This window comes from Rhinolophus sinicus, chromosome 17 (assembly GCF_057876585.1).
Source record: "Rhinolophus sinicus isolate RSI-liver-muscle chromosome 17, RSI-T2T, whole genome shotgun sequence".
Taxonomy (NCBI): Eukaryota; Metazoa; Chordata; class Mammalia; order Chiroptera; family Rhinolophidae; genus Rhinolophus; species Rhinolophus sinicus.
In genome coordinates, this window is record NC_142517.1 from 201,034,292 (window position 1) to 201,322,649 (window position 288,358).

General features: G+C 41.4%; 4 protein-coding genes, 2 long non-coding RNA genes and 1 pseudogene across 9 annotated transcripts; 3 read left to right on the plus strand and 4 right to left on the minus strand.

Moving 5' to 3' along the window:
- Positions 1-5,060: 5,060 nt before the first annotated feature.
- AP1S3 (adaptor related protein complex 1 subunit sigma 3) lies at positions 5,061-66,236 on the minus strand. Of its 3 annotated transcripts, none has more exons than XM_019753690.3 (5): positions 66,075-66,236; positions 22,140-22,318; positions 19,913-20,021; positions 11,911-12,048; positions 5,061-7,103 (listed from the first exon to the last, which is right to left on the minus strand). In XM_019753690.3, exons 1-5 carry the CDS (start codon positions 66,075-66,077, stop codon positions 7,068-7,070), a joined length of 465 nt encoding a protein of 154 aa, XP_019609249.1. In that variant the 5' UTR covers positions 66,078-66,236; the 3' UTR covers positions 5,061-7,067. The 3 variants fall into 3 exon arrangements, with proteins under 3 accessions (XP_019609249.1, XP_088649962.1, XP_088649963.1); XM_088793836.1 differs by lacking the exon at positions 66,075-66,236 and adding an exon at positions 64,513-64,533; XM_088793837.1 differs by lacking the exons at positions 5,061-7,103; positions 11,911-12,048; positions 66,075-66,236 and adding exons at positions 15,493-17,870; positions 64,513-64,723.
- Positions 66,237-84,707: 18,471 nt separating this feature from the next.
- Positions 84,708-126,497, minus strand: WDFY1 (WD repeat and FYVE domain containing 1). Its single transcript, XM_019753682.3, has 12 exons — positions 126,261-126,497; positions 111,597-111,664; positions 107,005-107,078; positions 103,654-103,708; positions 101,840-101,990; positions 100,143-100,255; positions 98,170-98,296; positions 96,979-97,084; positions 91,944-92,045; positions 90,290-90,420; positions 88,864-88,972; positions 84,708-88,087 (listed from the first exon to the last, which is right to left on the minus strand). The coding sequence occupies exons 1-12, from the start codon at positions 126,395-126,397 to the stop codon at positions 88,028-88,030; spliced, it is 1,233 nt and encodes a 410-aa protein (XP_019609241.3). The 5' UTR covers positions 126,398-126,497; the 3' UTR covers positions 84,708-88,027.
- A 1,038-nt stretch (positions 126,498-127,535) lies between these two features.
- Positions 127,536-128,924, plus strand: LOC141567334 (uncharacterized). Its single transcript, XR_012489953.2, has 3 exons — positions 127,536-127,672; positions 128,605-128,639; positions 128,789-128,924. It is a non-coding gene; the product is annotated as an uncharacterized LOC141567334 (long non-coding RNA).
- A 143-nt stretch (positions 128,925-129,067) lies between these two features.
- Positions 129,068-137,059, plus strand: MRPL44 (mitochondrial ribosomal protein L44). The gene is made up of 4 exons (XM_019753693.3): positions 129,068-129,284; positions 131,848-132,316; positions 135,553-135,731; positions 136,549-137,059. The coding sequence occupies exons 1-4, from the start codon at positions 129,106-129,108 to the stop codon at positions 136,718-136,720; spliced, it is 999 nt and encodes a 332-aa protein (XP_019609252.3). The 5' UTR covers positions 129,068-129,105; the 3' UTR covers positions 136,721-137,059.
- Positions 137,060-144,965: 7,906 nt separating this feature from the next.
- On the minus strand, positions 144,966-204,271 carry SERPINE2 (serpin family E member 2). 2 transcript variants are annotated; one of them, XM_019753688.3, is made up of 9 exons: positions 204,050-204,271; positions 170,052-170,332; positions 166,618-166,845; positions 161,597-161,794; positions 153,493-153,691; positions 151,562-151,662; positions 149,428-149,514; positions 146,529-146,612; positions 144,966-145,583 (listed from the first exon to the last, which is right to left on the minus strand). In XM_019753688.3, exons 2-9 carry the CDS (start codon positions 170,308-170,310, stop codon positions 145,546-145,548), a joined length of 1,194 nt encoding a protein of 397 aa, XP_019609247.1. In that variant the 5' UTR covers positions 170,311-170,332; positions 204,050-204,271; the 3' UTR covers positions 144,966-145,545. The 2 variants fall into 2 exon arrangements, with proteins under 2 accessions (XP_019609247.1, XP_019609248.1); XM_019753689.3 differs by lacking the exon at positions 204,050-204,271 and adding an exon at positions 203,451-203,602.
- Positions 204,272-204,360: 89 nt separating this feature from the next.
- LOC141567339 (uncharacterized) lies at positions 204,361-218,356 on the plus strand. Its single transcript, XR_012489954.2, has 5 exons — positions 204,361-204,495; positions 212,128-212,532; positions 214,206-214,335; positions 214,726-214,877; positions 217,735-218,356. It is a non-coding gene; the product is annotated as an uncharacterized LOC141567339 (long non-coding RNA).
- A 5,851-nt stretch (positions 218,357-224,207) lies between these two features.
- Positions 224,208-225,357, minus strand: LOC109459315 (AP-3 complex subunit sigma-1-like; annotated as a pseudogene).
- Between the last annotated feature and the right edge of the window lie 63,001 nt (positions 225,358-288,358).

Consider the following 288,358-nt stretch of genomic DNA (forward strand, 5'->3'; position numbering starts at 1 on the left):
CCACATATAAGTGAGATCATATGGTATTTGTCTTTCTCTGTCTGACTTATTTCACTTAACATAATGTTCTCTAGGTCCATCCATGTTGTTGTAAATGGTAAGATTTCTTTCTTCTTTATGGCTGCGTAATACTCCATTGTATAAATGTACCACAATTTCCTAATCCAGTCATCTACCAATGGGCATTTTCGTTGTTTCCATGTCTTGGCTATTGTGTATAGGGCTGCAATAAACATAGGGGTGCATAATTTTTTTTCCAATTAGAGTTTTTTATTTCTCCAGATAGATACCTAGGAGTAGAATTGCTGGATCATAAGGTAGTTCCATTTTCAGATTTTTGAGATACCTCCATACTGATTTCCATAGTGGCTGCACCAATCTGCATTCCCACCAACAGTGCACAAGGGTTCCCTTTTCTCCACATCCTCGCCAGCACTTGTTGTTTGTTGATTTATTGATGATAGTCATTTTGACTGGGGTGTTTTCTTGTTTCTTCTTTCAATGCTAAGGGCTTAGTTTTAATTTTGATCACCTTACTGCTCTCCTAGGACCAACTGCAGCCAATTAGTTGTCATGTTAATTTAGTCATTGTGGTGTTTATTTGTGGTGTTCATTTGCATTTCTCTAATGGTTAGTGAGGTTGAGCGTTTTTTCATATGTCTGTTTGCCATCTGTATGTCCTTTTTAGAAAAATGTCTCTTCATGTCCTCTGCCTGTTTTTCAATTGGGTTGTTTGTTTTTTGGAGTTGAGTTGAGTGAGTTTTTTATAAATTTGGGATATTAACCCCTTATCAGATATATCAGTGGCAAATATCTTCTCCCATTCAGTAGGATCCCTTTTTGTTTTATTGATGGTGGTTTCCTTTGCTGTGAAAACACTTTTTAGTTTGATGTAATCCCACATGTTTATTTTTTCTCCTACTTCCCTTGCTTGAGGGGATATATCAGTAAAAATCTTACTCCGGGTAATGTCTGTGAAGTTTCTTCCGATATTTTCTTCTAGGAATTTCATGGTTTCAGATCTTACACTTAAGTCTTATTTCTGTCACACAGAACAGTACAATGTGGCTGTTCCTACTTGGTTGGCTTTCCTGATGACCTTTCTTTAGGTTTCTTCTATCTCATGGCTCTGCCTTTGGATCTTGGAGTATGTTCCTTTGGCTGTAAACAGGGAAAGAGAGAGAATGGAGACTGACATGTGAGAGGGTGACGTGTGGGAGGGTGTTTATGAGTCAGACCTGCAGATGTGCAGATGTTATTTCAACGCACATTCCACGAGCTGTAATTCCACCATGAATAAACCCAGCTTCAAAAGAGGCTGCGGAATGAAGTCTAGCTGTATGCCCCAGAGGAAACAGGAAATTATTTGATAAGCAAGCAGCTGTATCTGCCTCATTTTTCAAGCAGTATTTGGTTTCACGAAGCACTGGATCCTCAGCTCAGAACCAAACGTGAAGGTCTTATTTCATAGGTATGTACAAACAAGATGGAAATGATAAGCCTTAGCTAAATGCAGGAAGGAGTCACAGAAATGAATAATTTTTCCAGATTATTAGTCCCTTCTATTCAACACTTACAAAAGAAAAAAAAAAAAGAAATATTCTTCCCTCTGAAACACATAAGAAATCCCACCTCCAAAATTCAACAACACAAACTCGATAATTCACCCTTTATCTGTGTTCCAGGAGTAGCTCTTCTTTCTCCTCCCATAATGGCACCCTTCATTTAAGGTGCACTCGATGTACTTCACTTGTAACATTAAAAGAAAACATGCTTGAATGTCATTAGGCTTGTATTTCATACCAGGAAAACAGGCTCATCAAATGCTTTCATAAGGGAACACCTTGATCAAAACAAGGTTTAACTAAACAAATGATTAGCACTGGGACCTGATCAAAGCACACGTGTAATGTACTGATTATTCTCTCTTGTGTATGAGTGGTTCAGGTTAGCTCACTTCCATGTCCCCGTCTGACTTTGACATTCCATTCATTTCAAAGAGCAAGTTCATGGACCTTGTTGGTGGGATATCCAAGGCCAGCATGAAGGTGCCCAATTCTTAGTGCATTTTGATGGTCTAAACCTAAGTATCATACTTAGTCTTCTGGCTCAGAACATTCCAACCAGTGGGATATGGCCCACTTGTTTGCTCTGCGAGACTGATGGCTGAAAATCATATGTAGACACTTAGAAAAAAAAATTAAGCTATTATTTCCCATCAATTCAAAAGGTCATAAGTTGAAATTATATTTGAATAGTGGTTGGATGGCTGCCTCAGAAAAATACCTAAATTTACTAAATATGTATTTTGGCTATAAGATTTTGAACATAGAGTGCACCAACAGAGAGCAGAGAGGATTTGAATAAAAGTGTCTACATACGTAACACTTCCCAAAATAGAGTTAGTCTGATTTTTACTTTGTAATTTATCATTTTGATGTTCTTTTTATGTATGCAAAAGATTTAAATTTTCTTTCAACTTAATTAGCTCTATGCTTTTATATTTTAAAGAAAATATGTACAAATTGTTTTCTTTACAACTATTACTATTTTCATATGGGATTACGTACTCCTAGTAGAACATAATTGATTTTATTCATTTTTCTTATATGCCTTGATTTATTCATTCATCATTCCACTGTTTCATTTTGGCTTTTAATATTATAATTAGCTAAAGTCTAGCTATTGATAAAATATCATGAAAAATGTGCTTCCATGTTTGAAAATATGCTTATTTTTAGATACAGGAAAATATAATTTAATCGTCATTAAATAGAGTCCCCCAAATTATTTAATCCTAAATAAGTGAAAGTAATATTTATATTTTAAGATATTTTACAAGTTTATTTTATTAAATGAAAATTAATATTTCAATACTTTCAATTTTTGACTGCACTAATTTTTAAAATTATATATATATATATATATATATATATATATATATATATATTTTTTTTTTTTTTTTTTTCATTCAACAAATATTTATTAAATACCTGCCGTGTGCCCAGCACTTTTTCTAGGCACCCAGGATATATGAGGTGTGATCAGAAAATATGGTGAATGTTCAAATTAAAAAAAAAAAAGTATTACAGTAAAAGATACATCACCATCAATCCTCATTCGAACACACCCATCCCACCGCTCCCGCCAGCCTCTGAAGCAGCTCTGGAAGTCCTCCCCATGTCTTTAGCTGCACTGTCGTGGCTGCCTTGATGTCCTGAATTGATTCAAAATGTTTACCTTTCATGGTCATAAAATTATATATTTATTATACTTATTTTTAAAATTTATTTTTGTAACATTCTAAAAATGCAATTGACCCAAATTATTTTTGAAATGATTTTCTGACTACAAAGCCCTGCAACTGCATTAGTTCTTTATCCTTCACATTTCTATAGTCTTAAGTTTTGCAAATATTTTCCCACCATAATGTAAAAATTTTATTGAAACTGGAGTCTTCACAAATTCAACAGATTTCTTCCCCTCCATAAAAAAAATTTTTTAAAAACAAGTTTAAGTCACTATTGAAACAGTATGAAGGATATTTCACACTTGGAACCAAATGTCCTCATAATTCTTCCTTTTTCTTCAGCCTAAACATCTACTTCAAAATATCATCAAGTAAGGTATGCTGGCATCTTCCTACTAAACATCCATTTTACATACAGAATCAATGAACCTCCGCAAGTACAAACTATGAAGCAAAATTCTCTTATAAGTTATAACAGTGTCAGGTGTAGCTCATGAAGCTCCTCGTAAGGTAAGCCTAACAATTTAGCCACGGTCCACATAACACACAATTGCAGAACTGCTCATGTTACGAGCCTCCATGGAAACCCTCAACATTTGCAAAGGAAAGAGAAAACATGCCACTTTTGAATAATACTATTAGTGAACAGAGGATACGTCAGCCATGGACATAATTCTAATCTGGAAGATGGTCAAATCGTAAATGTATCATCTCAGATTTGTTATTCTACTCTTGTTAGGAACTATGCTGTTAAATCCACAAGAGAAATGTTTAGAACATTATTTATTCTATAAAGTAACAAAACAAACTAGTTAACAAAAGACGAAATAAACACTTTGAAACAAATAAGTTATGATGGAAATACTACATAAGTTATGTAGTGATGGCACAAATACAACGTGAAAACTTTGAGCCTCAGTTAATGTGTGAGCTATTCACGAAGATCGTATCAAAAGTAAAACTTCATCTGTAGGCCTGAATTTCTCATGAAGTAGTGAATCTATTATAATACAGCCCTACTGTTACAGTCCTTTCTGATTTTAGCTTTACATAACAAAATAGATTATCCTTGTTCAATGCCAAAGTACATTGTCTACGGGTAGAGGTTTTTTTCAAGAGTTTGTCAAGAGTTAAAATAAGAATTGAAAAAAAAATTTAATGATCTTCGTTTTCAAATTACTGAAAAATAGTCATTGGCTTGCTTTATTTACATTCCAGAGCATCTGATTGAACTTAATCCAAAATTGTGTGTGTGTCGGGGGAACCATGTGAAAAAATGTATTAACACTTTCCAATAAAGTGTAGAAAAGTGAAGTTAAACACAGTTCACCAGTGATGTTTCATGGGAATTACTATATAAATCCAAAAAAATTATTAGGTTTAGAAGAACAACATCTGTATATGTTTGATGAAAAACTTTATAATTATTTTATGAGACTTGATGTGGAAAACAGTTTGAGTGAATTAAACATTCATCTGCTTTATCACAATAAATGCCAACTTCACATTTAATATAAAAAGAGTCACCAGATTTAAAGAATGATCGCATCGTTAACTACATGTAAAAAGATTAGATTATCCAAATGTGGGTGAATGGTGAGAAAGAGATCAAAAGGAACAAAGCAATAAATACTCTTCTCTCATCTGCTGTCCTCTGCTTGTGAAGTTTCTCCTTGATGATAAGTACCAAAGAAATGAAGAGCTCATGTTAAAGGAAGTGCACCAAGAATTACCGGTAGCAATTTCAAGCATAAACTCTAACTTAAAAAAAAAAAAAAAAAAAATCATGAAAGCACAGTCAAGTTCCTCATTTAAAAATTTAAAAATATTTTATTTTGAAGTTTTATACAAATTTAATATATATTATCTTTTCTTTCACTCAGTAGTTTTATCATAATTACATATTATAAAGAAAACATAATGATTATTTTCACCAAGACCCACATAAGATGTCCCGCAAGTTCCTCAGATTTACCTCAGAGTGTCATATCATTATGTCCCTTTTCTATGTGTGACACTGACATGAAGCCTGAGAAGCCCTGTCTATAGCTAGACAGTGTCTGATATGGAATTCTCCAGATATGTGTAGTACATTCGAATGAGGTTCAATAAATACCTCCATCCAAAAAAGGTGGAAAACTTCAAAAGAATCAGAAAAACTGTGAAGGTTTTACAGAAAGTCCTTCTTCACTAAGCTGTTTTTAAAAATAGTTCCTCCATATTAATAACAACAAAAAGCTGCACCACAAACTCAAGATCTAAAGTAAACACAGGGATCAAAAATGATAGTTAAACTTCAATCTGATGCCATAATTGTAACATGATTAATTGAGGAAATATGAGCTATTAAGAGGCAAATAATTGCTTTACTTTACATACTGATCTGAGTTATTTCCATTTGATGATGGTTATATTGAGGAACTGGTCAATGTTTTCCTTCTGTTCTCCAGCTCTTGCTATTTTTGCCTACATATGTCTGGTAAGACGAATCAAAGAAGGCGTTTTTTCCCTCACGTTCTCTAAAGGTCTACCTTACGGGGTCTCCTAGAGAATCCAGCAGCAAGCATATTCTGAGAGCATTTGAGTGTCCCTCACCACTCCGGTAGGAATGATACCAGACCTCAATACTAACATTGAAAATGCACAGGTAAGACAGGGCACCGAGATGGAACATGACAAGCTATTTCCTAGCAATGCCTGATCACATTCACTACCTGGTTACATAGAACTTTCATTCCAGGAAGCATGAATGTGATATATTCACAATAATAATGGCCAGCAGCAAATAGTTTCTTTGGGGGTGAGGAAAGGAAAAAGGAGAAAAGGCATCTACCACAGAGGCAGCAATAATATTAAATGCTCTATGTAAACCTAATAAACAGTAAATCGTCAAATATCTTAGACATTAAAATGTATTTGAAACAAAATCTCTCAAGCAACTATGAGTGCTTAAAACATAAAAGATTATTAAAATAGTAGCAGTAATAATAATTATTACTATTGTTATTCATCTCTATTATACTATTTTTATAATAAGGAAAGTCATAGACACTGTATGATGTCTAAAAACTTTAATAAATATATTTTTATTTTTTGTAGAAAATGCAACCTTATTGAATTGTCCCTTATATTCAATTAAAAGGTAAAATTGAAACCTCAGCCAAGATAGCAGCTTCCAAGGCCTCAAAAACACTTCAATCCTATACTATCTTTGGTTGTTTTTACTTTATTCCAACCCTGAAAAAATAAATAAATTCAGGACATTAAAATCAGATACATTGTATCTGGACTGAAATTACAGTATTGTTAAGTGTATTAAAAATGTCTAGCATTATGTATGAACTCTAAACTATTAACATAATTTTGAATTATCATACCATTTTAAGAGCTAAACATTTAGAAAAGTATTGATACAAGATATACCTTCCATTCAGAATTATGGATTATTACAATATAGTCGTCAGCCTTTCAGTAGAGGATCAAATGCAACAAAACCATATTGCAACAAATGTATTTAAATTAGCTTAAAAATATTATATGGAATTAATACATTGCAAATAAATGTTCAGTCTATTGAGTTATGGAGCAGTTATTTTAACATCCAGAGCTACAATAAGTAATCATATACAGTATAATACAGGCATGTAATCATGATAAACATGTTAAACAACTTTAATCTTTGCTAGTTAACAAAAAAATCCCTTTTAAATTATTTTTGGCATGGTGCCAGAGGCTCTCTCAAATAACTGGATGTAAGGCATTGTTTCTTTACAAGTCCACAACAGGTAGCACTCAGAGTCTTCAAGAAGATGGACAGTTAGAACGTAGGCTTGTTCATGTATTCTTCCAATGTCTGAAAGACCACAACAAATTAGAACATTTTTACCTTAAGCCACAGCCTTGAGCACTGTGAAATATTTTTCTTTTTTTTACTTATTTCTTTGCATTATTCAAAAGTAGTTTTGAAAAATATACATGGACATAAATCTTTCAATTCCTATCAAGAACGATGGTTCAAAATTTGAGTATAATTTGTATACACTTCCATATGACTGCAACTAACTTTCAACTGGGAAGAAACTAAGCTTGATCATTAATGGCTGATAAGAGAAATGCTAAAGCATTTCTGCCAAGATATCACTGTGGACTTCAGATAAGTGTGTCTTGCTGAAATAATCGTGAGGATTACTGCCAGACACATGTAGGAGAGAAATCCGAATTCTATTTGTATAACATATGCATTGTAAGAGATATTGTACAAAAAATCTTTAGTACACTTATGGCCAAGATATAAAGGATACACAGCTATGACTCTTAAATTTTCTGCCATGTATTTTGAAAAGACTTTCCTCCAAAGTATACAAATTATGTTTCTTCATCTTCCTCATCAGTTACCAAGTTTGCTAAAACGCCATAAGGCCATAATTTTTTTCCAGAACTTTTTTTGATGTTTATATGGGCTCGCAATTACAGGCAGAGTTCAAAGTTATAGTAATGGTATTGAGTTGGTGCAAAAATAATTGTGATTTAAAAGATTAAAAATAGATGCAAAAACCATAATTACTTTTGCACCAACCTAATATAATACAAGCACTTTACCATGCATGATGGATGGACTTTCTTTTTCATGGTTTCCTATAATATATATTTGCATAACACAGTGGACTTTGGGTTGAGTCAACAAGGGAGACGGGGCAGGTGGGGGCGGGGGGGGGTGGATGGGGCTTAGGTAACACTCCTGCCTCTGACATGTTGAATGTGTTCTTTAGCCTGAACCCCAAGGTATGTGATTCACTGGCACCTGCCACGAAGACATCAACCAGCATGGGCCAAAAAGCCAAGTCCAAGGCCAAGCAAGATTGCTCAGAGGATACTAGTATTACAAATCGTGTGTTCTAACTGGTTTCCACCAGCTCTGTTTAGAATTGCAGTGCTCCTCTGCTGAAAATATTAGGTTGGTGCAAAAGTAACTGCGGTTTAAAAGGTTAATAATTGCAAAAACTGCAATTATTTTAGCACCAACCTAATACATGTGGCGAGTCATCCACACTTTCCTATCAAGCTCTTGCACCTCCTAGGTGAGCACAGGCCAAGAGAAGCGCACGCCCGAAGACCTCTGCCCTGTATCTCCTCCTGCAGGCACTGCCCATGTTTTTAAACTAAACAAGCGAATCACGCTGGCCAGGGCCCGTGCCCGTTTTGTGCCACCTAAAGTTTATACCATTTAAAAAGGAGTACGAAGTTACAAATACAAAACTGGGCATAACGTTGATTTAGAATGAGAAAAGAAATGACAGTAGATTACGAATTTTTTAAAGATGACAAATAGCACACAATCCAGAGCAACAGCATATGGTTTTCCATCATTAAGCGCTCGGCACAACTGTATAACATCTCCTTTGTTCATTGCACGGCCGTATTCTTTGCAGTTAAGAGGTCTTACCATTGCAAACTTGACTATATGAACTTAGAACCTTGCAAGGGGCCTAGGCGAGTAAAGGCCCTACAGTTGTCACATTACTGGCTTCATAGTTCACTGGCCTCTGGTTATGGGCAATGCCTCCCACCACTGGTTAATTCCATCTGCTACCGTGTTTCTCCGAAAATAAGACCTAGCTGGACCATTAGCTCTCATGCATCTTTTGGAGTGAAAATTAATATAAGACCTAGTCTTATTTCAACATACATAAGACAGGGTCTTATCTAACATAAGACCGGGTCTTATCTAACATAATATAAGATCGGGTCTTCTATTAATTTTTGCTCCAAAATACGCATTAGAGCTGATGGTCTGGCTAGGTCTTATTTTCGGGGAAACACGGTAGTGACTTCCAGGGCTGCCCTTTCTGAGCCGTGCTGTTACTCAAATTCTATGAACCAAATACGGATGAGGTTGGAATTTTCTTGAGCTTGCTACTTTATAGGTTGGAACAGCCTTAAAGAGCTCTGCCCCGGACTTTCACAGCAGCCCTAGAGACTGTGTCCTGGGACCCCTCTGTCACCTGCCTGGCACTGCAGTGTTTCTGTGCATTCAGCACTGTGCATGCTACGACTTTTTACTGCATTATGGTTTGGCTTAGCTGCTAACATTTGTGATTTAAGTGTGACAGTGTTGGGGTACACCTAGCCATTTCTCATCTACACATATACTTGTGATGTTTCCTACTGCTTAAACTAATAAGGTACCACTTGACCCTCCCTTCTGAACTTGCTTTCTGATTCTGTGGTCAAAACATCTTCTGTTTGTCGCCCCCACTGGTAATCCCAAGAATTGCAACCTCTGCAGTTGGCAGTCACTATCTTCTTTCAGTTTCTTTTTCTTTCTAATCATGTTGCACCTCAGTCCACAGGTCTTAGCTGTTACCTTCAAAATAAGGTTCCACCCAACGTCATTCCCAGCCTATTCAATTGTTCGTTTCTTTTCCAGATGATCGATGTCTAGCCCCAGTACATTCAGAACAAGCTTTCGACATTTGGAAATTTAAGATTATGTATTTTCTCACTAAATATGGGGAGGCAGCCTTTTATTCTGAGAAACTTTTATTACACAGGGATCAGGGGAAAGTCCCAGGGGCTACGTTGAGGTTTTCAGCTGGACTAAAAGTGAAAGCAATGTTACAAAGGCCTCCCTTAAACTTTAGCAACCACAAATACCTGCTTAGGTCCAGAGGACAGAAAAAAAAGCAGTAAGTTTTCTTTTCTTTATGCAATTGTATTACATGTGCTCATTCATTCTAAACGTCTCTGACTGGATATACAAAGCAAACCTATACAAAGTCAATTTTCTAGCCAGCTTCCCAAATGTTCATTGACTTGGCTTAAGTACTATAGGACAAGCGAACACTGATAATGCTGTTTCGATTTGGCAGGTGCTGTTAATTCAGCAAGAGAGGTTTAGAGGGCAGTCATGACACTGCCCACCCACTAGGGGGACATGGGGGCTAAATGGAGGGTCCCCTGAGACCTACCCATCAAGATCTTGCACTCAATCACCAGGGACATAAACTACCAGTTAGCATTTAGTTGTGAGAGGGCTCTCTTTTGGAACTAGATGTACCAGATACACTGCAAGCTCTTTAAAACTCTTTCCTATGGGGAGGAGTGGAGGGGTAGGATGGAAGATTCAAAATAACCCAGGTGTGTCTTGACCCCAATTCAAGAAGCTTTAATTACTGATGTGCCCAAAGACCCTGTTTAAAGTCTGTTTCTCCTATAAGGAAATTCCACGGTAAAGGCTTTGAGGATGAAATTATAAACAACCCCCTGGCATATTTTGAGAAAGGCAGTTCTGTGGAATTTCCAAACCACTGATTTCTCAAACACGTTGTAAAATTCCCTTCCTGTGGCATCTGGAACGAGCCAAATAAACATCAGGAAGTTTATGTGCATTTTTTGAGGTGAGAACACCTCTAGTAATAAATGCACCGGCCTCCAAGTAGGCACACACAGAGGCTGATAGGTGCCCAGTCAGACAGATGTCTTCCTCAGTGTCCATTCACCTGAGGACTGGTTCCCTAGATGGGCAAGAGCAAGTCATCAGCTCAGGTGTGCAAAAACAGTTGCTGGGAAATCATGCCTCATGCTGTTTGATTAATTTAATCAGTCTCTTATTTCCAAGCAGCAGGAAAAAAGGCTTTAAAGGCCAATTTTTCAGAGACAATTGATAACGCACCAGAATCTCTTGACCTGTTGTTATGAAAACAGAAAGATGGAAAGACCCAATGATGCTGTGGGGAAAAGTACCTAGCGGTGATGCGACTGGGTCGAGTCATCTCATTTAAGAGGGCAAAGGTCAGTAGGGTGAAGTGCTCTTTGTCACAGTGTCCCTGGGAAGTTTGAAAGGACTATGTAGGTATGTTCCCTCATTAGTACAAGGCAAATCTGGACTGCATCTAAAAGAAAAGGCTCACTGTATTTTATATGAATATCAGAGTCAGGAAGGCAACCAAATGGATGCTTCAGGGTCCATTTATACCTAGGCAAGCAAGCCACATAGTCCCAATTTATTTATGCAAATCAGAGCACACTACAGCCACCCCAGGGGGTATAAGGAACTTTAATTAAAATGATAAATGCCATCTTCAATAATAAAGCTCTAATATCCATGGCAAATGAAATAATGATGTCCTGCTAGTCTTTCCCAGGGCAGCACAGATATTTTAATGAAAGTCTTTTTATACCTCTCATAAAATTATTCTTGAAAAGAATAGCACCAAGTATTTGATAGCTTTTTGATAGTGAGGTATCCTCACTAAAAAGCTCAAACAGGAAGAGCAAAGACTCTGGAACCCTACTGCCTGGGTTCAAATCTATTCCACACTTACTAGCTGTGTGATATCGAGCAGGTCATTTAACCTCTCCGTGTCTTAGTTTACTCATCTTTAAAACAAGGGCAACAACACTACCTATCAGAGTTGCTGTGATAATTAAATACGTTAACACATGTAAGTTGCTTAGAAATGCTACCCAGCACAGAGTAAGTACTCATTAAGTGTTGGCCAGTATATAATTACTACTACCACCACCACCACCATCACCACCACCATCACCACAACCACTGCCGCCACCACTACCACTACCACCGTCACCATCACCGCCACCACCATTATCATCATCATCATCGTCATCTTTTCCCATTACATGAGAAACTGAGTACTGACCTCCTGCAACATATCAGAATCTTCAATAGCTTTGACAGCGGTTTTCTTGGATGTTTCCTGAATTTCTCCACCCATTATAAACTCGTCCAATATAAAATAAGCCTTTTCAAAGTTAAAGATAATATCCAGCTCACAGACCTGGTAGGACAAAAAACAATAACAAAAATACTTTGATAAACCTGCATTGGAATCAGGGGAAACACTGGCAAATGTCTGAAGCATTTTCAACAGTTACAGTAAAGAGGCATACCACAGATAAAAATATCAGATGGTATGTTAAGGACAGAAAAATAGGACTAGGGAATTCCAGGCTTTTAATAAAAGCAGCAAAACCACATTCTATTAAAGCAGAGCATGTCCTTGGGTGATATTGTTTAGTGTCACAACAAGGAATTTGAGACTTGGTAGAGGAATGAGGCAGCCCAGCTCATCTTTCAATCTGCAAAATGAAAGTTGAGTACCTACCATATTTCAGGCATGAGGGCAGCACTTCATTTCTCCTGCTCTCTGATCTGTAAGTCTTGGCTCCCAGCTCGAGGACTCTCAGACGCTCACTCTTCAGAGCTCAATTGTGCTAATTTTTCTCAAAATTTTGTCACAGGCCAGTGGCTCTCAAACTTCAGAATGTGTCCAAATCACCCAGAAAACACATTAAAACAGACACTGCTGGGTCCCACTCCCAGAGTTTCTGATTCAGTGGATCTGGGTAAGGCCTGAGAGTTTGAACTTCTACCAGGTTCCCAGGTAATGCTGATACTGGACATGTCGAGAACCATTGTCGCTGTCATAGAGCAGAGTCTGATAGATTTGGTTAAATGGAGCAAGTGGCCAGATTACTCCCCATCATTCAAATAAGGCTCGTTTCCAACTCTTTAACCAAACAGTCACTCAGGCGTTCTCCTTGCTGTTTCCTTCCCACATAGCCCTCAACTCGCTGACACTTGCCAGACCCTCTTGAGGGTCTGCTAACTGGAAGTTTTCAGTCCTCCCCACCTTTATCTTCTAGCAGCATTTGATACTCTTCACCATCTCTTTCTTGAAAATGACCTCTCTCTCACTCCCTGACGTTGGCAACCCCGTTCAACGCCTGTTCTCTTCCTCCATCTCTGACGATCCTTTCTCAGGTTCCTTGGATTACCGTGCATTTGTTTAAGAAGTATTTATAGAGTGCCTGGGACATATCAATCAGCAAAACAAACATCTCTGCTCCATGCTGCCTACATTCTAGCAATCTACCTTCTTAAATATTGGGGTTTCTCATAAGGAAAAAAAAAAAAAATATATATATATATATATATACACACACACATATATGTATGTATATACGTATTTTTCTTCCTTTCTCCTAGACGTACATTTTCTTTGCAATACCTGTATTCTCCTAGACAATTGCATTGACTCTGCACAGCTGTGTCTAGCATACATGTGGCTTAACAAACTTAGATGCCTGGCCCTGATCTCCTTCTGGAATGCTGGTCCAATATTTTCACCTGCTAACTAGACATCTCTGCCTGGATATTCCTCAGTCAAAGTCACTATGTCCCAAGAAGTCAAGCACATTCTTTTCCCTTTATCCCAATTTTCCTTTGGAAATGCAACCTCTTCCTAAGGGCTCAGTGTAACGCAATCTGCAGTTCAATTTATTTTCCTGTTCCTCCTCTTTCCTCTTCCTCCTTTGGTCTCCTCCCTCTTAATTTGGTCACCAGTTCCTATTGAGTCCATTGTGTAAATAAAGCCCTACCCCTTCCTGTCTTCCCCCTTTTCACTGCTGCTGCTCAGGCCTGTAGCAGCAATCACTCAAGCTATTGCAGTGACCTTTTAGGTGGCATCTGTGCCCGCTCAAGGCCAGTAACTACTGACACTAAAATGCTGACTGTGTTCCACTTCTGCATAAGGTCTTATGTTTAAGACAACATTTGAGCTCCTCAGCATGGCATGTAGGACTGTTTATGACCCAGCTGGGGCCTTGCTCTCTGGCTTCCTGTGACATCCCTCTCTCTATGCTATAGTCAAACATTCCACAAGCTCACCATGTTCTTTCATGCCTTTGCACTTTGCACATTCCAGCAACTCTTGGTATGTGCCCTAAATGTCCTTTCCTTTATTGTGCTGGCAAAATCAAACTCATTTTTCAAGGCCAAATTCAAAAGTAAGGGGTACAGTGTTTCCCCAGTTCCCCTTTTCCCACATTCAGTATGTGCACTAGAATATGCTTACTTATCAATCACTCCCCCTGGATTGTAAGCTCAGGCACAGACCTTGCCTTAGTCATCTTTATATCCCTGGCACCTGGCACACAGTAGGATGCAATAAATGTCTGCAGGATAAATGGATGAGTCAGCCACCACATCGGCCTTGCTTCTATGATGCTGCAGATTAATGGCTTCTCAGATCAACAGTTCTCTGATCCCACTGAATACTATGACTCTACATAAAATGGATGTCAATATTTTTAGCAAATTGCTCCATATATTCAGGATGTAGGTCAATAACCTTGCAGACTACATAAGAAAAATGGTTTATGTTGACAAATCCAATTGAATATAGAAGCATAAGAACAAATGAATACAAACTGTAATAAATGGCCAACTCAGAGAAACTCATTCAACTCATCTGCAAAGGTTATGGTCTCTTTATTCATTAGAAAAGAGCATCATATCACTAATAAATGTTGTATGTCTACATCTATCTCTCCCCTCCCTCGAGAGAGTCTCTCTCTCTCTCTCTCTCTCTCTCTCTCTCTCTCTCTCTATATATATATATATATATATATATATATATACACACATATATATATACATATTTCAAATCGAGACATGTATATGTATATATATGTATATACATATATATACACATATATATGTGTATATATATATATATATATATATATATATGTATCGATTTAAAATAAGAGTCTATCCAGACCTTAAGGGCTTCCTCTTAAGAACAACTATCAGAAAGAGGATGGCATGATAAAAGCACATGTTCTCAGCTAATGGACATTTTCTTTTACTTCTAGAACATTCTCATTCCAAATGTTTGAATAACAGTGAAACCTAACTCCCCAGGCAACAATGCGGAGAGATCAGAGTACACTGTGGGCCAGGCACTATAAATAAGGTTGAAAGTATAGCAACAGAGTGGGGATAATATTTGCAACATACATAATGGGGGAAAGAATAGTATCCACAATACAAAAAGATTCTTGCAAATCCCTAAGATAAACATCACAATAAAAAAGACAAAGACTGTCAAGAAGTAATTCATAGATGAGGCAAGACATGAAACACACCAATACACATCTAAAAAGATGCAGAGCCTCACTAGCAGTCAGGGAAATGCAAATTAAATTAATTTTCATCTGACAATTAAGAAGATATAATATCCACTGCTGGTGAGAATATGGATAAATAGGTACTCACATTCACTGTTGGTGGGATCTATAAATTTTATAGGCCATTTTGGAGGGTCAAGTTATACTATCTATCAATTTTAAATGTACAAATCCTTTGACCCAACCCTTCCACGAGGAATTTATTTCTATGCTCAAACTAGTGCACAATATGTGAACAACAAAAACTATTCATTTATAATAAAATTTATTATCATTTATCATCATTTATAATAAAAATTGGAAACAACCTGAAGTCCATCCATAAGGAAATTGTGTAAATGGTGTATGGTATACCCCCACTTGGGTATGGATGGTATATCACGGGAATTCTGCATAGAATTTGGAAAAAATGGGGTAGATTTTCATGGAGAAACATGAAAAGAGCTCCAAGATAGATTTGTAAAAGGAAAAAGAAAGTTGCAGAATAATATACATAATGCAATCCCATCTTTTATTTTAAAAAGCATATGTCCAGAAGGATAAGTAAAAATATGCATTACTTTGCAATTTTAAACAATATAGATAAACAGAAAGAAAGCACAGTAGATCAGACATCCATGCACGTGAAAGGAGGTACAAGAAGTAAGCAGTTACCAGAGGTCAGAAGAGGCAGGAAGTCATAGTAGCAAGAGCAGAGTTCACGGCAGGTGTACACCAGGAATGCAAGACAGACAGGAGCCTCTGAGGAGAAACCAGCAACCAGAATCCTGCAAAGTGAACCTGACAGATACTCATGCAAGTTCTCTGGCAACGTCTCATACCCCACTCGCAGAGCAGCCACCCACCCCCAAGCCTGCAAAGCTCGCTAGCAACCATGGGGCAATTAATTTACTGAACTTTGGTTCAAGGGATAGAGGTAAGGTAAGGTGGTACACAAAGCCAGGTACACACAGTACACACACACACACACACACACACACACACACACACGTGGATAATACACAGTTACTATCTCTAGATCAGAGGGGACATGGATGCACGACTTCTACTTGCACAATGGAGAATGATACCAATGGACAGGTATTTCATATATAGTAACCCTAAAATGCTATTTCATGGCTATTACTTGAGTCTAACCCCAAGGGGTTATTATATTTCACAGAAAGAGGAGAAAACATTTCAGGAGAACTTTAGACCAAATACAGGTTCTTCAGTTGCTGCCTAATTACTCCAATACTTCTAATTCCACCTTAAGGACGCTGTCCCCGTACATCAGAAACCTGCCCTTGATGCTCAAATGACTCTGTTCCATCTCATTGTGCAAAAACACATGGCTTCTGTGTTAATAAACACACGAGCCTCTTTACTTATTTTTTCCTCACTTTCTCATGTATCTATATTTTGGAAGACAGCTTATAAAAGGCAGAAATAATGATAATTCAACTTTATCTTTGCTCTCCAAGCCAAATTATGGTAGAGCACAAGGCTTTCCAGTATTTTAATAACTAAATCCTTTTGGGTAGAGTCTAAGAAGGACCTTCCCTTACTGAATTCTGTTCTAAAGTAAATACCAAAAAAATCAAGTTGTATACAATAGATGTATAAAACTATACATAAAAATCCTAATGCAAAGTACAGCTACCATACATAGCAATTGACGGTTTCTAAAGAACTCGTAATGACACTGTGTGTCTGATCCTCACAAAAGCCCCGTGAGGTTAGCAAAGTAAATATTTCTACTAATCTTTTTAAATGTCATTTTTCTTATCTGTAAAATAGAGGTGTATGATGGTCCAAATCATGGGCCTGCTTAGTGAGCAAGCTGACACCAGGGTCCAGCAGGACTGAGTATTCCCCCTCTTACAAGACAATTCCCTCCATCAGGATCAACGCTCTCTGAGACAGCAACACCTCCTGCGTGTGTCAGTAAAACACTCACACACACAACTGTCTGCAATGGGGAAATATGGCCGGTATCTCAATCCTGAAACACACCTTTATCTACTGTGAGACTCAGAGGCATTTTCTCTTAGCCTCTATAAATTGCGATTGATACTACTTGCTGAAGATTGAGAGATTAATGAGTTAATCCTTGTAAATCTCCTTAGAATTGAAAAGTGCTAAAAAAAAAAGAAACTATATAATTTAAATTAGGAGCCAGAGATTTTGATTTACCTGTCATCAGAAGGTAATACTTTCCAGTGTTATAAGAGAAGCTCAGTACAAAGTTTTCCCTTAGATAATATAAAGGCAGGATTCAAGGAATCCTTCAGTATTAACACAAGAGGAAAAGAAAACCAGAGAATATTCCTCAGAAATGTCAATGAGACACAGTGCTGGTGGTAGGCTTTGCTCATCACTGCTAATTAACAAGAACTGAACACACACCGGGCAGATAGCCTTGAATTGCTCTTAGCTGCTCTTAGCTTAATGAAAGATTCATTGAATTTTTCAGTGAATTAAATTTTGGTTCCTGACAAAGACAGAGCTTCTAAAGGTATGCCAAAATAAGATGAAAAATTAATGTTAGGGAAATAGAAATTCATTCTGATTCTCCTGTAAGTTGAGCCCAGCATTGGTGAAGGTGATTCAAATTCTCAGGAGAAAGCCACGTGTTCTGAAATACCTGAAATTTGGTCAGATAAGATGGAGATCAACATTCAGCCCGAATTCACATGATCCCAGTTGGATTAATCTCGGAAAACACAACAGCCCAAACCAGAGTACAGAAATGAGGAAGAGGAGGAAGGTTATGGGAAAACGTGGGCCTCAGGAAAACTCCCTCAGGCCTTTGCAAAGGCCGAGTCTGGAGTTTATTTCAAAGGAAAGTACCAAAATATCAGAATTCATTTGAATAACACAGAGCATAATCTCAAACTGGAAAATATGCTATAATATTACTTCTTTGCAAATCTCTTTTAAAAATGAAAATAAACTTACTGCACCAGGAGAAAGAGAAAGAAGTGATCTAGCTGTCTTATTACTTCTGTATACCGACCAACCTGAAGTCACTGAAGCAACATTTTAGGTTTTATCATATTTACAAAGGAAAAATGACGTGGGAGGGGTGGGAATAAAAGGGAGGGATGGCAGGAGGAAAGACAGGAAAATTCTTTCAGAAACCTTTCAAGCGCTCATCCTATAAAAAGTATTGCAACAAATCTGATAAAACCCCAACCAATACTGCAAGTACTGCTCATTCCATTAAATAGACTACAGAGAACTCTTCTGGAAGTACCAGGTCGGTGCAAAAGTAATTGCAGATTTGCCATTATTTTAACCTTTTACATCGCAATTACTTTTGCACCAACCTAATAATCAATTCTTCTAACAACACTTAATAAAAATCTTCCGTGAGCAAGGGAATAGGGGAGAGGCTGTTTCTGAGAAGAAACCATTTCCCAAATCCAATGATTTGTTTATTCAGAGTGTGAGCTAGACGAAATGTGTCTGCAGCATTCACTAAAATCAAGCCCAGAGGTGATTACAAGTGTTGAAAAAACAAACAAATGAGTCCTAGGTCATGATCTCGAGAGACTTGCAGTTCGGCAGTCAAGCAAATCCTGTACAAGTTAAGGAAAATACAGGGCTGGTCCATGTCGCTGGAGCACTGAGCATGTCAGGGATGTAAAGAGAGAGAAGTGAGAAGGTTGGAGAAGTGGTCTGGGACCAATGTTTAGAAAGAGTAAGTGCCAGGCTAAGAGGTTTGAATTTTATTCATTATAGATGGAGAGCGAGGAGGAGGAATGTTGGCCCAGAGCTGTGCTTTGTAAGGACCCTGGTACCCAACAGGCCAGGCAAGGGCCAGAGATGAGGTTTAAAAAAGAAGCAAAAGTATAATCCCAAGTAAACCTAGACTAGGGAGAGTGGCAGGAAGGAGATGAATTTTAGTCCAATTTGAGTAGACAGAGGCGGGTTTTAGTGAAGGCTGGAGAAAGAAGAGACCTTTGGCACTGAAGGATTCTGGGACACAATACATTCAATCACAAAACAGAAGATGTTTGGTTCTTGTCGCATTAAGCCTGAGATGACTTTGAGAAGCCCAGCAAAGACCATCATCAGCAAAGTGAAAAAGAGTCACCTGGGAAGGGCTTTCCAGGAGAAAAGGTCAAGTCAACACACAGGAGAGAAGGAAGAGCCGGGGAAGAGCATTTAGGGAGTGAGGACTGGGGCACCTCATATAATATATCACTTGGCAATAAATGCAAGGAGATGGAATAGCAATGTGAAGGAAAAGGGTTTGGATTTTGTTTGGTGGTTGGTGTTCTTTTTTTCCCCCTTAGGTATAAATAACATTAAAGAACACATGTCACTTAGTAGAAAAAGCCAGAAAGGGGATAAAAAGTCAAAATAAAAGAGAGATGATAGTCAGTGAGGAGGAAGGGACAGAATATCAAGGAATCCTTCACAATTAAATTCTAGGTCATTAAACATGGTCTCCAGTGCCGCTGTGGTCTGAAGATAGAGACACCACCTGCTTCTTGAGAGCTTTAAATCGATCATTTACTAAGAATTACAGGAAGTGGGAAAGCCTTGTATTCGGATTCTTGGTACAAATGCGATTCATAGTTTAGATTTCAGAGAGAGAAGGAATGTGACGAAAGACAGAACTGAAGTAAGAGCGGAGATGGAGACTAACTGATTCTAATAGACCAGAGCAGCACTTACATTTCCAAAGTATTTGTCCAGCAACTCCACATAACGATGCACAATCTCTAGTGTCAAGAGCTCATTGTCCTGATTTTCTACTGCACAGCAAAAATATAAACTAGCATACCTTGAAAAGAAAAAATAAAGGAAAATATGATGACTCATTAAACAACCATGAACATGTTTCCCTCGCAATGAATATGCACTTACCTCCCGCTCTCCCATTCAAGTCCAAGAATAAAATCATTATTCATCATATCCCATATCCTCCAAAAAATGTAAAATAGAACATATAAAAATATCGAGTGATTGGATCATTTCTGTTCATCACGTGAAAGGCCCTCAACAAAATTTTACCTTGAGGAACTATTAATCAGGGGGACAGAGTTCTTTGGCCCATGGTCATCAGGGTGTCTGTTCATGCCCCTCCCTGACTTATGAATTGTCCTTTCTAAACACCGAACCCTTGACCAAGGGTTTCAGGGGCCCACGGCGCCCACCCTCTCAATTCACACTGTCTTGCAGTTATTCTGTATGTCTCCATCCTCAGCCTGTCAAGTCACGTGTTCTGTGTTTCTTCTGCCTAAAATACTCTTCCTTACCCCACCTGTGTGGCTACCTCTTACTTCTCCTGTAGCTCTGAGCTTGGATATCATTTTCTTTCAGGAAACGTCTACCTTCTCCTACTGGATTAGATGCCCCAGCTACGTATCCCCACATCTCCCCCATCAGAGCATCTGGTCTCCTCACTGTCCAGTCCATGGCCTGTCCAACCCCCCAGACCAGGGGCTTCCCAAAGGTAGGTACTGAGTCTGTCTTGTTCACCATTGTATATACCAGGTACCTGTTATATCTATTGAGAGAAACACTGAAGTATATTCTTTGTACAGTGGTTTAAAATACAGTTGAACCCAAGTTTTAGAAAACCAGTTAGGCAGAGAATAAGGACAAGCTTCTTGTCAGCAAGTACTAAAAGTTTTGACCTTGGATCCAGCCAAAGGAGCTTTGCCCAGGCACTTCCTGGTAATTTAATCCTTTAAATAGAGTCTGCAGAAGTTCTTTGTCTTTCCCCTTCAGGTTTTATAAACCCCTTGCAAGAGGCTTTCTCATGTTTGTTTTCCTTCTGGAAGTTGTAGTAGGATGCTGGCTGCAGGGTCAGGTCGGCTGTGTTTTGGTTCTGGCTTAGGCATCGTGATCTGGGTCTTTATGGGCAAAATGACTTTATCTCTTGGGGCTTCAGTTTCCTCAACTATAAATTGGGGTTCCTTTCCAGTAGGGTCTTGCCATGGCAAGCAGGTGCAGTAAAGAGAAAATATAAGGCTTTAGAGCCAGAAAGATCTGGATTTGAATTCTGGCTCTGCCAACTATCACTCAGTATTATGACTGGAGATTAATTACTTAAACTCTCTGTGTCTTCAGTTTCTTCATTTGCAAATATGAGTAACAATAACAACGCAAAGAGCAGTCCAATCTCTGTACCACATTAATCTGCATTTTCCCCATAATATTTATCACTAACTGAAAATGTTTTTGTTTTGTTTTTCCCTTCTTCCACCTCTCCCTCCCCTCCACTCCGGTTTAAGCCGTGTTCCTCAGTCTAGTTGTGTAGGACACAGTTCCCTAGCCCATGCTGGTATTATAAGTCTTGCACTCCCCCCAGCTGAGGCAGTTGGTCGCCAGCCATGGGTCGGCCGCTCACAGCAGCTCACGGCAGCCCCCGGCAGCTTACGCCAACCTCTGGCTGCTCACCGCAGCCCAGCTCCAGGGAGAGCTGTTGTTCACAATCTTAGCTGTAGAGGGTGCAGCTCACTGGCCCATGTGGGAATCAAACCGGTGACCTTGGCATTAGGAGCACGGCGCTCCAACCACCTGAGCCACGGGGCTGGCAAAAAGTGTTTTGTTTACTTAACAAATGAGTAAGCTCCATGAGAGTGGGAATGTTCTGTGTCTTACTACTGTATCCATGGCCATTAGAACAGTGCTGGGAATACAGTAGGTGTTCATAAGCTCTTTCTCGGATGTGTGAGTGCGTTAGCAACGTGTACTTAAGTACCTAGAATCCATCCTGACACATGAAAGGTCTTTCAATACGTGGGAGTTCTTTCCTAGTTAGTCCACAGATACTTGGGCTCCAGTCTTCAAAGATTTCAGTAAATGATGACATTGGTGTTGCAATCTAAAATGTTCAGGATTAAACAAACCAAAGCAGTAATGAGAAATTCAGATCCCATAAAGTTACTCACACCTTTTATAAACAAGTTTTAGCTCCTTCCACTCAATGAAACTGCTTGTCCTGTGACCACGAGACAGAACAATCTGAACGATTTCCCGGGTGATCTTTTTCCTTTCCTTGTCAGGGAGAGTGGTGTACCATTTCTGCAGCCGTAATTTCCCTTGTCGACTGAAGAGCAAGATGAAATGTATCTAGAACAAATGAAGGAGAGAAAGAAAACCAGAACTTGGTCAACGAAATCACTCTGTGTAGACACTAAAATCCAGTGGCAGGGTATACAACTGATTAGACTTTTGAACAGATGAAAAAGTACTTACCAGCCTGAAAACTGTCTCATCTCTGAAATTACATTTAACCCATCAGAGAACAAAGCGATGTGTAAACCATGGACATGGTTTATTTATAGTATAGGCGAAAGACACGTTCTTTTTCTTCCCATTCCTTTTATGAGTCACCAACTCAGCACAGGGAGAAACATATATCATGGAAATATAAAACTCTTTTAAGAAAACATTAAATTCTTCCTTCTCAAGCCCAAAAGCAAAAGAAAAAATGTTAAAAACAGTGGATGAGTTGACTTTAAAAATTACATCCCAGTTCTACATCACAACTATAGAAACATAAGGAGAGTAGAGAAATAAAGGAGAAAAGTAAGAGAAGGTCATCAGAATGAAGAAAGAGGGGAAAGTGAGAAAGCGAGAAGGGGACCATAGTCTGTCTTTTTTAAAATAAAAATTGTACATCTTTAAGGTATAGAACATCGTGATTTGATGTACATAGTAAAATGATTACTACAATCAAGCTAATTACCATATCATCAACTCACATAGTTACCATTTTTTTAATGTGATGACAGCACCTGGAATAGACTGTCTCAGCAAATTTCCAGTATTCAGTACAATATTAACGACGGTGTCCATGCTGTACATTAGATCTCTGGACTTACTCATCTTATAACTTCAGTTTTGTACCCACTGGCCAACATCTCCCCATTCCTACCACCTCCCCACTCCCAGTAACCACCTTTCTACTCTCTCCTTCTATGAGTTTGGCTTTTTTAGATTCTACACATCAGTGAGATCATGCCGTATTTGTCTTTCTGTGCCTGGCTTATTTCATTTAGTATGTTTTCCAGGTTCATCTGTGATATCACAAACGACAGGATTTCCTTCTTTTCATGGCTGAATAATATTCCTGTGTGTGTGTGTGTGTGTGTGTGTGTGTGTGTGTGTGTGTAACATTTTCTTTATCCATTCATGTGTCAATAAATACTTAGATTGATTCCTTATCTTGTCTGTTGTGAATAATACTGCGATAAACTTAAGAGTGCAGATATCGCTTCAAGATACTGATTTCATTTCCTTTGGAAATATACCCAGAAGTGGGATTGCTGGATCATATGGTAGTGCTATTTTTAATTATTTGAGAAACCTCCATAATGTTTTCCATAATGGTTGTACAATGTACATTTCCACCAACAGTGGAAATAAGAGTTTCCGTTTCTCCGCATCCTCACCAACGCTTATCTTTTGTCTGTTTCATAATTGTCATTCTAACAGGTATGAGGTGATATCCTATGGAGGTTTTAATTTGCGTTTCCCTAATAAGTACGGATGTTGATCGTCTTTTCATATACCTGTTGGCCATCTGCCTGTCTTTGGAAAAATGTCTGTTCAGGCCCTTTGCCCATTTTTTAATCAGGTTATTTGTTTTCTTGCTACTGAGTTGTTTGAGTTCCTTATGAATTTTGGCTATTAACCCCTGTTTTAACAGATGTATGGGTTGCAAATATTTCCATCCATTCTACAGGCTCCTTCTTCACTTTGCTGATTGTTTGCTTCCTTTGCTGTGCAGAAGTTTTTAGTTTGATGCAATCCCATTTGTATATTTTTGCTTTTGTTGCCTGTGCTTTTGCAGTCATGCCCAAAATATTATTGCCCAGACCAATGTCAAGAAGCATTTTTTCCTATATTTTCTTCTAATCATTTTCCAGTTTCAGGTCTTACATTTAAGTCTTGAATCCATTTTGAGTTGATTTTTGTATATGGAGTAAGATAAGGGTCCAATTTCATCCTGCGTGTGGATATCCAGTTTCCCCAACACCACTCATTGAAGAAATTATCCTTTTCACATTGGGTGTTTTTGGCACCTTTGTCAGAGGTCAAACTAAGTCTTAAATGTAAACCCTCTACTTCACTTTATAGGCTATTTGGCTGGCAGCTTTAGAATCAACCATCTCAAGTTACAATTGTCTTTGACACCACAATAGATTTTTAACAATTTAGATAGTGTTTTGGCCACATGAGGACGCAATCTGATGTATTTTTAATTAAGCTTCAAAATGTGTCTTTAAAATAAAATGTTCATGTTTCAATGAATTTTTAAAACTTTAAGTGAGCAGAAGACATCATAATATGTAGAAATTTACTTTGGTAACTTGGAGATATGATAGATCTGCTTTGCAGAAATTGTGAAATGGCCTGATCTTTATTTTATGAGAGATTAAGTCATCTCAATCCACAGCATCAGAAGATCACATTTAGAATAATAATTTATTTTGTTGAATGTTTGTTTAGTTTTGCTTTTTAAAAAAATAAAATTCATTATTGAGGTTAATGGTGTCATGGAAGGTATAATATATACTGGGAACCAAAACAATACATTTTTAAAACATTTACAAATACAATATTCAGCTCCTTTTATTGAAGAGGTTTGACTCTGAATGTCACGAAGTAAGTCATGCAAACTCAATAGGTGGTGCTATTTGGTGGCCAAAGAAAAAAACCAGGCTCTCTCCTCAGAGCTTCCACTACCTCCAACCTATAGAATTTGAGGTCTTCTTAATAAGCTACCTTCTGTCTTAGAAAGGAAACATCTGTTATAACAAGAACTTGAGGACCACGGCATGGCAAATGAAGAGAAAGCAAGTTAAAAAGCCCCATTTACCTGTTAACTTTAAGAAAAAATCACCCTCCATCTGGAATTTTAAGTATTAGCCTAGAACACAGCATTTTCTTAAATACTCATTTCACTTTTAGGGCAGGTTAGATAATTCACTAACAGGACACAATTACTGTTTTCTAAGAATCACATTGAGAAAGGTATGTTTGCTTTCAAGAAAAGACAGTCATAAAAGTGACTTTCTAAAAGTACAAAATTGAATGGTGATACAATAATAAAACCTCGGGGTCTTGAGAACAAGGCTCACTCTTGGATCACCAATGAATAAGACTATTCAATCCATTGTCTAGTGAATGATCGGATTTTTACTAGAGAAGTAAATCCACACATCTTCTTAGTGTTCATTTTGCATTTCCTATCAGAAAAAGTTCTTCCCATTTAACCTAAATCTCTTCTGTTATAATTTAAACCAGAGTATACAAAAAGACAATCTTCATCCACAGAGTATTTTATCTACAGAGTATATAAGAAGATAATAGATCACTATCCTTGGAATAATAAATAACTTCACATATTGTAAGACAGCTTTTAAATCTAGCCTGAATCTCTCCCTTCCTGAAGAAACAACCCTGGTTTCACATCTTCTCTTTATTGATTAATGATGTCAAAATCATCATTGTTGAGATTCTTCCAGTTTTCTCCATAGGCTATATGTCACTTTTAATTTGGGGCATTCAATGTCAAAGTTCCAGTGAGAGGCTATAACTATTGCTGAATTTAAATGTAGAATACTTTCTAGTGTTTTTTTTACGTTGCAACCTTCTCTCAAGGTCTTTTAAAACACATATCAACAATGTAGAACAATAAACAAAGAGCAATTTTTCCACTCTAACAAGAAATTCAAAGAGAAAGGATGTTTAAGAACATAAATACACATGTCCATAAATCCCGTATGAAATATTAAAATGCATTCCAAATTCAAAAGAAGCAACAAATAGGTTCAAGTTTACCCAATATCTGCACTGCATAAGACAGTGTTGAAAGATTTAGGCCTCTCAAGTTCTGCTCTGGTGCCTTGTATCTGTTACATTTCAAGATTTAATGATGTAGCTTGCGATTCAGCAAAATGAATTACAGTGATTCACGAGAGTTCATCACCTCCAGCAACGAATTTTATCCAATTTGTCAATTTAGTTATTCAAGGCATATTTGACTAATATGTTTCAAGTGAATCAAACACCATTTTTGATTAGCATTAGGTTGAGAGTTGGAAGAAGGGCAATTGGGAGGGTTTTTTAATTCAATAATTACGAAGAGCCAACTTAAATTCAAGTTGACGTCATAAACAAACTTCATCTGACTTCAGAAAACCACCACCAGATATTTCCTTTCAATAATGTTGCTGAGAAGAAAGCGGTAATAGAGATTCCAACTGCTAATAACGGGAAACGCCAACTCCAGAAGTAACCCTAAAATCCAATAAAGTGTGTTGAGCAGGGTTGACTGCTTACATTTGGCCCACATGCATTGGCATCAGGTGGGCACCCCGCTTGACACCAATATCACCAGTATCTCCCATCCCTGTCCCAGGAGGAACCACTTCTGTCAGTCCTTTTAAGGGATCTGGTTCCGCCCTGGATGATCCCACAAATCCAAACTTGTAAGGTTAATCCAAGAACTCTTCATCCGTAGAGTATCCTCTAGAACAATCATTGACCTAACTGGGTACAGCCCCAAATTCTCATTTTGACTCAGAACACAAACTACTCTGGGTGTTTTCTTCATCATATATCTCTGAAGCATATCTAGGAAGGTGCCATCGGGCTTTGAAGGAAGCACAAAGCATACCAGTATGGACCTATTTAGTCTGCTGCTCTGAACCAGTATGAGCATCTTCCTTCCAGTTGAAGATAAACAGTGACGGCTTCCAAGAGCAGCTTTGGTTCTTACTGTTTGCAAATATCTCTGCTCCTGACCCAAACCCATGCAGTGGATCCATACCAGCTTCCAAGAAGAGCGGTATCCAGGAAAACTTTCCTGTCCCCAATACTGTTATTCCATGAACACCGCCTTTTCAGAACTAGCTAGTAATTTGGGATCTGAGCCACAAATACACAGAATATATCCCTTTCCTCCAATTCCATCAACCTGACCGGCCCTTCCTCTGGTGGCCCAGATCCCATGGTGCGTCACTTAAACAACACTGTTGCCAGGGTCCTCACTTCCTTTGCCTCTTGTCCAACGTCTGCAGCTACTCCACAAATTCCCAACCCCGATTAGCCCATCTCCTCACATCTTTGCTTCTATAGTGAGGCGTCAGGCACTCCTGAGAAAAATCACAGAGGACTTTGCAGATTGGTACGGCCATAAATGTCGATGTCCAGCTCAGCTGAATGGCCAGTGTTACTTGGAAACTTTCCAAGTAGCTCTTCATATAAAGGGTTGCTAAGCAACTCCCCCTTTTATTTCCTGCACAGGTTATTCCATGTTACCACTCTGTTCCTCATATTCCCTATTTTCATCCTTACTCTCTGACTCTGAGAAGAAGAGAAAAACCAAGAGGATACAAATCATTCTGTAGGATCTCCTCAGCCCCTCCCACACCTGGACACCCATATGTACAAACCTCGTCACACCCTCCCTCAACCAACTTATTTTCTTCCTATGTCAGGAAACAACCTCATTTTCTGCTCTGGCTTTTAACTATCACCTAGCTCTTTGGGAACACAGATTCATCATTCTGACACTGCCAATCTCTGCCCTTCTCTTCTGAGACTCTTACATGTAGATGCTGAATAACTAAATCTCTCTCATCTTTGAAAACAATGGCCCTTTCTGGAATTTCAACCTTCCTGAAAAGTGAATCAGTGCTCAGTGTCAAGAGTCCAAATGTGCTCATACCTGTAGGTCCAGTGAGTCTCCTTTTAAAATCTTCCTTAAAGATTTGCCTTCAAATGCAGATACATATTTAGGCATTAGATGTATACTGCAGGTTTTTGTAGTAACACATACAGAAAATAAATAAAACTGCAAACTACCCTAGCTTGCCAATAATAGAGAAATTTTTAAGTGGCATTTGTTAAATGATTTCAAAAAGTGAGAATGCCTATGGTATAATGTTGAGTTTAAAAAAAACACAACAGAATATAAAATAGTACATGGAATATTATACCAACAATGTAAAACTATACTTTCATGGAAAGTACGTGAAGGAAATACAGTGAATTGTTAATTGTGTTTATTTTAGAATAGTAGAATTATAAATGTTATTTTCTTCTTCATACTTGCCTGGATTTTCTAAAATTCATATGTGTGATTCTTTAATCAGAAAACAATGCTTAATGAAAAGAATATTAGTGAGTTTAATAAAAATCAGTCAACATTGCATCTGAGGGCCAAATACTAAGTAAATGTCAAAGTGCTTTCAGTAAATAAATCCATACCTCAAGGAGACTGTACATTACACAGCAGGGCCTGTGTAACCAGACAAACTGCATTCACAGCCTGTTTCCTGGCCACACGACCATGTAGGTATAAGGACAAAGAGGGCAGGTGAGGAATTACAAAAATGATCACTGTTGCCGAGTTAAGACGAGGGACCCCCTAGTAATTATTTTTCTCTAATTTTAAAATAATGTAATTTAACGCTGGCAATGAAATGCAGTAAGTGAGGGAGTAAGGAAATGTGAACCTATAGTTTGGTCTTTATTCACATTCACCAGAGCATTGTTTTGACCACGGCAGGCTGCAATCCAGTGGGTGGTATAACACATTTTGTGGATCACAACCAGCATATTTTTAATGATATGGAACAAAACAAGTCAGAGCAATCACATATACGAACAGTGTGTGTTTCAAGAAAACTTGTGTTCCAATCACACATACTTATACTGGGTAGTGGTGTAAAATGCATTTCTTGCTATGGGTTGTGGCCACAAGGGGGTCGGGGGGGAAGAAGGCAGAGAAGGAGGAGACAAAGACAAGACACACACTGACCTTAGTGAAGAAGTCACCTACAATGAGGTAAAAAAAAAACACCGGGGAAATGTTCTAACAGGAGGCTAGTCGGTAAGGAAATGTTAACAGAAAAACAGCTTTTTATTTAGTGTTAATATTTACACTCAGAAGGCTGAGTACCAGGAAGAAGACATTTTCCCCCCCTAGTGTGGGAAGCAACTATCTGGAGTGGATCTCTGGGTTTGGCAAACCACTGCCGTGTAGTCAGAAGGCCGACCTTCAGGAAGGGCAGGGAAAATACATGTTTGAATCAGTATAAAGAGTCAGCAGTGAGTATCTTTCCACTTAAATGGGCTTTTAATTATTTTCCTTATTTTGCTTTTTTCCTACCTTCTAGGGTTTTTCTTTACAATGCACATGTAATCATTTCATAGTAAATAAAAAGTATTTTTACCTATTAAAAAAAGAAAAGCGCAGTGTAAGACTAAGTACCTAAGTCTGCTTATGAAAAATAGAAAGATGCCTCCTTTGCAGCAGGAATGAAGGCAGACTTCCTTTTCTTAGTGCTGACAAATTCAATAAGCACGAGAAATGGAGGGAAATGCCTCCAGTCAGTCATGGGCGTCGGTGTGAAAACCCTCTCCCCGGCAGTCAATACCCTTCCCTAGTTTCCAGATCAATCTGAGACAATCTCAGCAGAAATAATCACATTAGCAGCTAAATTAATTGCATTTCAGAGAGACCTCAAAGGACAGATCATTTATGCATTCAACCCCTATTTACTGAGTGCCTACTACAGGCACTATAAAACCTGCAAAGATAAAACTTGGTTCTTTACCTAGAAACATCAAGGTAAACATACTGAACTAACCACAGGCTTTCATCTCCTCTACCTCCCAAAAACATCACTAAAATGACACTAGTAGGATTTTTAAAAAATAGTCGTTGGGGGTTAATACAAGAGAATGGCAGCAGAGACAATAGCAGCCAAGAGATTCCAACAAATCTTTAGAATATGGAAGGAGACAGCAGAGTGAGAACTGACAGCAAATTAAGGGAGTTGTAACAAAAGGTGGAGTTCAAAGAGAAACCAGCTGATTCTCCGCAGACGACGCCTGAGAGCAACACTTAGTGGTACCATGGAAGACAGGAGATAAGGGAGAGCTCTGAAAACAGGGGGGATGGCTGAAGGTCTACCTGGAATTAGCATTGACTATAAGTGAGACCACACACGCGCATGCACATACCCCACGGTAAGTGACCAAGTCTTCACTGAAAGATACATGTAGTGGAGGCCACAAAGCTCGAGCACCTCTTGGCATAGCTTCCTCCCCCCCCACCCCCCACCCCCGGCGTCACTAATGGATAGCAAGCAGGCAAGGCTTTACCCAACCTGAGAAGTTCAAATCTGTACAATGCCACACTACTTACATACATATTTAAGGCTTACATTACCTCTCGGGGGACTTACACAAACAATCTATGCCCTTATGAAGAAATACTGATAGAGACTTGCAACCCTTTTGGATCTTAAACCTAATTCAGAGCCTGCAAAACCATGTATCTTCACTAAGAGAGAAACGTGTTCGTGCACCTCCACCACCAGCTTTCCTTCAGGAGACTGAATGACTGAAAGGAGACAAGAATCGGCAGAGAAAAGACCTCTGGATAATGATGCTGAAGGCTTCCAGGCAGCCTGACTGTGCCCTCAGAACTGGCTGTCTTCATCTCGGTACCTTACTTCTAAACATGAGCGGAGCCCAAGGAACACCAGACACTTGACAATAGTCTCTAATATGAACGAAAGACATGGAAAAGAACAAATAGGGAAAAAGTAAACTACTGGGTACAGGAAGACAGTATGGAGCTGAACAAACTGTCATACACACACACACACACGAATATGTTCAGAGGTAAAAGAAGACGGAGCTCCTATATCAATGAAACAAAAACAGGGTTCTATGAAAGGGTGGGGGACAACAAAAAGCTCTTGAGAATTAAAAAGTATAACCAAAAGAAATCAATAACCAATCTCCAAGAAATTGGAACAAAACAGAAAAATAGATGGAAAATTAGGGAAAACGATAAAACGATTAGGGGTCAATACAAAAGGTGTAATATCCAAAAGGACAGGACAGAGATAAGGGTGAGGAAGAAAATCTCAAAGAAATAATTCAAAACATGTCCTAGGCCTAGCGAGATCAGACTTCAGATTAGAAAGGCTCTTCAAGTGCCCAGGACAAGAAATTGTAAAAGTACATCATGACACTTCAGCACAGTCAAGATAAAGAGAGTGGTCTGAGAGATTCCAGGAGGACAAAACGTTTCTGTGCAATGGATCAGAAATCGAAACAGCACAGGACTCCTCACCTGCAGTCCTCGGTGTGGAGGGCTAGAAGTTTACATCCCGCCAAATTATCAGTCAGGTGAAGAGCTGAAGCAACTTCAGACATTTTCACTCATGCAAAGACCAAAAATACAAAGAAAAAAATAAAGAAGGAATTTGCATCCAGTTTATCCTTTTTAGGAAACCACTAGAAGATGTCACCAAAATAAGGGCACAAATGCAAGAAAGAGTGAGACATGTTATTTAGGGCACAGGGAATCCAAAGCAAAATGATGGTGAAAGGAAAGGCCAGAATGACAGCCGTGAACCAGACCGAGAAAGCAACCATTCCAGAATGCAAGTGGTGGGGGCTGGAGAAGGGGAAGCGAGGAATCGAATTTATATTAATAGATCATTTCATTTCTTTGGATAGTTGGAACAAATAGTGATTGCCATCTGAAAGACCTGTTAGTGCAGTGAGTAAAAAACTGTGATAAACAGAAAACTAGGTAAGTGGAAAAAGTGATGAACTCCAGAAAAAGAAAATAAATGATTCAAAAAAGAAATCATAATCAGAGTTCTTAAAGCTATTTTAGGAGAAAGAGAGGTGTGTGTGTTGTGGTAGGAAGAGGGGGCAGGTGAACAGAAGTAGAAGCTCAAATACCATAACAGGAAGTTGGGAGATAATGTAAAGTATGATGAGTGAAAAACTACAAGCATGCACTAATTATTTAGTAATATGAGGTAAATACCAAAAGGAAAGGCTGTAATTGCTACAATGGAATACTATTCGGCTTTGAGAAAAGATGAAATAGTACCATTTGCGACAACATGGATGGATCTTGAGATTATTATGCTAAGTGAAAAGTCAGGCAGAAGTAGAGAACCGTATGATTTCACTGATACGTGGTATATAAAACAGAAAACAACAAAGGAACAAGATAAACAAATGAAGAAACAAAAACTCATAGACACAGACAATAGTTTAGTAGTTACCAGAGGGTAAGGGGCGAGAGAGGTGATAGAAGAGGGTAAAGGGGATCAAATATATGGTGATGGAAGGAGAACTGAGTCTGAGTGGTGAACACACAATGTGATATATAGATGATGTATTACAGAATTGTACACCTGAAATGAAACCTATCTAACTTTACTAAACGTTGTCACCACAATAAACTTTAATTAAAAAAAAGAAACAACATTCAGATTATAAAGAAGGAAGGAAGGGAAAGAAAGAGAGAGAGAGAGAAAGAAAGAAAGACTGTAATTACTGAAAGTAATTGCTTCTGGGAGAACAATTTGGGAAAGGAGAAGGGTTTTTGTTCTTCATTACAAATTATTTAACTCCATTTGATTTTTTAAAACTATGCACATATATTACTTGGGTTAAAAGGTAAAAAGGAATTTTTAAAAGAATAAATAAAAGGTGGTGGAGTACCTATATTTGATAATAACATTAAAAACATTCTGGGTGTTATTATACCCTCTCCCTCCTCACATTAAACTCAAAAGTTTAGAGGAAAAATCCTGACATACATTAATTGTTCTATCTGTTATAAAATCTATCATTTGATTTTATCTGATGCAGTTTTAGTTTCTGACCTGTACCAGTTCATGGAATACGAGTACTATTAATTTACTAGCTTCCAGGTGTAGTAATGTATTAACATATGTCCTGATTTTACTTCGAGGCATACAACATTTGATGTAAATTCTAATGTTCTTAATACAATTTTTAAGGAGAGGGGATTGATCGAAGTTTTTTCTGATTCTGTGCCCATCCTTCCTGTTTTTATACATAGCTATATATTCCTCCTCAGCCTTCACCTGTGGAAAAAGAAATCTCACCTTCTAAGCTTCTTTTCTTACCATGGGTTTCTTAATTTAATTATCGTTTTCCATGTTTGTTCCTGAATCATGTTTGTTCCTGAAACATGTTCCATTGTTTTCTCACAATAGAGTCAGTTAAATATTGGTGGAACTGTTGAAATTTGAGAAATGGCAACTAGCCCTGTATTAATATTCTGAGTAGAGACTCAGGTCTTCTGTGGGGGTAAAAGAACACTCTGGTTGTCTTGAGATGACCTTCTTTAAAAAGCCCAGGGTTTTAAGCATTTGAGATCTTGCTCTCCAGCGTATGTCATCAGTTTGGCTCAAATAAACTATTTTTTAAAAGTCCCTAAAAAAAAAAAAAAAAAAAAAAAAAAAGCCCAGGGTTTCATTGAGCATCATAAGCTTAAAACTGGGATTACCTTTCTCCAAATACCATAAAGTCAACCCGCATTTGTTATATTTGCCAGATCTTCTGGCAGCTTATCCTGACTTAACCATTTTCTGGCCAGAAGAGCTTAACAGCATCCACCAACCGAGAGATCCAGCGGCTCTTTTCTCTCCGCTAGATCAATTACAAAAATGTTACACACGACTTGCTCTGGGCACTTATTCCTCCAGGACCCCACAGTTCATATTTGCATGTAGGGATAAACCCTTTCACAGTTCCTGGTTTCCTTCTTCTAAGCCGGCTCTGAAAGCCACAGGACGTCCCTCCAGCTCAGCTGCCTCTCAAGCATCTGCCTTGGGTCTGAGCCCATATTAGAGGGACTCTCAGAAAGTGGAAAAAAGAGACATCACTGCTTCTTCACCAGCCTCGTGTATTCGCCTTCTCAAAGGCTCCCAGGATGTACAGGTCTTTCTTCCACAAGCCAAGCTGCCTTCTCTAGAAAGGTCATTGGCTTAAGCCCTCCGTGACCTACCTTTTATAGACTACCAGCAGGCCCGGGGTGGAAACAAGATTTGCCAGGCGACAGTTTCCCAGAGGTCATTCATACATGTTCTTAGCATGAAGGTTCCTTAACAATCTGCCAGTCCTCTAGTTTAGTGACCCTCTCAAGCAAACTTGTTCCATGCCAGAAATTAACAGCTCTTTCAAATGTATTACTTGCCATCCAGCCAAAATGGTATATTTCAACCGCGGCTTCAGACTGGGTCCAGGGCATGCTGCTGCATTCACCACTAGGCCACCCAAATTTGATTCAGGGCACACCAGGCATTTATCACTAGGCCAAGCCCATGCTTGGCAGGGGGGAGGGCAGTAGAGCAGCTTGGTGGTTAAGTGGAAAGGTTTGGCTAACAGGTAGCTTGAGAGCTTGCATTTGAATCCTGGCTCTGTCATGTTTGAGCTAAGCCGACTTGGAAAACTTACGTGATTTTTCTGGTTCTCCATCTCCTCATCTATAAAATAGTAATGACATCAGTAACGCTGGGGGATGAATGCACATGTTAACCCTTGGTGAGGTGTCCCGCACAGAGTGAGCTCGCCATCGCCACTAAATCATCCAGGAGACTGCCCCACCCATGTCTACTCCCATTTTTCTTCACTGGGACACGCAAAATACTCTCTGCTTCTCCTTGTGAATCACACCATTCCTACTCCATCACTTCTCAGCAGTGGACTCCGTGTTCTGAGGGAAAGAGTCTCTGACAGACGTTTCACGGGTTCCCAGACAGGCATTTTGTTAATTCTTTGGAGAATAAACCATCCGATGTCCAGCTGACTTGCTACCTTGTCTCCTTAACCTCCTGGTCCCATCAATCACCTGTTCCAATGCTTAAATGAGTTTACCCCCGACAGCCCAAACTTACAGGTAAGTCAAATGAGTAACTTAAATAAGTTCCGGTCTTTCTTTTGTCTGCTAATCAATGGCCTTCTGATCATGTATTTGTTAATTCTCCCCAAGTTGCCTGTGAGGTGTTTTCTTTAGGGTTCCCCATGTTTTCACTCGTGAGTGTATGGTTCTAGTTTCTTTTTCTATAATTGAGTAATGGCAGTTACTCTTTTCATTTTCAGTTTTCCCTTCCCTCTTGACACTTGGCTTGAACTGCCTCACTCTTCCGTGGTGATCATTCTCACTCTTTCCCCACCAGATTCGACTCACGGAGGCCGCAGTGGGGCTCAGTGGGATACAGGGCAGGTGTGGCACTGAACCAGCTGTCAACTCCCCTCTCTGGGCCTCGTGCCTTCTATGAAATGGGAGAGCAGGTCACATATCAAATATCTTTCATGGGCTGGGCAAAGGCAGGTAACATTTTAAATGAGGGTAAAGGTTCAGTGTAATATAATAGGGGGTGAAAGAGAGAGTCAAACTGTAAATCACAAGTTCCAACTAAAGGGACAGCCACAACTCAGCCACAGTATGGTGTAGCCAAGAAAAAAAATGTCAGCCAGGATTGCCAGGTCTTCGGGGTTTTTTTGTGCTTTGTTTTTTGTTTTTGTAAAGAAGCCTGAAATCTGGATGATTATGTGAAATATTGGGATTATTTTAATGTTGGCAATTAATTAATAACAACAACAACAACAACACAACCCCATTCAAGCTAAACACAACGCATTGTGAGTGCTGGCAGTCTGCAAGCGGCATTTGGGCTTCAGGCCTCACTGGAGACTGCAGAGTTAGATAACAGCTAAAGTCCCTATTTCAGTAATGTCATTCTAAGCTTTATTGCACTTAATTGATTTCCCTGTGTGTGTGTGTGTGTGTGTGTGTGTGTGAGTGTGTGTGTGTGTGTGTGTGTGTGTGTGGCTTCTGAATTGACCTGTTTGAGGAAGTGGCCCTCAAACAGCTTAATATTGAGATCAGAATCACCTAGTAACTCTTCTTCAACAAATTTTATAGGTTTCTTTTCCTCAAGATTTTCAGCTCAGGTTTCTGTTTCCACAACAAAGGAGGAGCAGATTTATATGGAGACATAAAATCTACACAATCTCAGAATCTCCCTTCTGGCTTGTTGTACGTCAACCTTTTTCCTGAAATAAAATGTTGAAAAACAGCCACATCAGCCAATGTACTTCAGTGCTTTTCCCAATCCTTGCACACCATCTGGTGGCAGAACTTTCTACTTGTGACCAGTGAAATGCTCGGTGAAGAAGGAAAATCAAGTGAACTGGGTAAGGAGGGAAGAGTTAGGAGGAGTAGAAGAAGAGAGACAGTAAGAAAAAAATAAAAGAAATGAGATGGATACAAAAGTCATCAGTGATGCACAAATTAAAAAGCTAACTGCTAAGAATTAGCTAGTGGTCATTTACGTGAAACTTTAAAGAGCCTGCTGTAAGGAAAATTCCTCATAAAGTTATCTGTTATCTATCCTCCTATATGCACCATATGTTTATGAGAAGGATGGGTAGATGGGTAGTTATACTGAAAGGGCAGTTGTGAGCTGAACTGCATCCCCTAACAATTCATATGTTGAAGTCCTATCCAACGCCCCTCACAGTATGTCAAAATGTGACCACCGTCACTCCAGATGTACTTAGTTAAGAGGAGCTCAAACTAGAGTAGGGTGGGCCCCTAACCAATATGACAGGCATCATTATAAAAAGGGAAAATTTGGACACGAAGATGCACACAGAGAGAACACCATGCAAAGAAGAAGGCAAAGATTGGGTGATACAGCAGAGGGAAGCAATGCCAAAGATGGCCAGCAAACCGCCGGAAACTCAGAGGGGAGCACAGAGCAGATGCACTCTCGGAGTCCACAGAAGGAGCCAGCTCTGCTGAAACCTTGGTTTTGGACTTCTAGCCTCCAAAACTGTGAAACTATAAATTTCTGTTGTTTAAGCCACTCATTTGATGGCACTTCATTACAATAGCCCTAAAGCACAGCTTAATTTGTCTGTCTTTGAATTTCATATCTTTGTTTTTAACCTCAGAAACCATCATCGTTGTTTTCTATGTCATTACAATTCAAAATCATAAAACCAAATCATCTACATTCCAGAGATTAAAGTTAGCAGATTACATTCAACCTAGCCAATATTTACTCAGTGTCTACCACGGTGAGGTATTTAAAGTAAAACAATCACTCATTCCTGGACTCACAAAATGCTAACAGTAGATAGGACAGCAGAGCTGATTTGGTGCAAACTTCCTCCTCTTAAGATGAGGACATGCAGACCCCAGGAACTGGTGGCTGGACCCTATGTCACGTACTTAGCCAGCAACAGACTTAAAATGATCTCCTCCTAGCTCAAAGCTCATTGCACTTGGCACCTTCAACCACTTCTTGTTTCCTGGGAAAGCTAAACTACTGTTGTTTTTCTTTTTTTCCCCATTTATGCAAATATTTATAACCAGGCAAGTCTTATGCGAACACCAGAGAGCTACATATAATGGCTGACATGTGTTGAACATGTTCCAGACACCATGCGAAGTACTTTACATGCAGTACCTCATTTAATCTTCATGAAAACCGGTAAGAGGTAGATAATATTATTACCCCCATTGGATTGCTAAGAAAACTGGAACCCCAAAAAGTTAAGCATCTTGCTCCAAGAAAATCAGCTAGAAGGTTCCAGAGATGGACATTGATTCTAGAGCCCACTCTTTCACCAGCCATGAAAAGTGGCCTCCTTGCGTAGAATCAGACATGGACAGTGACACCAACTAGGCTAAGTTCACCTACTTTTAAAGTCAGTATGATATTGAACAATCTTTACCACTAGAAGGTATTTCCTGAAGCTCTCCCTACCCCAGCCAATACCAAGAGTTTCTGTGCCAATCTTAAAAATGAGCAAGAAGGGACAAAAGGTTGGTGTTTATAGAGATGGTGATAAAAGAAATAAAATATTCAATTGAAGATAATAATGACATTAACACTGAATCATTCTGGATCACTACTATTAAATATATGAGAACAGTGACAGAAAGATGGGGGGGGAAGGTTTAAGCAAAGTTTAATGGACTGGCAAGTTTTGCTAGTGGAAAAAACTAATCTGAAGTCATCTATGTAGTTGACCTAGACCAAGCGTGGGCCCTTATCTCTTATAAAAATAAGAGCAATGAGGAACTTGAACTTAGAAAAAATATTGGCTGGCTATCTCTACCAAGGTTGTGTGATGTTATTGAAAGAAAGAGCCATGACTTCCTTTGAGATTATGAAATAACGTGAACATGCCCTGTATTGTCAGGGAAGTCCCTGGAGTGGATAGTAAAGAGAAGGATGGCGAGAAAGGAGAGAAAGAAGGTACAGCTGCTGCCTACCGGGCTTTCTTTGTTATTGAAAATGCACTTGCAGTGGCCAGTTAGCTCAGTTGGTTAGAGCGGTGTTCTCAACAAGGTTGGCAGTTAGATCCCCTCATGGGCCACTGTGAGCCGCGCCCTCCACAACTAGATTGAAACCACTACTTGACTTGGAGCTGATGGGTCCTAGAAAAACACACTTAAAATAAAAAAAGTTTTCAAACGAAAAAAAAAAGAAAGAAAATGCACTCTGTTTTATCTTTCTTCCTTTCTTTCCTTATTTCTTTCATGTATTCATTCAGCCAGTATTTACTGGGTGTCTCTAGTGCCGGACACTGTACCAGGAGATGAGATACGACCACGAACAGGACACACAAGTTCCTACGCTCATGGAGCACATGCCCTAAGAGAGGGAGATGAACAATTAAACAGCAGGAATTAGATCCACACATGATGTGCTAAAGCAGAGCAGCACAAGGAGCTATGGAAAACTAAAATATATCAAGGAAGTGCCTTTCAAGGGAAGACCTGAAAGATGAAGAGGATTAGCCAAACGGGAATGAGTAGAGAAAGGAGAGGTTCGGGCTAAGTGAGAGTGATCAGGCAGAGGGAACTGTGGGTAGGAAAACCATGAGAAAGGATATGGTGTCTTCAAGGAACTGAGAACAGCACATATGGCTGGTTGACTGGAGAGGAAGCGTGGGGAGAGATGGCAGAGGTGACTATAAGGAGGGTCTTGTAAGCTGCAGTTAGGAGTTTGGACTTTGGTCCTAGGGTGATGAGAGTGAAGAAGCACACGTGTGGAGTAAGAGAGGACCACAGTGGCTTCCATCAGGGTGCAGCTGTGAGGATTGCGAGAAGTGGAAGAAGTCTAAGCTATTTAGGGAGTAGAACCAACGGGACTTGGTGAGCTGTGGGTGTGAGAAGGAGAGAAGCATCAAGAATAAGTCCCAAGTGCGGTGGCAAATTTTCTGAGGCAAGGAACCCAGGAGGATAAACCAAAGGGTCAGGAGCAGTCATGGTGGTGGCTACAGGCTCGCATACTTTATCTGGGCAGGTTTCAAGGTCCTCTTAAGGTAGCGACTGCCCTCCTACAGAGGCTAAGAATATACTGAAGCTGGAAGAGCTCTCCTAAGTCATTTGGTCCAATCCGATATTTTTAAATGAGGACATTGAGGCTCAGAGAAGGGAAATGACAAACCAAGACGACAAAGAGAGTGAGTATAGTCAGATGTAGGAACCAGGCCCACGTTCAGCACCCCACAGCGCCTCTCCTGGAGGGGGTGTTAAACTTTTTACCCCTCCCCATTACCTCCCTAGAGCAAACCTATCCAACTTGGTGAGGAAGGTTACATCCTACACTGCTTGGCTGTTCCTTTTAAATTTTGAATTACCTAAAAGAGAGAATGTAAAACATCTCAGAAAAAAACAAAGCAAAAACAATTGTATAGATTGGGGATATCCCAGGATTTTCCAATAGTGAACCACCCAATCAATAATGCTTACACAGAGGCTTCCAATTAATGTCATTTTAACAGTGTGGGGAAAATTAATAGTGATTATTTGCTAGGTTGTTTCAGACATTTTACAGTTTTTCAACATAAGGACATATAAAAGTATTTTCTTATAGAAGGCAATATAAAATCATTCATGGTCTTTTTGCCTTTTCCATTCCTAGTAATGAATCCAACCTTTAAAAATAATTGCCACAACTATAAATTACATTCTTAGGCAATATGTGAACTATATTATAAAGACACAGCACCTCTCAGGCAACTTCAACAAATAGCCTCACAAATCCCAGATACAGCAAAGGCAAACCATTTTAATAGCATACTTCCCTGCATTTACTCTGAGACATGTTTGACCTCAGTATGAAGTAAATTGTTAAAAATTTCATCAATAGTTTTAGTAAGGAGCATTTTTCCTGAAGTTTTGATTCCACTCCACCATCCACAGTTCTAAAAAGAAATATCTTTCTGCAAATCAAATAGTCCAGGAATATTTTTGAACAACCAAGCACTTTTTCTATATGAAACTACAATAAACAAGCATCTACATCCTTGGGTATATAAACCAGAATATGCTAGAACCACAGCAAAATGCTTTTCCCATTACTGCAATCTACGTAACTGTGTTACAATCTGAACATTTCCATTAATCAAAATTTCTGTACTGGCTGATAGTACAGACCAACCTTTTCCTATGACTATTCAAACCCTGCTTAAAGCAACTTTAAACTGCAATGAGGTTATCAAATGTGAGCAAACCCATCTACCATCAGCCAAGTGAGGTTTGTTTTCCTTCTTATAAATCATTGGAACTCAAAAACAATCCATCCCAACTCCAAGATCTATCCTCACACAGGTCATAAATGCACTTACAAGTCTTCCTCTTTTGGAAAGTTAACGCTTTATTCAAAGTCAAATGCAGCCCGTTAATTTTTAATTTATATCCAAGATGAGGCAAGAGAAGCCAAAATGGCAGGCAAAAATTGGATGTGGTTAGTAAGGTTTATAAATGCCCCAATTTCACAATGTAATTTTAGTGTTATTCAACGTAACTGCTCAGAATTTCCTATGTAAGTGCTTTTCACTTCAATTGGCTTTACCCTAAAACAATTGGCTTTACCCTAATAGCATGGCACCTGGTGTGAGGGTAAAGGTCATGAATAGGTCAGGCCATATTGTGTACTCTTAAAAATCCCAGGATGGCAGATCACTTATTATCTTTGGTGTAAAATCTGTACACCTGACTTGGGAAACTGGGAAACCTGAGGTAACTAAAACAAGAGAAAGGAACCATGAAGATGGAAACATTGGCTCCAAAAAGATAATGAGTACGATTTTCCTGACCTTTGAAAGGTGGAATGAACAGCACAAATGTGAAATGCAAGGATGTGTGTCTTCAAACTTAAATAAAATGTTGAGTTGTGACCCACCCTACCCTGTATCTTCTTTTCCCATTGGTAGAACAATGGTCCTTTAATTCTAATTTTTTTTTTTTTTAAGTTGCGAGAGAGCCATGTAAACCTAGATGTGGAGAACCTCCCAATTGATGCCCAGGTTCACACCCCTAAATTTCGGTTCCACCCATGGCTCTGGCGTGACAGAACAGCCATCAGGGATGGCAGAGCACACATCCCAAACCCTGCCAATTAGCGGCTGCAGACCCACACTGTGGACGTGGAGATATAACTGCCAATGAACTTCACACTCCAGTGAACAGGCCTGCTTCACCACTGCCATAATTTCCTTTCTTCCAGTTTTCCAGGTCACTGATTCCAAACTATGGGAAAACAGAAAAGACTAGGATCTTCTGGATCAAATGAAAGGAAGGGGAGTTTGTAAAGTAAGGCTATGCGTGGTAAAATCTGCAGACTGCGTTTGTATTCCATCGCAAACATTAAATCTTAAGACATAATTTTGACGCAGTGTTGTAGAAAATGGGCACTCCAGTGCTAGTTAATTGAAAACCACCGTAAACAGTTGGAATTATTATGTATAGGGTTGAAACTCATGTGTCTACAGCTATAAGCCAAGTGAAAAAAACCTGTGAGAAAACATTCATAGAGAAACAACCACAGAAAGAACTTGCCTCTGAATAGCCCAGAAAAGAAAAGTCCAGCGTTGAACAGGAGGCTTGAAAACCTGTCAGTGGGCTTACAGGAAGGACATAGTGACAACTGCAGCTTTAATATATATTTATGTACAATTTCCAGAGACGTTTCTGAAGATTGTAGCAGCAAGCCTTTATCACATACAGTGCTACACTTCTGACGTCAAGACAAAATAATTTAGTCATAAAATTTATTCTACTAGGTAAATGATTCATCAGATACTTTAGATATGTATCCAATGCCATTCTAAATGAATATATGCTAATGAGTCACTGTAGTTCACAACTGTATCTCACTTCTTCTAAAAAAAAAATGTAATTTGGTTTCTTGGAGGCTGATCCTCAATTTGTTTTGATTTGAGGTTTCAGTGAGTTGAGGTATGTTTTCCCCTTTCTGCTTTATTCATTTAACCCAAGTAGTATACATAAGTTGGTTATATTTTTTTCAGAAACTTTGCAAGTAATGATGATTCTGAAGTTAAGTTTAAATACCTTCTGTGACTTCGCTAGTCTGCGTAGACCAGAAACCTCCATTTCTAACATTGATTGATCAAGTACAGAATCACAAATGTTACAGGAGAGCTGGTACTGGACTAAGTGAAGGTTTTCCAAATTACAGAGAGAGAGAGAGAGAATGTGAAATTTTTAACTTCTAGAAAAATAAAAATAAAGACATACTTGAGTACAAACACTAGAAAAACTCCCTAGCAGGCACGCTTGCCAAGTTAAAAAGAAACCAGACAGGTTTCAGCTGAGTGAATGACCACATACCTTCGTTACTGAAATTGCCAAACCCCTCCTGGTAATCATGCCAGTAAATATAAAACGCATGCCTTATGAAATTCGTGGTCACCTTTCAATTTTTGATATAAACAAAAGATTAATTTTTACCTCATTTTCGCTATATATTTTATAACATTTACCTGATTATTTTTATATCATTTCATGTCATTTAGCTCTGTTTTATATCATTTTAGCTGCATATCATTTTATATCATTTTAGAGTCTCCTTTTTACTTTTCTTATTTTTGGAAGGTGACTTTATACTTTCAGTATTTAGAATATATGTAAATTATTTGTGTGTGTGTATATATACATATGTGTGTGTACATATATATGTGTATATACACACACACATACACATATACACATGTGATTGAGATTGTATACTTGCTTTTTGGAGCCCTATAATTTGAGATATTGTTCATGTTTACTTTTTATAATATTTGAAATAAAAAGTAACAGCATAAACAACATTGCAATGGTTCTCTCAAGGCATCATTTCAGGTGGTTTTTATTTTCGTCTTTACATTTCTGTTTTTTCCAAATTATCTATTATAATTACGTATTATTAGCCTAATATTTAAAAATTTAAAGATTGCTAGGGAAATACAGACTATAGAAGCTACTCCAGCACAGGGCTTTCTGGGGTGCTGGACAGCTGGAGGCAGAGCCATTACTCAGGGACATGGGAACAAAGACTGTCGCACAACCCCCACTGCGCCCAAGAAAATACGGCTTTGTTGATGTTGGATTTAGGTCAAGAACAAGCTCAGTATTTGTGAGCATCTCCTTAACCAGAAGTGAGGCCTTCCAATCAATGAAATGACATTTTTAAAGAAAGGTAAAACATGAGTTTGGACTATAATGATAAATCTTTTTATTTTACCAATTTCTTTAAAGGCAGAAGTAAAGAGATCAAACTGATTTTATATGTTATAGTTCTTTGTACTCCGAGAATTCCATGTTCAGTACCCTTGCATGTCTCAGGGAACAGTCTTTGATAAGAATTCCCGTGCAAATTTCTGAAACTCTGCTACGATGTGTTCAGATTTGATAGCTCTTGTGTAAATTTCCACATCTAGAGTTTCAAAAGTATTGTCATCGCAGGAACACAAGATGCCACAAGAAACTTGAACCTTGCCCTGTCACCGCTCAGATTCCGTGTGCTTTAGGTTTCTTCATGAAAAAAAAAAAAAATTTAATGAAGTGAAGAAAATAGTTAACATAAATTCTTCCCAGATGGCAAAGTAAGAGCCCAGAACACAGGGAGGTGACAAAGCTAGAACTGAGCTTCAAGGATTCAGAGAACTCCATCTTGCTCCAATGGCGTCACTCGCAGCTGCCAGCCAGCATCACCCCTGACGCCCCGGGGAAGCCCGACTGCAAAGTGCTACCTCTGCTCTGCCCTGTGTAGCCCCATCCCTTTGAGTAAGTTTTAAATCCTAGGCTAAGCAATGGGAATTTAATCTAATGCTACACAGAAGGGGGGATTTTTTCTTTTTCTTTTTTTTTTTTTTTTGGTCATTCCATAGGCTACAGGAACACTGCAGAAGAAAGGGCTCTTTTCAATCATTTTTGTATTAGAAAGTTGTATGATGCATACTTTCCAATTTTGAATGACTCATCTTTTCATTAAGGCAGACCTCAACAGACCTCTTAATTTTAATACTTTGATGTCAAATCAACTAGAATACACTATAGACTAACACACTAGAAAACAATGCAACTAAGGTTCCTTAGAAATACTCAACATATTCTTTTCAATAAATTTTGACAAGCTGGTGAAGTTTTAAGAGACTTTATTAGGAAAATCATAACAATTCTGTACTTTATCCATTGCCCCCTTAGCATTGCTCTTAATAAGGCAGCCAGATTTATCGTAGGTTAGATTAGGTCATTCCCCTGCTCGAAACTTTCTCTCCAAGGAAGAAACAAGTCCTTCCCATGACCTACAAGGCCTACTCAAAGTACCCCTCTCTACCTCTGACGTCATCTACTCTTCCCTTCACTCACCCTATCCTAGCCCCACTGGTACACCTACCTCAGGGCCTTTGCAGCAGCCATGCCCTCACCTCAACACTCTCTTCCCCCAGATATCTGCATGGGTCATTCCCTCACCTCCATCAAGTCTGTTCAAAAGTCTGCTTCTCAGGAAGGCCTACCCTGACCCCTCTAGATAACATGCACCCCCATCATTACATTACCCACCCCTGACTCTCTTAATCCTCCAATCCACCCCGTTATTTTTCACAGTACTTATGACTTACTATTTTGCTTATTGATGATTTTATTGTCATTATTCCAGAGTCACAATATATGCTCCATGGGGAAATGATTTTGCCTTTTGTTCATTGATGTATCCCAAGCTTCCAGAACAGTGCCTGACCCTCACTCAATTATTTTTGAATGAATGAATGAATTGCTATGGCAGATCAGTTCTCGTATGAAGAAGCTAAAGCAGTGATTTACTCAATGGTAGTCCCATAATACCAAAAAAAAAAAAAAAATTAACTTACAATAGAACTGTGAGAATTTAAAAGATTAATTTTAGAATAACATTGGTTAGTTTCTAATTATGTCTAAATCCATCACTGTCTTACATTTTAATGGTAGAATTTTGCTTGTGGGAAAGTAGATAAATTAATTTCTTCCAGGAACTGTTGATATACTATCAGCATACAAGTACATTTAGTGTCAATTTTTGATGGATAAGTCTAAGACAACATACTAAAAGCAACATAAGAACACTATGAATTTTTCTTCCTATAAATGTTACAACAAAAAAAAATACAATGATCCATCATAGCATAGTCACAGAAAATCTCCCTTAGCCCATTTATTGGTAAGAGTAACAATCATGAAGTAATTGCCATGAGGACTTAACATTTAGTTAAACTCAAAATAAAGAAATTAACATTTAACTTGTCAACTGTCTACCAAATGTCTGTTCTTCCAATACATTCTACATTACTCCATCCCAAAAATGCGACAGGCAAACAATCAGAAAACAAATAACAGCCAAGGCAATATTTTGACAATACGAAAGTAGACTGAGCTGTGTTTCTAGCATGCACCTAAATGATGAGAATTACCATGATACATACAATAAGCAGAAAACACACCTCTATGGACACTTGAAATGTTAGGTAAGGATGAAATTTAAGAGTTTCCTTAAAACCATTCATTAGAAGTAGCCACTTCGCGTTTTTGTTTTGTTTTGTTTTCCTGGAAAAACTTAAGTTTTAATTTCTAAACCAACAGGTTCAGAATGGGGATCCTAGCCTTTGTCACCATCCATCCCTTCATGTTCTCCTTACGATTTTCCAGGTGTCATTTGAGTGGCAGGACAGCCGCAGTGTCCACCAGCTGCAGAATTTCAGAGTGAGTTAATAACTGATTCCGTCAGCCCCTGTGTCAAGAGCTTAGTAGCAGTTTTTATAACAATGTTTCTATAAATAATATTGAGAATGATGTACTAGAGCACCTTGTGACATCAAGAGGCCTTTACATCTTTGACCCTGGCTCTGACCATCACCCTGAATCCACTGGGTTTCCTATATTTACTTCAAAACCAACCTTCAAGGAGCTTTTTGGTCTAGAAATTAGAAAAGAGCCACACAGATCAAGAGCAGAGGGAGGCATGTTTTAAAATCTGCGAACACACTAAAACTCCTTATATAATAGACCAGAAAGTTTACAGAATGCTAAAGCTGAACAGAGTCTCGGATACAATCTAATGGAAACTTAGTTCTAGAGGGGAAGCTGCTGCCCAAAGCCACCTGGCTGGTAAGCTCGTGTGTGCATGAGCTCCTGGGGATCCTGTCCTCAAGTACAGTTGTCTTTTGACCAAAGCAAAATGTATCTGAGCCAGTGAACATTTAGATGAAGTTGATTAATACATGACAGAGGGAAAAATAAATGATACCTGATCTCATCACAATCCCCTCTCCCGTTTGTGGTTTTCTAAATACACTATTCTTAAGTGCGTACTTGGCCCAAAGAAGTAGTATTATTTCCTTTCCTGAAGCAACACATGAAGTAATGTCTACTTACCTAAATGTGAAGATGTACTGTTCCACTTAAAAAAAAAAAATGCTATGCAGACAATGCCCAACAAATACTTTGTGATGGATAGGAAACTCCCATTAATTAGGTGGTCATTAGTGATATTATAATAGGCCATTTAGGATTCCTCCCTTATAGATCCATTCATTGCAACATTCTTTTAAGAAATACATTATCTTTTTATTATGATTTAAATATTGGCTCTATTTAAACTTAAAATTTTTTATTACAGTAAAATACTCATAACATAAAATTTTCCATTGGAATTATTTTTAAGAGGTTCAGTGATAGTAAATGTATCCATAATGTTGTACAGCCATCACTACCATCCATTCCCAGAAGTCATTTTCATTTTCCCAAACTGAAAGTCTGTACGCATTCAACAATAATTGCCCACTCCTCTCTCCTCCCAACCTCTGGCAACCACCATTCTACTTTCTGTCTCTATGAATCTGACTATTCTAAGTACATAATATAAGTGAAATTGTACGGTATTTGTCCTTTTGTGACTGCTTATTTCACTTAGCATAATGTCTTTTAAAGTGTATTCATGCTGTAGCATGTGTTAGAATGTCCTTCCTTTTTAAGTCTGAATAGAATTCCATTGTACATATATAGCACATTTTACCCACTTATCCATTGACAGACACTTGGGTTGCTTCCACCTTTTGACTACTGTGAATAATGCTATTACAAACACGGGTGTACAAAAATATCTCTTCAAGTCCCTTCATCCAATTCTTTTGGGTATATACCCAGAGTTGAATTGCTGAGTCATATGGTAATTCCGTGTTTCATTTTTTGAGGAACTCCATAGGAACTGTTTTCCACAGCAGCTGCACCATTTTACATTCCCACTAGTACATAAGAATTCCAATTCCTCCAAATCCTATCAACACTTATTTTCTGGTTTTTCTTTTGTTTGTTTGTTTGTTTGTTTGTTTTTAATAGTAGCCATCATACTGGGTGTGAAGTGCTATCTCCTAGTGGTTTTGATTTGCATTTCCCTGATGGCTAATGGTGTTTAGCATTTTGTCATGTGCTTATTGGTCATTTGGTTATCTTCTTTTGAGAAATGTCTACTCAAGTCCTTTGTCCATATTCTCACTGAGTTGTTTTGGGCTCCATTTTTTAACACTTCCATCCATATACAATTGTAAATGCTGGAGGCATTCTGGTTCAGTGGTTATTTGGGTCTCGAGAGTGGGTTTATGTCTTGCGGCCTCTTGGACATAAACTGTAGGAATTAGATTATGTGATTTGGTAGTTTTCACGTATCTTATAAATAGTTTAAGATACTTATTCTCTGCCTATTTGCTATTGAGCCAGTAAAATAATAGCCTGAGGAAAACCAAAATAGCACAATGGCAGAAAATGTGGTCACAAACCCGTATTTTGCCAAGAACCAGTTCTACATGAATATCCAAGTTGACCAACATCCCTGGGGTGCTCGACCTGAAATAAGTTCCAAGGCTCCTTTCAACTTTAACCACCTGGCACTAGACATGTATCACACGAGGCAATGATGACCATGCATTCTTTAAAATAATGGGATATAGAGAGTGATTCTCAGATCAGCAGTCATAAATAATTTTTCACATCCTTTTCAGAAACCAAACATTACAGAACACAAATATCACATTTATTAACCAAAGTCTTCACCCACTTACACATGTAAGCGTGTGAACCATTGTTTCCCTGGTGTGAGGTAAGTGTAGTACCTTACTTGCTTCCCCTTCCTACCCTTGCCCTTAGAGAAGTGGTTTTCATGTTTGAGGGATTATTTTAAACATGGAAACTCTAAATACAAATAAAAGTTAATTACAAAGAATAAAAAATAAAGTCTACGTATCTGTGGTTAGAGATGTTGGTGGGGGAGAGGCGGCTTTAGGGGGCCCCATGGAGCCTGGCTTAAACACCGTCTTATTGATCAAACAGTGGAGGGAGAGGGGAGGAATAAAATCAGCAATGTGCAGTAAGTTACAAAAATGGGTTAACTGGACTCAAAACTATCAATAACAACAATGACACAAATTCACTTACTTTTCTTCTACTATCGCTTTAGGCGTGCCATTGTGATTTCAGAATGCATGTGACAAAATCTCAGTGAACAATTTCCCTATGACTTGCAAAGCCTGTCTTTTAGAATTTATGCCTAGAGATGGAGTACAGCATCCCAAGCAGTATACTCACGGGCCTTTGTTGCTTATATACGCCCAAGAACAAGAGAATAAATAGATTGAGATCTTGGGGAGAAGAATAAATAGTACAACAAATAAGAGTAATTATTACTATTGCAAAATATTTGGAATATCATTTACTACATGTCAGGCCCTGTGCTACGTACTTTACATCATTGAATCCCTACAGCAAATGAGATGGAAAACAATTATTCTGTATCTCTTAAGTTGAGGTAACTAAGGGACAGAGAGGTTTAGGAACTTGCCCAAGGTCACACAGCTGTAACTGGTAGACTTGGACATAGATGCCAGGCAGGTTGGCAGCAGATCCCCAGCTCTGGATATTTTTATAATCTATAGCCCTGTTTGGTGGGCACAGCCTGGCTAACACACGGTGACACTGCCCCTGCATCCCTCCTGTCAGCCACTTTCTAAAATATGGGCCTGATGAGTGCCATTGAGGGACAGCAGAGACAGACAAATCATCCTTGGAATCAGAGGCTGCCTCATTGAGGGAAAGGGGTGAGAAGGGGGGGGCAGGCTTCACCTCCACAAAAGGCCTCAAATTTAGAATTTCCCATTATTCAAGCCATCACAGAGAAACAGCAATGAGGCTAAAAGAAAGACACGTTCTTCACCCAGCTGCAACCTGTGCTCCATTACCAGCTCAAGCTCCTGGCACACATACACAGTGAATCAACATATTCATATAAATCCTTAAAACATTTTGAAAAAGGTGAAACGAAAGTGGACAGCATTGTATGCATGCTACGTGCATTGACTTGTTAAGCACGAGTCCTGCTTGGGTACTTCACAGTTTCACCTGCCAGTGGCCTCAGAACATGGAGGCAGCCGGGATTTCATGCCCCTTTTGCCCCCCAGACCCTGAGCCCCTGTGACTCTCACAGGAAGATTGCACTCAGCACGTCAGAGAAAAATCACGGGGAAGAGACCATGGTGGACACGGCTGGTGTCATTGGGTTTCTCACACTCTGCTCTGTGTTCTCTGCATTAATAATGGGAAGTGGCTGTTCTCAGCTTTGTGTTTTCTGTTCTGCTCTGTCTAGTTCACAGCCTGCAGCCTAGGAGCAGGGACCATGCCCAGTGGCGTTGAGTTAAATAAAGAGGCAAAAACGACAGAGTTGGCCTTTCTGCTTCTGAGACCACCTTATTCTGAGATCAAATATACTTGAAAGGTAACATTTAAACCATCCCTGGCTGCCCTTCGGGCCAAAATAATCAGGGGCATGTGCCAGAACTAGTTTTCTGATGACTCTAACCTCGCAAACAAAAAAATTCTCACTGATCACATGAACATCCACCATTTACAAAACAGTTTCATTTTTCATATATAACTCTCAGTTGTACTTCAATCAAAACAAGGTTTGTACACTAAAAAATACGAGAGTTCTAAGGCTGTACAGGAGATGTCAGGCTGACAATAATACAAAGACCAATCTTCATTGTAAATTAATGTGATTTAGTTTTTTGGCTTGGATTTTTAATTCATTTTACCAATAGGGTTGTTAGTTAGTAAAACAATATCATTGATTCTGAAAGTAAATATCAATGTTCTACAAACCATGTTGGAAAACCGTGGAGTATCTTTTGCTATAGTGGGGTTCCATTGTGTACTGGTGAGCACTCTGGACTTTGAGTGTCTTTTGCTATAAAACTAAGGACCATCATTGTTCTTGCTTGGTACATTTTAGTCATGGGCTTAATGTATGACACGTTTTCTTTGGGAGGAAGAGTTTGGAGGAGCTAATTATGAGAGAAACCATGCACAATTGATTCTGGATGCAATCCAAGGAAAGCAGAGACTGGTTTAACTAATTCCAGATAGACCCAAGTAATGATTCCTTAGGGTCTGACTCAACTCTCAGATAATAATCGCTCTCCCTCCTAACTTTAAAAACCAACTTCAGATTCTTAGGAATTGTGGAACTAACCAACCTAAAACGAACGATGCATAGATATGTAAAACCAACCCAACAGGTGAACATTGTAAGAAAAATTAAGGCAATGGGTCCTAGTATCCTAAGAATTCTGAGCACATAAACCATTCTCATGTATACATTACTCTGCATTCCTAGAACACAATACTACCAGAATGGGTTTTATCATCAGTTAGATTCATTGGTTAAATTAGGAATGTAATGTAATAGATTCAATGATAAACATCTATGACAGATAGTGGATAATTATTCATTCTTTCCATCCCCATGCATTTAACAAAAACATGGGTTACTTGTCAAAAAATGGTCACTTGTCAAAAACAAATCAAGAGATCAGATGACCCCTTTTGAGCAAAAGCCAGTGTTTCAGGCCATGAACACACAGTATTTCTAAGAGAGGCAGGAAATGAGAGTGGCCACGAAGCATCACCAGCATGATAACCACCAGCAAGGGCCAGATATGAGTCCATGGAGTGATGTCCCATAACACCCACATCAGTGACTGAGCTCAAAGGCTAGCAAATGGCAGAGAGGGATTCCAACCCGGATCTGCCTGACTCTAAAGCCCCAGGACTTCCCACCATCCAGGCATCGATCCTTCCCGCCAATCAAAGGCAGTCTTCACATGTGTACAATGTAGACAGGACTGCTGGTTACACTACACGAGCCTTTTGAATCTGCATTAAATAGACACATAACACTAGAGTCATCAATGCTGCAGACTGTTCACAAAGACCACAGGTAATCCCCATAATTTGGCAACTAAAATAGCCTACAGGTAGCAAGATCAGCCCTCTGTAGAACACACGGTCCAATCAGCATGGCGTGGTATGGTCATAGCACGATACGGCTAGAATGACAACCAGAAAGTGGCTCCAGGAGCTACGTCACAGTGGCTTGTCTGAAGAAAGTGGTGTGAACGGCAGTGGTCTGCTTAGCATCCCTGAAAAAGAAGGTCCATTAGAAAAATTTGCGAACACATCTTTAGGGGAAAAAGTGCCCTGTCTGGCTTCTGAGTATCTGCTGTTGGCTGTTTACCTGGAGTGGAGATAAATGCAAAGGCTGAGAGTTAGGTGACATGAGAGACATTGTCCTCGGCCCACGAACTCTCACCACTCTGATCCTAAGCTCGCTGAAGAAATGTTCTGATCAACGTCTAACGTCTCGGGGAGCCTTTCTTCCAGGAAGACTCAAATCTGCACCCCATTAATCTGAACGAGGTATTCCACATGACAATTATGTTTATCCATAAAAATGACCCACTGCATGACAGGCACAATCCTGAGCATGCATGATATTGTTTAATCCACATACTGAGGTGATGTACCAACATAGAAGACCACACAAAAAAAATTATTTTGTTGACATTTAAAAGACTTTCCGAGAGTCATCAAGCTATAGATAGCAGGGCTAGGTATTGAATTCAGGTAGGATTCTACAGCTTTACAAGAAATGCCCAAGGTCTAAGGATAATCTTGAAGGGAAAGGAGTGTCAGGAGACTTCTGGATGGATTTAAGAGCATTTCTCTAGGGAAAATTTCCAGAAATTTTAGCAGATTTTCAAGGGGGTTCCTATCCCAGAGAACTTTAAGAACCACAAGCTACTTTGGAGATGACATTCCTTAACAGTCATGGATTTAAGCTTCAGTCATGGGGATATAGTTTAATACTATTCTAATTGCCATAAAGTAACTCCAAGGCTAATTACTTGATAGTGAACCTGGTCTCTTGCTCAAATCTCACGATATGATTCCTTTCCGGGCCTTTTTCTACTCTTAAAATTTGATGTGATTAAGGGTGGCAATGAAATAAACATGCATTGGCTATAGGGCATCTGTTCTCACCTGTGGTCTCTAGCTCCCTATACAGAAGTAGCACAGTGGGCCCCAGGCCGCACCCAGCACTGGCCTGGCCCCTTTTTGGGGACATAGCAATCAGCCATGTGCACACAAAGCTGAGGATGGACTTAACATCTTCAGTTTTGAACACTTGTTTCTTCTTTCATTAGACCTGCGAATAGTATGACGTTGTCTGTTTGTTTTTCTTTTTTATTATTATTATTAGTTTCAGGTATACAAAACAATGTAATAGTTAGACATTTATACCCCTCACAAAGTGATAATCCCCTTTCCCCAACCTACTACCCCTCTGACACCACTCACAGCCGTTATATTTCTACTGTCTCTACTCCTTCTGCTGTACTCCACATCCTGTGACTATATATGTATATGAAATTATAGTTGACATTCATTATTATTCAGCTTCAGCTTCAGGTGTACATTGAAGTGATCAGGCACCTACACCATCCATGAAGTGGTCTCCCTAATAAGACAAGTGTCCATCAGATACCCTACAAAATCTTTACAACATTGTTGATTATATTCCCCAAACTGTCTTTTGTATCCCCGTGGCAATCTTGTGGTTACCGATTGTTCTTTCTAATCTCCTCACCTTCTCCCTCGTCCCCATCCCCCCTCCCATTTAGCAACCCTCAGTTTTTCCTATGTCTCTGAGACTATTTCTGATTAGTTTGCCCATTTATTCTATTCTTTAGAGTCCACATATAAGTGAGATCATATGGTATTTGTCTTTCTCCGACTGACTTATTTCACTTAGCATAATGTTCTCTAGGTCCATCCATATCCGTGCAAATTGTAAGATTTCATTCTTCTTTATGGCCAAGTAGTACTCAATTGTATAAATGTACCACAGTTTCTTAATCCAGTCTCTATCGATGCATGAACTTTTTTTTAAGGTTGAATAAGACAGATATTTTTGGGCCACGTTTGCTGGAAATAACCACTCTTTACCTCACCCAATAGAGAAACAGGCAATATAAGAAAAGCACACTCTATTTTCTCATTTCTTTCCCTTGCCCAGCATTTTAGATAGTTATTATAAAATTCAGAAATCTAACCTAATTTTGGCAATGTGTAGCTACAGAACAAATATCAAATCATTGGCACCATAAGTAATTATGGCATTTGGCAGTAAAACTGATAATTATAAATTTTTCAAGAATGTTAAAAAAAAAAAAAAAAAAAAAACCACCCCAACATGCTTTTGTCAATTTTATCTCAACAAAACTGGGGAGAAAAAAGATTCTTTGTAAAGAAAAGGAAATCCTACTGTTTATGATTATCTTATTTCACAGTTAACAAAAATAATTTTGGCTTTTTTTGGTCACTTTTGCTCGATGTCCAAAACTTTTAGCTTCCATGGCCAAGACTCTAATACAGAATATAATTCTAAATTAGAAGTTTATTATAGAAGCACTCATGTTGTAAATATTTGCTAAAAATATAATGATTATTGCAAAGCTAGTTATCTTAAGTATTCTGTTCTTTGAACTCTTACTGATAAAATACAATTATATTCACTGGTTATAAAAAGGAGTTCAGGAAAAGAGGATTTAGAAGCTGGTTTTATTAAAAAGATTTACTCTAACTCTTGTTAGAAAGATATAGTATAGTCTTGAAAATATCAGTCCTTTGACCCTGAAACTGATTTATGGGGAGCAGAGATTGTACCGATGCAGTTAATCTGCATACTGTTTGTTAAGCTAGTTGCTCCAAAAATTACTTTCTATTATGATGTAAAAGGTACTTTTGATACCGATTTTAATAATAAATATGGATAAATATAAATTAATCAGACGAGCTTATTATTTCAAAGAAAGTCACTTTTATTTACTTTTTATTTGTTTTATTGGGATGACAGTGATTAGTAAAAATTATACAGGTTTCAAGTGAAACTTTCTATAATACATCATCTGTATATCACATTGTGTGTTCCTCACCCAGAGTCAGTTCTCCTTCCATCACCATATATTTGATCCCCTTTACTCTCTTCTACCTCCCCTCTCAGCCTCAGGTAACCACTAACTGTTGTCAGTGTCTATGAGTTTTTGTTTGTCTTGTTCAAAAGTCAGTTTCTAAAAGTATTTTTTTTCTCAGACAGAAAGTTATTTATCTTGCAATTGACGTAGGATAAATGTCTTCTTTCAAGTCCTTTACACAAGGAGCTAGAATTAAAGTTTTCACATTCCATCCATTATGCTTTAAAATGATGTATTCTTAAATATATTCAATGGTTTGAATTTTAATAGACAATGACAAATAACTGCTCGATAAATAAATATTAATATTTATTGCCTGAATTTTCTTAGAAAACGCACATGAATTTTAACCAAACTTACTGTGGTGATCATTTCACAATCTATACACATATATTGAATCATTATGTTGTACACCTGAAACTAACATAATGTTACATGTCAATTATACCTCAAAAAAATAAAAGAGAAAGAAAGAAAATTTTACAGCCACTTGACATTCCCCAGATTCAAGCTCATGATCAGTCGCTCACCTCAATAAACAGAGTGCAAAACAACTGATGACAGGGGAATGTAAGTTTAAGTTGCCCTGAATTATGGATGTAATAGAAAAGAAAATGAACATAAACCTTTAAATTTCACTTCAAAACTTCAAGTCAGTCACATCTACATGTATGCGTATTACTCCTATCCGAAAAAAAACGGCAGAAAAACAGAGATTTAACTTAGGTGTTTGTCCCAGCAGTCATGTCACATTACTCATATTCCATATCAATGAAATAATTCTGAATAGAAAACAAAAATGCTGGACCTGCGTGGGCTGTCCTCCCAACAAATGACAGGAGAAAATCTCCTCTATCATTCAATATCCTCTACCAAATGACCATTTTTTTCTCGAGAATTAGATTTCTGGTATGTGTGTGCACGTGTGTGTGTGTGTGTGTGTATGTGTGTGTGTTTGCGTGTTTTCCAAACTCGTCCCATATGCAGCCGCGCCAATCTGCTCACCGGCCCTGAAAACACGTCTTGCTGGGATCCATCCCATCACCCCAGCTCCTCTTTCCTCCCCCATGTCTGAAATATGTCCCTCATCAAACCAAGTGTATAACATCCTTTCAGAGACTCTTTCAAAATTCACATTTTCCCATGTTCCCCAACCCCTCCCGATCATGTCTTTATTTTAGACATTCTTAAAAGAAACCACAGTTGAGGGTCACACACCAGCTGCTCTATTTATATATATTTTTGCTTCCTGTGGGATCAGAAGCACAATCACATCTGTTTCCTTTATATCTCTTAACACTCTCCAATCCCAAATATAGACCACAGTAGGTATTCAGTAAATGTCTATATACAGCAAAATTATAAAGCTGTGCAACTTCTACACTTGACCTGATTGAAGCCAAAACTGCACTGAATGCCGATACACACACACACACACACAGATGTGTGAGCAGTGCAGTGCCCAGTAGAGTTCTCCATGCTCTCTGCTGGTATGGCTGGTGTGTCTTCATGCCAGCTGCACACAAGGACCCCATCCTGCAAATTGCACTTAGGAAGAGCCCAGCTCCCGACCAACAGCAAGACAAAGGGCACATGAACCAACAACTTAGCACTAGGCCATCCCTGCTTCTAATTCGGACACATTCCAAAAACAATGTACATTAGCTTTGGAGGGGCACATGATTTTCTTGTAGCTGATAACAGACCGTGACAGCCAGAAAGGATTTTTAAGATTGTATCTCTCAGTCCCAAGCTCTCCTCATGTGACAGCTGAGGACATGTCCTGGGAAGTTGGGGGACCTAGTAAAGGTCACAGCTCTGGGAGCGGCTGGGTGTGGGACTTGAATCCCCTTATCCTCCAGGCAAGCAATCCTTCCAAGCATTGTGCTCTTCTTCTGTCTTTGTAGTGATGTTTGTTTTCTGCTGCTACGAAAATAAGCTTTCCCTCTCAACACACACATTGAAGTGTTGGAGGAAGAGCTGGCAGCAGACATATAGGGTAGTGGAGGGAGATAACAGCAGATGATTTTGTAGAGATACACAAGTAATAACCCATTAGGAGACAAAACACACACACACACACACACACCCCACTAAGTACACTTGCAATGTCAGTAACATTGTAACCTCGGCTGCTAAGAAGGCAACTCCCAAACCATGCCTTGGAGAGAAGTGAGGCTCCTCCTGACCCTGCACAAGCCTCCAGCTGCTTTTAACCCATTTCCTCACATGCTTAAGGAAGATATTAGTAGTTTTTTAACTCTCAAACTGAAAAGAAAAAAAAAAAGTTTGCCCTTGTAAGTTATGTGGAAAGTGCACTTGTGAGAAACGTCATTCCCTAATAATTCTGGATAAATCACCTTAGTGGTGTTGGCTGGAGGGTAGTTAGAGGCGAGGGCCAGAAGGGTGGCGATGGGAACGTCAGTAAGAAAGAAAGCTGTCCCTGCTAGGCCTTCACAGGCGCTCGTCCAGGATACACATTTTCTTAAAACCACCTTTCCTTCTAGTCTCCATCTAACATAACCCTCACACACATAGCCACACATACATACACACACTCTTTCCTGAACAGCTGAAGGCAGGGCCACCCCCTCTTCCGGGCTCAGCCCTCCTGTTCCTCCCCTGAGCCACTACTATGCCTCCTCCACGAATTCCTGCAGCAATTCTGTAATCCAAACGACACACTTCAGAGCTGAATTATCCACCCCCTACTCGGCTAGGTTTGCTGTGCATGTGAGAAATTTCTTCCCAACAACACAAGGTTCTCGTAATCAAGAACCTTTCCCTTCTAATAACCTCCACTGTAAGAACACAAGGATTAACAAGTGGGGGAAAAAAAACCCAAAACGCTGAAAAATGATTCACATACTATTTCTCCATTTAGCGTTTCCTCCAGACACAATCATCAACATAGAATACATCAGCGATATCTGCTCGTTGTTTAATTTTGTCGTAAAGTAAATATGCCTCTAATTAGATTTTCTCCTGGAGTCTTTTGAGAGACAGGCTGGCCTTTGGTTCTGTTTCAGATCTTGTAAGGAGAATAAAGATACTGGAAATAGGGGATACAAGTTTCAGGCAATTTTCAGTGTGACTTTGAAGTTGAATGAAACATTAATAACTTGGGACATTATTCATATTTCATAATGATGCTTATTTGATCTTTCTTAATGTGAATTTTTTGTGATCAGGAACAGCTTCGTTCAAGCGGCTATGCTTAAATATGCTAAACTCAGCACCCTGCAGGGTAATGACCACTGAAATGTTTATTAAGAACTTCAATTTTCTTCCTACTGCAGCCTTCTCAGTGCTCATTAAAAATCGGTCCCCAAGCCTTTGTGCCTTGGCAAGGATGCCTTCAGCTATGAAGAAAATTTGATAACAGGTGGGAGATGGCATGTCCCTCATACTCTTTCAAAGTTCAGGTTCAATCTGAAAGACAGACCTGCCCTGTTATATAGCCAAGCCTATATCAGGTTGCTGATATAGAATAGATTATCTGAATTCTGAAGGTATTGAAATCATGAGGCCAAATGAACTTTACAGGTAGACTCACACGCAGCACACTTAGAACTGACAACCTAACTCCTTAGTAAAGAAACTGAAGGCAAGTGCTTGCTTAAGAAATAAAAGAAAAACGTTCTATGCATACACAGAGCTTTGAATCGCATTTGGGAAAAAAATGTGATATTAGGATAACCCTTACCTTCTCCCACCTCCCCAGTATTTGCAGTCTACGATATTTTGTTTCTTTAGTTCATCTGTTCACATAAATTCCTACGGAACAAAAATAAATCTTATGAACCATTTTTAAGTTTTTCATTAGCTTTTTCCTATTTCTCTTAAAAGAGCCTAGCTAACATTTATGAAATGTATTCCAGGTGGGAGGCCCCGTGCTAAGGGTTTGAACTGGATTTTCTCCTTCAATCCTCAGGTAACCTTAGGAAGTGGGAAGCACAATGTGTCCAAAATCAGAGCTACACACGGGGCCTGCCGTGTCCACCTCACCACATGCTCCTCCACCCACATCGCCCCCATATCCCACACCTGCCTTTAGACGTGAACAAGCAAATGAAATGCTGTGTGTCACACAACAGAGATGTCTCTTCTGACACCATGTCCTGTCACCTGATGAAATTCTGACACTTCTCTTCAAAGAAACAAATTTTTTCAGGTCTTTTATAGCTTCACCTGCATGATGAAAAGTTGCTACCCTGATTTTTTTTTTTTTTTTTTCAAGGAAAGCGAGGGAAGCTGGGGGTGTGCAGCAGACATTGAAACTGTGGGCAGAACAACTCCGTGATAACCTGTATCTGATACAAGCTTTGATGGGTCCTTTCTGAATTCCTCAGGGATGTGACTTCTTAGTCTTGCTGGAATGTTCAGCTGTCCATTCAAGGCAGATAAGCCAAGCCCTGACCTGACGAACATCTCTATACTTTCATAGTTCAGCCCTCTGAAACAACTAAAAATAATATTTTACCTTGTGACCAAAAGTTTGCAGTCACTAAAGTGAGAACGATGGATCACACTTTTTTTCTCCTCAACTACTCTCAATCCTCATACAAAAGCAAGGTACAATTAGGACTCCTGGAAGTCTGGCCAAGAGCCCAAGTTAGAGAGAAAGTGTGTTTGCACACGCACGTGTGTGTGTGTGTGTGTGTGTGTGCATATTTTAAGGGAAATTTTTCTGCTACCATCCCAATTCCAGACACTTTCAAGCTTAAGAAGTTACAAAACACAGGGAAAAACAAAATAGAGTTTTGCTAGAGAAGTAATATAAACAACAATATTTTAAAAGTCATTTTATATAATTTCAAAGGTATTACATCAGAATAGAAAATATTGAAGTGTCTAATAGAACATACAATAACAAGTGCATCTTTGTACCATACCGGTTGCTTACAGCCCTTCCCAGAATCAATCGCTGTCTCTTACATACCCTTCTGGAGGTTTTCAGTTTACAGATAGGCATATCTTACATAAAGGGGGAAAGAATGTACAGGACCTCAGCTGACAAGTTACATCACACCTGGAGGAATAGGACAGGCCCACGAGGGGCTGGGAAGCCATGGTGTCCTGCGCCCAGGCCTCCATGGGGACACGGACAAAGGTAACGCCCACAGCAGAAGCATTAACCCGAAACCAAATGCAGGAAGATGCTCCTGAACTCAGTGTTCAGTCAGAACTGGTTCAGGCAGTGACCATGCAAAGGCTGAGCCTGCTGGAGGAATGGCCCTACCTCCTCAGGCCAAGAAGGGTTACAGGTGGCAGGGCCTGACTTAGCCCCCAGGCCAGCACTACTCCCCACTCCCTTTGTCCCAACAAGGTCCCCACACCACCTGCCACAGAGACATTCACGATTTCTATAAAGTAAAAATGAGATGATGACTTACCAATGCTTTACAGTATATAACCCTCTTCTGTGTGCTTGATACAAAATATTTAGAAAGTTTACAGAACTCCCCACCACACACAGGAGTTCCAGGAGGACGGGAAGCTTCTGGCTCGTTCAGCACAACCTCTGGGGCCCAAACCCAGGGCTGCTTTCTGTGCAGACCAGAGCCCTGGGTTCAGAAGGGCACCACACTTGGTTTAATGCTCTGCTGTCATCATCTATAAATCCTCAATAAACTCTGAACAGGGGACCCTACATTTTCATTTTCCATTGGGTGCCACAAATTATGTAGCCCATCCTGCCCTGAACACTCTCTGTCATAGGGCAGGTTGGACAACATACTTGTCAAGTATACATATGAGTGAGTTCATGGTAGGTGCCTTAGACCGTGGGTCCACAAACTACAGCCTATCGGCCAATTCTGGCCCTCCACTTGTTTTGGTAAATACAGTTTTATTAAAACACAGCCACATCCATTTGCATCTTGCCCGTGGCTGCTTTCACTCTACAATAGAAGAGTCGAGTGATGGTAACAGAGACTACAGAGCCCATAAAGCCTAACATATTTACAATCCAGCCCTTTACAGAAAAATGTTTCTGACCGTTAGAACACTGGCTCAAATTTTTCCACCCAAATGCTTGTAACCGCAGAAAAGGGAGGTAACCTTGGGAGACCCAGAGCATTGGCCTTAAGCAACTAGCCATAAACAAGCTATTTCTCAGGTTTTTATCTTTAAAGTTTATGTGAATTATACATCTTGGACCCAAATATATTTGTGTTTTAATGTAAAAAAAAAAAAAAAATCTAAAATGATCTGGATGAGCCTTGTTCACCCCCGGAGGTCCCCCCTCTCCAAGGATGAGAATACAAAGTGCACGAGCATCAGTTTACAAACCAGGAGCCTCATGCCTCTTCCTCAATAGACCCCTATGGAAGGAAGGCTCCTGGAGCACTTCAGTGTCTGCTGAGCCCAGCCACATACCCGTGTCTCTTATCAGCCCAGAAGTCCTGCTAGATAAGATCTAACGAGGACATTAAAAATGGAATCCCAAATGCCCTTATTCTTGACTGAATGTACTGTAGGTCTACGGCCCATCGCACTGAGAGGCTCATAAGAGACTGTATGAGTTTTCCCCAGGCAGTTTTCAGAAACTACTTAGGGAGACCTGTTTCAGAACCCAGCTCTACCCATCGGAACGTTCTCGGGTTTGGGGCTTCACCGGAGATTTTTGGAAGCCCACCTTCCTTATAATGGTCAGAAGTGTTTCATTTCAACATGAAACTATTTGCAGCACTCCCTTCCCACTGCTAAATGCTTCATTTATCCAGCTATTAGCAGCCACGCAATAAGCACATTTTCTCGAGCTAGTCGGGGTGCTGGCGAGACGGCTTAGGATACCAAGTAGAGAATTTTAGGGAATTTAGAGAATTTTAGAGAATATTTGCCTCTGATATCTATGTACTTTCTTTCACATCCCGGGATCCAGAGGCTTCAAGTGGTGGAAAAGGAGTCTCTCCTGGGTAGATGGCTAGGATACTTGAGGGGAAACAGAATTCCATCAGAAAAGAACAAGATGTACCAGCAAGGGGGACTCTACGAGGGGCAAGGACAGGCCCCCGGGAAGAAGCAGCCCCACTGAAGCCTCAGATCTCTAGGAGAATCTTGAAGGAATTTGTTTCTGTTTGGTTTGGTTTGAAACGCATAGATACGGAGGACAAACTGATGATTGCCGGAAGGGAGAGGAGTGGGGGCGATGGGTGAAAAAGGTGAAGGGGAATGAGAAGTACAAACTTCTAGTTATACAACAAACAAGCCATGGGGGTGTAATGCACAGCACAAAGAATACAGTCAGTAATAGCGTAATAACTTTGTGTGGGGACAGATGGTCACTAGACTTCTCGTGGTGATCATAGGTATATAAACGTTGAATCACAACCGTATGCTATACACCTAAAATTAATATAATATTATATGTCACCTATACTTTGATAATTTTTTAATTCAAGGAATGATTCATGAAGATGTCAAAAAATGCTTATCTTTGGAGGCTCTTAAAGGGGTTTTCTTTATTTGTGTGTGGGGTGGAGAAGACAGGTAATTTTATCTATTATGTCTGCCCGTAATGAAATAATTCATGGGACCCAAAAGGACAGATACTGAAAGTAATAGTGTGACAAACACACTGTCTGCTGACCATTTCCTTCCAGCTGTTGTCAGTAAAACGCCATATAAAAATTGTAAGCTGTTGTCAGTATTTGTCACAAAAACCAGTAATGGGAACTCAAAAGTAACTGTTGTGGCAAGGGGTAAACACAAGTCTCACTGGTGCTACTGGGAGGCCTGTGGGAAGGCCTGTTGTAGGTGAACCGTCTCGGGACAATAGAACAGCACCACAGAGGGTCACTTCCCTCCGCCATTCCCAACGCCCTCCCCCCACACTGACAGCTGGCCCGAAGCCCAGACCAGGCCTCATGGGGACGAAAGTGCTCATTATTGTGACAGACTATTTCACCCTCAAACTGGAATTGAAACTGCCAAAATAACCCCATACTGATTACAGTTCACGTAAGCGTCAGACAATAAAATTGATACACGTACTGGGTGGGAATGTGGGTCGTGGCAGGAGCTGCAGGTTCATCATTAGGGTGCTCCCCCGTCACGCTCCCCAGTTCCTTCCCTCCTTTCCTATTTCTATGTAACACAATGAGATTACAAGGAACTTGGGAAACGGAATTACCTGATTTAAGAGAAGGGTACACTCATGCTGTTTCAAACGAACATGAATTCTGGTAAAGAAATACTTTCACAGCTTGGGACGGTCTTGTTCTCTAAAGCAAGACTTAAAATCACACCAAAAAATCCTTGACATTTTCAGCATGTCTGTCTCACTTGAGATAAATAACATCCATCATGAGAACTGGATTTGCAACTCGAGAATATGATTACTCGTATTTCAAAAGGGGTTAACATTTGAGTTTCTTTCAATGGGTAATTCCCCTATATTGTTCACAATGTTGTTTTTAAAGTCATCCCAACTTTTCAGAAGCAAGTGCACTACATAAAGCAAAGTCTGCTTCCATTTGTATCAACGGTGTCCCAACACCTTTCAAACCTTACCCTATAAATCCTTGCTGCCATTGTTTTATACAAAAAAGAAAATAATAAAGGAACACATTTTTAAAAATCCTTCTTCCATCAGTATTGTCAAACATTCAATAGTAAATTCTTCCCAGTAAGATGTTTGATTCCACTGGGTTCAGAGCCCCTGAAACACAATAATTCCAGCATTGTTTTCCAAGGCAGAGATTTCTAAAAGAAAGACGGGGTGCAGAAGTACAAAGCTGATTCCCCCTCCCCCCACACAGTAGGATCCAATACAAACACAGCCCCAAGATGCACAAGGTATAAAAGCTCTGCTAGAAAGCTGGACCACTGGCACAGTGAAATCAAGAACCCTTTCCTGTGTGCAGGTGGGATGCTGTAAGCATTTCCAGTTTCCTAGAGAGAGAGTTGGCAAGTCAGGAATGCAGCAGGAGAAAGACAGCTAGTCGAGTCGCAGTGGCCGTCACCAAAAAGCCTATAGCTGCGGGGCATCGGGGAGGGCCACTTATTCTTCCCTACCACGTGACAATAAAAATAAATGAGACATTATAGTCGCTGAGGATTTACAGTAGGCAAAGCTGCTCTATGCACTTCCATCTGCATTAACTCACAGATGGGTGAGTCCTTTACACACTTAAAAATAGACAGCCCCAAATACCTTTTTTGTTTATATAGATTGTATCCATTGATATTTACTATATTACGCATTTAAATGGAGAAAATTTTAGAAATTTATCAGTTCATTTTTTAAATAATAAAGCTATTACATATTAACAGAAATAACTTTTTTATGAACAGTAACAGTATTTTCCAAAGAAAAAAGAAAAAAAATAGTGAGAAGAGTGGCACTGTTTTACATTTTAGCAAGTCTCCTGAATGTCTGGCTCAGAAGAAGACAGCTGGACTCTCTTAGCTGCTTCTGCATTCAATCCGTTACACTACCCCAGGTCACACAGTCTCAAGAAAACGCCACGTACAGTCACATGGGAATGAACGCGAAAAGGGCAGATAATATCTGGAGCTATCATAAAAATAGTTTTGCTTCGTGGACCTCTGAAAAGTCTTAGGGACTCCTCAGGGTACCCAGACCTCCCTTGGAGTACCCCTGCCTTATGATTTGGAAACATTCACTAACTCCCTTTTACAAGTGAGCAAACTGGCATAGAGAGGCAAAGGAATTGTCCAAGGACACACTGCTAGGACAGGTCAGAGCAGGGAAAGGCAAAGGGCATCACACTTACCCTCATCTGTTTGTTGCAAGGATTAACTGAGATCATGAATGTAAAGAGTTGAGCATCGCAGCTGGCCTATCACGAGTGCTCAAAAACATCAATGTTTCCCATTGGGCAAGGCTTGGTGGCAAAGCTAGGGAAACCACACATTTCTGATCAAATGATCTTATGACACCAACAAGAAAAAATAAAACTCCACAGCAGATGCCGACTAGAGCGAGGGCCCTGCCCCAGCCCTCGGCGGAATGGAAGCAGCCTTGTGGTACTCAGAAATGCCAGGGCCTCGTTCCACCCTCCATCAGGTAAATGATGCTGGCGGGCCGCGTGCACTGTCACCTTGTTCCTTGGGAAACCTGAGCAAGCCAAGAGAACTGCTCCATTATTTACAGCCTCCTTTTTGCATCACGCTGTACTTACAGGGAACCCTCAACAAACAACAAAGGCGCCTCTAGTCTGTGTGGCCAAACCTCTCCCAGGAACAGGCCCCTGTGGTCTTCCTGTCCAAGGGGCTCAGCTCACCACTGCTCTCCTTGTCCATCAACCTTCTTAATCTACATGGCCCTCCTGTTCCTGCCTGCAGTGGGCCCCTTGAGCCCACAGAAGTTCAGGTCACTTTTGTTCTTCCTTGGATTTGGGGAGTGAACTCCCTTGGGTAAGTGGGCTTGGTGCAGCGCAGGCCACTGCACTCTCAAAATGCTTCCTGGACAGAAGACAAGAGCAAGAGGCATCTGAACTGTGCTTCCACCCAAGTGCAGGCCACCAGGATCTGTCACCTGGAGTGCTGCAACTGGTCTCCTGTTTCCAACTTGACACCCCTACACACGTCTACTTTCCATCAACCGCCAAAAGGATCTTTTAGAACTATGGAAGAGATAGGGTCAGTTCTGCTAAAACGCTGCCAACTGAGTATGCCACTCGGTTGGAGTAAAAACCAAACTCCTTAACTTGGCTTATGAGGACCTGCCTCGTCCTGCCCCTGTCTACTTTTCTTGCTACAAGTAAGCGTTTCTTCTCTCTGGCCTTTGCTTTCTCTGCTCCCACCACCCGCGGTGTTCCTCCAGGACCTCCAGCAGCTCGTCTGTCACCTCCTCCAGAAGGTGCTTGCCCACTCTGCAGAGTCGCCTCTCCACCCCTCCATCGGGTTGCATTTGAACATCAGCGCACTTACTCTGGGACGTTATCTTTCTGTTACTGTATATTACCCGTCTCCCTCCCTCCACATCCTTCTCCTAGAACGTGAACCCCCCTGACGGCAAAGCCTCCACCTGGTCCCTCGCGACAACCCCAGCTCCTGGCTCCGTGCCTGGCACCGACTAAGCACTCGGCAAACATGGGTCGAATGAATGAAGCAGCGGCGCCCGGTGGCCGCGACAGTCCCGGGCTTGAGTCCCTGGCGCCCCGATGCGTCCGCACCGTTCGGGTAGCTGGGCCACAGTCGCGCGCGGGCCCGGGGACCCCGGTGGGACGGGGCTGCTCCCGCCCCGGGCCGAGCGCTCGGCCCCGCGCCGCAGGTGCCTCCCCGGAGCTTGCACTCCCGGGTCAGCGCCGCCGCCCGCATCGCCCGCACTCACCATGGTGGCGGGGCCGCCGCTGCTCCTGCCCGGCGAGTGGCGAGTGGCGAGTGCGGGGCACACCAGGGCGAGAGCCGAGTGCAGGAGCCGGCGCGGCTGACAGGTGAGGCGCCCGCCTCAGACCATGGCTGCTTCCCACAATGCCCTCGAACTGAAAGTTTGCAGACTCCTCCCCGCCGGGTGCCCTCCCTCCGCTGCCGCTCCTCCCATTCCCCCTCCTTTCCCCTCGGTCTCCCACCCCTCTCCCGCCTCTCCCCCCCTCCTCTTCCTCTTTCTCCTCTGCCTCCTCCCCTTATTCCTCCTTTTCCTCTTCCCCCTCCTCTCACCCCCCACCCACTACCCCTGCGCCGCTTGCCCCGCCCAGCGCTGCAGGTACCGAGCCACCTGCGCGCGCACCGCGGCGCCCGGGCCTCGCCTGCCCCGCGCGGGGGCCCCGCCAGCAGCCCGCGGGTGACTCCCTGGGAACTCCTGCACGGGGAGCTCAGAGGGGATGCTTTCCTGATTCTGCCGCGCGAATGTCATTCATTCATTCGACAAACTTTTATAAAACCTCACAAAGATTCCCCCCATACACTTGAGAAAGTATCAGAGGTTGACTGGTCTTAAACGGGGTGGGGAGGGAGCGCTTGCCCCAGCGGGAACTACAAGCGTTCTCTTGCCTCCAATTCCTTTCTGTATAACTGCAATCCAAAGACATTGGTCATTTTAAACAGGCCCGGTTTTAAGAGGTCTCCCCTAAGACTGTGGCATTGAGGCTCCGATGTCTCTCCTTCTCCCCTTGATTTTTCTTTTAAGTCTAGAGTTTTTCCCTGGGGCATTAGGAGTCCCCAAACCCCCAAGTTGTAAGCACAGTTTTGAGTGCACATTTATATTCTTTTGGGAGGATCGGTTGGTTTTATCAAATGCCTAAGGAGATCTGCACCCTAAAAATGTTAAGAACCTTTGCGTGAGTGGTCCCTGGAAGCCAAAATTGGTGATAATCCTTCCCAGAGTCAACTGTGTACCTTCCGCGGGCTGTGGGCCAGCTCAGGTGATCAACCGGGAAGTAAGGGACGCTCCGTCCATCCGTGCATTGATGCCACATTTATCAGCGCTTACTCTGTGCCAAGCCCGACGGAAGGAGCGTGGGGCATCCAGCGGAGAACAAACCTTCTTTCTTCTGAAGCTTATAGTCTCTTGTAGGATAACAAATAATAAACAAGTAAATGAGTAATTACAAAGCAAGAGGAGTGCTAAGTAGACGAGAAGATTACAAAGAAGATGAGCGCTGGTTGCTGGGACAAGGCACAGGGGAAGCTACATTTATTAGCTGGGGGATGGGTGGAGTTCAGAGAAGGCTGCCCCTGAGGAGGCCGCATGAGATCTGGAGACCAGAAGCCAGTGCTCAGAAAGAAAAAAAGAGTTATTCTTTTCAAAAGACCCCAAAAAAGGCCTCTGTGGCTGGATTTAAGTTGAGAGGAGGTCAGAGAGGTGGGCAGCCGCCAGGAGGCAATGGGGTTTTCCTACATTATGGCGTCACGCACACTAAAAGCCCCCAAGACAGCAGCGACCTCCAAGCTCTCAACGAGCTCAACTGCCTTTATGTCCTCCATTTTCAGTTGCCACACACCTCTTGATGGCTTTGGCCCCTGGTGTGTGGTATTTGCCAGAGGCTCTGGAAGAGGATTATTTAACAATTAAACTCCAGGTGATGGAGTGACTTTGCCTCCTGACAGATGGTCCACAACTTACTGCTGATTTAGGATAGCTGCTTTCTGAACTCCTAATTCTCAACCCAGGGGTGCGCTTTCTCCCCATCTGGGACCTTTTGGACTCACTGTACCTCACTAGTATCTAAGCGTTGTGACTCTCCTCCTTTCTATCTAATGTCAGGGCAGGGCTGCGCCCTGCCCCACGCCTCTTGCTGACCCTGTGAAAAGCACCCAGAGCCTTCTGCTTTAAGGATTTTATTGCTCATGGAAAGAGATAGGAATGCTAAAGGTGAGTTTTAAAGCTAGAGAAATCTCAATGCTCTTGCCATAACAAGTAAAAGATTAAGGCAGGAGAGAGTTCCCTGACTGTGTGGCCCATGTCAGGGAACATTTGGTTAGACAATGAGGGGAGTTTACTTTAAAGGCCGTCAGCATCCTTTGCCTTCCCTCATGACCTTGCTGAGATGGGCTGTGGGTGCTTCCTGGGCTTCTGCCCCGAATGTTCTTCCCACCAGATTCTCACATCACACCCCAATCCACTCTCAAGGCTGGACACTTCACATAGGTTATCATACTGCCCATCAAGACCACCTGTAATTCAGTACACGGTTTGCAAATATTTTCTCCCATTTCATAGGTTGCCTTTTCATTTTGTTGATTCTTGATTTTCCATCGTACAGATAAGGGCCTGAGACTCAGAGGCAGTGAGGACAAAGCAGGCACCAAAGCTAATAAGAGGAAGCGCTAAGCCTGGAACCAGGTACCAACAGCGGTGGTGTTGAGCAATGTTTACTCAGAAAGCCCATGTCTCTGGAATAACTTGCATTTCTGAATGTTGGTTTTCCCGTTTTTGCCCCCTTTCACACTCCTGGTGCCCCCTGAGGTCCACCAACAAGGAGGCCAGGCCCAGCGAGGACCCAGAGACCCTGTGACTCTAGATGTTCCAGTGCAAAGAGGGGTTCCCTGGTCCAATCCGGAAGAAACCTTTAGATTCAAAATCCGCTGTCATAGTGTTAACCTAGAAATAAAAGGCCAAAGTGAGAGGCAACAAGCATTTATTGGAAATCCAAAAGGATAGCGATTCAGAAAACGCTGATTCAGGTAGAAACCCAAATAGTGTTCCCATTAGGAGATGAAGGCAAGGGGTATTTATGAGAAAGGGAAAGGGAACAAGTACACGAATAGAAGGAAGAAATAGGAGGTGCAGATAAGCTAACACAGTGATGCTTATGCTAAAAAAACGTCTTTAATTTTTACTCGGTGGGCATAATAAACAGTTGTTTGGAGTACACCGCAGCTTCAGGCCCACTCCAAAAGTGACTTTGCCCAGTTTTAACGTTCTAAATGTTTGAGGAGTAAGACGTGCAAGGCAGGTTCTCTGGGGTAGCAGCTGCAACTCCACTTTAAAGTGTGGCTCCGTTGATGTTATTTTTCACACTCGGCAGAAGCCAGCGTGCACAGTGTGTTACATGTTACAGATACATCATCTCTGAGCTGCTGCGTAAGACTGTGTGTATGTACTTCACAAAGCAATGCCCTGGTATTAGGTCAACTCGACGTGAGTGTCACTTCTCAAACAATTCCATAACTCCACAGTAACGAGAGATATAGAGAACGTAGTAAAGGCCACCGTGGAATCCACAGAGGAGAAGAACAAATGAGGGACATGATAATACAGTAAACTGATGACAGTCGATAAACTAAATTATTAACTTTCTAGAAATTGAGACAGAACAAGCTACGAGTTTAAAAAAAATAAAATAAAAGAAGCAAAGGAAGGCCATCAGGCAAGATTTGTCAGGAAGTGAACCAGCTCTTTCTTTCCAATCATAATGGTAATCTAGTTAAATGTTAACTAAACTAAAGATACATAGACGGGGAGGAGGAGCTTCTGGGTTTCCCATTTTGTTAGTCTTGTTAAATACAAGATACTGCGACAAAGCGGGCTGATGGTTATCAGCACTATACCAAAAAGAAAGCGTGAAATGGAATGCACATATACCTTGATTGTCTGGCAGTTCCAATCACCACTGCAAATGCAGTAGGTGTCAGCGTAATGGCCGCCCAGTAAGACTGACAGCCTTTGGTTTTCAGATTCCACATATAGGTAACACCAGACAGCATTTGTCTTTCGTTAACTTATTTCATTTAGCATAACACCCTCTAGGTCCATCCATGTTGTCTCAAGATTTATTTCCTTTTTATTACTGCCTAATCGAACAAACAGAACAAAACAAAAACAGACTCAGAGAAACAGAGACCAAAGGGAAGATTGTCATGTTGTGATAAGTTTGCACGGTGACAGACGGTTACTAGAATTAGTAAGGCGATCACAGCGTAAGGTATAAAGAAGTCAAATCACTACATGGGACACCTGAAACTAATATAACTAATATAATATTGTAAACCAGCTATACATAAATTTTAAAATAATAAAATTACTATTTCCATTTTTAAAAAGATTGAGAGCCTTGGAAACCATTTGAACATTTTCTCACATGAGGACCGGCCCTTGATTTGATCCTCCAGTCAGTGTTTGCAGACTTGCCTTCCCCACTCTGGGCTTGATTTAAACCGAGTGGCATCATTCCTTTTAAAAGTGCATCTCATTTTTGTCTGACTTTTGCTAACACTTCCTCACTACTCATATCCACCAGACTTTGTAATTCTAGATGCTCACACAAGTGCCACCCTCGGGGAAGCCCTTGTTGCCCAGGACACAGATGCAATATTCGGGGGCCAGATGTACACCTGAGTAGGAGGAAACGCCTTCCTACCTGAGAAGCCTTCGGTTTGGTCTGAAGCTGGATGCCATGTTGGTATTATGCATTGCCAGCCTCCTGGGGAATCTACTGAACTCCTTGGTTGATTTTTAAATTTCAACATCAACTGGAGAATCCTTAGCCCTGGTTTCTCCTGATAAGCAGCGACCTTTGGTTTTGTAGCTTTTAGTGGCATTCCCCATGTAACCCAGTGGCCACGCACAGGCTGAACGTAAGTGCAGAGTCACTAGATAAAGTATATGTTGGGCATGAACTGAACCTCAAGACCAGTGATTCAAAATGTGGGGCAGGAAGTGGGGCGGGAGATGGAGAACAATCGGAGTTACCCAGCCCTCAAGTGAGCTGGGACAGGGACAGGGCTGAGAGCTAACCCTGCCCAGGGTAGTGTGTCTCCACGGACTGTGCTGAGCGCGGGGCTTGTCTTACAGGAGAGCAGTGTCTGCAGTCAGGCACCCTGACCGCCATGCCAGCCTCGCCGCCTACCAGCCATGACTTTTGGCAAGATGCTCAACCTCATTGCGCCCCCATTTCTTCATCTGTGAAATGGAGACCATCATTCTTATGCCTCTGTAATAGACGTCCGATAGACGTAAGCACGTCCAAACCTGTAGAGAATTTTTCTAAAAATGTATTGGAGCCAAGCAGTGTACATATCTGGAAGCAAGCTCTCATCAGACTGAGACAAATGTTTCTAAGAAAATGGCAGTTTGCAGCTACAGCTTATGTAATGCATTTGGAATTAAGGAGGGAACTAAGGAAGATGACAGGAAGGTGGGAGAAAGCAAGGCAAGGGTTGGATTATAGGAGAGTTAACAAGATGATGTGCTTTCTTGAGGGTACTTAAGCTTTAGGAGGAGGCATCTCAAAAGAAGCATTTCAAAGGCTTGTTGACCCAGATGCATAGATACAATGAACACGGCTGGCTTAAGGCAAAAATAAAGCCTTTTACTAAGAAGTTACAGGCCAGGGCATACTACCCACCCTAACATACCCAGTTAGGGATTTATGATCAGATCACCCTGTGAGGTTACTCTCCATAGAACCTCTTTTGTCATCCACACCCCTCTCTATTTTCTTAAACCACTGTCTTTTCCTGTCTAGTCATTTGTTTCCTCTCCACTCACACATTTGAAAGTACTGAGATTGACCCAGATGTTCTGTATAGTTACCCTTCTGTTACCGATGAGGAAACTGAGTCTCAGAAAAATTAAACAACTTGTTAAGATCAGCTCCCTAGTATATTGCAGAGCTGGCATTCAGATTCGACAGGCCTTGGCTCCAAAGTCCATTATCTTTTCACTAGGGTTATCTTTCAGCCCCCAGCAATTTCATGCAGACTTTGAGCTTTCCTTTCTTCTGTCCTCTTTAGTCTAAGGCAGTTGGCCGTATTTATTCTAGCCAAGCCTTTCAGCATTTGTGAGTAAGATTCTGAAGAGGTTCCCTGTCCTGTACAGTGGCCACACTTCCTCCAGCTTGAGGTATGGAGTCGCCACCCTGGACATGGTCAGGGCCCCACTTATCAGAAGGGTCAGGGCCCCTCCAACGTCCGTGAGGACAGTTCCACTGAAGCCATGGAACTCTGGCCCCCTCTCACTAGAGCCCGTGGACCTCAAACTTGGGCATGAACACATGGGTCACTGAGGGAACATGCTAGAGAAACGGGTGTCCAGCTCTGCCCAGGGATTCCAGGGATGCTGATTCGAGAGATTTGTTCAAGTGCTTATAGTGAGGTAGTTGAGAGCTCAGATTGTACCACAAGCCTTTAATTTTAGTCCTGGCCTCACCACTTCTTAGCTGTGCAACTCTGGACTGATTGTCTAATGTCTCTGTGCCTCTGTTTCCTCATCTATAAGTGGAGATAATATTAACATGCAATTTATGGTTGTGCTGGGAGAATCATCGAAAATTATACCGCCTGTGAAGTGTCTAGTATGCCGTGTGGTACATAGTAAGCTCCCAGTGAAAGTTAACTGTTGTTGATACTAAAGTTTGTGAACCTCTCTTTCTTGGGCAAAAACAAAGTTCTCATGTGGACTGCATGTCTTCCAAGAGAGACTCTGCCCCTGGCAACCACGCCCTTTCCACAGGTCCCCAAATCAGTTATTTTTCAATTTAATTCAGTCCCAACTGCTCTCTAACAAGAAGTACTCCCTGAGAGCAGGTAGAGACCCCAAAGTTAGGCAGCTAGCCCTCACTTTTTAACATAAATGATCAGAGAACTCATTTATGAGTTCATTTACGAGAACTGATTTACGAAAACTCCAGAGCCATCTTGCTTCTTCACAAGTACCACATGCATTTATCACTATTAATTTCTTTACTAAGCCCAATTTGGCAATTCAATATTAAGTACCTACTATGTGCTGGGCACTATGCTAGGTGCACATGCATTGGAGAATGAAACAGACAGTACCGCTGCCCTAGGTGAGTCCACAATTTAGTGTACAGTAAACCAGTACACTGATACAAACAATACAGTTGGAAATTGTGATCAATTCTATGATGGCTAAAACCAGGGGCCAGTGATAAAGAACAATGGGAATCTAGGTAGAAGGGGAAATAAAGGGGGAGACTCTCTGAAGAAGAGACAAGTAACCTGAAGGCTGAAAGAGGTCCAGCCAGGTGAGGGGGATGGGAGAGGACAGGTGAGTGCTTGGAGGAACTGAATGAAGGCCTGTGGGACTGGAGCAGAATAGTTAGAGATCTTGGTCCCAAGTGAGGCAGGCTTTGTGGGCTCTGCTAAAAACCTGGGGTTTTATTTTTTAAAAAGAAACTCTTTCTTTTAGCTTTCTGTGCAAAATGGCACCCACATCTCACTGGTTCCCATGATTAAAGAATTCATGAACAGAACGTTTGTTCCACAGTCCCCTCTCCCCAATCTGAATCCTTTTTAAAGTGGTGTCACCTATCTCAGGCCTTGGCAGACAGAAGATGTATTCACTTACCCGAACCCCCCACCCCCCACCCATGCAACACAAGAAATCATTTTTCTTGGAATGTGGTTACTGGGAGTGTTCCACATTTTTCATTTCTCCCATTTAGTAATCACTACACATTTGCCTATATAGTCCTCTTGCATCAAACCTACTCTTCCAGACAAAACGAAAACCTTAATATTAGCTCAGAGTTTGACTTCTGGTAAAACGGCGCTCCCAGAGCAGTAAATAACATTTTCTCTCCCTGTCAGACTTAAGGACTAGACTCTGCCTTGTGAGAGAGGTGTAGTACGGCTTTCACGCAGGACCAGAAGACGGCGCTAATTTCAGGACAAGACAGGGTAGTGGAGACCCCTTGTGTTCATTTAGAGTAATAGCTACCAGTATGAACCCTTTTCCTCCTATGCGTGTCTAAAGAAAATTAAAGGTGGGTAAGTGGAAAAATGTCCTTTATGGACGTTTGTCAGGGGCTTTATTTTTTTTCTATAATTGGTTGCCACCTTTCCAAGTACAACTTATAAACAGGAAAGTCAGCTCAAATTCGGTGCAGCTAAGGAGGCCAGTAATGAACTGTCTTTCAATTGCACTGGGCCTTAGTGTTATCATCAGTGAAAAATAATAAGTTTGAACTATGCACTGCCCAGGGGTCTTTTCAATTCTAAAATCCCAGGAGCTTGTGATGAGAACTGGAGATCTGGGTTCTAGTCTTGCCTTTGCCTGGCCTTTGACTTAGGTGGGCCAGTCACTGTCCCTCACCAGGTCTCAAGGTCATGGAAAAGGGAGAGGGTTGGATTCACTGCTCTCTTAAGCACTTTAAACTTGTAACTTTCAAAATTTCCACCCAAGTTCACAGGCTTGACAAAGTTGGCTCTCAGGCTGGTGGAGCTCCCATAACACTGTGATCTCTGTTCCCAAAAGAAAGGACATGAGTAACAAAGGCCAATCAGGAACCAGAGAAGAAAGATTCAGACATGAAACCATGGGAGGCAACTTGGGCTTTGAGACACCACCTCACCAAGTGGGGCTGGGAGCCAGGGCTGGGGTCTGGCTGACACTATCTTTGCCTTGTCGTGGATACCCAGACTTTACCTGCTGGAGATGACGGGCCTCTGAGCATCTTGAAGCCCTCGGAGACTTATTTGTCTTTGAATTTCTGATCCTCTAGCCCAGTCTGACACATAAAACAGCTAAAATTTACTGAGCATTGAGTATGTGGCAGGTAGTGTTTAAAATACTTTCTATGCATAACTCATTTAATCTTCACTACAATATTCTGTGGAGGTAATTACTCCTCTTGCCTTACAGATAAAGAAATCTGAAGCTAGAAGTTAAATAACAGGTCTGAGACCACACAGCTTCTAAGGGGGTTCCAGTCTAGCCTCTTCTCGTGACTGCCTTCCCATGCCCCCAACCCCCACAGCTGCTGCAGAGTGGGTGCTCAATGCATACGTGTTGAATGACTCAATGCTGCATGAATGTTTTCAATGCGTCAACACAAAACTCATTTCAAAATCCCACTGAGGAACATTCCTAGGGTTCAGATTCTCCTAGCACCTTCCGTTCCTTTCTGAACCCTAAGGGATTCTTGGCCAGCAGCTCTGCCCCGGGCTCCTGGAGCACTTTTCCCCTCCATGACTACACAGCACTCTTGGAGAATGGGCCTCACCCACAGCTCCAATCCTGCTTGTTCAGACTTTACAGGTTCCTTTTTTAACTGGTAACCAGCACCCTAGGGGCTGGGCCAGAGAACAGTAGTGTGGCACTGCTCATGATCAGCCTTTCGTAAAAGCACACTGTGTTCTTTTTAGGCTGTGAACCAGGAACTCAGGATGGGATCAGGCCACACACCTCAATTCTCCACCCCAAAGTGAACTTTGCCTCAAGGGGCAGGTACCACACAGCACTTTCTTCCCCAAAGCAAGTCTAATCTCCATCTCCATTTCTAGTTGAAGGGAGGGAGAAGAAAGGAACAAGTACATATTTATTATCTACTATGGATAGTAGGCAAGCTACGGTATTAAGTTGGTGCAAAAGTAATTGCGGTTTACAAGGTTAAAAACAATTGCAAAAACCGCAAGTACTTTTGCACCAACCTAATACTTTAACTACCTTAATCTTTACAAACATGACATTATTCCGATGCATTTTACAGGTAATGAAAGCAACAATGCCCAGAATGTTTCCAAGTGTTAACGTAGCCAGTGAGTAGCAGCCCTGGAATTCAAACCCAGGTAAGTCTGGGGCCAAAGTCCACGTTCTTTCTACAGGACGCTGTCTTGCAAGTGTTAATTAGCACTTCCTGTCGGCCTCCTCTGGGAACCCTGACTCACCATTTGCTCAGAGTAAAAGGATGTGTTTTGGAAGGGCAAAAACAAAGTTGAGGACCATTTCTTCATCTGTAAAATAGGAACAAAAACAGTTCCTACCACAGAGGGTTTTTTTAAAGGATTAAATCAAATAACCCAGATAAAGAACTTAGCACTGTGATTAGAAAAAGAATAGGCACTGGGTGCATGCTAGCAACTTCCTGCACTACTCATAGGGACTCTACCCCAACAGCTGCCTCATTCCACTGTTTTGCCTCGCTCCTGGCTCCTGGCTCCTCCTGTTGATAACGCTTAGAACTGCAGGCACGCCCCCCAGCGAGTCTTCACCAACCAATCTAACCAGTCTTCCAGAACCATCAGCATGTTCTACTCAACGCTCCCTATTCAGCCCAACTAAGGACTCACCTGTAATTAATTAAAGCTTCCCAGGAAGGTGGACTTTCCTTCTACTGAACTCTGTACATCGCCCCAAAGACCCTGGAATTTTAATGAAGATCCAGATAGTCAGTGGTCCCTGGACATCAAAGTTTCAGCTCACCATTTCTCTGTGTCATTCCATCATTCCGTGTTTCCCCGAAAATAAGACCTAGCCGGACCATCAGCTCTAATGCATCTTTTGGAGCAAAAATTAATGTAAGGCCCGGTATTATATTATTATATTATGATATTATACCCGGTCTTCTGGTAAAATAAGACTGGGTCTTATATTAATTTTTGTGCCAAAAGATGCATTAGAGTTGATGGTTCGGCTAGGTCTTATTTTTGGGGAAACACGTAAGTATAATATAATGTCCAGGAGGCAGGGATTCAGGCATTTTGTTTATTACTATTTCCCTAGTGTTTTGCTCAAACCAGTGCCAGAACCTAGAAATGTGAGGATATTCAAATGAATAAACAAATGAATCAATATTTACCCTCTGAAATTCTGGCTCTTCAATGTTTTACCTTTTAATTTGACTTTGTTGAAATCACCAATTGGCTCTAAGTAATAACCCAATTTTCCTTCATTTCACCAAAGATACCTGGAAGAATATATTGAGACATATTTGTTTAACTGAATTAACTAATAAGGGCCTTGATGCCAGAAGAAAGGCTACTTACAGTTTCAAGACTTACTCGAAACGCACACACTTCCTTTTATGCTCCTTTCAACATTTGATTTCTAGACACTGTTAACAGAGTGTTTACTGAAATAAAGTCTGTAATGTTTTTTTCATTTTCTGAGCTATAACTGCCCCTCTGGATCTTGCTGTGACTTGGTTTTGAGACTTAGGCAATAAGTGTAAATAAATCCAACACTATGCATTTAATTAGAAGCTTCCACTGCCTTCATTAGAATGCAAATAAATAGTTCAAATAGGAGATTAAAGAGCAATTGAAATGATTATAGAAGCAGAGAAATAACTGGGAAACTAAGGTTCCCCTTAAATATGCAATTGCATTTTCAAAACAATTAGATGCTTACTTGTGTACTTCAGTTAATACATTTTAACACATAAAACATTAGACATTTTTTAAACTACCTTTGTCTACTGCCTTTTGGAAATCTGAAGTCTGAAAAAATATATGAAGGTTTTCCCCTACCCTCTCCCCAATACAGTATTAAAGTTTTAAATCATTCAAATTCACACAACTATAATATGCATAGTATTTGTAAACAATGATTAAAGTTTTTCCAAAAAATGTGTAAGGATCCATGTGAAAGAAGTACAACTCACATTGCCAGATACTGGCAACAAAATTAACTTTGTTGCATAATTAAGACTTTGAAACTTTTTATCATAATTATGTATAAAGGTCACAGATAATACTATGTTAAAATGTACACTTAATTTTCATTTATCCACTTTCACAAGTTGTGGTTAAAATGTGGCAGGAAAGAAATTTCAAGTAATTCATTATAACTTTGTGAAAGTTATAATGATGTCAGGTTTTATGAAGACTAGCGGATTTGGGGGGAAGGGGGAAACAAAATTGTTTAAAAGCACTCAAATAATAAAAGAATTCAGAAAGAAGCAGGATATAATTTCTGAAGACAAAAAAGTTAATAACCTTCATATACACAATTACCAGTGAGATAATATAATAGTAGCGAAACCCCCATTTACCATATCAACTAAAATGAACGAACAAACAAACAAAAAATACTTGGGAATAAATTTAACACAAAATGGGCAATACCTTAGAGGAAACCTGTAATTTTCCTGAAAGACACAAGAGTAGATTCGAACCAACGGAAACACAGTTCTCTGTTTTGCATGGATTTCTCAACATTATAAAGATGTCAGTTCTCCTTAAGTTAATTTATAAATTTATGAAATAACTTGTCCTAATAAAAATACAGAGCTAGACAAGGAGAAACAAAGTTCATATGGGAAAATAAACATGTAAGCACGGTCGGGATACATTTACAAAGAAGAGCTACAACAAGGGACTAGCCCTGCTGGACATTAACACGTATTATCAGGCCTTTACCGCTAATGCAGAGCAGTGCTGTCACAGGAGTAAACAGACCAGTACAACGGCATATAAAGTCTAGAATAGACTGAAGCACATTTGGAACTTTAGGACAAAGCTAGTGTCTCATATGGATGAGGCAAAGATAGGTTTTTTTATAAATGGCAGTGGGACGCTGATTTACCACTTGAATAAAGATAAAACAATGTCCACATGTCACACCACATACGAGCGTGAAGTCCACCTGAATCAGGGATCTAAATGTAAAAAGAAAAGAAAGGAGGGAGAGAGGAAAGGCGGAAGGGAGGAAGGCACCAAACAAGTAGTAGAAGAAAACATGTATAAATTCCTCTTTACTTGCATATAGGGAAGGGTTTTCTAACAAGACCCAGTATTAACTGTAAAAAGATTGATAAATTTGACTATATAGAAAAATTGTTTTTAATTTCATGACAAGAAAAAAACACCATTAAGTCAAAAGACATGAAAAACTACAGGAAAATATTCACAACATATGTCATAGATAACGGGCTAGTTCATTAACATCTGTAGAACGCAGAATTGAGGTCAAAAGGATCAAAGCATCTGATAGAAAAATGAGCAAAATGCTGATGGCTCCCACCTCCCTCTTAGTAAAAGCCAACATCCTTGCAGTGGTTTACCAGGCACTACATGACGGGGGCCCGCTGAGCTCTCACCTTCTCTGCTAAAACTACCCCCTCCACGCATCCCACTGCAGCGGCTCTGGTCTTGCTCTTCCCCAGACACAGCACGCTCACTCCCATCTTGGAGCCTTTGATTTAGTGGTTTTCACTGCCTGGGATCTCTTCCCTTGATTTCCACTTAGCTGTCTTGCTTACTTAACTTCAAATTCCTTGTACATGTATCACCCTGAACTCTTTATTTGGCCAGTTGCCCCCCGCCCCCCCCCCCTCCCATGCACTCTCCATTTCTAGTCATCTACTCTTTTTCTTTCCTCCTTAGTATTTATTACCTCTGGCATACTGTATAAATTTATCTATTTAATAGCTCTATTGTTTATTGTCTCCCTCTGCAAGAAGGTAAACTCCACCAGAGCAGCGATCTTTGTTTTGTCCACTGATATGTTTTCAAGAATCTAGAATAGAATCTGTACATGGTAGGCATTCAATATTTTTTCAGTGAATAAATTGTATCGTGTCAATAAAAACACAATAGACATGATACTATACACATTATATATAGTATACAGTTGTATTTCAGTGCTTGGAAAACTGAAAATTCCCTAATGCAAAACTCTCCATGCTCTAGTCATGGTGTATAACTCGCATTTACATATGGGCAAAAACACTGAAAATTCAAGTCAGTACCCCCAAATATGGCCAAAAATCTGAATATGCTTACTGGAGTGGGTGAGTGTAAAACCACCTTAAATGTGTCCAAAGGAAAAATCTCAAGGAAAACTCTGGAGTGGAGGTAGGGGGAGGGGCTAGGTGGGCAGGAACATGGAGAGAGTCTGAAGGAAAATGATGAGGACCATGACCCATTAGCTGCAGGCTGCTGGAGTAGCCTTACGGAAAGGACCTTGTTTCAAAGAAGCTCATCTGTCCTGTTGTCCTGTGTCCACATTACTTCTCTTGCTTGGGGTGGGGTGGGGTGCAGTCTGCCTGTGGCTCCCAAGTAAGGAACTCAGACTCCAGTGGCCCATTGTTCAGGGTACTGTCGCTGTGTAACAAATCACTCCACACTTAGTATTTTAAAGCAACCACTTTATTTTGTTCACAATTGTGTGGGTCAGGAATTCAAGAAGCGCTCATGGGGGTAGTCCTGCTGTTGCAGTCACTTGTCGGCTGGGTCTGCAGCCATCTGAAAGCTCAACCAGGCTGGACATTCAAGATGGCGCACTCACATGGCTGGCAGTTACTGCTGGCTGTCAGCTGGAGGCTCAGCTCTGCTGCCGACCAGAACGCCCGGTGGTCTTAGGCAGCTGGTTTCCCTCAGAAAACCAGGTGCAAGCCGCGTGACAATTTGTGACCTAGCCTCAGATACTGCACTGTGTCACTTCTGCCATGTTCTATTAGTGAATCACTAAGGGTGGCTCAGATTCAGGGGAAGAAAACATAAATCCCACCACTCAATAAGAGGGCATAAGAATTTGCAGAAATATTTTAAAACCACCATACCCACCAAACATGAAGCTGCCAAGTGGACCTGTCTTAATTAAGTACGTCTTATGCTGATCAGACTCCCAGAACTAGTGGTTGATGTTTTAGAAAAATAGGAAACATCTCATTATAGCCCTTGTGTACTTAGCCTCTAGGACCTCTCTGCACTTTCCTCAGAGTGCTCCATTCAGCCTCTGGAAATTGTTAACAGTAGCTTGGCAGGTAGAATGGCATGGGTAGAAATGATGGGGGATGCGGGAGGAGCCGCTCTAAACTGTTTCACTAGACTCACTTTCTAAGAAAATTCGCATGCGTTCCTTTTCATCTGCGCAGGGCACCCAAATTGTACACATACAAGCACCAGTATTTATTAAGTGCTTACTATGTGCCTGGCACTGGGTTCAAGGTTATTGTACGTACAAATCCCCAGTTCTCAGAGAAGTTACAGGGAGGAAAACAAGAAGTGTGGCTGGACAGGAGTAAGTGAGGAGAGCATCACAGATGTCAGGGAGGTAATGAGGGACCATTTAGAGCTCGGGCTCCTCCTGTAAATGGGACAGGGGCTGTGAGGGTTTTGTGTACAGGAGCGACATGATCTGAGACGTGTTTTAACAGGTGTGTGGAGATCAGGCTGCTAGAGCCGGGGAAGGATCAAGCAGACTGGTTAGCAGGCTACCAGAACAGTCCAGCTGACAGTGGGCTGGACTGTGGTTAATAGCAGCTGAATGGTGAGAGGTGGCTGTATTGGGGTACATTTTGAAGGTTTGGGTTTGTGTCTGCAAGCGTGCCTATGTTTTCAGTGCACGTTTGCAACTTGAGATGCATTTGATAGATTAATGGCAGATGTGATTCCTGCAGCCAAAGATACTATCAGATGTCATGTCCAACAATAAAATGCAACAAATACAAAAGTACATTACTCACTTAGAAATAAAGTCCCCCAAATCACTTAGGAGTTTTTACACAAGTAAATCCAGAAATGAACAAATTTCTGTTTGACCATATTCTCTTTCCTCTCCCTTTCTTCCTCTTTTTAATACCACACAAGGTTTATTCAACCAGATGTTGCTACTTATTTATAGAAGTTGCTGCTCTCCAGTGAGTTCCTCTAACTCCAGGTAACAGCTCAATGAAGTGCACATAACACAGCTTTTTACCTATTCAATCTAAATGTGGCATTGTTGAGGGATGGGAAGAAACCGACCTAGGTTTGCTTTCCAATCTATTGAATAAATGAATGAAACAGAAAAGATTTAGAGAATCAAGGGTTAATAAAGCCTTTAGGTTTGAGCTGGTTTTGTGTGATGAGCACTGAGGATACAGACATAAAGGCAGGTCTACCTTATAGGGGCTCGGAGAGGAGAGAACCTCTTAGCAGGCCATTACCATGTATGTGTCAACTGTCGTGTGAGTTAAAGCTCCTGGCAGGTCCAGAAGAATGCTTCAAATACACTTGCAAAAGTTCAAATATAATTTTCCTTTCTGTGACTAAAGGTATCTTGAATTCAACAAATTGTGAAATCAAAAAAATTATGCCATCACAGAATTAACTGAAAGAACCCACAGCTATTGAAATATCTAGTTGTTTCCCATTATCTTGACAAAACATTGCATTTACTTAATAAGGGAATGATACCTGTAATTCTGAAATATTAAAATCATGTGACTTTATTAGTTGGGCTTGATTTTCATGGAGGAGTCTGCAGGCTATTGGCTATCCCTGAGTGTTATAGGAATTGATGACAATCCCTGTTTGAGGGCAGGTTTAAGTAATAGTCCCTTAGAGTATCACAAGTTCAACAGTCATACTTAAGAAGAGTGATTCCTAAGTTATTTTAATTCATTATCTTGATCTTGGGACACCTCTACATTCTTTACTGTGTGTTAATGTAATCTATTTCAAATAAAAACAAATTCACTTTCTAAAGGAAATTTTCTAACAATTTCAAAATGAAAAACTAGTGGAGTAACATAAAATAGACTAAGGATCACTGCTCTTTAGAATGCATGGGAAACGAATGCTTCCAGGGGAAAAAAATGCCCCTCTTGATCTAAAACTCTACGGTGTGGGAAAATTTGCTATACTACCACTGCTAATGGTGTAAAGAAATCCCTATTACTTTATCTTTCTCCAGAATGTTAAATTCAGGATCTAAAGTTTCTTAAAATATGGAAGTGCCAGATGGGAACTAGATAAAGGAGGATGGGCTTTGAGGTCGGACAGACCAAAGTTTGAATCTTCCATTTTTCACTTGGGTTTGACCTGGAAGTTTTCTCTCTGGCTCCATTTCTATACTACAAAAGATGAGACTGAACGTCAAGAAGGTGGTCCCAGAACGTATTACTCAACTTTCATGAGAAATCCTATGTTATCAATACGACTAAGGGATGGTCTGTATGTGTAGTGAAAAGACTGAGAGCGATCTCAGCACAGTCAAGGAGACTCAGGGACTGAAAGTGCTAGAAGGGAAAGAAAGCTGTAACTCAGGTACCTGCGTCACCCACCTGAGAATGTTTTTACAAATAGATGGTAAACTGGGTGAAACCTAAAAAGGGAAGGCCAGAAACAAAAACTTGCTGGCGTGTTTCCACTTTCCAAGTAAAGAGAGACCAGCTGACTCTCCAGCACCCTTGGCAATGAGCATGTCAGGTTGTCATGATGGCATCAAGGTCATCCAGCCGACCTTTCCTCCTGTGTCATTGTCCTTGAAGCAGCCTTCCAATGACGACTTGGGTTCTATTTAGACTGTCCTACAGAAACTGGGGTCTGCTTGACAGATAGAATTCTCATTGTAATTTAATAAACTGGAATTCCATAAATGAAGACACCAAGATATGCCTTTTTGTTACCTAGTCAAAGGAACAAATCAAGTGTTGGCAACGGTGTGAGGATATTAGCAACTAAAATTTTAAAAATTACAATATGCATATTCTTTGACCTAGCAATTCCCATTTCTAAGAATTTATTCTAAGAAAATAACTGGGTAAAGATGGTAAAGATGAACACAGAACACATGCTGAGTTCAGTATTTCTAAATATTTAGTGTTTCAATTAAAATTATAAATACTCTAAAACTGCATAATCGAATTTCAACATGAGATTGGGGAAATGAATAATGGTTTAGCCACGTAAAGGAACAATGCAATGCTGCTGCCCAGGCTACATTATGCTGTAGGTAAAACACATACACACATACCCCTACCTCAGTAGCCTGACACAAAAAATGACCTCTCACCAGAAGTCTACTGCAATTGGGTTCCACGGGATGGTTCAGTCATGCTTCTCTACCAACATGTGCTTCTGTGACCACCGTGGTAGAAACAGTCGTGGCTGAGCCTCTCTCTCCAATTAAATGCTTCCGCCTGCACTTCATTGGCTAAAACAAGTCACGTGGCCTGACCTAACCTCAAAGGGCGGGACACCGGCACCACCAGTCAGTGCAGCTAGAACCAGGCGGAGCTCATGTCCACTGCACCTATGTCGCAACTACAGATGCGACCATGGAGCTCTATTTTTTAACACGGCAAACTATCCATAATGTATCAAGTGGGAAAAAAGTATGGCCCCATTAAAAATATATCCCATGAGCATGTTAAATATGTATACATACACTTGAAAACTACACTGGAAAGGTATATAGCATAGGTTTAGCAGTGTTTTCTCTGGGTGGCAGGACTAGGGGTTTTTAAAAAATCTTTTTGATAAAACTTTTTGGTATTGTCTTCTAAATTTGCTTTTCTTTTTATTATAATAATAAACATATTTTGATGATGAGAGAAAATAAAGCTATATCCCTTTTAAATAGCACAGTAAACTTCCATTCTGGTTCCTAAATCAATCTCTTATCAGTTAGTCTGAGGAATCACTTCCCCTAGGTCAGAACCACCCTGTATATATTGATAAAACAGCTGGTGCAGTGGAGACTAGGGCACAGATCATGGTGTCTCTTCATAGTTTGGTACACTCTGAGGGCCTGGATGTCCTGAGCCGCTGGCTCTAGGGCGCCACAAATTTCAAAAGAGAAAATACCCACTCCTCTTGCGTAAAACACTCTTTACACATTAGCACATTAAGGCAGGTGGTGTGGGGAAGGCGTGTGCTTTCAAGTCAGACAGGATCTTCTTGGTTTTCTTATCTGTACACAGGGACAATAAAGCCTGGCAGAAGTGTGGCCAGGATTGAATAATATGACACAGGTAGAGCACCCAGCACCCAGAGGGTGCTAAACATGGTAGCTACTATTATAACCCTGCATCCAGATCAAACGTAACAAAAGCTAAATTAGGCAATAGAGTAACAAGCAAGAAACATTTTATTGTACGCATATTCTCAAAAAACCCCACAAAAACAGGACCCACAAATAGGAGCAAAGGACAAAGTTTTCTAGCGCTCTGGGATAGTCAGGGTACCATAGCTCATAGAAACATAGCTAGTACAGGGACAAAATATACTAACCAACACTACCCTTTTCCCCAGTCAAAAGAGGCTATAGAGAAGAACACTTTAAATTGTATTCTAATATAAATTTGTCTCATAATTCAAATAAACTTCAACCTGCCCAAAGAGTTATTATATAATAAACTGCAGAAAATAGAGTAAGCTTTCAATAATCTGCTCACAATTAACAATTAAGCAATAGACACTGGAATAAATAGAGCATGTATTACTTATTTGTTAAACCTTCCATTTATAATGAGCAGATGGTTTACCACTAGTGGTAACTGGTTTCTTCCATTTTAAGAGACGCCAGATCCAGTAACAGAAGTAGAATGCAATTTAAAGAAAACTTTTTAGAAAACATCTTGGATCTGAGCCACTGCTGTGTTTATTACATACGTAGGGAAGTTTCAACAGTTTAAAAATGTGGAAATTAATAAACTGAATTATCTAGGGGGAGAACAAAGTGACATATTCTAGAGCAACATATTTTGTTTATATCGTCTAGGTGGCAGGGCAGAACTACAACATAGCAAACAGAGATTTACAATGAAATGAATAATGTTTCCACCTAATGCCATGGGGGTATTTGTATCACTCCCACTAATAAAGGGCAATGTAAAAACATGTTTAAAATGAAGAATTGGCATTTCTTATCCCATACACACTAGATCTAAATATAAACATAAGGATTTTCTCTAACATTCTGTACTTCTTCATCCCTATTTGTATAAACTAGCATGAGTATTCAGGAATGGAAAACCAGCAAATGTTAGTTGAAGAACTATTTTAAATGACCCGTTTAAGAGTAATGCAGTCAAAATAAGGCAATAACTACAAGCCTAGCTATACTTCCCTTGTGTGCCCAGTTAGTAAAATTGAGAAAATAATTTTTGCCCACTTCTTTAAAAAAATATTACCCCATTTGCTATCTAGTGTGTGACAGAGACAAGACGAGACTGCCATGTGTGTTGTCCAACAGGAAAATGATAGCAGGCTCAGGTGGAAAGAAAACTGTACTGAGACATTCTCCTTTCCTTTGCCGGATACCACGCTCCAATTCTTCCTTAACTATACATTGCTTCCTTGATTACTATTAGCTTGGCCCCTTACGAGGCACTACAACAACCTTATAGTCTCTACGGAACATGGAAAAAAATCTTTTCATTAAGAAAAGAATTCTTAATGAAAAGAATTTTTTTAAATAAAGAGAAGTCTGAAAGCGATGGCGAGTTCTTGGCAGCTGTGATGTTCTGCTCAGTCGACCACAGACATTTAAAAAAAAGCACATTTCACAGAACAAAGGAAAACAAAACCCCAGTTCAGCACTCTTCGACGTGGCAAGGAATCGGTCATAGTCTATGTTCCTCTCAGGACTTTGTAAAGTCCCCAGGATAGCACCTTTGTGTGGGCTGGACCAGCAACAGAACTCGAGTTAACATTCAACGTTGCCATTTAAAAGTTACCATCACTCAACTTTTCCTCCAGACTAGGTGAGTAATGTCCATTTTGCAAAAAGCCTAGGAAAAGTTTCTGAAGGAAACATCTTTTTAGGTGACATAACACAAAGATTACCAGGAGCAACAAAACCCTTCATTCTTATTTCAGAAGGCAAGTCAGCTGGCAATGCAGATCATTCGAACACAGGACGTGCCCGGCCTCCTTCCCTTCCCTCACTGTGTGTCACTTGGCCATTTTAGTTTCACTGCCTGTCAAACGTTAGAGTCCCTCTTAGCTGTTGTTAAAAAACAGATTTAGTGCCTTAGTTGTATCATATAGAATGACCATGTGGTCTTGATGTGATCTCAACACAGTAACGCCGTGGTGAGTTTGCATCAATATCCATTAGTAAGACCAACAAAAATACTGCTGCTATTTTAAAGTTTGTCTTTAAAAAAGTAGGCTGCTCTCTACTCACTTCCACAGTCTTAAAGTAATAGATTCATGTGCTATTGTTAAAAACAAATAATCAAACCAATAAATATTTGAGTATTAAAAGTAGGCTCCCCGTCCCCCACCTCTTCCTATCCCGGTACTAAAGTGGCCAAAACCCTTTCAAACACCATTTGATACAACAGATTTTGCAAGTTCTTATGAAAGCAAGTCACAAGTTGGGAATGGCGGTTACTGCTCTGGGTTACCAATTTCCTTCTGTGAAACGTTAATAATATTAGTTACGACTGTTAAGTCAACATAGTTTAAAACGCTTTGGAGTTCTTGCCTGAGGTGTATATTAAATTGCCACAATACCACAGGGGCTCATCTTGGATCTAGAAATGGAGCATGTCTGGTAGGAGCACTGGGCTGCTCCATGGAACAGACATTTCCCATCACACTCCCACGGGGAGCTGGGTTTTCCATCAGTCGGTACTAACTGCAACGAGAAAAATCAGGCGGCTCGTGTGACTCCCATGGTAGCAGCACCATTAAAACGTTTTGTCCTCAGAGCACATGTGCGGGGAAGCGAAGAATGTGCCTGGGTTAGGACAGAAACGCCACAACTCACAACTGTGAAGGGTCGCCCATGGCGTACTGACCAGCAGGAGAAACAAGTGAGGCAGGCTGCACACTTAGTGCAGAGAACGGCGCTAACTGAAGACAACAGGTACCTTGGAAAAGTTTGTCAATAACTAAGTGTAAAGCATAGTCACATCCTGCCAGTACACAAGGAGAGATCTCTGGGTTCTTAAGTTCCTACTGCACCCCTCAAGAAAGAGAGAACAGGTCTTCCTTCCCCCCACTCCTGCTCCATCAACAGAGAGCCCAGGAGCCCCTGCTGGGCCAGCAAGTCTGAGGGGAAGTGTGTGTTTGAACTCGCAACTGCTTTAAGACAGTTCCAGGCATTAACTTTTTTGTTCAATATATTTTTCTCTAAAACTCCATTTGCTAGATGAATCTTTTAGTACATATTAGCTCACTGTTTGTGAGGAAGTTTCGTTGCAGGAATTCCATTCCTCCGGGAACCACTCCAGGTGAACCTTTACCATGTCAGTCACTCCCACAGGTAGCTCCACAAATGCCCCCAAACACACCTTTATGCATTTTCTTTTAAAAAAATGTTGATCTGTGTTTAAGTGGCTCCTGTCTGTTCAGGTGACAGTCACTGTGGCGCTCCAGGGAAAGACTGCATTGGGTGCAGGTGGCCGTGGGAGGTGCAGACCTTGCCCAGCTCCCGGATCATTGTGGGGAAAAGCCGGTTGCCAGACTGCAGCCCACCACAGGTGTCATGTCCCATATCTGCAAGAAATAAGATGCAGAAGGCAGCACTGGTCACCTGGTCTAACGGTGAGACCAACACCGAAATAGCCATTAAACTGGAAAAGGGATCCAAAGGACTCATTCTCTTCTCTCACTGCAAAATCTCAAGGTCACAGTGATAAAACAACGCAGTTCACCAAAACGTGACGGAAACTTTTAAGTAGTATCTCAACATGTGCAAGTTCCATCGTAATAATGCTTTACCATAAATTTAATTTTATTTTAAAACAAAGTCCACTAGGAAAAAGCCCGTTTGTTTTTAAATTATGAAATAAAATACGTCATAGTTTCACAACCCAAGAGTGGTACAAAGCATAAAACAATTCCTTTCAGCTTCAGTGTTAATGGCCCAGGGACTTAATGAAAAAGTGTGGTTACTTCTTTCACCAGGAAATCTGCTGCCTGGGATGAAAGGGATGACTAGAGCAAGGGGTCGGACAAGGCCCTGGCCCGCTGTGGGGGAAACCTTGGGCTCAGCCAAAAGCTGGGGGGGGGGGGGGGGGGGGGGAGGAGCGGTGCGCCAGGCCTGATGGATAGGGCAGAGGGAAGTGCCCCGGGGACTGGGTGGGAAGTACAGGACTCATAAGCACACAGTTAGTTACTCAGGGTTTTCAATGGGCTAGAGGTTGCTTATGAAAAGAAAGGCAAGCTTGCCAATCAGAAAGCAAGAGTGGACTAGAAATGTCTTATGCCCGTTCATAGCGCGACGAAGAAGCAATCTGCAGAGACGCTAACTGGAACAATTAGCGGGTTACCTTTACAACACGGTCGGTCCCACAGGTCACCATCAGTCCCCTAGCAACGTCCATGGACATGTGGGAAATGTTATGTTTTCCTTCATGAAAGGTTGCTAGAGACGTCCGACTAACAAAGACAAAAGAGACCATTTAAAACTCACCTGACTGTACCTAGAGCTAAAGATACATTTTCTTAGAACATAAAGGAAATACAGTTGCCCTTGAACAGCACGGGTGTGAGCTGCATGGATCCATTTATACGTGGAATCTTTCAATCAATACATACAGGACTGCAAATGTATTTTGTCTTCCTTATGGTTTTCTAAACAGCATTGTCTTTCTTCTAGCTTACTTCATTATAAGAATACAGTATATAATGCATGTAAGACACAAAATGTGTGTTAATTGACTATATCATCAGTAAGGATTCCGGTCAACAGTTGGCTGTTAGTCAAGTTTTGGGGGAGTCAAAAGTTATACGTGATTTTCCACTGCGTGGCACTTAACCCCAGCATTGTTCAAGGGTCTGTCATACTTACAATAATAGCGTGGCTGCAGTGCTGAAAACTAACTTTATATAATTAAAGGATGAGGAAAGCATGATAGAAGTTGCAAGACTGTTTTAGAAAAGATTTATAAAACTCCCCCAAATGACTGATTTTTTTTTTCTTTTTTTTTAGTGGAGAGGTCATATATTCCCAGACATAAAAACAAGCACCTTTAATATAGAAGAGAAACTGCATTGCGTGAGCTCGTACAGCACAGGCAAAACATTCCTCCGAAGGCTGCAGTTCCCCCATCCCTCTCCAGCATCCAGAGAGCAGCCTCTCTTACAGAGCTGCCCCACACTCACTGAAGCCCACTGCCCGAGCCTCCACCACATGCTCGCGGACCGACACCAGTGGTGCCCACCAGCTTTCCAACTTGGGCCTCTGCCAAGGTTTGCCTGTCTCCTCCTTTCAAAGATGATTCAAAGGGAAAGGAAATAAAAGAATGGTTCTACCCCAATGGATCTGCCTGAGTCGGGACAGAATGAGGATAGATTTGTCTCACACACAAACAGTTATGTAAGAACAGTTACTAGATCAGATTTCGGTGGAAGAAAACACATTTGTCTCTTAGGGTTTTCCCAGTCATTAAATTTCCATGCATGTGTGAGCAAAGGTAGGAGCACTGGATGCTTCTGGAGAGAGCCGGCTCAGCCCCTGCATCAGGGTGTGATGGCCTTGACCGTGCACAGCACCCTGGGGCTCAAGGATGTCCACTGACTGTTGGGCTGGTCAGACTCAGTGTCTGGGAGAAATTTGTCTTAAGTCATAAGGCCAGGGCAGAATCCTCTTAGAAATCATTTATGAAATTGGGAAGACACAAATAGAAGTCCATCCGTGTTGCTGAGGCTCTTCCCATTTCAGGTGCACAGTAAGACAGATAAGCAAACACTCACTCCTCGTCTTTGATGGAGTCGTAACAGGAATCGCACATGCGGACTTGGAACTCGAAACCCATGACGGGGTAGCTGGAGCGCTTGCTGCTGCACTTCCCGCAGACAGCCTGCCCGCATTTCCTGCAGTGATGCTTCAGCAGGACCGGAAGGAAGAAAAGCAGGACTTTAACTTTTGCTGCAATGCACCTGGTTTCCCTTCAGAGAATGGGAATGGGAGTGGGGAACATTTGCCTTGAATTATAATCACCCCAATTCACTGTAACAACACGCAAAAGGTAGACAATTTTAACATTTGTCAAGGATTTCCAAACAACCCCACTTTGTCAAATGCTGCTTTTTGTTCATTCACGTTATCTTATCTGTCTTGATGTCAACAAAATTGTTAAAACCAACTTCAAGTTAATTTAGGAGCTTAAATGACTAGAGATTTGGGGAAGGAAAAATATACTCCTCTGTCAAAGAAAAGTTCTGAAATAAACTTGAACGTAATATGCCCTCATTAAGAAACAAATATCCATCATCAAATGTTTCATGATTTCTTTTTGTATTTTAAATTGTGACTCTGGAAATAAGCTTCAAGAACATTCTAAAATAGTCCACTTATTATTACTGATTTTGACATATTCTTTTGCCACTGAAAGTTTAGTGGCCTGTACGCTTCCTGGCTCCTCGATTAATTTGTAAGAGTAAAATTAATTTCTTGGTGCTTTGTTTAGAAGTAGGGACGAGTTCACCCATCAGTGACAACTCACTAGTTACCACAGACATGCACGGTGAGAGCTGGGCCACTGAAAGACTCCAGGGGCGATTGCAGGCCATTAGAATATTATGAGTGCTAAAATAATTCCTGCGCTACCAGCCAGTCTCATGTTAGACCTTGCTGGAGAATAGCTTTGTAAGTAAAATCAAAGAACGTTTATTAACACACAAATTTTAGGCCAATCCTTCATAGAGGCGTAACCAGTAATACGAGGAATAAAATCAGCATTCTTTTTACTTACCTGCATAAATTCATATTCAACCTGAGTGAGTGGCTACCTTCAAGGCTGCTGTAGAAATATATATATTTTTGTAGAACTTTAGTATTACATGAATACCTAGTGATAAGAGCATCTTTAAAATCTACAGGCTATTTGGGGCATGTTTCTTTAAGTTAAAAAATTAAAAAAACAGTACTTGAAACACGCTAAAATATCCCTGGTATACTTATATGGAACAATTTATGAACAATCTAAAATTCTTAGTGTAAGAGCATTCCAGGGAGGGCTAAATTGTTACTTCGTATCTGTTTGTGAAAGCATATGGCTTGTATCCATAATTCATTCACATTTTTAGTGTGAAACACTGACTTTAACAATTAATAGTCCTAAAGTGAAAGATCTGTATATATTTACAACTAGGCTCTCAGGTTTTCTCTGCACCCCTGTTCTTCCAGTGCAGGACAAGCAATGGAATAGTTAGGTAATAGTCTCACTGGCCCCAGGAAATGGGGCCATTTCTCATTATTAGTCACACACAATGAAAGTGAGATCCAAAAAGTAGGAATTAATAGCATTTATAGGGAAAAGTGTGATTCCAAACAAAATGACAGGTTAATTACACAAAAAATGAAATTTACGATTAGCCCAGTGGGGATTCAATGCTGGCTACTCACCTGTCTGAGCCCCAGTGTCTTCGTGTCCCACATCTGCTTTATATTCCAGAAAAAGGGCTGCTCACATTTCTGACAAGAATCACTTTCCAACCACTGAGGAGCCTGGGGGAGGAGGAGGTCAGAGCCAACATCAGTGCAGCTGTATGCTTATTTTAGTTTTTCAGAAATTAATACAATAGTGCTACACCTTGAGGAGGGTAGCATTTTTAAAAATATTCCATATATTACAGCCGTTGCCATATTCAATATTATGTTTGTTTTGAGTAATCTTCATAATTTTAGTAATGTTTATGGGATTGTTCAATTATTAATTTATAGGTAAGAGGGAGTAATTCAATGTTCATTGTGAACTCTTAGAGCTGACTTTTTATATTTCTTTTTTAATGCCGAAGTTGTTTGAAACATATATCTGGTTGAGTAAAACAAAACAAAACAAAACAAAACAAAACAAAACACCCCCCACAACAGTTGTTGCCAAATCCGGCGAGCTACCACTTGGGAAGGCTGTGGGGTCACTAAACTGACTAACAGGGGAGGTCTTCTGGGTGGGTATCATGTCAGACAGACTTGCCAGCCCCCCCCCCCCGCGCCCCAAGTGGGCCCACAGTCTGCCCACAGATGTCATGCTAGCAGTGCACGCTCTCTGTACTGTAATTCTTTATAAACATTTCTTTTCCCCCCACTAACCTATAATACGAGTTACTCATTGGTCTTATTCATCCTTACATTATATACACCCTGTCATGGAGTAGGTTTCTCAATCAATTTTGTTGAAACAGGGAAATTAAAGTCTTGAAATTGTTGGAAACTTAGAAAATATATTTCTCTAAACAAAATATTACAAGTTGTACTCAATTACAAGATGAACCCATTAAAAGCCTATTTAACCTCAATCACTTGCCATTATATATACTTACTGCCTACAGAAAATAAAAATAGCAAATACTAATTCCTATAAATGAAACCAAAGATTGTGAGGTTAAAAATAGTCTTTTCTCGATCTTGAAATTTAACACTCAAGAAAAATATCTCTGATAAGAGGGGACGATGCTGGGAGAATCACATAAAACAAATTACACTCACCCTTATAAAACATGCAGTGGGATGGAGAACTTTACAGAGATTCGAAAGGGGACTCTGGGGTTTAAATGATGAGTGTCCCTTGTTCTGTTTCCTATTTTATCAAAACCGTTGGCTTTCCTACTTTTTAATTTAGGTATGTCACTAGAAATATTTCTACGTATGACAGCCATTACAAAGGTCTTCCTTTGGTCGGGGTGGGGGGGCACCCAGAAATTGAATGAAATGGGCTAACAGAGAAGAGAGGTTTCTTTAAATAACTGGGTGAGCGTTGGAAAGGAGAAGGGAGGTCAGAAAGAGTGATAAAGAGATGTGCACCTATGTGAAGAAGATTGCTGTCTGGATGCAGAAGCTGTGATCCGCGACAGAAAGGAGGTTTGGGAATACTGTCTGTGAACAACATCCCTGAGGGATGCAGACAACACGGCAGGCCAGCACAGGGATGTGTAATTGCGGGGGTAAGGAAAGCTGCAATAGTCTTATGCCTGCGACACACGCCAGTGTGGAAAAGTCACGTGGGATGAAACGCTGTAAAAAGTATTCAGGACAGCAGTATTCAAGTATGAGGCTTGGAGGATTCAATGTGTTAACATTTGTGAAGTGTCTGTGTAGTGCCGGGTATACAGCAAGTACTGTACAAGTCCAGGCAGTGTGCCAAGTGTTTTATGGGCCTTATTTTACTGAGTTTTCATCACAACCCTAGGAGATACAGAGCAACATTACCGCCATTTTACAGGCAAAGAAACAGTGGCTCCCAGACTGAAGCAACTGTCTGTGGTGGGCTAGTGGGTGGAGATCCTGAGACCCAGGAGTCCAGCCTGAGTCCCTCCCCTTGTCCATTACACTCTCTGCAGCCTCTGTAAAGGGGTCCTAACCATTTCAACATGTGAGGGTCTCCCAACATGGTTCTGGACTATGACAACCCATAGAACAGAGTCCCTGCCTTCAAGGAGCATAATTCTGTCTAGGGGTTTAGGAAAGAATATTACTTTGCTGAGCTAGAGGGTAGAGGGCACATGGAAGAAAAATACGCTTCAAATAATTTGAGATGAACAAACTGAAAACCCAAATCAGAAATAAGCAGGCTTTTTGGCGCACATTTTCATATCAGAAATACCCATAACTTTGTTTCTTGCAATAAGATTCAGTGTTACGCTGTAAACTCTCATGAACAGTATTCTGTTATGTGGCTATTCTCTAGAGAGAAAAAGTTTTGTTGTGTGCTGAGAAGAGCAAAAGAGAACATTATAATCAAGTATTCTGACTACTTAATTCTCTTTTCTACATCTTGTTCCACTTGCCTAATCCAGACAAAGATGACGTTATAAGAATAACCCCACTGCACTGCTAATCTGCTTTGCACTAATGTATATTATACGTTCTGTGATCTATTAGTTTAAAATAAAGTTCTCTTTTCAAGAGGATTCATCCTAATTATCGTTACTTGCTCATTTATGTTTCACGCCTACTTCCAAAAAGGAGCCCCTCTAATTATGACCTGGTGGGAGACGGATTTGCTTCCTGCTCCCTAGAGTGGTGCTGACAGCCACAGTGGGTTGGACACACTCCAGTCAAATTTCCGCGTGACGCAGAAAGAAATTCCAGGCAAGCACTGTGGGGCTAGAGAATCTGGGGTTCATCCTCTATGCTCTTGCCTAAAGAAGTCCTACAAATTGTACAAAACCCTAACTCAGGGTCAAAATCTTATAAATCATAGGCTGCTTAATTTACACTAATGTTTATTCAGCTAGTAATAAACAACAACAAAATAACAAAACAAAACCTAATAAAAATGCTGCATATTTTTGGCACAAATTCTTTCCCACCAACACTGCCAACCACCGAGACAGATTAGCTAATAGAGCAAGAAGTGTTACCCACCAGCACACATGTGATTTGGGGTAATCTCCCATCAATGACTAAAAGTAAGAGAACTGCCCACACAGGAAGCACCTTGAATGACGGCAGTGTTTTTTCTTTCCCCCAATGTACTGATCAAGTCCACAATCATATAGAAATCCTGCTTCTACTTTCTGGTTTTTTTTCTAAAAGAACTTACCAGGGATAAGAACAGTGGATTGAAATCCAAATTGTTAAACCCCTGAAAGAGCCTCTAGCAGCCACTGGGCACCAATGGTCTCCTTTCTCATGAGCCAGGGAACACAGCCTCTGAGCTTCCCACTCATCGGAGTAAGATTCAAATATGACAGGCCAAGAGGCCAGGAAACAGAACGGTACACTAGCTGTTCTTGATGTATATAACTGGCAGTTGATAAATATAAAACAGTTCAGAAATCTTTGCAGAGAAAGTAAGACACATTCTGCAATATTAAGCCAATGTTATATATGTTTAATAACAAGTTACTCTAAGCCCTACCGAAAGATTTTTAGAAGAGTCAAAAAGAGTAATTAACCAGTAAACATGTAATCAAGATTTCCTCTATTTGACTTGTCTGACGAGGTCACTTAAAAAACAAGCAATCAGTACTTCTCTCTATTATTATTTATAGGGTAACCTAGTTCCTTGACTAGCTTACAAGATTCTCTCAGGCAAGAATCTTTGCGTATAGAACATGGCAGCTACAAAGACTGCAAATGAGTAATGTCACTACTTTTAAAAATACATTGAACCACCTTGATTCTCTCTTTTGTGCTATGCTAAAGACACAGGTTTACTCAGTGATAATCAGACTCAAAGCATTCAGAGGCAACACATAGCAGACAAATGCGGGGGCTGGTGAGAATCCTGCATCCACTGCCACGAGGCACAGCACGCTGACCTACACAGTATATTAGGACGGCATGCTGACCTGTGACGCATCAGGGTGGCACACTGACCTATACACCGCAAGAGGGTGGCACGCTGAACAAATTGTGTGACATCAGGCAACACAGCATGTACTGCAATGCAATATCAATAAACCACTTTTGATGTACATTCACTAAGTTTCCAGACTTCACGGCCACCCTGCTGGTGCTCAATAAATGTTTCTGAAGTTAAATTCTAAGTCCTGAACATCCTTGATACTCTCCTATCTTCTCTGGAATCAACTCTTTTGCTATCTACATCACAGGCTGCTGACGCCAGTGGGAAAGCAAGATAACGCCCGTGCGAGCAAAGATGAGAATGGGGAGCCTGCCTGGAAATCATCTGACATCTATAAAAAGCCTTCAGAATGGACATATCCTTGGCCCAAAGGGTCAATTTTCAGAAATCTGTCTGAAATAAATAATTAAACAATCACACCATGACAAGGTCAAGAATGTTCATGGCAGCATTATTTAAAATAGAAAAAAGAGACTGTATAGGTAGTTAGAGTGAGTGTCTGTCTAAAGAACTGGAAGGACCTTAGAAGTCATCTCATTCAACTGTTTCACTTTATGGAAGAGAGAATGGAGATCCATGGAAATTAAGGTACTTACCTAAACAAGGTCTCACAACTAGTTAGTGGCCCAAACGAGTAAGAACTCAGTCTCCTGAAAAGAACACTGCCGACGTGGACACAATGGAACTGAACTCAGTGGAAAATACAAGCAGAGAACAGAGACATACTTTGCAGAGAAATGCCAGGCACCGAGCTATGTCCCCACGCTAGTCACTGGCACACCTCTCAGTTACTGTAACAGGTGCTGTGAGACCACCACAGTGGGCTGCTCCCTGGGTGCAGACTATGTCCTGTGTCCGTCCCTTCAGTGTGCTTCCAGGGCTGAAACTCAGCCTACACGCTTAGTCTGTGTGCAGTGCGTATCACTGTGAGGCTCAAAAGAGTAGAGAATGCACCACAAAGTGACACTCAGGACTGTCTTTCCCTCGGTCGGCATTCCCGGCAGGCATTCCCGGCAGGCACTTCCGGCAGGCACTTCCGGCAGGCATTCCCGGCAGGCAGTGCACAAAACCGAGAAGCTGGCCCCTGGGGCTGCCTCCCACTCAGCCTTGGCTTGCTCCTTCTCTTACCTCCTCTCTGCTCACGTCCATGTTCCACACCGCAATCCCACCATCTGAGGAGCAGGAGACGAGCTGCCTTGTGAGCTGCAGGTAACACAGCGCCTGCACCCTGTCACTGCAACACCACACAACAGTCACTTGTCTCATGAGGGAAAACAGAGCAGTGGTCTTCATTGAGGCTCAACTCTCTCCCCTGGTTAGAATCTGCCACTGGCATTTTATCACTGACAATTTGGATTCTGGTATAAATATGGATTCTGGTATAAAATACTTGGCATTCTATAACTTACGATACAGAATGATAGTTTCTATGAAGAAAACACAACTTTTAAGTCAGTCGTTAGGAACTGCAGGTCAGAGGTACGGTGACGACTATGGTTTGCTGGACCAATCACCACAATTTCCACTTCAAGTGCACAAGATTTTCCTACTTGTTCAGAAACAAAGAACAAAGGAGGCCTAACTCCCTCCCTGGAACACGGCCACAGAACAAGCAATCACACACTGTGGAGATCACTAGTACACACGCACACACACGCTCACACACGCTCACACACGCTCACACTGACAGGGTGAAGAAATCTGCCCCTTCCTGAAGCCTGTCCGACGGCTCCTCTGGAAGCCCCAGGAAACATCTCCTGACTTGCAGGCTGTGTGGAGAATCTTTCCTCGGCACTTTTCAGCTGGACTCTGCTTACAGTAAACAGGGACAGCCTAACCAACGAGGAGGAAAGGCCTCCTTTTCCTTTCAAGTGTGGACGCAAGAGCCTGAGTATTACAACGTGATAGCTCAGGCAAATACGACTGTCAAACCATACGTTACTGCTTAATGAAATATTTTAGATTTAAGAAAATGACTTAGGCATCCAGTTTGAGAATGGCTTAGTGTCACATTACACGCCATCTTCCATGGTCAAAATCCTCACCTGAGGTCTCTAACCCACGTCAGCCTTAAGCAGATATTTCTGTGGGGTGACTCATTGAGAGAGAAATGTGGGAAGCGTTCCTTCCTACAAAGGAAGAAAACCCTGTGCTCTTTTTTTCTTTTTGCTACAGAACACCAGACACTCATGACTAACAGAAAAACAGTTAAAAGTGGACTCCGTGAGCCCTATCAAATGGCTGTCTTCAAAATAATAATGTTTCCCGTGCCTCACCCAAACTCAGATTCTTCCCCCACCCCCATGAATAGTCACGCACTGATGGCCCTGGAGCAGAAGTGTGCGGCCTTTCCTTCCTCCGATGTCCCACATGATGATGCTGTTGTCAGAGGCTCCTGAGAAGAGTAACCGTTGAAGAGGGTCCCACCAGAGGGAGGCGACACTACCTGAGGGGGTTGCGGGGGGAAAGAGAGAGGCGTGTGTGTGTTAAATAAAACTCTACATTAGAACACACACATTTGACAGCTGAAGACTGAACTAGCACCGGCTGAGTCAATAAAACTGTATCTTCGTTGTACAAAGAAAGGGCCATTCAACATTTTATCACGAGTCATAGAGAAGACACAGCACATCCATTATCCGAAGTTGTAAGATTAGGATTTTCAGTTGTACATCAAACTACTTTGAACGCAAAGATATTTAAAGAAATTTTTCCTTGTTCTGTCCTACAAAATCATAAAACACTGTATATGAAGGGTCGGTTCAGTAAAAGCTTTTGAATAAAAAATAGCTATTAATATTTAATGAGAAAAGGCCATTAAGTTTACTGTGGTCATCTTATATAAGATAAAAACGTGGATTATTCCAGGTCTCTGGGACCTTGCAGGTGGTTTTACTGCAAGATGCCTACATTTAAGAAAATTAAATTTCTCAAAAAAAAAAAAAAAAAAAAAAAAAAAAAAAAAGTCTGTAGGTATATCACACAATTATGCCAGAGAATTTAGGTTAAAAATCCAAACCTTACATTTCGTACTGTATATTGGCTAAACTTATCAAATTTGATAACCTTGGGAAAATCTTTCTACAGATTTCTCTTCCAACAGATCTCTTCATTGTTCCATTGATTGCTGCTTGTCTAGAAAAAAAATTATTAATAATCTTAATAAAATTGAACCAGTCACACAGGCTAATAATATTTTTGGTGGGTATATAGAAAACGGATGAAGCCACATTCAAAAGCAAACAACTGAACTGGTTTCTCACAGAAACTTAAGTAAAAAAAAAAAGTATTCTGCAAAACTGGTTTCAGGGATAATTCTCCATAAATCCTGACACTGTTTAATCCTGTGCCTCATACATTTCAGCTAGAGTAGCAGGTAAACATGGTCTTTCCATACAGACACCACTAAGTAGTTACCAGAACACACTCTGACCTAAGCAACCCAGAGACTACTTAAGAGCCTGGGGTCACGAGACCATTAGTCATAAACAGTAAGTGGTGTCTTCAGGGGCTGTGCTTTCCTGCCCAAATCTATTTTAACTAACTGTTCTTCTCTCTCCCTTTTCCTCCACAAGGTCCCGTATCTGATAAGCTTGATTTCACCTAAAGAGATCAGCTAGAATGCATTGAGAACATTTAACCTGTTATACTTAGAACAGTATTTTCATAGAAGTCCATCATACTTTCTTTTCAACAACTCCCCAATTCTTCAATCTTAACCAGATGGCCTCAAAGCTTCTAATTTGTTACTCAATACAGCTAAATGGGTTTTGAAACCCTTCCATGGAGCCTCACCTACTTATTGCCCTGCAGAAATAATGAAATGCCACTGGTCATTCTTTTCCTTCAGCCCCCACCCAGGAGAGGTTCCCAAGTAGAGGCTGAATCAGCCCGTATTGTTTTTCCCAATTGTATTGATCCACCTGGTCTTGTTCAGTGTCCTAGAAACTGACAAATTAAAAAATAATAATAATAACAACATTCTTCCAAAGGTCTTACCATTTAAAAGAAAATGTAAAAGGTTTCTGAAAATAATTTAATTGAAAAAAGTAAACAAAATGGAAAGTATTATCCACAAAGCAATCTAGAATGGATTCTGATAATACAAAACCTATCCCAACACCCTACCTGCACTTAGTTTTCACTCTTTGAAGATCTAAATCCTCTGTCTGGTCAATCAAATTGAAATCTGATAGATATAAGAAGTTGATCATTCATGAAACCACAGAGCTGAGAACTAAATTTGGATGCCCAAATTAGGTGGAAAACCTGTGGGTGATTACACAGCCTACCTTCATGTCCTTTGAGGGTTGTGATGACTGAACAGGTGTTCTGCTCAAGCTTCAGCAGGGTGATCTGTCCAGAATAATCACCAACAAAAGCATACTGAGTATCAAAATCGTATCTGTGGGGAAGCAGTCAAGGATCCATCTCAAAGTTATAAAATAGAAAATGTGCACTTTAGAGACAATAAGCACAAACCTAAAACCATGAGAAAGGAAATACCCAACTGGAAATCATGCAATATGTAAATATTGAAGAAAAAAAAATTTAAGCTGGGATTATTGGGAAAATTAATATTCATCCATTCAACAAGAATTCATTGATTACCTGTTGCCATTCTAACCAATATCCTAGCACTTGGCAGTATTAAGAGCTGATAGAGATGACAGACATAAAAATAAGTAGTTATAATCAACTTATAATAAAGTATAAAAAAGTAAATACTCAATAATGAAAAAAAGCAAGAACTGGAACAAAGTGGATATTTATGAACTATCTCTGTAAATAATATAAAACTGACAGCACGTATGGACATGACCCCATCTTTCTTTTGGCCTAGATGATTTAGCTTTAAGTAAAGAGATTGGTTTATTTTATATTGTTGTGTAGGTTAACTTTAATCATCCAATAGGCAGTTATTTGGGGTACTAGCAAACTGAAATTTAAAAAATATATTAACTATTGATAACAGCTCATTACTTTCTCAGTCACTTTATGGCCAGAGAAATTTGTGGCAAATCAGTAGTTTACACAAAATAGGGTAAGTACTATTTTAATTCCAAAATACAGATCAGAGGGAGCACTACAGGCTGGGCCATAATTGTGCTTCTCTGCCATTTTCTACCAATCCATGTGCAAAGCCTAACACACAACAGGAACAGTTATTTAGCACATAATGTATCTGAGTATTTTCTCTTGTTTAATTCTAAAGTGTATGGTACTATTTTAAATGCTTACTTTAAATATTTCCTGCTGTGCATTCACTTGTAGTAAACATTTGTTATAAAGGCTTTCATTGGAAAAAAATTTTACTAAGCTAGATGTCCAACTCTGAAAGGGAGACTACCCTGGGGTATTTGCCTGCTGCTGACAGCCTTGATCTTGCCTTCACGGGTACACAGCCACCACAGCTAGCCTTAAGCAAGAGAGCTCTACGTAAAACAAATTCCATCTAGTGGTAAAAAGCTTTCAAAGCAGCGATTTCTTAACAGTTTGGGGATGCTGAGGCACCTCTGAGAGTATTACAAGGATTACGAAGTCTCTCCACACACAAAAACCTTATAAACCTCATTGTAGCCCATTTATGAACGCCAGGATCACAACCCTTATTATATTCTCTGGAAGGGTCTGCAAATAACCAATTACTAGAATTCCCCTTTGTTTATACAAAAAGTCTTTTCTTTCACTTTGAAATGTAAAGGAATGACAGAAGGGAGTTGTATTAATGAGGTTTAGGTTTTCCAAGATTTTGTATTAAAAATGTAGAGCACTTCCCAGCAGGGAACAGTGAGTCATTTAATGATTATTTTTAACAAACCAATTTTATACCCAGAAAAGTAGACAGAGAAATGTTTGGATTTTATATGAAATACATAGGAAGCATTCAGTCTTTGGATCTCAATGAACAATTTATGATCAGATTGAAAACTAACTATGGAGACAAGCAGTTGCAGGGCAGGCCAAGGTCCGGCCCTCGGAAGGATACTGTAAACACGAAGCCCAGGACGTGAGGAAGTGCCTCCCGAGCATGTCCCCATTCCGGGTGCACATCCAGCTGACACACTTGTCATGGCCGGTGCTGACCACCCACTCCGAGGCCAGGCTGAAGATAATCGCAGACACCCGATTCTGATGAGCTGTAGGAACAGAAAGGGAAAGTCTGCGCCCTTCAGGAAGAAATGTGACTTTCAGAATCAAGTCTCGCTGGGTGAGAACTGAGGCTGACCTTCGCCACCTGGTTGGCCTGGAGACACACAGTCTAAACAGTCCTATCACGGAAATGGCTGACTGTGAAGAGAGTTCAGATCATTTGCCCTGCCCAATTCACTACCAGACTTCCCAACGCCCTGCCCCTGCGCCCGGACAGGGAAGACGATCATGAAACACAAATCATTAAAGTGTAATACTCAAGAGGGATTCCAATAATAGATTAGAGCCAGTTTTGTGTGTTTTTTTCCTTTGCTGTACTCAAGAGAATATTTTTACTTTGCTCTAAAAAACCTTAACTATCAATGAGTTCCATATGCAAAGCGGCAGTCTTTTCTTAAAAGAACAATGTTTTTTTTATTGTCCATAGCTTTAGCGTTTTGATCCTTTAGAAAACACTGGCCTTGTAAACAAGAGCACCTGCAATTTTCTGAAATTAAAAAATAGTGTAAGCATTTTGTTTCTGGAATAATTTGTGACTTTTTATTATTTATAAAGGCAAAGTTCTTGTGAAGTTCTGTATTACAAAATAACAACTGAGAATGAGGAAAGTGTTCTACAACCTAACTTCTGGAATATCTGTGTTTCTAAGTCAATTGTAAGCCACACTCTGGCAGTGACCATCTACTTCACCTGGTACGTGTGGGACCTTGCATACAGCAGGTGTTTAATAAATGCCCAGTCTGATGAATGAAGTCAGAGGCCAGACAGAAAAACCTCCGACCTTGCTCTAAGTTGTACAGGCTTCTCCGGAAGAACTGAAGAACTCTTTCATATAAATTAATTATAAAATACTGTAACTCCCTGGGAATATGGGCAAAATCATGAACAGACATTCAGAAAAGATGACAAAGGGTTAACATTAAATAAAACTTAAATAATTTTTAACTTGAGAACTATTTTGACTACCAAACTGGTGAAAAACATTTATAAAGACCAATGCTGTAAAGACTTAAAGAACAGGCACTCTTAACCACCATGCAGAGGATTGCAAAATGCACACTACTGCTGGGAAGAGGTTTGCAAAATAAATCTAGAGCATTAAAAAACTTTTTAACGTTTGATCCAGTTTCTCCACTTTTAGGAATTTATTTCAAACAGAAGTAATTAGAGTCAGAGTGTCAGTCAAGGACACACATGTATATTAGGTTGGTGCAAAAGTAATTGCAGTTTAATAAAAGGTTAAAAATAATTGCAAAAATTGCAAAATTGCAATTATTTTTGCACCAACCTAATAGATCTACATGAAATATGCTCACAGATACACATACACACATATACATACACTATCATACATGTTGGTGTGTGTTATCAAAATAGAAGCAGTACACATGTTCAAAAATAGAAGAATGGTTAAATTAAATCTGATACATGCACCCAAATCGAATAGCATACAAAATTTTAAACGTTAATAAGCAGGAAAAGGATGGTAAATAACCCCCAAGAGCGGATAGCCTCTCATATAATTGGGGTAACAAAATGAAAAAGTTAATGTGAAAACCTAGTTTTGATCATAAGAGATGGGGTCCTAGTTTTGTATGTGTAGATTTACATGTATATATATGCCAGCGTCTGGGTGTGTGGTATAATTACCTGGGTAGGTCTTGATAAAGTTCATTTTATTAAAATCTTCAGAAACATGAAATTCCTAAGAGTAAAGACATGCAATAAGAAAACAGTTATGGTTTTTAAAAACAAGAACTTAACTTTCAAAACAAATTTAACTCTAAAAATAGCTATCACCAGATTTGGGACTCTAGGTTAGCTATATAACAATAACACAGAATTGCTCCTTTCAACAGACCTGTCCTCAAGCCACCCTTTTTGGGGGGACCTGATAGAATAAAGAAAGTGCCGTGACCACCACAGCATTTTTGTCCAGTTCTTGCCCCACAAGTGAGCACGTTGAATTCCTTCTCCCTCTAACCTCAAAGGAGTCTTTGTTAATTTTTCTCTCTTGGCCACACCAAAAATTCCTCAAGGTGACATAAATAAAGAAAAATTGTAAAGACCCATTACTACCAAGAGTTCTCAGCTATAGTGAAAATAAAACATAAGACACCTCAGCAGTGTAAGGAGGGGAAGTGTACATATTTAACAAAAAGAAGAACAGCAAAAAAGGAAATTAAGAAATTGTTGGCGGTTTTATTTTTTTATACTCTTAATATTTTCCAAATTTTTTATAGACTATGTAATACTTTATAACTAGGAAAAGATTAAAAGTATATATACCTAATGAAAAAATAAGATTCAACATAAAACCAAGAAAACTCTTAAAAAAGCACTAATACAAAATTCTGCTAATCAGTGCCAAATTTGTAAGTTCTTAAGGCTCTGGGTAACATGGACATTATAAATTGTTGACTGCTCAGACTGAAAACAAAACACACACACACAAAAAACCCACAAAGGAATACTGACTCCTTGTTTCCATCTTGGTTTTGCAAAGTACAAAAATGTATTAGCATTTTATAGATACTAATTTGTAGTGGGTGGGAGATCAAAAAATCAATTGTTAACTAATGATAAATTGGATTTACAATGCCCCTGTCCACTGGAGAGCTGCAAGCGTTTTTATAGGCCATCCTAGAACCTGTACCCTTGACGCAGGGGCCATAAGCAGGGTCACTAGAAAAGTAAATGCACACCCATTGCCACCACTGGAGGCTTGCCCTTTTGTGACTTCTTGCTATATTTGTGTAGACACATCACCATGCTATTCCTAGCAACTTTTCAGAAGGAGAAAAACAAGAAGGTTGGCATTACTACTACATCATCTATTTACAGCAGCCCCAAGCTGATGGGGCACTGAGCTCGTCGACTGCCAACACTGCAGCCCCTGAGTCCTCTCCACCTACCTACCGCTGAGTGAAACACTTGGGCAGAGAGCCTGTCCTTTGTACTGGCTCTTTGTTTCTTGGCCCAGAAAGACACAAACAATACACATGGATTGATGAAGAAACAGAAAATCTGTAACAAGTAAAGTGGTTAAATTAGTACTGAAAAAAAAAGCTTTTCATGGGCCAGCCCGGTGGCTCAGGTGGTTGGAGCACCGTGCCCCTAATGCTGAGGTCACCAGTTTGATTCCCACATGGGCCAGTGAACTGTGCCCTCTACAGCTAAGATTGTGAACAATGGCTCTCCCTGGAGCTGGGCTGCTGTGAGCAGCCAGAGGTTGACGTAAGCTGCCATGAGCTGCTGCAGGTTGCTGAGTGCTACCATGGGCTACTGTGTGCTGCAATGGGCTACCGTGGGCTGCTGTGGGCTACTGTGTGCTGCCATGAGTGGGGGGGTCAGCGTGAGCTGTCGACCGATGACTGGGAGTGCAAGGCTCATAATACCAGCCTGGGCCAGGGAGCTGTGTTGTACACAACTAGACTGAGAAACAACGGCTTGAACCAGAGTGGGGGCGGGGGAGGCGGAAGAAGGGGAGAAAAAACAAAACTTTTCACAATGAAAAACCTATGACCAGATGGTTGGTTTCACTGGAGAATTCTTCCAGGCTGCCATTCCGAGTCTCTTAGAGCTCACCAATTAAAAAAGAAAAAAAAATAAAAGTGGGCCAAGGACTTGAATAGATATTTCTCCAAAGAAGATCTACAAATTACCAACAAGCACATGAGAAGATGCTCAACATAAAACAGTCATTAGAGAAATGCAAATCAAAGCATAATGAGATACCACTTCACACCCACTAGGGTGGCAAGAATAAAAACAAAACAAAGCACCATGGAAAATAACATGTTGGCAATGATGTGAACTGGAACCCTCTCACATTGGTGGTGGGAATGTACAGTTGGTACACACTTTGGGGAACAGTTTGGTGGTTCCTCAATAAGTTAACTACAGACTTACCACATGACCCAGAAATTCCATTCGTAGGTATATATGCCCAATAGAATGAAAAACTTAGGTTCACACACAAACTTGCACACGAATGAATGTCCATAGCAGCATTACTAATAATAGCCAAAAAGTGGCAACAACCCCAATGTCCATCAACTGATGAATGAATAAACAAAGAGTGTTATATCTACATAATAAACAAAAAGGGATGAAGTACTGATCCAAACTACAATATAAATGAAACTTAAAACATGCTAAGTGAAAGAAGCCAGACATAAAAGGCAACACATATTCTATGATTCTACTTACATAAAATGTCTAAAAATAGGCAAATCTCTGGACTCAGAAAGTAGATTAATGATTGCCAGGAGCTGGGGGAAAGGGAGTGGGGAGAGACTACTAATGGGTTTGGGGTTTCTTTGGGGGAGACCGTGTGATGAAATTGTTTTGGAATTAGAGTGTTAATGGTTGCGTAATCTTGTGAATATACTATAAATCCACTGACCTGCACACTCTAAAATGGTGAATTTTATGGTATATGAATTCTATATCACAATTAAGAAAACATATGTAAATACATAAACACACACAAATTGGCCCACAAAATACCCATCTATAATAAATTAAAAATGTAAATATCTAGTTTTTTACCAAAGATAGTTTGAGAAGCACTGCCTTAGAGAGTTATACAAGTTGTTGGCTGAATGAGTAGTCCCTAAACTCATTTGCCTTCCCCCTGTCTGTTACACACACACACACACACACACACACACACACACACACACTCTTCACCACACTCTCCTTGCCCTGGCCTCCTTCAGGGTTCAGGGATGGGGGCTACTATGGCCTCATATTCACTGTGTGGGTGCTGCTGTATGGGCTCGTCTGAGCATCCAACCATCAATCACGACAGCGTTTTGAGTTCCACAGAAATAGTTTAAAATTAAGCACTAATTAAAATTAATCCATTTTGAAGTCTAATACTGATTTCAACATTTTTATGCCAATCAGGCATTTACTGTTAACTTCATTTAAGCTGTTCAACAGAAGTGAACACGGGGAGGTCAATACAAGGAATACATTCTGGAAGCTACCTACCATTACGGCTCCGTTATCCTGGCCCACAAATATCCGTCTGCTATCATGATGGTAAGCCATAGCAGAGCACGGAGCTGCCAGGAAGACAAAGACCATATTACCAGCAAAGCTAAGCAATTTGTCATGATAAAAAGTACATTATTAAAAAGAGCTAGACAATTGGGTTTTAAAAAAAGAGGGCAAAAATGTTTTGTAAAAAATAATGGTGTGAATTGAAAATGTTAAAGTTCTTTCTGTGGTTTTAAATTCTCATATAAAATTATTTTTTAAATTTTGGGTGAAGCGATCCAGCATGAAGTTTCACCTGACTGAGACTCCTGTCTGTCTCTGGAAAGGTCTGAGGACCAGTGGTTACAGTGGGTGATCTGAGCCCCAAACTCAGCAGGTCACCCTGCCCCTGCACCCTCCCCCATCACAGGTAGAAGAGTAGCTGGGACCTGTGGAAAGAGGGGTTCCCAGCACCAGAATTCCCATCCCAAGGTGTGTGACAGCAAGCTGGAAAAGCCACTTTGAAATCACTATTTTTCCCCAGTGGCCAAAAAAAGTTATCTTCTGCAATTACACACACAACCCCAGTTTGCAGTAAGTGGAATTGTGAGGTGCAAACATGTTTCTTGGTAGATAGCAGTGTCATATGACTGGGTAGCACCTGCTTCTCATGTACATACCCCGCCAGGTTCTACCTATCCTTCCAGAAAGCACCGGCCAGAGAATGAGTTTCAGAAAGGAGAAACTCCAAATCATCTCCTTCTGCTACAAATCAGAATTAAAGAGACTCAGAACATGGAACATTTGGAAAAACAATTGTTTGGGTTCATTTCAGCCTAAAGAATTTTAATTGAGCATGGAAGAACCACAACAAGAAACACATGCCAGGAAAAAAACAAACAAACAAACAAACAAACTTGAGTTTACTTTAAAACGAAACTTCTTATAAAAAAGAAAAAAAACTTACACGTGAGGTCACCATTTGAAAATCATTTAAAGTTTTCTCTCTACACTAAGCTGATATTCTCCACCAAAGGAAGAAAATAAACTATAATACTGGATTGTCCCTAAATGCAAAAGCAAAGCCAGCTACACACTCAGACTACAGAAAGAGCCTGAGATACATTCAAAGAACTGTCTAATTGAAAGGCAGGTACCGCAATTTTCAGTCCACAAAACAATTACAATTGTCAAGAACCTGTACACCCTTATCCACCATATTGATGCTGGAGACTACAGAATGATTATGTTTAAGAATTATAACCACAAAGATATATATATCTTCATACAAAGTGCCCTTCAATAACCACATATAAAATTATCTTTGACAAATCAAATCATGCTTGGATGATTTCAAAGATTCATTGTCATCATTTTTGCTTACTTTTCAGTTGGTACTAAATCTTAATGCTTTAAAGCTTCTTTTTCAATTCTCTTTATGCCTAACTGTCTAACAAACTATACATAAATATGTAAGATCCCTCTTCTGCGTAAAAATTACAATGTGCTGCGTAATTTTATGAGGCTGGAGACTTTTTATAATTTAAAAAAAAAAAAGCTTCCCTAGTTTATTTGTTTTGTATATGAAGATATCTTGGCTTTTTCCCTAGAAGGAAAGCTTCTAGGGAATTGAGCAATGTAATTAAAAAAAAAAAAAGTTTGGACATTCACATAGTTTTAGAAACAAACAAAATACAAATAAATCAGTGACCTTTTAAAAAGGCATCACTTTGTCCAAAATCATATGCTTAAACTCTAGTTATGTAAATACATTTTTTGATTTTTTGGAACATGGCCAGACTTTTTCTTTTATGTATTGCTTATGGTTGCTTTCATGCTACAAGGACAGAAAGTTGAATAATTGCTGTAGAGATTGTTTGGCCCACAAAGTCTAAATATTTACTGTCTAGCTCTTTGTAGATCAAGTTCATGGACCCATCCCATAAATGCAGTGGGTAGCATAGCATATCTTTGGAGTCAGACAGGCGTGGAATTCCAACCACAAACAGTGGACTCAGTTTCCCCGTCAACAAAATGGTGAAAATATCACCTACCTGGCATATCTGTTGTGATGATTTCATAAAATGATATTTTAAAAAAGGCATGAGGCACTTAGTAGATTCAGAAATTAAGAGTTACTATTTTTCTTCAGCTAAAGCAAATTCTGAAAGTTGTTTTCGTTATGTGAGGTAACATTACAAAACATAAGTGAACTACATATAGCAATATCCTAAGGTTTGGTTCATTGATTACTCTGTCAGGTCCCAGGAAATAGTTTAAATTGGTGGAGGACCACTAAAACATCCTAAATCGGGTAATCTACAGATCGTTTCTGGAATCAAAATGATACTTTTCCTCTCATGTTTTGAATATAATGTTAAAGTAAAAGTCATCCTAAAACAGACAAGCAGTTATTTCTCGTCATTCATTCTGTGTTCTTCTGGCAATGTTCCTGCAGTTTCATCAGTAGATACAGCTCCCAATGGATGCAATAAAGAAGCTTCTGGAAGCAACAAGCCAAATATATGTAGCTATAAACATGCAGATGTCAGCTACCAACAGCAGAGATGCTGCCTGTTCTTCCCTGTTTCTACTGGTCTTTCCAGCCACGGCCGTCTGGGAACCACTTCCGGAGGCTGGTAACCAAGTTAGCAAGGATGGCAACAAAGAGAGCCAAAGCTGTGTGCCCAAAGCCTGAGAGCCAAGGAAGAGTGCCCATTTCTACTGCCAGGTTTTGGTGCCCTGGGACAGAAATTAATCACAAAGCTCTACTAAACATTTAGGGAAAACACAGGCCCAGGAGTAACTGAACTAAATGTAGTACAACATCCATCTCCATCTCTCTTTCTCTCTCTCTATTCTAATGGGAATGAACTCAAGATTAAGCTAGGGCCAAAATGCAGTGTGTGGGGGAAGGGAGAGGTGGGAGGGATAACAGTGACAGCTTTAACAAGATTGTCCACAAGGTGACACTCCCCAGCACTGGCATGGGAGCCTCAGGCTTTGATGTCTCCAGCTGTCAGATCTGTCGCTGAGCTATTGTTAGTAAGGAGTTATCAGTCTAAGAGAAGCCTTTGTTTTTGTTTTTTTTTTGGGTGGGTAAAGGGTGGGCTCAGAGGCCAAAAATGTCCCCCCTATTTCTGTCCCCATTCTGAAAAATCCCAAAGTAAATTTCTCAAATGGGCTCCACAAACACCTTTTCTGAGCCATAGGTCGCTTCACATTTCAGAGGAGTAACCAAGGTTATGCAGCCACAGCACATGGATAACAGGACATACTAATGATTGGCACAGTAAATTATGATTACTTTCTAATTATGATTAGAAGTAGTCTTCTAATGTGCTCTGTATTTTAAAGTGTTATGGTTCCTTTTATAATAGTTATCTTTACACCAGTCTACCAAAAAGTCTACTTCCTTTTCACTGAATGATTATCAAGACAGAGAAGTTGACTAGCCCTGCCCAAGCTGTCAGCGGAAGGTATAAAAAATTAAAATCCTGATAAACTACTAACTTTTTGTGAAACTGATCACAGGATGTGAACAATACATGTACACTGAGATAAGTGCGCAAATAAGATAATGCTAGCCAAGAAAGGAGGTGCTTAGAAGGGTGACTCAAACTGTTTGTACTGAATCTGCTGAACAACTGGCTGTGCTCTGTTTAGAAGCAACTCCACGGCCTCTGGAATAACTCTTAAGAAGCTGTGCCAGTGTCACCAGTGTCTTGGTCTTCTTTGAAGCACTTTATAAAGGTCTTGAGAAGTAACAAACCATCAGGCATGCCCCAAAGTCTTTTTTCTTTTCCTAGGGGGACCGCCGAATATTGGAACCCTTAACTGAGGAAAATCCCTCAGAAAGGACCCAACGCCCCAAGGAAATGAGCAACTCTGGATGCCTCCGTGTGGCTATTTGGGACAGAAGGATTCAATCCCAGCTTGGGCCTGGGTGGTATCCAGGCCTCCTCTGAGGGGCTTTCTTTGGAAGAAAGGATGAAGAAGTGGGAGAGAAGGATGGCAGTGCCACTTAGGTTTTGCATGAAAGGCTAGAATTTAAATGAAATTTTATGCCACTACAGGTCAGGGCTGTTGTAAAATTTCAATGCAAAAGCTTCATCTTCTAGATTTATTTTTAGAACATATTTATCTACCGAGAAAATTCTCTATTTAGAATGTGCCATACCTTGCACCAAATCTCTCAATCATACCGAGAGGTTTGTGAAAAAGTTGGGCAAAAGGCCAGTAACAAGGGCCTGGGAGTATACGGAGCCCTTTTTCGGTGTCAGTATCAGCTATTACTAAGTATAACTTCACTACCAACATCAGTGACAAACTGAAGGAAAACCTGGGGGATAGGACAGGCCCTTTCCCTCCTTTTTTTCTTTTTCTTTTCCAGTTTTGTTCAAGTTTGCTTAAGTTAAGCAAGTAGACCCAACTTCCTTCACAAAAGACGTTTTCCTGCAATTTGGCACAGCCTGTCAGAGCTTTTAGTCAACTAAGGGACTCATTTTGAAACCCAGCAGCACTTTTTAATCAGAAATTTTGAAATTTAAAGCATCAAAGACATTAGAGGCATTTTCCTCCAGTGGGGCAGTTCAGCTACTCACAGGCCATTGTGTGGTAAATGCTGGGCCAGTACTGTCCACTGTCTCTTTTCAGCCATACTCGGATGGTTCTGTGAAGAAGGAAAAGAAAAAAGAGTAGTAATTTTATCTTCTTTTGTGCTCCTGTAAAACTTAATTATTTATTTTTAGTACCATTTCCCAACTGACCTTATAAAGTTAATCAGTTGCACAAATTGGACAAATACATATACACATTCATACAGTATATATTTATATATAGTATATTTATAGAGTACATATACTATATATACACATATTATATATAGATACATATAGTATAACCATAGATGATAAGTTATGCAGTCGCTAGGAGTCAGGATTTCAAACAATTTTAACAATATGGAAAATGCTCACTATATCATGATATACATACAAAGAAAGCTGAGAACTATTAACTGCTTTTCTTGGTAAAACAAACTGTGTGAACTCAGTTGCTTCATATCCGAGCCAAACGAGGACAGCAGGAGATAGAAATGGAAAGAAAACGCTTCTGGAGGATGGGAAGGGGAGTGCATACCCAGCAGGGCCCACACCATGGGTCAGGCACAGCAGATCCCGGTATGCATGCCCCTGAGAGGAAACCATTCCACACCAGGTCTCCGGCCTCTCCTTTCATCAGAACACACACAGGGAGATGAGGAAATCCGGTCCGTAGGCAGGAAAATGATGAATCACCAAAACAGGCAAAGTTTAACATTTTGGCTTATCACCTCAGGACGACTGGGGCTACTGTGACCCTGCTCCTGCTCTCAAGGCCCTGGGCCTCTTCCTCTTCGGAATCCTAAGCACACTCACTGCCTCTCCCGGCGCGGCTGTGCTCTGCCTCTGCAAGGACTCCTAACGTATTGCCCCTCGTTGTCAGCTCTGTCACAGTCATGCCTATATTTCTAACAGCAATAGAGGTTCTGGCACACAGTCAGCACTGAATGAATGTTTAAAACCTTAAACAAAAATACATAAGACTATGTTGACACTGTATGTTTCCATTCGGATTGAAGTTCAAGACCAGTAAGGCAAGTCTATTTGAATAAAATCAGAATAGTGGTGGCTTCTGGGGGAGGATAGAATGGAAAGAAATACAAGGGAACTTTCTAGGGCCGTGGCCAGGCTCTGGGGAATTGGTTCCATGGGTGTATGCATTTGTCAGAACTTGCCCAACTATACTTGCGATCTGTACAGATTACTGGATATGATTAGGCTGCAATAAAAGAAAACAAAGAATAGCTGTTGACCTTCATGCATCCACATGAATGAATAAGACGACCCAGCATCATAGTGGGCACGAGGCTGTTCTATATGTGACTGGACACAGGCCTTACTATAGGAGCAGCCATCTGGACCACACGCCCTGCCTTCTGGCCACTGCTGACTGCTCACAACGCAACCTCTGCCAAGCCAAATCCCTCAGAATTTTCCTTGACATCTCACTCCTGATCACAACTGGCTAGACCAGAAATGGGCATCTGATCCTAGCTGCATAAATTAGGTTCCTTTCCTGGGAATCCAGGAGGGAGAAAAATAGATCAGTCTCCAGTAGCTGAGATGGCTGTTTCTGGTCATGTTTTAGAATCGGGACCAGAGAATTTTCTACATCGAAAAAAGAGAGAAAGAATGAAGCCGACCTATGGAGAGAAGCAGAATGAGGTGAAGAGAGTCCAGGAGGAGAGTCCCTCATGACAGCTGCTCTTGAGGCTGCGCTAGTTCCCTGGACTTGGATCTGTGAGGCAGACACCCCAGCATCCTTCCCACAAACAGCCTCAGTGGCTTACGCCAGTGTGAGTTACCTCTGTTGTTGGTACTAAGCAGAGACACCAAGAAGAATCTCAAACACAGCCTCTTCATTCAAACACCATTAAACAAGCTCTTAAGTGACATGGTTCACAAGGCAAGATAATCAGGCAGCCTTGGCTGTTTTACTTTGTTTTGAGGTATGTACCCTGTTCCCCCAAAAATAAGACCTAGCCAGACAATCAGCTCTAAATGCATCTTTTGGAGCAAAAAGTAATATAAGACCCGGCCTTATTTTACTATAATATAAGACTGGGTCTTATATAATATAATATAATTAATATAATATAATATAATATAATATAATATAATATAATATAATATAAGTACAGTATAGTATAATATAATACCAGGTCTTGTATTAATTTTTAATCCAAAAGACACATTAGAGCTGATTGTCCGGCTACGTCTTATTTTCGGGGAAACATGGTTTATTGTGACAGGAAGTTCTAGAAAGTCCAAGTTCACACTCAAAACTAAGAGAGAGATCAGATTAAAGCATGTATGACCATACCTATCATTACAGCTTGTAATTCGCCATCTTAAATCAAAATTTAATACTGTCTGAGATAATGTTTAAACCACTCTCTTATCATTTGTGGGTTCTTGGTTACTGTTCATGATTACTTGGCTTTCTTCTTTCCAAACCTCAGAGGTTAAAACTTTTTCATGATACTGTTCTTTCTAGTTTGGAACCATTTAAACCAAGTTGTGAAAAAATACTTAATAGTAAGGGAAAGTTTTCACAATATGATGTTAAGTGGACCAAACTGATAAATGTAGCATAACACCAACCTTATTTTAAAATACCATTTGATCAAACCTCTAGATCCAAATACAATTTATAGGAAATGCAGAGGAACATAAGAAACACCATCACAAGGGTACATTAGGCAAAAATCGAGATGCAAGAAAGTCTACAGACAAATGACCCTGTTTTTTCTACAATTTGCAAGGGGGAAAAGATAGACATGAAGACCAACCTATGATCAAAGAGGTTTGTTTAAGTGACATATCAAGCAATCACGATGCATAGATTTATTCGGCTCATGATTCAATCTAACTGTTTAATACATGTGTCATTATGAAACAATTGCAAAGATAAACACTGACTAGATATTTGATAATATTAAAAAAATACTGCTCATTTTGTTTACGTCTGATAATGCTGTTGCAGGTTTTTGCCCGTCTTTTAAGAAGAAGCAATAATTCCTAAATAAGACATGGATCCTTGTTCTCTGTTCTCAGCATACCCACGAAGTCCCGCCCTCGTCACTCACGTCACAGGGCAGCCTCCTCTCAGGTTACCTGGTAGGCCTGACCTCTGGTCCACGCTGGGCATGTCAACCACCAGCTCCACCTCCCAGAAGCTCTGCATCCACTGCCCCTGTGCTCAGAGCCCACCCTCGGCTGACACCCTCGGTGCCTATGACTCCTGGACCCACACCCTGCATTCCAGCGAGCTGTGTCCTTAAGTGGCCCAAACACATCGCGCTCAGGGTACGTCCTAAGCCCTCCTCCCTCACCACCCTACCAAGAACGTTTCTCTCTAGGACGTAGTTTACGGGCACATCGCAGGACGGCTACAATTTCAGCACGATGCCCTCATCTAAAATAATCAATAGAAACTTATAATGATTACCCTGAGTCCTGAATTACAAACACAAAATTACATGTTGTTGACTATATTCTATGTTGCTTAGCACAGAATGCCTATGGATACATTTTATTTCTTATGTTCCACATAGGGATGAAGCCAGAGGAGGTGTAGTAAGTGAAAGGCCAACTCCCCAGCATTAAATGTGCTGAAGGATTGTCATCCACATCCAGAGACAGGGCAGCAAAGGCCAAGGCACGTGAACGTCGGGGCATCACGCAGGCCTTGTCAGGTTCCCCGGCCTCATTCACGCGGGGTCACAGGGGGTTAAACCTGCTAGCTACCTCTCTGTGAGGTTTTTTAAGCATCTAAAGAACAGCATGCTGACACATTCTAAAACCCTTCAAATGAACCCCAAAAGCTGTGGGTTCATGAATGTGTTGGCAGCTTGTGCCGTCCTGGTGTCCTTGAAAGAGAAGCATGTTCAGAGAGCAGGGGAGGCCGCCATGAGCAGGGAGCCTGAAAGGTCGGCTCTTCCAACCAATCATCTGACCTGGAAAACTCAAATTTTCATTTCATGCCGCATCAGAGTGATATTTAAACTAGCCCGAGGTCAAAGCACAACCCTCTTAAACCCCAGCATTTTTGAAACACAGCATTATTTCCTTCGGAGGACAAACATCAGTCCTGTGACTTGGTCTGTACCCAGCTGACACACGAGCAAATTAGCAAGAGTTAAAGTGTCTCTTGGGGTGTTTCATGTGAAAATTGTTTACTACATCCAGGCTGAGAGAAGATGATCTTGCTTGGGAATTGGGTTCCAAATTAGGCACTTACCCTTGAGAGTCAGCTCCACCTCTACATTCACACCTTCTATCTTGAACTGCCTCCCTTCTCTTTTTCGAGACATATTCTTCCCCTTCCTTAGACAATGCATAACAGTCTTCCACTTCCAAGATGAAATCAAAACAATGTTAAGTTTCAGCCCTAACACTCCAGCACTCCCAAGAACCTAACAGTTGTGTAATTTCTGCTAAGTAATAGAAATTTGGTCTGTATTGTGTTCAGAATATTTCTCACTGGTTTAACACATGGTTGTAAAAACAGACTTAAGTTGGGCTGCTTATTAAAAAGCCAACACATTCCACAGACTAAAAAAGATACTTTTCAACAAGTTGTAAGCAAAATTTACTATTCAATAAGTTGAAAGCAACATGATAGTACAGTTTAGTAACATTTTACAGGAGCAAATTATTAAAAAACTTTAGGATGATACTAATAAACCGTATAATCACTAAGGTGTCAAGATCAGACGGTTTTACTTTTACAAAAACCACAATATTTTCTGCCTTGATGAATATCTCAGCTGCTCTCTCCACTAACATAAAACAAAACATCTTAACTTTTCCTTTAATATTTTGACAACTTCACACCCACTCACCCAAACTCATTTTATGTTTTCGTTGCTGCTCATTCTACCCATTTTTCTAGTGGATGGATTTTCTTTGATATTTCAAGACCATGTCAATCCAAGAAAAAGTCTTCTCCTAAAACCCAAACCTTAGTGTTCATGCTTTGCCAAGCTCTATTTTTAAGTTATTTAAGAACAATAGTCTGCTATTTTTCCAAAAGGTACTTAGAAAGGAAATGTGTCATTTCTTTCAGAGCTTACATAAATGTTTTTCAAACTTCCCTCTGCTACTAAAATCCTTGTGAAGGGCGCTACTATCAGTCTCTTTTGGCCTTTCCATTCAAGAGGCACAGACTCACACAGATGTGCAATATTAACCATGGATAGACAAAAAAGGTACCTCTACCTAAGACTGTAACGTTATATATACACAACTACAACGTGCCCACACCACTACCACCACCTTACTCATCTATCTAAGTTCGACGCTGTGGACGCTGTGGATGACCCATTTATATTCGAGATAAGTGAAATGCCAAAGTTGGTTTGCAGTTCTTTGTTAAATATTTCAGATTTAAATGTTTTAAAAATGTGTTGCTGTGTAGGGATAGCAAACGAACAGCTGAAAACAATAATAAAGTGCCATTTCTAGGGTTCTCTTACTGTTTTGTCAGCACTGTAAATCATAATAGAATTAACTCTTCGGCAAGCATTTTGTTCCACATAGTGAGAAAAACATTTCCCATCTAATAATAGTAATAGTAACAACAACAACAATGATAAATTGATTTAGGAATTCCAGGGTTGGCAACTGATTCTGAAGAAATTATTTAACAGGAAAAGAAAAAGGAACTACACATACATACAAAAGTTCATTAAGGAATAAAAATTGGGAAAAAATGTTAAATAACGAAATGGGTTAACGAGATATTAATTCAATAGCTTATACAGTCATTAAAGACAGTTAAGAAGACCATGGAGCTGTGAGAAAAGTTAAGTTTTTTAAAAGCATAATATAATATGATATAACTAAATTCCCTAACTACACTGAGCCAGTCTGGGCGGCTGGGTGTGGAGGCAGATTAGCGGCAGGTAGGAGAGAAAGTAACATACCTAAGAGGCAGACCATGACTTTGGCTCCTTGTGGGGGCCCCCAGAGAAAAGACTTAGAGCTAAGCTGAGCAGGGCAGAACAGCAGGGTCCCCAGCTCCCCCTAGGTAAGCACTAACAACAAGGCAACAATTAAACACCTCCTCATGAGCCAGCTGAAGCCACCCTCCACCAGCTTCTAGCTAGCGAACCCCTAAACACCTGAAGGAGACTAGCTAAGATCAGCAGGGCTGACCCACGTATGAGTGAGCCTGGCTGTGACCAGAAAGGCTGTCCAGGTGACCCACAGGCTCACGAACATTGATAATACTTGCTGTTTTAAGCCACTGAATTTTGAGATGGTTTGTTACGTAGCAATAGCTAACTGATACAATGTCATTTGTTCCAAACAGTACACCTTGAGGAATACTTAAGAATCTGACCTTAAAAATTAAAAGTAGCCTTTGGCATTTACTGAGAGCTAAGGATTTCAAACTACTTAGTAAACAGATAACTCCACTTTAACTTTGAATTGAAATACAGGATCCTCACTTTGCATAGATGCTAACTTGAATCCTAACAAACTGAAGAAATTACGGTTAAAGCATAAATGAAGTTATTACTCGAATGTTGTTCAAGATTTTTCATCCTGTCCACCAAGGATAATAATTCTGTATGTTCTTTCCCTCACCACACTGACACATAAGAAGCAGACTAAAACCCACAGTTTTGATTAAGAGTGCAGTATTTATTCCAGGAAGATTAATCTTCGATCTGCTCAGAGATATGCCTGATGACCAGAATAGGTGGGCAGGATCTTTTTCATTTCTCCCAGCCCCTCTGTTGAACTCCCTCAAAGAGCTGATTAAAAGGAAATTAAAAACATACTTTAGGGAATCACCAAATCTATAAAGCCTCATCTACTTAAGCGATAATACAGTAGGAGCAAAGATGGAATCAAAGCATGAATTTTCTTCGGAAAAGCACTGGCTCTCAAGTCAGGAGGCATCTGAGGGAGTCATGATGAATCCCATTTTTAAACCTATAAGTCCAAGAGAACATACATTTGGATTCAGTACATGTTATTTTCCAGTATAATTACCTTGAAAATCATGCCCACACTTGGATAGATAGATTCTAATAGTACACAAGTGTTTCTGTAAAACCACAGGCCAAGGGCCCATTTTGTCTGACACCTCAGCATTTCTAAAACCAGATCTTTTCTAAATTTCCCCAAAAAACAACAAAAACACAAAAACAAAAAAAAAACCCTAATCATCCCCAAACAGCTAATTTAAAGCAATTTAACCATTTTAAAATTGTAAATTGATACAGAGAGATTATTCAATTAATCAGTTAAAAAGAGAATACAGGGTATAGCATATGTTACAAATTAAACCCAAGGCCTGACTTCTTTTCAACTCGGCAAATAGTAAGTTTGAGGAAATCTGATTTTCCAGTCACTCTTAGGGCTGCTGATACTATTTCATATCTTGGTAAATCTCCAAACATTTCTATTACCTACAGAAAAGGGTATTTTTTCCTCGTCTGACATACCTCCAGGGGCTACAGACAAAAAAAAAAAAGGCGTAATTCTGGTCGCCTGGATGGTTTCTACAACATTAAGATGTAGCATGAAAGAGAGGGACAGACAGGGTCATCAGTGCAAACTGTTTTTATCAAATAAATAGCAGTTTCCTTCCAGCCAAGTCTGCTGAACTCTGCCCTCTGCATGCCTGCTACAAAAAGTCTTTCCGATTTGATAACATAGGGGAAAGCATGGGATTTTTACTGAACTAATTATCAAACTGAAAAGTGAGTGAAACCAGCCTCTTTTTATACAGAATTAGATTGGCTGAGAAAAATTAAAATTTCCATGCCCTTCTACGGTCGAGGAAGGAATGCGGACAGCTTCAGAGGTCCATGACGATGCTGACGCTCAGACTGCTGACTTGGTTGCAGGCAGATTTTTATCCCGGGACTAAGGCCATTTTCATGGCATCAGAACCTATGCGAATAACACTTCTCCAGAAGCCAGGTGGCTGCTTTTCTACGTACAGATGTGTTCTTTTTTTTAACTGGAGGAACCATTCCTGCTGTTTTCTTTTCACTTAGCAACAAGATGATTTTTTGTGACCTCTGTGCCCCTGAGAAGGCTAAAAACCATCACCACCTCTGAAGAGCAGGAGCCATCTAGACAGGATGGAGTCAATGCAGGGTTTATGTAACATTCACTGTTTCTTAACTTGAATAATAAAATAAAAAAAATAAAAAAAGTAAAACTATCCACAGCCTAGAAGTTTTGAAACACAAGGTTAAATTAACCCCAAAGAAGTAGTTTGAGGCAGTAAAGAAGTAGCCTGTTCTTAAACTTCCACGTGCCAAGGCTTCCTTATTCCTACAGGTTTGTTTGTTAATTGATTCACTCAGATTAACATCTGAGAGACCACTGAACACCCGCTTTCCTTCTGGGAGTCTGGGATCTTGGCACATGCTAGAGAGAGGGTGCCTGCATGACCAACCCCCAGTAAAATCCCTGGGTACTGAGTTTCCCATGAGCTCCCTGGGAGACAAAATTTCACTCACGTGGTGAGCACTCAATGCTGGAGGAGGGAAACACCTCCTGTGGGACGCCATTGGGCGAGGACTCTTGTAAGCTGGTGCTTGGTTTCCTCAGGACTTCACCCCATACCTTTCCCTTCGCCAATTTAGTTTTGTATCCTTTCATTGTCGTGAGGACTATATGGTGGCAGTTCTCCTTGTGAATCAATGAACCTAGGGGTGGTCACGGAGCCCCCTATCAGGGCAAGGCAAAGATTTTATAAGGGAAAGCTAACAACTGACATGACTTGTAAGTGAACGAATACGGAAATGATGAGAAGCCATGACTCAAAGACAGTTAGAAGAACTTAGGTCTAAGTGACTCCCCAAATGGTATTGTCCTATTCAGACAGGAAAAAAATGTATTTTATTTGCACACACATGCACATACACACATACAGACACAAACAAACACACACAGTAAGCAGAGACATCTTTAGCTTTTGATGAGACTGAAGTAATTATATGGAAAAATAAAACGCAATGAAAACAATAGTAGCCAAAACACCAGTGCTTTCTCTCCTCTGGGCACTGTTCTACGGTATGTGCGTTACATATATTAATTCATGTATTTCTCACAAAACCCTATGCGCTACATCCTATTATTAGCTCCATTTTGCAGATGAGAAAACTATGATACAGAGAATATAAGGAACCTGTCCAATGTCACATGGCTGGGATTCAAACTCGGGCATTTTGGATCTAGAATCTGTTTTTAACTATGCTATAAAAAGAAAACGATTGTAACAACAGAGAAATAAAGACATTCCCTCCCAGGCTGCCTGCCTTCTCACTTCTTCACTTTATTTTATAACACAATTAAAGAGTCTACTTTTAGGCACTGCATGACAAAAAAAACTACAGAAGTTAACACCCTGGTTTTCCATATAAACTACCAACTTCCAGTTATGCCAGGTTTCCTCCTAAACATAACACAAATCAAGTTTGTTTATTTAAGATTGTTTCCACATGAACAGTTTGTAAATAAACAACTTTTCCCTCAAACCATCTTACTATGTTTAGAAATGTCTAAGGGGGAAGAAATGTATTAAGGTAAATAGCTGGTGTAATGACAACAAAAAAGATCATGCCACCAAAATGGCTTTAAAAGTTGGTTTTCTGTAATCTTTGTTTACCAGCCTATGTACAACACCCTAAGATATTTTAAAACACATGAGATCTGTCTTTGTTTGACTTAGGCCAGACAAAACTGAGTTTCTTGTAGAAATCAATCTTGGCCCAGGAGCCACAGTTTGAACACACTTATCTTCAAAATCTACTTTTTTCAGAAATGAAGAGAGCAGGCCTATAGCCTTAACTTACTTATAAGGCTTTATAATAAAATTTTTACCTTTTAAAAATTCTATCCTTCAGCCAACTGACTTCTAAATTTTTGGTGCATTCCACAGGAAAGAAGTTCAAAAAGCAATTTCAGTTCCATTCTGAAAGTGGCATCTCATTTTCTGTTTCCCCGTCAGGAAAATGATGGCTACAGTTCAAATTCTTCAGCTTACTATTGAGGCTATTTTGTTTTTACAGTTTCCTGACTAGAAAGATAGTCATACTCAAGATTTTTTTTAACTTTACAAATTTATCCTTCTTATACGTTGCATGCTCAAATACTCTAGTTCTAAAGTGCGTGCAACTTAAAACTAAAGTTAAAAATACTAATTTAGGTTTAGCAGGAGAAGGAAGCCTAAACAAAAGAGCTCGGGGCATTTATTGCTGCAACAAAATCAAAATGAATGCACATAAGAGTATCCCCATCCCATTAACCCTTCATGACACAGTAATTCCTGAAGGTTTCTGATTAGCCCCCTATGCTCACTGCCCAAACCGTGACCAGTGACTCGTTACAATGGAATTAAGCTCAATAGTCCACACTGGTTTAATACATTTTGGGGGGATTATCTGTATTTAGCTCTGTCATGTATAGTTTGGGTTTATTATGACGTAGAGGGATACATGTGAATGACTCCAATATATCCCAGAAGTTGACAAAAAACAGGACAAGGTATAAACAGCTGTGTCTCCTAAAGGTTCTCTGCAGGCAAGTGCAGCGTTCAATCACTTGCCTTTCTGGTAGAGCAGTGGTTCTCCAAGTGTGATTCCAGGACCAGCAGCAGCATGGCTAGGAACTTGGCAGAAATGCAAACTCTTAGGCCCGACCCCAGACTTACTGAATCAGAGTCTCTGGGGTACAGCCCAGCCTTCTGTGTGTTAACAAGACCTCTATCAGCTTCTGATGCTCGCTCAAGTTTGACAACCAGTCTCTTGAGTTAAACAGGGACATTGAGCCCAGACCAGGGTTTCTCAGCCTCGGCACTACTGACATTTGGGGCTGGACAATTCTTTGTAGGAGGGACTGTCCTGTGCATTATAAAATGCTGAGCAGCGTCCCTGGCCTCTACCCACCAGGAGCCAGTAGTACTCTCCTCCAATCATGACAACTGATATGTCTCCAGATATTGGCAAATGTCCCCTCGGGGGCTAAGTCACGCCTGACTGAGAATCACTGGCCTAGAGTTTAGAAAAATGGACACTGAATTCAAGACTGACCCTCACATTTTTCACTTTTCCTCTCAAAATGCTCTCAGCTAGTTCTCACTGCTGATAGCTTTTATAAGTGAATTAACTTCAGCTGGACCCTACTTTAAAAGTTAAAAGTTATTTTTCTGAGCATGAAAGCAAAAGTTGTAAAGAAAAGGTACAAACCAACTTTTTTTTTAACCCTGAAAACCAGTAGAAAGACAGGAAGGAAAATTGAATCATAGCAAAAGATAGAATCCCAGCATTTCACACTTGCTGCCAGAGTAGTCAATCATTGTTTGATACTATCTGAACTCAGTTTCTCCAAATGTGTAGGAAAAAATGGATGCATGGCAGAAATAACTAGAGCCTCAGAGTCACACCTGGGTTCAAGTCTGAGTCCTATTATTTACTAGCTATGTGACCTTGGGCAGTTACTTCTGTTTTCTAAACTGTCAAACACCCATTGCAATAGACTACACCATATGTTCCATAACACTCCAAGTGGGGGCTGGGATGGTACCTGCAATTGAATGCATTGTTAGTTCTGTAGTAAAATAGTCACATTGCATGGGGTAAGTAAAGATTACAAATATCCTTACCTATTCTGACCAAGTTTTAGCACCAGTGAGTTTTCAGGCCCAACTTACAAAACAACAACAACAACAACAAAAACTACTTTTAACTTTTATAATATATTGAATTTTGAAACTGCCGGTAAGGGAAGGTAACTGTACCTAGCTTGTGGGGAGATGTGACGACTGGATGCCATCAATAACATACATACGGTCTAATTCTGTACTGACACAGAGAAGGGGCTTTTAAAAGGTTAGCTAGCTATTGCTACTTCTAAAGTATAAATTCTGATCGTGTCATTGGCTTGCTTTGAACTCTGATGGTTCCTCATTGCCTGCAAAATAAAGTCCAAATTCCTAAGAGTGGCCCACAAGGAAGGCCTTTCCAAAAACTGGATACTGGGCCTTCCAGCTCTCATTACTCTCTCTTGCCGTGGCCAACCATACACCTTTTGCTTCCGTCACCTAGAAATAACGATGGCTCATTTTTCCCTCCTGTTCTTTCCCTCTGCCTGGAACGTGGAGGCATACCCTCCTTCCCTCGCACAGACCACTCCTCTACCCAATGACATCTCCTCTAGGAGGCTTTCCTTGAACCTGGCCCTCACTCAAGCACTCTGGAAGCTGAGAGCACAGGGCCATCTCTTCACCACACTGTCCAGCCCTTTGGAAACAGCAATTTTGGAGTCACCTGTCTTTCAACCCCACAGGTCTGGCAAGGGTGCAAACACTCAGTAAGTGTCTATTAAATGCTTGTTTGATAAATAGGGAGGTCAGTGTTCTGTTTCCACAACATGCTGGTTCCATCAGATCAGGGGCCATAAAAATGAGTGAAATCAGAAGTTATGTAAGGGCAGGTACTGTGGCTTTTGATTTCTGTGGTATCCCCAGAGCCTGGTACTCAATAAGTACAATATTTGTAAATACATGAATGAGTGAATGAATGAGTGAATGAATGAGTGAATGAATGAATGCTTGAAGAGTATGGCACGTATTTATGACAATGTAAAAACAAACCACCACGACCAACAACAAAAAAACAACCCCATAGCCATGTCTGTTCATTAAATCTCATAAAGTGTGGCACCAGCTTAAAGTTGTCCTACCTTCAGGGAAGTTCCTTGGGCCTGAAACACAAATTAGAAACCCAAGGTGCTGACCCTCACCTGGTCCAGTCATCTGCCAGGAACCTGCTGTGCCCGAGTGGAAAAATGAGCTGATCTAAGGCTTCCCCAGAATATTTCAGTCCCAGAGCAGCTAAGTAATCACTTCCCATGAAACATTTATCAGCACTGCTGCTGGCCAGTAATCTCAAATATTCAGCAATTTACCCAACATGCATGAGTCATGAATAAAATATTTTACTGAATAAAGACAGCTAACTTTATAAAGTGTTGTCTGCATCTAGAGTCCTATCTGCAAGTATTATTCTGTCCTTTGCCTTTTGCTTTTACATCCTCCTTTTCTCCCTATGGTTCCGTACCCCTCTCTCCCACTTACTTCCCGCTTACACACACCTGCACCCAGGTCCTACCAATCCCTCCCTACCTTGTTTGAGGTCAGCAACTTATAAACTGGCAGGGAGAGGCCACTGCCTGCTCACAAGAAACACACTCAAAAGCAAAACACAAAGGTCAAATAGGCACAGGACTTCAGGTTTTCCCTTCCCATTCAGGACAGGCTCTCAAAGTTAATTTCCAAAGATAATTACGAAAAGGCTGGACTCTATGCCTTCAGCTTTAAGAGAACAGCAGTACAGTCCATCTTCCAGAAAGCCTTCCAACTTTTGGAATATCACCGTTTAAGACCACTCACTGTACGGAGGAAACAGGTTCACTCAGTAAACACCAGTCATGTTCTCCTAATTCCCACAGTGAAGTACTAACCCTTTAAACATTTAGGGTTTTAAAAACTCTCAAGTTTTAAACAAACATCTCTCCAATCAATCCCACAGCCCTGGAAAGACAAGATTGCTGGAGTGGGGAGTCCTGGGTTGCACTTCTGGCCTTCATCAGTATCTCCGGGACTCTCCACGGGCCTGTGTCTTCTTGGGTAAAATGAGGAAATCCAATCAGATCAGTGTTTCCCAAAGTACAGCGGGCATTCAATGCAAGATGACTTAGTACAGGAAAGAGACGGCTTCAGACGCACAGAGATGAGCATGTTTTAGCTATTAGTTTGATTCTTTATGGCAAGTGATACTTTTCCATTAGTGGTGGAAATATAAAATTTCCTCCAAAATAAAAGCATCTAAGTCTTTTTTAAAAATGAGTCGCATTTAGGTAAAAACAAAAACAAACAAACAAAAAACTAGTAAGAGTTCAGGTGGTTCTAGCTGTAGAAAAAAAGAAATGATCTAGGGACCCTGGTGTTGCGCAAGAGAGAGGTGTAAAGCCCAGACGGAAGCAGAAGGAAGAGCATGAAAGCCCTGGAGGTCTGTTGTTGGAAGGGAACCAAGGCACCAGGACCTGCGGTAGCCAGACGCCCGTCCTCCTGGCTCCCAGAGCAGGAGGCTACGAACTGACTAGGGAGGGCCAAGAAAGCCCCAGAGGTCGGGATGCTTTCAACTCTAGGCGAAGTCCTACAAAGGAGAGGGAGGGCTGGGGATCCCGGGCTGCTGGAATGGGCGGGGTCCGGACTAGAGGGACGCAGTGGGGGTCCCAGACTGGAAGGGCGCGGTGGGGACGCGAAAATCCGGCTGCAGAGGCGCATTAGGACGAGGGTCTCCGGCTGGAAGGACGCAGTGGGATGAGGGGACCGGGCTCCCCCAGATGGAGGGGCGCTGAGGTCATGGTTCCCGGACTGGAGGGGCGTGGCAGGGACCAGGGTCCCGGACGAAAGGGGAGCAGCGGGGATCGAGACTGGGGGATTCACGAGTGGAAAGCGAGCGGTCCCAGCACACAGAGAGCTCGGCGGGGGTGACGGGCCGCACGTCCGGACGCCCCCACGCGGAGAGGGACGGGGCCGCGGACCTACCGCCCCCACAACCCGTCGCAGTCCGGAGGTCCGCCCGCCCCCATCGCGCCTCGGCCGGGCGCTCGACCCGCTGGCCCGACCTGTCCTCGCTGGCCGTGATGACGCCGTCCTCCTTGGGGATGAGCAGTGCGGCCGTGACGGCGTCCTGGTGCCCCTCGATCTTGCTCAGGAGCACGGGACGGCTGCTCTGCGGCCTGGAGTGGATCTCGGCCGCCATGTTCGCGCGGCGGCAGCGGTGGCGGCCTCTGGGGCGAGCGGCCCATCAGCTGACGGCGGGGCGGGCGGGGACGCGCGGGTTTCGCTTCGGCACCGGGGGCCGCGTGGGTGCCGAACCGCCGTAAGCTCCCGAGTGCTGCCGCCGCCCGTATTACCTGGGGAAGCCGCGCAGCTAAATTTACGCAGCCGGCAGAGAGCCACAGAGGGCGCCTGCGGAGAAGTGGGGAAAGTTATATAAAGGTTGCAAAGTAAAGTCCTTCACCCAAGAATGGCTTGTACAGTTGGCAGGGAAGAGGCATGTCCCCCAAACCAGGCGTTCAGAAAATAGTAATACTACATTGTATCAATTTTAAGAAGCCATTATTTGGAAGACATCTTCATTTCAGAGATGTTAGTGTGAAAAAATACATATATACCAGGCATTATCCCAAATTCTTTACATGGATTATCTCCTTTAACACTGACAACCTTAAAACATGGAGAGATAAGAGCGCTTGCATTCTCATTTTAGATGTAAGAAAACTAAACCACGGAGAAGTTAAATCACTTGCTTAAGGTCACATAGCTATGTAAAAGAGAAAAGCAGCTTTTGGACTCCAGCTGGTCTGGTACTATCAGCCAGGCTTCGATGTTGCTACTACATAGGAGCTGGCTGGGTGCTTGCAGCTCATTCCTGTGGAACATAAACATCAGACAAGGTGACTTCATAAGCATATCTAAACACAGCCAGAACATGAACATTGTGCAAATCACAAAAATGACCAAACACCCCCATATTCTGGCTAATATGAATGACTCCTGTTTCTTTACAATTACAGCGTTAGCCTTAGTCATCTGTCTGTGAAGCATGGCTCCAGAGCTCTCTTCTGGGTTGCATGAGACTTTGTCAGGCCTGCATTTCAGTTGACTTCATCGGTCTAATCCTGTTACATCTCCATCCCTTACAGCTATTGATCCTTAATGAATACCTTGAATGCCAACCTCTGTCTCAGCTTCTGCTTCTGGAGAATGCAACCTAAAACAGGCAGCCACGGAAGACTTCATGGAGGTGACATTTGAACAAAGATGGAAAGGAGGGAGTGAGCCATGTAGACATATGGGAGAAGTGCTGCCCTGGAAACGGGAACAGCAAGTGCTAAGGCCCTGAGATGAGAGCATGCCTGAGGTTTTCTAGGATTGGCAAGGCAGCTAGTGTGGCTGAAGCAGACTGTGGAGTGCAGAGAGCGATGAGGACAGAAGGGTCATCAGACACACTGTGTCGAGCCCTGAGGCCATGGTAAGGACTTTGATTTTTACTTTAAGTGAGATGGAAAGCCATTGGAGGGTTTGAGCAGAAGACTGGCTTAATCTGCCTTCAGTTTTAAAAGGAAGGATGTCAGTCAGGAGGCTAATGAAATTCTTGAACTAAAGAGTCACATGCTCGGGTCTGTGTTTCAGGGAGATGAATGTAGGCGAACTGTATCCGGTTAAGGGAGGAAGGGATAAGACCTGCTGGGAGGCCGATTACAATAACCTGGAAGAGAGAAGGATAACCATCAGGCAGCTGCTGTAGAAACACATTGAAAAAGGACTTGGCACCTGGATAAAAGAAGGTGTTTATGGAAGTAGGAACAAATGAAAACATAGAAGCCCCATCTGAGTGATTGCAGGGGACACTGCTGCCGTTAACAAGTAGAGAGACCACAGAAAGAGGTGCTCCTTTGAGGGTCTAGACCAGGGGTGTCCAAACTGCAGCCCGCGGGCCAACTGCGGCCCATGACCCATTGTTAATTGGCCCACAGCAAATTCCAAAAATATATTTAGTTTACTTAAATAAACCAGGTGAGGCAATTCGCACTTCACCTCGAGTGAGTGGCCCGGAGTGGCCCGGCTGTTTGCATATTTTACCGCATATGGCCCTTGGTGAAAAACGTTGAAAAAAGTTTGGACACCCCTGGTCTAGATGTTCAGCAGGCAACTCAAAATTGGGAATTCAGACAAGTCTTCCTTTGTAAATTAAACTTAGATTAAAGAAATTACATTAGCAGTTGGTAAGAAAGCAATAAAGAGTGGGAGATAAAGAAAAAAACGATTTATAATCCCACTGTTCCCATTTTGATGTATTTTTTCCCAGTTTTTTTTTTTTGATACTTTATAAAAAGTTTATACTGTTAGATTGTTTTTAAATAAAAATTTTAATTTTGGGTAAATCAATATCTCTTATTCCAGGGCTCCTGAAAAGAAGGCTTTTGGAGACATATCAGGTAAATACTATTTGCTCTTAAATAGTGGCTGGATTGATGGTCTGGAACTAAGACTGAATATATGTCAAGAAGTATTTTCTTTTCTGGAGAGCTAGTGTTTTCTTTAAACTGAATGTGAAACAAGTTTTTTTTATTTTTGATTTAATAAGAAAGAAAGGAAGAAGAGAGCAACTGACGGGGTGAAGCAACTTCTTTCATATGTTTCTGGATCCAAACGGCCCTCACACTCTGCTCAAGCAAGAGTAATCCCTAGGTTTGGCAAGAACCAACCTTCGCGCACGCGCAGCAAACTCAACTACAGCCGCCCCTCCCTCCGCTTTCTGGCCCCGCCCCAGCCTCGCTCACCTCACCAGGTCGGGAGGCGGGGGGGGGGGGGGGGGGGAGGGAAGGGTAACGGGGCGGAATGTGTTACCGGAACACGGGTCCGACTTTCTTCCTTCCGCCCTCCATTGCTTTCTCCCTTGCAATGGCAACCGGATTAGTGAGGCTACTGCTGCGGGGGCCTCGCTGCCTCCTGGTACCAGCCTCCCCCACTCTCGCCCCGCCGGTTCGGGGAACGAAGAAGGAAGCCCGAGCCGCCTTCCGCTTTCAGAAGGAGTTAGAGCGGCGGCGCCTGCTCCGGTGCCCGCCGCCGCCCGTTCGCCGGTAAGAGCCGCCTAGGGAATGGGTCTTGGTGGCAGTGAAGGACCCGGGGCCACCTCCCGCGTGGTTTCGGCCGGGCGGCGGGAAGGGTAGCTCATCACTAACGCGCCTGGTTTGAGGTTGGGGGTTTGCGATAGAGACACCCAGGTGGCGGGTGGACTGAGCCAAAGGAAGCAGATTTCTGAGGCGGGGTATTGGGAGCTCCCTTTTGGAACCTGTCAGCGGACAGTTGTGAGAATGAGGCCGGGGGAGGTAACCCGTATGTGGGCGTGGACGCTGTCGCGTCTGCTCTGTCATGCCTGAGAGTTCGCTGGGTGTGGATGAGAGGGGAGAAAGGACTCCGCAGCGTTGTGGTTTAGAGGAAGGGAAAAAACTACGTGTGTTACAGCCACAAATCCACTGTCCGGAGTAAAAGGGAAACGGGTTAGCTTTAGGCTTTTACCCTAATTAACTTTGTTCCAGAAGGAGAGCCGGCGCCTGGCAGAAGGAGACTGAGATCTTTATAGCTCCAAGCGAGAGTCGACTATACATGAGGTTTTGCGTTGTTAACAGACGCTTCCAAACCTGGAGTTTTTATGAGTTTATTTGAGCCAAACGGACAGTTGCCAGGAAGCAGAATCTCAACAGATTGAGAAAATGCGCTGGCGAATGGCAGTTTTGCGACTTGTTTTATATTTTAGAATAAAAGAAGGAGACTTAAGAAAGGTTACTGAAATCCGTTGGTTGTAGATTAAGGAGGCAGGAGAGGGCAAAGTGGGGAAATCGCTAGGTTTGGGCAAAAAGTAAAATGGAGAGACTTTTACGTTGGTGGGTACCGGATAGTTGACATTTACAGCACTTAGAGATGGTGTGCGGGCAGCAAGTTAGTAATCAGGGGTTCTGTCGTCTCCTGTTCTTGCGTGGGGTCTGGAAAAGGAGATCACTCTGACATTTCAAAGGTATGTTATCTTAGATGCAAAAAGACCATAGACAGGCTCACTTATGGTAAAGGCTTATGATGTGACTACCCTCCATGACTTGCTTTTAATTAGGAATTTTTATGTTTAGACCATCCTCTGTGGTTAGTTTCGGTCTCTGACTTTGGAAGGCCCACCATGCAGGCCTCCACTGAGCTTCTCAAGTTGAGTATGTGGCCTCTTTTTCATCTGCAGCATTTTTTTTCCCTCTTTAATAATGTGTCTTTGACATTTTGCCGTGGCAGTACCAATAGATGCACTCACTCTTTTATGGCTCCTAATTTATGTGTATTAGAGTTCCATATTATTGTTGTTACAGTGTAACAGTGAATAGCTTTGAAGTTATTACTCCTTTGGAGACTTAATATGAAATTTTGATAGCTACTTTAATATTGCCCTCTAAAAAAAATTAATCCAATTTATACACCTACCAGTAGGAATATTTGTGTTCATAGTCCTATAGTCTGTCAACACAGAATATTAAGTTCTTTTCCTAATGTGTAAAAAAGTATTTCTTAATTCACATTTCTTTGATTTTTTATGAGGATCGTTATCTTAGGCTTTTATAGTTGGAAGAAACTTTATGGATTATATAGATTATATACATCTTATGATTTATGACCGAAGTCTTTGCACTTTTCTGCCCTTTTTTACTTAAAAGAGTTTTATTTTGGGTTTCTTTAAAGAAAAAGACCTTTTTGGGCCGGCGCAGTGGCTCAGGCATTTAGAGCTCCATGCTCCTAACTCCGAAGGCTGCTGGCTTGATTCCCACATGGGCCAGTGGGCTCTCAACCACAAGGTTGCCAGTTAAATTCCTCGACTCCCACAAGGGATGGTGGGCTCCGCCCCCTGCAACTAAGATTGAACATGGCACCTTGAGCTGAGCGCTTCCTCTCAACCACAAAGTTGCTAGTTGGACTCCCGCAAGGGATGGTGGGCTGCACCCCCTGCAACCAGCAATAGCAACTGGACCTGGAGCTGAGCTGCGCCCTCCACAACTAAGATTGAAAAGGACAACTTGACTTGGAAAAAAGTCCTGGAAGTACACACTGTTCCCCAATCAAGTCCTGTTCCCCTCCCCCAATAAAATCTAAAAAAAAACAACAACCTTTTAGTCATTCTTGGGAATGATTATGAACTTTTAACTTATTCGTAATATTGATACTAGATTATTTAATTGCCAATTTAAATGTTTTCAAAACTTGAATCAGTCAAATACAAGATAAATACAGTGTATTTATTGTTTATGGCTTGAACCTGCTAAATTACAATTTGTATTTCACAGCGAGGTATTACGTGTAGTTCCATGGTTAGAGCAGAAATAATGAAGCGAAGTTAGGAGATGGCTTAGTCTCTGTTGAACCACTTTAATGTGGCAATTGGCTCAAGGGGAAAATCGATCCAACAGTGAATCTAGCAAAGAACTGCCCAAGTAATCATCTGGCTTGAATTTTAACTTTTAGAAAATCAAAGCCTGGCATTAGGAAGAAAGTCTTTTTTTATTTCCTTTATATAATTAATAAAATTGCATCATAATGAAGATGTTTTCCATCATAGTACCATCTTGTTCTTTTTACCATCTCTTACTGTCTTCCATTTTACATTTTCAGTTCAGATAAGCCCAACTGGGATTACCATGCTGAAATACAAGCATTTGGACATCGGTTACAGGAAACCTTTTCCTTAGATCTTCTCAAAACTGCATTTGTTAATAGCTGCTATATTAAAAGTGAAGAGGCCAAACGCCAAAAACTTGGAATAGAGAAAGAAGCTGTTCTTCTGAATCTTAAAGATAATCAAGAACTATCTGAACAAGGGACATCTTTTTCACAAACATGTCTCACACGATTTTTTGAGGACGCGTACCCAGACTTGCCCTCCGAAGGCATTCAAAGTCTTGTTGACTTTCTCACTGGTGAGGAAGTTGTGTGTCATGTGGCTAGAAACTTGGCTGTGGAGCAATTAACGCTGAGTGCAGAATTTCCAGTACCCCCAACTGTATTGCGGCAGACTTTCTTTGCAGTAATTGGAGCCCTGCTACAGAGCAGCGGACCTGAGAGGACTGCACTTTTCATCAGGGTAGGTAATTACTAATTGCACATACTGGAATATGCTTGAAGTGGATAGAAGGAAAAATTTCTTTTTGTAATTAATTTCCATGCTATGTGACCTTGGGAGGTTGTATGTGAAACTTTCTTGCTACCAAAACTGAGAAAGACCTCACACTTTTTTATGGTATTGTCTTAATTATTCCAGTTTCCCCCCATTGAGGAAATCATCAGAGGTGAATATTAAATACTGGGTTCTGAGTTTGTAAGGACTGCAGTGTCGTTAGCTTTACATCCTTAGGTACAAGGATCGTGCCTACATACTGGTATATGCCCACTAGATGTTTCGTGAATGAGTGAGACCAAAGGACACCTTTGGAGGACCTAGTGTGGTTAGGGACCTTCATGCTTAAGTACCAGCTGCTGTTCTGCTCTTACAAGTGATAATATCTTGGGTTTCTGATAGCTTAGCTAATTAAAATACTCTAATTGGTATGACTTGACTCCCATTGTCTATTTAGAGTTTATTAATGGGGAGAATTTTTATCATCTGCATTGGATGAAAACATGACTTTTTGGTTACTCTTACATAAGGAAAAAGTCCACACACTCACTTTAAATTAAAAAAAAAAAGTCTTGATTCAGACATTTGAGTGTTAGGTCCTCAACCAGAGTCCTTTACCGTTGGAATCTATTCATTTTAGTTTTGATAATGAGTTTGATACTTTTTATAGAGAAGGATACCTGTGTTAACCAAGACTCAGGCTTTGTTCACAGGTAAAACCTATCTTCTTCCTTCCCCAGCTGGTGGGCTCCCTGTCTGCCTTTGGGAAGTAGGTACGTTAACTGACTCCTCTGGAGGGGGACCTCAAGGAAAGAAGGAGAAAGGAGAGCAGAAGATTTTTACTTGACTTGATGACTAAGCTGGTGTAGCGCTTTCTGAGCCTGGCTGATGTTTAAAGCAGACCCTAGTGGGCATTGTGTCCCCTGCTGGAAACTTCCAACCATGTTCCTTTACTTAGGTGTTGCCTGCTCCTTCCCTTCTCGGCTACTGGTTTCCTGGAAGGATTTCTTTAAAATGGCATCCCTTCTGTGAGTTCCGCATCAGGTCTCAAGGATTTTTATACCTTTGACGTCAGTTGCAGACTTGTAACCCACTGCTACAGGCAGCTTCTGCCAGCCTGTTGCCTTTACGCCAGGAATGTGTGTTGGCTGCCAGTTGGCTGTGCGTCCCTCACCCCAGACACAGGCCACTGGACCCTTTGAAGGCCTCTAGGCTTCAGGCGAAAAGGAAGCCTCCTGCTTGCCCTTCCCACAATTAAATAGCTTTTTCTAAAGAAATTCTCACAGGTATTCCCTTGATTTCTATTCTCTTTATCACTATAGCTTTTGTGGAGTCTTAGAACTCTTTAAAAAAATTTTGGCCACCTTTTGAAGTTTTTACAAGGTAGTCATGAGACCATTTGGAAATACTTGTTTACCATGTTTTAGTGCCTTTGTTGACAGTTCCAATCGTAGAGCCTATTAGAGCTAGGTAAGTCAGAGATCTACTCCGAAGTCAAGAGGAGTAGATACCTTTTTTGTCTCCCATACTAGAGCTGACAGGTTTGAATTGTCTTCTTTTGTTCATTTGTCCACCTTATATGTATTGTCTACTGCATGCGTGCCGCACACTGGTGCCAGAGCTAAAAGGTGCGACTTGTGCCTTCAGAGTCCTATTCACAGCTCACTGGGCAAGTAGAGTGGAATGTGAGTGCTGTCATGGAGGTATTTATTATAGAGGTGCAGGGACTCAGAGGAGGTGACTAGCAGGGTTAAGGAAAGTTTTACACAAGTGACGCTTGTCCCTAAGGAGCCTTGAGGATGAGCTTGTGCTTGGGGACGTCACTTTGTATGACCAGATCCTATGGTATCAGGGAAAGTGATGGGAGATGTGTCTGGACCTTTGAGCCAGAGGGAGAAGCACATTTAAACCTGTGCTCCTCGGAATGTGGTTTGGCATGACCTCCGCTGAGAACTTGTTAGGAATGCAGATTCTCAGGCACCGCCTGCCTCGGACTGCCGCATCAGCATCTGTGGGAGGAGGGCCTGGGAATCTGCTTTAACCAGCTCTCCAGGTGCTACTTCTGCCCCCTCTAAACGTGAGCAGTACTGTTCTTAGCCATGCTGAGGGTCTTGGCAAGGCTGATGTAGAGACAGCTAGAGGGGTTGTAAGTGGGCAGTCTACATAATCGGACGTGCGTTTTATTCTAACATTTCTTCATAATGCCTCCCTGTTCTGGGGAGATGAGATTGGAATACTCAACAGCTCACACCCTACTGAAAGCTCTAATAATAAACTAATAAGACCAGGAGCCACGAGGAAAGAATGGGAGGCATAAGTAATCACCCCAGAAAAATTAAGATTTCTCTGTATATTCCTACTGATATGTCAGGCATTAGAACTGTTTTCCTTACCCTACAGTTGGTTATGCTACATGTCAAGTAACAGTGCAGTGATTCATACACATGTGAATAACCATATATGTCTCTGTACATTAAAAGATACAAAATCTCCAGCTGAAAATGGACTTATAAATATTTTTATTAATGAAGATGAAATAGAGGTCTGGTGCTTGGGGAAGTGTTCAAATGAAATTGACTATTTTTTGAACCAAGGGATCTTTTTTAATTTCTCCCCTCCTGCCCCATTTACCCATCATCTTACTCATCTTACATACTGTGTTTGTTAATGTGAGTTTTGTTGTGAAAATCACTGTTTGTTTCCATATTTTCTACACAACAGATAACTTTTTATTGCCAAAAAGATTCTCTTCTGCTCTGAATGTTCATAATTTGTTCCTCAGTTTTCTTAGTCTTATAAGTTGGAAGTATAAACTCAAAACATTTTTAAAAGGCACTTAATGTGAAATTATTTAAATGATTTTTTCAAGTCACAAACATAGACAAGGAAGTACTTAATGCCTTTTTACAAGAGTTTCTGCCAGAAGTTACTACTGCTTATTCATTAATTCAACTCTTTTAAAAAATATTTTTCTTCCTGGTAAGAATGCATGACACATACATTTCTAAAGTATGAGACAGGATTTCACCTACAACTATGATTTTTGTGGTAAAATTTATGTGAAAAACTATATGGGAATGAAAAAGAATAGTACATATTTTTTATTTCCCATTAAGCTTTTAATTTCTGTTAAAAGTATACTTAGAATTATGGTCATTTTCTTTATATTAATTTGAATTTACAAATTGTATTTTTATATGTAGGATTTCTTCATTCCTCAAATGACTGGGAAAGAACTTTTTGAGATTTGGAAGGTAGTAAATCCCATGGGACTGCTGGTAGAAGAATTGAAGAGAAGGAACATCTCAGCGCCTGAGTCCAGGCTCACGAGGCAGTCTGGAAGCACCACAGCTTTGCCTGTGTATTTTGTTGGCTTATACTGGTTAGTAAAATTTTAATCTTAACTTCGTAATATTGGTTGGAAGCCTTAAAAACTGACTTTTCACAAGTCCTTAAGATAACCTCTAATTGCGTTAAAAGATTTGTGAAGATCTCATTCCCAGGATTACCTAGTTACTGCTTCCTTTCCTGCCGGTCATTCTTAGGGGAGGGTCAGTAATCTGTGGTTGGTTAATAGTAGCTATTCACCGTAGAATTTCATGGAGTATACGTTAATCCAAATATTTCTGTGGAAAAATAAACATTTTCATTCATAAATTTTACAGATTTAACCCTAATCCACACTTGGAACAGTTACAGCTGAGCCTAGAACTGGAAAAAGAAGGGTTTAGTTCATCAAAATTTACACATCAATTCATGTTCAGAACTCTTTAGTTTTCTTAGTTATAGTTGATATGTCCCAAATTAATTTCAGGTGGATTGAAGTGTTAAATGTAAACAGTGACTGCCTAAGATAACTAAGCATTTAGGTAAATATTTGTCTACTCTTTATATGATAGGACCTAGATATAAAAGCAATGAAAGAGCACAAAGGAGAAAATGGATAGTGTTGTAATGTTTCTTCCTTAGTTTTAATTAAAGTGTAAAGCAAAACGAGGAGATACTCTTTTGCTTATCAGATTAGCAAGCCTTAAACACATCCTTTATCTGCAGCTCATTTATTATTCCTGGTAGAAAGAAAAAATGGTACAGTATTTCTGTTACTTCTGGTGGATACGATTTACAAGGCAAAACTGATTTGTGGACTGTGTTTTATGATGCACCATGTAATCTCAGACTACTGTCGGGTTTTTTCCTAGTGATAAAAAGTTAATTGCAGAAGGTCCTGGAGAGACAGTACTGGTTGCAGAGGAAGAAGCTGCTCGAGTGGCACTTAGGAAACTGTATGGATTCACTGAGAATAGGCGGCCCTGGGACTACTCCAAGCCCAAGAAGAATTTAAGGGCACAAAAGACCATTGCTGCCCGCTAGCCAGCCGAAGATGCGGGAACTTGAAATTTGTAAGGAAAACAGTGAGACAGATGTCAAAGATATTCAAAGCTGGACATTTTTCAAATTGTAAAGAAGTATATCTTATTGTCTCATACTGCGTTCCTAAAATTAACAAGTATTCATCAGGTCATGTTTTGTTTTGTTTTGTTTTTTAATCATTTTTGTTTTGTCAGAAGTCTTTCTTTGATGTCCTCCCAATAAATTTTTCCTAGAGTCCTTGATTTTATTAGTTTATTCCCTTCTAGCTTTGAGGTATTGTAATTGGAATATACGTTTTATGTGAACTTTGTTATAATACCAATAAAAAAGTACACTTTCTCTAATTGTTTCATTGTAGTTTAATTTGATAAACCCAGGTGTTAGTGAACTTTGTCTATCTATAATACAATTTTAGCTAAAAGTAATGTTATCCCTCTTAACTTTTAGAAATGTAAGGTGCAAATCATAACAATTAGGTATTTACATGAGCTCTAGATTCTGTCTAGGTTTAAAATTCTTATTTCATAGTTACTATTTCTATAAAACGGCAGAACAAGTGCATTTTATGCTTTTAAAACAAAACAGGAAAGTCAAAAGCTTAAAATGTAGATGGTGATACTAATGGAAAAATAAAGTGTGTATTTATCAATGTAGTATCCCACAGCCATGAGAACAGCTGTGATGTACGAAGCACTTTTCTAAGTCACTGTTACACACTTAATTCAGTAGAGAGCAAATCTTAAGAATGTGTCCTGGTTCTTGAATCCTTTGTGTTCAATTCAGTAATCCTCCAACTGCAAATTGCCTTTGATTTACTTATTTTTAACTTTTTGGCAACAGCAATAATTTTTAGTTTCAGTCTGCCAGTAGTTGCTCCCAGGAGTTAACAGGAAAAGTGGGAATTAGGAGTTGAGAATAGAAAAAGTAATATGTTTAAACTGACAGCACTTTTGCCATGAAATCTTTTTATAAAGGAAGATGAAGGACCGTTGAAACCCCTTTCCTGAGACTCGTTAGGAAAGTGGAACTTACGTCATGTGTGAGAGGTTTTCAGTCATCACAGCTAATGCAGAGACAGTTTCTGGAGTGGAAGGTTTGAGAATTAACTAGTTGGCTGAATTGGTAGGTTAAATGTAAATTCACCTTTCTTTTGAGAGTTAACTCCAACACCTAATAATTGAACCCAGGGACAGAGGACCCAACCCAGTGGCAAAATTCCACATTTATGTGTCATCCACTACAAGGAAACATGATTTTTATAAGTATCTCAGGTTTGTAAAGAATTCAGTTGCAAACTCAGTAATCCTTCCTTGCCCCCATAAGTAGTGCTGATGATGTGACCCCCAACTTCTCCTGTTCAGGGCAGTTTGCAGGACCTCAACTTACAAGGTTGGAGGGACCTATCCTCACCCTGAGGTTTTCAAGCTTCTAAACTTTGACTGCTTTTAGATTTACAAACGGAAACAAATCTAGCTCTAACTCATAAAAACTACTTTGCAAGTAAAGAGATCCAAATCCCTTACGAAGAATGTGATGTCGACACATTTTCAAAGTAAAGTCTTCTATGAACCTAAATTAAGTTGTACTTGTTTAAAGCACCCATGAAAATATGGGCTGGAATACAGAAAACCAATTATTAACATAGTTTTGCAGTTCCGCATGAAATAGCTTGAAACTTGGAACCAAGCTGAACAACTAATTTACTCTGTGGGAATAAATCCTGCGTAAGTGTGATGTGTGGGCATGAGGAACATGGGTGACGAGAATGTGGTCAAAAGGGGTTGTAACCAAGAGCGTTCAGTGATCAGTTGGAGGACTGGATTTCCGACTAAAGTTAATCCATGTTGTTTACATGTTGTAACATGAAGACAGTTGTTACAACTATAGGAAGTTAGTGAGATATAAAAGCGCCAGTACTTGAACTTGACACTAGAGAAAGTCACTTACTTTGAAATTCTGACATCCTTTCTTACCTTTTTCCACTCTGCAGTTCCCTAAGCCCAAAATACAATGGCACCAAAAAGAGTTCTTAGCCAAAAATGTGAGATTGATGTCTGCAGACTCAATTACATAAGACTTGCTCTTTTCAGTACATACAGAGGGTGCCAAAATCGTGTACACATTTTAAGAAAGGAAAAAACTATTAAAATTATGCTGGTGGAAACCACCTTGAGCACCATTTGTAATTGCAGAAGTCAAATGTGACTTGTATTCATCTATTGTTATTGGTATATATTATTACAATTTTAATACAGTTTTCCTTTCTTAAAATGTGTGTACATTTTTTTGGCACCCTCTGTATTATGTGTTTATTATATGCATATGTAAAACGGAATATTCTCAAAGTGTTTTTATGTGGTCATGAGAAAGTGATCACTAAAAACTCAAAACTCCCAAGAAAATGGAACAGAGGCTGCTGTGTTCACCATGTTACAGATTTTGGCCACAAGATTGTGCTCTAATCCCACTTCAGAATTAAGTATGTAAAGTGTCTTATGGAGGTTGCTGCTGCCTTGTCTCCCTATACAGGAAAGGATATGTGTGTATAGGGCATATGGTTACAGTGAAATATGACTTTTAGGCCCTTACAGCTCTAATATTCTATGAATATGTCTGCAGAACTAGCTCACCATCTCTTTCCTCTAAATCAGGGGTGTCCAAATTGTGGCCCGGGGGCCAACTGCGGCCCGCAATCCATTGTTAATTGGCCCGCAGCAAATTCCAAAAATACGTTTAATTTACTTAAATAAACCAGGTGAGGCAGTATGTACTTCACCTCGAGTGAGTGGCCCACCTGTTTGTATATTTTACCACATATGGCCCTTGGTAAAAAACGTTGAAAAAAGTTTGGACACCCCTGCTCTAAATGTAAAGCTGAGAATTTCAGGTATGAAAGACTCAACTCTGATGTCAAGGTCTGGATGTTTGAGTTCTTTTATAGTTACTGGAAAAAGGGAAGATAGCAGGGTTTCTATAGATAAAACTTTTTAAAGACTATTTTTTTTTTGCCACTTATTTATATATTTTTTTCTTTTTTATTTTTATGATGGAAGAAAATGTACTTCAGAGGCAAGGGAATCTTAGTGCCTTTTTGACAGTGTAAAACCAGATGCAGACATTCTTCAGGAGGCAGTTTACAACTTCGCTAGCTGAGAGATGTCCACTGAGAATGCCCAGCGGGCATCATGCCCGTGTCTACATCCTTAAGTCCACTTTGTTTTTCCCCTCTGACCCGTGTCGTCTCTCCAAACCTCAGTGTGTAAAGCCCTCTGCCATTGTTCCCTAGCTGTGGCTCACAACATTGGTTGGCTGTCAGAGCATTTGAAAGGCCATGGTTCTCTCTAGAATACCAAGAATGATTGCTAGATTGAATCCCATCTGCAAACCAAGAATTTTTCCAGGAGAAAATTCACGCAGTCAAAAATCATACCAAAACACATGCTCCTGAAAAACAGCGTGTTGTTTCGGCGTTGGTGCTATCTGAGCTTTCCACTAACATTGTATGCTCTTCTTCGTGGACTCGGCTGCCTATTAACACTCACTAACAATAGAAGACCAAGAGTTTTAAGAAGAATTTCTGAGAGAAAGTCAATTGAGAAAATTAAAAGCATTACCCGATTCCCTTGTCAATTGAGAAAGACTTCCATTATTTGATTATTTGCAGAATACCTTTTCACCACATCTGCTAGACTTTAAAATTGCAAAGTGAATGAGTTTGTTTTAATGACTTTTGCAGAAGAGATGAGCAATGAGGCCATTGACAGCTAGAGAAGGCTATTTCTAGTCAGAGGAGGAAGGATTTGTCTGACTTTCTGACGGACACTTCCTCTACATGAAAGTTCTGGATATCATCGTCTCTACACAAGACAACATGTCAGTAAGGGCCAGAAGGTAATTACCAGTAAACGATACAGTTGACAAATACAGGCAACAATCCTCAGATTAACCAACCTGACAGTGATGTTCATGGTTGCTGACAACCTGCCACTAGGACTCCCTTCTTGCTGCTGGGATTGCTTTCTTCTCTAGGCAGGAAAAGCACAAGGCCCATCACCCTTCTTACCTTTGCGAGCTGGGATTGTAAACTTCAGACGAAGGAGGTAAAGCACTAAGAAATTCAAAAATTCAATTCCATTTTGGTATCTTAATAATTTGCAGATAATAACAATGTACCTGGTGCCATGTAGAACAATGCTTTCTCATGTAGCAAATTCCTCCTTTAAATCACAACATAAGTTTCCCTTTTTCTTCCAGATTTGGAAGAGGGCCCAAGGGGTAGTTTGGGAATCCCCCAAAGAAATGGGCCTTTAGAACCAGTGGTGTCTTCCACTTTTTGTCTACCCGAAGTTGACTCTTGGTAACAGTGTGTGTGAGCATTCACAGGAGGCTGAGGACACAGCAGTCGTCCACCAGTTTACGCAGCGCTCACGTCTCCCCTGGCAGTCACTCCTGGTCAGTCCTAGGAAGTACATTTGCTCTTCTGCTGGCTCAGAGCAAATCCCTGCCCTTCCTACTTCAATTTCTTAGACACCTTAATGTGGAGCCCAAATGTCACTCAGTTTTTTTCATTTTCAGAAAAAGTTACTGGTATGATAGCCACTCCCTTTGTTTTTTCTAAAGTTCTCTTCTGATTGGCATTTTTTTTCCAGGTCACCTGTCGTCATCTCCTTTTTAGGACGACTCAAAGGCCATCGAGCTTTCAATTTATTTTTTCCCATGTATCTTAGGCAGAATTGAAAGTTCTCATTGTCCAAAGAGTGACTTTACTAGCTGTTGGCCTGAGTTTTTTCATAGGTCTACCATTTTGGTACTTTAGAGAAATTGCAGCCCGTCTCTAGTCTAAACTCAATGTGACATCTAATCTATATTATAAATTGTTTGCTCAAATATCTACCTAGGAAATAAAGATTCTTGTCGCGTCCCGCGCGACAAGAGTTGTGGGGAGCAAGGAGGGCAGTAGACGAGAGCAGTGTGCAAGCAGGGCCAAAGGACTCCAGCCTCAAGGACTGAGCCCCAATCAGCCAAAGCATGGCTTTTATTAGTAGGTGTGGAAGTAAAAGAAGTAAAGCTTGTCAATCTCAAGATGTGTGAATCCTATACATTACAATAGGAAACTGATTCAAGCCAATCACCCTTGCCTGCAGGCAGCCGAATGGTAAGTCCCAGGATAAGTACTTCCCCAAGGGACAAAACCTTTATGCATATGAATAGATGGACAGCACATCATTGAGTCACTTCCCCTGCAGGTTTGTGGGAAGGAATGCAGCCACAGAGGCAGAGGCTCTCCTTAGCTGGGGGAAGATGGGGGCTTGTGCCCACCTCTATTGACCCCGCGAGTTCCCCAGATGGTCCCCACATGGCTATGTCTGGCTTGGGTTGTCCCCCCATGGGGAATCTTACTCGTCATTGGCTGACCAGCCATCTTTTGGGGGGCAAACAGGGAGACATAAGGTGCAAGCACAAAGGTGAAGCAAAGTCCCCGAAAGGATCCGTCTCACAGACTCTCCTTGCTTTAGGGGCAGGTACGAGGAGACAGACGGGTAGGCTGCTGCGTGGCAACAGATTCTGACACCCATTTCCAGGATGTGGGTTCTCCCCACCCACACCACCAATTCTCGGACACCAGCTGGGTGTCCTACAATTCAACTCAATTCTGACACTGTCTACCTGGAGATAGCATCAGATTCCACAGGTTAAGGGCTCAGGCGCAAAAGACCGCCTTCTACTTCGGGTACCAGTCACAAGCAAATTATCCTTGTGCTTCTGACCGACTAGCTGTAAATCAAGAGATTCCCAGGACCCCCTCTTTGAGTTTGATTAATTTGCTAGAGCAGCTCACAGACACAGAGAAACAATTCACTTACTAGACTATGGTTTATTATAAAAGGATGTAATTCAGAAACAGCCAGATGGAAGAGATGCACAGGGCAAGGTCTGAGGAAGGAGCACGGAGCTCCCACGCTCTGTCTAGAGCCCCACTCTCCCAGCACCTCCACATGTTTACCAACCCAGAAGCCCTTCCAACCCAGTCCTTTGGGTTTTTATGGAGAACAGTACAAAGGCACGATTGATGAACTCATTGGCCATTGGCTATTGATTTCAAACTGCAATACCTCTCCCATCCCCTGAGGTCGGGGGGTGGGACTGAAGGTCTAACTCTCCAGTCACATGGTTGGTTCTTCAGCCCCCATCCTTCGGAGCTTTCCAATAGTCACCTCATTAACATAACAAAAGACACCTTTATAAGCTCTCATCACTTAGGACTTTCCAAGGGTTAGGAGCTCTGTCCCAGAAATGGGGAAGACCAAATATGTATTTCTTACTATAAATCACATCACAGCAAACGTGATCTTTTACCACAGGTCCATAATTTTTTGTGGCAATCTCTGTATCTTAAATTTATTCCAGTTGCCCTCAAGCAGTTTTCATAAATTTTATTTTTTTGAAGAAAAAGCCTACACACTCATGGACTTAAATGTATCAAAAGATAAAAGTTGAATTATATAAAAATAATACTTTGAGAGGAACATTTCCCTCCAGTCCAGAGATGATAAACAGGTTCTGAGTCAGCCAGGGACGGAATCTGGGTGTCGACTGGTGAAGAAGAGCTAAGGATAAGTAAGCTGGGAGGATCAAGTGAAAAATAGAGAAGATACTCGTATATTGTCTGGGAACCTTAATGATTTTTCTATGACATGTTTCCAAGTTCTTTGTATCAAAAATGTGAAAGGTTACTATCTAATACATTGCAGAGGCATTCAGAAATGGGACCAGATACTTCAAAGTGTAATGTGCCCAGTAAACTGTGGCCAATTTATATTATTGGGGAGTCGCCTCTGTATCACATAACAAGGCCCCTCTATAAGGCAGTATTATAAAGGCAAACTATCCTGGTCCTTTCTGGAATGAGCAGTTCTGGAGTGAGGAGCCCAGGGAGCTAGTCTTGACGTGGCAGCCACTTTCTTGTCTTCTCCCTTGGACGAATGCCCCCTAGGTCCTACTTCCACATCTTGTAAACACACAACCCTTAGATACCTTGATGTGCTAGGGTTCTCTCTCCCTTCCGAGAATAAATTACGTAGAGAAAGCACTTACTCATTTCTGTACCCCCTAGTACTTGGTACAGTGTAGGTATTTAAATGAATGAGTGAGTGGAGTATATAATTCTCAGATTACTGCTACCTCTGTTCCTGTTTTAAACTATTAAAAAGAACGTAACTGAATGGGATCAGAAAACTGGAAAATGGGTAAAAGTGACTCTAAAAGGCATTAATAACTATACTAGCATGTTTGCTAGAATACAAGTGGCCTAAGGTAACCCTTCAAAATAATTTTTTGGCATTTACTCTTAAATAAGGGAAACAATCCCTCTCTTTCTCCCTTTTCTCATGGTTAACCAAAGCATCCACACTTAGTGGCAAACAGCAAAGCTTAGTCCACTTGATAAATAAGATTACAAACAGCAGATTGGTTGAGTGTTGAGGGTGGTTTTAATGTATAAAGAGTGAGGAGTAGAGCTCAGGGGTTAAAAAAAAATGTTTTTAAGTTTTGCTAAGAAATATTTTAAAGCATTCTGATTTAGATAAGACTACCCAAATCTTTAAGAAATTAGTGGGAAGGAAAAAAACAAAACAGGCAAATAAAAAAATGGTAGGATTAGAATTGTGATGAGTTCCCAAAAAACAAAAGACAAAAAAAAAAAAAAATCTTGTCATTTCAAAAAATAAAAGCTCCAGCCTATTACCATAAATGACACATCCACCATTCACTCAGATTGCCAAAGTATATTAGTCCCCAGCAACTTCTTTCTGCACTGGCTACACAATCCCCACTTTTGATGAGAATACCCGCCCCTCACTTGAGTGAACCGTAGCATCAATTAGAGGTGGGTTTATGGAGACAGTACTTCCTCTGAAGCGATCTATGAACTGAGAAATGTTGAAGCACGGAACAGGATCTGAGTGCCAGGATTAGACAAAAAGGGTAAGAAAAGCCAGGGGTTTTGGGTTTCCTGCTGCTTGCCGGAATGCAAAGTTTTATTAGAAGAGGCCAAAATATCTTTTTAAAAGGCTCCGTTGCTTTTGTTGTATTTTCAAATAGCAAAGAAATAGCAGTTTTTCTTTTTTTCTTACTACTCAGAACACTTTATTTTTACTTTATACAAAATACAAAAATGCAATTCCAAAGAGTACAGACCAGTAGTGACAGGCACACTGCACAACAGCAAACCTTGTCTAGCAAGACATTAGTTTTTTAAACTTTATTTTAGTGAATACATGCATTATATAAAGCAACAACAACGACGACAGAAACACACAAAAAGGCTAGAGATTTCGCTATTTGTACCCCCAAAATAATGCTTACTATCAAGACTTTGGATGGAACCAAAAAAAAAAAAAAAAAAAAAGATTTAAAAAGGCCAATAATTTTTTTTCATAAAAAGTAAAAGCTACAATAAAATGTCTTTTTCTCCCCGTCACACTGCTTAAATTTCTTCTGAAAAGCCACACAAATAAACAATACAAAACAAAAATCCTGAACTGGACAGTAAATACTCAGTAGTTTAAAGAATCTTTTAGACATTTGGAAGCCTTTCTGCTCATTACTCAGTACAATATTCCAGACATCCTGCCCTCTCTTTTTTCCCCTTTAACACATATCAGAATAGAAATGCTTGTATCATTGAGTCTCTGTTCCTAAGAACTAATATTGAAAAAGAAAGTAATGTGCAAAAATATTTAACAGAACTATGAAAGATGTAGGCAAGGAGTCTTCCCTTCAGAGCCAAGGTAGCTTGGCTTTGCATGGCTTCTTCTCTACACTCTTCAGGGTTTGTTTATCTGCCCCATGAATAAGAAGGCACCTACAGAATTAAAAGACAACAATGCATAACTATTAAAAACAGTCTTTAAAATGAGATGGAAGGCACATTTAAGGGCGGGTCCCTGGACCAAGTTTAACCTACTGCTCTCATGCAGAGCTGTGCAATAGAACTTGCTGCATTGATGGAAATGGTTTATACCTTCATGGTCCAATATGGTAGCCACGAGTCACATGTGGGTGTTGAGCCCTTGAAATATGGCTAGTGTGACTAAGAAATGGAATTTTTAATTGTATTTCATTTAAATTAATTAGAAGTTAAAGTGAAATAACCACATGTGTGGCTAGAGGCCCCCGTAGTGGACCGTTCTGTTCAGTAATGTCATTAAAGATGAAATGAGACAGAGGATAGGGAACTAGCTTATATTATTGATTAAAAAAGAGTAAAAGATGAAACGTATGAATTTCTGTTCTGTACCAACATGATGCCAGCCTCCCCACAAAGACAATCTTATTTATTTTTCAAAACTTTACTAAGGGGTAGGAACTACTGTCGTCCTCAAAAATGAAGCTGAAGGACACAGCCAAGTTTGAACCCATGACCCACAGACGGAACTCTCAGATCATAACCATAGAGTGGGCTTATAAAGCTTGAAAACATCTAGCTGCTTGCAAAATTTAACTGTTTTATATGTATAAACATAAAATCAATAGATGTCAAAAATGCCCCCAAAGAGTTGCAGAGCTCTCTATATGTTAAAAACAAAAGAAAACAACACAAACCTAAAATCTTGTCCTTGTTTAAAAGATTCCATCACTTTGTAAACACAGCCTGATTTTCAAGGCGGATGTTTGGTGATATTGTCGGAAATGTTTGTGATCGTTGCCACATAGAAACAGACTAAAAGCAGCCCTGTTGGATTTAACTGGCCATCTACCTTTCTGAATTCTAACAACTCGTGAACAGTGGAAGAGGAGAATCACCTACCTGTAGGATTATGTCGGATGAAAAACAGAAACGGTCTGTCCACTATAAACCAGGGAGGCGACGACCTTGCTATGAGAATAGCAGCTATGGAAAGAAAAGGGAAACACGCTGTTCACCCAGCCTGAGGCCGGCCAGGCAGCCGCTGGCCCACTGGGTCCTCGATGCTGGTGTCTGAGGACACACTTCACTCCTGCTCCATAGGCTGGCCATGTCACAACAGGCCCAATGGTCACCATTTATTGGACGCTTACTGTGTTTCATGCCCTTTATATCTACCGTCTCATTTATTCTACGCAAGCACTGCCTTCTTTCATAAAAGTCCTTACTCCTCATAGGATTTTTATAAGGATTAAATGACAAAACATATTATAGCTTTTAGAATGGTGTTTGCCACTTAATAAACCCCCAACGCACACTCACTGTTAGTTTAGCTGTGTTTTACTCATACTGTCTGCCTTCCTGATGAAGCCCCCTCGCTCTTTTAGCCTCTTAAAATCCCTTCTGTATTATCAAGGCCCAGCTGCATTCTCAACCATTTTGTCTTGCCTCTTCCTTTGTACTGGAAAACAGACCACTCATCCGGGACCTACCATGCTACTGTCCAGCTTATCTGGTGCATACCCTGGACTTAGAAAGCAAACTTCTTTAGGTTCATGGTCTTAGACATGCTTACTCTGTCATGCTTACCAACAGCAGCTTCAATTTAATACGCCTCTGACAAGGTCTTGCAGGAGGGCATGGTCAGGCACAAGTGGCCCATGCTTGTGCAAAGGCCCAGCCCTCTCGTTCAAACCCCAGAAGGCATTGATGCCATGTGCTTGATGATACGAAGGAAACATCTGCAGCTATGCTGGGGTAAAGCACTCAACCCAGGGTTATTAAAAATAACTCGTTAGCAGGTGTTACAGACTAAATTGTATGTTGAAGCTCTAATCTCCAATGTGAGTGTATTTGGAGAATAGGGCCTTAAAGGAGGCATTTATTTAAATGAGCTCATGAAGGTGGGGCGCTAATCCAATAGGACTGGTGATAAGAAGAGAGCAAGACACCAGGGATGAGTGCACACAGAGAAAAGGCCGTGTGAGGACACTGTGAGAAGGTGGCCGTCTACAAGCCAAGGAGAGAGGCCTCAGGCGAAACCAACCCCACCAATACCTTGATCTTGGACTTCTAACCTCCAGAACTGTGAGAAATAAATTTCTGTTGCTTATTAAATTTCTGTATCCAGTCTGTGGTACTTGTCATGGCAGCCCTAGCAGACTAATACAGCAGGGCTGGCTTCATGGGGATGTGACCTGGGCAGTTACACAGGACCCCACACTCACAGGGACCTTGTACTTGGTTCAGTGCTCTCCTGCTGTCTCAAAATTCTTAACAAGTTTTAAACAAGGGGCTCCATACTTTCATTTTGCATAGAGCCCTGCAAATTATGTCGACAGTCCTGATAGTTATACTAGTTGGCCAAATTGGCCAATAACTTGAGCAAAATTTAGATGTCACTTATAATCACCTAGAAAAGACAAAACGCATCTTAAAAATTCCAAGCACTCTTATTCTAGGGTTTTTGTTTTAAATACTATTTTAAAGAAATAAAAATTAAATGTTTACTTTAAAAAAGCAATGAAGTTTCTCTTGTGGGTAAAAATGGTACCTTTTAATGACCAGAAATATTCGACCCAGTTACAGTGTAGCTAAGATACTTACTTTATGAGCTCACAGAGCTTGGTCATATCTATTCAGCCCATCTCATATGGATAATTAGCGGCTAAAAACAACCAACCTAAGATTGTTCTATTTTCTCCTTCATTATATAAGCCATCCAGGAGAAAGCATATGTAGATGTTCTAACTATCAAGAAACGCTGCATAGAAATCCTGCTGTAATTCAATAGTTGAGTAGCTAATTCTTCACGTTGTCCTAGATAAGCCTGAGTGACTATTTTCCTATTAGTAGTTGCTATTATTTTATGGTGTTTTTTTTTCATTTACTTCAAATTCCACTCTCCCCCCACCTTTTTTCGCCTCCCCCCCCCACTCCAGTTCAAGCTGTTGTTCTCAGTCTAGTTGTGTAGGACACAGCTCCCTGGCCCATGCTGGTGTTATGAGCCTTGTGCTCACCCCCCTCCCACCCCCAGCTGAGACAGTCGGTCGCCAGTCCTCAGTCGGTCACTCACAGCAGCTCAGCGCAGTCCACGTTGCCTGCCGGCCACTCACCCACGGCCACTCATGGCAGCTTACGCCAACCTCCGGCCACTCACCGCAGCCCAGCTCCAGGGAGAGCCGTTGTTCACAATCTTAGCTGTAGAGGGTGCAGCTCACTGGCCCATGTGGGAATCGAACCAGCGACCTCCACGTTAGGAGCATGGCGCTCCAACCATGCTCCAACCATGAGCCACCGGGCCGGCCCTATTTTATATTTTAATCCAAAGATTGGTCTTTTCTGCCAATAAGCAGCCAGAATATGCTTTATCCTTCTGAGAGCAGGATTCAGCAATCTACTGTGTTCAGGCCAGGTTTAGGGGTCAGATCCTGTTTATAAAAAGTTTGATAGGAACACAACCACGCCCACTTCCTTGTATCATCTGTACTGCTTTCTCACTACAACGGCAGAGTTGAGAAGTCGCTTTGGAGCTGTACGGCCCACAAAGCAGAAAATCCATACTGTTTAGCTCTTTACAGAAAAAAAATTGTCAACTCTTGTCCTAGAAGAATTTCTCTCACTGAAGTACTTTTCCTAATGAAACAGACGCAGCTTCTTGCGCACAGGTCTGCAATCTGTCTACTTTCACCAGTGTCTACCGATAGTCAGCCTACAGTGCCTGGCCGGAAGCTGATGAGTGAACTGGAGCACGCACGCTCCCTCACACCAGAACCAGCCCTGCCACACGATCCCGACTTACCTGTTACTGCTGAAGCTTTGGTTCCATCTTCGCTGACTTCAATTTTTGCTTTTTGCAAGATGTGAGAAATATGAAGGTTTTCTGACCCTGTTTCCAGAAAATAAGACAAAAAACAGCGTTTGTTTGGTATGCTGGCCATCTGTTTAGTTGGAGAAGTAACCTCAGCCATGGCAAATTCCAATTCTTAAAAGGTGTCAGAAAAGAAGTGACCTCTTACAATCCCAGTGACTGAAGGTGACTGAAGGCTATAGGGTGACTGTCTCGGCTAAGTGAATGAACTGTGACAACGCTTGAGAGGAGGAAGTCCAAAACCCCCAAAGTGTTAGTGCCCAAATGCAATTCAACTCTGATCACTAAACATTTTATAAAGAAATAAATGGGGTGGCCAGTTAGCTCAGTTGGTTAGAGCGCGGTGCTCTTAACAACAAGGTTGCCGGTTCGATCCCCACATGGGCCACTGGGAGCTGCACCCTCCACAACTAGACTGAAACAACTACTTGACTTGGAGCTGAGGGTCCTGAAAAAACACACTTAAAATAAATAAAAGTTTTTTTTTAAAAGCCCATTAATAAAAAAATTTTAATAAATAGATAAGAAATAAAGAGTAGAGCTTTAAAAAGGAAGCCCATTTTTCTAGAAGCAGCAAGCCAATGTTATTTTTCACTTAACAGATTGTCAGATCCAAGAAGGATTTCAGATGGCATTTAGAGATGTGAAAACTGAGGCCCAGAGTGTTAAACAACAAAAGCCACTCCTCTCATGGGCATATTAGTGAGAGAAGAGCGTCGAATATGAGAAGAGCGTAGACTGCTGTGGAGGGCCAGACGCAGAAATGCTGTTGTGCTGCTGGGACCTTCTAGTGAATTCACTTTACCATTCCAGCACATCTTTACCATTCCAGTAATACCCACTGGATGCAGCTTTCAGAGACAATGCAAACGAAACTTAATATTAGCCTCGATTAGACATAGGTCTGGATGCAAAGGGTAAAAGTGCTTTTTGCGTCATTTAGTTTTAAATTGTCTGTATCAATGCTCGGCTCTACCATGACCGATGGTGAATGAGAGGCACGTCTGCGGGCCCAAGTCACCTGCAGGGTTAAAGAGAATCTCTCAGGAGAATTTTAGGTATCTACCCTTCCCTCTGAACACCTGTGAACTTCCTGGGGACATTCTGTAGTTTTCTTGGAGGGAAAAGTGCAGGTTAAAACAGTGCTTCTCAAATGTGATTGGGCTGAGGAATTCGGCAATGTGAAGATTCTGATTGAGGAGGTCTGGGTCAGACCCAAGATTGTGCATTTTAAATAAGTTCCCAAGTGATGAGAATGCCACTGGATGGGGATGTGAGAATATCAGAATACCCGTGAGCTACAATTTTACCAGGAAAGTCAAGTTTCTCCCAGGACAGGTACTCAGGTATTCATTAGCAGGAAACTGAGGCTGGTAAGGGAAAAATGCCTTCTCACTCATGGGGAAAAATACAAAATGGAGTATAAATAATGTTTAAGCCATGATTTTTCTTTGGCAGGAGGTTGCTATGCTCCAAATTAAAAAGACAAAGGACCAACCATTCAAACTTAACTCCAGGAACAGATCCCTACATTAGCAAATTAAGGGATATCATAGCAGCTGTGTCCTAGATGTTTTAGCAAAGAAAAATGCTAATCAAACTCCTTTGAATTTATATTATTTCAGGTTAATGGTCATGAAATGCCAAAATACATACCTGGATATAGAGCATGTCTGCTTTTGTTTAGTGGAAATTAGCAAGTGTAATATTTGAGAGTCCCCAAAATCTTGATTTTTCAAACACAGAGAAAAAGTTTGCATTTGAAAACAAAACTAGTATCTAATTAAGAGCCAAATTTTTAGGCTCTTAATAATAAAGACAATACACAAAATACTTCTTTAACTGTGGAGTCACTTGGGCTTCAGATGAGATGTACATGTGAAATGCAAGGATGACTGACTCATGCTGATTTCAATGATTAAGGATCGGCTGATATATCAAATTAAACCTTGGAGAGGTTTAGGGCAATGCATTCCTAATTTTGACCTTTTCTTTCTGAACAAATCAGAAACTCAGTTTGTAACACAGTCTTCAAGTTTAAGAACAAGTTTTAAACTGGACATACTTGTGATTTTTGCAAAATTTGCCTTTGATGGGTCAAACATATCGGTAACGCCAAGGGCTTTCAGCGGCTCCTTCAGATCTGTTTGTGTTACAGCTGTGAACCTGGCATGAAAGCAGAAAATAGGGGGGAAATCATTAGCCTTTAAATGATATAATCAGTGCCAGTGGAAAAATGTTTATGAACAGGTTCTTTTCTTAAGCACACTCTGAACACCAATCTAAATTGTATTGTAAATTTTCATCTCAAGATTTAAGTACCAGGTAAGTAGAAAACAACTCATCTCTCAAACACTTAGCTGTCAAAATAAGTGGCACACATAGTACCATGTTTCCCTGAAAATAAGACCTAGTCGGACAATCAGCTCTAATGTGTCTTTTGGAGCAAAAATTAATATAAGACCTGGTCTTCTTTTACTACAAGATAATATAATAATCATCATATAATATAATATAATACTGGGTCTTATATTAATTTTTGCTCCAAAAGATACATTAGAGCTGATTGTCAGGCTACGTCTTATTTTCAGTGAAACACGATGACAGCAAGAAGAAGTGTCCCCATCCTTATGGGTTACAGGCTCCCTGTTCCAGTACTCAGGAAGATACACAGAAGCTGCTTCTCTTATGCTGACAGGGAGATGCAGGGTGTTGACAAGTGTCTGACACTCTGTAATATCTACAGTTCTTCCCTATATCCAACCAAAGAACCATCATCCTTCCTGGGACTGGGGATGTTAAAAAGAGAGGAGATGCTTTCCTACTTGTTTATGTTGGGATTCTGAAAGCATTTTACTGTTAAAACGAGAGCAAGCATTAGGAATAGGTGTCATGGTATTATATTCGGGTGGAACATGGGTGTCTTGAATATTTGTGGGCTATCTGGTCTTACAGCCATATGTATGTCAGCTATTAAATCTATCAGCAGAGGATGTTTTACCAGATATTATCACACCCTGTGGGAGAATAACAAGGGTAGGTGAACAGATTCTCATCACAGATGGGCTATAGTGGTGATTTACCAGTATAATGGTACTTTACCTACAATGTACCATCTTATTCATTTATAACAAGTATTGCATATGTGAAGGCTTATTTTATAATAAAAAATAATCTTGGGAGGATTACTAATACTTATTATCAATGTACTTCTCTGATTTCTTAACTCAGTGACTGGAAATTAAAAGCTATTAGAACTGGAAGGTATTGCCCCCACCACTGAGGCCTGGATGGTTTAAAAGCCCTTGTGGAACACTAACGTTAAAAAGTTCATAAAAAGGGGACATTCATTGCCTTCTTCACAGAACCAGGTAAAGCATTCTCTGACCTGTTTGAAATTTAGGATTCAGACAGAATTCGGGATTACCTTTCCCCTGGAGTCAAGTTACAATGGCTCAAATTCCATTTCTAGTATATTTTCTGGGTATAGAAAAACTTCCCTAGATACTGTGAGAATTCTGCATTGGTGGTTTCAAAATATTTCTTTACCACATAGAGTTTGGACCTTGGTCTTCAGCAACTTGCAGCTAAAACTTAAATAACGAAAATAAAACTCCTTATCAAAAACACATGGAGCACTACTAAACTTTACTGTACTTTCATTATAATATAATGATAGGCACGTGTTTTTCGCTCTTTGAACAGAAGGAGATATGCTAAAAGCTTTGCAGCGGCACAGGAGCTTGTTTTTGTGGCGGCTCAGAGGCCACGCTGCCTTCTGTCCTTCCCGTTGCCATCCTGCCATAGAAGAGGCACAGGGATGAAAACAAAACTTTTACAGGAGAGCTTTGTATTCCTAACAGGCAATTTCTGCAAAATAAAAGGGGCTTCATGGCATGTCATAGTTGAGCCTCGTACTGTCTGGTATCTGACACAATCACTATCAAGGATTGAGCACTTCCGTTGTTTTCTCTTTTAGAAAAAGGAGCTCCTTACTTGGGTAGGATGACCTGCACCCTTTTGGGCACCATCATGCTCTTCCAGCTGTCGATGGTCTTGGTGCTGATGTGAGGGATGATGGCGGAGAGTGGGGTGGAGCTCTCGCTTGGCAGTGCAATCAGCATGCTGATGCTGTCTCCGTGGTAGGGGAGTTCAATGAAGTTGTACCATAAGCCGCCGGGGGTGCTGGTCGACCCTAGAGAAATCAGAGGCAGGGTCAGTGTATCCTCCATGACTTCCCGACACGGCACGAGTGGTTGCTGATCACCAGGGTAGCTTCAGAGGGAAGACAGCAATTCAGGGTGAGAACTTCTGTTTTCCAAAAATAGCTTCCTTAGAAGGACAGAGATAAGGACAATGATTTCGTCCTTCCCCAGTAAAGACTTCCCTTTCTTCACAGAATGCCTCTGGGTGGCACTAACATTACATTAATTCTGTTGAGTAGAATTTACTATATCATAAGGCATGTAGAACGCGGTGCTTTGCAAGATGTTGACCCTCACCACATGAATCAAAGAATGAATCTGAGCTGCCTTAGAATGATTCTTCTGGCTGAGCCTGTGTGTCTGCTGAAGAGACAGGAGGGAGGGGACAAACAGCTTCCACTGTCCAGGGCACACTGTGCCAGGCCCATACCAAAAACCATTCAACACATTTAGAATCTATAGTGCCCCCATGACGTAGGTATAAGCAGTCTATTTTACTATCAGGGAGGCTACAACTAGAGAAATTAAGTAACTTACCAAGGGACACACAGCTAAGAAGTGGAGCACCAGGATTCAGGCTCAGTATACGTCGAATGCCAAAGTCGATCTTCCCACTTCGCTACCCTGACTCCCTACTTTCTTGTCATCCATTCTAATAACTATCAATAGGGCTTTTAGATACTTTTGGGTACTTGTGCTTACTAATAGAAACCCAAGAAGGATTTAAACCAGCATTTGTCAAAACGTCGTCTAGACAACACACAACCTGTAAGATGCTCGGGAGACAAAACGCATTCCATATACCAGTAAGTTTAGGACAAACTGAACCCTTGAGTCTTCTTGCAGATTTACAATATACTCAATATTGTAAAGGCTCTGAGGTATTCTGAAGACAACTGTTTAACTCTAGTTATCCCCAGGTTTCCCAAACTAATTTGATCTTAGAACCCTTTCATCCCATGTAAAATATTCAAAACACTCAGCAACTGAGCAGCACACCTGAGCCTCGCCAATTAGAGTAGATGAAAGTGTTGTCATCATGGGTGCTGGTGAGAAGTCCAGCTCGTGGGTACAGGGCCCAGAGAGGCCATTAAACTCCTGGGGAAAGAATCTTCCATAGAGCATGCCTTAGGATCCCATGAAAGCTTTGCTTTAGGCATGTAATGGGAGAGTATAAAAATTAACCAGGTAAATGGAAAAACCAGCATTTCTCGATTGATGGTGGATTTCTGAAATATTTTATTAAACACTTCAAACTTTTTAAGAAGAACTTGGTGACCTTGGTGAGGTTACTTAATCTCTGTGTGTCTCTGAGTATGGAAGATGGAGGGATCAGGGATATTAAAAGTGTGTACCTCACAGGGTTGTTGAAATGATTAAATGAGAAAAACATACATAAGGTATGTAGCGGGGCCTGGCCCGTGGTGGGTGCCCACTGAACACTGGCCCCCGTCTTCTTCCTCCTCCTCCTCCTCTAAATAACCTAGAAGGACACCATATTTAAGGAAGAGAGAAAAGCGGAATCGAGTTTTTCTCATGATTTCCACTTGGGTTTTCTTTGGGGATGACATTTGCCAATCACTGCACCTGAGACAAGGAACGTCAATAAGCCAGGTCCCCACAGATGTTGGGAGGGAAGGACTGAAGAATAGAGACAGCCAACTTTGTCACATCATAAACACTTTTAGCTATAAAACAGTGATAAAAACAGTGAGGAAATTAGAATGTATGACACTATAGACTGACACTGCAGATTTTCCTTAAGGAAGAAATCGGTGGCAATTCCTGGAGTGTTCAGTATACTCTGTTCCCATCTGCTATGCCGGCTGGGCTGTTCAGAGATGCGCGTGAACTCTCACTCTAGCCTGGGTTCTGTCTTGGGGCTTCTTTCATGTTTACTTTTACCTTACATAATAAAATGGTCTCAGCAGAAACTGAAAAGTCAGAGGGAAAGTGAGAAAAAAAATCACTTCCTACTAAGCCCTTTAATCCTCAAAGAAAACATTAGGTCCCTACTCTGTCAGAGTTAATTTTCAGAAACTGTGAAATTTGGGAAGTAGTTAATAAACGATTACTCGGGGGCATGGAATAAGAACCTGGAGGCATTTGCTAACCATTTCCAGAGATATTTAAGGGTCATGAAGAATAAAAACAGGAGCCGGGGTGTGTTCCTGGAGGAGAGAGAGCCTCTACTTCCACCAGTTAACCCAGCCTCCACTGGATACATCATTAACTAATCAGTAATAACATGAACAACTAACTGCTAACCATTTGACATCCAGTCACTCACATCTGTCTCATGGTTCCTTTCTCCCTGGTCCCCACTTGTGCTTCTGACCACAAGAGCTGATGACACATGTCAGCTCGGATGCATCAGGAAACACCCTTTCCAGGCTCATCTTTACTTTGGTAGCGTGAGAAACCAGGAAACAAAATAACACCTTTCCTCTCCTTACACCCAGTCACTAAAGTACTGCTTTCATAGCATCATTTCATAGAGGACAAATGTAGAGGTGAAAGACATGAAATCTGGAGTCACAGGTCCTCGATTCAAATCCTGCCTCTGACACACTAGCTCTGGACTTGGGCAAATTCCTTAACTCCAGTCTCACTTTATTTATCTGTGCAGTGGGATAACAGTACCTACCATACAGAGATAGAAATTAAATGAGAAAATATATGCACAGTGCTCAGAACACTGGCCACACATAGCAAAACTTGCATCTACAGATGTCAGCAGCTTTGTGAAACACTTCACGTCCTGAGTGTTGGGTCAATGCTCAAATAGTTGAAACATAGACTGGTCCATCAACAGAAACCACCACACAGACTACAGAGGAGCACAGCTCCCCGGGCAGAATGAGTCATGCAAGGAAAGGTTGTTTGGGAACCTGGAGTCACAGCAGGGAGCCTGTCATTGTCCTAGATCTCTTCCCTTTAAAATGTCCTGTCCTGAGCCCTCCATTCTTTATCTTCTGGGAAGTAGAATGAATGTTCTTTAATGAGGATAACTTTTGGAGTATATAGCAATGTGAATGAAGCAGGCTCCTTCATTTTACAAAGAAGAGAAGAGTTGAAAAGGGAAAAAACAGTCTTTTACCTTAGATGAATAGTCATCAACAAAACTAATGAGGAAACAATAGGCAGAGAATCAAGTATTACAAATAGAGAGATGATTTAGAACTTTCTGCAAATGGCGGATAGATGATCTGGAAAGCTCCCTAAAATACTCTGATTCCTATTTTAAGTTCTATAAGAAAGGAAGTAGTAACTAGGCTCCCTGAAATGTTCAGAACTCCTCTCCGCCTATAAAATCAGAGAGAATATTTTACATATTTAATATCAGGAAAGCCTGATAGATGAAAGTCTAATGACTTTTTACTACAAGTAACTTTATGATTTCCTGAGTTCTTAAGGAACCGTTCAGGCTATATTTCAGTACACACACACACACACACACACACACACACACACAAATACATGTATAGATATACACACACATATATATATATATATATATATATATATATATATATACACACGTGTGTGTGTGTTTATATATATGTATACATGTATACATATATATGTTTGTGTGTGTGTGTTTTTATATATATAGAAACACACACACAAACACACAGTGGGTAGATCCACTGCCTATAGTCGATACTCAGGCTGAAGAACAAAGGGAGTTTGGGGAGAGTTGATGGGGAAGGAGGTGTGGTTTAAGCAACTGGGTGAGTACGGGTGCCATTTGCTGAGCTAAGGAACACTGGGCGGAAAACTAGATGGATGAGGGCAATAATGTATTTATCTATGGGACTAGAACTTAACAGACAACCAAATAGAGGAGTGTTATGGATAGGTATCAATTGGAAGCTCAGAGGAGAGTGGAATCTGGAAATGTATTGATATATTGGATGTTTAGGTATATATATATATATATATACCTGGGATTCTTTGTGCTCTTTTTCAAAAAAATCTCTAAGTCTAAATTTATAATCATAAAAAGGAAATCTGTAATCATTTTGACTCAGCAATTTCTACTCGAGAAAATTACCTTTAGATGATCCAACACAAGTGCCTATGTATAAGAATTCTCACTGCAGTGCTGTTTGTTATAGGAAAGAAGTAAATGGCCATCCATAGGATATGATATATTTATACCATGGAATATTATGCAACTGGTAACAGGATCAAGTAGATCCACATTAATTGACATAAAACATATTCCAAAATATACTATCTAATGAATAAAGCACATTATATAATAGAAATTACAGTGTAATCCTATGTATGCAAAAAAGTCTCATAGACATATTTTATATATCCATAGAAAAGGTCTAGAAAATGATATCCTAGCACTTAATAGGGAAAAGCTGGGAAATGGGATTATTGGGGAACACTTGCTTTCTGCCTGTATACTGTTGTGTTTGAGGATTTTGCAATGAGCATGAAACACTCTTCTACTAAAAAAAGATTTCAAGGCTTTTTTTTTTTTTTATAGAAAACTTTCTATCCTCAAAGTGCTTATACTTTATAGGACATAAGTCGGAAGGGTTTTCTCCTGCTCTTCTATTGTCTGTCCTCTCCCTTAAGGGTACTAAGTGAATCTTCTCAGAGAGCTTCGTGACGTTTGGGGGGAAAGTCAGGAAGACTGATCAATGGGATGGCAATGTTTCGGCAAAGTGACCAAGGCCAGTGAGGCCTGGTGAGGCCCAGGAAACCTTGGACAGGTGGCACCAGAGGCCACGTGAGTGGGTTTGGCAGGGCAGCCTGGCCTGCCTCAGCTGGGACTGCCCATCTCTGAGCCCTGGCTGGTCACGTTGGCCAGTCTGTGCTGAGACAGGCAGAAAATGGGTGACCGGCTAAGTGGTCTATAGTCATAAAAACAAATGCTTGTGGCCACCACACCCAGCTGTGCTTTCTTCAGAGCCACAAGACGAACCTGCCCTGTCTTTACGTGAAAAGCTGCTTTGCTGGCCAAAGTGAGAAACCAGGGAACATGACCCCCTGTACACTGCTGCAAGGCCCATGAAAGGACCTGGGTTCCAATTCCAGGTGACTCAGTAAGAACCTGATGGCAGGCATAGAACGGACGGCAAGAAGGACCGCGCCACACTGTGTGGTTTCCATTGGTGAGGGGATGAGGATGGTGGAGAAGGGGGCTATGGCGTTCCGTGCTGAATTCAGCACAGATTAGTCAGAGTCCGACAGGACACGGACAGGACATCAGCCTGGGTTACTTAAGCAGAGTTTAAGGAAGGGACTACTTACAAAGCATGGGCTGGGGACAGAGAAATCATTAAGGATAGGACCCTGGGCCACAAACAGTTGGGCACCATTACCAGCCTCTAGGCTGGGAGGACTGAAGGAAGGGGAGGTGACCCAGAGAGAAAGAGCTCTTGGACACCCCCTGATGGCAGGAGCTAAGACCTTGGTGGAGGGACGCAGTCTCCCTGGTGACTGCAGGGAGAGGGCTGGGGAGTCAGTGCCCCAACCCCTCTCTCCTTCCTTACCCTTATCACCTGCTGGTTCACCCACTAGCCAACCCAACAGGAAGCGAGAGCGCAAGAGAGCCCACCGATGCAGCCTCCTGGGGACTCAGAACACGGTGGAGAAGAAACGGTCCGAATCAGGGAAGATATCCAGCATATAGAGTTTGAACCTTGGACAATAGGAATGCATCCGTATGTTACTTTTTGTAAAATTCACACATATATTCTTAAACAAATCAGTTCTTAATTGAAGAGCTACCCGGAAGATAGCACTCCCTCTCTGGGAACATCCTATATATTCAAGAAAAGTGTGTTACATTCATTCTTGCAAACACAAACATTTTAATCTTTCATGGAAAGGTCTATAGAATCCTTGCATTTTAATCTTTGACTACTACTGACTTATTTGCTATTTTTCAGCAATAGAAACATACAATAAATGAAGTCCCCTCACTTTTTATTTTATTAGAACGCTGAATGCGTACAAAGACTGACCTAAAATAAAATTACTTTGGGTCTGAGCTCGTGGCCGTGTTGGTATTCCAATCTTCCTGGGCAACATAACCTGAGAGTGACTTTTGCGCAAATAGCCTTTTATTATTCTCAGTTGCTTCACAAGATACCTTTCTACGGGACTTTTATATACATATTATTATTTTTTTTAATTTATTGAGTGAATGACACAATTTTGCCAAGAAGCTTGATGAATGACAAATGGAAAGTGACTCTGTGTATGGTGTCCCTCACATGAGTTGTTCCTTAATGTAAACAATTGGGCAGCTGGCAAAATATTGAGCAGTGCTGGAAGCTAATATATACTGAATATGCAAAGGAAAAACTCGGGACCTACATGTCTAGGTGTAGATTGGAGATATCAAGGCTAACTTACAGAGGAAAAAGAAGATTAGCTTAAATTGGACCACAAGTGCTTTCATGAAACCAGGTTTAAAAAGCATTCACCAGACTTAGTTATCTATGCTGTAGTAAGGACATCAGAGATTGGTCTTTTTAAATTTTTTCCCTCATTGTAAACTTGATACATACGAGTTCTGACAAGTAAGTTCAAGAACTCATCCTAAAAAAAGTGCTACATACCTCATTGCTGAATATCAATTATGGTCGCCTTCAAAGTACTCCCCTTGGGAAGCTATGCACCGACACCAGCGCCTAGTCCACCCTTCAAAGCTATTCTGGAACTCTCATTCTGGAATGGCTATCAGAGCTGTCGTCATATTACCCTTGATGTCCTAAATGCCATCAAAATGTCTTCCTTTCCATATTTCCTTTATCTTCAGGTAAAGAAAGAAGTCATTGGGGGCCAGATAAGGTGAGTAGGGAGGGTGTTCCAACACAGTTATTTGTTTCCTGGCTAAAAACTCCCTCACAGGCAGTGCTGTGTGAACTGGTGCATTGTCGTGATGCAAGAATCATGAATTGTTGGCGAAAAGTTCAGGTTGTCTAACTTTTTTGCAGCCTTTCCAGCACTTCCAAATAGTAAACTTGGTTAACTGTTTGTCCAGTTGGTACAAATTCATAATGAATAATCCCTCTGATATCAAAAAAAGGTTAGCAACGGCCTGGCAACAAGTTCACAAACTTAATTGTCAGACTTCGTATTTTTAAAAATTTCAAATTCAAATAAAAGAAAATAATCATTTGAAATACGACCACTGTTAACATTTTATCGAACATCCTCCAAGACATATCTCCACAGACGTATGACTATACAGAAAGTATTTTACATAAATGAGATGAACCAGCATCTACTGTTATATAACATGTTTTCTGAAATCAACCATATATAATCTTTCTACTTATGTAAATCTAAATCTAACTATCACATGATGTGTTCCACTGTATGTATCTGGCTTCTATTTATTTGCTAGTGTGTGATTAGCTTCAGAGTATCAAGTCCTTGGTGTGGGAAGGGCGCTAGGAAGTCCTCCAGACAGGGCTACTCATCACCAACAATGCTCAAGGGCGCCCCCTACCCCCACACCAGAGCTACGACTGGGCTTTGTCAATCTTTACAATGTTCGCTAATCTGACAAGTGGAAAAAAAATCTAATTTTTACTTTTATTTTTAATCTGGTGATGTAAGACTATTAATGATGAATTGAGAAGACTTTTAATATGTTTAATGCCCATTTATACTTATTTTGTGAATTGCCCTTTCATCTTTAAATTTTCCACCTAAAAACCTATGTGTTATATATTCATATGTAATCTTTGTTAATAATACAAAGGTTTACCATGAGCTTTTAAAGAATCATGCCCTCGCTTCCCCGGCCCTTTTTTAAAAATGAAAAGGCAGGTTTGCTCTTGAGCTAAGTTAAGGCACTCAGGGCCTTTCTGTGGCTGGTATATTCTGGAACGGAGCCTCGCCAGGTGTGAACTTACCGCTCTGGAACAGGGAGAGCTGGGCTAGCATCGGCACTTGATAGGACTTTCCATCGGCTGCCACAAATGCACGTTTCTTGGTGTTCTCAGGTCGAAACCGTGATTTCCACAAACCCTTAAAGTACAGGGCATTGACCAGGACCATTCTGGTGAGCATTCCGTCGATAAGATCTGGGGAGAGCAGGCTGTCGATCATACCTGTGAGGTCACAGAACAAACAAGGAGGAAACTCAGGATTGGCAGTCCTTTGGGGCAAAAGGCAGCTGTTGGGTGTAGAATGAAAAATTAAAGGAACCCGTACAAGATGTTAATAAGAGATGTTTTACAACACCCTTTTCTAATTTTTTATTCACTAAAACTTAAAGCTGAAAACAAGTTAAAAATCAGAGACCAGGAAAGACTTTAGAGATCCTCTATTTAGGGATTACCAAATTTTTCATCAAGAAATTCTTTTATAACTATTCCCCATCAGCATCATGCTTTAGAAAATTTTATTCATGTAAATAAGCTATACTTAATAATTAATTTCCCTATTCTTGCTAATAGCTGACATGTATGACTGCCAGCGAGGGTGTTTGGTCAGCACAAGATATGCCGCTGTGCTGTGTTAACCACTGAGTTGATCTAATTCCAGTCAAAATAAAGGAACACTTCAGCCTGTACAACGTTATCAAAGGTAAATGCTTAATTCTTTTAAGATTTTAGAAATGTTGGGCATCAGTTTGTAATCTGTGGTTATCACAAGGCCCTGGAACTGAAGAAGAGTTGAAATTAAAATTGGTGTCTATATTTATGGGTCTGGGGTCAAGCTAGACACTAATATTACAGAGATAAAAAGAAATGAAGTCTGTCCTGGAACTCCTAATTATGAAGGAACATACTCTTCACAAGATGTCGGGAGTGTGTCAGGAGTGAAGGAGGAACCACAATTGTTCTAGGATGCTCTGGTGAAGGTACAAAGACCCTTCAAAGTGCTATCTCTCTGTGCTTGGCGCTTTGGTTTTTCATTTGGGTTCCTTTTGCTCCATATTTGAAGTCAGCTGTGTGTGTGTGTGTGTGTGTGTGTGTGTGTGTGTGTGTGTGTGTGTAAGAGGGATCACTAATACCCAAAGCTATTAAAAATTAGTTTAAGGTAGCCTTTAGCCTAAGAATATTACAAAAAAAAAAAAAAGGAGGACTACATCATATAAATGCAAGTTATATGTCAAATGGTGATAGTAAAACAAACGCAAGAATGTCTAATTCATCAGAGAGAACTTTAAGTCCTTTTAAATGAAGCTCAAGAAGATTCTGATGTACAACGAAAATACGTTTAAATAAACCACGGTGAAGAAGCCGACCTGAGGTTTCCTTGACGTACAGCACGCTCAGTGAGACAGTTTCACGACTGCCTGTTACTTCCACAAGGGGGCACCAACGCCACCTTAGCGCGGGATCGGGAAGGAAAATGCCTAAGCTGTAAATACACAGCCATCATTCGATACAAGGCCGGCCTCTGCGAACAGACCGTCCTGTGGGAAGGACGTTAGAACTGCGTGCTCCAGCGACAGCAAGCTCCTTAGCTGGTTCCCCGACAGCGAATGTTTGTTGCCTTTGCTGGGAGCATCACTCAGTCCAACCCCACCTGCCCTTAAGACATAGCTCAGTGGTCCCCTCTTCCTGTAGACTTTTCTGACCCTCCTACTGATCTCCCAGGAGTTTCCATAAAGCACACTGCTCAGCACCACCATTACACAGCTCTGTGTTATTCGAGATGAGTTTAATGTGTCGCTCTCCGCCAACCGAACCACGAAGTGCACCAGAACGACGACCCTGTCGTTCTTTCATTTTAAAACCGCACTTAGCTCTATGTTCAGCATACGGTCAGTGCTCACTAAGTATCTTAGGAAATCTCTTCAGCCCTGTTTGCTGAGGTAAAGAAAACCTCTGATTGCCACTGATAGGACTCAGATATTGTAAGGGGGCAGGAAAACATAAAAAGAAAAGGATAAAGAGAGGAAGGTAAGAAACGTATAGTTTAGAGGCAAGGAGGCACATGGGGGATCTGCCGACAGTAACTGCCATACACGAGCATCCATCCTCTATCCAGGATTCCACCCTACACTCATATTCACCCACCCACCGGTGCATCCTTAGGTGCCTATCGGGTGCCAGGTACTCTTTTAGATAAGAAAACAACAACAACAACAAATGAACTCTGCCCTCAAAGAGCTACGTATTTGAGAGGTGGAGGTTGACATAAATGACGTGGAAAAGTGTAAAGCTGTAGTTGTAATGACTGCCTTGAGGTGGCAGTACTCACGGATGTGAGGGCAAGTAGGAAAATCTGATTGGTCAGCGAGGTCAGGGACAGATGGGTTCCTTGAGGAAATATTATTTGAGCTAACCGCTAATGGCTACAAAAATAGCTCACACTGGAACCTTTGCTAAGTGCCAGGCACTTTACGTGTATTATTAGGTTGGTGTAAAAGTAATTGCGGTTGAAAAGGTTAAAAAATTGCAAAAACCGCAATTACTTTTGCTCCCACCTGATATTTTTATCTGCATAACCACCTTAATGCTGTTATAACTATTCCAGCAGGTCTCACTGTTACACCTCCATTTTACAGATGAGAATGCTGAGGGCCAGGGAGGTTAAGTAACTCGCCTAAGGTTACAGTTAGTAAATGGTAGAACTGAGATTCAAACCCAGAGCTCATGCTTTTAACTATTACGCTGTTCACATGATAGTGTGAAAATGAATGGATGTTAACAAGGGGAAAAGGGAAGGGAGGCATTCCAGACAGCAGGGTGGGGTGTGTGACAGCAGAGAGCGTGAGGCTGTAGAGAGCTGGGCAGGGAGCTCCGGGGCCATCACCACACCCCTAGCACACCAAAAAGGACCTCTGTATTGATTCTTCCACCGTCTGCAAAGGCAGAAGCTGCCATCCCCACAGGGACGGACTCAGCAATCGTCCGCACATGGACTATTCAGCCTCCAGGGTCCTTCTGAGACCTGCCATGTAGGCAAGTACTTCTCAGTGGGGCAGGTCACCCTGAGGGGGTAGTTTGGAAATTTGTGGGAACATTTCTGGTTGAATGGGCAGTGGCCAGAGAGGCAACATGTCCTGTAATATTCAAAACAGTCCCACAGAATGAAGACCCTTCCCCTCCCCCTGCATCACTTCCAAACGCCCCGCTGGATAGTCATGTCAGTGAGGAATCTGCTTACCATTATCTGAGCCCAGAATCTTACTCTTTTTCATGTAAACATGTGTCTCTTTTGGGGGCGTACTTTTAATATACACTGAATTTGCCAGGAATGTGACAACCATGCAAATCGAGTGGAGACTATGCTTGGTTTTCTGACTTGTCTTGGTCTGCTTTGGTATGTATTCAGGTGTAGCTGTACCCATGGGCTTCCCTACTAAACTACATTTATAAATTACTTTTGTTTTTCCTTGTATTACTGTCTGGTATTATATTAACTTTTAACATTTTTTTAAATCTGTTGTGTGCAGGCTATACAAGCTATAAATTTCATTTTAGGATAGTAGAGTATTAAAAATATCTGTTTAAAAAGAGGGAGTTGGGTCTGTGAGGTTGAAAACCACTGCTAGAGTCTCATCGCTGTCCCTTCCCCAGAGATGCAGGAAGCAACTGATTGAGACGATGCACCTTCAAGTGCTTTGACAACTGCCAAGTGGTATTCTAATGTGACTTCACGTTACCATTACTTAGTACAGAAGGTGGCTGGGAGGGCGCAGTGACATGCCAGTCAAACAGCCATCTAGTGTCTGAGTGTCGTCAGCTTCCCACTACGGTTCTTAGGCCGACACTCAAAAAAACCACTAAACCCTTCATGTTTGCTGATCTCCTGATGGCTTCATGGTTTCAGGAAGGAAGCCCAGATTGCACCATCCAGGATAGGGGTGCCGTGGATTTCCCAAAACCAGCCTGGCTTTCCTCCCTGCTCCAGAGCATTCTTTGTCCATCTCTTCACTAGTCTCTGAAATGGTTCTCACACATTCACGTATGTCAAGTCTGGTGATGACTGGTGGGCATAGACTGGGAGAGAACTTGTTTTACTGCAGAATGTTAGGCCCCTCCCTCAGAGATTCTGAGTCAGTAGGTTGAGGTCCAGCCACCTACATCCTAAGCATATGCCCCAGGTAACTGTCATGCAGGTGCATCAGGCACCGCGTTTGGAGAAACATGACCTGCAAAACCAGTTTCCCCAAGTTTTATCTTTGAGTTTCTTCTTCCTATTGAATCTCTTTTGCTTCCACTCTTGTGGTCTTAACTCTCCCTTCTATGAAAAGTCTACATTTCTAGACAACTTTCCTCTGTCGTTCTGAACCTACCTCTCCTCCTGGATATTTTCACCTGGACTTCCAGGTTACAAATGAACAGGTTTAAAACACCAACATTAGACATCTCCTCAGTTTAATGGGGAAAAGAGATGCACGTAAACAAGTAATCATTATGCAGAGTGGAAGGTGCTGTAACGGAGGGGCACGGAAGCAGCAGAATCACATGCCAATCATAACCAGAGAGGCGGCACCTACTTCCTGAGATGACAGAAGTGAGGCAGGGAAGGTACGGAGAGAGATCGATCCTGAATCTTAAAGGCTGAGAATGACATTTCAAGCAAAGGAGACAGCAGATATAAAAGCAGGAAGAAATAAGCAATAAAACTTGCAAAACCGACACGGGCTTATGAACCAGAACTCTGGGAATGAGAAGCTGTGAGGAAGGAAGAGGGTCTGCGGGGCTGGACTCTGCTCTGCTGCCCATGCCACAGGGAGAAAAATCCCCAAGGGACACAATGAGTGGTGGCATGAAAACGGAAGGGAGACAGACTGAGTTGTGGGGCCTGCTAAGAAAGGAAAGACAGACCCCTCAGTCGGGTGCTGGCAATTCACAACAGAAGGGACATTGGACTTGCACACACGAGTTAGAATCTTAGAGTCTAACGCACACTTTCATTCACAAAGTGTAAAACCACAGAAAACATTGCCTAGGGAACTGTGACCACTCACCCCTGGTTTCGTTTTTAACCCACGCATTGATGGCGTCGCAGGCGGCGGCTGGGTACTCAAAGTTCAGATTCCAGACTTTGCACTGAAACACATCTTTGTTCCTCGCGACAAAAGGCACTTCAATTTTAGAGCTGTTGTTCAAAAACATTGCATTAGCCACTGTCACAATATCTTTATTCTTCTTGGAGATGATGGCCTTGTTGATCTTCTTTAAAATTTTACCAAGTCCTAAAGGGGAGACAAATGAGAAAATGCAGCGGTATTTCCACAAGATTTTAGAAAAGTTATGTTCCAAAGTTATCTTCTATGTTATGGCAAATAAGAACAGTATGAACAAGATAAATACGAGTATGAACAAGATAAATGTAAGTAGTAAGAAGCCCTGTGTTAAGAAAGGAGGGGAGGGATAAAATAAAGTACAACTGTTAATAGGTCTTAAAAATCAGCGGTGCCCCCACCAAAAAATCAGGTATATTCACGGCATTTTTAACACCTTCCCCATGTGGATCTCATTCTCCTGGAAGGCTTTCTCAGCACAAGCTCAACAGGAAAGATTGGCAAGCTCCTCAATTATGAAGCCATGGGGGGATAAATTAAAGGAATCTTCTCAACCTAGTCTCTTTCTCACTTAACAATCCTTTCCTGCCAAAGATTTAAACAATGTGATCCCCCTTTTTTTTTTTTTACTTCGGAAAAAAAATAAAATAAGCATTCGACAGACTATAAAAAAAATTGCCATGTGCCACCATCCAAGAACGTGATTTTTACTTGACATCAAGCTCAAAAAGTAAGGGGATTAATTTTATGGCAAGGTAAGCTTTATTTTACACGGGCCATTCATACAAGCTCCATTTAGTTTTAGAGCATGGAAAAGAGGAAAATAAGTTATAAGGATGAAATGGGTTTCTATAGAGAGCTTGTATTATAGATCCTTCTTACTCGCTTGGCGTCTTTTCAATATGACACTGTCCTAAAACATCCTGCAGAGTGACCTTGATGGTCTTCTGAGGAGCCAACTTGTCAGTCCAAGAGTGTCTCTTCTTCAGACCCTTTAAACAAGGGCAGGGTAAAGTCTCCCCTGCCACAAAGAGGTCCCCCGTAGGCCTTTGGTAGGCCTCTCAACTGTACCCCTCACGTGTTCTGTGGGGCAGACCTGGCAGGAGGGGGCAGGGCAATTTTATAAGTAAGAGAGCAGCAAACTTCAGAGGCCAAGTCCCAAGCCGGTCCCTTTCAGCCACGCTGCCTCCTCCACATGCCCCAGTCTCCTGCTGGAAAGAGATCAGGGCAGATCTTTCCTCCTCTGCCACAAACTGTCCTGCCTCCATCCTCAACGAGAGAGTCACTATTGTGAGTTCCCAGAAGCTGAACCTGAACAACCACTCGGGCTTGCCTGGATGAGTGTCTCTTGCCAACTGAAGTCAAAATCTACAGCACAACTGTTAGTGATTTGGGAGGAAGAAAGGGGTGGGGAGTGGCCAACAGGCCAATAAGCATTACAACTTTGGAAATACTGCTTAAAATGAATGTGGCTCAGCATTAAAGAAAACCACCAAAATCCAGTGGCTATTTCAGAATTGTATCGGCCCACAGGGCCTGGATGGCACTAGGAGAGGCCACAAATTCTAGCAGTGGTTCTCTATGAAGCTATAAATCACCAAGAGCTTTCTGAATTTCCAAGCAAGGGGCAGAACAGTGTGTTCCAAGTATTTGGTCTTTCCATGCTTCTAACAGGTGAACAAACCGCAAACTCATGCAAAACCTGAGTGCCGCGTAATCAGAGCAGGGCGGTTAGGCATTTGGTGCTGGCAGCTGTGGAGGCTACGCTGAGTCCAGTCAACAGGCCTGAAGCACACACATCCCCGTGTCTCTCTTCCTCTCCCAGCTGAAGGCGTCAATACAGTCAAGATTCCTAGGATGTCATAGTTAGCAGAAAAGACCATGGGGAGGAAAAACCCCTCATTTTCCAGTAAAGTTAACTAAGACCTAGATGTGGCGAGTGACTGGCTCGGGGTCACAATGCCATGAAGCGCTCTGAAGCAAGCCCTACTCCCTCGTCCCTGCAGCGTGGGAGAGGCAGATGGAAGGTAACTCTGGGTGAAACAACCGAGCTAAAGCAAAATAACAGTGCTAGGGCATACAAGCTCCTGCGTTACATTTCAATAGGTAATCAAACTCAGGTTTTCTTTCAAGATAACTAAGCTTTTTCTATCGGGCCTTTATATATATATATATATATATATATATATATATATATATATATATATATATAATTTTGTAGCTTTTAATTTTGAAATAACCATAGCTTCACAGGAAGTTGCAAAACAGTACATAGGGTGTCCCATGTACCTCCCCTCCCCCATTACGCCCAAGGGTGACGTCATGGATGTCTACAGAACAGGACCACAACCAGGAAATTGCTGTTGGTACAGTCCACAGAGCTCATTCAGACTGTTGACATATTGCGTGCGTGTGTGTGTGTGTGTGTGTGTGTGTACGTGTGCGTGTAGCGCTACACAATCTTATCCCCCGCGGAGAATCACGTGTCCACCAGTAGACACAGAACAGTTCCAGCAGCACAAGGCGCCCTTCTGCTGCCCTCCCATCCACCTTCCCAGCTTACATTTTTAAAAGTGCACTGTGGGAACAGAACCAGGAGAGCAGTTTCCAGGCTCTTGCCCTCACGTGGAAGGTGCTCACTCGGGTAGTAAATGGCCATCAACTGTGATTGGATGGCCATCAGCTGTGGCTAGTTGGCCATCAGCTGTGGCTAGTTGGCCATCAGCTGTAACCAATGAGCCATTGGCCACTAACATAACTGCCATGTCTACGCTAGCAGCAAATGGGGGCTAGCAAGAAGATGGTGGCTGGGCTGGCAAGTGCGGACTGCAGTTAACAAGGGGTTGGCTGGTTGGCAGAGAAGCAGACAGCAGGTTGCTGATTGTGTGGCTCCTGCTTCTTGTGTCTCCAACCCAGCCGCCAGCGAGACTATAGTGGTATGACTCCTCTATCTATGGCTCCGTGGGTGTTCCTTTTTGGCCTCACCACGTCCTGCATTCTTGTGCGGGGAGTGGAACTAGAGACCCCAGATGACACCCTGCATGACATGCACCCACAGCCATAATGCATTTATAGCCCTGTACACCATGGAGGAGGGACAGATGGGAAGTTCTCATCTCAGAGATGAGAAAACTGGAGCACTGAGAGACTGAGTGATTGACCCAAAGCCCCACAGCTACAGAACAGAGGCTAGAATCCAGTTCTCCTAACTCCCAGCACTGCAACATCTGTTGTTTAGAGGAGACTCCCAGGTGGCACCAATGAAAACCCTCCGGGTTGATCTGCCTGCTTCTCAGGGCTGGAAGCAAAGCTCCAGCAAGGAACCCTCCTGATGTAGAACCTCTGCCAGGCCTGCAGCCAGAGCTGAGTGCACGCACCATTCACATTATATTTCATCATTGTGGCAAGCTGCAACTTCGTTCTGCCACTGGCTCCCAGCTGCAGCATCCCCAGGACAGATGCGATCCCATGGGGGGAAATGACGACGTTGTCACGAGGCCGCGATTTGACAATCTGATTGAAAACTTGGATTCCTATGTCAGAGCCTAGTTCCTCCAGAGGCTGAGGATTGAACTGCAAGCACACAGAGGGCAAAGTCACTGTGGCCACGAGGAAGAAGGGGAAATGCCAATTCATGGTTCCTTCCGGCAAGGCTAACCTGAAAAATTAAAGAAAGAACATTCAAATTCTTCTGACATGAACACACTTTTGGGGGACTACTTTGAACTCAATCGGATGTGATTCACTGTACTCAGTATAATACCTTCTTAATATATGTAAGATAGGACAGTGTAGATTATATCAGTTTTGACCGTATGTTGTTAGTGGGGTGGGGAGGAGAGAGATAGGGACTTCCGCTTGGTGGGTCCCAACTAAGTTCTACACACTATTCTAATTGTTATTTGTTTCTCATAGCCACCATTCATTCAATTAAACCTACGTTTACTGAGTGCTACTGTGTGTCAGGCCCTTGTCTACGTAAGTGCTGGCCATACAACCATAAAAAGATGGACAAGACCCTTGCCCTCCTAGGGTTTCCATTCTAAAGAGAGACAGAAAATAAACCAGTTATCAATGAAGTGACTTCAGGGAGGGATCAGAGCCAGGACAATAAAACAGTGATGTCGGCAAATGAAGGGCTGGGGTGGGACCACAGCAGACCAGGTTGTCAGGGAAGCCACCTCTGTGGAGGGAACACGTGATTGAGACCTGAAGATGGAAAAGACCCAGCTGGGCACCGAGCAGGGAAAGGGCGTACCAGGTAGAGGAAGGGCAGGGCAGAGGCCCTGAGGTGGGAACAAACAGGTGTTAGAGGTCGGGGTGGCCGTGAATTAAAGGACCTGGAGGAGGAGGAGAGGCAGGAGGGGTCAGCTCCTGAAGGGCCTGTCCAGCCTGTTGTGGCTCTTAGATTCCTTCTGAGGGAGCAAACACTCAGGTTGCTATGCTTACAACTATATACCATAGAATTTTTTAACATGAACACATTACTTTAATTAGTTGTTAATTGAAATAAATTGAAGTGGCAGCCTGACATCTATAATAGGGCAGAAAATTGGTACATTTATGAATTGTGAGGATGGCATTGTTTATGATATTCTCAATTAGAGATTTCTTTTTTAAATGTACTTTCTTCCTTGATTACCACTTACCGAGCTCTCTTTGGCTGTGACAAATAAGAGGTAGGAAATTTACATGTGTTTATGGAAACGCAAATGCTTTTTCATTCACTAAGACCCCAAAAGTGGCAGCGGGTAAAACAAAAGCAGAATCCGTAGCGTCGCTACTTGGGTTCCTCCCTTGCAGACCCGAGCTCCTGCTAAGCACGAGTTTTCCGGGAGCCAAGCTGTCCTTCCTGTCACGTGCACTACGCGTTACGTGCAATACTTACGTGCACTACGCGTTACGTGCACTACGCGTTACGTGCACTACGCGTTACGTGCACTACGCGTTACGTGCATTACGCGTTACGTGCATTACGTGTTACGTGTGGGAACTTGGGTGTGTCTGCAGAGAACAGGAAAGAGGGTGCCTCTTAGGAGACAGGTGACCGGAAGTGAGGGGGAAATGTCTGTGTGGTCCAGGGAAAAGCAAGGCACTGGGGCAGCAAAACCGGCATCTGGTGTTTCCTTGCCTTCCTTTCTATACACGTGTCCTTCTTCCCCCTCCAGGTCATCACAGATGTTCAATAAACACATGGGGAATTAAACCTGATGGCCTATATACTTTCTATTTTGGTTATTTTTCATTGTATCAAACTCGTGTTAACGGAGCGTCACTAGGAAAATGATTGTGCTGAGTCCTGAGCCTCACTTGTTAGCGCCACTTTCCAAGGAGAGAGAAATTCATAGGGGGGTCGGGGGGTAACAAAAGGTCAGGGCCACAAGGTGAACCACTAAGGCCACCACTCAAGGTGATGTTGCGATTTTCTTGAATTTTGTGAAACAAGCACATTTTTTAAAATGTAGAGCATTCGGAGTTTCTCCAGAGCTTAATAACATAATTGTGTAAATGCAGTCTAAATTCAAAACATGTAAATGACCTACATACACTCCTGCTTGGGGCTTTCCTATAGCCAGCATGGCCTATTTTGACTTTGGCACCCAGGGCTGCTTCTACTACCATAACAATCCCGTGTTTCTCTCAGCCTGTTGAACACTGGAGAGCTTCCAAATCCTGATTATGGAAGCTTGACTCATTTCATCTAGAAATTAGACATTGTGCCTTCCCTCCCTCCTTCCTTTTTTCCTGAAGACAAATATTCTCTTTAAAATGAAATATACCACGAAGTCATCGTAAGTATAAAACAATTTGTACAATCTTTGTTACAAACGGTCAGATGCGGTGACTGGCGCCAACCTCATCAATCTGAATTGTTGACTCTTACATTATAGTCTGTTCTGGCATCTACCTTCAGCGTGCCATAATCTACACTCCCAAACCTCCCAAAGAAAGCCTCCTGGATGAGCAAATATTTGAACACATGTTTGAATTTGCACACACATAAAGGACATCAGGTTGGTTTTGCTGATAGCTTAAAGTTGATTCACCTAAATGTTACAGATTTATGTAGAAGATTTACAGAAAGGGCCAGTAACAGACAGCCATGTAACAGCTCCAATGTCTTCAGAGTCAGCAAAGACAATCTCCCCCCAGAATAGCCGTCGTATGTAGCAGAATTATACTTGGTTATGAATATTTGCTAAACAAACAGTTTCATTATGAAGTGTGAGAAGGCTACCATGGGTATTTTTCCTGGTTTCTTGGATTGCGGAATTTTTTTGAGAGATGTCCATGTGCAGTTTCCTATCAGTGCATGGGGACAGTGTCGGAGCTGTTGCAGAACTTGGAATCGGAGCTATTTTTGATTGATGGTCTGGGCACGCTCTTAACTTCTGCTTGGCCTCAGTTTCCTAGGCTCAATGCTCACTCATCTAAACTCACCTGGCACGTACTGTCAAAGACTAAGCTTTCACTTCTCTCCAAAATTCCGTAGCCAGGAGAGTGGGTTACTTTAGGCTCATAAAATTCCTATACTGATACATATTCATGCCCCAATAGACAATCTTTTACATAAAATAACTATTGAAGGGATCAGGTTTTGAAATGCTTGCTGTCTAGAATGAGCAGATTCTCATTATGGGAAGAACATAGTAACCTCCTGTCTATTTTTAAGAGAAATTACACTTTAAACTTTCAAATAAGAGAGAAAGAATAGAGATGTTACCTAATATATTGCATAGCATCAATATGGAAAATCACGAATCTATTTAAATGTTCCCATTTCCTGAATAATCTTTTCATAACAGTAAAAAAAAGGGGGGGGTTCTAGTTTAAGCCTTCAATGGAGGGAGATCATAAACCTATAAATAAAACCATCATCACAGGCATATCCTGCCTAGCGTGGGTTTCTCTTTCCCCACGTACTTTTAGTTTCTCTTACTCCAAACCTTTCCTTCTCAGTGTGGGGAATGTTTTTTGAAGTAATTGGGGACTGCTTTGAGCTTTAAGTGAGATTCAGTGTAGTGAATAATCGGTCGGTAGTTTGGCAAATGCCAGACTCAGAGCACATCCCTACACTTATAAATGTACCACTCGTCAGTGGCAGACAGAGAAACACACTCTCTATAGACCCCTCGACTTCAACCATCACGTCTACTCAGACGATGCCCCAATCTGTAGCTCAATTTCAGGGCCACACTTTCAACTGTTTGCTGCATATGTTCACTTGATTGTTCAGGACACCATCTTGGCCTGAAAAATCCTCTATCCATGGGTTGTGGAGGGCCCCTCGTCGGTGAACTTGACCAACTCTCCTCTGAAAGGGTCATATTTCCTGTTGCTAGTCCTTGGTCTTGCCCACACCCATGCTGTTTCTCTCCCTTACTCTCCACCTGCTAAGTACTGGTGCTTCCCCTAACTCCTTCCATGGCCTGTGGGAAGCTTTCCCTGACTGTCCAAGATAGGGCTATTCACCTCCTTCTCTGAATTCCCGTAGCATTTCCTACCTACACCTCTCATTTTGTTTGTCAAGTATGTTTTTTCCCTCCCAACTAGACTGGAAGCTCACAGAAAGCAGGGCTATGAGATTTTAGGATCTCAGTGCCTACAGGGTCCTATTTGGGGCCTTACCATTGGTAAATACTAAATTAGAGGCTGACCCATGGAACTAATCCAGACGCTCAAATTATTTGGCTTAGAATACAAGGCATTGTAAAAATATTTAAGCAATTAAAAGTTAGAAGATGTCACATACAATCTAGATTTAGATTTATTCTCAGGAAAAACAAAAATGAATGGGAGTTCTGGTACCGCAGCTCTCATTCCCCCAGCAAACATCCTGCATAGCAACCACCCCTATGGGCTAGGTGTGTGCTTTCCTATAGGCCACTCCTCTAGGCCACAGCTCCCTCCGCTGCCTGTTGTCACTTAAGTTACCACCTGCGGCCAGACCCCTGCACTGAACGAATGCCAATCCAAGAAACCAGGGGAGACTAGTAGAGCCAGTCACAAAAGATGAAGCTTAGTTTCAACCTAATAAATTCTTTTTTACAAAATAAAATATACTTTACATATAACACATGAGCTAATGATAAATAATATATCTGTCTGCTCCATTGAGTATAACAAATAAGATGTATGTAAACAGTTTGGGGAGAAAAAGTACAAGAAAGACGCTTCTGGCTCCAACTCTTAGCCAGAGAGTCACATCTATTTTAGGAGGACCCAGGAGTGTCTAATAAATGCAAAGTACTCCATCCTTTAAAAACACTTAAATGGATATATTTTTTAATCTTTATGTCATTAAAATTTCAAATGTATGCAAAATAAAATAAATCCCAGTACCCAACATCCAGATAAAATAATTAGAAACTCATGGCTTATTTTATTTCTTCTAAAATCAAAGATTGTTTTGAAGCAAATTCTAGACATCATATAATTAAAATGTTTTCAACACATACGAGTATTCTCAACCTAAGGAATATATATATATTCTACATATATTAATACATATATATGTGTGCACACAGACACACACACCACACACACACACACACACACACATTACCCCACTTAAAAATTCTTTATATGTTAAATATCTAGTTGGTATTTAAATTTCCCTGATTCTATTTTTTTTTTATAGTTTATTTGAATCAGGATCTAAATACACTCCACACACTGCAACTGGTTGATATGTTTCTTGTCTTTTTAAAAAAAATCTTCCTGTAGTTTAACTTTTTCCTTGGAATTTTTCTGTTGAAGAAACCAGGGTATTTGCTCTGTCAAGTCTCCCACAGTCTAGATTTTGCTAATTGCATTCATGTGATGCTGTCTTCCATACTTCCTGTAAATTGGTAGATCTGGAGTAGGAGTCTGCAAGCTCCTGGGCCAGATCTGGCCGCACTTTGTTTTTGTCTGTGGCTGCATTCAGGCTCCTTCAGTCAGCTGAGCAGAGTTGTGCAGTTGCAACAGAGACCATATGAGCAGCAAAGCCAGAAACATTTACTGCTTGGCTCTTTGCAGGAAAGTTTGTCACCTCTACTCTAGAGGTTAATCAGATTCAATTTTATTTTGCAAGAATATTTTATGGAGGTGTTGTACTCAGTACTAGAAGGAGGTGACCATTTACCTCTTTTTTTGTGATGTTAGCAGCTACTCAGGATCATTGCTTAAGTGCATTTTAAGTGCAAAAACCCTTAAGTTTTATTAAGGGTTGCCAAATGGTGCTATTGTAATTCTAACTTTCCTTCTTCATTAGTTGAAATACTTCTATAAAAAGAAATTTTTTTCACAATAAGTTGGTTATCCAGCATTCTTAGAGTTGACCAGAGGGTTTTTGTTTGTTTTCTTAGTATAATTTTCAAACTCATGTTTGCAACATATTTTAAGAGTCTCGATCACTGAAATTTTATTATCTTTAATTGATGTTCAAAACGAGCCTCCTCAGGTTGGCGCCTGACCCTTTCATATGACCTGTGTCTCAATAGCGTCCTTGTTTTCCGGTTTGACAAGACGTTCCAGGCTCGTTTTGCACACTTCCTGTCCCAGATGGAATCAGCCACTTCGCTAGGAAGCTATGGTTCCTTTTAGCAGGAAACAGTATTTAGAGAACACAATCGGAGTATGCCTGCTTAATAAACTCTAAATTAACTCTGGGAATACTGGGCATTGCTAATGTGGAAAGTCCAAAATGCATTTACATCACTCTCTGCACTATATCCAAATATTGAAATTCAAATTATGAAAGATAGACTATTTAACCATGAATTGGTTTGCCTCCCAAGGCCATATAGCCCAGGGGAGGCACACTGGATAATGGAAAAGATGGGGGAGTGAGCTGGGCATTAAAGTTGGTCTAGTGTAGTCAAAATGGATCACATGCCTGTGAAGGCAGTGAGTCTTATCCTAAGAGTGGGATCCTAACGATGCAAGTGCCTTAAATGAACAACAGAAACAAAGCTTAACAAGGTGAGTTCCCCAATTTATCTCAGGGTGGTGGAAGGTATGACAACCAGCCTCCCCTCCCAGGCCCCCTCAATGAAAGCTGACATTTTCTCAAGCACTGGGAAAATGTTAATACCCTTCTGGTCTTTGTTTCTAGGCTCCTCATTCTTAGTACCTAGAGCCCACTATTATTCTGCCTTTGGACTAACCATTTCTTCTAGAGGGGCTACAGGAGGTAGGGAAAATCAGCACAACAGATTACCGTATTTTGCCATGTTTTTTGGCCCAAACTTTCAGGGGAAAAAAAATCTTTTGTTTTAATTTTTGTAATTCAAATTTTCATTTGTTTACACTTAGATACTTGTTTTTTGTATTATAAAGGCATTTTAGCATTTATTTGTTAACATATTATGGTACAAGAAATTTCATGTAACAAATAATTACAAAACACAAGGTACAAGAAACTTTATGTACCTGTAACAAATTTATGATATTTACGCATCATAGAAGGCCAAGAACCCTTGGTCATTGCAAGTTTACCCTATGTTCAACAAAACCGATTATTGTATTCCAGGATATCATTTTGCATGTGGATATCGTTATTGATTTCTAGAGCTACACTTTTAACTCACAAGCATAAATAAAAGAATTAAAAACATTTATACAGATACAGAATTAGTACTATCTATGTATAATGCACATCTGCATTCTTCCCTAGTACTTGTGAAAATACATGATAAAAATTTGGGCGAAAAAGTGCACATTTTACACAGCAAAAGTATGGTAGATTAGAATCATGACATCTCCCAACAATTTTTCTTCCCAAAAAATAAATGGGAAGGTATTAGGCTGCCAAACTGAGGAGGCTCGTTTTGAACATCAATTAAAGATAATAAAATTTCAGTGATCGAGACTCTTAAAATATGTTGCAAACTTCTTGCCTTAAGTAGAACTGAATTGCCCAGAAGTCATGCCAAATGTTTCTCACCAATACTTTACCAAGAGGCAAAGGTCTAACTCTTAGGGTGTTTGGCAACAGGCATTCCAGAGACCTTCAGCGGTTGACCTGCAGAGATTATGGCTGGATCTGCAAAGTGACAGTAGTTGTTTTTGCACAAACAATTGGGGTTGAACCTCAAATATGATCCTATAATGGCAAGAGGACTCTGGTCTCTCAAACCTCTACAAACATTACTGAAATATGTCCATCCAAACCTGTCTTCATTTTCCAAATGTCTACCACATTCTCTTAAGGCAAGAAGTTAGATGAAAAGCAAAACTAAAGTGCTTTTTCATACCCTGGAAATGTACCGAGTGTTATCATGTTTTCAAAATGAGTCAGCATCTTTAAACCAGCAGAGAAGAGGAAATGCTCGCTGATCAAAGTGACAGCGCTTGGTGGTTTTAAGTGTGGTCTTTCAGGTTACTGGGGAGAGGCTTAGAGACTTCTTTGAATTCTTTCTTAAATTTTTATCGGACTTCAAAGTGTATACTTGATCTACGATGTTAATTAATTTAGCCAAAAATGAATCTAAAAAGAAACTCAGGAAAGAAATGCTCAGCTACCAAAGTGCATAGCTACAATGTCTAAAAGGTTCCTTCAATGTAGGGACATGTATTTTTTTAAATATACTCTAACCGACATCCAATGCCTTTCATCCACGTATCATTCATTCTTAAATCTCTTTTAGGAAGAAGGGGGAAAGGTATGAGGAAGAGGGCGATTGGGGCGTTGTTAGTTGGCTACTTTTAAAATACAAGCTTAGGGGACATTTATTCTCTTTTCCTCTAAGTGTCAGGGAACATTCATCTGAGGTTCAAATCCCAGTTCATCCACTAACCAAGAGATCCAAGGCAAGTCACAATCTTTATGAACCTCAGCTTTCTCCTGCTCCATATTAGAAATCAAATTTTAAGGGTGGTCCTGGGACTTCCGGAAGCACAAATAGAAAGACCAACAGTAACGAGCACAGTACCTGGCTCAGAGCAGGTGCTCAGTAATTACCGGCTCGCTTGCCCTTGTCTTCGTCAATACTCAAGACCTGAAATAGTTCCTGATTTCTATTTCAACAACTGTTTAGAAGGTTTCAAGGATAAAACTAAGAAAACGGGTCAGACGTAATTTTCCACCTTGACAAAGACCTGTCTGTATCTTTATCGCTTCCTTAGACTATTTGAGGCACAGAATAAGACAATGCTGCTGTGTTTTACTGTCTCTATAAGAACGGAGGGGTTGGATCATAGTGGGGTGGAGGAGGGTGAGTATCTTCCAAAAATCCTTGGATGGCGCTGAGATATGTTTTTCAGTCTGCTGACTTAGGTCACTAAATCTGTTTTATTTATGGTATCAAGTCCTATAGGCTTTCTTATTGACAAATCTAGAAGATGCAACAGTTCAAATGAATGATTTCCTAATCAATAGCCAAGAGATGACCCAAGACATCACAGTGATATTGACCAGTGGTTCTCCATCTTTAAAACAAGGTAGCATCTTTTTTAGACATAAAAACGTATTACAGATACTTCATGACTAATTTTACTTTGAGCACTGTGAAAATACGTGATAAAAAACTAACATGAATTCAGAAACATTTTACGAAAATGCAAATTATTTTTATTTATGATAGCACCTGGATACTTTCAAAAAATCATATTTTGAGGTATTATTTATGCAGTCTATACTCAAAATTGGATCATGAATATGACTTTTCTGACCCCTTAGAAAAACGCTGATGTTGTTGACATGTCCTCAACTGATAGGTGAGAAATCGATGTTCTCTAGACTCTTGCTAGTAAAAAATGAGCAATAAATGTTAGAAGTGTAAATTGATCAAAAATCTTTCCCCAAAGGTCAATTTTTGATATGTACAATCTTAAAAATGTATATACTTATTGGAACAATAATATCCCTTCTATCAATCAATCCTTAGGTAATAATGATAAAAAAGATTTGAGTCTAAAAATGTGCACTGTGGAGTTATTTCTAGTAGCAAAATCATAGCGATGTTCTTTGCACTAAATAATTCCAACACCAACTATCATTGCAACCTAAATTTCCAATGGAGGGGACGCTGTGGGTGATCTTTTACCAGCTCTGTGCACTTTTCTAGGTTCTGTGTACTTTGTTGCTAATAGTTTGTACCTGTCACCTTCAGAGAATTGCGACTGGGAGTTGGAGCCCATTTTCTTAGTGGGCTTGAAAGGGCTGGGAGTTGACATACACCATTCCTCCACCCAGAGTCCAACAGCCCCTGACTACTGGTCTGGGAGTACAAAAGCCCAGCTCCTTTGCTTTGAGGTGACATAGATCCCTGAAGGTGTAACTGACACTCCAGAGCTTCCCGGGATTAGGCTGAGGGTGGGACGTCACCTGATATGGGCCCCTTGATTGGCTACTCCCCTTTCTCATCCCCACTCTTCCCACTCCCCACTGTTTCACCTGGGGCCCTTCCACAATGAATCGTTTGCACTTTGTACTTTATCCTTGTTCAGGGACTGCCTCTGGGAAACCATGACCTACAAATCCAACAATAAGGGTCAGTTCATGACATCCATCTAACACAGTATCATTCAGCTACTAGGAAACGATCTTTGAAGAAATTTAAAGATATAGTAATATATTTCAGATATACCTTCACTGAAAAGAGAAAACTATTTATGGTATAATTAACTACGTAAGATAATACATAGGCACAGAAAAGAGACTAGAAAGACGGATATCAAGGCATTATCTATACAATTATTTCTGATGATAATATGAGTATAGTTTATTATTCTTTATACTGTTCTGTACCTACAAAACTTCTACAATGAACACATCCCTTAAAACAAGCATCCCTTTCCTGTTTATAAAAACATAGCAGTGGGAACGCAGATCAGCTGAAATGTGTAGTAAGGGGGAGCAGAAAAGGCTATAGAATACAAGAGCAGTGGTTCAATCACAGGTCATAAAACTTACATAAAAACTTAATCATAAAAACTTAAATAAAAATGGCAGTTATTGGAAAAAGAGAGAATTGAGAAATAATATAGTGAGATCCCTTTATATATACTAAAATGAATGTTAATACCCCGTTACAACCCATAGGCCATTTAATGTTGTTTTTTACTAAGTGGTGGCTCTATTTTGATAGATCCATTTATGTGGCTAAATCTGCATGTTAGATATTTAATGGCAGGGATGACAGTTTCTTAAGTTTTTTATTCCCTTCATTTAGTATAGTACCTGCTAATTGAGTAGGAACTCAATAATGTTTATTTAATAAATTATAGTTCAATGGAAACTACTATTTTAGGTGGCAGCAGCAACTGTTATCGCTAACTTTTTTTAAAAATTCAATTTGCGTAAAACTTGTGGAATATACTCTGAAGAACTCAAGAACCACAGCCGTAGTTTATTGAATGTCTACTATGTGCCCGACCCTGTACCTGGAACTTTATTTATTCAACATCTAGCGGAACCTTCAACTTAAGAAGTAAGCATTGGTATTTATATTTTACAGATAATGAAAACAGAGGTCCAGAAAAACTAAATAACCCGCCCGGATCATACGCATCGTACAAGGTGAAGAGATGGCTGAAAACTGACACTCAGCCAGTATGTCATACAGTCTCTTGTGATGGAGTTTAAAGGGTCAACCGAGGAAAAAAGTGAAGAAACACTGCCTTCTTTCTACCTCTCTGTCCTGTGCTTCAATCATCAAATACTCAGAGTAAACAAGTGACCACAGCTTTACAAGGCACAAGAATTGAACAGAATGTTTGTTGCTCTAGTGCAGTGGTTTTCAACGCAGAATGGGACTCCACTGTCCCCCAGGGGACATTTGGCAATGTCTGAAGACATTCTGCTTGTCATACCTGGGTGGGGGGGTGGGGGGTTGCTACTGGCATCCAGTGGGTGGAGGTCAGGGTTGTTGCTAAACATCCTCCGTTGCACAAGACAGCTCCTCACCACAAGGAATTATCCGGCCCAAAACGTTAGTGCCAAGGATGAGAAACCCTGCGGGAGAACAAGAAGGCACACATTCCCACTCTCCCCCAAGCTGTCACATGATGATGCCACTGCCTTTCCTTAATTTAGACTCAAGGCTTCAGTCTGAAGTCACAGACTGTTTCTTGTCAAAGCAGCAACCACACTGACACCAATCATCACAGTGGTTCTCCCCAGAATTTTCAATCAAGGCTTCTCTATGTGGGAGAGGAAGGAATCCAGCAGATTCACTTGTGCGCATTCTGGAAGGGAAGGTGTGCAATACCGGTAATGAAAGCTTTGGGTGTCAGTTCACCTTATCAAATCAGTCTCATCTACAGCCCGATGAAAAGAAGTCCTGTGGCTGGAGGTGGGAATGCCTGTGCTTCACTGAGCTTCCTGTGGGAGCTTCAGGGAGGGTGTTCACACCAGGGAGGAAAAGCATCCTAATGCTGTGGATCCGACCTGCACCCGACATCCTTCCCATAAAGCAGCAGGAGCAGCAGCAGCGACCTGGGGCTGACATAACCAGTCATTAACTCCTGTCAGCCTGTGTCCTCCCCACCCACTGCCTGGTCTTTTCCCCAACCCCCACCACAGTTTTGGGGGGATTATTTTTTTCTTTTGGCTGAACCAAAGCCAGCTCTCCCATTCTGGCTCAGGGAATAGAACTGCCAGGTACACAGAGAAAAACCTAAAATGTTCACATATACCCTAAATGATTCTTATGGCCACTGTAGTGAGTGCCCGGGAACTTTCTTAACTAATTCTCTCCAGTTACAGAGTTAGTTAAGGAAACTAAGCCCAAACCCCTGCGTTGCTCCCTTCCCCTGAAAAGGGAGCAAGGCCCAGCAGGAGAGAGGAGGACACTCAGCCTGGGAACGTTGAACTGGGTATCCATTACCACCTGGCGCCCAATTACCCTCCAAAAGCCACCTGCAGGAGGCCCCATTCTGCCTGCTGCGATGCCCTCTTTTTCTCAGAAGGAGAGTTCAGAGAAAAACTAGTGGGAGGCTTCTGAGCCCTGTGAATGATGGCGGTATTTTCTCTAGGCTGTGAAGGCCCCGGCTAGCAATGTTAAGAGAGGATGTGGGTTTTAATCAGGCAGGAACTCCAAGGCTCATGAATCCTCACCTCAGTCAGCCAGGGAGACGGGCGAGGACACCCATATTCAACTGCGAAGAGAGGCTCCTAGTTTTCTAGGGATCACATTCACAACTACAGCCACTCGGTTCTGTTGAAATCGGGGTGGTATTCCCCAGGTTGCCATGGAAGAAAACTGTTAGATAGTCGGTACAGTTTGTCCATTCATCTACTTCACAAATATTCATGGAGCCCCCCTGTGACAGGCATGGTGCTGAGGTGAGAACGGGGACAAAAATGGACTCGGCCCCTACCCTCCTGGGGCTGATTGTCTACAGCTTTGGTTCTCAACCTGGCAGTTTTGTCCCTCAGGAAACATTCTGCAATGTCTGGGCACATTTCCGGTTGTCACCACTGGGCATGGCAGGAGGGTGGTACTGTCCAGCAGGCAGAGACCAGGGATGCCGCCCAACAAGGACCAGGCTGCTCCACGGCATCTACCGGGCTGAGGGGGACTCTGAGGAAGGGCCATGCACTGGCCATTGGAGGGTGAGCTGGATACGACTGGACAAAGGGGGAGAGGGCCAGGGCAGGGAAGAGTGTCCCAGACAGAGGATCTCAAGTGCAAAAAGGCCTGGTGTTAGGAGATGCCCCGGATGGCTCTAGAAACTGAGGTTATGGAAATATTTTTCTTTTTACACCATCATTATCTTATCGTCTTGGAAGACAAGGTCTACCCTGGGGCTATAACCTGACAAACGGCTCCTCGTGCACATAGCTGTGTCCAAACTGGACAGAAACTGGGAGATCCATTCGCACTGTAATGTCCATACCGTCCCACTGCCTTCTTTCTCAACCACCAGGCGCTGCACATTAGAAGAGGCAGGGAATGAAACCCTAATTTTCCTCAGTCTGGATACTAAAAGCATGACCGACAAAAGGAGAAACTGATAAGCAAGGCCTCATACAATTTTAAAATATTTGCTCTGCAAAGGACTCTACAAAAAATGATGAAAAGACAAGGTCCAGACTAGGAGAAAATATTTGCAAGCCACACATCTGACAAAGGACTAGTATCCAGAAGATATAAAGAACTCTCAGAATGCAACAGTTAAAAAAAAAAAAAAATCAATCAGAAAATGGGCAAAAGACATGGACTGACATTTCACTGAAGAAGACACACAGATGGCAAATAAGCCCATGAAAAGATATTCAACATCATTTGCCATTAGGGAAGTGAAAATTAAAACCACAATAAGCTATCACTGCACATCTATCGGAATGGCGAAAATAAAACCTAACGGTAACACCAAATGCTGGAGAAGATGCAGAAAAACTGGATAACCCACACATTGCGGATGGGAGAATAAAATGGTACAACCACTCTGGAAAGCAAACAGTTTGGCAGTTTCTTAAAAAACTAGACAGACATTTAACCATATGATCCATCAATCTTGGAAATTTATTTCAGAGAAATGAAAACTCATGTTCACACAAAAACCTGTATGCCAATGTCCGTAGCAGCTTTATTTGTAATAGCACCAAACTGGAAACTACCGTGGGTCCTTCAATGGGTGAATGGTTAAACAAACTGTGGCACATCCACACCATGGAACAGTACCCAGCAATAAAAAGGAATGAACTGTGGATACAGTTCTCAAGGGAATTATACTGAGTGAAAAAAGTCAATTCCAAAAGGTTACATACTATATGATCCCATTTATAACATATTCTTAATTCTGACAAAATTATAGAGATGGAGAACATATTAGTGGTTACCAGGAGTTAGGGAAGATGAGAGGGAAGAGGGTGGGTGTGATTGTAAAAGGGTGCCCGAGAGGTCCTTGTGATGGAACTGTTCTGTATCTTGACTGTGGTGGTGGTCACACAAATCTATGTGTGATAAAAATGCACATAAGTACACAACACACACACAAATGAGTACATGTAAAACTTGAAATCTGGATAAGGTGGCTGGATTATACCAATGTCAATTCCTAGTTGTGGTATTTATTGTTGTGTACTATAGTTATGCAAGGTGTTACCTTTGGGGGAAGAAGGTGAAGGGTAGATGAGATCTCTTTATTACTTTTTATATCTGCAAAGGAATCTACAATTCCCTCAAAATGAAAAGTAAAAAACAAACAAAAAACCCCCGAAAAACCTTCTTTTAACATTTTAGTCAGCAAATGCACCTTAAGGCAGATATTTTTGTTATTTACTTGAATTCTTTTCCCAATCCTGCAAGCACACTAAGTGTCAATATTCTGAAATATACATATATATATATATATATATATATATATATATATTTATTTATTTATTTATATACCAAAAATGTTTTTGCATAATTGTGCCCTTCCATAATTTTTTACAGCATCAATTCTTAGATTTCTCAGCCTCTGCAGGCTGCTGAGAAAAACCACCCAAATTCAAATCCCAGCTCCACAACTAATTAACTGTATGACTTTTGACAAGTACATAACTTCACTGTGCCTCAGTTTCTTCCACCTGTACAATGGGTATAATAGTAGTCCCTACATTATAGGATGTTGTGAGGAATGAAAAAAGAATAAGACATCCCAAGTTCTTTGGTCAGTTGCTGAATATACTGAGGGCTCAACCATTATCATGGAAGTTCAAGGACTCCTTGGGTCTCTCTCCTCAGCCTCTTCAGGTCTATTTGCCAAACCATTTTAATAGTTCCCTCAATTGTAAACTATCCCCAAATTCCAATTTCTAAAAACCAAAAAGAATTTTAAATGCTGCCTTTTCTATTTACTCGTGGTCTTTTTTCAATTGTGGACCATTTTCTTCATTTCTTTGCTCCAGAAGGGATTCAAGGGTCTAGTATGTGACTTTATCAGTTTTACCTCTGGTCACAAGTCCTCGGGGAAGGTGACATAAGTCCTCCAGGGGGGGAGCAGCCAGGCCCTGTGCAGCCTCCACGAATGGCCCTGGTGATGGGGTCAGGAAATGACTGATGGTCACTGGGTAACTTAGGAAACAGGAGTCAGGCTCTACTGATTTTCCTTGTGTTCTTTCCAAGACTGCCAGGCTCATGAATAAGGAAAAGTGTTTCCTACCAGCTGAAACTGAAATAGGGCGTGATTAGACTAAAACCATTTTTAAAACATTTTAGTGTGACAAAACCAGACAAGTCCTGTCTCAGTGGTCAAGAGACTCAATTAGAAGTCTGGATTGTAAGCTGAGTCTCATCCCTGTTTTATTTGCTCAGATGGAGGAAATATCTAACACGGAAAATGCTTGATGATTGCCCAAGGAAGCCATTTGGAAATAACTGAGATGCACTGGAAAGTCTATTGTAACGGCAACTGAAGAGAAGAGGTAATCAGGAAAAAATACCTTAAATTTTAGAAAGCAGAGCAGCTTCCAAAACCCAGTGTTTCTTTAAAAAAAAAAAAAAAAAAAAAAAAAAAAAAAAGTGAGTGGGAGGGAAGACATAGAAATCCCCTTACCAGTTTTCATAGAAATTTTAGGATGGGAGGAAAAAGTCCTCCTCACCCCTAAACTTGCTGTTCCTCCAGGTTCTACATCTCGGTAAATGGGGCACCCCACCCATCCACGAATCTAAGTAGAACGTCTGAAAGTCATCCTTCATCCTTTCCCTGGCCCTTTTAGAACCGCTGACAGGCTCTATCTATCATTCTTCCTCTGAGTGAGTTGCTGAATGGTCTACTCTCTCCACCTCTTTTATCCTCAGTCCAGCCATCAACATTCCTGGCAGAGGACATTAGTCTCCTACACCCAGCTCACTGTCTGCACTGCCCCAGTGACCTTGCCGATAGGGAAGGCTGACCAGGACCCTCGGCACCAAGACCTGTATTAAACCCCCAGTGGCTTCCCTAAGCTCTGACAGAAAAATGCAAGCCCCCTGCCACGGCCGACAAGCTGGCCTGCCTGCTCTGGATTTGGCTTCCTTCTAGACAGACACTCTGTTCCTGGTAGTTCACAGAACCTGCCAGGCTCTTTCCAGCTTCAGGTCTCCATGCTCATGTTCCTTCCGACTGGAACATGTCACCCCCTCTCATTGTGCCTGACGGTGGGGCAGGGACCTTGGAAGTCCTGTTCACCACTCTTACACAGTGTCCCACATGGCACATGGGACACCGAAATGCTCTCTATATAATCAAGACATTGATGAGGAAGGCAGGCCTTCAGCGATCAATTTGATCCACTTCACGTACTAACGCTGATTACGGAAGCCACCATCTTATAAGCAGGCTGTGAGCTAAAGCATTTGGGGAAGTCATTTTTTCAAAGAAATTCTAGAGCAAGGCGGCACAACATTGGCACCATTAACATCTCGGGCTGGATAATTCTGTGTCGTAGGGGCTGTCCCGTGTGTATTGTAGGATGTTTAGCAATATCCCTGGCCTCTGCCCAGTAGCTGCTAGTAGCAACCTCCCCACCCCCTGCACCCCGCCCACACACACATCCCCCAGCTGTGACAACTGAATGTCTGGGGACATTAACAAATGTTCCTGGGGGAAAGAAGGAGGATCACCCCTAATTGAGAACCATTGCTCCAGAGAAAAATTAAAAATTGGTGGTTAGGACTTTAATTCTGCCCACAAAATGCCTAACTAAATACTTTGCCTGAATCACATGCGTCATAATGCATTTTAATACAGTATCACCTAACCACTGTTTACAACATAGTTTCAGTGGGAACACGCATTCTAAACCCCTAGTCATCCACCACGGAGGGGGTGGTTGGTCCCCCCATTCTGGGACTCCGCTTAGCTGTCTGCATCAGCACTCTCGGTGATGTCTGATGTGAAACAGGTGGCAAAGAATGGTGGGGAAGGAATAGGACGTCAGAGAGGAGCTGGGGGTCGACGGGGCTCCTCATATCTGATCTTTCACCTGTGTCTGATCCATGAAAACAGGAGAAACAGAGAAAGCCTTAGTGCTTTGGGTCCTTCCTGAGAGCGCCATCCCACCAAACCCTCACGCAGTCGAGTATTCTCTTTCTTTCCACCGTGTGGCACGACCCAGGAATGAAATGTGAAAGACTGAATCTCAGTACTGCTCTAACTCCCTGTCTATAGCCCACCCCTTGGGCTAATGGAATGCTACTGAGCTTGGAGCACCTCTTCAGGAATGCAAAATGACTTCCTCATTCTACCTGCCACAAGGCAACAATATTTTCAATTATTGGTTAAACTGCAAATGCCCCATGAGTCATTTAAATAAATCTCACATGTATGAAATAGTCAATTGTGCTCTCAGAGCAATTCCCAGCTGTAAAAATAGAGCCACATGGAACAGATTTTTTTTTCTGCAGCTAATTGAAAATACTGCACATATAATGCATGATTTAAAGCACCCAGGAGGAATTTCAATTTGTGTTCCCTATTTTTAAATGTATAATCAAATGCTGTCTTAAAGTGCTCCACACATTTAAGTCAATATTGCTTGCCTGAAGCCCCAACCACTCCTAAATTTTCACTCTACGAATTGATGACCTGAGGTTTCAAATGCTCGGAGTGACTTTTAAAACAATGGCTTTAATAGGGCCGTGTTTCCTGAGAAAACAAACATTCCTAGACTTGACTGATTCAAACCTCTGGGGTTCAAAGAAAATCTCCAGAACAGCAGCAAGATGCCTGAGGAAGGGACCAGGGATGACATCCTTCACTGGGGAGCCTCAGCAGTAATATCTTCGCTGCCCTGGAGTTAGAAAGGATGCCCCACCACTCTGGATGGTTGATCAAATGGGAGTTGGCAGAGTCTGTCGCGACAAAGAAGGGGCTGTCAAAGTAAAGAAGTAGTGCCCAGACTCTAATAAAGAAGGAGTGCCCAGTCAGGGGACACGGGGACTTGCAAGATCACGATCATCTTCCTTTTTTTTAAAAAAATTTATTTTTAAAATTTATTGGGGTGACAATTGTTAGTAAAATTACATAGATTTCAGGTGTGCAATTCTGTATTACATCATCTATAAATCCCATTGTGTGTTCACCACCCAGAGTCAGTTCTCCTTCCATCACCATATATTTGATCCCCCTTACCCTCATCTCCCACCCCCCACCCCCCTTACCCTCTGGTAACCACTGAACTATTGTCTGTGTCTATGAGTTTCTGTTTCTCACTTGTTTGTCTTGTTCTTCAATGGAATACTATTCGGTGGTAAGAAAAGATGATATAGGAACATTTGTGACAACATGGATGGATCTTGAGAGTGTAATGCTGAGCGAAATAAGTCAGACAGAAAAAGCAGAGAACCATGTGATTTCACTGATATGTGGTATATAAATCATCTTCCATTTTTAATAGAGCTTTACAGCTTGCACAACGCACAGCGCTTTCCTACTTAACGAAATAGTTCCTGAGGTTGTGCACCACAACTCAAGCACAATGACAGAAATTACAAAGGTGAAGGGAAAGCACAGCCTGACCTTAAGAGCTGCAGATGAGCAGAGGACAGAAGTACTCAAAGGTATAAGAAACAAGGTAGTACGTGGTGGGTAGTATTAGGAGTTCCAGGCAAACAAGGAAGGTGTCAAGTTACCTTTACATGCAGTAACACTTAAACGTGACCATTAGTGTCCCTCGGTACAGCAGGTGAGTAAGAGCCGTAACCTACCCTACTAGCCAAGAGAAGAAAGAGACTGGCAATAGCGGCAACCAACAAATAATCATCAAACTAGCAAAGAATTAAAAGCATCAGAATTTTAAGTCAAATAACACAGGAGACACTCAATGCATGTTTATCGAATGAATGAAAGCACTACTCACACTTTAGTGTTATTCCTTTAGACATACAAACCTCTAACCCTTAGCTTTTGCCCCACAAATTAAGAAGCAGAATTAGCAATAATGACAGGACTCAGAAATGATGTTTCAACAACCTGTCACCAAGGGCTCACGTCATACTATCTGTAACTGAGACACAGATAATCCCCAACATTTGGGGATGAAGGCACCTACTACATGGAACTCTGTTGATCAAACAGCTTCCTGTGCTTTGATTGACTAGGAACAGTCCTACAGGGGACTAACCCAGGTTGAGTTCTATGACCTTAGCCATTACCTATCTCACTTGCTTTCACATACTTATCAATTAACCTTCCCATAACAAGTGGGCCTCCCATGAAGACCTTGGTAATTTGCGGACTACGCTAATTGGCAAAGGGAACATCTTTCCATTCTCCCATTTCTTAGGAGTCTGGTTACTGTTAGTTCGCTGACCTGCAACAACTCTGGGGATCCTGACGAAACCTGGCTTTTCTTCTGTGCTTCATGTTGTGACTCCCTGTAGTCACACAACAGCCTAGCCAGCTGTCCCCCCGTGTCTTTCCTTAAGGAAAGAAGAGTCTGTGAGACTGTGCCTTTCTGGGTCTTTGTTCCATCCTTATGTTTACACCTTATGTCTCTCTGTCTGGTCCCCAAAAGGTTTGCAGCCAAAGACGGGTAAGATATCTCACGGGAGATACAACCTAAGCCAGGCGGAACCGAGTGGGGACCCCCAATGAGCTGCCTTAGAAAAATATGGGAAAGGGCCTTGCCTCCCCTTCCCCCTGCCTGGGAAAAGCTGTTGCCGGCTCTGCCTTTTCCCTGGCACCTGTTTGTGAGAGAAGTTACAAAAACAATAAAGATCAGTTCTCGCCACTTAGCTCTACGGAACTGTTACAAAATGAGAGGAGACTTGACCCTGAGAAGGTACATACCTTAATTAAGACATTGTGGGACCTTGTGCTTCAGCTGTTGACTGACAAAGGGTGATTGAGATAAATATTTTTCTGCTATGATGTGTGAGTTTCCGAGACCGTGTAAGAAACAATGTTGCTTTCTCTTGTTTTTGTATACCTATTCAATAAAAAACCCCAGTCGGCCTTATTCTGGGCTCCAGTCCTCTGAGACTGAGAGACCCCTGGCCTTCGGGGGAGAGATTTAACTGCATTAAGTCTCTGTTTATTTCTTTCTTAAAAACTTAACCCAAACCGCCCCTTCTCGCACCCTCACTGCCCGTGTTGCGCTGGACGCGACAAATCCCCCTCAGGGGTGCCCACCTAAACAGTCAGTTTCTCGGACATCACACAAACAAAATGCAGCACCATCTGGTGACCCACCCTGTGTGTTTTCTTCTCCCTTTGGCACCACTGAGTATTGATTTACAATCTTTTTCTTCCCCAGGGCAAACAGAGGGAAAGCAGGAAAGTGCTGAGCTTGTCTTACAGAACCTGAGAAGGAAGAAGGGAAAGGAAAAGCTCGGGGTAGCTCAGTCAGCTTCCTAACACATCTACGTCCCCAAGTAGGTTCATTTATGAAGTTCCAGCAATGAATGGTTCATGGAAATAAACACAGGGACCATCTTTCCTACCCCCCCTCCAAACAGATTCCTACTGTGTGCACAGCCCTGTAACACGTCATCTGCCTGACTCTCACATGAGCCCTTTGGGATAGAGATGAGGTAACACAGATGCAAAGAGGATGAGTCATCTGCCCACATCACACGGCACGGAAGAGGTGACAGACCACAAGGATATGCCACCACCACCAGATGGGCACTGCCAGGGGCTCCTCCCAGGCAGAGGGCCGAGACGCTTCCATCATCCGTCACCCGAATCCCTCCAGGTCCTTTTTCATTCTCTCTGTCAGAGCTCAGGATGGGCACCGACCCCATGCTGGAGCTCTCGCCTCTCCTTTTGCTCCTGGATGCAGAACGGTGTTTCCAGCATATCTGACGACCCCCCTCCCACACTGTAAGAGGCACCCCTTCCTCCAGCATAAAGCTCTGCCTTTGATGAAGCTTTAGTGACAACATGTGCTTTTGGGACCATATGGCTGTTTCCCAAACAAGGCAGCCCACCCCTTTCCACGATGAGAAGATCCCCAACGAGCCCTCCTCCTCCCATGCAAGGTTTGGTCGACCCAACTACATAAACTTCATGACTAAAATGTAAAAATCACATACAGTACGGTTTAGAAATAGTACTTTCCTTTCCATTCCCACCTTCCATGAAACAATTTAATTCAATTTACCCAGACATCTTCCTCACGCCTGTCATCACGTTTGGGGTTGCCTAACAATTTTTCTGAGCACGTCATCTCCTTTTCTTCCAAGTTGCCTACGATATAGCACTTTTCAAATCTACGTGTGACACTGTCACTGAAAAATCCATCCTAAGCCAGAAGAAGCCCTTTATGGAGCAGCGGGATGCTTGCCCTCGGAGGTAAAAATACATTCACGATCCTCATGGCATATTACTGACTGTACGAGCATATGCCTTTTAAAAGTGATCCTTACGCATCTTGATAAAATTTCATTTGACAGAGAATAGCTACTTCCTTAGCAAACCTATTTCCTTTTCTTCCCAAACAAAGCGCTGGACTACATTTCCTAGCTTCCGCTGTAGGTGGCAGTGACCATAAGACTCAGATGCAGTCAGTGAAATGGGAACAGAAGTGACATATGCCACTCTCGGGCCTGGCTCATAAAAACCTGCCATAGACAATCCTCCGTGATTTTCTGCTCCCACCAGCTTGATGCTGAGAAGCACCATGCCCTGGAGACTACCTGTTAAATACAGTGAAGCCACAAGATGAAAAGAGACTGGTTCACTGAACCACCAGGTTTGACAGTGACACACCCATTTGGGGCTTTATGCAAGTGGAAAATAACCTTCTATCATATTTCAGTCATGGAGCATGTTTGGGTTTCTTACAGCAACTAGCGTTACCTCAACTAATACAATGTTCAACATTTGGCAATTGTGAAGTCATGCCCTGAGGCATAATTATTAAATCTGTATTCAGTTTCTTTGCCTTCTTTTAAAAACCCTTTTCATCATGTAAACTCTATAATCATTCATAACAAAGGGGATTTCGGGCTAATGTGCCTCCTCCACCTGTTCTCCACCAGTAGCTGGCCAGTCTCATCCATCCAGTGCGTTTGGTGAACTCTGACTAATAAACTTACCAGGACTTCTGTAAAATAGGAGATTTTATAAGGACCCTAATGTATGGCACTTCCTCTTTCTCTGAGGAACAATTTTGGGGAAATCTTTCACTTCATATTCATGCAGTTTTTAAAGTAGGGCACTCTCTTTTCACAGAGAAAAGTCTACATTTTAGTGCCTTTTAATAACTCATTAAGGCACTGCTCAGGCACCATTTTGGCTTGTACTCCAGCCCAGAAGAGAGTTGGCCATGATGCCTTTTTGTTCCCTCTAGTCCTGAGTGTCTAATCAAAGTCAAAGTGACGTGAGAGTAGTGTTTCACACCTTTCCCAAGTTGTCCACTAAAACTTTCATCATCTTTTTTAAGGAATTGAATCTCTTCCCTGTGAAGGAGCTATCTCCATCCATTTAGCCATAGAGAACACACGAGAGACTAAATGACCGACACTTATTACTATTGAGACAAGTCAATAAACAGCAATTCTACAAAATTTAGGGTAAAAAGGGTTTTGAGGAGACTAATGTGAAAGAAAAAAATATAAGGACTGCATTGCCCACAATCTCTAGATACTCATGTTTATCAGCAATGTGCCAACACTGCACCCTGCGCAGACTTACCTCTCACACACACTGCACATGAAGTGATTGACATTCAAGGAACCCCTGCATGTAAATGGGTGCAGTGTTGGCACTGCTCAGCCTCCTGAACGTCTGGAAAGCGGGCATTACAGCCCTCATTTCAGGCGGGAGGAAGCCAAGACCTGGAGGCGGACTATCACTTGCTCTCATTTCAGCACCTCACACAGCCTCCAGGTTTCTCATCTACAACACAACCTTGGGCTACTGCAAGGATGCAGGGAGGCAATGTGTCAAGTGCCTTCATGGCCCACGGCTCACGCTGGCCCCAGGGACTGCTCAGTCGTCAGCATCACACACTGCTCCCCCAGAGTCCTTTCACCCCAACAGGGAGGGGAGAGGACGGTCGGGCAGCTTGCCAATGGTTCAGTCCACACCAACCACTCCAGTCTGACCCCTGAACATCTCGTTTGTAGCACTCATTTTGGGCAGTGGATTACTGACCCAGTGTAGTACTGGGGGTCAGGTGATGGGTCTACCCCCGTAGAGAAATAGTTTATCACCATGGTGCATGATGGCAATAAAAAGCAAACCAATTCTGAGGCAACTTCACTATTGCACTTAAAACCTCTGCAGACAATGCAGCCCCTGATTGCCTCCTCCACTACAGTGGGCCGCTGTTCTAGACTGTCTTGAATTGTTCAAGTATCACGGGTTATGCTTTTTCTACCTAAATATGTAAGATCCTCAAAGGTCAACCTGTTTTGTGGATACTTCTATGTCCCTCAGAGCACCTGTTACAGAGTAAGTGCTCAAAACGAGTTCTTAGACTGTATGCCACCCAAATACAACAGGGCTGCCACCTTCTACTCCTCTGAAGTCCCATGTGGGCCAGATTCATCCCGACTAAGTCTTGGGGAATCTCTTTACTCTTAGGAATAATCCTCTTTGAGATCATGGCAGTGAGTTCAACGGAGGAAAAAGGAAACAAGTGGCTCTAAGGAATGGATGGTAACTGTCCCTGAGTCAGTGAAGTACTTTGGGGGCTAATCAACGATGGGAGACAGGTGATGGCAAATGGTACCCTGTCTGGAATCTGGAGAGGTGACAAGTGACAGGAACAGAGATGTGAGCTCTCAATCTGCCACAGCCCTGACCTTGCCAAGTGACCTAAGCCCCTGTACTTCCTATTTCCCTGTCTGTGAAATGGGGACAGTACCGTCTGTCTCTGCAAGGACGGTGACATGCTCATCATCTCCATTCTGTAGCTTTGACATGGAGCCCAGAGAGGGAAGTACTTTGTAGCCTAAGCATAGAGCTGGGGGTTTAAACCCAGGTTCATTTGCCTCCCAAACTCATCCTCTGTGCAGCAGTGTCCTGACCTTTCATTAGTGGGCCCCGCATTGTTGCTCAGCCACCACCCTTTAGTCTCAGTCATTCATTGAAAACAATGTTTCAGAAAAAAAATCTCCACCACCGAGATACACAGACCTGGAATGAGTATCTCATTGGGGGAGTCTCAGCTGGGTGCTCCAGAAGTCTCAGTTTTCTCACCCAGACAATTCTCTACCTTGCAAGGGCTGTTAGGATTCAACACCATCATAGAGAAAATGGGCCCAACAGTACTTGACACACACACTAATGAGCCGTGATCCTTCATTTCCTTCTCCCCTTTCAAGCATCTTTTGGGCAGGTACTACAGAAGGAGCCCAGAATAGTAAGATAGACCAAAAAACTTCTTGGGCAGATAAGATATACCCATGAGCAGAACACAAGGCTGAGAGTAAGACCAAAGCGTGATTTTGCCGTTGTACATGTAAAAACCGTACTTATCCTACTCAAAGAAATTTTAGGCGTGTAAGTGATGTACGTGCATGGGAACACAATGTTGGGAGAACTTGCTGCATTCATTCACGTTAGTGTTTGTGGCACTTTGATAGTCATCATTTGCCACCTTGCTGCACAGGACCAAGTTCTTTGGAGTCTCTGGTCCATCCTCCGAATTGCTATTTCAATTAACATGTCATTAAGAAATGAGCACAGTTTGGCAAAAGATGAGTCTACCAGTAAATTAATTTCCAAGAGAAATGCACATCTTTAGAAAGAAATCTCTCTTTATAATGAAGTCATCACACAGGATCTCCCTGTCATTTCCCATCCCATTGTCCGAGCAACAATTCAGGTGTGGGCGTACACAAGTATCCCAAATGGATATTTGTCAGTAAAATCCTAAAAAGTCCTATTAATGGCAGCAGAGAACACATTTCCTATTCAGGAATGTTAGCTGAGGTTAAGGTTAATCCAACAGTCACAGAACAATTTTGTATATTGAGGGAATCAAAGCATAATCAAATGACCACGTGTTTTAAAAACATCCACCATGTGTTTAAAATGGTTATTTCTGGGTATCTAGACATCACTGGATATAGTAAGAATGACTGTTTCACTGTCTGAAAGACAAGAACAAAAAGAGAAGACTCTGGATGCTACACTCGCAAAGACAAATATTAAACCAAATAGATTGTTTTATACTCCGCAGACATTTATTCATTCTTCATAACTAACAGAAGAAAGAAAAAGCACCCAGCCTGACAGAGCCAGCCTGAAATGTGCCCCTAGAAAGACCTCACGGTAACAGAGCTGTTTGCATTTCCTCATACAGGTGGAGTAAGAGGGAGTCTATTTCATGTATCGGCCACCCTTTGCTCCACAGCCAGTACTGGAAGAGCAAACCGGAAGCCTGCGGGAAGGACAGCTGACCAGCTGATCACTGGGAGTACTGCCAACTGAGAGTGTTACAGGACGGGAGTCTGGAAAGGAAGCACGTGAAAACACAGAGAAAGTCATTCATTCATCAGGTCAAAGACACGGTGAACACTTGAGTCCCGGAGTTCTTAAAAGCTCACATGGACTACTGTGACAGATAGAACCCCACCACCACCTCGCACCCCAGAAGTCAGCTCCATTGTAGACCCTGTGCTCAGGATCTAAAGTATGATCTCCACTTCATCCTCACAAGACATGGTTACCTCCACACCCAATTCACAGATGAAGAAACTGAGACTTCGGAAAGTTTAGCAAATTGGGTATGGTCTCTCCACCTCCAGCTAGTAAGTGATAGACTCTAAATTCAGACCAAAGCACGTTGGCCTCCAAATCTCCCATACTCCTAATTACGACACTCTACTAAGGAAAGGAGGAGAAAGGAGAGGAGGAGAACATCTACGATTTAGACGATGTGACAAATTTTGAAATAAAGGTAACTATTTTTTAAAAAGAATTATAAAAACTATAAAAACAAAAGTTAAATCTCAGTGTTCTAAACCAAGTCTTCATACATTTGTGGAGTTCAATTAAGCATCTTTTTAAAATCACATCACCCTTTTTCTTTGGTCATGTTGAGTTTTATCCAGCTCAGCCTAAGTAATTCCCTTGGACTCTGGGGAAATGCACTCTACCTTTTCAATCCAAAGGTCAGTACTAATTTTAGAGTTTGAGTCCCAGAAAAAAATGTGTCTAAGGAACGAACAGGGTGGGGGTGGGGTGGGGTCAAAGACATAAAAACCTTACTTCAAATATAACACAAAAGTATTAGCCTCCTGCCATGTCATGTGATTTAGCTCTTATTGAAGGATATCACGCATCAAAGTGAGAAGACGGTCTTTTGAGAGGGGGCATACTGTTTGGTAAGAATTTCTTTTTGAGTAATTATAAATATTGATGGGATGGGATGTAAATCTTTGAAAATTCATGGTATCAGCACCCAGCTCACACATTTGCAGACCTGGGTTCAGGCTCTGGCATTGACACATACAGGTTGTACGTATGACTGTGGACACTTCGGCTGCTCCACACTCTTCTTTCCTAACTGTACTAGTGGTAATGGTATTAGTATCTGTTCCACAGGCAGACAGCCATAAGGCTTGAGGAGATAATACAGGGCCTCTATCTACTGAAAGCAAATACTAATGAAAGTTGGGGTAACTTGCTTGTCCAGCACACCTCTCTCAATGTTCCCTCCCCTCCTGACCACAGACTTGAACTGTGGCTCAAACTCTGGCCAATCATAATATCCCATTCCCTTGACCACAGCCATTGGTCCAGGGAAAGGCACATGACCCAAACTGAGCAAATCAGAGTCTCTCTCTAGGATTTTTCCAACTGGAAGTGGCAGGAAGCCCCTCTTTCCTCTTTGATCATGAGGCTGTAGGGAGGTAAACCTGAGGCTACCTACAGCCATAGTCCCTGAATGAAAACAACCTCCAGAGACAAGAGACACAGAGGAAGAAAAGAGAGCCCCAGGGCCCTGAATCGGTGGTTCAAGTCACCTCCAGGGCCAGAGGCATCTCTTCCATGCATTGGGGGCCACAATATAAGCCAATAGCTCATCCCTTGTACTCCATGTTTTTGTGTCAGTTATTTCAATTTGGGTTTCTGCTCTTGTAACCAAAAGAGAATGCAGTAATTAATAACTCGTATAATCCAAACAGTGACCAAATCCTCAATAAATATAATTTCTTCCTAAGTGGATTCCTTATTTAAAAAAAGAAAGAAAAAAAGATTAGTCGAGGAAGCAAACACTGCCATCATTGTACATAGCATTTTCTTAAAAGAAAAATCTATTTTCGTTTATAATCACCTTACTCATTGTAAGCCGACTTTGTATTTGGTGTTAAACTCTCTTACATACCCACATCCACTTCCAAGATTTGGTCCATAAAAACTTAGGCTAAAAACAAGTGGTTGTTTTTTTCTATAGCTATATTAGTTGGCACTAAAGGGAAGGGAAAATGCTGATGCTATTTTTGGTATACTCCTAAGAGAAATTCCCCAGGTTACCAGAGTTCTTGCTGTTGGAGGGAGGCGGGGTCATTACAAAAACAAAGTATATTACGAAGATTTGCAGTCACTACAAAAACTCCTTTCTGTGTTTTCAAAGGAATTTTTTTTCCTTTTACACTAAAATCTCCACATTATTTTTCTCCCAAGAATTAACCGATACAAATAGAAAGGCATAGTGGATTTCAATTCTGGAATTATCTTCTGCAGCAAAGGGCAAAGTCTGAGGTCAAACTGAAGCAAGAACAGGGGGTGGTCCCGATCTAATCTTGAACCAGGGCGGGTCCACCCACGCCTTTGAAGGATTCAAGGATGAAATAAGGAACATGCTTGTCAAAATGCATGAATGGAATTACAAATAGCAAACTGCTTAGGCTCAGTGGCCATCCCCATGTACAAAAAGCCCCAGAAGAAATGCCAGCTACTCTGGACTGGGCTTACATCCAGACCTAGAAATCTAACATCAGAATAAGCGGAGAATCATGACTGTGTAAATAGACTTGGCATGTTGGGTGGAAAGCGGCATTTCTCAAAAGAGAAATAAAATCATACCAATCTTTCAGTGTTCTTAGACAAATTGTGAACTTATAGATAACAAATAAAGATGAAGTTTATTGTGTTTGACTCTATTCCACATCTAAGGGTATTTTTTTTTTAACACCCAACATTGACTTTCAGATCAGACATGTAATCTATTCAGGAGGAAAGATCATTTTGGAAAGAAAAGACAGGCACCATTTATGGATGGAGGTAACGGTTTACAAAGAAGAGCCAAGTATATGGGACACAATTTATTTAATACTTTTATAAATCTGTCCAAGTGGCAATACAAACTAAATCTTCATGTTGGCCCTGAATGTTATTTGTGAGTACTGAAGAGCCAAGCTGAATGATTCCATAGGTTTAAAAGAAAAAAAGAGAGATTACAAATTCATATAGATAAATGTAAAACAACACATTATTTAAAAAACTTCCTTTAAACCTGACAGTTACGAGAAAGCTGGATAAGAAAGGAAAATAAGCCAAGAAGTTACAGATTTAAAATAAAATAAGACACCTTTGAGATCATTATTTCAACATACCCATTGTATAGACAAGGAAACTAAGTTCTGGATGGTCAGCTACTATACAAATTGTTGCAGGCACGGAGCCCAGACCTTTTCCCAACCCAGGGCTCTTTCCACAAAACGTGGCTGAAGACTAAAGACATTAGCCAAAAAGCTACCACGGCAAGCAAAAAAAAAAAAAAGTCAGCAAGAGGGAATGCCTCACTATCACTGAGAAGGTTTATGGAAATAAACCAGCAAGCGTTCTCCTACCTTATACAAACCATCAAATACAGAGTACGGCCCACCCAATGGACCTCAAGGAAGACAGACCAAGCCAAAATAAGGTTCAGATGAGGATAACTGAAGTGAGTGCAGGCACAGAAGCACTTCTGTATTAGACTTCTGCTTTTTCCTAAGTCATGTTCTATCTCAGAAGACAAGGTGGACAAAATACATATATATTTTTATGTGAAAATATATATTAAATGCAAAAATACCGGAAGCAGGGGTGGAGGTCTGGGGGGAGCGCTCCCCTTTAAACCCGAAAGACAAGCACTCTTTCATAAAATGTGTAGTAAACTTATAAAAAAAATAGGAATATGGTTTAGTTCAGACAGCCATTAAATGCCTTTGGGTCATGCACCACTGCTGGTGCAAATGAAACTAAAACCCAGGCATGTCTGCAAGGCACTTAAGAGTCTGGTGGGTAAAGCATGTGGCTAGAATGCAGTAACTGCCATCAGAGGCATCCACAGGGTAAGAGGGGTGTGTGTGTGTGTGTGTGTGTGTGTGTGTGTGTGTGCCACATACGTGCCATAGAAGGTGTGGGGAGTGATGTTCAGGAAGGACTTTTTGGAATAGGTGATAAAAAAAAGGGGGAAGTCTTAAAAAAGGGGGAAGATAACCCAGACAATGAATGCAGACAGAAGATGGAGAAAAAGAATTCTAGGCAGAGGTTCAGGAGTAAAGGCAAAGAGTCATGGGCAGCAGAAGTGGTGTGAGGAATTTGCAGAAGCTCAGTTTTGGAAGAAAATAAAGTTTGGGCAAGGACCAAGCAAGGCAGGGAGGTGGAAAGGGACTGAAGAAGGTTTAGACTTTGTCAGGTCATTACAAATGGCCAGCAGCCTGGGGAGTCGCTGGGGAGGACAGTGGAGCACTGTGGGACGTTTTCTGGCTGAGCGCAGAGGAGTTCTGGGCCAGGACGGTCCAGAGGCAGCCTAGTGACGGGAACAAACTGGCTGACTCTGGGCTCCATGTCTTAAATGGGGCCTGCCATGTTCCAAAGGCTGGGGGCTCCTGGGACAGCCCATACCTGTATATTTACAGTCTCCCCACTGCTGCGGTTTGGGACATTTCCTCCCAGGGAGGGTGTGAGGAAGTGGGAGGGTGGTGAGGTCTCTGGACATGGTTTGTAAACAGCAGAGACTGCATCTCGACACAGGTGAGGTAGCACTAGATTTGTGTATTAACCACCCTCCTCACAGAAGTTCAAAACCATTTTGAGAAAGTTGGGTAAAACACCATATAAAGATGATCTGAGATACCTAACCTGTGATACGACATAACCACTCCTTTAGAGTCAGGGTTTGTCCCAGGGGCAAGACAGAGGCACCAGGCTTCTATCAGGAAGGACACAAGCAGATTTGGATTTGAGGGGCAGGAGGAAAGTCACCCCAGCAATAACGTGAAAGATGGGTGAAAGGGTTGCAAAACTAGGTGCGAGAAACCAGGTGGGAGACCAGGTGGTGAGACAGTAGGGAGTCACCGGCTGTCATGGCCTCTCAGCCTGTGGTCGCTAGCTCAGGGCCCACGGGAGCCAGGAAGCTGCTGCAAATGAGGACCACAGGTCCGAGGGGAACCAGAACGCAAGCAACCTCCAGCGTAGCCTGACATTGGAAACTCCATGTCAGCCCAGTGTTGCCACATGGGAATGTAGGCCTCATGTTCCCGGTCCTCTCTGCCTTTTAAGAGAAGCTATAAATCCCAGTGACATCTTAATATTTCTAAATATCACTCAAGTTTTGTATACTTTGTCCAGGCCAACAACATATCTGCCAGCTGGAAATGGAACATTGGCAACCATTTTGCCCATTCTGGACTCTAAAGCAGGATAGGGCCAGCGTGACTACAGCAGAGGTTTCCAGGCTTTCACAGCATGGAGAAGTGATAGGACTTGGCCGCTGTCTGGATGTGGGGAGTGCTGGAAGAGTCTAGCATCAGCGTGAGGCTCCCGCTTTAACACCTTGGTGAATGGTAGAGCAGCATCAAAAAAAAAAAAAAAAAAAAAAGGGACAAATTTTGGCTAAGGAAACAATGGGAATGGGGTGGAGGGTAAGAACTAAAACCAGTTTTGGACTTACTGTGGGTTTCTTGCCTGAAGGGCAGGGATAAGCCCACAGACTACCAGTGGGTAACTAGCAGGAGACACCAACCTGGGACTCGCTCTGTACGTGATGAAAGTTGGGGGTGTGGGCACATGGTCAACCACAGACTACGTACAGTAGGAGTAAGGACAGAGCCCTAGGTCACCCCAGGAGGTAGTGGAGATGCCAGGAAGACAGAAGGAAAAGCAGGAGGAGATGGTAACTAGACAAGGAAAAAAGAACCAGAAAGGAGGGGAAGATCTACATCCAGTGCTGCAGAGAGGGCTGGAGAATATCTGCAGGGTCGCTCGTTCAGGAGTTGTGGGGTCTTCTGCTTCCGGGAGGCTCTGGCCAGCTTGCAGAGAGCCCAGAAGGAAGAGGAGACTGGGGGAGTGTGAACTTGTATCAGAAGCCCGGGGAGACCTGGTGGTTGCTGGAAATGAGGTGGGGATGCAGGGATAAGGGAGGTGACAGCATTTTTAAAAAACTCTTAAAAAGAGGAAAGAGTTCATAGGGAGATATTAGGCACTGCTACAGGGAGGACTTGTCTCTAACCTTCTCTAAGTTCCCTGCCCCGACTGGATTTTTCTTCCATTATTCTACCCTATTCATGTTTTATCATCATACTTTTTATCATAGCATAATTCGGTTTGCTTTTTCTCTGTTTCCTCCCACAAGAACAACTGCTCCAAGAGAGCAGGGACCTGCTATATTTACCATACATTAAGGCCTGGACACAGTAGATGCTTCAGAAGAGTTCTTAGATGACTGGGCAAATTCAGAAAAGGGAAATGGGGTAGGACAGAGAGAGATCTCCATCCAGTGGCCCCTACTTACTCAGTAAAGTGGGACATGAGGTCACCTGCCAAACTGGAAGGAGGAACACGAGATCTCTAGTGCTGAAGAAGAGTTGCCAAGGGAATACCAGTTTGGAACCCAGAAGGAAGGAGCTTGTGGTTCAGAGACACTGACATGCTGGAGTTTCTTATTCCAGAAATTCAGCATCTCTGGGAAAGGGTGAGACTTAGAGGTAGAGGATTCAGTAGCTAGAAAGGGTGGAGGTGGTCAAGGATTGAGGGCATCCCCCACAAGGACTCTGGGACTAGAGGAGAGAAAGCCCAGGAGCCAAAGTCTGCCATGCTGTGGGCAGAGGGAGGCCCTGTAGAGGTGTAGTCGGGACCGGGCTAAGTCACCACCTCATTCCCACACTCTATTACCTCAAACAATCTGACTAGTATTTAATCACCTGTGTCTGGAACTGAAAAATTAATGTCCTTTGAGACTGAGTCATTCTTGTCCTTTTAAAATTACACTAATATGAAGTTCATGGGAGGCAGAAATTTTCTGTATACATTCAGTTTTTTAAAATAGATGACATCTTGATAACCTTCAGTAATTGCCCTGCACTGTACAATGTTTTCAAACACTATTTTAATAAAGAATCAAAACATAAGGGTTGAAAGAAAGCTTAGATTATTTAGGCTAACACCTTCATTTGCATAGCTGAAGAAAATTTTTGCTGAAATACTGCAAACAGCACATAATTACTGATTTAGATATGCAGACAGCATTTAAAGTATCTTTGATTTTGGAAATGCGCTTTAGATAGACAAATTGGCAAGGCTCACATTTCTTCCACCTATCTGTGTTCAACTTTTGATATAAAATCTCCAAAGTACAAAATTACCTCGTAAATTGTTCCTGAACAGTTCAGAGAAGTAAACTGCTTCCTGGCTTGAAAGAGGAAGTCAAGCCTTCAAACACCTTTTTATGTCGATGCTATATATAAAAAATGTTCTCTGCAAAGTCGTCAATGCAAGACACAGCAACATTTGAGATTTCTCAGGAGAGACACACATGAAGATTATTTTTCGTTCATTAAAACACTAAAACCTTCAATAGCATCTCCCATAATACCTGAAGGTAGTGTGCTATCTTATGTAATAGGCGCCTTCCTTTCCTCCCCGCTCAGTTTGTAGGCAAAATACCCAATTCTGCCCAGAATTTTTGAGTCCTTTCACCTTACCTGTAGTCAGTAATCAGCACCGCAAATCCCCTTTTTATGCAAGATGAAAAGAGCAAAGACCTGCTCCATAGGGTTAAAGAGGTGGCCAGAATCCAACTTAAAGTCTTTCCCCCAAACCGCTGGGGTCATCCTCCCTCCCTGCTCAGGCAGTGGGAACAAGTAAGGATCCGTCTTTCCCTGTAGGGCGGCGCACACGCAAAGTACTGGGTAGGGGACGCCCGCCAGTACCTGGGTACCTCAGGTTCAGGGTCACGGGCGCCAGCTAGGATGGACCGGCAGAAACCACGCCAGCCCCAGGACTGCCCGCTACCTGCACACCTGGACGCCCCAGCCGGCGCTGCCCCTCCTCGCCCTGCCCGGGTCCTAGGCGGGTTCCCGGGCACAGGAGCCGGGCGCGCACTCAGCCCGAGGGCGGCTGAGAAAGTTCCTCCGCCTCGACGTCGGCGCCCCCGGGCCCCTCTCGCCCCGCAGCCTCCCCGCCAGGCGAAAGGTCGCGGCGTCGCGCGGAGGGACTGTCCCCTGCGTTGAGGCAGCGCCAGCCGCTCCCCTCCCATCCCCCGGGCGCCCCGGATCGGCCGGGGCGCGCAACCCGTACTCACCGCCCCTCGCTTGAGAGCCCCAGTTGGCGGCCACAGGGGGCAGCGCGGCCCGAGCCGAAGCCGGGTGGCGGGGCGGCGAGCCGGAGGAGGGAGGCCGGCGGCGGCGGCGGCGGCGGCGGGGAGGGTCAGAGAAGGAAGAGGCGGTGGCGTCTGCAGACCCCGCGTAGTCCTAACAGCCGGTCCGCCCCGGAGCGCTAGCCGGCGGCCGCAGTGGCAGGGGCTTTATCGCCGTCTGCCCGGCCCCCGCCCCTTCCTGCCGCCCCCGCCCCCGGCCCGCCCCGCCCCGCCTTCCCGCCGCCTCCTTTGTGTGCCAGCGGGCCGCAGCGTCCCCGCGCCCGCACGCCGGGACGCCCCCACTCCGGCCGCAGTCTCGCGGATGCCGCCCCCAAAGGGTCCCAGTCGTGAGTCTGCGCCCAGAAAGCGCAGGGAGACACACTGACTCCGAGGTGCGGCGCCAACCCCGGCGGAGCTGCACGTGGGTCGCTGGGATCCGGGTGTGGGTGGGAGGGGGAGGGACCCAAGGGCTCTTGGCGCGCCCCTGGAACGCAGGGCGAGTCGTCTTGGCTGTCCCCTGGGAGAGACAGGGGAGCGCCCTGGGACAGTGCCCACCGCTCCCGGTGATGATAACGGTGCCAGGTCGCGGCGGGGGAGGAGCAGATCACCCCTAGAGGTGCTTCGCGGGGTGCCCCGGAGCCGACTTCTCTGGCCGCGGGAACAGAGAAGCGGCCGCTGGTCGCCTTAGGCGGATGGCAGACAAGGGAATCCAGAAAACGGGATTCCTGGCTGCGGTGACAGCATGAGGTACCCGCAGAGTGCTGAGAATCTAGCCCTTCCCCACCGGTAGCTACAGCCGATGGGACCGGAGCTGTGCGCAGCAGAGGGGCTCAGACCCGTGGGGCCAGCGACAAATTACCGCCCGGCTCCCAGCAGTATTATTCAGATCTCCCATATTCGGTCCTCCTTTGCGTCAACTTAGGTTTGTGAGAACCCAACTTAATGACATAATTTATGTTGCCCTTAGACAGTGCAGAACCCTCACCAGGAGGTTCAGGGCCCCAGCTGTGAGAAAGAAATGTGGTAAATCTCTTAAGACACAGCCTTGAATTAAGGTTCCATCCACTGATTAGAGGGACTTGGAACCTACAATTGGCATGTAGATGGCCATGCTAGACGGTGTGCTTATGTTGGGCAAAGTTGCTTTTAAGTGTAACATCTGGGCCAGCCTACAGGTATTCACAGCTTCTCTCAGTGGGAAACAAGCTATAGGAGGTTTGGCCCTAAAATAAAAGGGAAACAGTCCGCCAAAAGAAAACCTGTTTCCTTATTTACAGTCATGCCTAATGTACATATCCAATTACAGAGCAGGTTTAAATCCTTTTGCCTTGTTTTACCTTCTGCCTGAAATGCTCTCTCCACCCCCAAGATCTTCTCATGACTGCCTCTTTATACTTCAGGTAGCAACTCAAATGTCACCTTCTCTAGGAAACTTTCCCTGACCACTTGAGCTAAAGTCACTTCCTCCCTTCTCCAAACTATTACTCTCTTCATAGCCCTCATCATTTTAATTTTTTTTTACTTGTGTCTTGCCTGGTTTTGTTTCACCTTTCCTTGTGAGAATATATGCTCCAGAAAGCAGGGATGAGAAACCAGTTCAACATAGTTTCCAACTCACCCCGTCCCCAGTGTCTAGAGCCAATACTACGCATATAAAAGTTGCTCAATAAATTATTGTTGACTGGTTGGTGAATAAATGCCTTATAACTACAGACATGCTCTGGGGACAGTGTTATGGCATAGTCTAGTCAGCAGGGTGAGCTGGGGCTGGAAAGAATGAGGTGGGATGGGGGATACTAGAGGAGAAAAAGCCCAGAGGTGGTATGAGCTCCGTGTGTTTGAGAAGCTCGGAGTAGCCTCTTCTAGACAGAAGGAAGTCATTCAGGGGACCAGTAGAGAAACAGACTAGAACCAAGAAGAGTGGGTGAAGCCACGTTATGAAAGCCTGCCTGATTCCCCACACCCATTTCTATCTCAATCACTTGTTTTAATTGAAAAATTGTATTGAGATAACTAGGCTCACATGCAGTTGTAAGAAATAATACAGAGAGACTAGACTTTGCCCAGCTTTCCCCAATGGTAACATTTTGAAAAACTATTGTATAATATCACCATCTGGATATGAACATTGATATATTGATTCATACTGCAAACACTTGGTTAATTATTTGCAATTTTAAATTTTTAGTAAAGTTACTCTAAAGTTATCAAAAGTAAAGTTATTCTAAGTTTATGAAAGAAATTCAGTCTCTTGTTTTAATGGGACCAACGTTTTTCAGGGAAAAAAGTTTTAGTTTTCCAATTGGAGCGTAATTAGAGTCCGGATTCTTCATCTATAAAAGATGGTCAGAAGTCTTTGGGACCTACCACTTTTGTTTCCAGTTTAATGACTGCCATTCATTTTGCTGTAGATTCATTTTACTAGTACTGTCGAAGGAACATTTTGAGCAATACTGTACATGACTTGTCAATTCTGAAATCAGACAGGGTGCCATGTTCACTAATATGCTAACCTGAGCCCAACCACTAATGTGCCTTTCGCTCTTCTTGGACATTGGATGGGACTGCCAGTGAGTATCTCCCAAAGGGAAGTGATTCAAGACAAAGACCCATTCTGCCAGCAGTGTATGCTGGGAATACCAACTATGCTTGTTACAGAATGTGCATGGCTGGCATTAGCCGGCCTTTCTGATGCCAGCAAGAGGATACAGAAGCAATCTCCCAAGCCTTCCATGACATTCAAGTGACCAGGCAGTCCGACACCCATCATTCGGGGACTGGCCTAAAGAAGCTGTGCTTCCTACCTCAGTCGGTGTGCGGGAACAGCAGTTCCGCGAATGTTTGACCCTCTTTGAAATCTATTTCTCATAGATGAGCACTTTCAATCAGCATTTCCCTTGCGTCTCTACCTACCTGCCTCTTTTCTTTGCAACTTTGCATTCGCAGCAGAATTCCATTTTGTCCTTCAATTGGGTGGCTTGCCTTAATCCTCTGAGGGAGCTTGAAATTGTTTATTCCTTAAAAAAAAAAAAAGTGACCTGGAGTTTAGCCAGCTCCAGCCAGTCTCTGAGTTTGGCTTTGTGTCCATAAGCTGCAGTTGAGAGAAACGCAAGAAATGCCCAAACAGAATAAAACAAATGATCTATTTAGTCTCATTTCCTCTCTTGGAAGATGTCCAATGTTGAGTGCTTTGGAGAAGATGAAAATCCCCTCGCCCCATCCCCACTGCTCTCCCATGCACCCTAATTCTATGACCTTGCATTTAAGTAAAAACTATCCTTAGCTTCCAGTGGGTGATGGTGTTGTGTCTGGAAGAGTGACTGATGTTACGATAATAAGATAATAATAGTTGCTCCTCTCCCATCTAACCCACATTGAAAACACATTACCCCACAAGTCTACTTGTTACACAACATTATAGATGCAAGTGCTGTTATGTAAGATCGTTTCAGCCGGGTGGGAAAGGAGACTGGTTATAACAGTTCACTTATACAATTAGTTTCTGGGACTGTTGCATTGTTATGTTTTGTTTTTCTTTTTTTGTTTGTTTGTTTTTTTAAGCTTATAAAGGGCATTCGTGTTTTTATTTCCCTTTCAAGTTGGCTTTCAAATAAACCCAATTTCCTCTTTCTGTAACTTCTGAAACAGATCAAACCACATCATCAATTCTCACTTTCCCATTTTCGTCACTACTTTTCATCAAGAGCTTCAGAAAAAAAGACAATACTAAGTTCCGGGCTGAGTATAATTTTTTTACTTATATTTGGCCAAATAAAATGGAAAACTATGGGTGCTGAGGATCATTGTGATACAACACAAACAACCCCTTCAAACAACAACCTAGCGCTTCTTCCTTTTACCTCCAAACAATCGATGCTGCCTGCCTACTTCCACACTGTGCCCTGTCTCTTCTTACCTGCATCACTGTCCCTTCCACCTCTCCATCCCTCCTTCTCTTCCTGTTCTCTCTCAAAGCTTTGTTATCAATAGCTTTGATTGCCAGCCCCAGTAGTTTTTCATCATTCCTTAGCACCCTTGATCGCTGGGTAGCATTTAACTCTGGTGTTTTGCCCAATTTTATAATTTGTTTGCTTATTCTTTCTCCTCCAATTCCTTAGCTGGCCTTTATCTTTCCCTCATCAACTCCTCCTCCTCCCACTCATGAGTGCTGTGCAATTGCTTGCCTGAAGCTCTCTTATCTCCTCCAGACACTCTCTGGATGGAGCAAACATTGATTGGTTTGTGGCCACCCAGCATCTATTCCCCCTGTCTTTTGATAGCAGAATATGGTTCCTTTTGGTAAATCACCTCTCCTGCTCTATGTGCCTCCCTGTCAAAAATGGAAGTCAAGGTGTCTTTACTTCCTCTATACAAGCAAGGGTAGGCATACGACCAAGCTAAGTGGATCCCCTTCCAGGACTTTGGATCCTGAAGAGAGTGGGGAAAGCCATTGGAGCTGACTCTTCCCAGCCTGATGAGATTGTGAATTCTTTTCATAAGCGTCCCCAGAACCACCAGGGTCCCTGTCCCTTCTGAGTAAAAGTCCACAGTAGACTCTGTTTCTTTGAGCCTTTTCTGCTTCTAACCAGATTCTGTTTCTGTTGCTTGCAACCAAGGACCCCTAATTGACACTCCCAAGTTAGATGTGTGTAACTTGGCTTAGTTCTAGGTGAATTCCAAGCCTATATCTACAGATGGCCTTGACTGCTGTCCCAAGTTCCCACTCACATATCTCCAAATGCCTGGCAGACACCTCCACTTAATAGCCCACCATCACCGCCCACCTAACAAGTCAAAAGCCAATTTATTCTCTTCCTTCCCAAAGCAGATCTTTCTCCTGTACCCCGTAAGTATTTTACATGACTGACTGTCACCTTGGTCACCAAAGCCAGAAAAATGAGGGTGAGTTCTGGCTTCTCCCCGTCCCTTGATTCATCCCATTTCCAGCCATTCCCTGAGGGAATTAATAGTCTTTCCCAAATCCCTCTTATTCACCCCTTTCCCATTATTTTTCAAACTAGTTCAGGCCCTTATCATTTCATACCTGGGCCACTCTGATAACATCCTAAATATTCTCTCAGCTTCCAGTTTCTATCCACCACTATCAACATAATTTTTCTAAAGTACTGCTTCAGTCATGCCACCACCTGCTCAAAATAATTCCAGGTTTATCACTAAGATTCAAATTCCTTGTCTAAGGTAATCTTCTGTAGATGTTATGATCACAGGTTCTGGAGTTAGATGGCCCATTTCAGATTTCAATCTTACCACTAATATTTTTTCCCCAGGTAACTTAACTTCTGAGTCTCAGCTTCCTTATGTTTAAAATGGCAGATAATAATGGTATAACCTACTCATAGGATTAAGGCAGAATTAAGTAGTTGATCCATGAAAAGGATTTAGCTGACAGTCACATAGTAAGTGCTCAATAAAAATGTGTAACAATGAAAACTCTCCACAGCCTTCCTCTAACCTACCTTGCTAGCCTTATTTTCTCATTTTCTCTGATCTCTTCCTACAGGTTTTACCAATCAGAATCACTTATATTTTTCTACCTCTGTGGCATTGTTCAACCATTCTCTCTGTCCCAAATACCCTCCTCTCACTTCACCTGTGGCAAGTAATATTTTTGCATTATAAACTATCCCAGTCTTAATGGCTTAAAGTAACCATTTTATTTGTTTATGATTCTAGGGGTTGGCTGGGCAGGGTTTCGCTGAGATGGTTCTCTGCTCCACCCAGTGTAGTCTGACCTCACTCGTGCAGCTGCAGGATTCAAGATGGACTCACTCACATGGGGTCCTTTAGCGGGATGGCTGCAACTCTCAGTCTACTCTCTCCAACAGTTTTTTTTCATCTTCATGGGATTTTTCTCCCTTGTCATATTTCACACCAAAAGGCTTCTCTCTTACATGATTTTTCCAGCAGTACTCAGACTTCTTTACATGATGGCTCAAGACTAGAAGAGGGTGGAAACAGTAATTAAGTTGCAAGTCTTCTTAAGAACTAGCTATAGATTTGGCATAATGTCACTTCTGCTGCATTCAAAGCAAGCCATAGGGCTATCTAAAATTCAAAGTGGAGAAGCAGACTCTACATTTTGATGACAGATATTGTAGTCACCTAGGACTGCCTTAACAAGATACCACAAGCTAGGTGGCTTAGACAACAGACATTTACGCTTTCATAGTGCTGGAGGCTAGAAATCCATGAGCAAGGTACCATCAAGGGTGGTTTCTGGTGGGGCCTCTTTTCCTGGCTTGGAGAGGAGAGAGAGAGAGAGAGAGAGAGAGAGAGAGAGAGAGAGAGAGAGATCTCAGATGTCTCTTCTTTTCTCATAAGGACACCAGTCCTATCAGATCACCACCCCAACCTTATGACCTTGTTTAACCTTAATTATCTCCATAAAAGCTGTATCTTCAAACACAGTCACACTGGGGGTTGGGGCTTCACCATACAAACTTTGGAGGGATTCGATTCAATCTATAACAAGAGGAGTGGGGAAAAAAATCACATTGCAAGAGGACATGCCCATTTTTGGACATAATCTGCCACCCTTCTCTACTACTGAAATCATTTTCATCCTTCACAATTTCCCCCTCAGCCCGGCTGACACTGATGTCTCCTCACTCAGTACTCCTATAGCTGTAAGTACGGGTTGCTTATTTTACATGACCACATCCTGCCTGGGATGTAAGCATTGGTTTAGGCTCTAACCTCAAGGCAATGGGCATGTTTTTAAAATATCTTTAAGTTTTCACACAGTGCCTTACACAGAGAAGGCCGTAATAATTTTTTCTTTTTAATGAATGAAAAATGCAATTAATTTTACTGTTCTAAAAAGTGACAGCCACGCACAGAGCAAGCTAGACTTGGCTCCTGGGCAGTATTCATGCTTTCCCTGCTCCTTAATGTCCTCAGTCGTCTGCCTCTTCTAGGTCTCTAGACCACGGCATGTTGGAAGAACTCAGAAGACTGGACACTGGGAGCCAGAAGGCCTGAGTCCCTGTCCCATTTCTGCCACCTCTTACTTGTGATCATGGGCAAGTCATTTGATTTCTCGGGGCTTCAGTTTCCTCATGTCTAAAAGAAAAATAACAACACCTTTCATAGGACTGCTGTGAGAAATGAATATGATAATTTAACTGAAAACACTGACGTCCAAAGAGCTCCACAAATATTATTACTAATATTAGTCTGGTTGGGCTGCTGTCACTAAAAGACCACAGACTGGGTAGCTTAAACAATAGAAATTTATTTCCTCACAATTCTGGAGTCTGAAAGTCTAAGATCGGGGTGCCAGCATGGTCAGTTTCTAAGTGAGGCTCTCTCCCTGGGTTGTAGGTGGCTGGCTGCTCACTGTGTGCTCACATGATGTCTCCTTGGTGAGCATTTGGCGAGAAAGAGAGTGCTCTGATGTCTCTTTAGTGTCTATAAGGACACTAATCCCGTAGGGCCAGGGCCCCACCCTCATGACCTCTTTTAACCTGAGTTACTTCCACAAAAGCCCTATCTCCAAATTCTGTCATGTTGGGGGTTGGGGTTACAACAGATGAATGGGGGTGGGGCACAAACATTCAGTCCATAGTATTACTGTTGTTAATTCTGAAGCGTACTATCAGTCTTCATTGGTCTAGCTTGGTTCCTTGCTGATTCTGCTCTATACCAACCCTTCTCGCATGCCTCCTATAGTGCCTCGCACATTGTAGGAATTAATCAATGACAGCATTTATTATAGTTATTCCCAGTCCCTATTGACAGATGTTGGGGGAATGGAAAGTGAAGACAAGTGTTCTGAGGTTTTCAGTTCTACATAGAAAGAAAGGATGTGTTCTCTTGGGTTCCTAACTTCAGAGCAGGTGACAAAGCTTCCAGAGAACTATGCTGGGTTGTCTCCAAATTCTCAGGAAGACCCCCAAATCATCAAAGCTCATTCAGATTGCAGAGTGAGGAAAATTACCCTGTAAACTCTCAAAAATAGCTTCTGAGTAAAATTGAAAAAAAAATTTTTTTTTAAATTGCAGGCTGCTTACCATGCTCTGTCGTCAATCACCGGGCACAACCTGATACGTGCTGTATCCTGCATCATGGTAGAGCTGTTCTCACTGTTCCAGGCCACCGGCCTCTCCATCATGGGAAACAACTCTGCATGCCACCTCTGTCATCTGCTTCCACTTGTCCCCTCTTCTTATACACCATTTCAGATTTAATGATACCCACATTTTCATGAGACCCTGGAGAAGACTGGGTTTTGTTGAAGAATGAAAATCAGTTATTAAGATCTACCAGACAGAGAGATCCATTGTCACTTTTTAAGCAATAATTCCATAAAGTACCATTAGAGGACCCTCTTCAGCCTCTCCGGTCTATACTTTGTAGATTTCTACCTAAAGGATCTCAGAACCAGCAACTCAACAGCAAGGGGATCTGTAAGTGTGAGCTCTGTCTAACTGTATCTGTTAACATACGCTGTTAATGCCAGTGTCATCTTAGCATTGAACATCTCTTCGAAGATTTCTAGAGTGAGGAAGGGACCTTATAGATCCATAGCCCGACACTTCTTGTTTTTTTGTGTTTTTTTTAATTTCAATATGTGATCAAATAAATCTTTTAAAAATTTTTCTTTTAATTTTTCAATTACAATTGACATACAATATTATATTAGTTTCAAATATACAGGGATTATACATTTATATAACTTATGAGGTGATCACCCCAATAAATCCAGTACCCATCTGACGCCATACATAGTTATCATAACGCGACTGCCTATACTCCCCACACTATACATCCCCATGTCTGTTTTGTAACTATCAATTTGTGCCTCTTAATCTCCTCTCCCCTTCATTCATCCCCCACCTCTATCTGGCAACCATTAAAATGCTCTTTTATCTATGAGCTTGTTTCCGTTTTGTTTGTTCATTTATCCTGTTCTCTAGATTCCACACATAAGTGAAGTTATATGACATTTGTCTTTGTTGGTCTGACTTACTCCACTCAGCACATTACCCTCTAGGTCCATCCCTGTTGTTGTAGATGGCAAGATTTTTCTCTTTTTTATGGCTGAGTAATATTCCACTGTATATATGTACCACTCTGTCTTTATCCATTCATCCATAGATGGACACCCAGGATGCCCCATATCTTGGCTACTGTAAATAATGCTGCAATGACCATATGGATGCACATGCCCCCTCGAAGTAGCATTTTGGGTTTCTTTGGATAAATACCCAGAAGTGGGTTTACTGGGTCTTTGTGTCTTGTTATAGACTAAAGTCTGTATTGCCTGGTGTAAGTATGATTTTCCCAGCTTTTTTGTTGTTGTCTCCGTTTCCATGAAATAACTTTTCCCATCCCTTTGCTTTCAGTCTGTGTGTGTCTGTCAATCTGAAGTGAATCTCTTATAGGCAGCATATGTAAGTGTTTTGTTTTCTTATCCACTCAGCCTCCATTGTAAAGTTACTATGTTCCCCCTTTCCATACTCTATTCTTTGGGTGTAAGTCATAGTCCAGCTCACACTCAAAAAAGTCAAGCTTCACCTTCTGGAAGTGGGACTTACATCAAATGGGATTCTTCTGTAAGAAAGATGGGTCCCTTCTCCCTATGCATTTATTTAATTCAATTATTTATTTATATCACTGTGGATGTACGTTTGTTTATTTCATATTTGGGGTTGTAACACAACACCACACTCACTATTCATTCTGTTGCTCAAATTTGTCCCACTTTGGCCATTGGGAGCTCGTTCTATGTCCCTTTGACATGCCCCCATCCTTTTGTCTTTTGATCACTTCCTTGATTTCTGGAACTATGAGATGCTCCAGGCTTATCTTGTGTTTTCTCTACCCAGCCCTCGAATCAATCATTTCTTCAAGGAGCCCTAGTTCCTTTTATTGGAGAATAGCATTTAGAAACCAAGATCTGGGCCCTATGTGTGATTGGTGCTACTGAGGCGTGGAATACCTCCCACAGGCCCCTGTGCTAAAGTTTTTGTGCACAAATTATATCTATAGATATAAAACGATCTTTTAGACCTATGTCTCCATTGTCCTAAGTACTTACTTTGATTTACTCATGAGTAAAGGTTTTCGTGTGTTCCAGTGCAAACTTCTTGGTAATATTTGATGCCTCCTGCCTCTTATTCATGGGAAAATATACACCGTACCACAGACCACAGCAATACAATCAGCTCAACACAGCATTTCTATCTGACACCTATTAACCTATCAAGGTGGGTATTCGTATAATAAATTCTATACTCAGATAAAAAAACCTGACAATACACCTGGGGATGGCTTATGGTATGTGCAGCACATTCATCTCCAATCAGTGTGTAGCCGATATGGTTGTTTATCTGTGAAAGCCATCTGCTTTTCTTGCTAGAAGAATCTGGATTTTGTTCAGGCATCTATCCATCCATCTCTCTGATCCCTGTCTTTGGAGTCATTCTCATTAATCTTGGCACATCATGATAATTCCATTCTCTTTGCCAACACTTGCTTTAAAGGTAGAAATGATTTGCTGGGAAGTCAATTGGCAGGAGAGCTTCTGAGAAAGTTGCCTTGATGATAAAAAGAGATTTACACTGAATGAAGAGATCACTTTTTCTACTTGTGCCCAGAACTAGAGCATCATCTTGTGACTCTGAGAGGAACTAAAGCAGCATGCTGAGGGTGGAAGGGACCAAAGATGGAAAGAACGTCTTTCATGTCACTGAGCTGCTGAGTTAACCAACCGGAGAGACCTGCTACCGAGGAACTCCTTGTTATAAAGGTAATAAATATTCCTTATTGTCCTGGCATTTTAAGTTTTTATTTCTCTTATTTGTGGCTAAAAGCATCATAATTACTATGTCCTACTTTAGAATGTTTAGAATAAAGCAATTATTAACTCTTTTTGTGACCCAAGTCCCTTTTCGGAATTCACCCATCGATTCATTTATTCATTCATTTAAAATAAATATTTACTGAGAAATGGCAGCAAACGAGAGAGATTGATCAAATAACCACATGCACATATAATGACAAACTATGATAAATAAGAAGAAGGGAAAGTACAAGGAATTATGTGAGAAAAACTGAAGGATACAATTTAGACTGGGAAAGGGGTAGTATTGTGGACGAAAAAGGGGCCACACACTAACCCTGACAAGCTCAGAGGAGGCCAGCCTGGCAGGCTCCATAAACCTCAGAAATCGAAAGTAACCACATAGGATGGTCTGAACATAAAAAGTCCTAACTAAAAGCTGTCCATGCTGGGTAGTTCATTGAAGGCCTGCAGATTCCTGGACAAAGGTCAATCTTTACCTTAGGTGAGCCTGTCTATTGTAGTTTTGCATCTAAGATAACATACCTTTGAAATATCAAAGTAATCTTCTTTTCCACACCCCCCAGAGCACAACCAAAGGCACCAGAGCAGGAGACCACAGAACCCCTCATTGTCACCTTGTTCCCCACAAACCATCTCTATGTGCTATAAATGTTCGTTATTAATTATCCTGTACCCACTAATGTAAAAAGGACGTTTTAGTCTATTTTGCCTTTTTATCCAAGCCCAGAGATTTCCCCACTTTGCTTTCTCCCACCCCCTTAATCTACCACCAATGGATTTCATGCAACATTCGTTAAGTCTCCTCCTTTGATTCTAATGTATAAAATAAGCTGCAAAGCTGCCATTCTCCGGAATAGTTTATCAATCTATAGAGATTTTGCTTCCCGGCAATGGTCATCATTTTGGCTCAAACTCACAAAAATTCTCTACAGGTTTGGACATTTCTTACGACGATAGTATTAAGGTGAAACATCACTCAGCAAGTGATATGTGAACTGAGGTCTAAAAGATAGTGTAGGAGGAAGGTATTCTACAGAGGGGGTACGGTGTGTGCAAAGCCTCTGGGTGGGAGCAACCTGAAGAAGATTTGTGGGACAGGTGGAGAGAGACTGGGGGAGAGGGGCACACCTAAGACAAGAGGGGTTGGCAGGGCCCAGAAGACAGGGTCCATCTTGGAACCATAGTAAGGATTTTTCTCTCTCTCCAAAGAGAAAAAAGAAGGGCTGTAATCTGGGAATGATATGATTATACAACCTAACCAGTTCCTTCTGGGCACCTTAGGGCTCAGTCTTGCCAAATGCAAAACACTGTCATTGAAAGCCAAGATCTTTCTGATCATTTTGTGTGCCTTTAAAAGGGGATCTTTGGAAGAGTATTGGAACTCACTGGATATCATGTGTTCCTCTGCATTTTCCCGCCCTCCTTGCAGTTTGGCTAGGACCATGAGATAGGGTTTGGCAGTCATGATACAAGTACTTCCGGGTCTGGTTCTTCAAAACATTCCGTGTGACCTTTCCGTCCTTACTTCACCTGCACAGCGATCTTGGAGGCCATCTTTGTGGATGGCAGGATATAAGGGGGCTGGTGCCCTGCCTCAGATTTTGGATGAGTGAGACATAAACCCCCCTTTTGAGGCCCTGAGGCTTCAGGGTTTATTTGTTACTGCAGTGTAACAACTGTATTAGCTTCCTGGGACTGCTGGAACAAATCATACCAACGGGGTGGCAGCAGGAATGTATTCTCTCGTGGTTCTGGAGATCAAAAGTCTGAAATCAAAGTATTGGCAGGGCTGTGCTCCCTCCAAAGGGCCCAGAGAAGGATCCTTCCTTGCCTCTTCCTAGCTTCTGGTAATTGGCAAACCTTGGTGTGCCTTGGTTTTAGCTACATCGTCTCCAATCCCTCCTCCATCTTCACAGTCTTTTTCTCTGTGTGTCTGTCTCTGTCTGTGTATTCAGATGGGGATCTTATAAGGACACCAGTGCCGGATTGAGGGCCCACCCTAATCCCATAGGACCTCATCTTAACTAATGATACCTACAAACACCTTATTTCCAAATAAGTTTACATTCTGAGGTTCCGGGTGGACACGGGTCTTGGGGGACACTATTCAGCCCACGACAATGACTGACACAGGACTAACACAGGATACAGTTTATAACAGACAGAAGTACTTCTTGAAACCACCATTTCTATCCAGCCCAATTCTACAACAGCTCTGCAGCCTCTCCCCTCTGCATTCCCCCTTTCCTCTTTCACCCTCACTCTTCCTCAGCGTCAGTCTGCAATCCCACTGTTTCATCACCACCTCACCTTGTGTCCCATCTCTCTCTGGACCGTCTCTTCACACATTCATCTTGATCCAGGATCACAGTTGTGGGAACTGAGCTGGCAAAAGCAGAACATCCACAGAGGGCAGAAACTAAAGCAGCAAAAGCAAAATATGTTAGTGGATGAGCAGAAGTGGAAAGGCTGAACACTGTCAAGTTTACGGGCTGTCCCAATAGAACCTGCTTTTAAAAGATTATTCTGGTTGTAGGGCAAATCTGATTGTTGGAGGCAGGCCAGAGCATAGGTCAGAAGGCCACTGGGAGGCAATTGTAGCAGTTCTGAGAAGCGGGACCAAGCTGATGGTGAAGGAATGCAGGTGCAGATATATCCTAGGTGCAATACTGATAGGACAGAGGAAGGGTGGGTGAGGGAGACAATCGAATCAAAGCTATTGACCCTGTTTTCAGAAAAATGCACATTCAAAAATTTTTATACAAATATAATGACTCCTGACACCCATTCTCATTCTCAGATGAATAGTCCTGGCTCTAGGGGAAGAGTCGCAGACCTCTGGAAATCCTGTTCCTCTCGTCTGCGCTTCTGATAGCTACCGAGCAGCAGCCAAACTGAGGTCATTCTTTGTGAAGCTTGCCTTGCGTGGTTGGATATTGACCCATATGAGTGAAGCCATCAGCTAATAGCCTAGTGCCTGAAGGAGTAGGCCTCCACCTGCATGGAAATGGGCCAAGGGGACAGCTGCAGAAAGGATCTTCATCGCTGTTTTTTTCCCAAAACTATGAGCAAAGAAGAGATACAATTTCAAAGTGGGAAAAGCCAGTGGATATCCAAGGGCACCCTGGGACACAGGAGGCAGGTCCCACATAACTGAATATCCAGTGCAAATGCCAAGAAGTGGAAGGCATGCAAGAGGGAGCAGGGCCATGTCAGTTCCTATGACCCTTAGCTCTTCTTGCGTGGTCCTTATCCTGGTGACGTGTAGCACTGTGACTTTGTGTGAACACTCATTGCAGCCTGCTCCACACCACATAGGGCCAATCAACAAAATGGGCTTCTGCTTCCAACCTGTGTTACCATGATGTGGCACCCCACCCACATGCTGGTAAGGAGGCGGGAGTAAGCTGACTCAGGCTGGGCTGGGGCTAGAGGGGCTGTTGCAATTGGGAGTGACCATTTGGGAGGTCCTGCCCAAGGCAGATCGCCAGCCATCTGAATTCCCAGGTAAGACTGGGTGTAACGTTGCCTGGCATCAGGAGCCTAGTGGTTCAGTTTGAGGACTGTGGGTATAGTGGTAAAATCTCTGTGTAGTCTCTGCTAACCATCATCAATGGATAGCGGCATTGTGAATTCAGGGGGGATATATTTGGGATGAAACAGTGTTACTGACAAATGGCTGCTGGGTTGAGGAACAGGGATGAGGTTCTTGGACAGAGGGGCAGGAAGGAGCTGGGCAGGTTTGAAGGGCTCTGGTCCAGCAGGGAATGGATCAGGAGTGTGGATGGGTACAGTGACTGAGCACACACAGTATTGGTTGTGAGCGGGGCTGTCGTGGGGCAGGGAGTACATAGGTTCTGGTTTGGGTTCCAGTCCCAGGGACTCTTGGGTGATTGTTTGTCTAGGCTCAGGGCCAGACACTGAGCATGGCCGTAATGTTTTGTGATTGTTGGTATGTTGCCAGGTTTGTTTCTCATTGGTTCATGAGCTCTGCCCGAATGACGTCTCAGGTAACAGGCCTCCGGTCTTTATGGTGGGCATGCCTGAGGCAGTCAGGCACTGATATTTTTTGGCATACGGGTTCCTGCTAAAACTTGAGACCAGGAGCCACCCCTGGCAGGGCCTGGCAGGTTTGACTGAATTTACCCTGTGCTGCCCCGTCCTTGTCAAATACCCTCTTCCGGGGCTCTGGCCTTCCACCTTTCCCCAGAATCCTCAGGCAGCTGCCCCCCAGGCTGGGCACTCCACCTCCCCTTGCAGCATTGGGCATTACCTTTGGGAGGACAGCAACTTCCAGCCTGTGCCATGGAGCCAGATGACGTGGCCTGAATTCTGGCTCTGACACGTCTGACAAGCGGACTTCCATGTAGAATTCTGTTGTCTGATGTCCCAGCACCCATTTTTCATTCCTCAGGTTATGGAACCCTTATGTTGCTTTGGGGAACGACTTCCTTTCTTTCCACACACATTCTGCCTCATTGGAAGCAATCCTGGTGGGACTGCCAATTAAGATGGCTCAGACTTCCCTTGGACGAGATTGAGTAGAGGACATAAGTTAGGCCAAGCAGATACTCTCTTCCTGGAATTGGAGCCATAAGCAAAACGGCACAAAAAGGCTGTGGATTGTTTATCATGACAATGGCAATTTGAAGAGATGATACCTCATACTTGGAGCAACTTTGTTCCTTGTACTTTCTGAAGTCTGTTTCTTTTTTTTTTAATCTTTTTAAAAATTACTGTTAGAGACATCCCATGTCCTTCCTAATAAGTTCCTTTTTGCTTGATTTAGTTATGGTTGGTTTCTGTGTTGTAAGCAAAGAACCGTCAAAGATGCTGCAATACACTGTACTTTATGAAATTATTAAAGACTACAAAACAATTCCCATACGTTCTTTTAAAAATTATCTTTTCTTGCTTTAAGGCATTAATAAAAGGTTGATTATTGGCATGGAGATAGTTGTAACACTTTGAGGGAGTCACCAGATGGTGACAATGCATATTATTTCCTAATTCAATTGATCTCGAAATGTGTTTATTAAATCTTGAGGAAATGCTTTATCATCATTATGTGATAGCTCTGCTTTAAAAAAAACCCCAAGCTTTAGAACATCTTGTAGGGGCAGAATTTGGATGTGATGAAAGGAGTTCTTTGGCAGTATCTCAGAGGTATATACTTTAACTTCAAAAGAATTTATGTCTCAAATGTCTGAAGGCTAACAAATGTCTACAGAAGAGGACTATTTCCTCAGTGGATGCAGCCACTATGTAGATATCATTACAGCTCTGTCACGAGTCAGTGGCTTACACATTGCTGTTGCTCACACACAAACCTTTCACAGATTATGATAAGTGCTTCTTTGATATGAAGGCATTGCTCTCAGTAAAACCTTCAAGCAGTGGACTCTGACCAGAAGCCATGTGGGTGGTGGAAAAAGACCTTTGCTTTGGATTAGAAGGAACATTGCAGATTACATTGTTATGATTCAGCAGGGGCTAGGAAAGAATTCTGCATTTGTAATAGAAAGTCCATGGGTAGTACTTTTTTTTTTTTTTGACCAGAGTTATTTTGATGGATTAAACCAAAAGAAGAAGGAAATGATAACACTGAACCCTAGTGCTGATGATTGTTAGAAACTCTCACTGATACATATCAGTTTCTACCAAAAGGGAAAAAAGAAATTGTTTATGAGTATTTGCTGTTTCACCTCTGCTTCCAGTTCTGATTTTTCCTCTTTCACTGATGTATTAGTTAGCTAGTGCTGTGTAACAAAGCACTCCAAAAGGTCATGACTTAAAACAACAAACATTGCTTAGCTCATGAGCTTATGAGTTGGTTCTTTTGGTCTTGGCTGGGCATGCTCATGCATCTGTGATGATTTGGTGGGCTGGCTGATGACTGCCTGGCTTTGCTGATCTTGGCTATACTTTCACATATTTGGAGGTTGGTTGGTTGTATGCTGTTTAGAATGTTCTTAGCTAGAACAACTAGGCTCCTCTCAGCTTACAGCAAGCTAGCTTATGCATGCTCACATAGCCATGTAAAAGTTGTGTGTGTGTGTGTGTGTGTGTGTGTGAGAGAGAGAGAGAGAGAGAGACAGAGAGAGAGAGACAGAGAGAGACAGAGACAGAGAGAGAGACAGAGAGATTGGAAGAGAAAAGGCAGGCAAGGCATTTTTTTGAAGTTTAAGCTTGGAACTGGCACAGTCACTTCTGCCTCAACCGGAGGAGCTACAAAATCATATCGCAAAAGGTATGGATTTAAAGAGGCATGAAAAGTTGTGGCCATTTTTAATTTCTCACACTCAAGAATGTCATAACTCTGCTAATTTGATGTGTGTGTGTGTGTGTGTGTGTGTGTGTGTGTGCGTGTGTGTGTGTGTGGTGTGAAATGAGAAGAACAGGTGGGGAAAAATAGTGGACCTGAGAGGAAAGAAGTGGAAGAGGGAAGAGAGAGAGAGAGTTCAGGTAGGTCAAATCTCAGAAAGATTTTGGGGATTTGGCAAATGAGAGGCTTTAAAACAACTTCAGTGTAGAAGAGAAATGGGTATGAGCGGAAATAGAGTTTGATATGTTTTCTCATGGTTTAGGAATTTGATCCCTTTTGATATTCTGTAAGAGATGTAAGTAAATTACTTTTTTGGCTATTGAGCCATGCATTTTTCAATGCAACTACGTACAATGGAGCTATGTGGGGTCCCAAGGACTTATTTGAATTAAGCATTTAGATTTATAAAGAAAGACCTTTGAAAAAAATAAAATAGCTCCACCAAACTACAGGAAAAGTAAAACATTGATTTTCCCTCCTAAGGAGGATAATCAATCATGTTTAGATGTTTACTATTTTCTGAGCACTATCAAATTCAGCATGTGAAAATTTTGAGCAAATGTGGTGTTCTCTGAAAACTTTATGGTTTTAGGGTTTTTCAAATATCCATGGAAATATAAAGAAATAATGTATTGACTAATTCCTAGCTGTATGATGCTGCCAGTTTACTTGAACATTTGATGGATTGCTCCTCTGAACCCATACTCTTGTTCACCCATTTCTACTCTAATGGTGTGCCTGCTTGAAATCTATAATACGACAGAATGAATGGGAGATGCTCTGGAAGCAGCTCAAGGGCTTGGAAGTCAGCCCAGCCTGTATTCAAATCCTGACTTCATTCTTAACTCTGTGAACTTGGGCAAGTTTCTGACCTAAACTTCTTTAAAAAAATCTTAACATGAGGACAACAATCCACTTGTTTAAGTCTGTTGTAAGGATTAAAGGTAATGTGTAATCAGTGTTGAGCACATAAATGTTTATTTCGACTCCTCACAAAGAATCTATAAGCTAGACTTTATTGAGTCAGTGTCAGCATACTGCAGATTCCCCAAATTTGATCAGAGAAGCCTGTCTAAAGTCCAGTATCAGGACGCCATTGAGCCAACAAAGACCTCTCTTATTATTGCATGTAGAAGAGAGCCAAAGGTATATCTACCAACTTAGGTGTTGGTGCTAGGTGTTAGGTGCTGTGCCACTGGGGCCATTGAAAAATGTCAATCATCAGATTTGTTTTTTATTTTTCATATGCTTATTACAGATCTCAAGGCACTTGCAATTTATCTGGGGAGAAAACACAACAAAAAGCTTCTAAACGTACCAAGTATATAATCAAATGCCAAATTTGGAATTACAGGGTCTTCAAAGAGAGATCGATCAAGGCTTATATGGATATTGAAGGTGAGGCAAGTTTCAGGATACAGAGACGACAAAGGGCACACTCTGAAAGAATGCCAAGAGGTGGAGAAAAGAAGGCAGAAATTAGAGAAGTTGGTGTGGGGGGGGGGTGATGGAGGTGGGAGCCGTGGGTACAAGTAGGAGAAAGTAGATGATGAAGGATTTCGAAAGTCAGGCATAAGACGCTGGACGCAGCAGAAGTTAGAGCATCACGATCAATTTCTGAAAAAGTGAAAGAAATCACGAAAATTAGTGGCTGGCAGGGACCTCCAGATTGCTGAGGCAGAGCCTGGAATCAAGTATGGGTTGGCAGGGTGTCAGGCACGTGGTGATGGAAACTGGCCAAAAGCTGAGGTGATGGGAGGAGAAGGAGAAAGCCACTATTGAAGTTTGGGAGAGCTGTAGGTTCTTCTGAGCCCCGTTTAGTCTAGACTGACCCGTGTTATCCTGGCTCAAATATCTGCTTTGGGCACAGATTCAGAAGGCAAAAGCTGTCCTGTTGGGTACTAGATGTGTGAGCTCAGATGTCCTGACGGTGCTGTCAACTTCGCAGAAACAGTGCCTCGTCCCTCAAGTGCTTGAGAAATAGCAAGGAGCACAGTGGCAGTTTGTACAACAGCTATAATTTCCTTTCTACCCGAACTCTGTAATAAAACAGAGAGCGATTTCTCTCCCTATCCCCGGGCGAGGGACAAATAGGTAAGTGGAACATTGGATGGAATAACATGGGTTATCCTCTCAATTACTAATGCCCATTTTTGCCTTCTCCAGATTTTTCAATTACAGAGAAATTGGCCCACACAAAATCTCAGGGAAAACTCAAGGTCAAACAAGTCCTCTGATTCAAGTATCAGTAGGACTTCAGATGTTATACTTTTCTGCCAATTAAAGGATGCACACTTAAGTGTTTTTATGTGACTTCTAAATACATGACATCTATGTCTCCAAGCGGACACTCAGCATGGAACAAAGAGGGAAAAGATTGAACTGAAGAAGTGCGAGAGTCAAGGTAAATTCCTTTCTTGTTTGAGATGTTTTCTCTATTTTTCCTTTTTGCTTTAGAAGTCCAGTTTCCTTGGGGTTTATTTAAACTAAGAGGAAAAGGTCATAATGTATTCATGCAATACATACTTGGTTTTTAAAACAACAATTGTGACAAATAACAGAAAGGATTAAGTAATGCGGCACTAATGATCCATACAAAACACCCACATTTTGGGTTGTGCATAATTTAGAGAAATGTCTCAAACACTTTTTGAAATGCTATTGTAGCAATACAGAGAGGCATGCCTTAGGTGGGCATAGGAATGTAGTTTAGAAAAGAAAAAAATATCACACTGGAACTACTCAATTTCTCCAAAATCACTGAGCAAGAAAAGCAACATTTTACCACCCACCATACTGATTTTACACAACTTCTATAAAGCACCTTGACTGAAATCCCAGAGCAAAAGTTAAGACTCTCTTCCTCTATTTTTGGTAAACAGCTGCATAGTAAACTTAGATGACTTTTCCCCCTGGATTTTACCTGGGAGTGGCCTTTAACATTTTTTTTATTTAAAAGAGGGCAGGTTTGGCCCTTTTATACTAATATTACCAATGTTAAAATTTCTTGGGATCTCAGGAAGATTCATATTCTTTACAACTGATATAACACGGACCAGCCTCAGATTTCCCCAGTTTATTTTGTGCATCAGTGTGTGTAACAATCTCATTCGTGTTGGTCTCCAAAACCATTCCTCCCATCACCATTGCTGCAAGAATACTGTGAACCTTGTCTACATGGAGAATTAAATTCGGTTCACAGACATTTTCAAAACACTTGTCTAATATTTCCACAAATGCTTGACTCAGATCAAAAATGCCAAGTTCATTTTCTGAAGAATCCACACAGAAGACAAAATATAACATTGCATAATGTCTATAAATCAGTTTGTTGTCATATCCTCCAGTTAATAATCCTCCTTCTAGGAAATTACAAACATTTTCACCTAAGAGACCACAAGGATTGTCTCCCTAGTGATTTGCTGTTGTCTACCTTCACTGTAAGCCTGGCAGAACTTGGAGAGCTGCGACTCCCCTGGATTGATGAAGATGAGAGTCCCCTTGACCATGGCTGGGCCCCGTGGACCAGGTGGGTGCTGGGGGCCAGGGTGGAACAGACAAACGTAAGAGTCTTGCCTAGGGATCTCACGGGAGATCCTTCCCCACCTGCCCCCACCGTCTCCTCCTGGGCAGGTCCACCACCTCCCGCTTGGGCGGGCGGGACCATGAGATGTTTTCTTATTGTGAGGGTCTGACAAGTGTGAAGGGGCGAGTGAGAGGGAGTATTACTCCTGAAGGAGAGCGATATTAAAATGTAAGACTTGGATATTTATCTGCAAGTAGTTTCTATAGGGATCAATAATTTAAAGCAAGTTATAAGCCATTCACATTTATTTATTCAACAAGTAGTTACTAAGGACCTACCTTGTGCCAGACTGTTCCAGGAATGAGGAACAGTAAATGAAACAAGTCCCTGCTCATATGGGGTTGACATTCCAGTGGGGGAAGATGGACCATAACCTATAAAAATATACTCTGATATGTTGTCACAAGGGCTAAGAAGAATTCGTCTGGGGATGTGGATAGAGAGGGGCAGCGCTGATGATGGCGGTGTGCTCTTTTAGACAGAGACCTAAGGGTAGCCTCTCCAATGGGGTGATATCTGAGGGCAGCGAGGGGCTGAGCTATGTAGACACATAGGGAAAGAGTGGTCCATGCGGAGGGAGAAGTACAAAGCGTTGCCAGGTAAGATACAGGATGCCCACTTCAAATTGAATTTCAGATAAAGAAAACAAGTATTGTTTAGTATAAGCATGTCCCGTGCAATGTTTGGGATATGCTTCTAGTACTGAAAAAAAAAAAAAAATTATCTAAAATGCAACTTCAGCTGGGTATTATGTGTGTTATTTGTTGAATCTGTCAATCCTTGCTTGGTGTTGAGGAAAGAGTGTGTTTGGTGTGTTCAAGGAATAATAAGAAGGCCAGAGACATGAGCAAGGAGAAGACTGGTAGGAGACAAGGTCCTCGAGGTGGCAGGCAGCTGAGTCACACAGGTCCTTGTTGGCCCCTTTAACGACTTTGGTTTTTCCTGAGTGTGATGGGAAGCCAGTGGGAGGCTTTGCAGAGAGAAGTATGAAGATTCGTTAATTTTTTTCCCAACTGTTGATGAATTTCATTTAATACTAACTTAAATTATTGAATACCTCTTAGATTTACTGAGCTAGGACAATGTTAGGGTCCTGTTGCTGCTTTCCAGGTGCTCATTCACTATCTGGGGGAGATAACACTTAACAAAGCAGTTAAGTAACAGTATAAATGCCTGGGTCAGCATGGGTGGTTCAGCCCAGAGTACCATAAATAGATGGATTCCTTGGGCCAGAAACATCTAGGAAGCATTTTGGAGGAGATTGGACCAATTGGAAGGATGGTGGAAGGGACTGTATCTCCTCCCATTTCAAGCATGCAGATGCTGTCCTCTAAGGTGTGAACAGAGCTTTTGGAGGAGTGGGGGCATCACAGCCTCTGCATTCAATGTCCCCTGGAGAGAGTGCTTCCCTCATACATCATGTCTAGACAGTGCATTCAGAACCAAATGGATTGCAGGATAACCTGCAACACCCCGAGTAAAGCGTCAGAGGGTAGAACTCTGAACAGAGTCAAGATGGATCTTCTGCACCCTGACATACCCCACGCACAGCCTGTGTCTGGAGCAGGAATGTGGACCTACATTTTCTAAAACAACCGTTACTTTTCCTTAGGGATTCCTACCTTTGAGAAGTTAGCCCCCAGAAAAATTCCTGATACACCAGAGAAGGCAATAAATGTTTGTGAAATAAATATCCAACTTGTGTATCAATTTGCAGAAAGCATTTTGAAGTGTTTCTAATCAAGTAATTAGCTTCACCAATTAGCTTTAATTTAACTCCTTTTTTCAAACAGCCTGAGTGAGTACAGAAAAGATCCCATGTCCTGAGGCTTCTCTGGAATGTCCAAAGAACTTCAGAGAAGGGTTATACTTGTGGTCTGGAGCCAGGGAACCACAGGGGACCAGAGCCTAGGGTCTCCTGGTTCTCAAGGCCTGGAGGGCATCTGCCAGCCTCGAAAACAGTCAGTGACATAGTCAGGCCCTTCCAAATTGCCCTGCCTTGAGGAAAAAGGGTGGATTCCCTATGTCTTCCCAGGATAGTCTATCATTGGATGTGGGCTGCCAGTGAGAAAAAGGCATGATCTTGTGTTAGGTACCTCTACTTCACATAGGGAAATTTCTGCAGGGAAACTCATCTGAAAGTCGTGTGCTGTCCACCTGCCCAGCAACTGGTGGAATAGATGCCTTAATCTTGAGAGGGGACCTGAGGGAGGGCACTGAATAAAACATGCACTACTGTCTACACTTTTCACGGCTTGGATCCAATTTTTTCATGTACTGCCTCCTGGGAACAACTCCCCAGGATTCTGGCTGATCTCTTTCCCTGGGTAAACTTGTGGAAAAAAAAAAAAGAGGTTGGTAGGATAAACTACAGGCTCCACCACTGTAGCTAGTGTCAAAGCTGCAACTGATCTGCCCATTCTAGGTTTATTTCACTTTCAACTGTCATTTCTGCTATGTATGTGATTTACTTGGTGGGATGACCTAGAACCTCAGCGCTGAGGGTTCTAAGCACTGGTCAATATGCCCTTCTCAGGCTATGGCTGCTGCATTTATCATTTCACTATCAAAATTGGACAGGGGGTACCAAGAGACACTCAAGTGGGTCAACTGAGTGCCAAACATAGTCTTTCCTCTCCCCACTGTGTAACATGGCCTTCTCTCTTCTTGAGAATCAGAATCAATCGCTCCTGCCAGGGTGAAAACAACTTGCTTTGCCTTCTTGTCTCTTAGCTTGAGACAAGCATGATGGAAGTGATGGGTATATCCCAGTAGTTTAATGGGACGCTTGCTTTACCCCTTGGTGCAAGTGTTTACACTCTGGGAACTAGGACCTTTAAATCCATGGAACCCCAAGTTATCGGTACCAAAGGCACATCACTGGGCATTATGATGTGACCACTCCTCCTTCCACCCCTGGGTGCTGGATACATGTACTCTATCTTCTGTGGACCTATCACCATGTAATGGTGACTGATTTATGCTGATGTCTTCCTTAGTTGTGGGGAAGCAGCATCCTTGCTAGGCATCATTTCCAAGCTGGGACCTTAATTGCACCTTCAGAAATTTATTCCAGTGCTCTATCAGCTTCTGAGTGGTGCAGTAAATAATGGGATCAGCGGATCTTATGGTCATGTGACCATTGCCACACCTCTTTGCCATAAAGTGGGTTCTTTGGTCCAATATAATGCTATATAGGACCCATGTCAGTGGATCAAATGCTCTGTAAGCCCTTGGGTAGTGTTGCTGGCTGAGGCCCTGTGGGGAAGAAAGGAAGCACAGGGTCCTCCAAAATGTCTTTATATTTCTGTCAGAATTAAATATTGTGTCTTTCGTGGTGGAAAGAGTCCAATGTGGTTCTCATCAACAGATGGTGTCATATGGCAGTTGCAACAAAGGTTTGAGTCGATTCCACAAGGAGCTTGAGAATAAGGATGGCCCCTCAGGGTTGTCTTGATTTAAGGCTACAGGGCCTGACCTTTAAACTCACTCCCCCACTCACCAATCATTGCATGTTGGCTGTCCTCAGAAGGGGACAAGGTTTTGGGAGAGATGACTTCCTTCAGCTGATAGGGGTTCTTCCACGTCAAAAGAGCAGCTCAGCTGAGAGCCTTCTGCCCCCAACCACCCCAGCAACTGGGGAAGGATCTGGCAGCGCAGCATCCACTGAGGTCCATTTATCTTCCATGAGTGAGACTATGTTTGCCATTGCTTTTCCTCCCTGGAGAAATGGATTGGCCTTGAATGTTCCTTACCCAAGGCAGTTAGCAGATTGTTGGTGGTTTCAGCAGAATTATTTTAGTGGAGTGTGGGATGAGGGAGGAATCCAGACATTTAAGAAATAACCCTGAAATAAGAAGGCTGAGCTAATGAGTCTAAACCTCTCTTGTGAGAAACATAGTTGAGAGGGAAGAAGAGGGATTCTGTAGATTTGGGGAGAATGAATTATAATGCCCTTCCTTCCCTACCGAGTATACTTCCAAAATAGATGGCTGGAGTTATAAGGGAAATTAGGAAGCATTTTTTTTTTCTCTGTGTGAAGCTAATGAGTCCCCAGGGGAGCTGATTCTGTAGCTCCAGATTCATTAGTACCATTCCAACTAAATTCACTGGCTGGAGAGCAACCAGGCTTTGGGCAAGCTGCAGCAGTCAAATCCCAGATTATCTGAGAGATCAACTTATTTACTAAGTCAGACAGAGAGTGTAGGTTTGCATTCACATTACCTACAAAATGTTCATATCCTAGTGTGTGAGGTCAACACTAGGGAGTCTAGTGAAGGTTGGCTGAGACTTTGAGAAAGTATGCCTGTTTATGTCCAAAAGGGAGCCTACATATATATTTTAAATAAAGTGAACATTAGTGGCTCCGGGGTATTTTAGTGGGACCGATTTGAGTAAGGCCGATGGATTCAGATACAATCAGGACTTTCCATGTCATGAAATCAGGAGGTCTGATGCAACTGTACTTTCTGTGCACCATTTTTCAGTTACATACCTGCTTAGTGTGTAAACTATGGAGAACTGAGCTCATGATGCTCTAAATTTAACTGATGAGGGCAGGAGTAATTCTCATCCACTTATGAACTATTTGAATAATATCCTAAGTCTTATGTTTTATTTATTTATTTTTCCTTATTAAGAAGATTTGTCCTCAATTTAATCAAGAAGGAGTCAAGCTTCTTTGAGCTGGACTAGGAGTGAGAACCTGAGCAACCCAGCCTTTTTCCTTATGTTGCTTGTGGCAAATGGATGGGGTGAGGGAGAGGATGGATGAGAGTGTTAATCTCATTCTACATAACAGGATGAGCCCCCTTCTTCTGAATAGAAGAAGCATTGTCTTGAGTTGAATGAAGGGGTAAACCATGTGTGTATGGGGGACAGACATGAGTCATCCTTGGACATCGTAAGTACGCCTTCTATCAAAAAACAGTTTAGACAGGCCTCAGCAACACTGCTCAGCAACACTGAAAGCATCTCTGTATTCCTGGAATCTTCTTCTCATGTCCCTCCCAAGTTTTCCCATGGCTATATGTACCTTTCTCTGAACATTAGGCCAAAAGGTGGGAGCTATCATTCCATAGTTAATGACTGTGTCTAAAGCGGATACTTCCCTCTTATTCCCTCTCTCAGCCCCTTCATTGTTTCCTTTATAGCACATATCCAGATTTGTAATTATTTTACTTATTTGTTCATCTGTTTCACCCGCTCGAACGTAAGCTCCAGGAGTGCAGGGACCGACCCTGTATTATTTTACAGTCAAATCCCAGTGCCTGGCACCTCATAATCATTCCCTAAGTTTGTGTTGATCTAATAAATGATAATGGACAGACTTGCCTTGAGAAGGATCCTAAAGAAAAGGCAATGCTTCATTTGAAAGTCACAGTATAGAGCTCAGTCTTAGCTCTGCCATTAATCAGCTCTATGATTTTGAAAAAGACTTTCAAACTCTCTAGGCCTCATCTGTAAAATGGGAAGATAGAAGTGGTTCATTATTTAACTCCAGAATCATGCGACTAGAATGGAAACTGGTTGTGTGCATCCTGGAGTTTTGTGAGTGCGTTAGTTCACACCTCTGGAGTTTCTAGTTCTAACTGGTTTCTGTGCCTTATTTTTTCATAGAGGAGATTATTTTGACCCAAGACATATCTATGGCCAAAATTGAAGGAGCCCTTTTTGGAAAAAATATGCCCATGCAGTTAAATTCCAGTGTTCACTCAATTTTCAAAACTACTTTACAGAAAGAATATGGTCAATCAATGTGGAAATCCACAATACAAATTAAACTAAGCATTAGGGTACATTCAAAATGGTTACAAATGATACAGGAAACTCAAAGTTTTTGTGGCCTGCTCAAAAATATTTTAAATGCTTGAAGAAACGGCTGTATTTACTGAGATAATCACTTGTTCTTCTATGCTAAGAACAGAAGTATTGAAAAGTTGAGAAGCCCCCTTGACAAGCTCACTAGTGTGGGCAAAGACATAAAATTACCATTATATTTATTCTTTGACCACAGAAAAGTGGTCATCAGGGCTCATAGAAACACAGTTGAGTGTCAGGCTTGGGTCCCTTTTTACAGGTTGCTGCCATTCTCATCGCTACCACAAGTAGAAGAAAGTCAATTCTTATTCTCTTTGTGTGTATAGTATCAGCAAGTCTTTTCTGGCATTGAGATGTTTCCTGGAACCCAGCTATTCATTTCATCATCGTCAAATTTCTAGAGGTTGCCTCCAGAAGGAAAAAAACAAAAAAAAATAAGTCCCAGCATCTATAATTGTTCACATTTTGTTTAATTATTTACATTTTCCTAAGTAAGTTGGAATCAAGTATTTAGTTGACTTCGTGGCATAAACATTACTCATTGCACTGAACTGGTGAGTTGGAGAGGTAGGTAACAGTTTGGAAGAGAGTTCAGCTGCAAGGACCCAAAAGAACACATTAGCTGGGAATGGCTAGTCCAGAAACAAGAGACCCTACACAAAGTGCCAGACGACTACGTAAAGACTTTATGCGCGTGACCATGGACACCCTTACTGCTTTTATTAATATTGCTCTATGACAAGGCCTTTGCCACTGGTTTGGACCCATAGCCAGGGAGAGATTAAATGCATATCTGTGTTTTAAGAGCGATTAGAAACCTATAAACCAACAGGGTGTGTTTCAGAAGGAGCAGACTTCTTCAGAAACCTGAGTTCCTTCAATATTGGCTAGACAGCTCTTCGAGCCAGTGGTTAAGGGTGGATTTATTCAGACCTCCGCTTCAAGTCTCAATGAAAACAACGACAACAAAATGTTCTTACATGTAAGTAAATGCTGGTTAAATCCTGGTTAATCCACCCCAGGCGAAAATATTTCTTTCCAACCTCATTTTAGAACTCATCAATATCAAGAGGTCTTTTGTCCTCCTGTGACTTTCTTCTTTGTCTTGTGTTTTCCCACTTCTTTGCTCTCAATCTTACCCCAAAGCCATTTATGAAAATTTCTCCAGGATGCTAGACTATTAGCCTTGCCCTGTCTTTACTTCTAGTCAAGAAGAATTCATTTTTTTCCAGTCCCAGAATTTTCTAAAAGTGCTGAGTTTTAAAGAGTTCCTTCCCTTTATATACACAATATATTATAGGAAATATAAGAATTAGGATATATATATATATATATATATATATATATATATATATATATATATATAATATACAACATATATAATTATAAGAAATATAGGAAATAAATAAGAAATATAGGATTTTCGTTACATATAGAAACATAGTATGGGGACAGAGTACCAGAGAGCAGTTTCCAGGCTCTCGGCCTCACGTGGAAAGGTGCTGGCTCGGGTAGTAGTTGGCCATCAGCTGTTACCAGTTAGCCATTAGCCACTAATATAACTGCCATGGCTACGCTAGCAAGCGTGGATTGCAGCCAGCAAGTGGGGTGGGTTGCTTAGCGGAGCCAATGGCAGATTTCAGATCGTGTGTCTCCTGTTTTCTGTGTCTCCAACGCAGCCACCAGCGAGAATATAGTATTATGACTCCCCTACCTATGGCTCCGTGGGTGTTCCTTTTCGGCCTCACCATATCCTGGTTTCTTGTGTGGGGAGCAGGACCAGAGTCTCTGCGTGACACATAGATAATATTATGTTATTTCCTTATAAATTGAGGGTGTCATAGACAACATTTTGTATATTTACTTTTTTCCCCCCAGACTCTAAGGATACCTCATATCTCCTATCCTCCCTAGATCCCATGGCTGAAATCTTTCCATAAAACTTGGAGGCTTTAGTTTATATTAAAAGGTTACAACATTAAGCTGTTCCTAGTCATATACAACACAGTGAAGGAGCTTATTTGCTCCTTCATAAGATCAAGTTTTGCTAGGGCTGAGAGTAGAGAACATATAATGAAATGGGACCTGGAAGATGAGAGGAATCAGATGGTGGGTAAGGCAGAGGCTCTGGTCCCCTCCCCCCACTCCATCTCATCACTTTCCCAATTTCTGTCAGAAAGAAATGATCTGTTTCTAGTAGGTTTGCCGGCCCTTGCTTTTCTCAACCTGGCCAATGACCAAGGAGTCCTAACTTAGTTCTTTCTTCTGATATACTATATTCAGTCATTTCAAATTCTCCACCATGTGTCAGGCATTATGCTAACTTCTGGATGGGCATTGGTAAATCAAGCACACCTCTGCCTTCATGGGGCTTATAATCTAGGACCAATAGGAAACAGGCAAACAAATAAACCTGTAATCAACTGTGATTAGCTCCATGAAGGAAGCATATAGGGCTCTAATAGAGAATAACTGATGAGAGACCTATCACTGGGGCATGAGCGCTCCGTGGAGTGGAAATGGAGGAGAAAAGCTCTAGTCATGCGTGGACAGGGAGATGGGTGCTCCAGGCAGGGGAACAGCAAGTGTGAAAACCGTAACTCCAAGGGCAAGTCAGAATTTTAACAAGAATGTTAAACTATGAATCATTGATTCTACCTGATGCCACTTGAGGAAAATACAAGTCTCTGGGAAAATAATTACTGTTTGGTCTTGGAATTTTAACTTCATTTTTGCTAAGTCAGGTGGGCCTGAAAGTAAGTCTTCAGCCAATGTTTTCAGATTGAGTATGCACTCGTAAGGCGATTTATAGTTCTCATTCCAGTTGACTAGTTCCTGGGCTAGGGGGCATTTGAGTAGAATAGTATTTTTTAAATATTTTCTTTAACCTTATTTTAAGCAATTGCAAACTGGAGGAGGGACAAAAGGAAATTCCTGAAGTCTAAGTGGAACATAATTTCCCAATAAGTAAATTTAAAAAAAAAATTAATTCTAGGCACTTTGTCTCACTAATCTTTTTGTTCTTATTACATTTTTGAATGTCTGGCTTTGGTCTCCTATCAGAAGGCAACTCAGAGGAAGGTGATAGTGGGGGAGAAGAGGTTTTGCAAATGTGCTCAGGGCTACCACAACTGTTAGGGGTCCTTGACAATCTCTCGTACCGGAAAGAGGAGACTAGCTGAACTGTTTACCTTTTGCTCTCCAGTGCTGTGATGGTCAGAAAGTCAGTATCCTCCATCGCAGCCATCCTTTGTGTGTACCTGACCACCTCTCCTCCTTTGGAAAACTGTCCCTTCCACCATGGTGGTAGAGCATTGGCCCTGTTTGCCTTGACTGTAGGGTGGGCACATGACCTAAGACTGGCCAATCAGAGTAGCCTATTACTCTGGTCATGGTGATGGGTTCAGCCACGAGCACATGACTCAAGCAAGGCCCACCAGCGATTTTCCATGAGATTTGATATGTAAAAACTGGAAGAGAGTCTCTCTCTTCTTCAAGGATCAGGAACTATAAGGACAAAGCGTGCTTGGGACTATGAGCAGACATCATGCTGCTACATGGAGATTAAAACCCAGCAGAAGTGAATGGAGAGATGGAGATGGAGAGAGAAAAAGAGAGTTCACTCTAGGTCTCACCCCACCTGAAGCAAGATGCACAGCTCCGGCTTCCCAGCCAACACCTCACTTTTTTCACTTACGTGCTACTTTGATTTGGATTTCCATCTTCTGCACCAAAGAGACATGGATTAAGACAACTTCCCCAAAATATGTTTTTTGTTTGTTTCCATTAACCTTTGCTAGAAAAATTAAATATAAGTTCATGTAAATTTGTATCCACCACCAAATATTGGCAATTTCTCATATAGGACAGTTAGGTAGTTTTCCTGGACTCACTCAAATTTATAACAAAAGATTTTTAATTCTTCAAATGCAGATTAATATCTGGAAGATAAGTCAAAGCATATGTTTACATCTTTGACAAGAATAAACAGTGCTAAGAATGAGTCATTTAATGGGAATTAATTTTCCATGTGAATGTACTTTATTGTAACCTTATTACCCAATTGCAGGTATTGTTTTCCAGACAAAGTTCTGTTCTCATCCATAACCAGAAAACCTATTTTTTCTTAGGTTGAAAAACAAGCACAATTTTTTTTTTCCCTATTTCTTGGATTTGAAAAGAAGAGTCATAAATCGGAGAGGTTGGTGGCCTGTATTTGTGACTTGTGCTAACTGCTTCCACTTATTCCTAAACCATCAAAAGACAAACTATTGTTGAAAATCGTGGATTGTTGCCAGGCCACTTAAGCCAATCCTGAAGATGAGTCATTAGATTTAAACCCCAGGAAGTGAAGACTCAGACGGAGAGGAGATGGGCCGGTGACCTCCTTTTCTGTCCTTGTTCACCACAGTAAAGAAAGAAAACTCTACACATGGAGAAACTAGAAACACTGGAGGGGTCCTACCTTCAGACCTGCTTCTACCAAGATTATGAAACTGAATGATAAAGCCCGTAGGCCTCTCTTGCTTTCCTTACTCAAATGAGACTGTCCCAGGATTCTGATGATAATTCCATAAACATACTTGGATTGATGAAACAGCCAACAGCAGACGTTTTTAGTGATCTTAACACTCAAAGGCTTGAAATGCCACTTAAGGAAAACGCAGGGAGTCTCTGGGAAAATAATTACCATTTGGCCTTGGAATGCTAACTGTATTTGTGCAAAACAGGTGAGTCTGAAAAGACCTGGAACTATTTTGTGGAGTTGTACGCTTTTGTTCTCCCCCTTTAGCCATATAATGAAATGACCACATAGGATTTTATAAAGCTTTGGGGAAAATCAAAAACTATTCAAGGTGGGGGAGAACTTAATCTATTCACTTTCTAGATGAAGAAAGACTGACTCACAGCAGTTGTGAAACCTCTCAAGGCCTCGCGGATTGTTGTTAGGGGTGTCTCAGTCACCAGGATGACCCTGAAGGATTAAGTATTCTGCCTACCCATCTGCATCAGCAACCCTTACAGTATGGGCTTGTGAACATCTGTGCACAAAGAGTTTGCTAGAAAAATGAATTTGGGAAATAACATATACTATAGCTCTTCTTAGAGCATGTGAGGACCCAGATGTCCTACTGTAAAATATACACAGAGGGTGCTGAAAAAATTGTATACACATTTTAAGGAAGGAAAAAATTGTATTAAAATTGTAATACTCAATATATACTGATAACAAAAGATGAATACAAGTCATGTGTACACACACCACACAACACACACACACACACACACACACACACACACACACACGAAGGTCTGACAATTAAGTTTGTGAACTTGTTGCAACGATGTTGCTAACCTTTTTTCATGTTAGAGGGATTATGAATTTGTACCGACCCGACAAACAGTTAACCAAGTTTACTATTTAGAAGTCCTTAAAGACTGCATGAAACAATTAGATGACCTGAACTCTTCGCCAACAAATCATGGCTCTTGTATCACAACAATACACCAGCTCACACGGCACTGTCTGTGAGGGAGTTTTTAGCCAGTAAACAAATAACTGTATTGGCACTGAACTCAATGCATAGCTTCCCAAGGGAAATAGTTTGAAGGTGACTGTAGTGATATTCAGCAATGAGGTATGTAGCACTTTTTCTAGGATAAGTTCGTGAACTTAATTGTCAGACCTCGTATATCTACGCTTTATTTACACTTTATATACGCTTAATCTACGTATATCTACGTTTATTCTGTGGAACACCCACCAATTTGAGTGGATGGAGTTTTCCGCATGGGAAAGACTGATATGCCTGTTTCGTGTTAGCTCTGCCACATGAACTCAACCTCCTGGGTACATTTTTAACTTTGTTCTGAGGTTTTTTGAGCCAGCTTAGATTTTATTTAAAAATGCTAAATTAAAAAAACTAAATATTTTACTGAGGGAAAATTTCAAGCATATTGTTTCTGGTATTTTTATAGCAAAACTTAGGAAATACCAAAGTGCTATAACTCAATGAAATTTAGCATGTGGTTCTTGGAATCAAACAATCTGACAATTAACTGTCTGAGTAAGCTTGAAATATAAATCCATGAGTCAGGATGACCAAGCCAGCTCTGCATGGGTGTGCCTAGCAGACTACCAGTTATTAGTAACTCTAAGGGGATCTAGGAGCCAATACTATTCAACATCTTCCAATGATATTGCTACATTTCTACAGGGTTCACCAATTCAAATGTCTTCTGGCAATAGCATAAATGGATAAAAGTGTCACAGAGAATGGTAGGGATTTTGTTTAATTTGGAAGCACTTAACCCCTAAAAATCAAACAACAAAAAAAACCCACCCAAAACCAAAATGGGAAAAAAAACACCACACCATTTGGGGGCTGAATTAGTTATATGGGGGTGTCAGTGTGGTGTAACCCAACTTAAAAGAGGAGGCAAGATTTAAGTAATAGCAGCTAGAATGATTCTAGAAAATAGTGGCATTCTGCTATCTAGTAAGATTGGGGAATTGAGTAAATGGCTTATCAAAATCATGACTTATGATTCATGGCTACAACCCATGAGCTTTAGTTTATAAACAATAGGTGGATTTGTCATTCCTGTGAAATTGGCAGAGAGGGAAATATATCTGGCATCCAGACTTGACTGATCATTATTGAGTCTTCTAATGATTCGGGAGACAATGGGGAAACGTGGCAATGCTTCTGGGGCAGCATGTTGGCCAACAGTCATATTGTACCAGGGAAATCAAAAGAGGTCAGACATAGATATTTTTCATTTGAAAGTCCAAGAACTCATAAGGAGTTTGCTGTGGCGAGGGTAGACCTGGAGAATTGCTGGAAAAATCAAAACACCACAACTTAACACAAGAGAAGATTGCTAAAAAGTGACTGAATGGTTGAAAATCAGTAATGACATGGAAAATTAGAAGGTGATGGGCTTATTTAGTTGTAAGAATTGCCATGAAGCTGCTACAGAAAACAGGTTTTCAGGAGAGAAGATGTTGTTACTGAAAGGTAATTTCTTTTTTGAAGAGGTTTAAATTAGGATAAACGCCTGCCATCCGTAGTGGTGACAGTACATGTCTTCCTGCACATAGGAAGAGCATGATCCACACAGATTGCGTTCTGCTTCATGGCCATCACTGAACCTTCTTCCTCTGGGAATTTCAGGGCATAAAAACATCCACTTGTGAGTTCTCTCGGGGTGATGATGTTTCTTCTCTGGCCTTAGAAAAATGTCCACATTGCTGGCTGTGCCATACCTAGAGTAGGCACTCAATAACGCGCAGACAAAATGTGTTCCCTAGAAGAACAATGATATTGGCTAGCATTGATTGAGCCCTGGCTGTGTAAGTGAAGGAACTGAACTGAGTGCTTTATATACAATGTTCTTAATTCTTCCCGCAAAACCTGTTTTATAGATAGGGAGACTGAACTTCAGAGAGAGTGGGTACCTCATCCAAGGTGACATGACAAAGCTTTAAGTCACAGGGTCAGGATCTAAAGCCCATATGCTTTTCAACATACTCTGTAACTAGATGTGAATTTGTTAAAGTGGAGATGTCTGAGGAACAAGCGGGTTTGGGAAGGGGGTGGCTGCAATGTATAGAAATTATTGAATGTGTTTGGGAAGATACAGATGGAGAAGAGATTTGAAGAATGAATGAAGTAGGGCTTTAGAGAGGGGAGGAGTCATTACAGGTTAGAAAGTCTCAATGCCATTCATCTTATCTGTGCTTTAAAACCAAGTAATGCAAATATTTGTGGCTGTGAGACTGCGAGCCTACTGAGAGCTCAGGTTAAGAGTGTGTAGTAGGTCGAATAGTGTCCCCCAACAAGATATGTCCATTTTCTAACGCTTGAACCCTTAGAATGTGATCTTATTTGGAATAAGGGTCTTTGCAGATGTAATTAACGTAAGACTCCTCAGGCGATATCGTTAAAGCCAATGACGGACAAGTATCCTGTAAAAGACAGAAAAGAAGACACAGAGAGACACAGAGGGGAAAGCCCTGTGAAGACAGATGCAGATATTGGAGTGATTTGCCCAGAAACCCAGGATTGCCGGAGCCACTAGAAACTAAGAGAGAATAGAAGGGCTTCTTTCTCAGAGCCTCCAGAAGGAACCTACCTTGCCAATGCCTTGATTTCAGACTTCTGGCCTCCCGAACTCTGAGAGAATACATTTCTGTGTTTTAAGCCACCGAGTTCATGGTCATTTGTTATGGGAGCCCTAGGAAACTAATACAGAATGACTGGCAAATTTGTTTCAGTGGACCTGCTTCCTATAGCTCAGGTTTTTTTCAGGGGTCATGATGAGTCTTCAGATAAATGGTTTGACAACAGGGAAACTGAGCTGGGTATTCTAGTTTGGAAGCTAGAAAATATGAAAGGTCCCTTAAAGTGACCTTTTGGGTGGTGGCTTTTATGTTCTTGCTGTGGAATTGGCACTAAAAACCAGACCATCAGTTGGAATTGCTCAATTCTGCATCTTGCTTCCTCTTTAATTCCTTCTGCGACCCAACCTTAAACAATTCATTCAATACCAGGTTCCTGGTCGGTAAACCAGAGCTGCATCATCAGCTGCTTTATTCATCCATTGGCCAGAAGACTGAGTAGTCTGCATTTAAGAAATATCACAAAAACGAGGAGTACTCACAGAGCCCAAGGAACGGGTATCACCACTGCTTCCAGTTCTGTCCCAGAGCTCGCTGCAGACTTTTTCTTTGTTAGAGTGGCAGCGATGATTTCCCATTAAGGGTTAAGGTTCTGGCATTAAAATATTCTGGCACAGACTCATGATGCAATGTCTCAGTCGGTGCCATCAGCAAACCTGCTATGGAAACAACCCCCCAGAGCTCTTCGAAGATGCTCTGAGATATACCCTCAGTGCTGCCATAGATTCAAAACACGCATCGTGGGTCTGTAATGAACTGAGTCACTTCTTGCCATTGGACAGATCTACTAACCTATGCTATGCTAACAGGTTCCTGTGGTGAGAGGCACTCAAATGCAAAGCATGTTTATGAATGGTATGAAAATGAAATATATCCACCATAGAGATTCTGGGCTGTGCACTGTCCAAAATCACCTACCATCACCACACTATTTTATTTCCTGTTCCACTCTGTTCTCATAGGGTTTAAATAAAGTGTTGTCCCAGCAGCATTCCATCCTTGCTATCTTTTGAAAACATCTGCTGTCTTTACTAGGAAAGGGGAGAAATGTTATGATTTCAGCTGTTGAAGAAATAATGCTGTTTCTACCTTTATTAATGCTAAAAATATCCCTATTTACTCACTGATTCATTTTTCAGCAAACACTGATCTATAGCTTCTTTGTGTAGACCTCTTTTAGGTATTAGAAGGAGAGGGCATAACGGCTGCACCAGTCTGCACCCCAATAAATTTAATAAAATAAAATTTAAAAAAAAAGAAAAAAAAAAAGAAGGAGAGGGCAGTGATTATAATAAGGTTTCTCCTCTTGGAGCAAGTAGTCTGGTGGGGAGAGACTCATAACACACATATAACAAATAAATGTGCAATCATCTAGGTGGTGAAGAAGGCTATGAAGAAAAACCAGGCAGGGTAGGTGGGCAGAGGGTGTTGGTGGGTATCTTAGCTTGAGCTGCTATACAAGTAGACTGAGTGGCTTAAACAACAAAAACATATTTCCTGCAGTTTTGGAGTCTGGGAAGTTCAAAATGAGGGTACTGGCTGATTCAGTTTCTGGTGAGGGCTCTCTGGTTTGTAGACAGCTGCTTTCTTGGTATATCCTCACATCGCAGACAAAAAGAGAGTGATTATAAGACTAATTGCATTAGATCTCCATTCTCATTTAACATTAGTTATTTCCTTTTCCAATACTGGGGTGTTAGGGCTTCAACATATGAATACTGAGGGGACACAATTTAGTCCACAGTGTGGGACAATGGAGGTTGCTATTGTATGGAGAACGGTCAGGACAAGCTTCCCTGACATTGACTTGAGAGCTAAAAGAAGTGAGAGAAGGAAGCTTTTGGATAACTGGAGAATGCTTTCTTCCAGACAAGAGAGCAACGGCAAATTCCTTGCGATAAGAAAGTGCTTGCGGAGTTTGAGAAACAGTGAGGAGACCAGTGTGTCTGGATGTCAATGAGCCAGGGAGAGAGTGCAAGAAGTTGGACTCAGGAGAGGTTCAAGGGTTGGAACGGGCTTTACACCTGTTTCGTAGATCATTGTCCGACCCTGCATGGAGGAGGGACATGATCTGACCTATGTTTTAGACGGATCCCTGTGGTGGTGGTATGTATACTTCTCTCTGGTTTTCTGGGGTAGTGAGTCTCCCAAGATGGTGCGTGACAATTCTTCCCCAACCTACACATACATCTCTTCTCACATTGAGCTGTAGAGCTTGTCTCCTCTCCTCTTCAATCTGAGCTGTTTTTATGATTGGATCTGACCACAACAATGCAGATGTTCTTGGGCTTCTGAGCCCAGACCTAAAAAAATATAACGTTTCTTCTTCCTGCCTCTTGAAACCCAACTGCCCTGCTGTGAGGAGCCCAAGGCACCTGAAGATGTCACATGGAGAACCATGAGGCTGCGGTCAACAGCCCCATTTGAACTCCCAGACTGCAGTTGGTATCATGGGTCAGCTGCCTTCTTGGATTTTGCAGCCCAGCCAAGTTCCTAGATGCCTTCAGCCCAAGCCAATAGCATATGGGGTTGAAGAACCACCCACCTGAGCCAGTCAAACAATATGAGATAAGAAATTAGCTGTTACTTTAAGCCACAAGTTTTAGAGTGATGTGTTATTGCAGCAGTGATTGAAACATTCCCTCTCTCATTCCCCTTTCCTTCCTTCCTTCCTTCCTTCCTTCCTTCCTTCCTTCCTTCCTTCCTGCCTTCCTGCCTTCCTGCCTTCCTGCCTTCCTTCCTCCCATTCATTTTTGCCTCCTCTTTTGTCGTCTTCCATCTTTATTTCCTCTTCTATCTCACACACCATCATCTGTTCATTCTGTCCAACTATATTGAGCCCACAAAAAAGGAATACAGACTAAATTCTTATGTCTAGGAAAATATCTAGTAAGTGAGGGAAATATCTAGTTAGACTGAGAGAGAGAGAGAGAGCGAGAGAGAGAGAGAGAGAGAGAGAGAGAGAGAGAGAGAGAGAGAGAGAGAGAGACCTGTGTATCAGAGAATGGAAGGAAAAAGATTTGAAAAAAAATATAAACATTTAAACAATGTATTTCTAATAATCCTTGGTCTGAGATCCAGAACTCTCCTTGGGCTCACACATTTGTGTGTTTCTCTCAGGGCTTAGAAGAGTACAGGGGTGTCCCATCCTTCCTGAAGCAGGGAGTTGGACTCTAAGGCTGAGGCTATAATTAAAAACAAAACAGAAAAACCTTGACTTTAGTTACCCAGAGACTATTACCTCTGTATTAGTTTTCTACTGATGCATAACAAGTTACCACGAATTTAATGGCTTAAGACAGCACCCATTTATTAGCTCTCAGTGCTATAAATCAGAAGGCACATGCTGAATTTTCTGCTTAGAGTTTCAAAGGCTGAAATAAATATGCCTGTTAGGCTGAGTTCTTGAGTGTAGGCTCTGGGGAAGAAGCCACTTCCAAACTCATTCAGATTATTGGCAGAATTCAGTTCTTACAGTTGTAGGATTGAAGTCTCTATTTCGCAGCTGGCTTTCAGCTAAGGGCTGTTCTCCATTCCCACAAGTCACCCACATTCTTTGCACCTGGCCTCCTCCATCTTCCAGTCATCAAGACGACATGCATCCTTCTCCAGCCCCCAATCTCTGACTTTCTCTTCTGTGATGAGCTGGAGAAACTCTGCTTTCAAATGGCTCATGAGATTAGGTCAGGCCCACCCAGATAACCTCCCTACCTTAAGGTCAACAAAATCCATCCTATTCACAGTCCTGGAAATTATGCAAGGGTCATATACCGGCTTGGGGGAGAGAATCATGAGAACCATCTTGGAATTGTGGTAAGCCATCCACAACTCGGTAATTATTTTTTGAATGACTTGGTTCTCTGTGAAGAAGGAGGGCCAGAGAATGAGGCAAACATCTACTTGGGTTTGCTTGAATACTACTGACTACTTGAGATGATAGACATAGAGACTTATTCTTTGACTGAAGGAAGAAAGAGGAGAACCTTTGTTTTTGTCAGTGAATGTCCAAGAGTGAGGGAAGAGTGTCAGACCAATGCAGCTTGTGCATTCCCCGCCACCACCATGAACTGACTATGAATTGTGGCCCTAGCTAGCATGGGGGAGATAAGTTTAAGTGGCTTTAATAAAGATTTTTTTGAAAATGAAAATTTCTTTTCTGAAAAAAAACCCTCAATGACATTTTACAATCCCAGCTTAAAATGGGAAACATGAAATTAATTTCTATTTTATGACCTCTTACCCCTAGAAACATTTTTATCATTTGCCTTCCTAGAAATTGCAGTAAAATGTTCACAAGCTCACTTTGCTTTGTTGTGGATAACATGCCCACCATGAAACATTGTTCTTTGTCTAGTTCATCCAATTGTTTAAAGCCTTCCTGATTATATAACTCAGAGTTGTAGACTGCTGCTTCCTGGGTACCAGGGACCTTTATGAAGATGTAAATTAGTTCCTTCATTTTAAAGAATGTCTGGCCATCAATAGGGGATACTTATACCAGTGTAGTCTTTCCAGTAGTATATATATTACAAAAATATAGACAAGAATGATTTTTACATTAGTGATATTTGGTGGTCCAAGGTTTAATTATGTATTTATGTCAAACTTACTTCTAGGTCATTCCTTCTAAGAATGGCCTCATGAGCATCTGCAATGTACTTGTACTGATAAATTAATGGTGTCATTTGGGTGAGATACTAAGGATGGGAATGTCGTCTTGCCCAACCCAAGCAAAAGACATATTGTAAGAAACGCTGGCCTTCTCTCTGTTTCTCAAGATCATGCAGCCTATTCCCACTTCAGAGTCCTTGCACATGCTGTTCCCTTGCCAGAAACGCTCTTCTTCCAGATCTCCAAAGGGACCGGTGATTTCCATCTTTCTGGAAGGTGCTTGAGTACCACCTCCTCAAAGAGGCTGTCTTTGACCTTTATGTCTGAAGTGATTCCCTGTTGTTGTTGTTTTTTTTTTTATCATGTTGCCCTATTTCATTTTCATCATGGCACTTAAAACTACCCATAACCATTGTGTTGTGTGCTTCCTTTGTAACCTGTTATTGGCTGAGTGCTTTCACATCATTTTTAAATAGCTGACTTAGGTTCAAAGCTGAAGACAAATAAGTTGTTATATACCCCATAATTCTAAAAATTGTCATAAAAAAATCAAGGCTAAACCCCTTTTCTGGGTCTAACTAAATAGCTGTAGATATGGCCCTGTTACCCTCAACAGACAGGTGAGCAGGAGAGCCTGTAAATGGAAAGGGAGAGGGAGAAAGAGATAAGGAGTCTTATGGGATAAGATAAGGTCTGTCCCAGGACACCATCATTTGCAGACTACTTTGTCTAGCAAATGTTTTTCTAATGAAAATGTATAAAACCAGCTCAGCCTAAAAGTAAGATACGGAGGCTTTAGCACTACCCCATTGGCTGTGAGCTTTGTTTGCCTAAATCAGGATATCTGGTCAATTCCTGCCTCGGTGACCATTTCATTGTCTGGAAGGAATTCTAGACATAGGAATTCTACTGGCCTCATGTAATAGCTAGGGGTTGCTTCTTCCACCCCCCACCACCATCCTGCGCAGCCAAGTGACCTTGGAATCTCTAAGAGATCTGTTCTTAGAGTTGGGTGTTACTGAGTGGAGTCACGTGTGATGAAGGGGTTACTGTAAGAATTTAATCAGTGTTCTGGAGGTCCGGGGTCTTTAACAAACATGGAGAGTGTTAACTACCTCTCATCTGGAATTATCTGAAGGTGAGAAGCTTAATGGAGCAGATGGAGCCCACGGGTGGGTACAGAGTATGATCTGGTGTACCTGAGAAAACTGTTTTCCCTTAGAGGGCCTGAAAGAGTACCACAAGGGTTCCTGTTGCGCCAGGTCAAGGAGCACAGAGATTAGAGAGGCAAACAGAGTTGCAGTCCTGACTAGGTGACGGGGGACATGATGTCCACCTGGGAAATGTGGGAAGGGGCTCAGCATCCCAAAACACATGACCACGGTCTGTCCCAGGACACCATCATTTGCAGACTACTTTGTCTAGCAAATGTTTTTCTAATGAAAATGCATAAAACCAGCTCAGCCTAAAAGTAAGATACGGAGGCTTTCGCACTACCCCATTGGCTGTGAGCTTTGTTTGCCTAAATCAGGATATCTGGTCAATTCCTGCCTTGGTGACCATTTCATTGTCTGGAAGGAATCCTAGACATAGGAAGACATCTGTCCAAGATTTTACTGACGCAGGTATTTTTTTAGATGTGAAGAAAGAATTCAAAACAGGAGTATGACTCAAGAGGGCAGGGCATTTTAAAAAATGCCTGAGGTAGAAAAGGAAGTCTCTAAAACAACCCAAACAGTCCCCCAGGGAGCTCTCCAGTGAGTGTACATTTTAAAAGGTCATGTATAAAAAAAAATTGAATGAGCAAGAGATAATCAAGAATGAAAGCAAAGGAGTGTGTTGTGAAAGCTAATGACTGGGTTCAATTAACGCTTGTGAAAAGTGAAGGACGCCAAGGGCATCATATCTATTTTCAGAACAGAATATAAGAAAAATGGCCAAGAGCAATTTTGGCAAGATGGTGCAACATTAGCCGGTAAAAAAGAGGTCAGAACTTCCTTGCTTCTGTCTTCTTTCCATCTCTTTGACTGGGGCCCAGGGATGTCAATCTGGGTGCATAGGGAAGAGGTATTACTGAAAGAGACTTGAATTTTTCATAAACCGACAGGTATATTATATTCCTGGATTAAAGCAGGTCAGTATTCAACTCTTGCCAGTTATGTATAAGAATTAATAAAATTACCAATTAAAATCCCCATGGGTATATGTCCTTCAGAGCACATGTTCGAGAATGATTATAGCAGCACAACTCATTATAACTAAAGACTGGAAATAGTTCAGCAGAATATATAAATAATATTTTTGGATCAAGATGGATTGCAGATAACTAAAACTGCAGAAAGTAACACCGGGGATAAGGGTGGGGAGTACTGTACTCTCACTGTACTGAGGCTTCCCAATTAAGCCATCACAGTTCCCACTGGAAGGTCTGGCCTACAGAGAAGGGCTGTCACAGAGCTCTTCCAGGATGCCAGAGCTTCCCTCCTGAATTTATTTGTCATGGTAGTGATGAAAGGTATAGCTTCTGGACCCTCCCGGTGTGCTTGAACAGATCTTAAATAATAAATCTATTCTAACATTGATTTTCAGCAATGTCAGCCCAGCAGTTGCGAATTGGGGTCTCCTTCGGGGCCTATATTGAAGCTTCTAGCTCATTTATTTGTAGAGCAACTGAGCTGGGAATTTGAATCCCTGAGCTCATCCTTTTCTTTCCTCACTTTGTCCAGTAAAATTACGAGCACCCAGCCAATCTCATTCTATTTTTTAGTTTGCCAAATATATTGAAAGTATTCGAAAATGTTCAAATGTTTCAAAGTACAGAACTGTCTGGGTGAGACTCCACAGTCACCCACATCCTTGCTTCTTACAAGCCATTGACTAGAAGTAGCAAATGGTGATATTTCATATATCTCTATTGCCAGATCACATCAGGGACTAATCATGCTGTCTTTGCTACTGGAAATACAGTCATACAACCACGGGGAACTGAATTCTATAGCAGCCAGTAAACTTGGCAGAGGAGCCCAAGCCTCATATTGGAAACCCTTTCAGCCTTGTGAAATTCTGGCCCACAAAAACTGTGAGATAATAAATTTGTGTCATTTTAAGCCACTAAGTTTGCTGTAATTTAATCTATTGCACAGCAATAGAAAAGTAATACACTAAGAATTGCTTAGAAAGTTTTGAAAAGGAAGAGTTAAAAAGGAATTTATTACATGAGATATTAAAACTCACTTAGAATCTTTGATAATCAAAGCAGTATCATTTTTAGCACCAAAAAGTGAGGTTAAAAAAAAAAAATCACCAGCAAAAAGCAAGTAGTTCCGTAACCAACTGATTATGTGCATATATAGGTATAAAGAAATGACTTTCAACAACATTGTTGGGAATATTGACTAAATATCACGGGGTAAAATTAAATTTAAAATCTTCATTTGTTTGTCTTGTTCTTTTATTGTTTTCAGTTTTATATACCACACATCAGTGAAATCATATGGTTCTCGACTTTTTCTGTCTGACTTATTTCACTCAGTATAATAATTTCAAGATCTATCCATGTTTTCACAAACAATACTATTTCAGCTTTTCTTACGGCAGAATAGTATTCCACTGGGTATATATAACACAACTTCTTTATCCAATCATCGATTGAAAACACTTTGGTTGTTTCCATGGCCACTGTAAATAAAGCTGCAATGAACATTGGAGCACATATATCTTTACGGATAAATGTTTTCAGATTTTTTTGATAGATACCCAGGAGAAGGACTGCTGGGTCATATGGTAATTCTATTCTTAATTTTTTGAAGAACCGCCACGCTGCCTTCCATAGTGGCTGCACCAACCTGCATTCCTAACAAAAGTGTTTGAGGGTTCCCTTTTCTCCACAGCCTCTCCAACACTTGTTATTATTTGTCTTATTGATGATAGCCATTCTGACTGGTGTGAGGTGATACCATTTGCAACAACATGGATGGATCTTGAGATTATTATGCTAAGCAAAATAAATCAGACAGAAAAAGTAGAAAACCATATGATTTCACTGATATGTGGTATATAAAACTGAAAACAACTAAAAAACAAGAAAAACAAATGAAGAAACAAAAACTCATAGACACAGGCAATAGTTTAGTGGTTACCAGAGGTAAGGGGGGGGTGGGGGGTGGTAGATGAGGGTAAAGGGGATCAAATATATGATGATGGAAAGAGAACTGACTCTGGGTGGTAAACACACAATGTGATACATAGATGATATATTACAGAATTGTACATCTGAAATCTATGTAACTTTACTAACAATTGTCACCCCAATAAACTTTAATTAAAAAAAAAAAATATATATATATATATATATCTTATTTTACAACTTGTAAAATATATCTTATTTTACAACTATGACAAAAATATTAAAGAGTTAAACCTAAGAAATAAAACTATTAAAAAACTGGAGATGGAGAAAGATTTGCAAGTGTAAAATATGGCAGCATATACCATGAACCTTCATAAAATTCATATTCCTAGATCTAGTAATTCCTTCTAGGAAAATGTTCTCAGAAAACTCAGAAATGAGATAAAATTTTTGAATAAGGATTTTTTTGTTTAGCATCATTTATAATTCCAAAAATATCCAACAATAGGGAAATGTTTAAATAAATTATGATATAATAATATAATAGTATGTACACAGTCTTCAAAAAGAAGATTCTAATTGCATTAGACAAAATATTTTTACTAAAAGCATTTATAATTAAAAAATAAAACTGTAACTTATACTATGAAATTAAGTGGAGAAACAAGAAAAAAATATAAAATTTCTGAAGTATAACATGTTTATACAGAAAATTTAGAAAAAAGAAAAGTAAACCATGCAACTACTGTTATATTTTTTTAAATATCTTTTTAGACTTTTCTCAATGCACTTATACATATTTAAGTATAACTTTTGTATAAAAACTGTAATAATGCCTTATATGTTTTGTAACTTATTTTTCACTCAATAATATATGATAAATGTATTTTTATGACAATAAATCATAATCTAAAAATTTGACTAGCTTCGTAGCATTTTATTCTATACAAGTGATTTATTTAATCATTTCTACATTTTTTTTTTCACTTTTTTCTTTTGTTATAATATTCACTGCTGTGAAGATCAATCTGGTAACTAATTCACATCCCTAAAAAGTTACATTAGGGTATGTGGTTTTTATAAGCCAGAAAAAATTATAAATGTCATGATTTATAATTAAAATGAAATGATAAACACAAATGGGAAATGAGCTCTGGGATGATGGAAAATTTAATAAGAAAGTTACTTTAGTTTTTAATTTCCAGAAAAATAAATGTGTGTAGTTAAAAAAAAGTCAAATATGCCAGAAGGTTTGTAAGGAAAGCAGCTTTATGGAGAAGCGTGAAACATGTTTATTGTTTAACTTAGGGTGAAAGAACGGTGTTCCAGCTCTTTGGCTTTGGAAAGCCTAAAGTTAGAATGCACAGAACATTTCTTTGGGGTACCATCTCCCACAATGAGGGCCTTAGTTCTTTAGGATCTTCTACTCAGTTTTGAAGACAAGAACTCTCCTTACTGGAAGGGTAAGTGCCTATTTACAGGGCATCTGCTTCTGGCGTGAAGGTTGGGCTGACCTGTATTCTATGGACTTCAATGGTCCCCTCTTCCATATTTAGCCTCATAACCCACCCTGACCTAGAATCCCCCAATTCAAACTTTCCTGTAGTTCTTTAAATCTGGGTGGATCATCTTCTTTCTCAGATGCTCACCCATCTCTTCCTATTCTTGACCACAAGTTCCTTCAGTTGGGTCACCCACCATGCCTGCGTCTGCTTTCCGTTTCTCTGGACACTTATTGAAATCTTCAATCTACTGGTGGCCCTCCCTTCTCTTCTTTGTTGTGAGTTTATACCTTTTAATATCAATATTATTATTCCCTTGCAATAAATTAGTGGAGGAATGAGCAGGAGAGGAGATAGGTATGTATGTCTAATCCACCACTTTGAGCTGGACGTTACCTACTCATTTTAAATGTGCTTGATTATTGATTCTAGCATGTACAACCAATGTACTTAGCAAGTTGATGCCACTGAACTTCAATGTGTTCCTCCATACAATGGCTGTAATAAAACATGCCCTGTCTACTTCTGAGATGGGATCAAAGGAAACTATCACATGCTTCCAAAAGAGCTTCAGGAAGCCCAGAAGTTGCATACAGTCAGCGTTTCTTTTATTCCCTCAGTCTTCTCCCACTCTTTGGTAGGGTGGTTTCATCTCATAACCTAACTCATAAAGAAGGTTTCTCAAAAAATACAGACTCTTGCTCTTTGAAACCTATTTTATGCTAAACGAAGCCGGACATGCTTTTTCAACTGTCAAGCAAATTTGTTCCAAAAAGGGTTCCTTTTTGGATCACCTTTATGGAGCTATTTTCTTTTTATTGTTTCAAAATGTCAGGGGTCTAAGCAAAATACTGTAATAGGCAAGACCCTGCCAGGCTGCTGTTTTTGTTCAGTAAGAAAACTAATTAGCTGGTAAAAGGAGAATAAAAGAACTTATGAAATCTTTAATCAATGTGCTAATTGAAAAAGTAGTTCATTTTTCTTGTTGCTGTCAGATTGTTAGGATCAGGTTATACTCATTCATCAGCCTCTAAAGGAGAAGGAAATGGGAGATGGCTCAAGCCACTTGACTTCTTACTAAGTATACGAGTCACTTTCTATATGCTTTGCCTTATACGTTCTCGCTGGCCTAAAGGCAAATTAAAAATGATCCCTATAACTAAGCTTTGATTCCCTCTCATTTGCTGCTGTGACTCAGTACAGTTTACTTTTTGGTGATTAATAACTAGCCAAGGTAACTTGCCTGTGGACACACACAGGATTTCCTGTTCAGTCATGAAGCCATTAATCTTAAGCATGTATCAGCAATAGGTATTAATCATTAATATTAAAATACAGTGTTGTTATTAGGCAAGGGATTAGAAGGAGTGTAGAATGTGTCCACTGCCAGAAAACAAAGAATCCAGTATCGATTTCCAGGCCCCAAATTATGCACTTGAAAATCATTACAACACCATCGCCTGTTGCTCTAGGATCAACACAATTAAGATCCATTACTTGCTTTATGTACCAATTCTGCCCTTTATTTCTGGGGATGGGGAAACTGAAATACATTTTTAGAGAGTTTGTGATGACCATGGATTATATACCTGAGAACTAGTGGTTATTTCCATAATTTAACCCCTAGCCTTCCAGGAGGTCGTAGTTCTTGGCTATTTGTTACAGCTTTCAGTGGATTTTTTTAAAGCTATTAAAAGTCAATATAAGCTTTTCCTAATTATATTTTTATTTGTGTTCAATTAACAGGGCAGAAGAGCCAAATACCAAGGGAATTACAGAGGTTAGCATGCAGATTTATCTCTTTATTCCAAGTAAGCTACAGATTATCTTCTCGGCTAATGTTTCCTAAACTTGCTTGACTACAGAAATCATTTAGGGTGCTCATTGGTTAGCTACCCCAAAATTCAATTCCTTAAAACAGTCATTTATTATAGCCTACAAATCTGTGGATTGATGGTGTGGTTTTCTGCCTGTCAACTCAGCTCGACTGATCTTGGCATGGCTCACCGTGTATCTGTAGTCAGGTCTTGGGTAGATTTGCAAGGTCTCACTCATATGTCTGATGGCTGGCTGGCTGTCAACTGGGTGATGGGGTGACAGGGGCCACACGTCTCTAATCATCTAGCAAACTAGACTGGGCTTGCTCACATGGTAGCAGTAAGCAAGAGCATGAGAGGGAACACACAGGGCTTTTTGAGGTTTAGGATCAGAACTGACCCTGTGTTACTTCTGCCACATTCTCTCGATCAGAGCAAGTCCAAAGCCCAGCCCATATTCAAGATGGGGAAATAGACTTCACTTCTTCATGGGAGGAGCTGCAATGCCGCATTGCAAATGACATGGACACAGGGAAAGGTGGAGGATTTGGGCTCTCTTTGCAAAACAATTCACTTCGGAGCACATGTTTGAAAATATAGATTCCTAGGTTCTACCCCAGATTATCAGTGCCTGTCTGAAGACCAGACAAGTTTGTCAATTCTATTCAATTCCACCCCCATCCGGTGATCTCAGGAAACCTAGGGTACTTTCTAGTTCACTAATATCACCCAGAACCCCTTCCCTGTCTGAGATCAATGAAGTAAGCCAAGACCTCTCCCAACCCTATTTCCTACAAAATAAGATGAACTAGGCTGAGCTTTTTAGTTTTTTGAAATATAAGACAAAAACATGTTCCAAGGATCGATTGTGGCTCTGTGATGTTTGTACGCCAATGTTACTGGCCGTTTGGTCAAACTTAGCCTTTGAAATATGGTGCTACTATAATACCCTATGGCAAATTATCACTAAATTCATTCCCTCAAAAAACACTTATTGAATATCTATTATGTCACAGGCTCTACAAACATAAAGATACTAAACTCAGCCTTTTTGCTTAAACACAGGGTCTACTAGAAGAAAGAGAAGGATTTTATTGCCAGAAAACTTTCCAGCAATGACTAGGAATTAATGATATCAAATGAGTAATATATTTTATTATATATAAATTTAATCTAAGCCTCGACAAAAGCTTCATCTTGATAATTCAGGTAACATTTACAGTATAGGAGTATATTAAAAAAAATTTAATGTTCAGATTCAAAATTAGCATTCTTAAAATTTGTATTCTTGTGTTTTTGTTTTTTTTCTCTGTTGGGGTACCTTGGATATTTGGAAGTCAGTAAAATAAAGAGTGGGCTAGATCTTAACCTAGATTCACAGTGTGACCACAGGTTGAAAAGATTAGACCATGTCAATGTTTATATTTAAAAGCTGTATCACTGGGTCTCTCATATATTTCCTAGGCTATATTAATGGTTCTTAAGTAATAAAGCTGTTCTTCCCTTCAGTAAACCTTTTACAGAATGCCTCTTAAATGCTAAGCCGTTGGGATATAGCAGTACACAGAGCAAAGGGCCCTGCTTTTGAGGTGCTCCATTACAGCATATTGAAATCCAAAGGATTTTCCAATCTTTAAGGATTTTCAGTGTTGGTACAGTGCCTTGTACTTAAAGCAAAAAATAAAAACTAGGAGCAAGGTGAGGCAAGTACTATATTATAGGTGTGCTCATGTTGTAGGCTTCCCAGGTTTTGATGTCGAAAGATATCGATTGCACCTTCCCTAAAAAATAATCTATTTAAATTATGCTGGAAAATAAAGATAGGAAATCGTCTCCAAGGAGACCAGGGATCTGAGCATGTCTGGGGAGGAGCATGGGAATGTGGGTATTCAAGGTTCCCAGACAGGCCAGTGGATCATGAGAGGCAGCAGTGCTCCAGCTGCAGGAGTGCGGGAACAGGCCCACAGGAAGCCCAGGGCACGGCTGGCTAGGGCTGAAGGAAAATTCCAGACTCCAGAGGCAGTGCCTTGGGGACATCACAGTGTCTTCAGCCCTGGCTTCATTAAATAAACAATAACCAAAAAACCACCGAACCCCAAAAAACAACAAAAACACCCCTAAAGTGGAAGTATTCAGAAATAAACTAAGATAAATAACATGGAAGTAGTTTATTTTGTTAAAAAAACACAAAAAAAACACAAAAAAAAGATTTCAGCCTTTAGGCCTTGTTAATAAAGGAGCTGTCAGAACAGAGAAAAGATATTGCAGAGGAAACAGGAAGGATGCGATTGAGCCCAGGGGAGCCCCTGTTTGGGGGAAGTCCAAGTTTGACTGAAGCAGAGGCTAGAGGATGGTCTGGGAGGGACTGGCCAGAGACGGTCAGTCGCCAGGAACCTGAGCAGAGAAAGAAGGCACTGAGATGAATCTGAGAATCTTGACTTAGCATGTGGTTTGGGCAAGAGCACACGTTGCGTCCAAAAAACCAGGAGGATTAGAAGCTTGTGGTCTCCCTGACAGCCACATCCATCTCTCTCCATGCTCTTTGTGGCCACCTCCTCCTGGAGCAAGTCATGGCTCATTTCCACCAAACGGCTGCCAATGTCTGTAGCTCGATTTTCCTGCTCCTTTAGGACTCTCAGAGTTTGAACAGATGAATAAATATTTTTTACATATATGTATATATACATCCTTGCCAACAGGCATGTAAAATGTGGCTTATACACTAGATTATAAATATAAAAGTCACTTATTTTTTGTAGCGTAGTACGGACCGGTAGGTGCATTGTACATGTGCCTATGGTAAGAAAAACTTGTGAGGCTAGAACTGAACCAGGTGGTCAACCAGAAGAAGGATCTCAAAATTGGAAATGTTCTAAAGAGAGTGTATTTAGCCAACTCTGGGCCAAAAGACTCCACATAGATGTACCATTTGAGTTCTTTGATGTCCCCTGGCCAGGGGTCATTTTTCAGCACCACCCAGGGGAACTTATTCTGGCTTTGAATTCTTGGCTTGCTCAGTGTTGGACTTGGGGAAATCTGGAGAAGGAAACCTGCTGTAATGTTGTTGGAAATAAAACTAAACAAGTAAGAGTTTACTTTGAGATCTTATTTTCTAATTTTTAATCACATCAACAACCTTTTAAGCTAAGTTTCATATTGCCCATTTATGGATGGAGGAAGGAAGGACTAGCGAGCTGCCTCTTGCCAAAATTTGCTCAAGTTCACATGGTTGATCATTGGAAGGGATGGAACTTGACCGAGGTCTGCCTACCTTCAGAGTTAGTACTTTTCCTACCATTATTTTGCTTCTCTGAGGATCTGGAAATGTGTTTCTTCAAGTAATGTGTATAAATTTCCATTCATGAAACTTATACTACAGCTCCTGGCTGTTCACAGGACTTTACTTTTTATTTTTTCTTTGTTTTTTAAGCCTTCCTTATAAAGTTGAGGTTTTGGGTGGCTGGATTCTAGTCAGAGACACTTAATAGCATATGCCAACGAGTGGTACACAATCCTTGTTTCTGGGACGCATTGGGGAGTACCTTTCGAAAGGTACTAAATATAGATTTACAGATTAGCTCTTAGGTCCAGAGCAGCATGAGAAAGTAGATACTTGAACAAATGGCTGCTTTTCACATGGGGCAGCTGCCTATGATTACGCTAAGTGACAATGGCTTTGACGAAAAATCAACAGAGATCATCTCTTCATGCTTTTCCCGATTGGAAGCCTTTGCTCCCTCTTGAGAAGAATGGTTGTGTATCTGTTCCTGGCATCACTTTAGAGATTGAAGAGAAAACGAAAATTAATCACTAACCTTCCTGCATAGTGAGTTAGGAAAATGAGAGAGAAAATGACTTAATGAAACCGGGGTAACAATAACAGCATTTTTATTATCAAAAATATAAACAAACGTTCCCGAGGTTGGTCTTGGAGGAGGCTGCACACATAGAGCTGCTCCCAGCTTGACTCCTAGCACTGAGACCCATTCTCCGTGGAAACGCCTCGCTCAGCCCCCAGAGGTCTACCAGGGACAAGTAGCCCTAAGGCTTGGGAGCAAACCCACACTTTGGATGAGGAAAACAAACAAACTTTACTTCTGCAGAGCCCAAAGGGTTCAGATTTCCTCTCACCACTTCTAGAATAAGTTTCTACTCTTAATCATTATTCCTGGCTTCTGACCAAACTAAAGAATTCAATGGCAGCTTTTTCTGTGACCAACACTATCTTTGCAAGATTCCTATTCTCTTCTTTCATCTTCACTTCCTCTCCTCTTTCTCAACATTGCCCTCATTTTTCAGATAATTTGGCCCCAGACTTTTGGTCTCCACTTCCAAGAGGCTGTTTTCTTACGAACTTCCTCTTGACCGTCCTTTGGTGGCAGGTGGTCCTTTGGGAATCGACCACTGAAACAGTTTCTCTTATCCCAGAGCGGTGGGAAGAGGGGATGCGACATCACACTCATCAGTGACTTTCAGATTAAGTTGGTTGGCTGATAACATAGAGACATGAGACAATTCTCTGAACTCCCGTGTCTCTGATAACATTTATTGAATCCCTCCTTCATTCATCATGGCTTCAATCTCCCAAAAAGTGAGTTTTATGCCTCTATTTGTCAGGGTTTAGAGATAAACAAAGGCAGGACTTCCTATTCTATTTAGAATGCTTCCTCCTCTCTTCACATAGTTAGCTTTTATTTATACTTTAGATTTCAGCCCAATTATCACTTCTTCAAAGAACCCTTCTCTGGCCTATAATATTAGGCACCCAGAGAATCCTTTCCTTTTCCTTAATAGCACTTAACACAATGAATGCTTTTATTTTTATATGTGGTAATTTGATCATTGGTTTTCTCAACTAGAATGCAAGCTGCATGGTTGTTGTTTTTTGTTTGTTTGTTTGTTTTTTTTCTCAACGTTGAATATTCAATACCTTGCAAGCACTCAAAAAATAATTGTGCAATAAATGTAGAGTAGGGAGACAACTGGAAAACCATTACAATATTTATTGATGACAGTGTAAACACTGGTATTCATCTAATAAAGATAGGGCTATGGGGTGAATTGAATAAAGGAAAAGCGTCTGGAAATGACACCTGAGCTAAGTCCTAGATTGTAAGAATGTGCTCCAACTAAGAACCCAGAGCTTGTATTGACAGCATTCCAGATTGGGGCATCATCTTAAGCCAAACCTTGGAAGTGAGAGAGAACATGGCTGACCTGTTTGAGTCAAAAGGCAAAAAGCCCAGTGAGTCTGAGGCTCAGGGCGAGAGCTGAGGAGTAGGGATTTGACAGTTGAGACCAGACATGTAGATCAAGGGCTCATCACAAAGGCCTTGCATGTTGTCCTACAAAGTTCTTATCCTGCAGGTGATGAGGAAATGCTTGAAATAATTTACTTGGGCAAAGGCATGAGCAGACATGACCCGTGCTTAGAGGAGTGTGTAGATATGAACTTGCATCACAGGCTCCTGGAAGAAGGTCAGAAAATTGTTAGTCCTGCTAGTCCTAGAAGTAAGGTGCCAGGAGAAGTGGGAGTCCCAGCAAACATGCGGAAGCTGTTGCCTTAGAGCCCTGGAGAGGTGAAGGAAGACATCTGGATAAGATGAACAAAGGGAAAGACTTATTTCTACCTCAAAAGCCCAGGATTTTAGAAACTCATCTATCATTTTCTGGGGGGAAAAATAACTTTGGGTATTTGGGTGGCACATAGGCAACAGTCATCCAGGAAGGCAGCCATCACTGCTCTTTTCCCTTTCAGAGTGAGGTTCAGTGATTATGCTTCATTTCACATAATGGTCAGTGCAACCAGCCACTTTTTAACTTTACCACAATGCTTGGTGTTTTAGGAAAATGCACACAAAAGAAATTCTAGGAAAATGATGCATGAGAGAAGGAAACCCATTGTATTTCACTGTGGACATAATTTATGACTCAATCGTAGTTTAATTAGGATTCTCTTGAAGCTTCTTCTTTTGGGATGTCTGAACACTTGCTTTTCATTCTTTTGAAGAATTCTTCCCCTTTTATGTACAGACTTTTAATTTTACCACTTGCCAAGCTGCCTCTCTCGTCTTAACTCAGGATTACCTCAGATTCTCCCTCTCTGAGCTCTGTCTTGACCCACTAGCCTCTTCAGGGTCTCCTACACTTCTGTGCCCATTCTGTGGGGGGAATCCCAAGCCATGAAAATCCTTATCCAAACTCATTTAATCCTTAACATTCCCAAACGTCTCACCAGCCTCAGCTAAAGGTGGGGCGACACCTCTCAGGGGCAAAGCTGAGGAGTGAATGTGCTTCCTGCATCTGAATAGGACCCCAGCTCTGTGTGGGACCCCTAAATGGGCTGGCAATGTGTGGCCTGTTCCAGGGGAAATTGTACAATGAGTGACCTTTGGCTTTTCCTCCCATCTAAATTTGTCCCCAGATTTTATTCCTTGTCCATTTTAGCCTCATTCCTCATCAATCACATAGCCATCCATGCCTTGGAAAGTCCCTGGAGTTAAAATAATGAGATTTGGGTTCAACTCCCAACTATGGTAAAAACTGTACGGACATTTGGGTAGCTTCTTTCCTCATTTATAAAAGCAGAATCCGACCGGCCATGTTGGCTATGAGAATCCATTTTTGTGGTACATTTATAGGTGCTTCGCAAACTATCGAGTGCTATGTAAATGTGAACCGTATTGTCAATGGTGGTACCCAAAGCCCGGAATCTTCTAAGCTGCTTCCTCGTCCTTCCCCTATTTATTTTAAGTCACTGCTGAGGTACGTAGCCTGGACGTAATTCCCCTCTGTCCTGTGCATTTGTCCCTATTCTCCCTCCTTCCTCAAATGGTCTGGTATCTTTTTTCCTTAGGTTCATATTTTCTCCCTTCACTGTTCCACCCAAATATTCAGATAAAGTGACGTATATCAATGAACTAGTGAAAAGAAAGCAGGCAGCTGTGGTATACGGTGTAGGATGTTATGTGTATTGTGATAGAAGTGTGTGTATTATGATAAACATATATGTTAATGAACAAGTCAAAGAAGATATACTGTGTGGCTTGCTGTGTGAAAGTCGAGAGGCCACAGATTCACCTCTCTCCCCTCCCTCTTTCTCCTTCTTATTTGTTCTTCTGTGATTTAGGCCAGCATTTCGAAGGTGTCATCTAGAAACAGAGAGATCAAAGTGTGGGAAACCCTGGGTTAAACACAGTTAAATACCTTTTTTTACTTCAGGATTAGCGTGCACTGAGAATATTCAAGAAGGGGATTTACGCATCTTTTTTTCAAACATGTTTAATCATAAAATACCTTTTTCAAAGTGAAGCATCTGGGTGACGGATGTTTTATGGGTGGCATCTAGGGAAAGCCCACCTTGAGCAAATTCTGAAAGAAGGGATAATGATGGCTGGCCTTGGGGTAGTTACAGGGATTAAACATAGTAATATGTGAAAGTGTAAGCAAGGGCTCTGGGCGTGGAAGGCTGAAGCAGCAATGCCTCAGCAGTTCTCATCTGAGAGATGTTTACTGGTTATGCCCTGGAAATGTCATGGGTTGACAAATGGGGAATGCAATCTCTGACGGACTCTAAGCAGAAAGAGATCCCCTCTGGCTCCCTGCAAAGGGGTTTACAAGCCCTTCTCATCATCCAGCAACCCCGGGAGGCCTCCCCTTGATCAGACTGTGGTGGTACAGACAGTGGCACAGGATTTCCGGACGACATGCAGACTTACACAGACTGGAGACATTCTGTGATCATACTATGTACTCTTGAGCAAAAAGAAAGGGAGCTTGAAAGACAGAAGCAACATGAAACTCTCAATAAAACACACAAATGAGACTGACAGAGAGGCCTTAGCCACACTGGTTAGGTGAGATACCAGCTTTTTAGGAAGAAGGAACTAAAAACCAGTACAAAACCCACTGTCTCTCCTTCATAGGCTCTTATGTATGATTATGCTTAAGATACTGGAACTTATTCTTGTTAGCAGCGCGGGATTGTCATTCTCAATCTAATGGCTTTTATCTTGGTCATAAATCTTAAATTAAGGACCCCTCAGGCATTCTCACAAGTGGATACTGCTGGGGGTGGGCCTGATCTGACCTTTAGAGTCAGATTCTGGCATCCACAGGGGCAAAAACACGTTAGCAGTGTCTTTTACAGACTGTTGTCTTAGAAATGAATAACATCAGTCACAGAAGGAATGTACTAATCGTATACACTAAATGTTCAATGCACTATCTTGTTCATTCATTTGTTCATTCCACATTCACAGATTCCACAGTGTTCCTTGAGCACCTTTTCTCTGACAGGTGCTGTGATAAGAGCTGGGAACTCAAGGTGAACACGACAGACAAGGTCCTGATTCTCATGAGCCTATGTTCAAATGATGGAAACTACTTGTTTATTTAATCCAGAAGGAAGGACGGAAACAAAATCTTCCACCCCACCCAGGCAGCTTGTGTCATTAGTGGTATAACCTCTTAAAGGCATACCATTCATCACCTGGTGCAAAGTAGTGACTCTGACAGGATTTCCAGGCAGCTCCATGTGGGTGGACGGCTTCTCACGAGTGTGTCTGGAAAGGCAGGTCCTTTTGCACTCAGCCCTTTGCAAGTATGTGCTCATTTTGCCAGTAAATAGTCTGAGTGCTGTGAAAGACCACATTTATTTTTATTCTCTGAATCAGTCTTTACACTAGAAGACAAGAGTAATTGTCTGCCCTGATTTGACGTGGAAGCAAGGTCCAGATCAACCCATGACAATTGGTCAGTCCCAGGCGAGTAGGCCAGTTGGATGGTGAGTCAGATTCCCGTTGAGGAATGTCCCTGGCACCCAGTCTTCTCCCTTGGTTTACTTCCCACCTCCTGGTGTTAAGCACAAGAGGACATTTGAGCTGAGCTATCTCCGAAGAACCTACAGATGACTACTGCATGAAGAAAAAGCCTAACTTCTCATTCTGGGCTATAGTCTTCCCTTTGTTTCCAAGTTATTTTGATTGTACTGAAAAATGGATTCAAGTTTTTAATCAACTATAATTCTTAGTAGTAAGAAGATTAATAAATGGATGAAGGTTGATGTCAACGGTCATCTAAAAGTTCAAATATCACAGAGAAAAAAATTTTTTTATCTTTCCTGGATGGGAGGGCAAAGCAAATATGAAAGAAAAAAAAGGAGAGCAATAAGGGCAGTTGCAATAAAAGGCATCTTGACAAATGGTGGACATTTTCCACAAACTTAATTTTATAAGATTCAATGACGAATACGGAGGGATTTACTGTATTTCTGAAAAGTAGTAAGAGATGGCTCAGAGTTCACAGGGATGCCCCTCTGTCTGGATGTTTCTTTTTTCCATATGCTATTCTGATACAATTTGCTACCTTATAGTCAATTTTCTTTTTATGATTATATGAAATATTATATTCATATAAGTGACTTCAAAATCTTTCTGGTTAATCTTGATCACTTTCTCTAGGTTTTTCATTCATTCATTCATTCATTCATTCATTCATTCATTCATTCATGAGATAGGAGAGCACCTCCTAAATCCAATGCTCTGAGAATTCAGGAATTTCAGAGTCTGCTTTCAGAGAATTGGTAGTCTAGAAGGAGAAATAAAACATCACTCTAATACAAGATGCAGTGGAAAATACACGGAAAAAAAGTAATTAAAATACAGAAGACAGAGAGAAATGCTGTTTTGGCTTCACTCTCATTTCTGCTCAAGCCCCACATCTGTGGTCTCCGCCAGCACAGCGCTTAAGGACGTGGCTTTGAATCAGAAGGATAGGTTCAGCTCTCAACTCTCTCGTTGACTGGCTGGGTCACCTTGGTCAGGTTATTTTCCCGCTTTAAGTAGCAACTTTCCCATATGTAAAATTGGGATAATAATATGTTAATAATACGATAATAATAATAATAATAATAATAATAATAATGATGGTATCCACTTTTAATGTGGAGGACTGAATGAGGCAGTAAAGCAGCCAGCAGAGTAGCACATAGAACATGCTAAATCAAATGCCTGCACATAGAACATGCTAAATCAAATGCCATGCTAAATCAAGAGTCAGCAGGATGTCACTCTTCCTGCTGACATCCCTCACTACATTGATGGCACCCGCTTTCCCCTGTCATGAGGCATGGACCTTGGGAATTTTCCCTCTTCTTTCTCTGTCCCTATTCACCTAGCCACCAGTCTGGGTATGAATTGTCCCTGTATCAGACCTCTGTCTTTCTCTGGTTCATTTCCATGCTTCCACTTGAAATTGGGCCCTCCCTTAACGTTAACTACCAGCTGATGTTTTGGTGTGTTTACCGTGCACCTGAATTCCTTTATTTACTTACAATAATACTTGTATGGGGTGGACATTACTATTTTCACGCCCTTTTGGAAAAGGGACACTAAGGCTTAAAGAGGTTGACTATCCATTTCAAGATCACAGAGCCAGGAGGTGCCAGCACCAGGGCTGGATCAGATCTGTTCACTCAGTGTGTCCCATTCCATGCCCCATGCCCCCAGCTCTGGAAGGGAAGCACTAGGATCTTTGCTCACGTGGAAAGCTCTTCTCCAGCTCCCAGCTCTACTTGTCGAAATCCTTTCCAAGAGCTAGGTACATTTATGGTTGTCCCAATGAAACATACACACAGTAGAACCTTCTGTTTGAACATCCAGGCACTGAAGCTTGACTTTCTGAGTTCAAGTCTTGATTCACCATTTACTAGCTGTGTGACTTTGAATAAGCAAATTGTCCCCAGTTTATTCAATTTTTTTCAGCTTAATTGAGGTATAATTGACAATAAAATTATGATACTTGAAGAAAAATGCCTGGCACATTACAGGCATTCAATATCTGTCTGTGTTGGAGGGAAAGAACAGTGTTTTCTGCTTTTCACTCCATCATTCACCTAACAGAGTGACTTGGAAATAATAGGCATTCAAAACACAGGTTGGATGATATGATAGCCTGGACATGCTTCTGAATAAATTAAGGAGTTTATGCAATTAATAGTGAGGGAACCTTAGATATCAATTGGAAAATTATTAACTGTCTAGTAAGTAAATCCATTTAAATTTAAGTAGTGTTGTCTTTTTCCTTGTTGATCTTTTAGATATTTTATTATTGGTATATACAAATGCAACTGATTCCTGAATATTAATTTTGTATCCTGCTACTTTACTAAATTCATTTATCAGTTCTAATAGTTTTTTGGTGGAGTCTTTAGGATTCTCTCTATACAGTATCATGTCATCTGCATATAATGACAATTTTACTTCCTCCTTAGCAATTTGGATGCCTTTTATTTTTTTTTTCTTGTCTGACTACTGTGGCTAGAACTTTCAGCACTATGTTGAATAGAAGTGGAGAAAGTGGGCAACCTTGCCTTGTTCCTAATCTCAAGGGGAATGGTTTTAGCTTTTCCCCATTGAGTATGATGTTAGCTGTGGGGTTATCATATGTGGCCTTTATTATGTTGAGATATGGTCCCTCTATTTCTACTTTCTTAAGGGTTTTTATCATAAATCGTTGCTGTATTTTGCCAAATGTTTTTTCTTCATCTATTGATATTATCATATGATTTTTATTTTTCATTTTGTTAATGTGGTGTATCACATTAATTTATTTGTGGATGTTGAACCAAACTTGCATACTAGGAATGAATCCCACTTGATCATGGTGTATGATCTTTTTAATGTACTGCTGAATTCTGTTCGCTAATATTTTGTTGAGGATTTTTGCCTTTATGTTCATTAGGGATATCGGCCTGTAGTTTTCTTTCTTCTTAATGTCTTGGTCTGATTTTGGAATCAGGGTGATAGTGGCCTCGTAAAAAGTGTTTGGGAGCTTTCCCACCTTCTGGATTTTTTGGAACAATTTGATAATTCTTTTTTGAATGTTCTGTAAAATTCACCTGTAAAGCCATCTGGTCCAGGGCTTTTGTTTGTTGGGAGCTTGTTGATTACTGATTCATTTTTCCTGGTAGTAATCAGTCTATTCAGGTTTTCTGTTTCTTCTTGAATTAGCTTTGGAAGGTTGTGTGCTTCTAGAAAATTGCCGATTTCTCCCAGATTGTCTAATTTGTTGGCATATAGTTGCTCATAGTAATTTCTTAAATTTTTTTGCATTTCTGTGGTGTCTGTTGTCACTTCTCCTCTTTCATTTCTGATTTTATTAATTTGGGTATTCTCTTTTTTTTTTGATGAGTCTGGGTAAAGGTTTGTTGATTTTGTTTATCTTCTTGAAAAGCAAGCTCTTGGATTCATTGATCTTTTGTGCTTTTCTTTTCTTTTCTTTTTTTTTTTTTTTGGTCTCTATTTCATTTATTTCCACTCTGATCTTTATCTCCTTCCTTGTGCTCCTTTTGGGCTTATTTTGCTGTTCTTTTTCCAGATCCCTTCAGTGTAAGGATAAACTGTTGATTTGTGATTTTTCTTGTTTCTTTAGGTAGGCCTGCATTGCTATGAATTTCCCTCTTAGGACTGCTTTCCCTGCATCCCATAGATTTTGGGTCATTGTGTTTTCATTTTCATTTGTCTCAAGATATCATTTGATTTCTTCCTTGATCTCACTGTTGATCCATTCATTATTTAGTAACATGTTATCCAGCCTCCATGTATTTGTGTGTCTTCCAGTGTTTTTCCTGTAGTTGATTTCTAATTTCATAGTACTGTAGTCAGAGAAGAAAATCGGTATGATTTCAATTTTCTTAAATTTATCGAGACTCGTTTTGTGGCCTAACATGTGGTCTATCTTGAAAAATGTTCCATGTGTGCTTGAGAAGAACATGTGTTCTGCAGCTTTGGGATGAAATGCTCTGAAAATATCGATTGAATCCAATTCGTCCAATGTGTCCTTTAAGGCTGCTGTTTCCATATTGATTTTCCATCTGGAAGACCTGTCCCTTGTTGTCAGAGGTGTGTTGAAGTCCCTTACTATGATAGTGGTACTGTTTATCTCTGTCTTTGTGTCAGTCAATATCTGTTTTCTATATTTAGGTGCTCCTACGTTGGGTGCATAGATGTTTACTAGGGTTATCTCACCTTGTAGGATTGATCCCTTTATTATTGTGTAGTGCCCATCTTTGTCTTTTAATATATTCTTCATTTTAAAATCTGTTTTGTCAGATATAAGTATTGCTACTCCAGATTTTTTCTTATCTCCATTTGCATGAAATATCTTACTCCAACCCTTCCCTTTCAGCTTATGTGTGTCTTTTGATCCGAGGTGAGTCTCTTGTATACAGCTTATGGAAGGGTCTTGTTTTCTTATCCACTCAGCCACCCTATGTCTTTTGATTGGAGCATTTAATCCATTTACATTTAAAGTGATTATTGATAGGTACATAGTTATTGCCATTTTATTATTTGTAATTAGATTGTTTTCATCTTTCTTCTGCTTACAGAAGCCCTTTTAATATTTCCTGCAATTCTGGCTTGATGGTAATGAATTCCTTTAGCTTATTCTTTTCTGAGAAGCGCTTTATGTTGCCTTCGATTTTAAATGATAGCCTTGCTGGATAAAGCAATCTAGGTTGTAAGCCTTTGTTTTTCATCACTTTGAATACCTCCTGCCACTCTCTTCTGGCCTGCAAAGTTTCTGTAGAAAAGTCATTTGATAGTCTTATAGGAGTTCCCTTTTATGTAACCCGCTGTCTTTCTCTTGCTGCTTTTAGGATTCGCTCTGTCTTTAATTTTTGCCATTTTAAAAATAATGTCTCTTGGTATGGACCTGTTTGGGTTCATCCTGGTTGTAACTCTCTGCACTTCCTGGGCTTGTATGTCAGTCTCCTTCACCAGATTAGGGAAGTTTTCGGACGTTATTACTTCAAATATGTTCTCAATCCCTTGCTTCCTCTCTTCACCTTCTGGTATTCCTATGATGTGCATGTTGTTGTGCTTGATGTTGTTGTGCTTGTTGTTGTCTTAAACCATTTTCATTGTTTACTATTCTTTTTTGTTGTTGTTGTTCCACTTGGGTGATCTCTGCTAAGTTGTCTTCTAAGTTGCTAATTCGATCCTCTGCCTCATTTAACCTACCGGTAACTCCTTCAAGTGTGTTCTTTATTTCAGTTATTGTATTCTTTAGTTCTAACTAGTTGTTCATTATGATTTCTCTATCCTTCTTTATGTCGTCACTAAGCTCCTTAAACATTCTTATTATCAGTGTTCTGAACTCTGTCTCTGATAGGTCGTTACCTCTATTTCATTTGGTTCCAATTGTGGAGGTTTCTTCTGTTCTTTCATTTGGGACATGTTTCTTTGTGTCCCCATTCTGGCTGACTCTCTGTGTTTGCTTCAATGTATTAGGGTTCTTAATTGTTGCTGGGTGATCTTATGTAGTATGTGTCCTTTATATTTGACTTGCACTACTTCCCTATTCTCTTATGTGTGTGCTCCAAAGGTGACCCTTGTGTTGTGTATATTGTCCTGTTAAAGTTGAGCTTTATTTGCTTTTGGCTTGTCAGTCGGTGGGATTGATTCCTAAGCTGACTAGTTCTGAGACTTGTCTATGCCCACAGTGGGTGACCTGCTGCATGAGGGTTGACCGCTCAAATAAGGCTTGGCCTCTATGGGCTTTTGTGCCTGTAGAGAATTCCCTCTGGGTGTGTCACTTGTAGGTCAAACCGAGTAATACTCTGGTTTGGTCTAGAGTTGGCCTCTGGGTGTGTTGAATCTTGTGCCTCTTGGGCTGTGCCCTGGTGTAGGGATTTCAGAACAAAGCAAATCACCAAGCCCAACAACAACAACAACAAAGAAAAAACCATGTGCACTCACATGTGAAAACCACTGATAACCCACACTCAACACTGGCAAAAATATCAAAAATACAAAAAATAAAAAATAAAAAGGTAAAAAAATAAAGCAGCGCCAGTCATGGCTTAAGCCCACCAAGTAATGTCCAGATTGTCCTCTTCTGTACAAAGAGTCCTCTGCATCTTGCACAGGCAGAGCCGGCCACCTGACCCTGGCACTGCAGTTCCAGATGAGTGTGGCAATAGAGTGTGGATGGTACTTTCTACAAACTCAGTGCAGTTTCTGCTCTCTCCTGCACATACGTGCACTGAGAGTAACACAGCCAGCCCCGTGCCCAGGTCTCCTGAGTCTTAGGGCACTTCTACCATGGGGGGGTGGAGGTGGGGTTGGGTGGAGGGTGTGAGATTTCTGAGCTGCTGGAAGTCCAGAGCTGCCTCTGCCACCTGCTGCTGACCCCTGGGTGTGTCTCCACAGTTGTAATTGCCCTGCCCTAGGCAGGCCAGAAAAGGTGGGGGCTGGGGATGGAGGAGTCTTCTGTCTCCCAGCCCAGCAGTGTCACATTCTTCCCAGCCTCTTCCCTGGGTCACAGCTGCAAACTGGATCTTCCCAGATCTTGAGTACTACAGCTCCTCTGTATTCTGACACTACTCTTCAGTTCAGGGGCCAGCTTGAGTCTCTGGAAGAGCGAGGGTAGGATTGGGAGATTGGGGGGTGGGGCCCAGGTATGGTGTTTACTTCTTTGTTTGACCTAGGGTCCAGCTGGAGGTCTCAGCTGCGGTTACTGCCTCAAGTGCTGGATATGCTGCTCTCTCACCCCATGCTCTCTTGGCAGGAGAGATCAGCTGTGGGATGCAGGGAAAGAGCCCACCTCCTGGCTTTTGTGATCTTTGTTCTGTCGTGGGGGTCCCTGCTGTGGGCCGCGTCTCCACTCAGCTCCCTTCCGCTTTCCCCTGCTCGCCTGGTTTGCCCACCTTCAGGTAATCCTGTGAGAGTCTCTTAGCTGTTCTGTGTGATGAGCAGAGAGTCCTCTGATGGGTTGTCGATGTTCAATTTGTGGTAAGTTCCGGAGGAGAACTCAAGAAGACCACCTCGCTGCCAACATTCCTATGACGTCAAGGCTGGAAAGGATACTTCTAAGTCTCCTTGTTAATTTTCCAGGAGAAGCTCAATGACTTGGCAACGTTGGCCCAGTTGTCCAGAGAGCACAGCTACTGTGTTTCCCTGAAAATAAGACCTAGCCGGACAATCAGCTCTAATTCTGATTTTTGGAGCAAAAATTAATATAAGACCCGGTCTTATTTTACTATAATATAAGACTGGGTCTTATATAATATATAATATAATATAATATAATATAATATAATATAATATAATATAATATAATATTATATTATATTATATTATATTATATTATATTATATTATACCTGGGTCTTATATTAATTTTAATATGAAATAATATAATATAATACCGGGTCTTATATTAATTTTTGCTCCAAAAGACACATTATAGCTTATTGTTCGGCTAGGTCTTCTTTTTGGGGAAACATGGTAATATGCCCAGACATAAAGATTGCAGAGTGAGTGAGGTTGCTGAGTGGGTATAGCTCAGAGAAGGCTCTTGTATAAAAATAATGCTCGTTCAAGGATTTTAAATAACTATAGGAAAGACTTCTTCTGGGGTCTCAAGACTATTAGAGATTGTAGGGCTTCGCTGAAATTTGCCTATTATGGAACACATAACGTTCAGCTAATAGAGGAAGTTATGATACAACTTCTTCTAATGCAATGGTGCTAATCTGCATGGTGACTGGAGAATTGGTTGTGGTTAGAGTTTAGGCTAGGTGGCAAATAAAAATACAGACACTTAACTGGATTTAAATTTCAGATAAACAGGGGTAAATTTTTTTAGTATAAGTCTATCCCATGCAATCCTTGTGTCCTGTATTTTATCTGGCAGCCCAAGTTCCACTTTAAGGGGCTGGATGCTACAAAGTTACCTAGCACCTTATGTGAGAATTATATCCCAGAAAAATATGTCACCCCTATGCCTTCCATAAGGACCTGCATTTCTGGCAAGAGGATTACACAGTTTATGTTTTGGAACCAAACTTAGAGATCCTCAATCTTGTTTTTCTGCATTTCACAAAGATTAAGTGACTTGCCTGGGGCAGCAGGGCTGTGACCACTGAGAATAGAAAGGCGAGCCAATAATATTCACTACCCAATTCTTCACCTCATATGAGTCATCTTGAATAATGTAAGCTTGAACCTCAAGGTATTAAATTTGACACTGTACTTATAAATAATCCAAAAGTAATGGGAAGGGGGGAAATGACAAGCAAAACAAAGTAAGAGAAGTAATAAAATGAATGTATTAACTATGGAGAAAAATGTACTAAAATACCTCAAATATGTGTTACATTAAGTTGTTATAATAGCTGAGACATGTAAATTTCTTATATTGAATGAAAGGTAAGAAACATGTTTGGAATTTTGTTGACTATTTAAAAAAATCAAATTACTTCAAATGTGTCATTGATTCTGTATCAAAGATGCAAGAGATTTGTAATGTGCACAAAAAGGGGCCACAGACTAAACCTGACAAGCTCAGGAAAGGCCAGCATGGCAGGTCCTATAGACTTAGAGACAGAAAGTAACCACATAGAACATAAAAATTCTTAACTAAAAGCGGGTCATGGTGGGTAGTCCTGTCGTAGGCTTGTAGCGGCCTCGACAAAGGTCAGTCTTTACTTTAGGTGAGCCTGTCTGTGGACTTTTTGCATCTAAGATAAAATACTTTTGAATGTCAGAGTAATCTTTTCTAGACCCCCTTCAGCCATAACCTCCAGCATCCCTCATTGTTCCCTTGTTCCCCACATACTATCTTTATGTGCTGTAAATGTTAATTACTAACTATCCCGTACTCACCAAAGTAAAAGAAGTGTTTGTCTTTCCATTTTACTTTTTATCCAATCCTGGAGATATCCCCACTTTGCTTTCTCCCACTGGTGGATTTCATGTAACGCTCCTTATGTCTCCTTGTTTGATTTTTTTTTTTTTTTTAACTTTTTTGTTTTGTTTATTTTAAGTGTGTTTTTCCAGGACCCGTCAGCTCCAAGTCAAGTAGTTGTTTCAATCTAGTTGTGGAGGGTGCAGCTCACAGTGGCCCATGTGGGGATCAATCTGGCAACCTTGTTGTTAAGAGTACCGTGCTCTACCCAACTGAGCTAACCAGCCACCTCCCCTCTCCTCCTTTGATTCTAATGTATAAAATAAGTTGCAAAACAGCCATTTTCCAGAGCATTTTCTCAATCCATTGAGATTATACTTCCTGGCAGTTGTCATCAGTTTGGCTCAAATAAACTTATAAAAATTCTCTACAGGTTTGGAAGTTTCTTACATCAACAGTAATCAGCAAAAATGTGATGAACCATAAAATCCAAATTGCACAAAAGTAACTACTGTTATCCTGGGAGTGTATAACAGAAAGAAAAACTTTAGCTAAAAGTGAGACGTAAGATCCCAGGAAATAATTTACAAAAACAATTCTTATTATATACAAATCACTTCAAAGAAAATAAAATAAAAGGGGTTGTCTATTAAAATTTCAACACTTTTGAGCCCTCTTCTGGCCAGCAAATTCAAGAATAAATAACATATGGAGAATGACAAAGTTGAAAAACAATCAAATATATTTGGACTTTAAAAGAAAAGTTAAAACAAAATTATTTCACTGGATCAGATGAAAAATTTCTATAACTGAATGACTTCACTTTCTTCTATCTCTTGTCTGCTATGTGTGTAAATGAAGGGAAAACAATAATTTTGATAGATACTTCAGAGGAACAAATAAATCATTTTTTTCTTTTGTGCCAGGAGGCAAGGAAGGAATGCATTTCTTTCTAAATACCAAGAAAATTGAACTCTATGAATTCTAGAAGCAATATCTTACCATTCATTTTCATAAATATTTGTACTTTATTGGGTGTCATCTTGGCACTCTCTCATCAAGGTCTTTTTTTGTGCTCCTTTTAACACTAATTTTGGGGAATATAGATGCCAATTAACTTAATCAATAGAACCAAAACTAAAGCCAAAAGCTAGCCAATATTTGCAATATCTAAAGAAGCCCAAGGTATAGTATACTCTTATCTATTATACTATTAAATATTATACTGTTATACTATTGTACATATTATCTACATAATTAACCAAGAATATATTATAATCCTTATGCTCTTACTATACAATAAACAAATCTTTTATATCAATAGATATAAATCAATAGAGAAAAGTTCAATATTTCTCCCAGAAAAATAGGCATAGGACATTATGAATAGGTCATTCATAAAGAAAAAAATATAAGTGGATAAAAAGTAAGAAGGTGATGAATCTAATGAGTAATCAAAGGGATGTGATTTAAGATGTGACAGCATTTTTTGCTTCTCAGGTTGGCACTGACTTTCAAATGATCCTATCCAGTACTGGTGAGGCTGCAGGAAACAAGCCATCTTCTCTGTCACTGGCAGAAGTATAAATTGGCTCAACTTCTCTGTAGGGCAAAATTTTAATATCTAGCTAATGTATATAAACTTTGCTCTAGCTTTTACACTTCTAGGAATTTAATTTTACAAAAATATTCTGAGATTGGAATTCCTGTGTCATAAAGTAGTTCCATTTCCAGTTTTTTGAGATACCTCCATATTGATTTTTGGGGGGATTTGCTGCTGCAATCCCACCAGCAGTGCTCAAGGGTTCCCTTTTCTCCACATCCTCACCAGCACTTGTTGTTTGTTGATTTATTGATGATAGCCATTCTGACTGAAGTGAGGTGATATCTCATTGTGGTTTTTATTTGCATTTCTCTAATGATTATGAAAGACTGTTTGGGGAATATAATCAATAATGTTGTAAAGATTTTGTAGAGTATCCGATGAACACTTGTCTTATTAGGGAGACCACTTCATGGATGGTGTAGATGACTGACCACTGCAGTGTACTCCTGAAGCTGAATATTAATGAGTGTCAATTATAATTTAATGTATATATAGTCACAGGATGTGGAGCACAGCATAAGGAATAGAGTCAGTGGAACTGTGACAGCTATATACCATGTCAGAGGGGTACTTGATTGGGGGAGGAGGTCATCACTTTGTGAGGGGTATAAATGTCTAACTATTACATTGTTTTGTATACCTGCAACTAATAATAATAAAACTACAATAAAAATATTCTGAGATGTGAAAAGATTGCAAATTTAACTGTAAAGATATTTTTGCAGCATTTTTCATAATGGCAAATAACTGAACCACCTCAATATCTGTAACACATTACTGGTTAAGTAAATGTTAATTTGTCTTTGGTGGCCTTGAGAACAAGCCTGTCAGTTCTCTGACTCCAGGAAGCATAGTTGACTGAGGCCCCCAGTGGCTGCACTCTGAAATGCATCGCCTGCTTATCAAGAACTGGAGAAAGTAATGCTGAGCGAAACAAGTCAGACAGAAAAAGCAGAGAACCATGTGATTTCACTGATATGTGGTATATAAACCAAAAACAACAAAAGAACAAGACAAACAAATGAGAAACAGAAACTCATGGACACAGACAATAGTTTGGTGGTTGCCAGAGGGTAAGGGGGGCGGGGGGTGGGAGGTGGGAGATGAGGGTAAGGGGGATCGAATATATGGTGATGGAAGGAGAACTGACTCTGGGTGATGAACACACAATGGGATTTATAGATGATGTAATACAGAGTTGTACACCTGAAATCTATGTAATTTTACTAACAATTGTCACCCCAATAAATTTAATTAAAAAAAAAAAGAACTGGAGAAAAACAACATCCATACAATATAGTATTACTGAATAGGCACTCACATAATGTGGCAGGAGAATCACATAGTAAGACATAGAAAGCTGTTTCAACTATATAAGGGTTGTATGTGTGTATGTGTATGTATACATACACAAATATATTCAAGAATGATGTATATATACAGTGTTATCTCCTTATGAGGAAAAGTAAGTGTAAATATATGCATAGACTCAAAATACTAATGTTGTTCATCAGAGATGAAATTAAGAGTTATTTTTTTACCTACCCAAATTTAATTTTTCCCTATAAGAGACATGTATTACTTTATAAAGAGAAAAGAAAATAGTTAAGATTATTTACCAATGTATGAGTAACTTTCTTTGCAGTATTTGACTTATATTTTACATTTTTCTCCATGGTCTAACATTTATTTATCATGTGCAACTTAACGTTAGGTGTGGAAAGTGTGATATTGTAAAGAAAGAACTAATTTCTGAATCAGAATAAGAGTTTGATGCCCATCGGCAAGAATGTTGGTCCTCAAAAGACTCATTCTTGAAGATTTCATCAAGCTGTTAGATTACGTAAGTGGTGTTATGGACGAGTATTTTCTTTAAAAATTCTCTTAGTGTTGTTGTAAAGTTGTCTTGACAACAAAAACATGGTGCCCCCCATGTAGCCAGTGAGACCACATTCACTGGACCCCTGGATTTTCTTGCCTGGCCTCGAGGATTTGGAACAGAAGTACAGGCCATCCTTCTGTGCAGGGCAGAGCTCTGGCTTTTGGCTTCCTCTTGGTACCTGGAGCCAATTCTCTTCCCACTTGTGGCCTCAAGAGGTTTTGCTTTTGGTCAGGGCTCTGAGCCCACAGCTGCCTCTCTCCCACAGTGTGGGTGTCCTCCCAGCTCGGTCTTTAGAATGAATCCTGCTTTCTCCCTCTCATCCTGTCTCTTTCCCTAAGGTGCTTCTCAGAGGTGACTTTACTCTTAATGATCGTAAATAGACTTTCCATCTGCCTATTTATTTTCTGTCAAAACAGTTTTCTAAAAATTCTTTCTTAGCTCTTTACAGCCCTGACAGGTGTAAACAGCCTCATCTGACATGTTTCTACTTAACCTCCTGAAGATAAATTCCATCTGGCCTTGAGTGCCTCCCTGATAGTCCCTTAAACTATTAAAAACACTAAAACGTTCTCACTCACCAGTGGATCCATGTCTCCAAAGTCTAACCTTGTCTTTAGACACACCACTTCCTAGGGGAGAAAAAGGGGATTTTTGTTTCCTGTGCTACCTCTTCATACCATCACCAGGCCTTGGAAGATACGTACCCCTCTCTGGCTTCCCATGCACCCCTGCTTTCCATGCTCTGAGCTTTCTCTCCTCTAGCCTGTCAAACATAACTGTCTTATCCCCTCCAGGCACCAATTTGTGGACCATGATGTCTCAAGCTGACAAACCCAAGGTTTTGTGTACATCAGAATCACACAAGGAAGATTTTTTAAAACACAGTTGCGCCTACCCCACCCCTGAAAATTCTAATTCAGTAGGTCTAGGTAGTGCCAGGCATGAGGGCTTTAGGGGTCCCCACATTTCAGTGCACATCAAAATAACTAGGGGAGCTTTAGAAAATGCACATGCCCACATGCCTAGGCCTCCTGCCGGTATGCGATAAATATGAGCAAGGATTTGTCACGTTGTCTGCCATCATATCTCAGTGTCAAACATACCTCGGCGGGGTGCTCAAGTATGGTTGTATAACTAGAACAACATCTATGTTATTTATATAGATTATTGATTGTTCAATGTAGTGATCTTGCAAAAGAGGCATCTAATAAATATTGAGTAAACGAATGGGTGATGGGGAAAGAAAGATTTTTGAAAGCATCTTACTCTCTCTTGCATAGCAAAACATGTTAAAGATTAAAAACAGACCAAAGAGAGGGGAGCCTCTTATGGTAGGTTGAAGAATGAAGCCCAAAGATGTCCACAACCCAATCCCTGGAACCTCTGTATACCTGACATGGCAAAAGGAACTTTGCAGATGTAATTAGGATTTTAAAAGAAATTTCAGTTTTACTGAGGTATAACTGACAGGTAAAATTGTAAGCTATTTAAGTGTACAATGTGATGATTTGATGCACATATGCATTGTGAAAGGATTGCCCCCCATCTAGTTCACGAACCCATCTATCACCTCACATATTTATCTTCCCCCACCTTTTTTTTTGGTGAGAATATCTAAGTTCTATTCTCTTAGCAATTTTCAATGACATTCATCCCTTGGTATCCTTGGGGGACTGGTTCCAGGACATCCCCACAGAAACTAAGAAACTATATAATGCTCACCATTATATAAAATGGCGTAGTATTTGCACATAACCTACGCACATCCTGTATACTTTAAATCATGTCATGATTACTTATAATACCTAATACAATGCAAATGCTATGTAAATAGTTATTATACTGTGTTGTTTAGGGAATAATGACAAGGAGAAAAAGTCTGTACATGCTCAGTACACACAACCATTGCAGGCCTAACAACGTAGTACACAGCAGCAACAAAATAGCAGTTTTTCAAATATTTTTGATCCATGGTTTGTTGAATCCATGGATGTGGAAACCGTGGATATGAAACCGTGGCTACAGAGGGCCAACGGTATACAATATAGTGTTATCAACTACAGTCGTTAGGTTTTACTTTAGCTCCTCAGACCCTATTCATCTTACAGCTGAAAATTTGTACTCTTTCCCAATTTTTCCATACTTCCCTCACCCACCGCCCTTTGCAATCTTTTTTTCTGCTGTTTCTATGGGTTTGACATTTTGTTTTTAGATTAAGGATCTTGATATGAGGAAAATATCTTAGATTATCTGGGTGGGCCCAATGTAATTAATCACATAGGTCCTTACAGGTAAGTGAGAAAAGCAGGAGGGTCAGAGTCAGAGAAAGAAATGTGAGGATGGAAGTAGAGGTCAAAACAATGTGTTTACTGGAAGGGTGCTATGAGCCAAGGGACATGGGCAGCCTCTGTAAGCTGGAAAAGCAGGAAACAAATTCTCAGTGAGGGTCTCCAGCAGGAATGCAGACCTACCAACACCTTGATTTTAGCCTGGTGAGACCATTCTGATCTCCAGAATTGTTTGATAACACATTTGTATTGTTCAGGCCAGGAAATTTCTGATGATATGTTAAAGCAGCAATAAGAAACCAATATACCTTTCAACGGATGATGCATGGAAAGGAGCTTTAGGTAGGGAGGTGAACTTGTTTGCCGCATAACAATCAATCACACACTTGGCAACTTGAAACAGCACCCATTTACTATCTCACAGCCCTATGGGTCATAAGTTAGGAAGGCTTGACCAGATTCTCTGCTTGGGGTTCCACAAAGCTGAAATCAAGGTGCTGGTCAGGCTGGGCTTTCATCTTGGAAGAATCACTTCCAAGTTCACTCACATTGTTGGCTGCATTCAATTCCTTGGGAACCAGGTTCCTATTTCCTTGCTGGTTCTGAGCCAGGGGGTCCCTTTAGCTCCTGGAAGCCACCCACATTCCTTGCCATGTGGCTCACTCCATCTTCAAGCCAGTAAGGGTGCCTCAAATTCTTTTCATGCTTCAAATTTCTAACTTCCCATTATGTGGCCAGCTGGAGAAGCTCTGCATTTAAAGGACTCGTGTGATGGGGTCAGGCACACTGGACAATGGTCCTTAGCCATGCAATGTGATAATCATGGAGTGACATCTCATCATCATCACAAGTTCTACCCACACTCAAAGTGATGGGGATGATACAAGGACAAGTGTCATCCTTAGAATTCTTCCTGACACAGGAAGTTTCCAATATAGGCTGGTCATCATTAAAAGCAACTACCTTCCTGCCACGGGCCCTGGGTGGCTCTCCTATGGACTACAGGCAAGCAACCATGGCTCACTCTACATTAGCTGTGGGCGAACATATAAAGGGCCTTTGGGTTAGGCTGGGGGTGGAGAATAAGAGGTGGAAATACAAATGAAAAATATAATTATTCACTGACTATAATTATTAGGACTTTCCATATTCTTGATTTTTTGATGACTAACTTCCATTAGTATTTACTTGTTCTGGCAAAAATGTCTGCAGTTTTCAATAAGGGCCTGAGTCAAACCCTGTTTCTTAACTTTCCTCCCTTGTTTTTCTGCCCTCTCCCAGGCCTGACCACTCCTTTATCAGCAGACTAAAAAAATCTATGAGAGTCCCATTGTGAGATCAGATTCCCATGCAAATCAAACTAATATAAATAAAAGAGGAGGAAGACCGCAGAACGTATGAAATCTTTCTTGAGCAAGTCCTTTATTTTCTTTTAGCAGTGGGTTCCTACTCATTTGACAAGGCTGATTCATTTTTGGTTTTTAAAGAAATCATTGAACTTTTAAACTCCCATTCATTTTCATGTGGCTTAGAAATCTTCTGAGAGCCAGCTAGGCCTTCAATCACTCTCCCCTAAGTAATTCTTATTCTATTTCTAATCTACAGGTTTTTCTAACTTTCTGCCTTCAAAGCAATTTGGTAGACAGGGATCACAGAAGTCTCTTCTCACCTCATTTTATCCTAAATTTCTGCCACCTACCCAGAAACTTTGCAGAAACTTAGTGTTATTTTTGCCCTATCTGGTTAATGCCAAAGAACAATGCTCTGGTCCCATGGAAGAAGCCCTCGGGAGCATCTGTCAAGTAACTTTTGTGTTCTTTACTCTCTGTCATTTCCTGACAGGTCTTGCATCTTCACAAGGTTACCCATGAAAATCTGAAGAGTTATAAATGGGGATGGTTACATCATGTCTCATTAATAGCCTCCCACTATACATTTTTAAAAGGAGCCTTCTGTGCTAAGGGAAATAAGTCAGATGGAAAAAGTCAAGAACCATATGATTTCACTCATCTGTGGGATATAAAACTGAAAGCAACAAATGAACAAGACAGAAACAAACAAAAACTCTTAGACACAGACAACCGTATGGCGGCTACCGAAGGATAAGGGGGAAGGGAGGAGGTAGAAGAGGATAAAGGGGGTCAGGTATATGGTGATGGAGGGAGACTTGACTTTGGGTGGTGAGCACACAATGCAATATACAGATTATGTATGATAATATTGTACACTAGAAACCTATATAGTCTTAGTAAGCAATGTTACCCCAATAAATGTAATAGCATTTTTTTTGTAAAGGAGCATTCTGGAAATGTTTACATTTGGAAACATGTAAAATAAGGTGTTAAGAATTTAATTCCCATGTATGAGTATGTAATACAAGCCCTGGAAGTTTCCTCATGACACACTTGAAGTACGAACTAGATCATACTCTTCTTCTGTTACTTCTTTATGCTCCTTGTTCTAAGTTTACGGTGTTCATTTTGACACAAACATTTTTCTCAATCATTTGACAATTTTACATGGCTGTCACTGGTGGGTACTTGATAGTATTGAAAGAATCTAGGCAGAGCTGAATTCTCTGCTCCTCAAGCATGCTTACTCCCATGGGGTTCGCAAGGGAACAAGAAAAAAAAGAGAACTGGTACTATTTTATTACAAATAAAATTCCAGGGCTCAATTTCTCCACAATGAAGTACTCTGGAAAAGCTTGGAAGCCCTCCCCTCTGCCACCCCAGGTGAATGTGTGGAAAAGAGGAGAGAGCCAGTGGACACGATGGCAAGGCCTGTTCAAAGACTCAGGCTCTGCCTCCACTGACCCAGCCAGATGCAAGAAGAAAGGAAATGGAGGGGTGCCCAATTTGTGCTACATTTCCCTCCACCCTCCTGCTTTTGCACTACTAGCCTTCTTTCCACCCTTAAAATACACTAAGTTCTTTGCTTTCTCTGGACCTTTCCCCTGAACTGCAGCCCATAATTCAGATATCACCTCCTCTGAAAACTCTTCTTCACGCATCCTAGCCAAAGCATCATTCCTGGCCCTCTCCCCGTATGAGCCTATTCCATATTATTGATAGCACTTATCGACAAAGTATGTGTAATGAACACAGGTACGTGATCATTGCTTTACTCCTCCCCTTAGAATGTCAGCGGCGCTGTCTTAACCATGGTCGTATCTTCATCACCTAACACAGTGCTTGGCTCATGGTGGAAAGTCCGCAAGTACTGACTGGTTGCTAGCGACCCCGTTCACCAGTAAGCATAACCCAATCAGTGTCTTGAAATCTAGCCAATCAGATCAGCATTACCTCTTGTAAGGGAGGACTGAGGCAGAAGGTGGGGAGGCTTTTTATACCAGTTGTCTATTATTACACATAGCAAATTATTCCATAAAGTAATGGAGTAAAACAATGAACACTTATTATCTCAGGTTCTGAGGTTAGGAATTCAGCACGGGCTCAGCTGGATGGTTCTGGTTCTGGGTCTCTCATGAAGTTGCAGTTAAGATGTTGGCTGGAGCTGCAGCCATCTAAACATAGATGTATTAAATATAAATATTTAATGAAGCCTGAGGGTCTGTTAACTGGAAGCCTCACTGACATGGCTGTGGGCCGGACTCTTAGTTCTTCTTCACACAGACATTGCTGCTGGGCTCTGTAAGGGTGCTAACAACATGGCGACTGGCTTCCTGCAATCCTGTGATAGAGAGAGAGGGAGAAGCCACACGTCTTTTATGACTTAGCCTTAACGGTCACATGCCATCACAATTGCCATATTCTATGATTGCAGACCAATCCTGGTATAACGTGGGCGGGAATTACACAAGGGTGTGAATATCCAGAGGTGAGGCTCTTTGGGGTCCTTCTTGGAAACTACCTACCAGCTCTTTCTTCACCCCCTACACTGCTCAGATTTTCTTTTGCTTTTTTTTTTTTTTTTTCTGTCTGCAGCACTGACTTGCTATGATAGATTAGGTTGGAGCAGACCACAGAAGTGAAGACGGGAAATGTAACCACTCATTGTCAGGTTGAAGGTGGAGTGAGCTATATACAGGAAGCAGAGAAAATTCCCGTTTGGCAGGCAGAGCAAAGTATCTGGAGAAAATGACAATAGATAAGAATGTCAGTTGCACAAAATTGTCGACAAGACATGAAGGTGGCCACACAGGTACAAAAGGGTGTCAACAAGTGGATGGAGCCCAGTGATGGGGACCCATGAGCAGACAAATCTTAATGTGGAGAAAGACAGTGAAATCCAGAAAGTCTGTTCTGGAGGGTCAGTTTCCAGTTCCATACTTAAGGCAGCAAAACAGGACTGTGATCTCAGAGAGAGTTCTGTCAAATCCTTTATTGGTTCGTGGTCATCCTCCATTCTGTTACCCTCAAAATTGATTCCAAATGTCACTGCTTACTGTCATTTCCTGAGTCACGGAAGATTCACTGCCTCTTAGTTTATTGAGAAATTTGATGTGAATGTTCTTTCTTTACTGCCCACCTTCCTGCAGCCAAGAGAACTGTACAGATCTCTCTGATATAAAACAAAAACGATAAAGCCGTCCTTTACATCCTAAAACCACTAGGAACTATCCAACATCTTGACTCCCATTGGCACCCAAAGTCCACACAGATGGCAAACCCCAGAATTTCTCCTTCTTCCCCTCCCATTTACTCTGATATCTCGTTCATCTCGTGCTATTCTGATAAGATTTTTCCGTAAGGTCACCAACAGCATCCCTATTTTACTATAAAAGCTGCCACCAACCCTTCTCGTCTAGGGCCTCTCTGTTACACCCAGCAAGGACCATGGACCACACCCCCTTTACTGAGCTTCCTCAGACTTTGGCTTTCGTGACATCCTTCCCCCTGCCTTTTCTCCCTTCCTCTAACTATGCCTGAAACTTCCTTAATGCTTTTCTTTTGAATCACTGCTCTTTTCACTCTACCAGCTCCATCTGAGTGATCCAGAGCACGCTCACAATTTAATTTATGACTTATGGGCATATGATGGCCACCTAGATCTCCCAGGCCAGACCTTTCCTGGGAGCTTCAGGTTTCAGTCGTCAATAGTCGATCTGACTTCTGTAACTGGATATCCCCAGACACAGCGTTCTTACTTGTCCACAACATCACACACCCTGTCCTCCTTAAGTCTGCTTCTCATGCACATTTGCTCTCATGGCTTGGCAGCACCATCTACCCAGGCCCATGCTAAAAAGCAAGGTGTCCCCTTGATGTCTTTCTTTCCCTCATCCAGCCATTCAATCAAACATCAGACTTGCTGGCTTGGGTTTTGAAATTTAATGATCCCCTTCTCTCCATCTCCATTACCCTACCTGAGTTGAGCCTGTTATTATTTCTTTCTTGATTACCAGCCTCCTATCTGGTCTTTCCCCTTCTCTTTGTTCCTTCTTAAAATTTTCTTTCACAAAGTGTCCAGAGTGATCTATCGACAAACACAAATTTGACTGTGTCATGGAGTGAAGCCCTTTGATGGTTTTTCTCTTGTCTTCAATCTGAAGTGAAATTTGTATCGCATTGCATACAAGATGGCCCAAGAGTTGTTGCCTGCCTTCCTGCCTCTCTAATTTCATCTTCTTGCATTTCCAGTAATGCCGAGTAGCATGTACTTACATGAACACACCACATTCTCGTCTTTCTTTTTGCCTGTGGGAACGCTAAACCTTCTTCACGGAATACACGTTTCCATTTTCCCCGACTAATCCCTGCTCCCCCTGTCAAGTTCATCTCAGGCTAACCTCTTCCAAGATGACTCACCTGACCACGTCCATGTGTCCTGGCAGTCCAGGCACCCGTGCCCAGAGCCCCCTTAGGCCTTCTATGTATCTCTGACATTGGCTCACCCTGTCTCCCCAGATGGCCTCTCAGCTCCTTGCGGGCAGAGCTATGGCCTTTTGTCACTGTATCCCCAATCCCCAATACCTTGCCCAGTACGTGGTACATTAGGGGCCACATTAACATCTCTGTTGATTAATGAAATGAATTGCCTCAAAGTCTCTTCCCATTTTCCCCTGCAGCGGCAGAGCAGAGAATGTCCTCCACCATGCTTTCGGGGAATTGACAAAAAGTGAATGTTTTCAGGGCCTCAATCCCAGATCGGCACCCAGGATGTCACAGGACATGACTTTGCAGGGGCTATAATAGTCCCCCCTTAACCACATTTTCAGTCACCTGTGATCAACTGCAGTCTAAAAATATTCAGTGAAAAATTCTGGAAAGAAACAGTTTATAAGTTTTCAATTGTGTGCCATTCCTAGCAGTGTGATGGAATCTCACACCCTCCCACTCCATCATGCCCGAGACGTGAATTATCTCTCTGTCCAGTGTATCCACGCTGTATCCCTGCCTGTTAGTCACTTAGTAGCCCTCTCGGTTATCAGATTGACTGTCTGATATCAGTGCTTGTGTTCAAGTCCCCTCATTTTACTTCATAATGGCCCCAAAGTGCCAGAGAGTGATGTTGGCAATTCAGATATGCCAAAGAGAAGCTGTAAAGTGCTTCCTTTAAGTGAAAAGGTAAATGTTCTTGACTTAATAAGGAAAGAAAAAAAATTGTATGCTGAGGTTGCTAAGATCTAGGACAGGAACAAATCTTCTGTCTGTGAAATTGTTAAGGAGAAAGAAAGCTGTGCTAGTTTGCTGAGAGAGAGAGATCACATTCACTGAACTTTTATTACAGTATATTGTTATAATGCTTCTATTTTATTAGAAATTATTGTTGTGAATGTCTTATTGTGCCTAATTTATAAATTAAACTTTATCATAGGTATGTATGCATAGGAAAAGAAAAACCAGTGTATGTAGGGCTTGGTATCTGGTTCCAGGCCTCCAATAGGGGTCTTGGAACATACGCCCCTCAAATAAGGGGGGTTTCTGTAAAATCGTCAAGGCAAGAAGAAGTATTATGCCTCAGGAGGCTGTGTCACCAGGCAGTGACACATATGTGGACGCTGCCAAGGCTAAGGCTAAGGTATGGGCGGCAGGAAAACTGAGGAAACCCCATGATAACGTACAAGTGAAAACACCCCTGGATGAAAGGCTGCACTTCACAGACTTCCTTGCAGAAAGGTCTGGTCATGTGAGTAGATTCTGGTTCGCAGGACTTCAGTGAAAGTGGCGTGTTCGATTTATGTAAAGTGTCCTTACATGGAATGTGTGCTCTTCCCTTTTCCTCCTGTCTGCAGGCTGGAGTGTGGATATGTTGCCTGGAGCTGGAGCTTCTATCTTGGACCGTGAGCTACCCAGGAATGCAGGCCACTGAGGGAAGAGCAATAAGACAGAAAGAGTCTGGGTCAATGATATCTGCAGCTCCACACTAGCCTTGGGACTGCTAGGTGTTTCGGATGTTTACAGGACAGAGAAATATAGGTCTGCCTTGTTTAAGCTATTTCTGGTCATGTGTAGCTGAGCTTAATTGTAAGACATATAGGCAGTTTATACAACATTCCCGGGGAATGTGTGCTTCTTAATGTCTTAAAACTCAAGTTTGCTCCTGATCTTGAAGGTATAACATTTTTACTTATTCAAGATTTGTGGAATACGAGGCATACAAACAGGCAGAGTGAGCTTGGGAATATAATACAGGTGCAGATAAGCACCAGAAGAAAACTCTTGTCATTCTGAAGAAAACTAATGTTGGTGGATGCTGTCATGGGTTTTGATGGGGTCAACAGCCGTTATGGGCCAACACTGTCTGCTCCAGGGATGTCTACGTACTTAACTTGGTCTGGTGTGGTGTGGAGTTACAGGCACAATCAAACAGTGAAGGGGGTGGGATGATGATTATGAGGCTGACAGATCAGTGTTGGGTGAGGAGTTTTCTGGAATAGTCAAGGAGACCAAAAGCCCCTCCAGACCATAGCAATCTATCTCCTGAATGCATTTTACCACGCGGAGATGTATTGGAATTAACCAACACTCCCTGAAAAGTTGCAAATCTATCAGTCATCCATACTTAATTGCTTCAGTCAGATCAGCCATTGGCAGTGGCCAGCATCAAAGGAATTGAGTTTCCAAGAAAGCAATGCTGGGGGTAAAAAATGGAGGTTCATTCGGGAGAAGACAAGCTTGATGGGACCTGGTGGTTTGGAGTCTGCAGGGCTGGAGGAGAGGCATGTGAGCAGGGCTGGCAAAGACTTGGTCCCCTCCCAGGTGGGCTCAGAGCTGCCATGCCAGGACTTGTCTGGAGGCTGTAAATCATGGCCTACTCTGGGTCGGTCTGGCCCACAAGCTGACTGGCAGCCATAGTGAATGCTATTGATGAGAAAACTGAGACTCAGTGAATTTAGATTATTCACACTGGTCACAATGTGCCAAACTGTCGGACCCCTCGGGGTCTGACCCCAAAACACAAATATCTTTCCTTAGTGCAGGGCAGTGAGTTCCTTTCCCTTCAGCTTTCCCTCATCCTTTCCATCCAGTTTCCCTCCCTCTTTCCAGTGGCTAGTGGAAAGATGAGAAGAAACAAGGGACGAGAAGTGCCAACTTCCTGCAGGGGGCACAGACAGACAGACAGACAGCCCGCTCCTCCCACTTGACCTCTGCCCCTGATCCCTCACTTCTTCCCCCCATCTTTTCTGTCATTCTTGGGGATTTTTCAGTGCTTTCCAACTCTGGTGGCATAGGGAATTTTTGAAAATACGTATTCCAGACCCCAAGCCCAGGAGGCTCTAATTCTGATGGCTTTGGTGATTGTGATCTGCAGCCCTCGATGAGGATAGCAGGGAATTGGGGTAGAAACCAGAGAGATCTCTTTCTCAGATGCAAAGACCTCCAGTGTGTACAAGTCCCTTAAGATCCAAAAAGGAAACACCACCCCTGTGTTAAGCCAAGGAGATGGGTCAAGAGAAACTCCAACCTGTTTGGTGTTTGAATATGAACATTTAATTATTTTAACAGACCTGAAAAGCAAGCATTTTTAAAAATGTTTGCTGGGTTTCCTTAAACAATTTATTCCCCTTGGATAATAGGGCAGCGACTGTGCTTACTTAGGAAAATGGGAAAGTAGGTGATGCTTGGCTTGGTCTCCCTTCATCTTTGCTTCCCTCTGAACAGGTGCCCAGGACTCTCCCTGGGTCCCACAGATGCTCTGAACGCTGCTTCCCACACCTCTTGCCAAAAGGAGATGTTTAGAAAATGTTCTCAACCCCAGGGGATCAGCTGTTTCCCACAACCATTCTTTGTATGGGATACACCACCCTAGATGAAGACCAGACTTACAGGATAATATATTATTCCAATAAAATGATAAGGCTAACTAAAATTCCCCAGAATATCCATCTTGCTAGCAGAATTCACAAGTTCACACACTATTGGGTAAGATCTCTTCGTGAATATTAGGCAACAGTAAGATGCCCTTTCAATTCTTTTCCCACTGGGTTCTCCAATCTCTCTATGTCCACAGCCTTACTGTGACTCTTTGGCTATTGTGTGCTGGATATCATATAATAGCTTGAAGTCCTCTGGGAACTCACTTCCCCTCTGACCCAACTTTGACTGCCAACATGTACTTGCTGTGACACTCTCTGAAAGGTTGGTCCTGCCATGAAGGGTTTTATTTTTAATCCAAACATTCCCATAAGTCACGAGATACTAGACTCCGCCCCACCCATGACCCACACTTTGATTGGGTCTCTGTGTTTACAATAAAGCTATTACTTTAGGGGCATATTGAAAATGGGCCCAAAGCAACAAACCTACAATGTTTAAGTTCATAACATTGATCATAAGATAGAAGCTCAGTCTGTTCTTGGACCTTCTTGGTGTTGGCCAGACAGAGACGCGGGTTTTGAAAGATGGTGCTCTAACTTCCCATCAGTTCATGCTCCAGCCTGCCGTGGGAGTTGTTGGAGGCCTGACAGCCATTGCAGAGTCCTGGGTGGATGCCTGGCAGTGCTGTTTTGAAATCGAACTAGGGCAAGAGATGTTTTTTCTCATGCATAACTTTTTATCAGATGAACTTGTAATCAAGCCTTTTCCCTTCACATCATGCTCCATCCTTCTCTAAGTATGTTCACATACAGTCCTCCTCCCCTTCTACTGCAATGAGTAGATGTAAGGAGGGTGAAAGCATGAAGAGCTGCCTATAACATGATGACCCCACCCACCTCCTAACCCTCACAACCTCTTTACCACCATCTGCCATGGGGCCATCAGGACAAATCTTCATCAGCCACCATTATGAAGCTAGGACCTCTCCAGGTTCTCCCTCATGCTCCCAAATCTCACCCACATACAGCGCTGTACATTGCCTGTAAGGCCTCATCCCCCACTCCTGCCCCCAAAGCAAAACCTTCCCATGGGACTCTCTAAAACTCAACATTCGTCGTCAGCAACATCTCCTACCTCATGTACCTGAATATTCCTTCACTTCTTACCCTCTCTGAATCCTGGATTCACCCTGAGGCATTTCCTGTAATTCTCTCAAGTGCTGAGGTAGCTATTCTGTCTCCCCCAGCTGATGTACTTGTCTTAAAACTCCACAATTGGTTCAATTCAGCTTTCTGAATTTTGAAAGCCTGCACCAGGGAACTGGATGTGGCTGGAGAAACACACCTATCTAGGTTGACAGCTTTATTTGAATCCTTGCCACTAACTTCATATGACCCAAGCAAGCCCACAATACTTCCCTCGTCTGTTCACTTACCCATACTTCTAGATGATGGTTACACTCCCACCCCTCCCATTATTTTGGGCTGATGTCCTTGATTCCTATTTCACTGAAAGCTGGAAGCAATCAGGAATTTCTCAGCAGTCAGAGACCATATGGCCCCTTTCTGGGCACACAGAGGACACCTTGCCTTCCCTCCAGTACTATGGAAGAACCTTCGTTCCTGTGGAAGACCAAGTCCAGTCCTCCCATTTCCAGTGTCCCAACCCTTTCTCCAGGACATTGCACGAGGCCTTGTTCTCCCTCTAGCATGAACTTTCACTTTCCATGTGCTATCCATCAATATGTAATATTGTAATATTTCCCAACTTAGAACAAAAACAGCACCATTTTCTCCACCTCCTCCGTATGTCACCATTTCTCTTCCCTCTTTAGCAAAACTCACTCAGAGCCACTATACTGGCTTTCTCTATTTCCTCTCCTTCGATTGCTACTGGAACTTGTGATGTGAATTTTTAAAAGCTTTGTCTTAGTTATCTATTGCTGTGTAACAAAATACCACACATTTCATGGCTAAAACAATGCAAATGAATTATCTCACAGTTTCTATAGGTCGGAGTTCAGACTCAGCATGGCAGGATTTTCTGCTCAGCCTGTCACTGGGATGAAATCAAGGTGTTGGCCAGAATTACCATCTCATCTTGGCTTAAGGTCCTCTTTAAAGCTCACTGACTGTTGGCAGAATTCAGTTCCCTGTGGTCAGGGTACCGATGTCCGGGTTTTCTTTCCAACCATTGTCTGGGGACCTCTGGCAGCTCCTAGACGCACCCACACTTCTTTCCTTCCCTGTGCCCCTGTAATCAGTTCAGAACCTGGAGGTTTGCTTTCTGCAGGCCAGTTGGAGTACATCTCTCTGACTTCTTTTCTGACTAATGAGAGAAAACTTTCTATTTTTAAAGAGCTCAAGTGATTAAGCCAAGTTCACCCAAATCATCTCCCAAAGTCAACTGATGTGAGACCCTAATTACATCTGCAAAATTCACAGTAGTATCTTAGTACTTAGTGTTTGATTAAATAACTGGGAGGAGGTGTGTGTAGACCAAGGGCCGGAATATTGGAAGCTACCTTAAAATTCTGCCCATCCAGGAAGACAAATTCCAAAGAAAAGATTACTCTTTCTTCTGGGCTGACAGCCCATTCAGGGTGGGTGGAGAACATGACCAGTGAAGCTCCAGCTGAAGAGATTTGATCCCTATTTACCACTAAAATAGATGCAAAGCACAGCCTGTAATCTCTCCAGGGTGGTCCTGTGTTCTTCCGTGCTCTCTAATTGAGTACATTCCACCACTACCCTTTTCAAAGTCAGCAGTGATTTCCATGTTGCCAAATCCAACAGTCAATTCTCCTCATCATACCTGTTATGGACTAAGTGTTTGTGTCCCTACAAAATTCATGAGTTGAAGCCCTAGTCCCCAATGTGATGGTATTAGGAGATGGGCCTTTGGAAGATGATTAAATTGAGATGGGATCATGAGGGTGGGGGCCTTATGATGAGATTAGTGCCCTTAGAAGAAGAAGAGACACCGGATCTCTCTCTGGCATGTGAGTATACCGTAAGAAGGTAGCTACCTATGAGTCAGGAAGGAGGTTCTCAACAGGAACTGAATCTGCTGGAGTCCTGATCTTGGATTGCCCAGCCTCCAGCACTATGAGAAATAAATGTCTGTTATTTAAGTCATCCAGTATTTTGTTATAGCAGCCTCATCTTATTAAGCTAATACCTGACCTACAGCATCATTTGATGGTTAGTCAGTCTCTCCCTCTGGACACATTTTTTCCTCTTAAGTTTGGGATACTACTCTCTTTTGGTTCTTCCACATGACTCACTATTTTTACCAGCCTCATTTACTAATATCTGTTCATCCTCCTTTCCTCTAAACCTTGGGACTCCTTAAGGCTTAGTTCTTAGAAATTTTCTCTTCTCCTCTATACTTACCTCCAATATGACCTTGCCTTTCAACATTATCTAATACCGATGATTTACAAATGTATATCGCCTACATCCAACTGGCTCCTGGACATGTCAGACATTTCTAATGGGACTATAGTTGCTATCTTAAACTTAACATGTCCTAAACCAAACTTATGCGTCACCTCATGACAAAAACCAATACCAAAACAACTAAAAGAACCTGCTCTTTTTGAGATGTTCCCCTTTCAATAAATAGCAACTTCATTTTTTTAGGCTAAAAACCTCAAAATCATCCCTGAGCTCTCCTCTTTCATTCCCCATATACAATCCATCAGTAAACTCTATCGGCTCTACCTTGAGAATATATCCAGAATCTAACATTTCTCCCCGTGAACCCAAGCCACCACCATCCCAGCCTGGATTACTGCACTAGGCTTCTAAAAGGTCTTCCTCTTTCTACTATTGCCCAGGATCTTTCTCCACATAGCAACCAGAGTTAACTTTTAATAAATACATCACATCTACTCAAGGCCTGCAATGGCTGCCCATTCAGAGGAAAAGCCAAAACACTTACAAAGGTCTCCATGGCCCCAGATCTCTGTAATGTCATTACCAACCCTCCCTTCCTCCAACTCACTCTGTGCTGGTGCTATTGGCCCTTGGGTTGTTCTCAGTTCTTCCAACTGAAATATTTCTCCTGGTTCTTTACTCTGGCTGATCCCCCTGTCTTAACAATTCTTCCTCTTAGATAACTACATAGCTTCTTTTCTCACTTCAGGTCTTGGCTCAAAAGTTACCCTCTCTGTCATAGTCTGTCTCTCATCTTGCTTTTTTTTAATTTTATTTAATCACCATTGAACATATAATATTTTGTTTGTGTGGTTTGTATCCTCTAACATTCCCGCTACCTGGTCCTCCTTCATGAGGGTAGTCATTTGTTTTGTTCACTAATATGTCCCTAATGATTTAACACAGTAGATGCTCAATAAACATTTGTTGCATAAGTAAATACATTTTAATCTTATCACTACTTTTTGAAACCAATGCAAGTAGTGAAATTTATAATTTCTAAGAGGCCAGGTCTTGTATTTGACATAGAAATAGGGTTGTCAGGTCATTCTAACAAAAATACAAGATGGAAACAATTTATCAGGTAATTTTTTTTCCATTATGGAATGTTTAATGATAACAGTTTGCATTACATTCTTTTTCTTACCAAATAAGTAAAAGTATTTTAAAAACCTCCAACAAACCATGAAGTTTGGTTTTTACTGACTCGGGACTGGTTCTGTTATAGCCATTAAGCCAGGATTACTCATAGCACAAAAAATTATTTTCAATCTGTTATTTAGTACAGAAGTTAGAGCAATTATCAAACTAGTTTT

Excerpts from the sequence above, each read along its gene's own strand:
- MRPL44 (XM_019753693.3), top strand. The coding sequence starts at position 129,106 with ATGGCAACCGGATTAGTGAGGCTACTGCTGCGGGGGCCTCGCTGCCTC. Across the intron at positions 129,285-131,847 it reads CCGCCGCCGCCCGTTCGCCG|TTCAGATAAGCCCAACTGGG; the intron begins GTAAGAGCCGCC and ends TTACATTTTCAG. Across the intron at positions 135,732-136,548 it reads TATTTTGTTGGCTTATACTG|TGATAAAAAGTTAATTGCAG; the intron begins GTTAGTAAAATT and ends GTTTTTTCCTAG.
- WDFY1 (XM_019753682.3), bottom strand. The coding sequence starts at position 126,397 with ATGGCGGCCGAGATCCACTCCAGGCCGCAGAGCAGCCGTCCCGTGCTC. Across the intron at positions 101,991-103,653 it reads CTTTATCAAGACCTACCCAG|CTCATCAGAATCGGGTGTCT; the intron begins GTAATTATACCA and ends CTGTTCCTACAG. Across the intron at positions 98,297-100,142 it reads AACCCTCAAAGGACATGAAG|GTAGTGTCGCCTCCCTCTGG; the intron begins GTAGGCTGTGTA and ends CAACCCCCTCAG.
- SERPINE2 (XM_019753688.3), bottom strand. The coding sequence starts at position 170,310 with ATGAATTGGCATTTCCCCTTCTTCCTCGTGGCCACAGTGACTTTGCCC. Across the intron at positions 151,663-153,492 it reads GTGCAGGTCATCCTACCCAA|GTTCACAGCTGTAACACAAA; the intron begins GTAAGGAGCTCC and ends CTTTCATGCCAG. Across the intron at positions 145,584-146,528 it reads CATCCGACATAATCCTACAG|GTGCCTTCTTATTCATGGGG; the intron begins GTAGGTGATTCT and ends TTAATTCTGTAG.
- AP1S3 (XM_088793836.1), bottom strand. Across the intron at positions 12,049-19,912 it reads TGGACAAATACTTTGGAAAT|GTCTGTGAGCTGGATATTAT; the intron begins GTAAGTGCTGCT and ends TTGTCCTACCAG. Across the intron at positions 7,104-11,910 it reads ATTCTGATATGTTGCAGGAG|ACATTGGAAGAATACATGAA; the intron begins GTCAGTACTCAG and ends GTGGTCTTTCAG.